We start from the raw sequence: 288,358 nt of genomic DNA on the forward strand, positions 1-288,358 counted from the left end.
TAAAGTTGAGGTTGGCTCTCAGGGTCCTTACATTCTTGACTCAATCTCATGGCTTAACCATCACCTCTGTCCTGGCTGCTCACCTAAACTTTAGTTCCATGTTCCCAATCTTTTCTAGAAAACGTCTCTGAATGTATATTCCATCCTTATCTCAAATGCTTAAATTTATTTTGATTCCCAATGTAGTTCTTTCTCTGGGCTTCAATTAATCCTTCAGTCAATGAGTGTTGCTCCTGCTAGGCAAAGAAGGAGAAAGAAGACTCCAAGGACACACCAAGGCCTCTGCTTTGAGGGAAGAGATGGTATGCACATAAGTAAACCATATGAAATAACCATTAATAAGGGGTAGTATACAGTGATGCTTAAGGAGCAGCCCGTCTCCTACAAGGGATGGAACACAGAGCAGGGAAGCATTTGGCATGAGAATAGGCATCAGGGAAGGGATCCTGGGAAAGAGGAGACTGCTTGGGTGTCCATCTCCCAGGCAGATGTGCCCTGGGGAGAGAGTAGGGATGTCAGGGAACGATAACCGACATCTCTGCGGTTCACCAGGAAGAAATTCAAACCAGGTAATTGAGCAAAATCTTCCAAGTTTCATAAGAAAAAAGTGAACCTGTATTTCCAGATAAGTTTACAACCTAAAAATGAAATTGGACAAGTATAAGGGGTGAGAATAAAATGGTGGGGTAGTGTTTCTTGGAATGAGGAGGTAAGGAGAAAGTTGGTTTGAAGGCCACAACTCCACAGCTTCCTGCAGACCACCTGCACATGGCCAGCTGTCCCCAAGCCTTCCTCGAGGACTCCCCAGAAGGAGCTGCAGGCCCCCTTCACTGTGCATATCCTGTCCGTTTCTGCAGCTCCACATCTAGCCCTCCCCTGGCCCTCCTTCTCACACCCTTCTTGCCCTGCTCAGACCTCATCCACAGTCCCCACTCTGCCCTCCCCCAAACATTCTGTATTAAACAGGTACCATGAAACTGAAGTAGCATGATTATTATTACTTATACTCAGTTTTTCTGAGTATAAGTTTTTATTAGTAAGAAGATACAGTTTTTCTTCTTACCAACAATTTTTAAAGCGATTAGATCCTTTTATATTTCTAGTTATGAAAAAGAAAAATTAACCCTGCAGTAGGTTTATTGTTTGTCACTCTAGGCTGTAAACAGCTCCATGTCCTTTAAAGAAAATTTTCTTGTTTCTCCTTAGATAATGATATTAGCTTTGGAGGGCCTTTGGCAGAATATCTAGGCTATCATTTTTCTCTAAAATATATAACCTCTTAAGAAAAGATGACTGTAGTAATAATGGCAACAATAGTCATAGCAGCAGCTATGCTACATTTATGCTGGGCATTATTCTGAGCATGTGACACATACTTCGTCACTTGATCCTCAACACGCCCCCAGGAAGGGGGCACCATGAACGACCCATTTCATAGATCAGGAAATTGAGGATCAGAGAATGTAAACAACTTTCCTAAGATCACACACACTAAAGATCTGACTAGTATTTCCACACTATTGTCCCATGAGGTATATGGGTAATGTATTCATCCCTCTGTGATGCTGGCTTGAAATGCAAATTCATCCTGGGGAACATTTGCATAAATAGGTGGAATTCTAAGTCTTGTGTGGCCCACTTAACAGTCAGGAACAATTGCTGTGCCTGAAGCTTCTCCTCACAAAGAGTATTCCTAGTCCTTAGCTCTCAAGTGAGTTAGAAGATGGTGAAATAGATCTTTCCTTGGTGCAGGCTCATCACCTTGATGAGGCCCCAGGCTGTGCAGTTCCCATGATCCTTCCTGCCCCAGAGCCCATGAACATCCTGCCCCTTCCTGCCCCTTCTCTCTCACCTTGCTTTTCCCTAGTGTGGTCAGGTGATCGCAGCCCTAGCATCACTGCCTGAGATGAGCTGCTGACATTTTTGAAGCTAAGCAGGTGCAGCAGGGAAAAAAGGCACCACGCTTTTTAGGAAGTCAGATGGCATTGTACAGCAAACAGAAGGCAGGCGGCTGATTTCAAAGCCCAAAATCAGATCCTTTTATTTGTGTAGAATATATCAATTTGGAATGCACAATTTGAAATTGCTGCTTATAGAATTTGATACATTTGATTGTAGTATAATTTTCCAAGGCTGCTCCATCCAAATCCCAACCCAGGGTAACAAGCTCACGTTCAGGTTTATTTTTTCTGGAATCATCACCTGGTGTCCCAAGAAACGTGTTTTGTAGGAAATGCTATTTCTGCTCCTGTTTCTAACAACCTTCCTGGAGTGCCTTTGTTTTTCTGAAACGTCTACCTTCTTGTCATAGGCTGCTTAAGACTTTTCAGAATGAATTTTTATTTGTTTTCACTTTCTTTCATATTGATTTCTGCTTAACTAAACTTCCACGTAAACAAAATAATGAAAATATGTCAAGATTACAGCATCTGCTCTCATCTCTTTCCTATTTTAAACATAGTTCTTTAAACTATGGCTTATCTCCCATGAAGCAGCATCAAGCTCAGAGGAGAGAATGATTTTGGCATCATAGCCTCTCATAGAAGTGCCACTGTCATCCATCCTCCCTGTACCCTCATCCTAACCTTTGTGAAAATGCCACCATGATCCAGCAGCTACCCTGGAAGATGTCCCATTTCCCTGCCTCCAGACCATAGCCTCTGAGTCCATTCTCAGACAGAGCAGGGACATTCTTTCCCATGGTTGAGGAAAACTCTTGACAAAGGATTGCTCATCAGTGGAAGGCATGGGAGAGTGCCCCCACCCCTCTGGAACTGCAGCAGAAACAGAGGAGGAACTCTCTCAGGAAAGGCTGGCTTGATCTGGGCCACCCCCACCTGGCATGAAGCTGGAGATCTAGTCCATTCCAAGAGCCTGGGCAGTGTATCAGTCCTTGAGGCTGTGAGGCCTCTCTACCCTCTGTCTCAGTGGCATCCACATTCAGACCACCACAGAGCACATGTTCAAGCTTGGCATTTAGCTCTTGCTGCAGCTGGAGCTCCCTCTGGTTCATCTCAAAGTCCCTGGTCCACATGGCTCCATGGAGAATAAATGATCCAAGACTCGGTCACAGGAAGTGGAGTTCATTGCAACTTCCTGTCCACTGCCATATTGAATTGACAGGTGCAACATACATAGGTGTGTCATACATAAGGTTCTATTTTAGAAGAAAAAAACAAGAAAGAAATAAAGAGGCAGAAAGGAAGAAGAAAGAAAAGAGAGGAAGGTAAGGAAGAAGAGGAAGGAAGGAAGAAAGGAAGGAAGGAAGGAAGGAAGGAAGGAAGGAAGGAAGGAAGGAAGGAAGGAAGGAAGGAAAAATGAGAGGGAGGAGGGTAAGAGAAAGGAAAAGAAAAATTTTCATTTATTATTTTAGTCATTAAAATAAATTAAGAAGAGTAAAGAAAGAGCACATTAAATATGCAGATAAATTAAAATACTAGCAGGTACGCTCCTGATTTCATCATTATGTTTAATTTTTGTTATGAATTACAACCCTAGGTGGTCAAGATAGCTCTAATAACCAAGTTTTTTTTTCCTCTCATTTCTCTCTGATGTTTTTCCCCCTTTGGGCACACATGTCCCTTATTCACAATAATTTCTCTCTCTGAAGCAAACACCATCATATGTTTTACAAATACAGAAAATGTGGATTATAAGATCCCTCCGATAAGCCATAGAATTAAAAATTGGGGAAGCATTCTTTTCCCCACGCCTGGGAGTGTTCCCTGCTGGCTCATATCCTAGGAGCATCACCGTGACAACTGAAGCCTTTGCCTTCCACTTTTTTTTGAATCCTATCTTATCATTTTTTAACAAAAATGGAGTCACATTCCTCATACTTTTCACAACTTGATATTTTACTTAACAGTAAATTGTAGCTATCTTTCTATGCTAGGACAAATAGACCCCACTTTATTCTCTTGCTTTTCAATTGATGCATCATATTTCCTTGCACAAATGGTTTTCTAGTTTATTTTTTAACCAGTCTGTTACTGAAGGACATTTGAGTTTCTTGCAACTTTTTTGCAATAAATCACTTTTGATTTTTACAAACAGCACTGCCATGAGCATTCTTCACAGATAGGAAGTGTTCGTGCAGCATGAACCCGTGGGAGTGGAAATGTGAATGAGTGTGAACAGTGAGATGTTAACACTATTGCTCAGTTGTACCAAGTGTATGTCCATGTACCACCTTTCCATCCCTCACTGTGTTGGACCCATCATTTAAAGAGGCATTTCCATTTCCTACTTCCCTATGACACACATGACCAGGAGTGTGTGACATCCACTAAATTTTCTTTTGATTTCCTAACTTAAAAGTAATGCCTGTTATAATTAATACAGTTCACAGTTCTAGAAAAATAGTGTGCAAGTTCCGCAGGTCAATATCTTTACATTTCCATGAAAGTGAATACTTTCTCATTGTGTAACTTCTTTTAGGCCCTGACTCTCTTATGATGTGCAAGGCATTGTGGTTCCCAGTTCTTTGACTCTGTAGCTCATTTTTACTTTTTTGTGGGGAGCAGGGGGAGAAAGAGTGATAACTAAGTTCTAAGATTCCCTTAATTCCATCAGTTGACTCTCAATTTCCCTAAACTATGTATTTAGAGGATTTAACTTGTTCCAAATCACCAAGTCAGCTGGTGATCAGGGTTTGCCCATCTTGGTCTGCTGAGCAATTGCATCTTCTATCTCCACCCTTAGCTCCTAACAGGTTTCAGGGAGTGGGGAAAGGCCCTCACTAGGGGGCACCTCCCTGGCGAGGCACCTCCCAGGCTGCCAAGCTGCAGGCCCCGTGCAGGTCCAGTGGAACGCCTCTGGAAGCAAGCCCAGGAATGACATGGCCATCTCAGAACCCTGTATTTTGTAAGGTGTCCTATGGACAGGATCATTGTAAAGACAAAACCTATTCAGTGGATTAATATCTGTAAATTCCTGAGGAAGTACCTTGCACATAGTAAGCTCTATAGAAGTGTTTACTAAATAAATGAGGAAAGTTCTTTATCAATTTTTTTGGTGATTAACAAATGCTAGACTTTAATGATATTTATTTTTTTAAGTGGGTTGTATTTTGTTTTCCTCTCCGGTCAGTTCAATGAGTATTTAACAAGTATATTGAGTTTAATGTACAATGAAAATTGGATTAACCAGAATTACATCATACCTGAATAAACTGTTATTTTACATGTGGAAAGAATTGACTTTTTATGGAAGAATTGACTTTTAGCGGTTATACATCAATAAGACCAAATGAGATGGTGTTGGGGATTTATTTTAATTCATCACACAGTTGTAGAGAGAACAGTATAATAAAACTCATGTGCCTTTCATGAAGCCCCTACAATTTTCAATATTTTGCTGTTGTGTTTTATTATCCCCCATACCTCTTCAATTTCTTCTTTTTACTGTTGTTCAATTTCTTTTTTTAGAGTATTTCAGAAGAGTGCCTTTCAAACTGTAGTGTGCATGCACCATTCCCAGGAATGTCATTGAGAGGCAGGTTCTGCCACAGCAGGTCCCAGGTGGACCTGGGACTCTGCATTTCTCAGCAGCTCCCAGGTGATGCTCAGGCTGCTGGGCCAGGCCACACTTAGAGTTGCAAGATTTTAAAGCAAAACCTGACCATCATATAAACTGCAGACACCAGGCACTCATTTTGTGTATGGATGAAAGCAAATAAAACACTGAATACAAGCTGGTACCTTCTACCTCATGCATATACACATGTCTTTTACATTTTACAGTGAAAATTAGCATTCAGGATGATGACTCACAGAACTGCAAAATTCAGAATAAGCAAAGAAAGACCAAATTGTGTCTCCTTTTCTATATTCACAAAGGCAGAAAAACATTCTCATACATGTTACAAAGACTTCTAGTAGCATTTCTCAAAAAAGAAAAACCATATCTGGGTTAGCTATGTTAGTCAGGAAAAAAATCTAAAATCTACCACAATCACCCCATTTTCTGAGCATTTCTGTTCATCAGGGTTTTCTGCCTGTGTAGGGCCTCAGCACCATTGGCTGTGGTGGGCCCATGCTGAGACCCCTGCATGGCCCCTGCCTGAGTCCGCAGCCAGGCCATAGCCTGCCCCAAAGCACACTGCATCTGCTCACAGGCCCTCACTTCTCCCACTAATGTATTTCCACTGCTTCAGCATGGCACTTCTCAGCTAGTGCCAAAAGGAACATTTTTATCTTAATAGTTATGTATTCACTCAATATATAGAATATACATGAAAAGGAAGCACTGAGTGTTGGAAGAAGTTGACCATGCATGTGAAGATGAGGCAGGCTGAGTGAGAAGAGCTGTGGACAGAACCATAAGAAACACTGACAATCTAGACAGCAGTCAGAAGCAGCAGCCAGCAGAAGATTTGAGTGGAGATGGAAACTGGAAACAGGAAGGTCCCAGGGCCCAGGAAAACATTTTACAAAGAGAATAACACTCCCTCCTTCGCTGGAATATTAGACACATCATTAAATTTTATTATAAATGTGCTCAATATCATGATTTGTTTATTCGCAAATAATCCCTTTGTTTCTGACATCACAATTAAAAGATTACATTCAGATGTGTTTGTTCACCTCCTCTTCACTCTGCTGATGATAAGGATTTCTTCTGTAGGGCTATGGGAATGGCCAAACAACCGGCTACTTATGCTGGGCAGATGAGACAGACAGCAGGTTATAGTCACAAATACAGCCTGGGGGAGAGGACACCACACGCCGCACAGGACCACATCGGGTGCACTCAGGCAGTGTGAACAAGCAAGCACTGTTGAAAGGGCTTTGTAGTAACAAGAGGATGGGGTGCCTCTGGTTCCCATGGAAGGATGCAGTTAGCTTCTTTGAATAATTCCATTGGGCTGACGGGGAACAGAAGCCCACTACTTCAGGACAACGAGGTACTGTGCCAGGTCTCTGTGATAAGGGCTGTTTGGCTGAGGGACCTTATCCATGGTTGCAGAGTTGAGAGGAGGACTTGCACTTAGGCCCTTTGAGGCCCTCCCAGTTTCACCATCAGTCAAGGCAACACATGATACTGGGTCTTAATTTAGGCCTTGCACAAATCACCATTTATATCCCAAATAACAAAAAAGTTAGGTGATTCTATCTATCATCTAGCAACCACTGGGTGGACAGTCAAGCATGGCCACCTCCTGTATACCTGGAAGTGGAGTTTAACCAAACAGTGACATTCATATATCCTACAAAGGACACATGAATGAATGCCAAAGAAAACATTCCTGTGCCAGTCTCTCCCTAGTTTGATCTACGTAGATTCATACCAATTGCCTAGCAAGTGCAATCACACAGATTATCATCAACTGTGGATAGTGAGCACACCCCACTTCATCAGAAAGAAATCTACATGTGATTCTATTTCCACCACCATTTTAAATTTTCTTTATTTCTAAAAAGGTAATGTTTGCATATGATACAAATTCAAGGGGCACTAAAGACTATTTAATAAGAAGTTTCTTCCCACTCTGTTCTCAGCCACCAGCTCTTGTCTGGGGGCAGCCAATGTTTGCACTGCGCCAACCCCAAAATGCACAATTTGCTTCAGTTAGATAAGTCCCGCAAAGTCCTAACTCATAATTGTTGTTACAAATCAACCTACCAACCTACAAGTCACCAAAGTGCCTAGGGAAGTTACTGAAACACAGTATGTGTGTGGCCAGGCTGGAAAGTAAACACAATCCAGAAAAGAATGGCCTGTCTTCACTTTAGCAGTCTCCAGTTCCTAGACCCATAATCTCTGCCTATTCCTTCTGCCTAACACTTTCTAAGATTGTCTGTTACCCACCCCCAGTAAGTAGCTGTTTGCTAATCTGATTGAAGCACATTTGCAGAATCTGCTCATAGTTCCATTTATTTTTATTGGTTTTGCCCATTGCAGCATAGTGTTTTGTGGAATAAAAAGTAATGCTCCCACTGTATGTAGGCAATATACATACCATAGCGTGTATTTGTACTTGCTTTTTAAAAATAAACATTTATTGCTTAGCGAACCATTCTGCAAGCTGAGAAAGCTGCATAAAATGAAAACTCTCTGGCTGGAGCCCAGAGGAAGCTAACATCCAGCAGCTTTTGTTATTTCTTATTCACCAACCTAGCAGTGTTCTCAGTTGCAGAGGGGTCCAGTTATGGCCAGGAAATATAGAATTAAGGTCCTCACAAAAATTAGAACATTTTTGCCTTTTTAAAAAATGTTTCCTCACTCTGCTCATTTATTTTCCTTTGAAAGTTCCCTGTCCTAACAGTATCATCTCCTTCCTTCATGAGTGCCACAAACCACATAGTAATAACCACAGGGTCTGTTTCTAATCACCTCAAATAAGATTTCACCTGTCTTTTTTAATGGTCTGATGTGAGGGAAAACATAATAAAATTGCTGGAGTTTCTAAAGGCAGAGCAAGGAGAAGGAGACCACGCACATGAGTCAGAGCACAAGACAACTTCATTCACACTCAAATTCAGCGAGTACCAAATACAACGTGAATGTTCTGTGTTATCACTACTCTGTTTAGATAAGTGTCAGAAGGCTCAGGTCATTTTCAGAGCAGCCTGTGAGTCCCAGCCTTTCTGTGAGAGAGGATAAAAATGGTCCTCCCTATTGATGTAATCACAGCCAATATGAAAGTGTTCACCCGTGATTATCTTTTGGGTGGATTGGTGTGGGCTCTTCTCACCCCCCTGGTGCCCATGCACATGCCATGGTAGCTGACTCTCTCCTCCAGTGAACACCTTTTAGAAATAGGTGTGGCTGAATTCCAGAGCTGTCTTCTGCCAATATCCCAGTTCTTCCAGCCGTACCTCACCAAGAAGGGTCCTCTGAGAGTTCCCTCCAAAGGTGGCTCTGTGACGATCCTCTGGTGACACCACGGGAGAGAGCGAGTGCCACCATTTCACTGTCTCCTTTGACGATGCTGTTACTCACCACCTACCCATCGCTCCATCAGCTCAGGAGTCTTCAGAGTCCTGGGTATCCCAGCATTTTAGGAGCAGATAACCTGGGGAAACTTGGTGATATCAAAAATGAAACTCCAATTATTGTAAGTTCTTATTTCAAAACAATTTTAAAAACAGACTAACAGAATATTGCTTGATGGTTTAGGAATTGGGTTCCTTTCCTTCAGCTTGGTATTACATATGTACTTTGACAATTGTGGATTAATACAAGTTATTTACATATTAAGTTCCCTGACAGAAGGAACCTTAACATGCTTCTAATCAACCACTGGATCCCAGCACCTAGCACAGTACCAGGTGTGTAGTAGGCACTTGGTAAATATGTGTAGAGTCAATTAACCAAGTAAATTAATTTATTTCCAATACTCAAGATCATTCCTCTGAATATCAGTTCTCATTGGAGAATACAACAGACAAGAAATACATAGATTAAATGAATATCACACTTGGGGCACATTTAGAATGTTTCTATTTTTGATGTGTTCATTTTTCAAATCCCTGGTGCCATTGTGGGGAGCTAGCCATCATTTATTTAACAGATATTGATCAAGTGTTTGGTAGACAATGTTAGAAACTGCAGATAAAACAGACATTTATCCTCCAATGGGGAGAGGCAGACAATAGTCAAATTTTTAAAAAATGCATAAAAGGAGTTTAGCATCATGAAAAAAAACAGACCAGGGGTGGGGAGCAGGGCATCAGTAAGATAAGAGCAGGAACCAGGAATAAATGAGGTGAGCAGATGGATACTGGAAACATTCTGGCAGAAGGAACTCAAGGGAAAGAGAATACGGTGCTGGCAGCCACTTGTGGGGTTCTTTCCAGTGCTTTATTTTGGTTTCAGTGTCCCAAAAGTGACTCTTGCTCCAAAAGACACAAGGAGAAAAACCATCCACTTAATTGTAATTTTCAAGTGTATGAGCTCCAATGCTTGAGGTTTGGCAGCATGTGCCTGGCTTCCCAACGTGGGACACTGTGACTGGGGTCACAGTGGTCAAGTGAGCTTCTGCAGCCCATGTGGCTGTCCTGAGCTGGGCAGTTACCAGGGGTTGAACAAAGTCACAAAGGAGAAGGCAGGCTCCGCTGCACAGATAAATGTGCTGGTGCAGCTTCCAGTCTGAAGAGGCACTCGGTACCTGCTTTACAGGGCGGGCAATGCTGCTGCGTCTGAGTAAACCACAGCCCTGAAGGAGCTCACTACTTCACTGTTTCTATTTCCAGGTCAATTTAAAAAAACGATAATGTTGTTACAGAAACAATTTTAAAATAGCTTGTTAATGGAGACACACATGATGAAAAGTCAGACAATTCAAGGATATTTCCTCTCACTCCCTGAGGATTGATGCCTATGCCTTTTAAAGCAGATTTCTAAGGTGAAAACAGCTGATGAGGCCATATGCATTCTCGGGTAGTCCTGCTTATTGTTAAGAATCAAAATCTTGCCCCGAGTGTGAACGCTCTGGTGATAGAGCACTCCCCAGCTGTCTGTGGATAAGGGAGTGTTGGGGAGAGAAGGAACAGAAATTTACAGTTACTCCTGAGATTGTGTATGTCTGCGGCTTACTACCATGTGGCGCGAGGGCCCCAGTGTCCTGATATTAAGGACAGAGACACTGTGGTAGTGTTCCAATGGGCAAGTGACCTGACCCCAGGGCCTCTGCACCTGCTACTCCCTCTGCCTGTAGGACTCTTTCGTAAACACCCAGTTGGTTCCCAAAGCATCCTCTCAGTGGAGCCTTCCATGATGACCCTCTGTTAGATTGGAAGTCACCCATAGTCTTCCCTGCCTGGCTTTTCAATAGAGCCTTTCTCACCATCTGACATGCTGCAATCTTGATTTGTTCATAGACACTCTTCCTCCAGTGGAAAGTAATGTTCACTAGAGCAACCAGGAATGTACTAAAAAGGTTTGCCATCTGTTATAGCAAAGACACTGACAAATGAGCACAGCCCTTTCTGCATGCTCTTGGGAGACACTGAGGCTTGGTGCCCTCAGCATGCAGAACGAAAGTGCAGCTCCTTCTCCAAGGCCCATTGCTGGTCTAGGTTAGCTGCTGTGTGTGTCCCATCTTAAAGGGACAATGGCCCAGAGATATTCCCAAGTTTTTAAAACAAGCCTCATATCCCATAATTACCTCTAATGATCAATACACCAAGCATTGAAAAATAGGATTTTAGATCAAAGAAGTTCTACGTTTCAGACAGTATGATCTGGTCGAAGTCTGTAGGACACCGGACAGTGTTCTTGGGAAAGTAACAGAGAATGACCTTCAGATTCCCAGGTGAATACTGTAAAAAATTAAGAACTAACTTTCTTTCTTATTGTAGTAAAACATGCATAACATAACATTTGTAAGTCTAAATGTTTTTAAGTGTACAATTCAGTGGTGTCACGTGCACTTACATTATTATGCAACCAACACCACTATCTCCAAAACTCTTCATCTTCATCTTCAAACTGGAACTCTGCATCCACTAGACACCAACTTCCCATTACCCTCCTCCAACCTTGGCATTCACCAGTCTCTCTGTCTCTATGAATTTGATTATTGTAAGGACCTCATAGCAGTGGAATTCTTGCCAGTGGACATGGGGTTCTTCCATGGAGTCACAAGAAAAACATTTCAGGGGCCCACATGTAGGAGGATGAGGTATAGCAGTAAGGATTATTGGACTAGAAATAAAAGATAGTCCCAAGTTCCTGGTGTTTCATCTTCATCTACCCACTACGGAAGAAGTCCAGTCTTGTCTTCATCAAGCCCAGAAGAAGAGCCAGGATCCAGAAATTCTGTGTCATCAGTTCAGTCCATGCTAAAGCTTAGCCCAGTTCAGTCTCTGTCCCCGTCCGGCTAGCTTAGTCTCCGTTCCCAGCTGCACTCTGGCCAGTGCTGCATTATTACACCCAGGCCCATACCTGGGGCCCACGCAGCTGCAGGCCAGCATGGCTACTACAGAGAGAGAATGTGCAAACCAATGGGCAAATGAATACATGTTACAGAGAGAGGCATTTGTTAAGCTTTGATTGTACTACCTCCGGCTTGGGAAAGAGAGGCTTTCGAACTAACCAATCTCTTTCCCAATTCTGATGGCCCTCCCCCTAACCAACACAATCCTTTTTCCAGGCTAGATTTTTTCCCCATTATGGTCACTATCTTAGCTCCTGCTTCATATACCTCAATGTAGAAGGACTTCCCCCTGTGCCATCTTAGCTTCTACTGGACATGTGCCAAGCAGGGGAATTACCCTCTTCTCCCTCTGATAATCCCAGCACTGGAAGGCTAGCTATTCCCTAGGAGATCCTTCCTCCCTACACAGAGTGGTGGGGGGTAGGGGGCAGAAGGGTGTTAATCCCCTTGGAGTGGCAATGCTGCTATCCCCTGGAGTGCATGAGGCTATAGCTTCTGACCTAATTTAACTTAGCCACTTTTGCTCCTTTGCCTTTTATTAACATCTAGCTAACAATACACACTAACAGAGCTATACAGTATTTGTCCTTTTGTGACTAGCTTATTTGACTTAGCATAATGTCCTCAGGGTTCATCCATGCTGTAGCATGTGTCAAAATTTCCTTTCTTTTTAAGGCTGAATAATATTCCATTGCATGGACATGCCACACTTTAATTATCCACTCATCTGTCAGTGGACAACTGGGTTGCTTCCACCCAAGGACTATTGGAAACAGTGCTGCTCTGAACACGGGTGCACAAATAGGAACTGATTTTCTTTTAAAGCACATGCACTTTTAAAGCTGGGTGTGAATTATTAAACCTTTCATCATAATTATAGGGGAGGCATGTTTCATCCTGCAGCCCCCAAGTGTTCAGAATTGCATTGTAAAAAAAAATAATATAAAGGGAGCAGCTTTAAAATGGAGCCAGAGCTGCCAATCCAGAGAACTGCTTTGTATGTTTTTTAGCTCAGATCTTTGAAATGTTAAAACTGGGCAAAATAACCTTTGGACTGGGCCTAAAACTGCACTGTGTCTCAAAGAACTGTTTGCAAAGATAACAAGAGAGCAGATATTATTACTACCAGGCTGATGGCTAGTGATGGTTACAGGGCTAAAAATTAAAAGCCTTGTTTAGAATTAGTGTCACTAACAGAAATGCCTTCCTTTTTCTGGCATAATCCTTCCCCTTCCCTTTCTCATAAGTGCCCCTTGCTTTTGTCTCTTAATCAGAATACTGTTTGGGTGTTTGCCTGAGTCAGTGACTCCCAAATAGTTATTCATTTTGATCTCAAATAAGTGCTTATTGCCTCTCACTTTGAAAGGCCTTTTATTTTTAGGTTAACCAAATCATCCTAACAAGTCCCATTATTATTATTTTCTAATCCCCACCCAAGGATATGTTTATTGCTTTTAGAGAGAAAGGAAGGGAGAAAGAAAGAGAGAAACATTGATGCGAAATATTGATTGGTTGCCTCCTGCATGTGACCTGAACAGGGATCGAACCTGTGACCTTCGGTGTAAGGGATGATGTCCCAACAACCGAGTCACCCAGCTAGGGCCCCATTATTTTTAATGGAGTTGTTGTGAGTACTGCAGAGCAAACTCCATGAGAGGGTTTGGAAATGCAGCCCTTGGAAAAAGTGGGGGAGATCCTAAGGTTACCAGTGGCCTGGCCAATGCCCTCCAGGTCTTTGTATCATCAGGAAAGCAGGCATTGGGCCAGACGCGCCCACATATATTTGGGACTAGAAGTCACAAACTACTTGTTTGGAGTGGGGGACAGAGGTGCCTTTCCCCATGAGTGGCCCCAGGCAGGCAAAGGACAAAAGATGGGGGGCTGGTTTTATCTGGGAGGCAACTTCCCTCTCCCAGCAGGTGGCCTTGAGTCACACGTGTCTTCCTTAGCCTTCTGTGACACCTGAGGACCAGGACACGGCTGTGATGATTTCATCTGTTATCTTCATCGCTGGACTGTGTGTGTGTGTTTTAGACTCAGCAGTCTTGATATTAGGCTTCTCAGCGATGCTATCCATTACACTGTCAGCCAGGCAGGATGCCTCAGTGCAGGCCAAGTGTCAACAGAAGGTGAGGGAGAAAATCAGCTGCAATCTAAAGCTAATTACCCTGCCTAGAAGTTAATTAAATGCTTGTTAGGAGCAGCAGGGTAGATCCTAATTAAACTTGTCTAATAACGGTCCCCTGACATTCCCGGACACTGGGATTCCTACCGGGCTTAAATAACTCTACCCAGGGCAATAATACCTGTCACATCTCCAAGTCAGGCAGACTCCTCGGATGCACGGGCCTCAGTGTTTTCTGCTCTAATTTGCCACATATCGAGCGCTTCACGTGTGTTTAATTTACTCATGTTTTATTTGGGGGACCCTGGGTTGCTCCTAATGATTTTGTCATTTCCCCCTTTTTTTCCACGGGGAAAAGAAAAGGAACAAAATACAACCAACGAGCTGCAGAAGCGGTCAGCAGCGTTATTTTGTATGATTTGGGGTAATGATCATGATTAATGCTTGTTGATTGTGATATCTCTTGTGTTATGTAAATAAAGCTGTGGCCTTCTCCTTCCCATTCCAGGGTGGTGTGGCTGCTTTCATTTGGAAGCGAAGGGGAGTGGGGGCGGGGACGCGGAGGGGGGCACGGGGAGAGCCCTGCCAGCCTGCGAGCACACTCTGAGCTTGCAGACTCGCGTTCCGAGCCTCCGCTTGGCAGTTCCCACCCCCAAAGTCACAAGCCAGCAGAGGGTGAGAGCCCTCCCACCTCCTTTCTCCCTCTCGCATTTAGTCTGTGCCAAGGTGTGCAAGGAAGTAGGAACCATCTCTCAAAATGTAGTGTGATGGAAGGGGGATGGGGAAGGGGGCAGAGGACGGCTGCATCCCCAAACTATCAGCAAAGTGGGGTGCACTTTCAGGTGCTCTTCAGACCTGAGTGGGAAAGAAGTGAGTAATGTGGAGAGAAGCTAGTGGCCCTATATGTGTTTGGGGCGTTTTGGGAAATGAGCAACAGAAGAAGTCCATTATCTCGAGTCCTCCCAGCATTTGAGATGGAAAATGGTCATATTCAGAAGCAGAATTGTGGTGCCACTCAGGAGGCTCTGATAAACGCAGGCACTTTCTCCTGCTAGGAGTGTCTGGGGTTGCTTTTTTTTTGTCTTTAAAGAAACACAGGAATGCCTGCACAATTTTAATGTTCTTAAAAAAATATCCTGACTTTTGGCCGGGTTCTGCCGTTCAGCAGATGAGCTGTGGCACCGTGTGCACAAGGGATGATCCTCCAGTGTCCTGGCCATGTCTCTGAACAGAAGGATGTCAATGACAAATATGTGATTACTGATAGAACAAGCCCATTCCAGAAAGGCCCAGACAGGCTTTGTCCAGTGTGAATGGTCTGATACTGCGGAGAAGAGGTGAGGGTCAGGCTTAGGGAAAGAGTTGCAATGAAATCAGTTGTTGTTATTACAAAATGAGCATCCACATACGTCCTTCACATTTGGCTATGTAAAGATATTGTGTTCATTCATTTTGTTTCTACAAATAGAGCTTCAGTTTGACTGCGCAAAGTCGCACTTCAGGACCTTTTCCTCCACGTTCCTTTGAAAAACTGGGTAATAAAAGAGTTAAATCAAGCAGTCCCTTCTTATTTTTCACCTTCTCACCAAACAGCATGAATTAATGAAAAGATGTAAGCACTCAGATCTTTTCTGGCAAGAATACTTGTTGAAATAATCAATTAACCTTGGAAGATCAAATTGACAGGGCTTAAGTGCAAAGTTATTTAAGATGCCAGATTATCTAGCCAGATGATTGCATTTGTTGCAATGCAAGAAAGCAGCAAGAATGCTTTTGAGAAATTTTGAGGCTTCAGAAAGATTTAATGTTATTTCCCCACAGAATTAATCTGCCTATTAGAACATACTTTAACCTCTTACGAGTAATATCCTGGGATAACTTTAATTTATCGCTTCCCTTTCTTCATACAGTGAAAATGATCTGAAGACTGCAAACATATAAATTAGTTTCAAGCTTTTGCTTTCATTTATTCTAAAATGGGCTTTTAAAAAATTAAATAAAATCTCAATTTGCATCACATTTTTATTTTAATTCAGATGTTCTAAAGTCACCAAAGCCCCACTTGGATGTCTTTTATTTGCAGTGGAATATACTTGCTGTGTATAATGAAGATGAGAACATTTTATTCAAGCAAGCTTATAAGATAAAAACTATCATTTTAATAATTCCCTGGCCAATCTGACCATTTTTGCAGAAAGTAACTGTGCATTGCCTGGGGGCCAGGGGTGCATCTCTGAGAAGCGGTGTCAGTGGGGGCATGTAGCATGCAACCCACCTTGGCCAGGTAGAGCTGCATCGACTAAGCAGAGGCCAGGCCTACCCAACAAAGTAAAGATTTTTTCCTTTTGGGTGCACAGTTGTAAAAAGATGTTAGGAGCAGTCGGTTTTCACGTGGTGTTTAACTTACCCTACTTTAAGAAGTCATTCATAAGATGTGAGTATTGCTATAATTTGGAACAGTAACTCTGCAGAAGAGAGCATAATTCAGTCTCCACATTCTTCGACCCTGGCTAGCTCCATGACAGTTTTTGTTTCTCTTGAAAGCAGCCTGCTTATTGGTAATTCCTTTAAATAAAGGAATTATTTTCCTAAGCAATTTGTTTTGATTGTGTTGCGTTCTAGCTCATCCTCCTCTGCTGTGATGAAAGAAAAGCTAATCTGCTGGTTTACTATCTTGCCGCACATAAAAGACAAGTGGGAAATGAAATTTTCGAAAAGCTAAACTCCTAATTTTTGTGACAAAATGTGAATGAAAATGATGAACTTATTCATAAGAGATGAGAATTTTGAAATGAATGATTTATGGGTATAAGCTTTAAAATATATTAATTTAGTACGAAGGCAGCAGATTTAAATGTTATTTGGTAGTTGAGTACAAAGGACGTGCACAATTGTATTGAGGTACAAACGATGCACTTAGCCAATTGTATTATTGGAGTGAGCGGGAACCTAAGAGCTCAAGGAGTGACACAAACCAGTGGGGTCCATGAACCAGTGGGTGGTGGGTACCAATTCAACAAAGCCAAATATTACATCCATCTTGATGGTGGTGAGTTTGTAATTATACCCCATAAACTGTATTCGGAGCACTGTGGGACAATCAGATGAATCCTCAGCTTGGTGTTCTGTAAGAGCACATCTCTATCTATATCTCAGGGTTTCTCAATCTTGGCACTACTGACATTTTGGGTCAGATCACTGTTTGTTCTCGGGGACCATCTGTTCATTATAGGATGCTGAGCATCCTATACCCACTAGATGCCAGTAGCACCCAGCAACCTCCGAGGTGGGACAATCAAAACTGTCTCTAGACATTGGCAAATGTCCCCTGGGGGGGAAATTGCCTCTAATTAAGAAGCCCTGCTGTAACTTACAACAACCCATGGACATCTGAACACCATTCACAGACCTTTGCAAAAGCTGACGTACCAAAAAGCTAAGGAAGTCTAAGGTCCAGGGCCCCTCACTTCCATAGGCCCTTCTAAGGTTTGCATTTAATTTTGGATTTACAATGTTATGTTTACTTTTATGTCTTTATTAAAGAGGACACCCAAAATTCTAAAGTTGAGGGCCCATAAAATCTGGATCTGCACCTGGCTCTCAACCTAGCTGATCTTAATCAACTTATTTTATAAAACAAAAATTTGCCCAAAATGGCTCCTATTCTTCCCCATAATATTCAGTTTGTGTATACATTCAGCTAGTCTATCAGGGAGGCGGTGAATATCCCACATGGAACACAACACCTTTGGCCTAGTGGATCCTGAAACAATATTGAGCAAAAAAGTCAAGGCCCGCCCCGATATCGCCTCCTGTGTCCATCGAAAATGTTCGCAGTCTAGGAGGTGGTGGTGTCCTGTTGCCACACACTTTAGGATTTCATACCCGTATAGGCTGCAGACAAAAAGTTCTTAGGAGTTTTTATAAAGATACCTTCAGATTGAAAACTGCTTGAGGAGTAATCCCAGTCTCTACCCACAGCTTCTTAATTCAGAAAACAAAGTGAGGGAGGGGGACTGAGATATCTATGTGTATTTCCTACTGAAACTTTGTCTTGTTGGAGAAGTCAGGGTTCAGGAATAATCAGGTGGAAGACAGGCCTATATAAAAACAACTTCAACTGTCTGACTGTGCACCCTACCTTGAAACCTAAAGACTTCTTGATTGTTCATTGAAATTTAATCTGGCAGATGGGCAGATTGGCAGATGAATGAATACATGGATAACAACTTGCCCTGCCATGTTCACATTTTTTATTCCTTCCCAGTGCTTGGTTCCCTTCAACATCTGCATAGAAGATGGTAGTCATACCTGTGCAGGTGACCCCAACCTACCCAGCTCCTGGGGCAGAACCTGCCATGGAAAGGGCCCAATTTGATGAAGAAAGAAGGGTGAGATTCAACAAGTAATTTTTTTCTCTTAGTCATGGATTAGAGCTGTCTAAGCTAGAAGAGACCTCTCCTTTAGTGAAACAATCTTTCCTTCCACTAAATCATTGTCAGAAAGATGCTTCTTACCAGAGCCTTAAGTAACCGCCACCTCTAATCTGGATCATGAAGCAGCTTTCAACCTAAGAAGGCTTTTTAAAAGGCCATATTACATTCCCTTTGTACATAGTATGTGTGACCAAATGGTATCTATAACAAAAGCTGGCTGATGCCATGTTTCTGGATCATTTACCAACTATGAATGCATGGTTCTTAACAATACGACATTAATGATGATATTCCAACTCCACTACCACCACTATCTTTGGTCTTATTTGAGTGTCCCATTATTTCTGGGTACTCTTTTTTTTTTTTTACTTTTTAAACATTTTCTTTTTATATAAAATTCTTTTTTTTATTTTTTATTTTTTATTTTTTAAATTTTATTTAGTTACTTTTCAAGTACATTTTTTTTTCTCTTCCCCCCCCCCCCCCCGCCCGGTCTCCCCCCCCCCTCCCATTCCCCCCCCCCCCCAGTCCTCATCTCTGTGTCTTTCATACTTGTTCCTCAAAATCCCTCCCCCTTTTTCCCCTTAAGTTCCCTTCCCTCTCCCCTCTGGTCGCTGCCCACTTGTTCTCTATTTCAGCGTCTTTGTTTTTATTCTGTTTGCTTGTTTGTTTTATTCTTTAGCTTCCTGTCAAACGTGAGATCATATGGTATTTGTCCTTCAATGCCTGGCCTATTTCACTCAGCATAATGCTTTCCAGTTCCATCCATGTTGTTGCAAAAGGTAGTAGTTCCTTCTTTCTCTCTGCTGCATAAAATTCCATGGTGTATATGTACCACAATTTTTGGATCCATTCATTTACTGATGGGCACCTAGGTTGCTTCCAACTCTTGGCTATTGTAAATTGTGCTGCTATGAACATTGTGGTGCATAGGTTCTTTGAAATTGATGTTTTAGGATTCTTGGGGTATAATCCTAGCAGTGGAATTGCTGGGTCAAAAGGCAGGTCAATTTTTATTTTTCTGAGAAAATTCCATACTGTTTTCCATAACGGTTGTACCAGTCTACAATCCCACCAACAGTGAACTAAGGACCCCTTTTCCCCACACCCTCTCCAACATTTGTTGTTTGTTGCTTTGTCTATTATAGCCATCCTGACTGGTGTAAAGTGGTATCTCATTGTGGTTTTAATTTGCATCTCTCTGATAGCTAACGATATTGAGCATCTCTTCATGTGTCTCTGGATATTCTGTATGTCCTCTTTAGAGAAGTGTCTGTTCAAGTCCTTTTCCCATTTTTTAATTGGGTTCGATGTCTTCCTAGAGTGGAGTCGTGTAAGTTCTTTGTATATTTTGGAGATTAAACCTTTGTCTGAGGTATCATTGGCAAATAGGTTTTCCCATACAGTTGGTTGTCTTTTTAATTTAATACTGTTTTCTTTAGCCATGCAGAAGCTTTTTATTTTGATGAGATCCCATTTGTTTATTCTTTCCTTTATATTCCTTGCTCTAGGGCACATATCCGTAAAAATGTTGCTACGTGTAATATCTGAGATTTTCTTGCCAATGTTCTCCTCTAGGACTTTAATGGTGTCATGGCTTATATTTAAGTCTTTTATCCACCTTGAATTTATTTTGGTGTATGGTGTAAGTTGGTGCTCAAGTTTCATTTTTTTGCACGTAGCTGTCCAGTTCTCCCAACACCATTTGCTGAAGAGGCTATCTTTACTCCATTTTATGTTACTGCCCCCTTTGTCGAATATTAATTGACTGTAGAGGGTTGGGTTGATTTCTGGGCTCTCTGTTCTGTTCCATTGGTCTATGTGCCTGTTTTTATGCCAGTACCAGGCTATTTCTGGGTACTCTTGAATGCTCATTGTCTGGCTAGGAAACTGCCAGAGGCAGTGCTTTCTGCTTCCCGCCTCTTCCTATAATGCCTAGGCACATGCATCCTCAGCTCAGGATGCTCCCCAAATCTCCATGGACTTCAGGTACCAAAAGGCCACCTGAATTTCCATTGCCTCCCATCCATGAGTCAGCGGACATACAGTCTTTCGTCTCCCATCACTACATTTTCTGTCTCTTCTGAGACAACCTTGAACTAAAACCCCCTCCTCCCCCTGACAAGAGCAATACTACTTGTAGAAGTTATTCTTTGTAGTATGAGATGAAGTGGCTGGAATCACCCTGTGGTCAGAGAAAGGCAGTGACTTTCTGTCAGGTTCAGCATTCTCATTATAGCCACACTTTTTTTTATATTTAATCAAATATATTTTTATTTTTATTTTTTAATATATTTTATTGATTATGCCATTACAGTTCTATTTCCCCCTTCATTCCCCTCCACGCTGCACACCCCTCCCCCACCATTCCCCCCTTTAGTTTATGACCATGTGTCTCAAGTTCTTTAGATTCTATATTTCCCATACTATTCTTGCCCTCCCCCTATCTATTTTCTACCTACTGTCTATGCTATTTATTTTCTGTACCTTCTCCCCCCTTCTTCTTCTCCCACTCCCCTGTTGCTAACCCTCCATGTGATCTTCATTTCTATGGTTCTGCTCCTGATCTAGCTGTCCTCTTAGTTTGTTTTTGTTTTAGGTGTGGTTCTTAGTAACCACACTTGGAGCCAAGGTTCCCATGGTGTCTGAGTCAGCATGTGGCCAACTGGCCTAGACACTAGAGTCCACAACCAGCTAAGATTCTACACCTCAACTCAGGGCATTTGCTCCCAGTGGCAGGGAGGGGTGTGGTACTCCTGAATAAAGGTCTTTCCAGGTGGATGCTGATATATGGGCCACAGGTGCAGCACAACAAGCCTGTGCATGTCCAGATGCATGACTTTGACAGAGAAACATACTCTCCTGTAGAATAAATATTTGAACTCGGGGAAGAAAGCCAAAGGATTCCTAGGCACTTGGGGAGACCTTGACCTCCTCAGGATAAAGTGCATCTGTCTCTATTTGAGGGAACTGTTGTTTCTTCCTCCCACCCACATACCACCCTGGCCAGGATCCTCTGGCTCTATGCCTGGCTCTGTCATCAGCTTCTCTTTTCCTCCTAAAGAGGGAATTTTACGTAACCTTGGCCTCTTCCTCAAAAAGACCCTATTTATAAGCTTTTGTCTGGAAGAATAGCTCTAACATCACAGCTGAGAGAAAACAAATTAAGCTTCCTTCTAAAGACGGATTTTTAGAGTGACATGGGATTTGGGGGGATGACAAAAATCAGGGAGAGGGACTTTCTTATTCCTGCTTTTGACTTTTAATGTCTGTAGCAGCCAGAGCTCCCAGACTGGGAATAGTTATGGTTCTTTGCATCTGGTTCAGGGCTGTCCACCCACATATATGCTCTACCTGAGTGCTCTAGCTGTGTCACTGCAGGAAGCCACCCACATCTCTGAGCCTGGTATCTTCTTCTGTAAGATGACCACTGTGATAGTCAGGTAAAATAGCAAAAGGAAAGCACCAGGAGAGTCCCATTGGCACACAGGAGAGTCTCCATGAATGATAGCTATGTGTTTGCAATAAATGAGATGGAATAACTGCCTTCATCCTGTCTGTTCATACCACACATGGGTCCAAGCTATTTAAGTCAGTGATCTGACTCCCCAGGAAGATCCTTAGGCCCATCTCCATCTGCTACATCAGAAACTCTGCAGGTTGGAACCTGCAGGTCTGCCCACCTCCTACAGCCCCTGGGGAGAGTTCTGCGCACTGATCCAGCTTAGTGAATGTATTTGGACTGTGTACATTTTTATTTTATTCATTGTCTGTCCTCCAGTCTCAATATGTCAACAGTTGACAAGTTGGAATTGCCACAGACCACTCAGTGCGATTCCCTGGATCATGTTATTACCAGTAAACTCTCTCTCCTAAGGTGTTCTGAAGTTTTAATCATACTCTCTAACCCACAGGGGGAAAATGGAGCCGAGTATTTGTATAAAGCCATGGCTCACAGCACAGTGAGGTTCCTCAGGCCTCTAGAGTGTCCACCAAGCTAGTTGGGGAGCCCAGCCTTGGCTCGAGGATGAGAGATGCACACTGAGTGTTGTGTTGGTCCATGAAAGCACCCCTGTACCCTAAGAACAGGGAGCTCTTGCCTTCTAGGCTTAGCACCAAAGCACTAGCTAGCACCACATGCTAAATATTCTTCTCTAAGTGCTGGTTCTTCATTGCCAAAGAATTGCATGTTCTCCTCCTGGTAAATTATACTGTTTTTACACCTTAAATGTGTCCCGAGCTTGAGGCCACAAAAGAGGGTGGACAGAAGTGCACAGCAAGTCAGGGCTGTGGGATCACACATGAAACTTGGACTCCTAATGCAGAAGTCGAGGATATAATGTAGCCCCGCTAACAATAACCATGCTGCATCAACACTGCATGCAAAGCAAATTACAGATCCTCAGGTCCTTGTCACTTTGCCTCTAACTACATGACCTTAAAATATGTGATGGAAAGCAAGAAATTCAGTAGTATTCACAGATTTTAGGCACATGATGCCAAACAAGCCTTTTCAACTTAAAAGGTTTGTTTTATTGCTGTCACTTTGCACATTCCCTGCCAGAGAGCTGGAAAAAAAGCCTATTTTATACTCTATTAAGGATGTTGATAATCGTTGGAAATAGGAAACTCCCAGAGAAAAATGCTTCTAAAGGGTGGGCCACAACATGCAGGCCCTTGTTTGGTGACTGCTCCATGAAAACATCCCCCTCTGAGCACCTGGGTCTTAACCACACATGCGCCTTCTGCCTCAGTGGGCTCCAGTCAATCGGATTTTATCAAGATAATCAAAGTGGCCAGCGTAGCTCATGTTTACACAGCACCTACCTTATGCCAGCACTGTACTCACTTTCACCCACAAATTAACTCACTTAGGTCTTATGACAACTCTACACAGTGGAAAACGTCCAGTGACTTGGCCAAGTCCAGACAGGTATTAAATTGCAGCCTGAATGTTTGAACCCTGGGGTGTGTCTCTAGATTGTACTCTGATAACCACAACAATAAACATCAAATCCTACATAGCTTTTACTAAGTAGCCCACCCAGAGGCATCACATCTCAGTCTACACACACACAGTAAATAGAGGTCTCTTCACATTAGGAACCTGGGGAAGCACTTGGCCAGCTTGACTGAAGGGTGGCAAAGTGCCCCCATCCATCTGGGGCCTTTCTGCACACTTCTCCTCCTCTGCTGAGCAACAGATTCCCCTCTCCCAAGCCCCTTTCACCCAGACTAAATGTTTGGTTAGATGGCTCTTGTCCATTGGAAATGGCACCACTGAAATACTAACTGGAAACCCATGGCAGTTCTACAAGATTCAGAGCTTAAAGCATGACAGCTGCACCAACTCTGCCAAGATGCTCCTGCCCTGGACCCTCTGTAGACTTCCTGACCCACATTCCCTCTGGCATAGCTCAACAGCAAGTTCAAAATGGCCCTGTCTTCCATGGGAAGGATGCTTCACTTCTGGACAAGACTACAGGTACAACGAAACACCCAGTTAAACAGCATGAGTTGTGCCCCTTCTGTCGACCAGAGCTGTAAAGATGACAGCATTCCTGCCCACCATAGACTCACACATTGGTGGGTGCCAGGGTCATGCGTTCTGTGCTCCTGTCATAAAGGAGAAGCACAGGAAACCAGCCTGGAGTGAGGCAGAAGGGAAAACAACCTGACCCTAACTTGCCCAGGCCTGAATGTGTTTTAGTATCAATCTTTATCAATGAGCACAGATAAGCAAGAAATATCAAGATCTTGTTTTAGTTTATCTAATTCATTTTTATTTCAAGTTCCCACCTTCCAGGTTTAAGGGAAAATCTTAAACCTCAGTCCTCTCTGGATTCTCCTTCATCTCCAGGATATGTACACAGTTATAGAATGTTCTGGAAGGAGTTTGTAGAAATTGGTTTAGTTTGGAAGAGATGGTCTATTGGAGGCCAGGGGACTGCCCGTTTGTCTGCCTGGTGTGACTGCTATGACTCTGTGCCGGGTCTCAGTCACCATCACCTAAGCTGCACAGGCGGCAAACACAAGGCCTGAGGGCCGAATCCAGCCCTCCTCCTGGTTTTTATCCGGGGCAGCACCTTGTTTCCACCAGGCAGCAGTGCCGAGCTCCTTGCCCTAGTCAAGGAGTAACATTTATACAGTCCTAAAATTGCATTTGGCCCTTTGAAGGCAATGGTGAGGCTGAAATGGCCCCAGTGAAAATGAGTTTGACACCTCTGACCGTGGTTTCTGGCACCTCCAGGCCAGTACTCTGGGGTAGAAGTGTACACAAAGCACGGGTGTGAGTTGAAATCTTTTAGTAGCCACATTTTAAAACAAGAAAGAAAGAAATAAGAAAAAGTAATTTTAATCATATACTTTTAAAAATCCAACATAATAAAAAACACATTCTTTCAATCAGTAATCATCCTTCTTGGTGTTTACCCAAATAAATTGAAAACTTATATCCACACAAAAACCTATTAATGAATGATTATAGCAACTTTTTCATAGTCACCAAAACTCGGAAGCAACCAAGATGTCCTTCAGTAACTGAATGAATAAACTCTGGTACGTCAGACAATGGAATATAATTCAATGATAAAAAAAAAAAAGAGCTATCAAGCCACTAAAAGACAGAGGAATCTTAAATCCATATTACTAAGTGAAAAAAGGCCAATCTGAAAAGAGTGCATAGTATATGACTTTAACTATTTCACATTCTGAAAAGGGCAAAACTATGGAAATGGTGAAGAGATCAGCGGTTGCCAGGCTTTGGGGAAGACAGGATAGAAAGGGCACAGGGGATGCTGAGGACAATGCAATGACTCTGTGTGATGCTGCCTTGATGGTTACATGTCATCGTACTTTTGTCCAAACCTCTGGATGTACAAAGTGAACCCTGGTGCCGACCACAGACTCTGGGTGATAATGACGTGTCAATGAGGGTTCATCAGTTGTATTAACGACAAGGTTCCTGCTCTGGGAGGGTTGTGGATCTTGGATGAGGCTGTGTGTGTGTGTGTGAGGGAGGAGGTATATGGGAAATCTCCACCATCCCGTCTGTTTTTCTGGGAACCTAAAACTGGTCTTCCAAAAAGCCTACTCACTGACTTTTTAAAACACATTTTTAGTAGTAAGTCTTTAAACCCTGATACGCATGTTACACTCACCACACATCTTGATTAGGCTAGATTTCAGGTCTCGGTATCTACCTGGGACAGGTGGTTCCTGCCCTAGTCAGTTAGGCCCTGCACTCTCCCAGCCCGCCCTGAGGATGGACACCAGGGGCCATTACCTGCTGGATGAAGCCCAGAGCAGGGAGCCCAGAGCAAGGGAAAGGAAAAATGATTGTGTGGTCATCATTATAGCAACCTCTGGGGTGTGGTGTTTCATCTTCCGTATGCCAAGTTCACCCTCCCTGTACAAAAAAGCATGTGATAATGAGCCATAAAATATAAAACACTCCAGCCCACAAACAGACACAAAACAGTAAGTGAAATGAGCATCTTTTCCTTCTGAAACACACCAATGGGAAACCATTGCCATTTGGATGTTCAAAGTGCACATCTATGATATTTTGGGGTGTTTTCCTCAGTTTTATTTCATGGAGTCACCACTGAGGTAGTGGTACCTTGCTGATGTATAGTATATACTCACTGAGTTCAGTAGATCACTACTGTTTTAGAATAGGCTGATGTTTTAGGGCAATTAAGTAAATAAGTATCTAAGTTTTGTTACCTTGCTATGTAGTAAGAGGGAAGGTTAGTTTTAAAATACACCTGAAGCTAATAAAATATCGCATACCAACTATATTTAAATAATTTTTAAAAAAATAAAAAATACAAATTAGTCACAGTAAGAAATTAACAATAATACTAATAAAATAGAAAAATTATAACAATATACCGTAATAAAAATAAAATAGACCTTTGGAAGAATAAAAATTGTAAAACATCAGTTATTTACTACTATACATCTAAAAATCTTTTACTGGGCATTTTAACTATCAACTTAACTGCTCAGTTGAAAATTAAACTTGCTACCAATGAGGAAATCATTTTGGTGATGGCGTGAGTGATAACAGTGATAATCAGAGAGCTCACATTCATGACATCCTTTCTTCCCCAGGCAGCTCAATGGCCCTCCTGACAGTCAGTGTAGAAAGTGAAGCTATCCCTGTCAGGAACGACAGGCAGACCTCATGGGTGGGCCAGGCCATGGCATGGTCCCCAGGGGCAGGGTATAGCCCAGTTTTTCAGAATCAGTCAGTGAGATGGATACTGCTCTGGGAAGCAGTGAGGGCTGTGGCTACTGCCACAGCTTCTGAACTTCATTCAGTTGTGTTAGTCACTTCTCCTTCTGGATAAAAGGGGTGAGTACCAACCTTTCTGCATAGAGTTCCGGAGGCTTTCCTGGGAAAGCTCACAGAGGTGAACACAGCCCCTGGCATAGCCCCTGCTCAGTAAGCCCTAGGAATTCCAGCTCTTGTTCTGTACTAACATTTCATTTCCATGTAGTCAGAAAAGACTGGGGCAGGTGTGCAATAATATTTACAGAGTAAATTTAAAAAGTGAGTTGATTTTTAGGAGGCTGAGAGAATAAATAAATATGAAATGGAGAATTGGGGGGGTTAAAATGAAGAAAGAAACTGAGAGACTGAGAATGAGAAGAACTAGATGGCAAAGGAGAACAAGAGAAGCCTTGGCTTCGTGGAAGCAAAGTAAGGGAAATGCTTGTTGGTGAATGAGAGGGCAAGATGCCAAGTTCTGTAATAAAGAAGTGATTAATTGGGGCAGCCAGGGAGAGGATTAGAACAGAGAGCTTTTGATATTGTGCAGTTAGGAAGGAAGACTGCAAAGAATTTTAAAGCATATGAAAAAAAAAGACAGAGAGAAAGAAGAGCTGGAAAAAAATTAAAGACCAGAGAACTGATTTTTTTCATGGGTTTGCTGTTTAATCCAGTCAAGCATGCAATGCTCTGCTAATAATGTGAATTTCTCTTTTGGTTGCTTTTCCCCAGGAAGCAGAAATCCTTGTTTGAAAATCTAGACATCCCAGAACCCAATAATGTGAAATTAAATTCAAGAAATACATCATGAAGCCATCATGCTATTTAAGATTTTGATGGGACTTTCAAAATCTGAGTGATGATAGCTAAATTCTACCTCCCACACATTCATTGCAAAAATTCAGAATCTTGTGTGTCATATGTGAAAAACTCAGAGCAAAATGAATAAGCTTCTAACATTCTCTGCCTGGCTGGAGCTATCATGCAAAATGGAAAAGACTGAAATGTGTAAGAGAATGTGGACTAAGTGGGAGAGGAGGGCCATGCGTGATGACAACATACCAACCTTTGCTACCTGCCCCTTCGAACACAAACTGAAATTGCCTAGAATTTATACTGTACCTCTCTTCCTAGGAGCCTAAAATGAGCACATATTTCTAATTTACCTCCACTAAGGTTACTATTGATAAAATGTGTTATGAGAGCATTTCATGTCTCTAGGACACATATGGAAGTTGGGGGTATATAAAGCAGGCATACAAAATTATCAAGACCGTTTTAAAGTTGGAGAATTAGGAGAACAAATCAGGTCCCTGGAAACCTGAAGGAGGACCTAGAGTCATTTTCTAACCTCCAGCCCACATCACATCCGCTGAAACTTAGAATGGCCATTGATCATTCAATCATTTGCCAACTAAGCAAAAGACGTGAAACTATGCATTTTGCAGACCACTGCCGTCTGTTTTATTCCAACAGCTTGGCAGGGAAATCTCTTTTTAAGGCTGAGGAAGTAATTCAGTAGCCAAACCCATTTTCCCTGCCTTGCTTGTTCTGCCATCAGCTGCCCCAGGAGAAGTGCTTGAGAGGGATTAGTGGAAGGAGGTTGAGACATCTGTGGGTGTTACCTATCACTTTATCATCAAACAGAAAGAATTTACAAAAATGAAGAATCCCCCAAAGCCATGGAGTGCCAGAGTCACTGCTAACTCGATAATTTATTGAGTCACTCGAGGTCGCAGAAGCATGTGTACAAAATTGAAAACTCTTGTAGACAAGAATGAGTACTTATTGGAGTGTCTATATATCAAAAGTAATTATATTAACATCATTTACTACTGCTTTTCATGGACCATTATGTTTAAAATGCTTTAAAGTGCTTGGGTGGTTTAAAAGATCTGAGACTTAATCCGTATTTGCCCACTAGCTAATCTTGAGCAAGTGAAATTTCTTTTGATCTCAGTTTTTCCCTCTGTAAAGCGAGAACCTTCGACCAATTGATTTCAAAGGTTCCTACCAGGTTCTATTGTTCCATGCACTTCCGTGACCCATACTCTCTGGGCTCAGTTTCCTCCAGAGTAAAAGGAAGACATTAAATTGAACGATCCCTCAGCCCTCTGGGCTGCCAATAAAGACATCAATGCAGCAATTTTGATAAAAACTGAAAATGCCCAAACCTCAGATGAGTACCAGGAATATACACTCCCTGCAGCATCACAGACGGGGGCTTCTGCATCTTGTCTCACCAGCATGTAAAACAATGGCCAGGACAGAGGGGGCCTACATAGACGCTTGACCAAAAGTGAAGGTGAGTGATTATCCTCTTTCCCTGTGATGGCAAGAATCACAGTTAAAGCACCACATTGTTTTCCCCTTTTGACATGAGTGTCTAAAAATGTTTTAACAAGAAAAAAAGCAATGTTCAATGAGTGCATTTTCCTGAAATTTGCAAGGAAAGTAGGAGCATACAATTTATAACCAACAAGCCTCTCTTCTCACAAAAGCAGTGGAATCATTTTACTAAAGAAATTCCTATCTGCTAAATCTGAAAGATTAAGCAAAAAAGCTGTGTCCACCAATAAGTGGACTGTAGAGTCACCAATAAGTGGAATGCCAACCACCAGAGAAATCCCTCCCAGCCCCTACATAGGACATGTGGAGGTCATAATCAAGTTTTCTGAAACTTGTGAAAAGTGTTATCAATAAGGGAAACTAGTGTACTCTGCATGGAAAATTCTGGAAACTGTCAGAAGAGTTAGGTTCCACCTTCCACCTAGGAATATAGGCAGTGAGGCACATCCCTGGCCACTGTTTCCCAAGGTAACCTTATAGAAGCTCCTGCAGGTACAAACCAGGGGTGTTGTATGAAGAGGAGATTATGGAGACACTCCTCTGCTGAGCCTTCATCACACTGAGGATGGGGTTGTAACTGATTTCGGTTTTCCCTCCCCAGAACTGGGGGAATGGTTGCATCCAGTGTGGCCTCGCTGCCCATATGCCATTCAGCTCCTGTCTGCCTTTTTGTTTACACTGGGGACACAATGGAAGCTATAGTTCTTCCAATACATCATTTATAAGTGTATTCTACCTCTGAATGTACAGACAGAACTGGCTGTGGGTGAATAAGCTCTGTGAATATTGCCAAGACACTGTGCTTTGTTCAGCATTATTCCTCACAATAGATACCACACTTTGGAAGTAATTTTAAAAAGGGAATCAAAATAGTGGTACTTTTAGCCTTTGTTTCTTTTATACCACACTGCATTCTCTGTCTCTCATTCAGCCGCTCCCATTATACTGACAAATTAAATAAACCACTCCATTGCAGAAAGGCTCAGGCAGGCAGGACTTCACTCCACTGCAGCCCCGGGAACTTGAAATAAACATTGAGGCGGTTTCTGCTAGCAATTTCAGCTAACTTTACCCAAGAAGCAAAAGAAAAAAGGGGTGGGGGACTTCGGAATTTGAGTTGGCCAGAAGCACCTGAGAGCTGGCCTCTGCAGCAGGTAATGGACCACCTCGGAGAGGGCTACATTTTCTAGAAGTGCTGAAAGTCCCTTCCTGCTGTGTGGTCCCTGGGAGCAGGAACAGGTGAGTCACAGCGAGGCTCTGAGGCAGCAGAAGCCCAGTAGCGAGGGGCTGGCTGGGGGGCGTCCACGAAGCTGGGCAGCTGATGGATCTGGGAGGTCCAGAAGTTTCTTCCTTGCAAGCCTCTTGGCTTTTCTCTCCTTTTCTAAGGCATAATTTATTCCTACATTTGCTGAACTGCTTCCTAAAGAGGAAGAGTGGTCACTCAGGCGCAGAAGCAGCAGCTCCCTCTCCATCTCTGTCTTTTTCTCTCTTCTTTCTCTTCCTGATGTTCTTTCTCTCCCTCCTTCTCTCTCTCTCTTAAACTTTACCTTGACTTTTAGAAGTTTTTGATTTATACAGTCACAACTATTTTTGAAATCCAGGCAAGGAAAAATAGATGACAGGGTTTTTTAGTATGTTATTGGGTTGTTGTTGTTTTTTTTGTCTTTTTAAGGTTCAAAAGGAACTAGAGACATGAATGTGAACTTTGGAAGATACCCCTCTAACTTTTGGGCTAAAAACATTTTTATATTTTCAAGAGAAAGAAATAAAAGAATTATTTTACCCTTGGGAGGGATGCACTTTTATATTTAATAACTGATTTTTTACATAAAGACACAGATTTACTCTGAAATAAGGTACACACTGGAGTCATTTTGGCGAAAAATCTGGGTTTATGATTATTAGTAAGATATAATATGTATTCTAGCTCTTTCTCTAAAAGTAGTCCTGGTTTGACTTGGAAAATTCTGTGGATGTTGTAGAAATCCTCTTCCAGTATCTGTGCTGGGACCCCACCTCCCCGATGACCCCTTGGTTCCCAACCACTCTTAACAAAATAAGCGGAATTGGTGGGAAAGACAGTGCTGAGAGTGCTTGTTGTCAGGGACCTCAGAGGCGGCCGATTTCCTTATGAAAACAGAGCTCCAGTAAATGCCAGTCCAGGAGATGGCTTTGAAGGCTCCAGCCACCAGCTAAGATGACCTCATTTAAAATGCGTGGTGGCTCCGGTGTGGAGTGGGAAACTGTGTTCCAGCAGAGGCATCCCCTGGCTTCGAAGTCAGAGGCCACTGCGGGCAAAGGGAAATATTGAGCCAAAAGAGTTTGAACAGAACCATCAGGGTTCATCTTTTATTACCAAAGAAAGACTTGAAAAAGCCCAAGTGAAATTTTCTTCCATTGTCTAGAAAAATTCTCTGTAATTTGCCCCCAGGGAAATCCAAGGACCTGGTACCTAGGGCCCCACCCCACCTCCTCCGTTCTTCTTTTTCCTCCTCTGTCAGGGTAAATGTCTCCCCTGTCCCCCGAGAACAGAGTGGGTGAGCAGGGGATGCTGAAGGTCAAGATTACCCACTGTGGCCTGACTTTTAAGCTAAAGAGGTTTTTCTTTCTCTTGTTGCCATGTCAGGTCTAATTTGGCTGCATTATGCTAAAGGGGTGGGCCTGCTCCTGACAGGAGGGGGTTAAATGAGATTACAAGCCTTCGGGGCTGTCAGCAGCTCCTGCTGCCTGGGATGTTAAATTGCGATTTAATGGTCAGCTTTATCTGTAGAGTATTAGTGGAAATCTGCTGTTTTCAGCAACTTAATTGGCACTGTGTTTGCAGGAGTTTTTCGGGGAGGTAGGAGAGCTGACCAGATTTTAATGCTGAATTATTTAGAGATCACACTGGCAGAAGAATGTCAGTGGAAATCTGTGGCGCGTTTTGTTTTTCTGAAGCACGGAAAGCTTATGAATGGGCAAGATGCCGGTTCCACCGTGATGTCCAAAACTTTCTAAAAATATTCCTGGGGTCTGATGTAGTTTATTTATAGACAAAGTAAACAAAGAGTAACAGTTGCTATCACAACATATGTGTGGTGCCTGACTTTCTCAGGGCAGTGAGAAGCTCTGATGGAGAGGCAGGGAATGCTCAAGTGAGTGTGTCGGTCTTTCCAGAATTTTAACAGTGTGGAGCTGAGTGTTCCTGGGGTGAATTATAGGAGACCAAAGCAGCACAATTTGGCCTCATGACAGGGAAGTGTGGGCGCATGTTTGTGTTCATGTGCACCTAGGCACCTGCCTTCATATGTGTGTGTGTGCGTGGAGGACGGAGCGTGATCGCCAACCAGCATACTGGTTTGTCTGTCTGTGGGTGTCAGAGTAGTGTGGGCAAAGGTTGAACCGTATGAAACCGTGAACATCTCATCATGTTAGCCTTAGAAACCCATCAATGACCTACTGTGCCATCCAGCCTGTTTCAGAAGGGAAGGACCATGTATCATTTGGTATTTCTGTACACATGCCCACAGAGGGAGGTGGGTGTGCTGTCTTCTTAGGATTGCCTGCGGGAGAGAGTTTTCCCACAGGAAGGGAGAAGCTGCCAGGAGCCTGAATGTTGGTATCACTTGAGGGAGACTAGGTGGTACGTGTGGGGGTGGGAGAGCAGTGGAATTGGGACAGTTGCAGGACTGTTGGAGGGGAAAAAAAGCAAAAGTAAGAAAGTAAACAGAGAAAGTGTTTTCCCAGCAGACATCTGCATTGTCTGTTCCCAGTTAGGGTCAGTCCGGAAAGTTCAGGATTAGTAAATTTAATATCCTGTCAAAATTCTCATGATAATGAATCCTGGTCGGCCGGCTGGCACAGCGGCTTCAGCACTGCAGCCGTGGAGATAGCGCAGCTAATTTATGAGCAAGAGATTGTGCTGTGCTGGCACCAGCAGGCGCCCAGCACAGCCGAGGGGCGGTCCCCACAGCGAGTGGCAGCTCTGACTCTTCCCGATCTTGCTCAGCTCCCAGCCTGGCCGCTCCCATGGGCCCCTGCTACATGCCTGAGTGGCCCATTTGTACCTCTTTCCCTGCAAGCCCTGTTTTTTCACTAGGAGAATTCGGAATATGTCTTGTAACCTATTCCAACGCTGTTCCGTCAATATTTTTAATCCAAAATGAAATGCAGAAGAATGAACACAAAAGTTGCAAGGCTAGGAGAGAAGAGAGATGGGTGAAGAGAGGGGAAAACTGGCTGAGAGAATAAATCGCAGATGCTGTGGCTGCCTCCTTGTAGCCCGGCCTGGGCAGTATTTAGGGGGTAATGCAAGATGTTATGTCCCTCAGTGAAAAATATAAAAACGAGAAAGTTCCTGTGCAATTTGTTCAAGGCTCTGCACCTCTCTAAGCAGCTGTCAGATCCGTACATTATGGTACATTGAATCTGAATGAGGCTTTCAACATCAAAACCTTGCATCCATTATGATATCATCTCCCGCTCTAAGCCGTAATGCTTATTAATTCTGCACCCATACTCTCCCGGCTTCAGCAAATGTATTCCATCAGCCTAGCATTTAATTTAATTAGTACAGCTGGGCTCTCATTCTCCTTTCTGTGTCAGAGGTATTGTCAGCACGTTCTGCTGTAACACAATTACTGATTGCTTTTAGATAGGCAGAAATATGATTAGGGTATTGGGTGACTGTATCATAAGCCTTATTAGATTCATTTGAAATCTGGAGATAAATAGGAAACTTTTATTTGCAGTGTAATGAGATTATGCTTATTAGGCCAAGACCTCACAGCCTTTTGCAAAGAACACTGTATCAGTCGGATTATACTCTGGAAACACACTCTGCTCCCAGTATCCAAGCCATTTCTGAGCGCCTTCAAGACTTCACTGTTGTCACACTGTATATGTTTTAGGATTATGGCCACCTTGTATCTTCCTCATGATAAAGGACATGGAAAGCCCTCTTCCTTCTCAAAGTCTGATAAAATACATACATCTTGAAATGGCATTTTATTTTCTGAGAAATGTTTTGAAAAAATCAGTGCACAGGCTCAAAGAAATTATACTTTTCAACGTATTTAAATTTGCCTTTAAAGATGTTTGCATTTATTAGATGTCGCTTACAGAGATTGGCATGTAATGAATGGCTTAAAAATCCCTAGTGCTCAATCTCTAAAGCATTTATCACAGCTGTTATTGTTTTGATAACAGCTAGTACAATTCCAGAAACATTTATTTTTTTCATTGGCATTTATTTGATAATCTCAAATTTCTAATATTTGTGAAGTGTTTGTGCCAGAAATTTCTTCTTCTCCCCCAAATAAATCACTTACAGATAGTGTGGAACTATGAAGAACAAGCTAGCATGATTTGAAGAAACTACTGAAATAAAAAGAATTTAGGATGGCAATATATTTAAATGACCTGAAATTTGTTAAATACACTTTTTTGTTATAAAATATAATATTTCCATGCCCCCCAAAAATGATAATGATTTTTCCTAGATATAAAAGTTTTAAAATGATATATGATTTTGCTTTGGGAAAATCTAAGATATAAAATCTAAATTTGCAAAATATATGCCATATCTTTAAACTGTAATTTATCTCCTATATTACTCCCATCCCCCACCCCACTTCATTTTTACTAGATAATTGGTAACATTTATTTGACTTAAATAATTCTAAGTAGATTATTTTCATGAGTTCATTCTTTGGATAAGACTTGCAATATCAATGTGTGTGTTTTCATGTTAACGTTATACAAAATAAGGGGCATCTATCTCTTAGTTAAACACGTGGTCAAATCAAAATGTGTAAAAAGGAAGACTTATCCTGGCTCACCAAACCCAAAGTCCAGCAGGAGATGGGAGTTTGGAGACAGAGAGAATGCGTGGTCATTGCTTAATGGATACAGAGTTTCTGTTCGGGGCGATGGTAAACTTTTGGAAATAAGATGGTCCCACAACATTGGGAATGTGATGAATACCACTGAACTGAACACTTAAACATGGTTAAAATGATGAAAGTTATATTAGGTGTATTTAACTACAACAACAGGAAAAGAAAGAGACAGGGTCAGTGTGTCACCAGCTCGAGTTGCAGAATATGGGATGCACTGTAGCCAGTGACTTCTACTTCTTCCTGTGGGTTTACCAGTGGTAGTGAATTTTACATTTTAATCTAGCAAGCTTTACACTCATTCCTGCTGGTTTGATTTAGACATTTAGTGCCAATTAAAGTATAAAAAATTCTAGTGAAGACAGTGCTTTCTCCACAATGATCTGTGACAAAGATTTTGCTTGGATTGGCAAGAATTCTTGGTGGCATAATTTATATCCAGAATTAAAGTAGGACTCTTGATTCTGTTCCAGGATTAATATTCAGTGAAAGAGTAATAAATAAGGAATAAAGAAATATCCAAAATGTTTCAGCAACTATATTTTCTTAAGGGCACTGAGGAGAAGGTAGCCAACAGTCTGCTATACATGATTTGGGTTTTTTTTTTCAGCTTTATTGACATATAATTGACAAATGAAATTACACATAAGACATTTTTTAAAATACATTATGGTGACTTGGTATGTGTGTCCCTTGTGAGAGGATTCCCACCATCTAGTTAATTAACACATCTATCTTTACATGTATGTTCAAGAATATTTCAATTCTATTTTCTTAGCAAATGTCAATTATATAAATGGTATCCACTATAGTCGCCGTGTTTTAAATGAGATCCTCAGACCTTATTCATCTTATAGCTGAAAGTTTGTACACTTTTACCAGCCTCTCCCTGTCCCCCCAGTGCTGTCTTTGAATGGGATGAACTGAAGCAGAGGTGGGATCTAAATTCGGAATGTAGACATGGGAAGAAATAGAATGGGTTGGCCCATAAGAGTGTCAGCAGCCAGAGCAAGCCCTCATCTTAACCAACTTATCCTGAAAAAGGAACACCCTCTTTATTCCTTCAGGAAAGTATATGCACAGTCTCACACAAGATGTACTTGTTTTTGCTCTAACACCTTTTTTTCATATCACTTGCAATTGTAATTGGTAATTTAAATGTGATGTGACGCACTGAAATAAGAGTGAAAAGAGGAATTATTTATTTTGTATGAAACTAAGTTGAGTACTTTGGAAAGACTAGATAAAAAATAAGTTGCATTGAAAAATATAAAATTTTCTATGGATGAGCCCAGTGTGAGTTATTAGGGAAAATCACTGAAACCTAATATTATGAATTCAGATTGCTTCATGAGTGCTTTTAAATGAAATGTTTCACTTTAAAGAAACATAGAAGGACTTCCGCCAAGATGGAGGCGTAGGTGGAAATACCTTGTGTCCGCGCACAACCAAATCTAAAAACAAAGTTTTAACAACAATAAACACAACCAAACCACACAGAAAATCGACAATACGGAGTCCGAAGACAATGAAATGCTCAGCTAAACCGGTAATAGGAGCGAAGCCAGCAGCGGAGCAGGTTGGCAAAAAAAATCCCCGAACGGGTGGTGCGCAAACAGCCGAAGGCTCAGATCCCAGGGGCAGGCTAGCTATGGGCAGACACAGGGAAGAGGCGTGGCTGGCTGGCTGCGGTCAGTCGAGCATTTGTGAGCAGATAAACTAGTGAAGAGGCGAGCATTGAGACCACACAGCGCAGGGCAGCGGGCTCACACATTTCCGCTCGGAAAAACAGGCCGGGGCAGTGGGAAGGACTGGCTAGCAGAGAGGACCACCATTTCTCCCTCTCTGACCCCGCCCCCACATACAGCGTCACAAACCAGCGACCTGAGTGGCCCCGCCCTGGTAAACAACTAAGGCTCCGCTCCTCATACTTAACAGGCAAGAACAAACCAAAAATGGCTCAAGAACAACTCAGAGCCCCAGAGCTCATAAATCTAAGTGATGAAGAAAGAGCCAATCTTTCAGATGCACAGTTCAAAACACTGGTGATCAGGATCCTCACAGAACTGGTTGATTTTAGTCACAAATTAGAGAAAGATATGAAAGCTAAACTAATTGAAATGAATGGTAATGCACAGGAAACCAGCAGTAATGGAAAGGAGACTGGGACTCAAATCAAGGGAGTAGACCAGAAGGAAGGAAAAAATGATCAAATAGAAATGAATGAAGAAACAAGAATTCAAAAAAAATGAGGAGAGGCTTAGGAACCTCCAGGACATCTTTAAACGCTCCAACATCTGAAATATAGGGCTACCAGAAGGGGAAGAGAAAGAGCAAGTGGAAAACTTATTTGAACAAATAATAAAAGAGAACTTCCCTGTTATGGCAAAGGAAATAGACTTCCAGGAAATCCAGGAAGCTCAGAGAGTCCCAAAGAAGTTGGACCCAAGAAGGAACACACCAAGGCACATCATAATTACATTAGCAAAGATTAAAATTAAGGAGGGAATCCTAGAAGCAGCAAGAGATAAGGGGACAGTCACCTACAAAGGACTTCCCATCAGACTGTCAGCTGATTTCTCAAAAGAGAACTTACAGGCAAGAAGGGGCTGGAAAGAGGTATTCCAAGTCATGAAATCCAAAGACCTACAACCAAGATTGCTCTACCCAGCAAAACTTTCATTTAGAATGGAAGGACAGATAAAGTGCTTCTCAGATAAGAACAAATTCAAGGAGTTCATCATCACCAAGCCCTTATTATGAAATGTTAAAGGGACTTACCTAAGAAAAAGAAGATTAAAAAAAAAAGATGAACAGTGAAAGGACAGCAAACTCACAATTATCAACAACCACACCTAAAACAAAAGCAAATAAAGAGGACAGCTAGATCAGGAGTGAACCATAGAAATGAAGATCACGTGGAGGATTAGCAACAGGGGAGTGGGAGAAGGAGAAGGGGGGAGAAGGTACAGAGAATAAGTAGCATAGACAGTAGATAGAAAATAGGGGGGAGGGTAAGAATAGTAGGGGAAATACAGAATCTAAAGAACTTGAGACATGTGTTCATGAACTAAAGGGGGGAAATGGTGGGGGAAGGGTGTGCAGGGTAGAGGGGAAAGAAGGGGGGGAATAGAACAAATGTAATGGCATAATCAATAAAAAATGTTTAAAAAATTAAAAAATAAAGAAAAATAGGAGATGTTTTTATGAATAGTTTTTTATATAAGAAAGAGGGCTCTGGAAGCCAGTCAGCAACCTTGGCCCAAATAAAAAAATATGTGTGCTTTACATTAATATATTAATATATTTATTTATGATTCACTACTCTAGTAGACATTTCCAATTACCGACCCATTTCTGGCCCCAGTGTGTCATCCTAGAGGACATCTATGCTAGAAGGAGTTGGGAAGGATTGGATGTGCCATATTTTCCAGACTGTAGTTCCAACTCCAAGGGATTTCCTGGTGTTCTCTGCAGGTAAATGGAGATTGCTGCTAGGGTAGAATACAGAGGTATACACAGATCAATGCCCTGCAGAAACATAAGTGGAAGGGAGGTAGTCCTAGAATGGTACAAAGAAGGCCTGGAGAGGAATAGGAGAGAAATATCAATACATGGCAGCTTGTGACCTTCAGCTGCTTTCTAAGGAATGCTTAGGTGTTCATCTAGAAAATTCTCATTTAACCATTACTTGGATCTGAGTTCCCCATCTTTTCTCATCCGGTCTCAAAAGTGAGACTTTCCCAGGTGAACAAAGGTGCTCACACAGCAGAGAGAGCCTAGGGCAATGCTTCCCAGGGTCCCGGCCCCAAGCTGGCCACCAGGTCAGCATCCTTGAGCTCCAGTCCTTGTCTGCAAACGACAAGATATGCACCGAATAACAAGGGCTGGTTCTGATCCCTGCATCTGCACTAGTGTCATATGTTCTGTTGCCTCACAGAGCTCAGGGCCAGAAAAGAAGTGATCAAGTCTCTGACTTGTTTTGATTTCTTCCAGCACCAAAAAAGCTTCCATCTGTAGTACCTGGGCTAAGTTACTAAATTTCTCTGTCTTCTCTGTTTCACTAAGTGGTAAATGAGGACATAAGAATAGCTCTATTGTGGGCATAATGCTAGGGTTTAATAGTAGTACTGAGTGCTGCAGATGGATGATATAGATTTATACAATACATGTGATATGTAACATGTGATGCATGTGTGCATGTGTGTGCATCTAGATTCACACACACACTATCTCTAACACCACTGCCCCAACACAGTGCTGCCCCCACAGTGAGCTCTCTTCCATTTTCCATGGCTGCTATTGCCTGACTGTTTACGCTCATGCAAAGTTACAAACTGGAAAGAAAACCTGTCTTCAAACTAGTTATTTATAAACTAGTTATTCAGATAACTGCAAAAAAAGTCATCTTATTGAACTATTTTACTTTAACCTAATCCAGTCACACTAATTTGTTTTACAACCACAGCCACAATTGTCTTACTTTTTTGTATTCGCCAAGGAGGAGAGATTTGAAAAAGGAAAATATCAATAAAGATAGGCAGTAGGTGAGAGCATGTATTAGTTTCTGGGGATACCTCAACCAAATAGCACACACTAAGCAGCTTAAATTATTTATTTAAGAAAAGAAATTTATACTCTTACAGTCTGAAGGCTGGAAGTCCAAGATCCAGGGGTCTACAGAGCTGGTTTCCCCTAAGGCTGAGAGGGAGTCTGTTCTTTACCTCTCTGCAGCTTCTGGTAATTTGCGGGCAGTGTTTGGCATTGCTTTGCATGTGGAAGCATCACCCCCATCTCTGTCTCGGCCAGCACATGGCCATCTTCTTCCTGTCTGTGTTTCTGTGTCTCTTCTTATAAGGATGCCAGTCATGTTGGATTAGGGCCCACTCTACTCCAGTGTGATCTCATCTTAACTACACCTACAATGTCCCTATTTCCAAATAAAGTCACACAAGAAAAAGAGATAGTAAAGTAATGGGGATTAGGACACATATGAACTTTGGAGAGACACAATTCAACTTCATGAAAAAGAAAAATACGTTTTGTTCAGAAAGGATGAATTTCACTAAGAAACGTAACAGGAAAGATCACCACTCATTACAACTCTTTGGTGCATTTTGGACAGTGCCAACAGAAGATGACCTGAGACATCCTATAAACTCAATGACAGAGACTGCTGTGCCAGCCCTCTCCCTTATCATGAGAATACTTGGTGGTTTGTTACATTTCCCCTAAAATAAGTGAGCAACCTTACTCTATTTCTAAGGAAGTCTGCTTTGTGGGTGGTATTAGTAAAAGTAGATGATTGGACAGAGGTAAAGACTAGACAACAGTAGCCACATAGAACCCAGATCACCCAGAGAATGGATAGAACTTAAGCACAAGGTCAGAGACTTTGAAGTTTACATTCAGTGTAGATCCCAGGGTTGGGATTCTCTACCCTGTGGACCCTCAGGTTAGCTCTCAAGCAATGTCAGATGTGGGCCCTGACCAAGGCCCTCTAAGGCAGATCCTCCTGGTGAAGGTCTCAGCATGCAGTGAATGGTAACAGTCAGCCAGGGCAAGAACAATGGCAGTAGGTATAAAGGTTTGGTGACTATCAACATTTAGCTCCAGGTAGTAGGATTTAGAGCAGTAAATGAGGTTATCTACAGTGTTTCCTGCCTTTCACTGTTCACTTCTTGGCAGAAGCTACAGATTAGGGCTAACCCAACATCTGATGCCTCCCAAACCCCCATCTGAGTCACCTTCCTTTACTGGTAGTCCCATTGCCTAAATTTTTCTTCACAAATTTCTTGCAAGGTCTGTCTCCCCTGGGGTGTGCTCCCTACACAGAGATGAACAGTTTAGCTCCCAGCTCCCCCTGTGTGCTGGGCAGGGACTAAGGCCAAGTGTATACTCATTTTAATAGACTCCTTGCTCCACCTACTGAGAACTTACTGTGCTGAAAGCTTCACTTCCCTATGACATCCTCCATCATAGAATTGTTCTATATTGTTTATTAAACACACAGATTCTCACCTTCCTTGCAGTAAGTCCTTCTATGTTAACATCCATATGGGAAGGCCTGGAAATATGTATTTTTTTAAAGTATCTTGGTTATATGTAATAAGTTAGCAAGTTTGGGAAATGCCATATTATTTCCTTTAATTCCTGCCACAACTCACTAAAGCAGATACTACTATTATTCTCAGTTGATGATAAAGAAACTTGGCTTAGAGGAGCAACTTGCCCATGGTCACCCAGCCAGTAAGCTACAGAGGCCATTTTAGACACAGGTTCGTCCATTGCAGACACCACAGCATCTATTTGAGACACTGTGTCAGGGTAAACAGAAGAGACATTGGAGGTTGGGGGAAGTTCAGCGTCTCTGACATGAATGATTTACCTCTTGACTTATACTCTTACACACATTTGTCCCTCATCCTTTAGCCTTGGTGGAAGATTATAACCATTACAAGCTGTTTTTCAGAAAAAACAAGTATGCCAGACCACAAGGTATATAGCAGCTTCAATGACCTGGTGGGTGGGAACCCCTGCACTATGGGAAACTTCTCATCCCCATCACCGATAGGATCAATGACTTGTATTAACTCCAAGACAGACAGCATTCCAATGGCTTTCAAAATAGTCAGTGCAATACTCTGGTTTCTCTTCAGATCGCATAAATCTTTCGCCTTTTACAAAATAGTCAGTGCACTAAAATTCTGTGAAAAAGGCAATTGTATCATTACATCCTAAATAAATGTGTACTACTAGATTAAAACAATTTTTATCTCTGGCTGTTTTACAGGTAAAAGTATATTAAGAGAAAATACTGACAGTTTTCCTAGAACTAATTGATCAAATGAAAGTGTAATAATTGCTGTCTATTTGTTTCATGTAGATTCAAAGGTAGAACCACAACAAAAGTAATCAGAGTAATTATTAAAGTCTACATTTAATCCAAAAGCCCCAGGGAATACTACATGTTCACTCAGCTGAGCCTGATATGTTTTTCTATTAAAAATGCACACTGCCTTGGGGGTCTTCCCCCCGGTTCTTGGGTGAGGGCTATTTTGAGATAATATCCCCACCCCTGGGTCATGGCTCACTGTGATTTCCTCTGCCAGCTGTGGGAGGATACTTACCATCCAAGGAAGCTAAAAATAATACGAACTACTAATCCTTCTAGGATTATCCTCCTGAGCATTCATGATGACTGTGTTTTCCAGAATTATGTCCCAAGGCAAGAAGCCTGGAAGAAAAGCATTCCCGGTGAAAGAGACTCTTGACTATTTCTCCTTTCAGATCTGGCACAGCCAAATGTCCTTTAGGACAGAGTAATTAAGTTTAAACCACTGTGGTGGAATTTTATAATTATCTTCTAGAACCTAAGCTCACATCTGTGTGATCCAGTCCTGAAAATAACTAGTAGAAGAAAATACCCAGTGCCACAGTGGGCTTCAACTTATTCTCAGCTGATTGAATTTTAATCACTTTCTATAAATTTAGGCTTTAGTAAAGAGGGTAATTGTATGATTCATCTTGGGTCATAAAGGATGATAGGGTTACCTCTTAGTGGTCCGTATATATTAAAGTAACCCTCAGTGTGTACTGTGTGTAGTCACAGGTTCTCACATTCCTGCTTATGCTCATATTGCTACTCTGATGAAATTAGATTTATAATCTTTAATTATACAGTTATTTACATAGGAAAGAAAATGATTGAATAGCAGGTCAAATTAGATCAATTCATTAAGTGAACCACCTATCTAATATGTATATGAAGATTATGTATGTAGGGTTTATAACATAACTGAAGAAGAATAATATGAGTATATATCTAGCAGTGCAAAACAGTTTGGGCCACATAAGAGATTAAAATACTTACCTTCCACCTTGTAGCTTCGATGTCCAGTTCTGCCATTTCCTGGTCCTGTGACTTCAGGCAAATTATTTACCCACTCTACACCTCATTTTCCTCATCTGTAAAATAGGAATGAAATTACTACCTGTGTCTGAAGGTTGTTGTGAAGAACAAATGAGATCATGCATATAATGGAGTTAGCACAGGACCCTGTGCCTAGTAAGTACTGGATGCAGGTCAGCCGCAGCTGTTACTGAAGCCTTGTATGAATGATCAGCTACTTCCTGCTCTGGATCAAAGTGAAACATGCTGATGGTGAGAAGGGAGTTGTTCTCTTTTTCTATTAAAAGAAGGAGAGTCTCCAGGGATTGCACTAAGAAAAAAGTTGAGAAGAACTCTCGTTTTTCCAACTGTGGACTGCAGGGCTACCTTTGGTGGCTATTCAGCCCAGCTTCCAGACCAGTACCATTGCTGGAAACCACCAGCTGCCCAGACCCTGTCTCCACACCAGTTCGCTGGGGATCAGCTGGCCCTCAGAACCTGGAGAGAGAGAGTACGGTTCCCAGCGTACACCCCAGGGTTCCTTGTGCTCCTCTCATGACCATCTTTTAATTCCAAAAGGAGTCACAAGGTCAGGAGCAGTCATCTGAGACAAAGTCACTGGTCATGGATAGAGGATGGCTTGTGGATGGTCACTGAGGCTTATTGTCAAGGAGTTTCAAAACAACTAGTAATTGTCATTGAAGCAAGTTTCAAAGAACATGACTCAGGTTTGCCAGCTGTTCTCCAATCAAATATTCAAAAATGATGCCACCTTATGCACCTGTTCTAGGTATTCTCAATGTGACTCTTTTATATAAAAGGGAAGTTCAGATTGTATAACTTAATGAACACTGAATTGTCTTGTAGGCAACCAGTCTTACTTAGCAGCTAGCAGTACAGCAGATATTTCTTTTCCTTCACATCCAAACCTCAAGGAAAGCACATGTGTATATCCAATGCCCTGAATTCACTGAGCCTATGAAAGCATGTGAAATCATTCACAAACCTAGATTCTGGCAGGTACCGAAAGTAAAGTTGGCTGCTGCACATGGATGAACTCTAGGTGGAACAGTTGGTTGCATCTGAGTTAATGGGTCCTTAGATAACCCATTCCTGTGTCAATTGCCAGGCAACTGTGCAGGGCAGTCATCTCTAGAGCCAAGAGTGTCAAGTCCAGGTTCTGAAGCATTTTTATCTTCCTCACCTGTAAAAACCCCTGAATGGCAAGGGGGTAGAAGTCAACACCTAGAGACAATACCTGAAAAGTGATACCTGCATTGAGGTCACATCCACAGTGGTCTTCACCAATGTGTGCAAAGAGTAACAGTAGCAATGAAGAAACCTGATGCTCCAATGTGGTTTGTAATCCTGCCCTGCAATGATTTTAATCTGGCAAAACTGGAGAATCCTGAGAGATAAAAGCACAAAGTGCTACAGCCCGGGGCTCAGTGGCTGAGAATAGGAAGCTGTAGTCCTTTGGAGGAGAAATTTGGGGTCAGTTGTGATTCTAAGTGACAGAGCCACTGATAAGACTGAGTGTCCAAATGTGGCTTTAGATGCTGTGTCTGAGGGCCATGTGGACACAGGTGGAAAGACTGTGTCTGTGATGTCCACAGACCTCTCCTTCCAGCCTTGTCCTTTAATATGAAGGGATGAATCGATCAGCAAATGTTTACTGAGCACTTAGTAGATGGAGGATGTAAGGAAAGAAAGAACACAGCTTCTGCCTCTCAAAAATAAAGTTGAGTGGGGAGTTGGGACACACTGATATTTTTTTAAATCCAATTATGTAAGGCAGGGGCATGAGGTCCACGTGGTTATGAACCAACACCCACATATCATAGAGATCACTCTTGTTTTGTCCGTCCTGCCTACATTCTGGCTGGGTGAGGTTTTGAGTCTGAAAAATTATTTTTGTTAGTATGAGGTCAATAATCACATAGGCATGGGACCTGTGAGTCCAAGACACTTGGTCTGGAACCCCGACCCCCAGCAGCCATTCGATGATTTCCACTTGGGACATTACACATGTGCTCTTATTTCAGGCCTTGACCTACAAATTAAAAGCCATGCATGACACCATTTTCAGAAGAGCATGAAAAAATTGATGGATGTAGATTAATAGTCAATATACTTGTATGCCCTTTGCCAATATGATGTTGCCATAGTAAGTTCAGACACCACTTCATAAACAAGATTGTTAACTGAATTTTAAATTCACCAGATAAAGCAGTACAATGATCTGTTTCTCTAACTGAAGCTGTGAACTTCAGAAATCTTTAAGGTGAAGCATGATCGATAGACACTGGTTACATTTTCAATTTCACCCTTAATCAACTAGACATGGAAAACAGTGATGAAATTTCTCTTAGTCCAGGTGCAGGCCATCTTTCAGATGTAGTCCCAGCCACTTATCCCTCGTTTTTCTGGAGCTGCTGAGGTTGTCCAGAATAACTGAAGAATGCTTGGAGTGAAACCCTCCTCAACACAATCCATCAATTTCAAAGACTTTTTGGTTAAAAAGCATACTTTAAATGTTTAAATAGCTCAACTTATCAGTTATTCAAACTTCAATAAAATTTGTGGTGATGAGAATGGGGGTAAAACCCAACTAGCTCCTATATACCCTACTCAAAGTGGGAGGGGGTGTTGTGTGCACGGAGGTCAGGGCAAGACTGAGCAGGACGAGGCCAGGCACCCTATTGCTGAGGGGCAGGGGTGGGGGAAGGGGTGTCCTCACACCTGCTCAGCAAGCTGGTTCCATCTCCCCACAATAGACTCAATATTTTATTGTTATCATGTTCTTTAGTATTTCATTAGGAGAAATTTCACAGGATTCAGAATCCAGCAGAAATTTTTGTTTGTAGAAAATGTATGCCTTCTTTTTTATGTGTCCCCAAGGAAACAAGGTGTCTTCTTTAGAAAGTCACTTTATGTTTGAAAACAGTGGCCCATACTAGAGTTCTCCTTTCTCTCCTCCTCATCATTCCCTTCCACACAGATACTATAAGACTCACACACTGAAGACAGCCCCACCACCATCAAGGGAGGGCATGATTCCCTACTGATGTCATTGCCTGTGTCAAAATATTCTTACACAAGGGGTTCAGGCCATCATTGGATCTGGTCATATTGGATGAAGGCCCACCTTAATGATGTCATCAAAACTACTTCAGCCCCATACTGCCACCATTCAGGTTGTAAACCTACGATTTACAAAACCTACGGTCTCTGCCTGGTTCATCGCCTTCATGCCTGCCCCTACCTCTGCTGCTCTGTTCCATCCTGCACATCCTTAGCAAGTTTATCTTCCTAAATTCCTGCTTTCACTGTGTCAGCTCTTTATTCACCAAACATCAAGGGTTCCACATTGCCGATGGAATAATATCCAATTTTTTTTTTACTTCCAGCCACAACCTTGGCCATCTTGTCAGGAAGTGTGCTCCTTGGCCCCCTAAATAACTGATGCCGCTGAGTCCTCTCCCTTTCAGCTCCTCTGCTGTCCCCTTAGCTGTCCTGGATCCTTAATAGCCTTCCTCTTCTACATCATTCTCCCTCACTGACTCTCCTTTCACCTGCTCTATAAAAGTGAGGTTCACTTCCCCCCTGCAGTAATTTCCTGGGGCTGTCATAGCCAAGTACCTCAGATGAGGCAGCTTAAACAACAGAAACTGATTGTCTTAGCTCTGGAGGCTGGAAGTCTGAGATGAAGGTGTCAGCAAAGTTAGTCCCCCTCAGGATCTTCCAGGCTTGTAGTTGGCCATCTTTGCCTGGTGTCTTCAAATCATCTTTCCTCTGTGCATGTCTGTCTGTGTCTGAATGTCCCCTTTTTATGAGGATACTAGTCATTTTGGATTAAGGCCCAATTACATCTGCAATGACTCTATTCCCAAATAAGGTCACATTCTGAGGGACTGGGGGTCAGGACTTGTACATATGAATTTTGGCAAACACAGTTCAGCCCATATACCATCTATATTCCAAATTCTGGAACTACATTCCCAGTGATATGCAGGCTGTTTTGTCATGAATGTTCCACTTCATGTAAATGTGACATGACTCCACCTCTCATGACCCAAGTGTCATCCTAACTGCTCCAAGTACTATGAATGGTGTTTGTTTCTGTGAAAGGCAATAGGTAGATTCAGATGTCTAAGTTCTGCAACCCTCCTTCAAAGAACTTACAGTCAGAAGAGAGGCTGTAGGTATACAAAAGACAATAATACAAGATTACAGAGTGTAAGTATCTCCACCAGAAAGAAAAAAATGACTCTGGGAAGGGGACCCCAACTTTGGCCAAGGGGGTCAAGGACGCATGGCTGGGATGGCTTTGGGGAGGGCCTTGACCCCTTCATGTGGGTCCCAGGCATGAGTGCCAGTGGCCTGTCTTCTGAGACTGCTATGATGAGAACCATACTTTCTGAGTCAGTATTACAAATAATTTTTATCTCCAAAATTGTCTTTCTCGGCTTTGTGTTCTGTTCTTTGGATAGACTTCTATAAAACTACCAAGCATAGCACCCCCTCCCCCCACCATCCTACGTACTCCCATACAACTCTCCCCAGGACAGAGAGATCCTTCTCATTTTCCCCATTTACTCTCAAATCTCTCACCTTCATCAATTAACAGCAGATCCTAACCACATATGAAAGAAATTTTGGTGCCTTTTCATTTCATTTCCAGTTGATTTGACATCCAAGTTTATACTGTTATTTTGTAGTTCTAGCAACAGGGGCAATTGAAATTCAGAAAATTTCATCCATAGGTGCCACATTTGCATTTCATGAGTAGTCTTTAGTGAATAGAGTTTATACATTCTTTCTTGAATGAAAACAGCAGTGGCAGAGGCAGCATTAAAGTGGTTGGTAAGGATGCCCGGGCCACCTCATAGCAACCACCAGGTTTCCAAGGGCAAATAGCTCCTCCCGACCCTAAGCAACTAGATGAGAACATCAAAACATGCCTTGTACCAGACCTCCAATGCCCATTAGTGTTAGGAGCTGTTACCTCAATCATGAGTGACAGAGCCCTAATTATTAAGGTAATTAGAAGTTATAACACTGGCAATATTAAAGGGAGAACTTCCAGAGCCCATTAACAATGTTACTTTAAGTGATCTGGCTGTGAACTGTTCAAATCTCTAATTACATTATACGTCTATCTTAAAGGGTGATGTAATTAACTGATGGGAGAGGGGATTAATGTATACTGACTGCTGGTAACACTTGTAAGTACTATTTTCACAGGAACTGGCTGCAGCAATGTCACGTCGTTTTTCTCCGCTTAACTGTACATAGTATGTGGCTTAAAAATCATGATCTTGATATATTTAGATACATTTTATGCACAATTATTTTTCTTTTTCCTATTTAATGTGTTTATTTTTCAAAGATTTTATTTATTTATTTTTAGAGCAAGGGAAGGAGAGGGAGAGAAACATCAATCAGTTGCCTCTCACACACCCTAGACCGGGGACCTGGCCCACAACCCAGACATGTGCCCTGACCAGAAATGGAACCAGTGACCCTAGGCTTTGTGGTATGATGCCCATCTCACTGAGCCACACCAATCAGGGTTAATGTGTTTCTTTACTTTTATGGTCTATCCAGCCAAACTTGGTTAAAGATAAACTTAAGTTTACCTTTAGTTTCCCTATAAAATATAAACTCTATTTGATGATTATGCCTTTCTAGCTACTACAGGATAAATCTGTTCTGGTGACATAAAGTTATAAAGAAAATCTTCAAGTAATTAATATACCATTAATTTTTTCTTTCGGGACTCAAGTAATAAATTTTATATTGCACATATCATTATTTCTCCACTTTTTCTTACAGTAATTTATCATGAAATCTAAATTGCTTTTTAGGTAGGACCCAGTAAACCTTATGATAAATAAGACTTGCTTATTTATCATAATCTATATGTGATCAAAATGAAATTGTTTTCAAAAATAAGATTTCCAGAAAATACAATATTTCAAGTTGCCTTTATTGAGACCTTTGCTTTTTATTTTATAAGTCATCTTTCTTTTGGAAATCATCTACTAATTTGTTATATATACATAATATATGAATGGTGAACATGACATCGCCTTCATTCAAATCGGTCATCTCCCTATGCCATTCACACTGGATTAAAGTTAATGTTACAATTTCTGTTTCTTGTTAGAATCAATAACACCCTCTCATCTTCCTTCACTGTCCTACTCTAGCTGTTTGTTTATTCCTCTTGTATCCAGTATTGAGGAGCTAAGTGAACATTCAGAGAGCTTTTCTCTCTTCTCTCCACTTGTATTCGTAAATGGAGAAACTACATTAGGGGCACTTCCCTCTCCTCTTTTTGAGTCCTCTTTTCATCTCTACTTATGCACAGATTCTCTGTTCACTCAGGGCAGTTGATGCCAGGTAAATGTGTTCAAATTAGCAACATCAGCTCTGCAGGGATCTGTAGAGTGATACAAGAAAGATCTGTTGAACCCACTTTTGGTGTCTATTTTAAGTCATGCTGAAGGAATGGGAAATGTGGAATCCTAATCTTGCTTACTAAAGTCACTTTCTCTTTAGTGGTAACTGAAGTCCAGAGCACTGGCAGAAATCCCTGGAAATAAGAATCAGAGATTGAGGATAGAAACTAAAGCCTTTCTAAGGGGTTGGGACCCATTGATGTTCAATGGTTCCAAGTGAGAAACTTCCCCAGAGTCTTTTGATTCCCTCCCAAATTTGGAAAAGTGGAGAAGTTGATATGGGTTCTACCCATGTTTTCTCTGTCTCTCTTTTTTAAAATATTTTATTTATTTATTTTTAGACAGAGGAGAAGGAAGGGAAAAAGAGAGAGAGAGAAACATCAATGTGTGGTTGCCTCTCCTGCGCCCCATATCAGGGAACCTGGCCTGCAACCCAGGCAAGTGCCTGGACTGGGAATCAAACCAGCAACCCTTTGGTCCATAGGCCAGCACTCAGTCCACTAAGCCACTCCAGCAGGGCATATTTTCTCTCTTTACAGTGGACACTGTTAGTGGTCTGCCCATAGTCATTCACACACGCTCTTTTTTCCTTTTTTAATGAAATTCTGATTTTTTTTTTGTCAAGTCTCTGCACTCTTCCCTGTGATCACATGCTTCAAGAGAAAGGGTCACAGTCCCAACTCAAGGAGCTGTCAAACTGTCACAGGCTTCTGGCTACTGACCAAGAAGGTTTAGGCATGACCCATGATTTCATTCCAGTCAATGAAAGGTGAAGGCAAGTCTGCTGAGAGGCACTGGATTGCGATTTCTTTGCTCATGAAATGGGGCATGTGGAAAAATATTTCCTCTTCTTTCCATGGACATTGTCATGAGAGAACATGGCCATATTTGAGTGTGGCACCTGAATGGAAATAACCATGGAAAAACTGGCCTGAGGACCAACTGATGCCTGAAAATATCAAGAAGAAAAGATGGAAGGAAACTGGACCCTCATTCACCCAATGAAAACCCAGTATGGACCAAACTTCTTTGGGACCTCTTTTATTTGAGATTAAAACAAAAAAAATATTATTATTTCAGATGATTAAACTGGAGTTTTCTGTTATAGCTCAAAGCATCCCATTACAATTTGTTTCTTATTATGTAGATATTCTTGTCATAAATGATCATAAGCAGAGACGAGAGCACAAAAGGCAATACTGGGCCATCTATTCAAGAACACATAAGATAGTGGGGCTGTTCATTCTTCTGCAAAACAAGTCAACCTGGCTCTCTCACAGTGCTTCCAGAGTCTCAAAAGGTGCTAATAGTGATAAACAAAATGAAGTAGGAATGAATGGATGAAGAATGCTTTGGAGACATTGGAGGAGTTTGGCAATTCTTACCACAAATAATCATCTGAGAAGATATTTTCTAGGCTCAAAATGCTTCTCTGTTAACATAATTACATTCCAGGCCTAATGTCACAGGTTCCCCTTGACTTTCTGAAGCCATCTTTACTTCATGTTCACTTAGTTACACATCTCATCCTGTTTAAGAACCAGCACCAATTCTCAAGCAAAACTCTTCTAATGATTCAAGTCTCTCCTTTCTGCATTCATTTAAAGTAGTAGAACTTATAAATCTCTAGCAGTAGAATATCAGTATGGAGCTGCAGCTTCAGGAAAACTATTCTGTGACCATGGTTGGCTATGGAGAGAAGTCGGCACTGAAGTTATTAACATGTTTGTCACACAAAGTTGTATTCCTATAATTTACAAAAATTTCAGCACATCATAGACACACAGTCAATGTTAAATGCATAAATTAATTAATGTCACTTACTGTAGCTAGTCCTTTGTTATATTATTACACCTAATTTTCATATCAACCTTAAAAGTAGGTGTTGTTAATCTCAATTTACAAATGCCTAAACTGAGTCAGGGACCATAGATCATTTGCCCAAGGTTACACACAGCTAACAATTCCAAGTTTCAAATGTCTTTCTAACTCTATAGCCAATGCCTTTGCCATGGCCTTTGGAAATATGTAACAAGAGATTTAAGAATAAATTTAATTTCTTAGATTTTATCTTCCATTATGTGTTTTATTTTTTAAAACACATGTTATAATTTTGTAAACACAAACACTTGATAGTTTGGATTTTGAAATTAGCAGTCACCAAAATTTATAGATGTAAGTGAACATATTAAAATTAAAAATTTTCCAATTCTTACTCTGTCATTCATGAGCTTTGTGCATTCACTCTCAGATATTTTTTCAAAAGTGACAGTGATCTAAATGAGAAAACATTCATAGTTACACACACATGTGTGCACACACACAGTGGGAGATCTTAGTGCATTCCTATGGGGAACAAAAGATAAAGATACCTGCCCTAACCCACCAGCATGTAACTAACCTAATGAAATGCATAAATTAACACCACACATTTGTATTCTTTGTCTTCAACATGTGGCAGTGTTTTCACACCTTCGACAGTGTCCATGATTTTGCACATGAAGTAAAGGATTATAATAGATTTAATCAAGGATGCAACTGTACAAACACATTCAAATATGTCTTCCTTTGCGGGCACAGGGATGACAAGGTGAGCACCCACTCCTACCCCCACTGCAAGTCTCAGGGTGGCCTGTCATGCCTGTGTGTGGAGAAACAGGACCGTTTTCTCAATGTTTTTCACTTAATCAAGGCCATTGCTACTTAGAGCTAAAACTTATATTTTGCATATCCCAGAACTAGAAGACAATTGAAAATATGCTTTCTGATAAATCTTAACCTTTATTTACTTTAGATGTCTCTGTATAAAATTATTGAGCCATTTTTAATCACTGTAAAACATCAGAGAATTAACTTGGAACACATGGGAAGACCTTGGTGAAAAAGGAAATATTATAAAAGGTAAAGAATTTTGAGCTAAAATTAGTAAGATTATTAACATTTGAAAATTATGAACTCAGCAGGAGGACTAAAACGTTTTCCTTTTTAAGAGTATTCTATCAGAAACACACTGAAAATGTGCAGAATTTGAGACCGGTACATTTAACAGAATTCAAATGGAATGAAGAAATTTATTCCCTCAAAAGATTTTTTCATCTATTTTGATAGTTTCTTTTCTTTTTTGTTAATAAGTATTGATTTCAAAATTTACTATGAAAAAAAACAAGTCTTACAGAATTGTATACTTCTGTAATATCTTAAATTTCCTATGTGATTTCAAGCGTATCTGTTTACAAATATGCACCTCTATTATATGTATACTTGTATGCACAATGGAATAATAATTTAATTCAAAGAGTTGTGATTTCAGCTGCAACAAATAATTTTTGGTTGTTGTTAATTGTTTTGTTAAGATTTGAGAGTTTCAAGGATCTCATTAATTCAATAGAGGTAACTTTTAGCTTTTTCTTTAAATGAAAACAAGGGCATAGATAACTGAAACTCATGGATAGCCTGCTTAGAGGGCCTCAGAAGATGGTCCAAGGGTCATGGGCTAGTTCTAGAAACTTGATACCTGTGCAAAGAGCAAGTAGCAATGAGATTCCCTTTCCCATAGGATTTCTTTTTCACTTGCTTACACCTCAAGGAGACAGGAATCCCACAGGGGTAATACTTCTTCACATGTTGCCAACAATTGACTTCTGAATTTGATTTTTAATATCAACAGCTTCCACTCTCCCAACTAATTTTAATGAAACATTATTGTAATCTCTTGGTAAATCTCTCTCAGTTTTAATTTTATCCAACGAGGACACTCTAGCAGATATTCTTGGTGGCCACATGAAGATTAAAATTGAGCTGCCATCACTCCAGTGATTATTTTATGACATGACAAAATTTGGTGTTTCTTAAACATTCTTTTCAGAGCTGGAAATAAGAAAATTGAAGTTCACTTCCAATTAATTTAATTTCTTCCCCAGCTCCAATATCAAGAAAGTAAAATGCACTCGCAACCACATTACGTTCACATGGACATAGCCAATGGTTTCTGAGTAGCAATTCTTAAATGTTTGGTCTGTAGGCCACAGTTTACGCTTAGAAAATACAGAAGACCTAAATAGTTTTTGTCTATGTGAGTTATGCCTATAAATCCTTACCATGTTAAAAATTAGCACTGCTAAATTTCAGGTTATTTATTATTTATATTCAAGTGGCAATAATATATAGAAATAACAATTATAAGTACATTGATATTACTTTTTAACCTTTATCAGTGAAAAAACACTGTATTTCCAAGAAAAGAAAAGCAATTTAGTGAGATGAGGCATTAAAGTAAGACCAGATTTTAAATAATCTGGCTTTACAGAAGACAGCTGAATTCCCATATTTGCTTCTGTATTCAATCTAGTGCAACATTATTTTGTTGAAGTACATGAAAAACATAGGGCCTTACACAGATATGTTGTCAGGAATGAGAAGAGTGTTTTTAGCAGCCCGTTTAATTAATTGTGGATATTATTTTTTACTATACCAAAACATAATGTGTTTGTATCCTATAGGTCAGTGATTTTCAACCCGTGTGCCTCAGAAGGCACACTCATGTGCTACCAGAATTTTTAAAACACGTGATACATGACTCTTTAGTCAGGAACACTGACCTCTTTGCCCTTAGATTGTCAGATTAAAAAATGACAACAGCCAACACAACAATAGTCATCTGGTGTGAATGATTCAAAATTATACCTACTTCTTTTTTGTCTGATCAGCAGAAAGTATATTTTTGGTGTGCTGCAAAATTTTAGTTATTAGTGTGCCATGAAATTTTAAAAAATGGTTGAAAATCACTGCTATAGGTTAATTGTACTATGGAATCTGAAAATATGTCAATGTGTATTTGTGGTATTTTACATTTAAATTCATTGTTTTATTTTGCACTTTGAATGAATCTTTTACCAATTCATAATTTTGTGTCACCTTGCATTGGTCATTTAGAAAATACTGGTCACTGGGCCATATAGTTGACACATTTCATTATACTTTATCCAAAAATTACATATATTAATATTATTACCAATTTCATCAGAAAAGCCTTAAAGAATTAGAATGGTATTAAGCCCATAGTTGCAGATGCAAGTTTTCTAAACACTAAATTACATGAAATGCTAATTTTTTATGGTAAATCAAAAATTACTATTGCCAACAAATATTTTCAGTTATTGTTCTTGACAGGCTTCTTCTTTCAATTTCATCATATGTTTAAGTCTTGATATCCATAGTTTGTCAGGTATTCTTTCAAATAAAGATGACATTCCATCAAGAAAAAAAAAGTGGCTAGTTTAGCTTGCAACTCAATTTTATACTATCCTTGCCAAGACAACCATTACAATTCAGTGTGCATACTTCCCACTTCCTCATACAGAATATCAAAAAGACAAATTCTCAAGAGTCCAGAGTTAATAAAATCAATCCTTTTTACAGCATTGTCAAGGTAATTCTTAAGTACAACTGTCCTTATTACTTTCATCATTTCCCATGAGCACAAGACTGTGACAAATACAATGATTGCTATCTTTTCCTATGCACAAACAGCAGTGAAGCCTACCATGACTACTAGCACAGCTGGGTGCCAATGCCTTGATTTGAGCTCAGGCCTCAGCAGCTTCCTCACCATTGATTCTGCACGATCAACAAATGTCCAAATGCCAACACAATGAAAAGGACAAATAACAATTTGACATCATGATAAAAATAGTTTGGATTTTGGTATTCTTTATAAAGGTTTTGGTATTCCCCTGGTACCTGTGTTCCACATTTTGAAAATTGCTAAGTTAGATGGTAGGTAAAGGTTTATAAAAAAGTGAAGTTATTATACTAGAAACCTATGGAAATACCAGGAACCTATAAAAATAACTCAAGCACAGGCCTTAGTTAAGGGTGGAAGGAATCTTTAACTATCAAAATGGCCAAAATGTGTGATATATTTTCAGAGTTTTGCCTAAAAGATACATTAACATATAAAGGGCTAAGTAGTATTGCAATTTGAGAGACTATATCTACCAAACTGCAAGTGAAGAATAAATAGGAATTCAGGGTCTAAACTGACACTGTGCTGCTGATGAGGCTGAAGCAATGGGCTTTCTGTGCTTTTCTAAGAAAGGGCTGAACATGTACTCCCTAATTCCATTCCTTGGCCCTACTGAGGGTAAAGTAACAAAGGGTACAAGAATCTCAGTATAATTAGATTTGCTGGTAATTTTAATAAAAGCCATATTCATTTTTTAAAAATAGGAATGTGACTGGCATCCAAAGAAAACTACATAATTTAATTTTTAAAAATCTTAGAAAGTAAGAAAAGTGTCATTTTGGTGTATTGGGTAAATTTGGAAAATGTTAATATGCAGGAAATCCACATTTCAGACCATAAATCTATTTTTTAAGCAAACAAAGACAATAAAAGCTCACAATGGCTAGCGCTGCAGATAATCTTTAGAATTCAATTTATGCCTTGGCAGTTTACTCTGTTTTGGTGAACGCAGGTTTTTGAAAGCTTTTTGGCTTCAATTCAGGCAAAAGCAAAACAAGGCTGAAAATGTACTGTATTATGAGACTTTCAGATTGATGCCAAAGACAGCAACTCTCAGCTTATTTGTTCTAAAGGTTGTGCATCTGATTATGTGTCTTTAATGAGCTTTTTTGGGAACAAAATAGGATAGGTCTAAAAACAGAAAGTAAATGCATTGCTAATGTGTATTGATATTTTAATAATATTGGTATTTCATAACTAGTTTACATGGAAAATACATTACAAAGTATCTGCAAGATGTTTTTAAGTCTTGTTTGGACCAGTTGTTGATCACTTTATTACAATTTAATAAGCCATTAAGAGGACTACGTAACTACAATATAATCATTTATTGAACCTTTTACAATGAAATGAGCACTTAGAGAGAACTGTCTCTGCTTTATCTTAACCAATAATTATAATGGATTAACCATGTGTTTTTTTATGTCATCAATGCATGGTAAATTGTATGTATGGTAGTTTTACAATTCTTCCATAAGTTTGTTATTTTATAAATATGTTCAATTTAATTGGAAAATATGTATCCAAGAAAATCTGCCACTAACACAAAGCCTTGCCCACCTGACCATATGTTACCTGATAGACATTGAGCTGTGCTTAATTAGCAGGACTGAGTGGCAGGCTCAGAATTCTTATTTCCCTTCTGGGAGGTTACTGGTGAGAAAATCTATATACTTTCTGTCATTGGAGCTAGTAACCTGTCATGTTTGGGTGCATTTATGCATTAGCCATAAATGCATTAGTGTGGTCTGGTAGACCAACAGGTGCTAATTTTTATAATCCTCAGGGGTCCCAAGGAACTCCTTGAAGTAAGCTTTTTTAGTGTTATACTCCTAGGAAGACCGGCCTGGATAATCATATATGTATTTCATAATGTGTGTGGTACGAATTAACCATATAATATGGGAAATATTAATATGAAAGGAGAAATGAAAATTATAGCCAGGAAAACTTCCAAAAGCCTCTATGGAGTGTATATTTTTATATATATAAATTTAAGGATTCAAATCGCCCTTATGAACCAAGTAAATGCACCCTGGCCAGGTGGCTCCATTGGTTGGAGCATCGTCCCGTACACCAAAAGGTTGTGGGTTTGATTCTTAATTGGAGCATATACGGATGCAACCAATCTATGTTTCTCTCTCACACCAACGTTGTGTGTGCTTTCTCTCTCTCTCTCTCTCTTCCTTCTCACTCTCTCAAATCAATAAACATATCCTCAGGTGAGAATTCAAAAACAAAACTAAGTAAATGCAAGGTGATTATTCATCATAGATTTCTATGATTAGGAAGAAACAAAGCAGCCTGGATTTGAATCTCAGCTCTACTTACTAGCTGTGTAATCTTGCAGAAATTACTTACTCTTCTGAGCTTTTGTATCCTGTTCTATAAAAATGAGCCTAATGATAACATCTACCTCATAGGATTCTTGTGGAGATGAATTAAATGGAATGCTCTGTGAACTAGCCCTGGTAAATAGTAAGTACTCAATAAATGGTAGTAATTGTTCTTGATGCTGCCTTTGAAAGCATACTGTGTGAATCCTAACTTTTCCTTTTGTAATCATTGTGCTACCAAATACTACTGAAACAAGTGGGGTGAGCTGAGATCTTGGTTCCCACTGGGGAAGAGGGAGGGAAGCTGGCTGGTGGATGCAGATTCCCCACAAGGCCGTTGACTCTTCAATTGCTTTATTCACTGTACAGCCCAGAGACAAACAGTAACAAACAATAGAGTTTCAAAATTCTTTCATCAAAATAATAGGACCAGAGCTGGAGAAAAGGAATATGGTCCAGCACATTATTTTTCAAGGTTACCACATTTGCTCTCTTTCTTGGATTTTTGGAAGATTTGATAAAGATCATATTTTCTTTATAAGACCATTAATACACACTGCTAAGGACAGGGTATGACTGGTCCCTTTGATACACATTCTTGAGGACCAGCATTGCTCTAAAGGTCCCCCATCAAATCTGGGCACTGAGCCCTGACTCCCTGATCATAGCACTTTGGGGACCTATGGGCAGATAGGGTGTCTACTGTAGATAAAACTTGTACTTCCAATGTTTTTTCAACTTTTTCATTGTGGAACATTTTAAACATACCCTCAAGTGGAGAGACTAGAATAAGTAAGCCCCTGAACCTCTCACCCAGGGCAATTGTTAACATTTGGCCAATCACCTGACCTCCCTCTCACTTTTTACCCTGCTACATTATTATAAAGCTTATCCCAAATGTAATGCCACTTCCTTGGTAATAATATTTTAGTATGTGCCTCTAAAAAATAAAAACCTTGAGAAAACATAAGCAATATTGTTATTATACCTAACATTAGCAGAAATCATTAGTGACTTCTTGGATGTGACACCAAAAGCTCAGGAAAGAATAAAAATAGATACAATGGACTACATCAAAACTTAAAATTTTTATACATCAAAAGACACTATCGTCAGAGTAAAAAGACAATCCATGGAATGGGAGAAAATATTTGTAAATCATATCTGATAAGGGGTTAATGTCCAGAACTTTAACTCTACAACAACAACAAAGCCTGATTAAAAGAAATGGGCAAAAGACTTGAATAGATATTTCTGTAAAGAAGATACACAAATGGCTGATAAGCACACTAGAAAATGCTTACCATCACTAACTACTAGGGAAGGGCAAGTTAAAACCATAATAAGATACCACCTCATATCCATTAGGGTGGCTATTTTAAAATAATAAGTATTGCTGAAGATATAGAGAAATTGGAACCTATGTATATGGTTAGTGGGAATGTAAAATGATGCAGCTACTATGGGAAAGAATATGGTATTTCCTCAAAAAATTGAACATAAAGTTACAATATGATCCAGCAATTACATTTCTGGTTATACACCTCCAAAAATTGAAAGAAGAATCCTGAAGGATTATTTTTACACACGTTAATAGCAGCATCATTCGCAATAGCCAAAAGGCGGAAACAACCCAAGGGTTTATCCACATATGAATGAATAAGCAAAATATGGTATATACATACAATGAAATATGGCTCAGCCTTAAAAAGAAAGGAAATTTTCTCACACACTACAATGGAGACATCATGCTAAGTGAAATAAGCCAATCAGAAAAGGAAATACCATGTTCTTTTATTTATATGAAGTACCTAGAATAGTCAAATTCATAAAGACAGGAGGTCAAAGGGTGATTGCCAAGTGCTGAAGAAACAGAAGACAGAGAGTTAATGTGTAATGAGGACAGAGTTCCAGTTTTGCAACATGAAACCAGGGCTGCAGATGGGTGGTGAGGATGGCTGTAAAATAATGCACGTGCGTTCAATGCTGCTGAACTATATACTTAAAATGATTACAATGAAATTTTTAACTTTATGAATATTTACCACAATCTTCTTAATTTTTTAAAATTAACAAGTCAATAATATCAAACATCCAATCAACATTCTAAATTTCCCAATTGTCTCATAAATACTTTTTAAAAATATATTTTATTGATTATGCCATTACAGTTGTTCTATTTCCCCCTTCATTCCCCTCCACCCTGCACACCCCTCCCCCACCATTTCCCCCCCTTTAGTTCATGACCATGTGTCTCAAGTTCTTTAGATTCTATATTTCCCCTACTATTCTTGCCCTCCCCCTATCTATTTTCTACCTACCATCTATGCTCCTTATTTTCTGTACCTTCTCCCCCCTTCTCCTTCTCCCTGTCCCCTGTTACTAATCCTCCATGTGATTTTCATTTCGTGGTTCTGCTCCTGATCCAGCTGTCCTCTTAGTTTGCTTTTGTTTTAGGTGTGGTTGTTAATAACAGTGAGTTTGCTGTCCCTTCACTGTTCATCTTTTTTATCTTCTTTTTCTTATATTAAGTCCCTTTAACATTTTATATACTAAGGTGATGATGAACTCCTTGAACTTGACCTTATCTGAGAAGCACTTTATCTGTCCTTCTATTCTAAATGAAAGCTTTGCTGGATAGATCAATCTTGGTTGTAGGTCTTTGGATTTCATGACTTGGAATACTTCTTTCCAGCCCCTTCTAGCCCGTAAGGTCTCTTTTGAGAAATCAGCTGACAGTCTGATGGGAACTCCTTTGTAGGTGACTGTCCCCTTAGCTCTTGCTGCTTCTAGGATTCTCTCCTTCATTTTAATCTTGGCTAATGTAGTTATAATGTGCCTTGGTATGTTCCTTCTTGGGTCCAACTTCTTTGGGACTCTCTGAGCTTCCTGGATTTCCTGGAAGTCTATTTCCTTTGCCAGATTGGGGAAATTCTCCTTTATTATTTGTTCAAATAAGTTTTCCACTGGTGGCTGTTCCTTTCCCCCTTCTGGTACCCCTATAATTAGGATGTTGGAGCATTTAAAGATATCCTGGAGGTTCCTAAGCCTCTCCTCATTTTTTTGAATTCTTGTTTTTTCATCTTCTCAGTTTGGTCATTTTTTTCTTCCTTCTGGTCTACTCCCTTGATTTGAGTCCCAGTTTCCTTTCCATCACTATTGGTTTTCTGTGCATTTCCCTTCATTTCAATGAGTTTACCCTTCATTTGTTCCTCTAATTTGTGACTAAAATTAACCAGTTCTGTGAGCATCCTGATCACCAGTGTTTTGAACTGTGCATCTGAAAGTTTAGCTGTTTCTTCATCGCTTAGAGTTATTGGCTCCGGGGGTTTGACTTCTCCTTGAGCCATGTTTTGGTCTGTTTGCACCTGTTATGTATGAGGAGCGGAGCCTTAGGTGTTCACCAGGCAGGGCCACCCAGGTCACTGGGTTGTGATGCTGTATGCAGGGGCAAGGTCAGAGAGGGGCAACAGCGGTCCCCTCTGCTGCTTCCCTTGGTGGGGGCCTGTGTCTCACTGCTCGCTCCTTCACTAGTTTATCTGCGTGCGAATGTGTGACCGCAATTAGCCTGCTGCCTTGCACCTTCACTGGGTTTGCCTGTCGCCACCCCACACCTGGGATCTGCCCTTGCCTGCCTGCGCACCTGGGTCGGGGGATCTTTCCTGCCTGACTGCACTCCGCTGCTGGCTCTGCCCCTCTTACTGGTCTGGATGGATGGTTTGTTGTTGTCAGACTTCCGTAGTGTTCAATTTTCTGTGGTTTGGCTGCGTTTTTGTTGCTAAAACTTTGTTGTTTTTAAACTTGGTTGTGTGAGAAGGCACAGTGTTTCCACCTATGCCTCCATCTTGGCAGAAGTTCATAAATACTTTTTTCAAGTATTTTTTAATTGGCTTTCTCAAATCAAAATCCAAACAAGAGCTACAAATTTCACATGGCTGATGTGCTTCTTATACCTTTACTGTCTTCGGTAACTCCGCTTGCCTCCTTTACACTCTTGCCATTTACTTACTGAATAATCTAACTCATTTGTCCTATAAAAGTTCCCATATTTTCCATTTTGCTGATTGCATTCACACAATTCACTGTCTTCTGGATTTTCTGTAAATTATGTTTTCTAGAACAATGCTGTCCAATAGAACGTTCTGCAATGATGGGAACGGTCTGTGTCAGCACTGCTTAGTATAGCAGGCACTAGCTACATGTGGCTTTTGAGCACTTGCAATGTGGCTGCTGATGCTGAAGAACTAAATATTAGTTTTAAGTCATTAAATTTTAATTACTTTAAAAAAGTCAGGTCCAGGGCAGCAAAATGTTAGGTACATGATAAGAATCAAGCTCATTTTTGATCCAAGAAGCATTCTGATGAGTTATTTTCTCAGGTGAACACAGATCTGCCACAGATACCGGCACCAGCACACTGAGCTGGCCCTAGGTGGGTCAAATTCCTCTCTATGGCACCTACAACTCCAGAGGCCCTTATGGGTCTTGCATGTGTACAGTTTCTGCTCCAGGCCTTCAGGTATTGGTCAGGATTAGCTCTACTTCACCATAGAGGCAGAGATACAGGAGGTTATGAACTAACCCTGATCACACAGCCAACAAATACTAGAGAGAGCAACAAGCCAGTTGTCTTATTCAAAACCCTCACTCAGCCACTGCTGTCTGATTTGATCTGGTTTCTTCACCAAATTCTTATCTTCTGTGGCTTGTGGACAAAACTATTACCTTGTGTCACCTAATTTCATATCAGTATCTTAATGGACCTTAAATCAGAAACATGTGAATTTCTCAAAACATCCTTTCTATGTTTCTCCATGCATCTACCCATTTTTCCCTGCCTGCTGTTGGGCTGAAATTCTGAAATATGTTAATACAATACTAATTCCATTGTTACCAACCATCTGTACTATTAGAGAAGAAAATCAAGGTTGTTTTTTTAAAAATAGGCATAAGTGGATTGATTTGATTTTATTTTCTAGTCATTTTGCTTTGTTTTAAATGAGCGAACTCACAGTAATGAAAAGTAGTTGGCTGCTAGCTCTGGTTCCCTGTTCTACCTGTGTGGTCCACGCATTGCTCTACGCCTCCTCTGAGCATCAGAAAACAGCCTGGGTTTGCATGTGAGGGCCCACGACCTTCTCCAAAGTGACTTGATGTTTTGTGGAAAATGCAAAATCCTTTAGCATTACTTTCCTCTCTCACTGTGTATATTCAGAGAGGCAAGCAGCAGCCCCACTTGTCCTGGGCAGTGGCAGTGTGAACAATGGGAGAGAATTTTTTCAGACCTCAGCACCATGCTGCCCCAACTGTGTGGCCTTAGGCAAGTGATTTATGCCTCCCAACCTCGGTGCTTTCATCTGTAAAGTGGAAGGAATGTACCACATGGCAAAATTGACCAGGGCTCCATCACAGTAATGACATCCTAGGTGGATGGTCACTGCAGGTGGAGAAGATGATTGAACTAAGTGGAAAAAGAATGCTACTGAAGAAAATTCAAAGTAAAAACAAATTTTAGTTGATGTCTTTTGTAGGGTGTAAACATGGTTAAACACAATCTGGCATGTGGTAAATGTTCATTTGTATAGTGAGAAAGGATATCTAAGAACAGGCAGATATGGGAGTGAGGCAGATGCGGAGATTGAGTCAGTGTCATTAGTGAAAATAGAAACCTCCTTTTTAAGGTATTTCGTGCATAGCTAGGTAGAAACTACATGGTTTATTCTCTATTTATTAGGTACTTGAGATGATCCAGGTCTTTCTTTAACACTAAGAAGTGGGGTTAATTCACAACTAATTCTGCTGATATGAATGCTGTAGTATTTTTTAAAGTGTAAATCATAATATAATTATAACTGCAGAAATAAAATACAATCCAATGTATATACTGGAAGAAAATAATTATGTGTGTTTGTAGTAGTTTTCTTTAAGTAGTAGATGAAAGTAATTCTTCTCTTGCCTACCTTGCTGTATTATTCAGATTCTTGACAATCCTCCTACATCACTTAAAAATTTTAATAAACTAACTTTTTATTGGAAGAAGAAAATAAGGAAGGAAGGAAGGAAGGAAGGAAGGAAGGAAGGAAGGAAGGAAGGAAGGAAGGAAGGAAGGAAGGGAGGGAGGGAGGAAGAGAGAGAGAGAGAAAGCCCCATCCAGAAGTAACTAGGTCAACTGGCCTCATCACAGAAAAATGCTCTCTTGTCCAGGAGGTCCACACAGGGCCTATGGCACAGCAGAGACACAACACAGAGTCATTGCCACCTTCATGTCAGGAATGGGGGTCAGCATGTAAGAATTCAGACCTGACAACAGGCAGATGTCCTTCCTGTGGTAGGAAGAGGAGGCTAAGGTGTTATAAATTGAATTGTGGCTTCCAAAGATTAATATGTTAAAGTTTCAACCTCCAGTACCTAAGAATAGGACTATATCTGGAAACAGGTCTTTACAGACATAATCAATGCAACCATCTACCCTAAAGCAAAATATCTGCATTGAAGCAGAAATCAGTTTCTCTTGGTTGTTGACTTAACCTGGGAAAGGCAGTTCTCTGACACCTACTTAGTCCCCCAGCAATTCCTGAATGTCACTCACTACATTAGACTTCAGGAATACCTAGGTCCCCGTGCAAAGGTGTTCTCCCTTTCTAGGTGCTCACCACCCAGTAGGGGTAACAAACAGATACCCAGCCCACCATCACACATGTAACCAGCTCCACCCTAGCAGCTTGAACCAATACCATGGGTACCTCTGCATTGCAATCCTGTGAACTTCTCAAATGCCTATGAACTTCCATGCTGTGTAAATTAGGAATAAATGACTTATTACTAATAAGACCCAAACAGGCCCAGATATGCATAATGGTTCAAACACAATAGAAACAGACTTGTCACATGACCCTACCCTTGGGCATTTACCCCAGAGGAAGAAGGATCTACAATCATAGAGAATCTGTACACACATATCTGTAGAAGCTGACTGACAACCGCCAAAAACTGGATTCTACCCTAAGGTCCTTCAGTGGGTGAGTGCTTAAACAAACTGTGGTTCATCAGTAGCCTGCAGTACTTACTATCCAGCAGTAAAAAAGAAGAAACTACAGACAAACCTGAAGGGAATTAGTCTGAGTGGGGGGAAAAGCCAGTCTTAGACAGTTATGTACTGTTCACTTTCATCTACATAATGTTCTTGAAATAACAAAATTAGAGATGGAGAACAAGTTTTTGGTTACCAGGAATCAGGGAAGAAAGAAGGGGTGAATGTGGAATGGGGGAAGCCTTATGGACCAAATTATGGATTTTGCTTATGGTGACCATTCCATAAAGCTTCATACATGATAGAATTGCATACAACTGTTTGCACACAGGTGTGTGTGCACGCACATGCATGTATAACAGGAGACAACTGTAATAGCTTTGTGGTTTTGATCACTGTGGACTTCTTGGTATTAATATTGTACTAGTGTTATGCAAAGGACCTCACTATATGCACCTTTGCAACTTTCTGTGAATCAGTAATTATTCCATTATAAAATATTTTTAAAAATAAACAAAGAGATAGAGGGTTCTGCCAGGCTCTATAGCATGAGTGGGGTTCATCCTAGAGGACTACTTTTTTTTTTATTGAGGGGAAACATACATCTTAAAGTACATGAATTGTAAGTGTGTTATTCCAAATTTCTACACCCACGTGACCACCTTAAAATGTTCCTCCTGCCCTCTGTTTTATTCTAAGGGTCCTCAATGAGACCCCTGCTCTGAGCACAGTGGAATCACAGAGCCTGGGCACGTCTATGCCTGACTTATTACTTAGCATGTCTGACATTTGTCCACGTGGTTGCATGAATTAACCATTTGAGATTTTTATTCCTAAATTGAATTTCATTGTAAGAACACACCACAATTCATTCAGCCACTCTCTTGTCAATGCACATTTGGTTATTTCCAACCCTTTGCAGTCATTTCTCTGGGATACATACCTGGCCATGAAAATGTTGGGGATTGGAGGAGGCTTATCTTTAGCTTTAGAAAATACTGCTAAAAAGGTTTTTGAGGTGATTGTCCCAATGTACACCAAGAATTAATATGTGTGTGTATTTCCAAATAGAGAATATGTTTATATAATTCAATTTCAAAATAATATAAAAAGATAAAAATAAAAAGTGTTTTACCCACCCACCTCTTCAACCTTATTTCTACCCCTTCCCTCAGATTAACACTTTTATTAGTTTCCTATGTATTATTTCTGAGTTTCCTTGTGTAAACAGAAGGAAATATACATATTTATTACTTTCTCCCTCTTTTTTGCACAGAACATAGCCTACTACACACAACCTTCTACACCATGCTTTCCCACTAAACATTATATTCTGAAGATCATAACTATCTCTGATAGACAGCTTTCTCATTCATTTTTACAGCTCCATATTTTATTTAATAAGACTATTTATTTAAGTAAGATTATTTATTTAATCCATTTCTTACTGAAGAACACTTAGATTATTTTCAATTTTTTGCTAATTTGCACAATTTTTGCGATGAATAACCTTTTGCATACATTTTATGTATGTGAAGGCATGTCTTTAGGGTACATTTCCAGAGCTAGAATTACATCTACAATTTTAATAAATCACACTTTGGCATCCACTCCCACCAGTTCTGTGTACTGTTTTCCCAGCCCACAGAACATATTGTCCAAATTTTGGATTTTTGTCAGGCTGATAAGTAAAAACTAGTATCTTAGTAAATTGAGCATTTTCTCGTGCATTTCGGGGCATTTGCATTCCCTTTTTTGTGGACCAATTCATTTATTTCTTTTGCCCATTTTTCTTCTAAGTCTTTGATCTTTTTCTTATTGATTTGCAAGACACTTTACACAGTAGGAAAATTCATCCTTTGTAATATGCATTGCATTTCTTTTAACTACAGTTGAAGTTATGAGTATTAATTACCTTCCTCCAACATAAGTAATAATAAAATTTGTCTGTGATTGATTCTAGTATTTGCACAGTTTCTTTGGTCTACATTTAATTTTTTTATCCATTTGGAATATATTCTAGCATACAGTATGGTATTTAAGCCCAAATTTATTTTTTCCAGTTGGCTCTGCAGTCAGCCTAACACTCTTTATCAAAAAATATATTTTTCCCTTGACTTGAGATGTTACCTTTATAAAGTACAGTTGTCCCTCAGTATCTATAAGAGATTAATTCCAGGACTCCTTGGATACCAAAATTCTGGATACTTAATTTCCTTATATAAAATGGCACAGTATTTGCATATAACCTATACACATCCTCTCATATACTTTAAATCATCCCTAGATTACTTATAATACCTAATACAACATGAATGCTATGTAAATAGTTGTTACCTTGTGTTGTTTAGGGAATAATGACAAGAAGAAAGTCTGTATGTGTTCAGCACAGATGCAACCATCATCAGCCAAACTACATAATACACGTCAGCAGCAACATAATTTTATTGGGATCATATTGCATTTATATGATAATTTTAAAGGGCTTTTTCTTTCTGGTGTTGAGAATTATTCAAGAAAACTGTATCTTTCCCTTTGACGAAGGCTTTCTGTGCTTTAACTGTTTGAAAGCTTTTCTGATGGATGTGATTCAGGTTTCTTGAGTTTATTTCTAGGTTTTGTTATTGTTGGAGATGATGATGATGATGATACTATTATTCTTTTTGTGGTAATAAATAGTAGTCTTTTATTCTACACTCTAATTTGTTGTTTGTAGCTATAATGTATATTGATTTCAATATACATCATATATATGAACATCGTATATGTGTATGTATATGTGTGTGTATATATATACACACACATATATGTCATATATATATGACAACTGATCTGAACTCTTCAAAAATGATAATACCATGAAAGATGAAAAAAATGGCAAAAACAAAACAGATGGACTATTCAAATTAAAAAGAGGCTTAAGTAACATGATGAGTGTATACAATGTTTGATTCTTGGATCTGCATTTTTAAAAACCCAGAAGGAATATTGTAGGGATAATTGGGGAAATTTTCATATGGACTGCATAACTAGATGTCAGTACTGAATTAAGTGTGAGTTGCTAGGTTGGGTGTTGTGGTTTTGTAGGAGAACATCCTTGTTCTCAGTCAATGTCAGATTGTTGGGTAAAGAATTGCCAGTCTGCAATTTACTTCCAAATAGTTTACTTCCAAATAAGATAAGAACAGGCCAAACTGCACACACACAACTCACATATGTATACACAGAGAGAGGTGCAAACTTGGGAAAATGTTCATAAAGTGTTCATTGCATTATTCTTCTAGCTTTTTAAAAAATTTTATTGATCATGCCATTACAATTGTTCTATTCCCCCCCTTCATTCCCCTCCACCCTGCATCCCCCCACCCCTACCATTCCCCCCCTTTAGTTTATGACCATGTGTCTCAAGTTCTTTGGATTCTATATTTCCCATACTATTCTTGCCCTCCCCCTATCTATTTTCTACCTACTGTCTATGCTACTTATTTTCTGTACCTTCTCCCCCCTCTCCTCCCACTCCCCTGTTGCTAACCCTCCATGAGATCTTCATTTCTATGGTTCTGCTCCTGATCTAGCTGTCCTTTTAGCTTGCTTTTGTTTTAGATGTGGTTGTTAATAACTGTGCGTTTGTTGTCCTTTCACTGTTCATCTTTTTTATCTTCTTTTTCTTAGATAATTCCCTTTAACATTTTATATACTAAGGGCTTGGTGATGATGAACTCCTTGAATCTGATCTTATCTGAGAAGCACTTTATCTTTCCTTCCATTCTAAATGAAAGTTTTGCTGGATAGAGCAATCTTGGTTGTAGGTCTTTGGATTTCATGACTTGGAATACTTCTTTTCAGCCCCTTCTTGCCTGTAAGGTCTCTTTTGAGAAATCAGCTGACAGTCTGATGGGGACTCCTTTGTAGGTGACTGTCCCCTTAGCTCTTGCTGCTTCTAGGATTCTCTCCTTCATTTTAATCTTGGCTAATGTAGTTATAATGTGCCTTGGTATGTTCCTTCTTGGGTCCAACTTCTTTGGGACTCTCTGAGCTTCCTGGATTTCCTGGAAGTCTTTTGCCTTTGCCAGATTGGGGAAATTCTCCTTTATTATTTGTTCAAATAAGTTTTCCACTGGTGGCTGTTCCTTTCCCCCTTCTGGTACCCCTATAATTAGGATGTTGGAGCACTTAAAGATGTCCTGGAGGTTCCTAAGTCTCTCCTAATTTTTTTGAATTCTTGTTTCTTCATTCTTTTCTGGTTGGTCATTTTTGTCCTCCTTCTGGTCCACTCCTTTGATTTAAGTCCCAGTTTCCTTTCCATTACTATTGGTTTCCAGTGCATTGCCATTTATTTCAATTAGTTTAGCCTTCATATGTTCCTCTAATTTGTGACTAAAATCAACCAGTTCTGTGAGCATCCTGATCACCAGTGTTTTGAACTGTGCATCTGAAAGTTTGGCTATTTCTTCATCACTTAGATTCATGGGCTTTGTGGCTTTGAGATTTTTTTGAGCCATTTTTGGTCTGTTCACGCCCATTAAGTATGAGGAGCGGAGCCTTAGGGGCAGGGCGGGGCCTCCAGGGTGGGGTCACTGGTTTGTGACACTGTATGTGGTGGTGGGGTCAGAGTGGGGAAATGGCGTCCCCCTCTCCTGCTTCCCGCTGCTGGGTGAGGAGAGAAGCCTGAGGTTTTCACCAGGGCAGGGTCACTCAGGTCGCTGGGTTGTGATGCTATATGTGGGGCTGGGGTCAGAGCCAGGAAATAGCTGCCGCCTCTGCTGCCTCCGGTTGCTGGGACCCGCTTGGTCCCATCTCACTGCCCACTCCCTTGCTGGTCTATCTGCGCAGGAATGCACCAGCACAGCCAAACTGCCACACCCTTCACTCTCACCAGATCCCCGGTCACTCACTGGGTTGCGCTCACTAGGTCCCTCACTGGGTCAGCCCTTTGCAACCCCAGGACTGGGATCCGCGCCTGAGTCCATCTGACCAAGTTTTCCTGTGCAACCCCGCTCTGCCAGCTGCTGGTTTCGCCCCTCTTACAGGTCAGGCTGAAAAATTTGTTGTTATCAGACTTCCGAAAAGTTCAATTTTCTGTGTTCTGGCTGTGTTTTCTGTTGCTAATATTTTGTCGTCTCTAAACTTGGTTGTGTGAGAAAGCACGGTGTTTCCACCTATGCCCCCATCTTGGCGGAAGTCCTCTTTTAGCTTTTTTTTTTTTTGTAAGTTTGAATTTTTTTAAATAAAAAGTTGGGGCAAAAGGAAAGAATCTACGTGAAATGCTTGGTGTTTAGTATGTCTGTAGCAATGATTATTTTGTTGGTTCACATCCTTGGGAGAACCAGAGTTCTAGTTGGCGGTAGGTTTTTAAACATCTGTGGGTGTCTCCCTCCCTCTGCTCCCTCGCATTTCTGGAGTGAATACAACCTTGTTTCAGCTAAAGAGGGCTTTATCTCAGCCACTACAGATGATGAAAAGTCTTCTGGGCACTCCCCCAGCCTGCGCCTGCAGTTCACCAGCAGATGGGGTGTAGCTGGTCTCTCCCCTTTGTTTCCCACCCTTCCTGGGTTCCTCCAGGGCACCAGCAGAGGGGCAGGGGTATGAAGGAGCTCAGACCTTCCCTGGACCACATAGAGGTTCTTGAAAAGGAGGAGGCATATCAGGAGAGGAAAATGACATGAAGAAAGACACAGACCTTGCACATTATTCTGACTGTAAGATTTGTTATCCCTAAAACTTACAGCATTTCTTAGGTGGTACAATTAATTTGTGTGTGCAGATTTATTCTTTCTGTCTCCAGGGAAGTATCTACATTATCTTCACTAACTGACTACTGGCCAGATGTTTGGGTCTCATGTAAGCACAACTTCACTCTACCAAACGGGAGCCCAGGGCTCCGAGCTCTGTGGATCCTGCAGTAGGAGTCTCCCAGGCCACTCAGTGCATGGGACAAAGGCCAGGGTTAGAACAGGTGCTGGGATGAGGCCTGGAAGTTGAGACAACAAGATAAAGAAAGACCCACAGAGTTTCTGAGCAGTGTCCAGAGAACCAGCATCACTGCAGAGAAAAATGCAGTCATCATGGTCACAGTTTAGCAAGCAGTGAGCAGCCCAACCCCATAAACATAGGCCTGTGCCCCCAGGACCAGCAGACATCAGGACCTGCTCCTTTCGGAGTAAAACTGGCAAAACACCCCAGACAAGTTTCGTCCAGAAAGTCTCACATTTTCCCCCAAAATCAGTCATCAATATCTGAGAAATGACCAACCATGCCTTCCTTGGCATGATTTTGCCTTGCACTTAACCCAGACTGCTGATAGCTCAGCTCTCTCATAAACACATGAAGAAACTGAGGGTTTTTAGATATGATTTTGTTAGATCATAAGAAGTCTCACTGCTTTCATAAAGAGATCAAACAGTTTAGGAGAAAAATATAAGATACCAAATTACATAAGCCACTTCAGATCCTGACAGCTTCTGCACCTAAACGGACTTGCTGGCATAATCACAGGGAGGGGTGGCCTTCAAAAATAACATTCCTTGTACTTGAAATCTTTATTCCATAGCATTTCTCCCAAGAAATCCTGGTTTGTCCCACAGTTTTTTTCTCAGCCCTGTAATGGTACTCAGCTTCTTTCTTCCCTATGCTGTGTCCCTAGAACGGAGGAGTTAAAGATGCCATCCTGATATGAACCTGTAGAGAGAGCCCCAGGGGACCTGAGGTCACACCTGGAGGCCTGCCCAAGCCATCCTTTACAATGACAAGGGCTCTGCTCAAACTTTAATTAATTAGGTATTGTTTAAAAGAACAGATGAATTCCGAGAAACTGACTCTTGTAGACTCACACCTGAGAGGGCAAGTTCCCTTAGAATAAATCCTGGTACCAGATGCCAGCCCTCACCTGGGGGAGTGTTCCAGGAGCCACAGAGAGCCTAACAGGAGTGGGAAAAGGTTGAAGATGGACTTCACCTTCTGGAGGCCTCCCCTCTCTGTCACACAAAGGACCACCTGTTCTTTCCCCTCAGACAGGAACAGGTGAAAAGAAAGGGTAGAGGTCCATTTTCAACGGTTGTCTGTCTTCTGGATGCCAGACCAACAGTCTCACAGTCCAACACTGCTGGAATTTTCCCAGAGTTTCTAAGAATTGAAAGTTCTCCCCTCCTGACTAATGGAAAGTATTTTATTTTATCATGCAGGTTAGATTTCTATGCCTGTCAGCAAAGGCCTCATTCTCAAGAAGACAACCTGATTGACATATTTTCACACCCACCGAGTTTCAAATGAAGTCAAAGTCCAAGCAAAATGCCACAGTTGCCAATGCACATGAGCAAAAATCAATGAGAGGCTCCAGTGCAGTTCTGTGCACGGAGTCAAGCAGCCTCTCACTTCGCAGGCTTTGTTTTTACAGCTCCAAGGGAGGGTAAGTGTTAAGGGTCCCCAACAGTCACGCTGGGTTATTGGCTCTCTGAGAGGAATGTTTTCTGCATCTCCTGGTTGTCACTCCTCCTCTGCCTGCAGGCCTGCTGGGCGGTCCACAGGATCAATACAAGAAAAGCAGAAATGCTTCTAATGTGGCAAAAAGAAAAGCAGCAAATACATATGATGAACTTTCTGGAAGAATCTTCCAGCTCACTGGTAATATATTTAGGCCTGGAGTCTTAGACATTCTTAAGATATGAGGACCATTTTTCTATTTTCTATCTTGATACAACCCTTGCTTAAGTATTTGCAAGAAGTTCTTGTGGGCTCATGTTAACCAAAGATTTATAGGGATCAAGTAACAGGAAACTCTCATCTCTTTAATTCCTCAAAAAATTCCACCCAAAGGCAGGCAAACCATTTGGGGGAAAAGGCAATCATGGGCTGGTAAATTTTATTGTTTTGTTGCATCAGTAAAAGACTTTTTGAAATTCCTGACAATTCTGATAGCCAATGATTTATGACAAATTGCACTGTCACTTACTAGAAAGACATAAATAGATAATGCGAGAGGCATTTGTCTAAATGATGCCTATGACACCCAACCCTGTGACAGCTTGCCCTGCAGTGGGACAAACTGGTTCTGCTACAGTCCTGTCCAGCAGGTATAGCTCTCAGCTCCATCATAGGACTTTTCCGGGTGCTCTCAGGTGGGTTGCTGCCAGCATTCCCTGGCATACAAGTTGCGAGGAAATGAGTCAGTCCTTGCAGAAGCGTTGACACTCCCACGTCATTGCTGACCTCAGACCCGGGTTCCCAGGGCTGATGCTCCAGATACCAGAAGGCAAATGGGGCCTCCTCCATACTGATCAGTGAGACTCCAGCAAATGCGTGCTGAGTGCGGGAACGTTAATAGTGCCCATTTGTTAAGCACCTACTGCATGCCAGGCACTGTGCTAGGAGCTATATAATATGTATTGTCCTTATACTCAAAACAACACTGCAAAGTACATGTAGCATTCTAAATGTGTAGCTGGGGAAAATAAGGCTCAGATATTCAGTTTTGCCTGAAATCTCAGCATTGTGAGTGGTGGAGCAACCATTTGAACAGATCTGACAAACTCTATGCCTATATATTTTTTGATCTTACAAGTCCTCTCAGAAGGAGGAGCAGAAAATTGTGGACATCAAGTCAATTGTGCTTATTGGGTACCTGCTGTGTGCACTCCTCCTAGCCTTTGCACTGCGGTTCCTTTCCCCTCTCCTGCTGCCCATGGATGAGCTTCTCTTTGTATTCCAGAACTTGTTTCAGAAGACAGGCTGCCTTGGTTGAATCCTTGCTCTTCAGCTTCCTAACTGTACAAGCTTGAGCTGAGTATGTAAACCCTGTGTTCCTGTTTATTGTCTGAGATGCAATGAAAACCATCTACTGTGAGCATCAGCTGGGATAAAGCCCACATAGCATTACTTTCAGCTTACTTCATATTAGCTCTTATTCCTCCTGCTCTTAGTTTTAGATGCCCCTTGTCTATTTCTTATCATACCTGGTAGGTACTCCATGCCAGCCCTGGCCATCTTGAATTTATTGTTTGTTTACCTTTCTGCTTACTATACCAGACCTTCTTTCAGGAAATTTCTCATCTATTTTTATGCAATTGTTTCTTGTGGGTTTCCCAGGTCTGTAGACAGAAACCTTGTTTATCTCACTCAATTTAATATCTCTATAAATGGTGGCAGGTCCTCATTTAGTACCTGTGGTATGACTGAGTAGCCAGGTGGCCCACATTGGGCCATTACTATACCTGGTCATTCTCTCATGCTGTAGACATCATATACCACACAGGATTCTGATGAAACCATGATGGAAAAGGCAAGCCCTGTCCTTGCAGAGTTGGCCTAAAGGTACAGAACCAGAACAGACAAGACTGTTAGTCAAGAGCTAGGCATTCTTTCCTGGAATCATTTTACCTTATAAGCTCTTAAGGTCAGGAAATATATTTTTCCATTTTTCTTCTGGGATGGTTCTAGGAACCTTCATCTGGCAACCCACCTTTGCCTACATTCTCAGTAGGATTAGGCAAATACCATATGAACTCACCTTTAAGTGGAACCTAATCAACAAAGCAAACAAGCAAGCAAAATATAACCAGAGATATTGAAATTAAGAACAAATGGACAGTAACCAGAGGAAAGGTGGGAGGGGGTGATGGGGAGTGGGAAAGGGGGAAGTATTTCAGGAACATGTATCAAGGACACATGGACAAAACCAAGGGCGGGGTAGGATCAGGCATGGGAGGTGGGGATGGCTGGAGTGGGGGGAGTGGTGGGAGGGAAAATGGAGGCAACTATACTTGAACAACAATAAAAAAAGGAGCTCTACCCTGCATGCTTCTATTATCGCCTGTGATATACTTTATTACAGTAGTCTGTCTGTCCATTTGTCTCCCCTAAGTTGTCATCTCCTTAAAGATCAAGTCTTATTGATTTTATATTCCCAGAAATTAGGAAAATGCCTACAAGTAATAAGTATTGAGTGTTAGTGTTTGTGAAGTAAAAGAGAAAGTGAAAAATGAATGATTTAATTAATTAATGGGCAAAAAATCCTAACTTTCCCAGGGAAGAGTAATACACATCCATGATGGTTTAGGAAAAGAAACAGAAACTATCACACAGGTTCCATCTGAGAACTGAGAACTGTGAGTAGCAAGGCTGGCAAAAAGGATCCAGGCTTGACTTCCAAGAAGGACCCTTGGACCCCTGAAGAAGTGACCCATTGGCAACCTTTGTCACAATCACAAAACTGGCTCAGGTGCCACTGAAACCACTGAGTTCAAGGACATACGCCATAATCCCTGCCTGTCCCCGCCACCCTGAGAATGCCTCTCATCTCTGCAAAACTGGTGACTCCACACAGAACTGAATGTTCCCCTGTGGCTTCCCTCAAAAAAGCTCTTCCACAGAGCTGTGGACCCAGGAGCACTTCTGTGGGAAGTGCCACTTGTGCTGCCTTTCTAGGAAGCAGGAAATGGTCATGCACAGCAAAAAGTGGCATTCATTTTCACCTTGAAATCTTTCTCCAGTAAGAAATCCTAAGTGGGGAAATGTGATTGACATTCAGAATCCTAGCTGTGAAGAGTCAGGAATGTGCTCTGTGAGCTCTCCAGCTTCCACAGTAGGGGAAGAGGAAGGAAAGCAAGCTGCTTGAAAAGAACCATATCAAATCTGCATGTGTCCAAAATAATGGGGTCCATGGCCTAGCGAGCAGAGAGAGTCCTTGTATAGATGGATCTGCAATGCCACAAACAACAAGGAGGCTTAATGGTTCCTGACACTCCATCTAAATTATTTATCATCATTAGCAAATAAATAAGGCGCAAATTTCTGTAGACACTAGTTCTTATCAAGGCAACAATAAGAATCTCAAAAACTACCCACTATCACTTAGAAATAAACACACTTCCAGACAGCTCTGGACCACACTTGGGTCTCCCTCTTATTCCTTAATTCATTAGTAGAATAGCCATAATCCCATGTAACAATGACCCCTCCCTTCAAATATTCCTACTGGATTCTCTTTTCTTGAATCTCCTCAAGACCCATTAAAATAAAAGGCAAAACCAAGTGTCATTTCTGATGTTCTGATTCCAAATGGAGATAGGCCAGGTTGTTCATATTCAATATTGCCTACCCAAAGGAAAACAACTTGGTGTGGAGGACTTATCTCTGCCTTTACCTCATGCCTGCTTTCTCTCTGAAGTCCATGGGAATCCCACACACATTTGTACAAACTTAAGATTCTGCTTGATAGCAGCCTCCGGCACAAAATCTGACCCCTGATTGCCATGGGCAGTTCACCATTCCCAAATACCCAAACCTACAGTCATTAATTTTTCCAGTTGACTTCAAGGAGTTCCCCTAGACAATCTCCTTGTAGGGCCTAAGGCTCTCTAACTTGTGCATTGGCCCACAGTGTCTGAGGCATTATGGATGAGACATGGACAAAATCACAAAGTCCTATGGAAGAAAAGGGACAACATGGCCACTATCTCAAGGGGAGAGCGCACCAACCCTTGCCTGGACAGGCTTTTATTGGGTTCAGTTAGCACAAGAATACAGGTAAAATTCATTAATCATTGTCAGGCAGTAAGGATCAAACAATAGATAACGTACAAAGAACTATGAGGGCTTATTCTGAGTCAGGGTCTATTAGCTAAAGGGCTACAAAACTTTGGGAAACAAACTCATTTCCTACTCGGATCTTTATTATTTAATTGAGAGCATTCTTAGCAAAGCAGGCTTCACAGGATTTTACATATCCTTTCTTAGGCCTGATCACTAGGGGAGCCCGCCCTTTCCAGGATAGGGCCGCACTGCCCTCTGTTATTGTTTTAAGTCAGGCAGAGGAGGCAAGATAGCCAAGAAATTAGGAGACTTCTCACAGACAGAATGAGGACTCAGGCTTCGTCAAAGCTGAGGGGTGAGGGACCATCACCCCCTTTCTCCATAGCCCCCCCAGGTCCTTCCCTGGGGCCTCCAAGTGATCATGCCTGTCTTATGTCATTCCCCCCTTGGGGAATCTTACCCATCATTGGCTAACCGATCAAGCACTGGGGGCCAGTTATGGAAAAAGGAGCAGAAGCAGCACTCCTGCCAGGGAGATAAGCTTTGTCTCCTTAGTGGCTTATGGTCTGATGGTCGCTCACTCAACCTTAGGCATTGGGGGTGGTTACAGCTTCTGAAACCAGGCAGGGCAGTTCCCAACAGCTCTCAGCAATATTCTTTGCTTTTTAATCAGCCCCTAAAGAAGTCTGTTGGCTTTAAATAGAAATTTGACTGAGTGCAGCTGGATGGAGCTCTTTTAGTCCAGGCCTTAATGTTATATTTGAAATCTAAGCAGTGACTGCTTTTTATCTATATATATTTTTAGGGATTGGTGAGCTATTTTTACCTTGGTTCCTGGTCTCTGATGGTCTGGTCACTGGTAATAAGGCAGGACCATATGCTGCCATCAGTCCAGACAGCCCAAGGCCACAGGCCAGACCCAAGAGTCCGTGATGCCATTGTGAGCCTCCACTCCCCACTAATGGAAAGGTCCTCCTGTAGAGGGAGATTTGGTTTCCTGGGAACCCACAGGCTTTCAGAATAATACCACTTACCCTTGGGAAAACTGTCTGGAGAAGCATTAAACAGAGGTGCTGCCCCATTTTAATTAGGGGCCCAGCACTTTCCTCCCCCTCCAGTCCCAGCATTATGGCATGACCACGTTTACCCATATGTTGGCATCTGCTTTTGTGGAAAGCTCTACTCACATAGAAGGAAAAGAACCTGCTGGTGATAGCACAACCAGAACAAACTACCAATTCCCCTTCCTGGAAGGGGAATTCCACCTCCAGACTCCATTTCAAAGTCTTCATATTTTGAACTCATCTTTTCCAATTCAACTTCAATCTCCTTCACATCCAACTGGTCCTCACTTGTCTCCACAGGACCTAAAGCTGATGTGCTCCCATGTTTTCTGATGCATTTAGCCCCATGTTTCTTCCCTCCAAGGCACAGAGTGCCTAAAGCAGAACTTACAGCTCTTCGGGTCATGTCCAGGTATCTTATTCCACTGACAAAAATCCTGAGAACCAGTTTCCCACAGTCAAAAATCTAGTTACTATCAGATCAGTGATGCCAGTTTCACTGTCATCAAACATTGTTTTAACCTCTGCATTCATTCTTGGAGGACAGAGTTGCTTCTATTAAAACAATAACAGAATGGGTTTTATTTATTGACGAATATTTATAGAGCCTATATGAACTCTCACAACAAGAGGATTCTTTATTCAGTTGAGATAATCAAATCTAAGAAGAACTTGCCCAAGGTCACCCAATTCAAAGTGGTAGAGACTTCATGGCTGGCATGTTGAGAGTCCCAGAGTTCTTGCTGAGAGCCAGCCCAGCACATAAGGATGAACACTCCCAAGGTGGCTGTCCTGGTGGTCACCCTGCCTCTCTTACTTGGCAATGACCTCCACAATTTGTACAACTGCAGGCACAAGAGGAAGTTTCACTTGACTTGGGCAAATGAGAGTTGAAGTTCAGTAAAGAAAATAAAGGAACCTCCAGGACATCCTGGGTTCTCCCCAATATCCCAGTACACACTTCGGCAATTTTAAAAAGTTTTATTCAGGCAGAATGTGTGTTATGGATTGAATCATGTCCCCTCAGAATTAATATATTCAAGTTCTAACTCCCTGTACCACAAATATGACCTTATTTAGAGAAAAATCTTTACAAAGGTGATCAAATGAACTGAGGTCATTAGATTAACCCTACTCTAGCACAGCATTTTCCTTTTCCTTTCCTTTTTTTAAGATTTACTTATTTATTTTAGAGAGAAATGAAATCGGTTGCCTCTCACATACCCAATAGGGAACATGGCCCACAATCTAGGCATGTGCTCTGATTGGGAACTGAACCAGTGTCTTTTTGGTTCTCAGTCCAGCGCTCAATCCACTGAGCCATACCAGCCAGGGCAGTATCATCCTTATAAGAAGGGGAGAAGAGGTATAGGGACCAATAGGCACAGAGGAAGAAAGCCTTGTGATGATGAAGACACAGATCTACAAGCCAAGAAGAGGCCTAGAATAGATTCTCTTGCACCGCCTCAGAAATAACCAACTCTGCTGATCCCTTGACCTTGAATTTCCAGCTTTCTGAATGTAAGAGAATATATTTCTATTGTTTAAGCCACCCAGTCTGTGGAATTTCCCTATGACAGCTCTAGCAAACTAATCCAGGAGGTGGGGTAAAACTTAGATGACAATTTTATTATCCCATAGTATGTATACATCCACACAGAGCTTGAAGGAGTTTCACCTGTTGGTAACCACTTTCTAAGAGCTCTCACCCCCTCTAAAGCTGACACTCATGTCATCAGTGCTGCACAAAGACCTCCTACTCCCCTCATATGAACTCAGATACAGGCCCTAATGGGACACTTTCACTTCCTGAAACTTTCTCAGCTCTTGTTCTTAAACAAATCAGCACCTGACCTTCTTTAGAAAAGATCCTGCAATCTCAATGTGCCATCCATTGGCCCCTTTCCACTCCTCCCTGACTGCTGCTAAGCAGGGGTTGCCAGGTGAAGGGTGGGAGAGACCACAGTCTTTATCTGTGCAGAGTGCAGGATTCACAAACCATGGGAATGCAAAGCACATCTTTCTCTATTTTTCTGTGATTGAATCCTGTTTTATCTAAATCTTCCAGTCCATCTCGTAGCTAAGAACTTAATCTCAGGGAATTCCAGGTTTTTTCAGCCAATTCAGGGTGTTTCTTGGCCCACAAAGCTTGGTGTCCTTGAATATCTTTTCTCGTAGATCATACCAGCCCATCAGCAAACACACCAATCTGTGCCTCTCTCAGCATTTCCAAGGCTATCCATGCACCCCATCTCAACTGGTTCACACACAGTGATCTCCTGCTGGATAGTGACCTCCTCCTTGGACCCCCCCTCTTCTATCCTGGCCCTCATAGTCTACCCTCTACCCAGTGGCTAAAATGATTCTTGAAAATGGGCCACAGTCTCATCACTTTTTCTGCTAAGAATCCTCCAATAGCCTTACAATTCACTCAAATTCCAAGCAAAAGCTTTCAAATAGGTCTCGGAGATTGCCCCCTTCACTTCACCTCACTGCCCTGCCCTGTCCACTTTCTTCTTCTCTCATTCTGCTCCAAGGAACAGGTTCCTTGGGGTTTCTTGAGTACTCCAAGTTCTCTCCCACCCTTAGCTTCTGTTCAAGATGCTTGCTCTATCTAGACAGCTCTGCTTGGGTGTTATCTTCCCTGACTCACCTATATTCCATCTCCTCTTAACTTTGCTTTATTGGTCTCCAAAGCATGGATCACCATTTAATGTCGGCACATGATGCTCATATCTGTTAGTTTATTGTCTATTTTCTCAGCTAGAGTGCAGGGTCAGGGTGAAACCTCAGCTGGTTCACAGCTTCATCTCTAGAACATACATTACTGCCTACCAGATGCCTCTTAATAAATTTGTGTTGAATTAGTGAAAAATTGAGTCTTCATTAACAACCATAAACTGAGAAAAAAATAAATCTATTAATTCTCCTAGATCCTAAACCACTCTCTTAACTGCTTGTTTCACTTATTTCTGCTGTAAAGTAGGAGCAATACTATAAATGCATGTGTTTCCTTCATCAGAATTATGATAATTAGAAGTATCTCAAGCATTGCTTTGGAGGAAATGTAAAATACATCTCTACTCTGCTAAGGAGTTCTGTTATAAAGATGATGAATCATACCAGCCTAGGTGTGTCTACACCTGCGAAGTCCAGTGTGACTTCCTTTTGTGGTTCTTTAAATATAGGTTGAATAAAATTAAAACTAAGTAGCTTAGTTACATTTACCATATGCCAAGTGCTCAATTGCCACATATGCTTAGTGGCTACATCAACAGCAGTCAGATAAGGACACTGCTATCAATCACCACAGAAAGTTCACCTGAGAGCACAGGTCTAAGCCCTGCATTACCTAAAATTATTCTCTGTGTGCAAAATTGGAGAGATAAATTGAGGTTATTTAATGCAGACAGAAAGAAAATAATTTACCCTGTTTAAATACTGTATTATGGTAACAAAAATTAGCAGATTCATTAAAAATATTTCAATAATTCACTTGCCATCCAGCAAAATTCCACATGGACATGGACATGCAAAGGAAACAGAATAATAAAACTGTGTAAGATATATCTGATCATCAACATGTGGAGCAAACATTAAATCATTCTCTGGTGGTTGGTGCGAAAGACCCTATTTTCCCACTGTGAGCAACAGTGCAAAATTGTGCTAATATTTAACACAAAGAAATCCACCTTTGCTGGTGCCAAGACACAAACATGATTTCGTTTTGGTGCCCCCTATAATCATAAAATAGTGGTATGGAATGGAGATGCTAAAGGTAATTTTTGGCATGTGTGTGTTGTTTCCCTTGCATATTTTTATCTTAAAATATGTGGAAACCTTACATTCTCTAATTTTCACATCTTGGAAAAGGGATCTCTATGCAGGTTGTTGGGTCCCCTCTTATTCCATGATCACCATTGGACTATAAGTTGGGAACTCAAGCCTGTGACCTAGTCCCTTCTCAATCCCACGCCTCTTTGACTACAAAAACAGCTGATAATTCCTCACCAAACTATATCCTGTGGGGGCGCTTTGCCCACAGAGCCTCCCATTTGCCATGGATGAGAATAAGTCTACCAAGACATGATCTGCTTGGGGAGGAAAGGTGGCTAATCCCTCAAAAAAGAAAGACCAGGAGCCTGTTCCTCAATGGGCTTTTATTGGGTTCAATTTGCACAGGAATACAGATAAAGCTCATCAATCATCATCAAGCAGTAAGGATCAAACAATAGATAACATACAAAGAACCTTGAGGCCTTATTCTAAATCAGGGTCAGTTAGCTAAAGTGCCATAAAACTTTGAGAAACAACCTCATTTCATGTTTGGGTCCTTATCAGACAATTGAGGGCATTCTCAGCAGTTTTCACAGGACTTTATGCATTCTTTCTTAGGCCTAGTCACCCTGGGGAACCACCTTTTCCCATGGCTGCAGCACCCACCAGCATGGCTTCAGGCTTAAGTCAGGCAGGGGAAGTAAGGCAGCCAAGAGACTAGGAGACTTCTTGCAGACAGAATGAGGACTCAGGCTATGTTAAAGCCAAGGAGCAAGGGTCCATCATCCCCTATTTCTGTAGCCCCCCAAGTCCTTCCCTGAGAGCCCTTTTGTAACCATACCTGTCTTAGGTCATCCCTCCCTTGAATCTTACCTGTCATTGGCTAACAGATCAAGCATTGGGAGCCAAAAAGGGTGAGGTAAAAGGGGGCAGAGGCTGCGCCCCTGCCAGGGAGATAAGCTTTGTCTCCTTATTGGCTTATAGTCCCAAAGTCTCTCACTCAGCCTTAGCCATGGGAAGTTACAGCTTAAGAAACCAGGCAGGGTGGTCCCCAAAAAATCTTCTGCACAATGGAATTCTATGCAGCAGAGAGAAAGAAGGAGCTACTACCCTTTGCAACAGCATGGATGGAACTGGAAAGCATTATGCTGAGTGAATTAAGCCAAGTGTTGAAAGACAAACACCATATGATCTCACCTTTAACAGGAAGCTAAACAACAAAACAAGTAAGCAAAATAAAAACAAAGACACTGAAATAGAGAACAAGGGGACAATGACTAGAGGAGAGAGGGGAGGGAATTTAAGGGGGAAAAAGGGAGGGATTTAGAGGAACTAAAGGACACCGGTACAATAACTAAGGGGGTGGAAATGGGAGGGAGGTGGGGAGCATGGGGCAGGTGGGCTGGGATGGGAGAAATAGACAGAAAACTGTACTTGAACAGTAATTAAATTTTAAAAAATAAATAAAATAAATATATTCGGGGAGAAATACTGAATAAAGTTAAACATTTCTAACCTTTATGTATCATAGCCTCACAGTTTCTAAGATGAATGTGATGTTTGCTTTTGACTCTATGAGACTTTAGGTGTGAAATAATGAAAGAATAACTCAATTCCACTCCCAACTTTCCTCCTCTCAGTGAACGTCACTGCTGTTCACCAAACTGAGCTTTCATTCTCTTCCTGCCCTCATCCAGTCCCTCGGCAGGTCCTAGCATATGTTCGTCCACCTAATTACATTTCAACCTATCTACCCTTTTTGTCTCAACTGTCACCTCCCTAAACCGTGTCATCCTATCTCTCACTGGGACAAATGCAAACAGCCCCTTGCTAGTTTCTCTGTTCTCTCTCTCTGCCTTACTCTAATCTTTTTTTCACAGCACAAGAAAACTCTTTATATTTTCACGTGGTCATGTCACCACTTCAAAACCCTTCATAGTTTTATTAGAATTGCTTTTTATTGAAGTCAAACATGCATGCAGAAAATTGCAGGGTCACAGGTTAGAGCTTGATGGATTTTTACAAGTGAACCCCCATATAACCAGCACCCAGTCTAAGAACCAAATCATTGCCTGCACCCCAGAAATCCTCGTCTCCACTGCCCCCAGCTAGCCTGACTTCAGGGGCCATGGACTAGTTTGCCTAAGGTCAAGCTTTCTAAAATTGGCTCCTACAATGTGTACTCTTTTGTATTGGCTCACTTTGCTCAAAAATGACATTTAAGAAATTTATTCATGTTGATGTGCCTAGTAGCAGTTCATTCCATCTTTTTGCCACATGCTCTTGTATGAATATACTCAGAGTTTAACATATGCAGGGTCTTTAACATTTCTGTTGAATAATTATTGAGCAATAATTATTGAGCAATAATAATATCTATTAAAACCTTTGCTGAAAACCAGCACTTCTATAGTTCTGAATTGATATGTTGTGGCCATCACATCTCTCTTCCAAAAATAAATTCAAAGTAAGACTAACTCTTATTCAGATTTCATTTTAAAAAGAGAAACCCTGACACACCTACAAGATAATCCTCTGGTCAACACAGCACTGGGACAATGAGAAATTAAGACACCCGGTCCCCTTTGCAATTGCATCCTCGATTCTGTTTTTGGAACCTGGAATAGGACATTTTTTAGGCTTGGATCCATAACTCCTGGTTTGTCTTCCTGAAAGTTGGCTGGATTCATTAATTCCAAAGGCTTTATGCTCCCTGGAAAGAAACTTTATCTATCGCACCTGAATGACTTTGATATGCAACTGAAATTATCCAGATGCAAACCTAATCCCATTAAGAAGAAGGCTAAGAGCATGAGAATAGAAGAGAGGCTGCCTCCAGTAAGTGCTCCCAGCCAAGCATGCTACCTGCTTTGTACACATGCATCAAAAATGGCATTTTGCATAAGTGGTTTTTATTCAGAAGCTTATTGAGAAATAACCTCTCTATCACAGCACCCCCTCAGTGGGTAATTGACAAGTGCTTACTTTTGTATGCAAAAGAAAATGTAAATCTCAAACAAACTATAGAATATGCGCAGCAACACAGAGCTTTCTCCCTTTAACTAAAATGCACAGCCATTTGTTAGAAAGACATTTTATCATTTGCTAATCTTCCAATTTTATGTAATGTTATATCACTTAAAATTTTGTTAAGGCTAATAAAAAATTCCTAGGCTAAGTGAGGGTTCAGATTTGATAAATCATATCATTGCCTGAACACTCTAGTAATGACCAATTCCATTGATATTGCTGGTGAAGGCCAAACCTGTAGGGCCTCACAATTGAGTCAAGAGCGAGTATTTACTTTGATAAATGTTTTTGCATGCTTTAAGTTTTGTCTTGGAGCAAGTGCCTCATCTTGTCGCCCCTAGGCCCAGGCCTGACTGATAGTATCATTTCACTACCTTTTTGCCTCTTCTGTGGTTACAAGAAAGTAGATCAACGCTTGTGATGGTTTTTCGAAAGGAGTCTGTCTTCTTTCACTGGCTGCTTTATTGTTTTGTCTGTGTCTGGTTTTCTGCAGTTTCACTATGGTGTGCTTAACTATGGATTTCCTATTACTTATTTTTCTTGAAATATATTGGTTTTCTTATATCTGTGGGTGGGTGTCATTTGTTAGTTATAGAAAATTATCAGCCATTATCTTTTCAACTATTTTGTCTTCACTCATTCCTCTCTTTTTAGGGCTCTGATGAAAGATATATTAAACTTTTACACTGTGTGCTCTGTGCATTTTCCCTTTACTTCGTATTTTTTCATTTTTTATCTGTCCATGGAGATTTTTGGACATACTTCTAAACTATCTCCCAATTCACCAGTTCTCTCTTAAGCTCTGTCTGATTTGGTCTTCAGTCCATCCAGTGAGTTCTTAATTAATTATTGCATTTTTTGTTCTGAATTTTAAAAAATTTCTATTTAACTTTTTCCAAGTTCCTGTCCATTTTTATTTATTTATTTTTAGTTTTTTGTCATCACATTTATTTTTTTTAAGATTTTTATTTACTTATCTTTAGAGGGGAAGGGAAGGAGAGAGGGAGAGAAATATCAATGTATGGTTGCCTCCTGAGTGTCCCTTGCTGGGACCTGGCCTGCAACCCAAGCATGTGCCGCCCTGACTGGGAATCGACCCAGCAACTCTTTGCTTTATAGTTCAATGCTCAACCCACTGAGCCACACCAGCCAGGGCTCCTGTCCATTTTGTAAACCTGGCTTTATCTCTTACAATATGGTATTATAGACACCAAAATCTAATAATTTTAGTGTCTACAATCACTGTACTTCTAACTTTTGGTGTCTCTTATTTCTGTTCATCCTCATCCATGGTGAGTTATGACCTTGTATCTGGTTATCTTTGTGCACTAGACAAATTATTTTGTTAAGTATGTGCTAAAATTATTTTAGGCCTAAGATGATGTTACCTTCCTTTGGGAAAGATTTTTACTTGTTTCTATAGCTTATTGGGGTGAGTAACAGTCTGGGACTGCCTCAAACCAACTTCAATCTTGAGGTTTCCTTGAGGGCTACAATGGCGAGAAAGCTGTTTATATCAGTGCATCCTTACTCCTGTGGTTTTTAACGGTTCAGGATGCCAGCCCAAATTGGAGGTAACTTTATCAAAGTCTCCAACTTGATGGGCCTCAAATTCTTTTTCCCCTTGACTTTGTGAGGCTACAAAAAAGCACAGTACATGTTTCATTCATCTCTTTCTATTTATTCAATGCCTGTAAGATCCCAAGAGACCCCATGTGCCAGGATCTGTCTGTGGGTTCCGGGCTTCTCCCAGATTTTTCAGTATCTTGTTAATTCTTTCATGCTTTAAAAATTTGATTTTATTTATATCACATTTTGTCCAGCTTTGGGGGTTATCCTTCGTGGAAGAGCTATAACAAATTATCTAATCTGCTATTAGTGGAAGTGGCAGTTCCTCCAATAAAAAACCCTCAAGGGTAGATAAAACTGTACTTACAAAAATTTTCATCAAAAAATGTTCTTATAGGCCCTTTCAAATTTTTCCAAGTGATAGAGCTTTACATGTATTAATTCATGTAGTGCTTGCTGAAAATATCTCAAATTCTATACTATTATTATCCATGTTTTTCTAAAGATTTTATTTATTTATCTTTAGAGGGGAAGGAGAGAGGGAGAGAAACATCAATGTATGGTTGCCTCTAGTGCATCCCCTGCAGGGAACTGGCCTGCAGGGACCCTGCCTGCAACCCAGGCATGTGCCCTGACTGGGAATCGAACCGCGATCCTCTGGTTCACAGGCCCGTGCTCAATCCACTGAGCTACACCAGCCAGGGCTATTATCCACATTTTAAAGTGAAGAAAATGTGGGCCAGACATGGAATAGCTTGACCAAATTATACACAATTAGTAACGGGCAAAGCTGTGATTTAAACCCAGGCCTGGCTAACTTCATTGCCCATTCTCTTTGTCTCTGTATTAGAGACAGGATTGAAGACTGATATTTTAATCTATGTTTTGTGCAAGCAGAAAAGAGTTCTTCAGGATATGAGTGGCAACCATGAACAGCCAAGAAATCAATGGATAAAATATGCTTTCACTGCATATTTTATACAAATTACTTCAACCATAAAATTTGACAGCTTGTAAATAATGGCTTAAAGAATCCGGAGAGTAGAGAGGTAAAATTAATTTAGAGGTTGATTGTCCCTAGTCTTTAGCTATAACCCCCAGTTCTCTGCTTCCCAACCCAAAACGGCATTTCACGGATATTCATTTCAATTCTCCTTCATTCTCTCTCAGTGTCAAAATGATGGAAAAGTTATAACACACATGTACATTTATTTTAGGAAGTATATAGGTTAAAAGTGAGTTTACATTTCTTAAATAATTGAAACTAGTTTATATTTTAGCAGGAACAAAGCAGCATGGGGTGATAATAAACAACTAAACATTAAATCATTAAGTACTTAAATGCTCAACTAAGACTTATAGTAATCTAACTCCAGAGCAAATTGTGAGTGGTCTTAAAGGAACATTATAATGCATTTTTATTATTACTTTAAAATATGAAACAATCAGTTGTTTTGTGTAAAACACCGAGTATAAACACGAGTTCCAGGAAAGTATCAAAAACAATAATTTAAAATTCTTATTAACTTATGTTTTGGAATTGATTGCATGTGGCTACCTCAAAGATGTGCAGGACAACACTGTTTCTCTCTAGAACGATTCTAGTAATCATCTAATAGGCAAACCTGAAACCCATGCTGCAGAGAAGTATTTCTCGGGACTCAAAATGCAGATCCTGAGGCAGTGAGTCTAGATGGGACCTCAGATTCTGCATTTCTAACAAGCTTTCAGGTGATGCTCATGCCACTGGTCATGGGGTGTTTCATTTTCAAGATCCAAAATTGAGAAAGATAATCCTTGAATACCTTAGGAGAGACATATGAAAAATCCAGTAATTGTACCCATAAAATATGTTTAATCATATTGTGATTATATTTAAACATAAATCAATTTGTCCAAAGAAGTTACATAAGACTTTTTTTTTCTTTTTTTTTAAATTTTAATTTTATTTAGTTATTTTTCAAGTACATAAGACTTTTAACGTAGCACTGCTCTTTTAATATTATTTTCTACCATGCAAATTAATATCCAGCTGGCATGTGGAGCACATTTTATAGATTTTTTATTGAAATCTAGAACTTCAGCAGTTTTTGAGGTAGCAGCCCACTGAGGGCTAGAAGAGGGCAGCCTCAAAGAAAAGGCCCCGGGAACTATGTGCCTTCAGGAGAGGGCGAGAGGGCCACGTGTGTCGTACCTTCACACTTAGGAAGACGGTAAAACAGAAAGGTTTTCATGTCAAGTTGCAGAGGAAAATATAAACTAAATGTCTTGCCCTTACCAGCATGGCTCAGCTGATTGAGCATCATCCTGCAAAGCAAATGGTCACTGGTTTGATTCCTGGTCAGGACACACGCCTGGGTTGCAGCCCAGTCTCCAGTTGTGTGTATTTAAATGGCAACTGACATGCTTCTTTTCCTCTCCTTCTCCCTCCCTTCCCCTCTATGCAAATAAATAAATAAATAAATAAATAAGGTCTTTAAGTTAAATAAAAATTAACTAGATGACTTCACAGGCAATACTGCATTTGTGCTAAGGAATGGGAGTATTTCTTCTTTCCACACACTCAGTTTGAAGAAAACAGCATGCTTTCTTTATTCTAGATTGTAATTCACTTGAAACAGAGGACTCATTTCAAACAGAAAATCATCCACTACTATTATAAAAAAATGCATGGCCAATATGACAAGGCATGGAAAGAGGAGAGATGGGGGTAAGAAAGAGGAAGACAAAATAATGTCTTATAGTGGATGCTTAACTACTACTATTTTTCTCACCCCCCCAAAAATCATGCATCTTGATTTTTTTGTTATACATAGAGATCCAGAGTTAAGTAACCACTCAGTTCTAATGTCTCCCTATATAACTCTCATGAGGAGAAATGATTCCAAATACCCTTGGTCAGTTATATGAAAGATTGTACTCAGTTTATGTTGCAACTAAACATCGGCTTATCAAAATGGGCCAAATGTCTCACTCAACATTTTTGTCTCTTGTCTTTAATAAAGCAAGGACTCTTGAGGAAATCAAAAAACATGTAGCCAAACAAGCTAATAATACAATGGCAATAGAGTAAAAAATAACATTAAAATTTCTCAACATAGCCTCATTTCTGACCGGAGAATAATACATATTTCATCTTTAAGAAATTGGATAAGATTGGGTTCAAAACTCACTGTTGGCAAAATATTCTGAAAACTGACTAACCCCCAATGCTTCAGGTTCACTGTGTGATCAAGTGTTATTCTCAGCTTTGTATTATTTTGTTTTCTCTTTTTCATTTTTGCTTTGTGTATAAACAGAAGTTGAACTGTTGGGATTAGAGGGACAAAGATATGGGTTCAAACTCCATAAAGATTTATTAACTCTATACTAATTCTAAAGTTGCAGACTTACTTTGTAAACATTTGGTTGTCTTTTAAGTTAATTGTGGGGAAAAAAAGAAAATATAGTCTTACTTCATGTGTATGTTGTCCTTCATGTTTTCATGTAGATGCCAGTTTCTACCTGGTGCCATGTCTTTTCATCCTGATGGGCATCTTTGAACATTTGTTTGTAGTGTAGGTCTATTGGTTGTAAATACAATCAGCTTTCACTGGTATGAAAATGTCTCTTTTTCACTTTCTTTGAAAGGTATTTTTGTTTCATAAGAAATTGAATCAAAGTTGATGGTTTCGTGGATTTTTTTCATCATTTTAAAGATATCCTTCTTTTGTTTTCTGATCTCATTGTATTTCATGAGGACTCAGCTTGTATTCCTGTACTGTCTTTTTTTCTCCAGCTAACTTCAAGATTTTCCTTTTAGCATTATTTTTCAGCAGTTTAACTATAAAGTACCTCAGTGTAGTTATTTTCATATTTATCTAGTTTGGAGTTTGATGAGCTTCTGGGATCTGTAAATCATGTTTTCATCAAATTGGGGAAATATCTGGCCATTATTTCCTCAAAAATGTTTATATTTTGATATCACTTGCTTCTGCTTCTGGCCTCCAATCACATTTATGTTATACCATTGAGACTGCCCACTGGTCCCTTGAGGCTCTGTTTATTTATCTTCAATTTTTTCTCTCTGGTCCCTAGACTGAATTATTTTTGTGGATGTCTTCAAATTAATTACTCTTTATTCTGACATTTCCTACCTGCTGTCAAGACTATCTAGTGAATTTTTCATTGCTGTTACCATACTTGTAAGTTTTATAACTTCCATTTGGGTCTTTTTATAGTTTCTAATTCTTTGTTGAAATTTCCAGTCTGTGCACTTACTAAGATTGTGTTTTTCTTAATTTTTTAACATGTTTATTAAAATACCTTTTAAATCTTTGTTTAATGCAACATCTAGGCCCTCTCAGAATTGGTTTGTATTTATTACTTTTTCTCTTGACAGTGGCTCTCATTTTTTTGTTTCCCAATATGTCTGATAATTTTTTCATTGTTTTTATTCTTCTTCTCCTGCCACATTCAGCTATTCATTTGGAGGTCTGGAGTGGGGAGAGTACATTTTAATTAAGGTTGCATTGCCCTGGCTGATGTTGCTCAGTGGACTGGGTACTGATCTGCAGACAGAAAGGTTGCCAGTAAGATTGATTCCCAGTCAGGCACATGCCTGGGTTGAAGACCAAGTGCCTGGTTGGGGGGCGTGCAAGAAACAACTGATTGATGTTTCTCTCACATATCAATGTCTTTCTCCCTCCTTTCCTCTCTCTCTAAAAATAAATAAATAAAATTTAAAAAATGAACTAAGGGTTGTGGTTTGGCCGTATAAATGTTAGTGAAGCTAAAATGGAGCCAAGATATTGAGAGTGTTTTCAAGGGAATGATTGTGATTGATTAGAATATAAATTGGGTCAGAGAAGACAGCCCTATGACTTGAAGGATTGCTGGAGTTAAAGACTAATGGTCTGCACATAGCCACCTTGCAGTCCCCACTCATCCACATGACAAGAACTTCAGTGATAGTTGCTCATGGCTAAATAGTCACAGATACAGACTGTGCATGTATATTGATTGTGGATAATATATTGTAGAGACTGGATTCCGTTACTTTCCTTTTCTCAGTATTGACTCTAATGATATCAGGCAGTTCAATGATTGAATGATCATCCTGAACTTAGTTTCATGCTTTGTTAGTGCATATCTGTGGAAGTCCAAAGTGCTTGCCTAACCCTCTAACTTAGTCAGACTGAAACTTCAACCTCATTTTATTTCCCTTGTGGATCTTTACAGGGTATGGAATTAGATTTTGTTCCAGCTGGACTAGACCAAATCTTGTACAAGCATGTGGTCCTAACTTCTAAGGCAGACTTTCTGGTGTCTCATCTGGATGCCTCACACGTTAAATTGGTGTTAACAAGATCTCTCATACCTGGCAGGGATGGAACTCTGACATGTCTGCACTGCTCATTCTCTGCTTTTTTGTTGCACTCTCAATCTCCTGCCAGCTTCTATCTGTTAAATCTTTGTTAGATTTGCCTTGTGCATGGACAGCCTGGCCTTCAGCCACAAACTGATGGGTGCCCTCCACAAAGACTTCCGGGGCCCTCTCCTTGCATGGCTCTCCCCTGTCTGAAGTTCCACCCCACAAATTCCAGCTGCTTGGGGCACCCAGAACTCTGCTTTCTGCTTTTTCCTATAAGAAGGACCACCATGTTCTTTAGGGGTTCCAGTTTTTTCCATCAGGGCCAGGAAATTGTCCCCAGGTAGATGGGGTATGGGGTTCACTTAATCTGTTTCTGGTTATTAAAGATCATGATGCTGTTATGCCTGTTGTCTATTGCAAGAAAACACTTGCTCATATATTTTGTCAGATTTTTACAGTTATTTGTCTGCTGGAGGGTGATCTTGTGCCAGTTTGTATTCATATTTATATTTACGTATCCAACAAAGATGTATTGAGTGTCTATAATGTGCTAAGTACTAGAATTACAGTTGTTGAACAAATAACATGAACCTTGCCCTCATAAAGTTTATAATCTGTAGGAAAAGTAGATATTAAACAAATAACTATAGAAATAAATCTTTAGTTAAAATTGTGAGAGGTATCATATGTTTAAAATATAACAGAGTATCTTAATTTATATTGGGGGAGGATGACTCTTTAAACAAATGACTTCAGTGATGAGTGGGCCAGACAAAAGACTGAGGGAAGATGTATAAGAGATGAAAATGCATATGAGAACCAAGAAAAGACTGTGACAGGAGGCCTCCATGGCAGGAACAGAAGTTTCCCAGGGCTGGACACTGGTATCTGAGGACAACAATTCAAGTTGACACTGAAAAGGTAGGCCAGGGCCTTGTTAACTCTAAGAGATTATCTGTCCAGAAAAACGAAATGTTTTTCATTTTTCACCACTGAAATGTTTGAGCAAAATCAAGCCCAGAAATGTTCAGCGTAGGTAACAAAATTGTAATTGGTGATAATTCATCTGTTGTGGCTGAGTCTTCCAAGGAGCAAGAACAAATATACCTTTTAAAGAACACAAAGACCAGTTGAGGCTGTTTACTTTAGAAGAAGGATTTGCTGTAGGTCAGCATTTATTGAGATGTTAAACTTTCAATGGTTAATCCTTTCCTTTTTAACATTCAGATGATGATATGCTGCCTTTAAAAAGTCCTTTTAGATTTTATGTATTAGCTTCTTGCACTCTAACAGGTTTAGTTAGATGTAGCTAGGACCAACTGAGTGAAAAAAGTAGAATTGAGTGGATCAGGCTACTACTCTAGGCAGGTAACTGTTAGGACAAAGATGAAGTAGATATTAAGGATTATGATAGTCCAAGGAGATAAGAATTGCCAATAGAAAAATCATTCATATACAATTACTGAAAATATTTCCAGAGTCTTCTTTAGATCTAGGACATAAACAAAGGGTTTTTTTTATGTGTTTAAAATATAACAGAATATCTTAATTTAGATTGGAGGAGAATGACCCTTTGATGAGTGATGAATAAATGTCTTTTGCTATTAAGGTTATCTTTATGGTTCACTCTTCAATTTAAACTTAAACATTTTTAACTCATTAAAAACAAAGTTTCAAATACATAAAATCTATTTTAAATCAGCCCTTCACATGGTCACCAAATTGGTTCTTATTCCCATCCACTCACATTTGGCATTTATTGCCCAGTGTGAGACAAATACTGGTCAATGTGGTCAATTTTTGCTTCAACCATCTGGAGAGTAAAATGTTTTTCTTTCAGCAAAAAGGAGTGAGGACTCATATACATGTCGTACTTTTTCAAACAAGTGCAAAAGGAGCTCTGTTGATTACAGTTTTAAAGTTATTCTGATACAGTAAAGCATGCCTCTTATCTACATAAGATACTAGCCAAAAAGATGCAGAACTGTCTCACTGTGTGTGTGCGTGTGTGCATGCACATGTGTGCACTGTAGGCAGCTATGTGCCTGCCCGTAATCATGTGCATACATAACTGAGTTTCTCAGTGTCACCTCACATATGTTTTACTCAGCTAAATTACTGAAAATAAAATGTATAGCATGATATATTGCAACTATATATTGTGTACAGTTTGTATATAAAAAAGAAAGAATGATTAAAAGTCGATGAGAGACTGTTTATAAATCTTGATTGCTTCATAATTTTAACTTTGAGCAACATTTTTATCATAATTATAGGCTTTCTTAAAGCATTTATGCAGATTGTTGTTACTCAAAAGGGGGTTTATTCCATTTTGGTATAAACTACACTTTTTTCTTTATGAAATCACTCTTTGAGTTCCTAATACTCAGTACCCTGCCAGAGCTGCAAGATTCAAACAGCAGGAAGCACTTATCTCAAGAGGGCTGTCACGGATCCCTCCTCATCTGCCCACTGCACTGCCCCACCAGTGCGGAGTAGGAATGGAAATCTCTATAACAATAAGCAGTTGGCATCTTTAAAAGGTTTTGAATTCCTCTTTGAACTCCCATGGTCCTGTGGGGCTAGTACACTTTTGTACCCACTTCTCAGATCAAGAAATGAAGCCCTAGAGGTCTAAACTATGACAAAACATTCCATTATTTAATTCTAGAATCATAAAGCATTAGCTCTAGAAAAGAAATTCAAACACTACTGAGTCCTGCTGCCTTACTTTTACGCTTGGAAAATTGAGGTCCCTGAGAGGTAAGTAATTGCCCCATATCATAGGCAGCCATCTAACTGCATCGAGCTCACAAGGAGCAACTAACCAAAATTTAGACTGAATTGTTCAGATGATTTGGCATCGTGTAGATGCAAAACCACAGAAAAGTCCTATCAACTTTTCTTCCAAGGAATCCAAAGGGAAAGAGGAAAAGAGACACATCACCAGAAACAAAACTAAAACAAAAGCAAAAAGAAAAGCTTTAAGAAATGTATCCCAGCCCTGGTTGGTGTGGCTCAGTGGATTGAGTGCCGGGCTGTGAACCAAAAGGTCCCTGGTTTGATTCTTGGTCGGGGCACATGCCTGGGTTGCAGGCCAGGTCCCCCATTTGGGGGGCATGCGAGAAGCAACCACACATTGATGTTTCTTTCCATCTCTTTCTCCCTCCCTTCCATTACCTAAAAATAAATAAATAAAATCAAAAAAAGAGAAAAGAACCCTGGCTGGTGTAGCTCAGTGGATTGAGCCCAGGCTGTGAAGCAAAGGGTTGCAGGTTCGATTCCCAATCAGGGCACATGCCTGGATTTCAGGCCAGGTCCTCAGTGGGGGCCACACGTAAGGCAACCACACATGGATGTTTCTCTCTCTCTTTCTCCCTCCCTTACCCTCTCTATAAATAAATAAATAAATAAATAAATAAATAAATAAATATTTTTTAAAAAAAGAAAGAAATGTGTACCAGATGAAAGGGGGGAACCTCACAGAAAGACCGAGGCTCCTCCAGAAGAATGACCTGAGTCTCCCCTAACCCTACTGCAAACCTGCTCTCTGCAGGAGGGCTGCACACTCCGTGAGGCACAGACCCAGCCTGCTTTAATTCACCCTCACATCCGCAGGGCCAACACAGTGCCTGACATGGTAGGAGATGAGTAAATATTTTCGAAATTAATAAATAAAGCTTGGAAACCAAAAAGCTCCTCAAACAAAGGAGTAAGATCTTTAAAGCCTATGCTTTATGAAATGGAGGTCTCTCTGAGTATGCCAACTAAGTGTTAAGTCAAGGCAATAAATAAGCCTTTCTCGGTGGAAATAATAAAATTTGAAAATCTTTTCATTATTCCCCCCCTCCAAAAAAAATCCAATTTGATTACAAGATCTCATGTGACACAGTACCAAATTGTTTTAACAGGTTGCAGGTGTTAAAAACATTCTGAAAATAGAGAGTTCACCTTTTCAAATAAATACACTGAAATATCAAGGTAGACAGAGTACCAGGTTCCTGAAAACAAACACCTCTGTCTAGAAGACAAGGGACAGCACCTCTCCTAGAGTGGGCCCATGGTCAGACTGGTGCAGTTTCCGCTAAGAAATAAGATGTCACTTGGCCAGATTTCACTCTATGCACCACTCTCCCTTGCCAGAAAAATCAGTGTGAGTGGGTCTGTGGGGAAGACCAAATGAGAGGACTTTAAATGATATGATTTTTTTTAGTGCTAGGTCTCAGGCACTTTTACACTGATTACATCGTTTAGTTGTCACAATAATACCATTAAGTAGGAATTAATATCTCCACTCTACAGATTAGAAAACAGGATTGGAGATGTTAAGTAACTTGGTCAAGGTCGCCTAACATAAAAGAGCAGAACAAAGCCAAGCTCCAATTTAGGCAGTCTTGAGCTACTGCCCATGTCGAAATCACTTGTTTTTTTAAAAGATTTTTACTTATTTATTTTTAGAGAGATGGGAAGGGAGGGAGAAAGAGAGGGAGAGAAACATTAATGTATGAGTGATATTCTCACCAGGTTGCCTCTCACCTGCCCCACAATTGAGGACCTGGTCTGCTACCCCAGCATGGGCATGGGCCCTGACTGGGAATCGAACCAGTGAACTTTTGGTTCACAGGCCCAGTGCACAATCCACTGAGCCACACCAGCCAGGTTACAATCACTTTATTCTTAAACAAACGTCTGCACCTCTACTATGGACCCACCACTCTTCCTGAGAGCTGCCCTCCACTGAGCTGTGACCTCACCTCCGTCTCTGAAGAACGCTACACCAAGGTTGCACATGGGCACATCACCTATGAAGCAGTCAAGGATCTTAAGTGTTAGAAACTTCACAGTTATTTTGTTGTGATTGTGAATTAATTAATGACTGAGAAGTTCCCTCACTCATATATATGCATATTTATTCATAGAGAGAAAGCTGTTTATTCGTGTGTGTATGTATATACATATGTGTATGCATGTGTGTATCAGCATACTCCTCCTTCCTCCTTTTAGTAATAATTATTCAAGTTTTCTGCTCATTATATTTAATCCTTTGGTGAGGTGTTCCAATAATTACAGCTCAGCTTCTATCTTAGCGGACTGAAATAAAATAAAACATAGGCCCTTTTCAGCTCTGATTCAGGAAATATTTTTTAAAGATTTTAATTATTTATTTTTAGACAGAGGGGAAGGGAGGGAGAAAGAGAGGGAGAGAAACATCAATGTGTGGTTACCTTTTATGTGGCCTCCACTGGAAACCTGGTCTGCAACCCAGGCATGGGCCCTGACTGGGAATTGAACCAGTGATCATTTGGTTTGCAGCCTAAGTTCAATCCACTAAGCTGCACCAGCCAGGGCAATATTTTTATTAATATTTTATGTTGTCTTCCTATTCAACAACTGTGGCTTCAGTTCTAACTGCATCTGGTTGGCTGTTAGAGTTGACTGTTGGGGAAAATGGAACAGGGGAAGCTTATGTTTTGCTAAACATCAACTCAGAAATTCAACAAATCAGCAAAATTTGTTATGCTATGGTTTACGAGTTAGTTCAGTTTAAACCCTTGGATAAATGACATAGAAAATACTACCATGAGCCCTGGCTGGTGTTGCTCAGTGGATTGAGCGTGGGCCTGTGAACCAGAGGATCACAGTTTGATTCCCAGTCCGGGTACATCCCTGGGTTGCAGGCCAGTTTCCAGCAGGTGACACACGAGAAGCAACCATACATTGATGTTTCTCTCCCTCTCTTTTTCCCTTCCCCTCTAAAAATAGATAAATAAAATCTTTTTTTTAAAAAAGAAAATACTACCATGAGAGTGAAATTATTATCTTTAACTAAAAATAGGTAAGTGAAACTTAAATTTAAAGGATTTATTTCAGTGGGTGAATTCTAACAATGTCAAAACCACTGCTAACTATGATTTTAGAAAGTTGTCCCTACTCATGGAAATCCACCTGTCATGATGCTGTCATTCTTCTGGATGAAAACCTCCTTCCCCTAACCTTCTACCATGATCGTCCCCATCCTTCAAGCCTCGCCCTTCAGTGTCGTGACTCTCATAGAACCTTTTCCGATCCGAACTCCTGACAGGTACCAGGGCACCACACAATTTAACACTGAAGCTGTGTGGCTTTTTCACCACATGCTTATCGCATATCTCTTACACATAGCAACTGTAACTTGCCTTTCCCTCAAAGGCTCACAAAGATGTGAGCACCTTCTATCTCGATCAGTCTTCTTAATAAGGACCTGCTTGTTGCCCAGTTCTACTTGAGAGCTTAAAGTCAGATACCCAGTGTGCTGAGGCAAAATTGCCTGCTGCAGGAGACACTGGTCCACTTTAACCTCCCCTACCACACCCATCTTTCCAGCAAGCACGAGCACTTCTGAGGACCAACCGGGATTCTGTCGAATAATTGTGAGATGCTCGACGATGGCATATCAGATACAAATGGGAACATGTAGGCACACATGTTCCCTGTCAGCATGTTGGAGATGTGCAGTTCCGTTCACAGGAGCAGTAGTAAATGTGTTTACATGGTGATTCTCTCATGAAATTAGAAACCAATTTATTATAATTGCAAGACAATGTGGTTTCTTCTGGGTTTTTGAATAATTTGCTTAAAATGCTATTTTAATCCAGGGATTTTCAACTCTAGATTCCAATCCGACTCACTTGGGGCCCTTAATTCAAGGGTTTGCATCCGCTAGTCTGGGATGAGTCCTGGACACTGCAGTGTTGTAAAAGGCTTCAGCAGTTCCAGTGCCAGCTGTCTGTAATTAGCATTATCTTCCCAGGTAGGCCAGATACTTGTACATGTAAAAAGAGTGAACGCTAGTGAGAATCAAAAATAACCCTGCCCAGCATGGCTCAGTTGGTAGAGCAGCGTCTCGCGAAGCCAAGGGTCGCCAGTTCGATTCAGGTCAGGGCAGTGCCTGGTTTGCAGGGGTGTGTGAGAGGCAACCGGTGGGTGTTTCTCTCCTCTTTCTCCCTCCCTTCCCCTCTCTAAAGATGAATAAATAAAATCTCTTTTTAAAATCCTATAAAAATGAAAAAAAGAAAGTGAAAATGCTCACGTGTACATTTTTGTACATTTAGAATGAGCCCAATTAGTTTTTCTGTGGAAACTAATTTTTTAAAATATTTTATTTATTTATTTTTAGAGAGAGGGGAAGGAAAGGAGAAAGAGTGGGAGAGAAACATCAATGTGTGGTTGCCTCTTGTGAGTCCCCTGCTGGGAACTGGCCTGCAACCCAGGCATGTGCCCTGACTGGGAATCGAACCGCGATACTCTGGTTCGCAGGCCCACGCTCAATCCACTGAGCTACGCCAGCCAGGGCCTTGGAAACTAATTTTAAAAAGTTAACACACTTGGTTTTACATTAAAATATAGCTAAAGTCGATGGGCAGAGAGAAGTTTTGTTTATCCTAAATGTTCCATCTCTCTAGAATATTTGCTCTGTGTATTTCAAGAGGGTTTGGGGGCAGGGGCAGTAAACTGTGCTTTGATTCGATATACTCAGTGAGAATATGAGAAACAACTTAAGGTCTTGTTTCAAGCACTTATTCATGTGTACGCATTCATGGAAAATAAGAATCAGTCTCAGGCTGATCATATAGGAAAGCAAATTAAAATTAGTGTTTTGATCTCAATTTAATATAAATTAGGTAAGAGCCTCAAGATTCTTAGGCATTTTTTAAATGTCTATCATGAGGAAACACGCAAAGCAGAGTGACATACCATTCTTTCTATAAGAAAACTTGATTTTTATCTTCATACTGCCACGTTTGTCTTTGGTCACATTTTGTAGCATAATCATAAATTTCTCTTCTGGCCCTGGCTGGTGTGGCTCAGTGGGTTGAGCACCTCCCTGCCGCTGAAAGGTCGTGGGGTTTGATTCCCAAACGGGGCACATGCCTGGGTTGCCAGCCAGGTGCCCATGCGGGGGCGTGGGCGAGGCAGCCCATTGGGTGTCTCTGATGACTCACACACCGATGTTTTCCTCTTTCTCCCTTCCTTCTCCTCTCTCTAAAAATAAATAAAACATTTTAAAATAAAGACACTTATTTAATATATTGTTTTAAAAAATAAATTGCTATTTTGACCTTCCAGCTTCGAGAATAAGTTTTAAACATAAAGTTGCCAGGATGGTTATACCAAGAAAAGGAGAGATGTGGATGAAGCAGGAAGTAAATACAGTTCATATTACAAAAATATAACCATTAACAATCTGTCCTGGCACAGGCATTACCTTATAACATTGCTATAGATGTGATCCTGTCAGTATCTTCATTTTGTGTATGAGTCAAGTAGGCATTACCAAGAGGTCAAAATCTGGGGAGATATTTCGAGGAGGCTCTGAGTGAGTAGAGGAAAATATTCTTACTGATTTGCCGGGAGAAAAGAATGTGCAGGGCACCATGCCCACAGCCTCGCCAAGCATTCCTAGTGCTGGAGACCAGAAATACAGCGTCCTTTGGAGCTGCCCAAAAGGGGGCGCGTTTCTTTAGAAGCCAGGGTCCCTAGTACTAAGGGGGCAATTCAGACCCCTGGGGAAGAGAGCCCGCTTGGGAGAGAGAGGGGAGTCCCAGGCCAACCTCTGGGGCACCTGAACAAAATCTTCTTTTGAGAATTTCCGCGCTCAGATACTTGGAGCTGTTTGGGCCCGATCCCTCTGCACCAACAAAGAGGAAAAGCCAGTTCGGATCCAGACGCCCTAAGTCAGCGCTGTACGAATAAAGCAGCTGAGGCCCTCGGTGCTCTGCTGGTGTCTCTGGCTGTCACTGCGATCCGGCGTGGCTGCCGACTTCTGGGCTGACCTTGGCTGGACCGGCCGGCTCCGCTGCGGGTAGCGAGTCTTTACATCGGTTGCCACCACCAATGTCACTACCGAGGCCAAGAGAAAGGCTTGCCGCCAAGGGCCGAATTTGCAGGGCAGAGGCTTGAGCCCCTGAGAGGGTGCCCGAAGCGAAATCACAGGAAGTTGGGGCTCTGCTGTCTCTGGGCCTCTCTGAGCGCCAGGATTTGCAAAGGGAGGGAAAGGTGTGGGAAGGAGGAGGGCAGTGGTGGAGAACCCTCGCAACGTCCTCCCCACGCCTTCCCCACCCCGCCACACACACACCCTGCACCACGCGTTCGCCCGACTGCTTCTCTGCTTGGGCGGGAGAGAGGCTCACTCTGGGTTCAACAGAATTTCAAGGTCCTGTTTCCAGGATCCAGGGCTGAGCCACTGTACACGCGTGCACACCTGGGCTTCCGTGCGCCAGACCTAGACGTCGGTTAAAATTCCACTTCACAACCCCCGTTGATACGAGATACGAGTTTGACATCTGTTTGCCAGAGTGTTTTGCACTCAGCCTAACACCCACCATTAAGTGACAAACTGTGGCAGCCTGTCAAAGCCGGCTGACTGGCAGCTGCTCCGCTTACAAAAACTATTCAAATATTTGCAGGTTTTGAAGCTTGAGGCAGTGTTGTACCCAATCTTTCAGTGATTTAACATGTAAAATGTAAGTCAAAGTTTTATATCTGGATTCCAAAATGTTTCCATTTTCCATACAAAAGGGAAAAGCTTTCAGGGGGCCTGCTGGAACTGGTCCAATTCCAATGTGCTTCCTCGTCCCCACAAGATTCCTGCACAAACCCAGCTTTTAAAAAATATCAGGAATCAAAGTCTCTCTTCCTGTTGTTACCAAAATCTCAGACGACAGAACTAAATTACCGAAAACTCCATGGGAATACAGTTTCTCAAAAGTAGACTTCAAAAAAAAAATTCACAAGTAAAGCAACACACCTGCTATATGCGGCATTTGACAGTTACATCAACTTGTCATATGGGAAGAGTGAGCAGCTAGTAAGAGTATCCTAGCTAATATCCGAGTTCTTGGGCGAGTTCCAAAACACTACCTCCTCTTCCTGTACTCCTAAATACTTTGTCCAATTGAGAAATACTTTGCAAATGACATAGTGTTTCCCTAGATTAAGGTCCACTGAGTAAAAGTTATGTGGGTTTTTTGTCTCCACAACTGGAGCTAGGCAGAAAGGATCTCCTGAAAACTGCAGCTGTCAGGAAAAAAAAATCATACATTTGTTCAAGATACGCAAGTACACACCTTACACCCTGAAACACCAAGGGGCTGATAAGCACTTAAGGTGTTCAAATGTACTGTACTTGCACTTTAATTTTTTTAATGTTGCTAAATATCTTTCCTTCTGGTAGGAGGGGGACGTAAGTCCTCTAGGCAAAACGTGGGGTCATCATTTTCAGAAAGGCAGTTAGTTGCTTTTGATACACTTTCAGAGAGGATCAGAGGGTAATAGAGTTAAGTAGGAAGTGCTGACAACTTCACACAATTGAAGAGAGACAGACAGAGAAAGGAACGGAAGGAGGAAGGTGAGGAGAGAGAGAGAGAGAGAGAGGCAGAGGGGTGCGAGAGCGATCCAGCTCCAGCCGCCTTCTCTCCTCTTCCCCCGCGCTGGCCAGCGGAGAGGCGGGAGGCCAGCACTGTCCTCCAGAGGGTGGCCCTGGACTCCGCCTGCAGAGGGAGTCAGGGCGCAGGGAGGCTCCGCGCCCCGAGGCGGTGTGGTGGCCGCACAGTACTGCGGCGCTCCCCACCACCCACGCGCGCTGGTGACTTGAGGCTGCCTGGCCGGGCGAGTTTTTACCTGTAGTTTTGTGTCCACGGCACTAATCCTAAATGAAACACTGTCTTTCCTTCAGTAGCTGCCGTTAGTCTCAAAGGCCCAGGAAGCGGGCGAGGTGCAGTTTAAAAGCGCGGGGTGGGGAGGAACTAGGCCGAGGTGTCCCCAGGGCGGAAGAACAAAGCCGACGCTGTGCTGGGGAAGGAGTGAGCCTGCGGCCGGGACGCGGCGGGCGGAGGGGGGGAGGGGCGGCTGATAACCCCAGGACAGGCCCGGGGACCCAGGTCGCTCCCGACGGCAGGCGGGGCGACTGACGTTCTCCCACCGAGAGGTTGGGAAAGGACCAGAAGAGCAGCTCAGAACGGAAATCGGTAGCCTGCGTGATGACAGGAGTGACAACTATTTTATGGGGAGTGGGGGGGAGGTGTCGGAACCCCTCGGGGAGGAGGCGCAGGAGAGAAGGGGGGATGTTCAGGTCCCTGCAGTTTTATTGAACCTCTGAGGCCAGGCCGGGCCGGGGGTGGGAGTGCGGGAGGCGAGGAACCGGACCCAGAACAAGAGGAAGAGCGGGAAGCGCGCGGGCCGCGGCGGGGGAGGGGTGGCAGGCCGGGGCGCGGCGCGGGGCGCGCGGGAGACGCGGCTCCACCTCCCAGCTCAAAACGGCGTCGCAGCTGCTCGAGAACCAACTGCTCAATTCTATTCACTGTCGAGTAGGAACAAAAAAGTGGCTATTTATTAGAATACTTGTTTGGTATTGTTCGGCGCCACACAAAAGGCGTTTCATTATGTGGAGGGATCCCCCTTTTTCCTGAGAGAAACAATAACTTGAAATTGTCTTTAAAGTCTTTTCTATCAATAATAAATTTCATTTTCTTGTCTCTCTCGCCTACAGCGTGTGTGTCTGGGAGGGTGTGCGCGAGGCGAGAGAGAGGAGCAAGTGCGTGTGCAGTGAGTGTGCGAACGGGGGTGCGCGTGTGAGTGTGCGCATGTGAGTGTGCGTGCGCGTGGCGCCGGCGCCCGCGTCTGCGGTGCAGGCGCCGCCGGGAGCCGACCGGACGGGGTCCCGGGGCAGCGGCGCGCTGGGCGTATAGCGCAGGCGGGCCCCCCGGTCCCGAGGAGCGGGGGCTGGGGAGGCGCCCGCGGGCGCTGCTCTGGGGGCGCAGCCGCGCCGGACCCGCTCCGGGGACCCGCCGGAGCGGGAGGAGGAACTAACTGTAAGTGTGTCTCAAACTTGCGCGGGGGCTTCGGCGCGCCGGGAGCTGGGGAGGGGGCCGGACAGGCTCTGAGAGGGGGCCGGGTGTCTCTAAGGCGACTTTCGGTGAAGGAGGGAAGGTCTCTCCGCAGCTTTCGTCCTCGGTAGAGAACAGGTGGGATGCTGTGGAGGCCGCTGCGGGCGCACTCGCGTGGGGCGTCCATTTGTCATTTTCTTATCTGTGGGCTCACTCCTCCCCTCCTCTCGGCTTTTTAGATTGGCCCCCGCCCAGTGGACGAAGACTCGGTTTCTCTCTGGGTCGTCCTTTTGGGGGAGGGAGAGGGAGGTCAAGCCAGTCGATTTGGGGGAGAGGTTTAGGTCCGCGGCAGCTCTGGTTTTGCCTGCGGCCGCCGCGCCCCCTCCCCGCCCCCGTCAGGGCCCAGGCTCCGGCTCGGCGCCCGAACCCTCGGCGGAGCCGGCTCCGGCGGTCAGCAGTGCACTCCAGGCACGCTGAGAACTAAACCCGCGGTTTGAAATTACGTTTTAAAAATTAACATGTTGAGCGTGTGCCAGTTAATGAGAGGTGTTTTAGGCAAAGAATCAATTTAACTATGACTGACTGACCGACGGTCTTGACTGTATTAACACACACACACACACACACACACACACACACACACACACACACTCCATGAGCAGCGAGCCCTTGATTTGCAGCCGGCGACTCTGGACCGGACGCCCGGCCGGAACCCCGCCGCGGCCAAGGCCTCAATCCCGCTGGCGAGGGCAGGGCGCTGCGAGGTGGAGCTCCGGTGCCCCGAATCCCTGCCTGCTGAGTGGGCCTCCTCAGTGGGGGTGACCCCCACACGGACATCCAGTCCCCCCAGCGCGTCCTCCCTCCTCCTGCGAAATCGCATTTGCGTGGCAGCCGCTGGGCACCACCGTGCCCACCCGCACCGGCTGGTCGCTCGCCTCCGCCCTCTAGTTCCCGGGTTTGAGCCGCCGGCGGAGAGGAAAGGTGACGAAGTTTCAAAGGTGAAATGGATTTTCGGCGGTGGCGGGTGCTGAAGTCGACCGGCCGGGCCGAGCCGGGCCGGACGGGTCGGCTGACATCAACCACGAACTGAGCGGGGCTGGCTGCCTCCTGCAAGAAACAGGTGTTTGGACACGATAGCGGCAGCCAGTCAATTAACCCATTAAAACTGCTTTACCGCATCGATTTCCAGGAGCGCCGTGGGGCCGGGATTCTGGAAGCTCCTTTGTGACGGGCGGGGGAACCGAGGCCTGCACGGACTGACGGCTCCCCGGCTGGCCCAGCGGACCCCTGAGAAGCGCTGGTCAGCATAGTAAGGCTGCCCAGGCAGCCAGGCCGGGAGCTTTGTCTGCGCTGGACCTGGGGAGGGAGGGCTCCTGCTCTGTTCTCCCGTAGGACCAGGGTGACGCTACCCTAAGCCTCTTCCTCTGCTCCCCAGCTCGGGCCTGGCGAGTCCGTGGTCAGGCGGCAGAACCGTGTGATGAAGACGATCGGTGAAGGCCAGGATCCATGGGAAGGAATTCTGCCCCTAACCCACACTGCCTCAAGTGTTCCCAGGTTTCCTTCCCCCAGAAACGTCTCTCCATGATGAAGCCAAGCAGGCTCTGTGGCTCTGCCGGAGAATGTGCGCTCCCTGAGGATGAGAGCAAAGCTCCAGGTGGTCTGTACTTGGGTCCTGGTTACCACTGGGAAGGATGGAGCCTGGCGTGGGCGTCGGCAGCCGGTTGTTGGGTACACAGGATTGGAATGAAAAGGAAGGGTCATCCCTCCAAGGAACCTGTGGGAACTTTGCCCGCTGGACCCCCCACGCCAGGTCTTTCTGTGCACAAGTAAGAGGAGGTCACTGGGACCCCTCTGCGGGGCCGTGCTCGAGGTGACCGGCCTACCTGTGCAAACAGAGAGGGCACAACCACCTGCAAAGAAGGGTAGTAACCAGCTTCTCCCCCAGGAGCAAATTCACTTGTGTGTCCTGAGGGTTGGACACCGTTTTAGATAGCTAAAATATAAAGAAAATGCATAGTTTCTACCCTAAGACCCAAATACCACTCCTCTACTGCCTAATGGGGTCTTTTGCCCTTTTGGGGCCACTCCGCAGAGTCAGGGGTGCCAGTCCTGGTGTGGTCGGTCGAGAAAGGCAGAGGTGGCACCCAGCAGCCAGATACGGAGGTGGAAATCCCCCCTTTAGCCAGTTTTGTAGAAAACACCACTGTTTACCTACTTTTTCCTTACTGACCCTGAGTTCAATTTCAAAGGCTACCTTTTTCTGACCTACCAAACCTCCCTCCATCTCATATTCATGGTGCTGGCTCCCCAAGATGATTAATGATGGGGAGTCGGTGAGAATTCTTGGTGACGGGCTGTAGGTCCTTGCTCTGCTACCCAGAGACTGCCACCTCAAACATGGATGAACGATCTGATTTCCCCTGGCAGGACAGATGGCTTTGGCCTCCGCAGGGTGAGATGCGTGGCCCCACCACGGAGCAGAGGGGCCTCTCACAGCCTAGGGCCCAGGGCGGCCGTCCAATCCTATTGCCTGAAGATTTCAACTGACCCGCTTTCCCTGTTTGCTGTTTTCTGAAGTAAGCAACACAAGTAACTGAAAAAACTTGAAATTGTGTCAAAGTGATGTTTTAATCTCATTGAAAAAATGTATTAAAGGACAAGATGTAATTTATGTGAGGTGCTTCGATGAAAGGAGAGATTGGAGTGGATGGCCCTTTCACTCCTGTGAACCTCATGTCATGTGTATATTGAAGTCTGTGTAGCTAATCTAATTTGCAATAACAGGGATGGCCTGTAAGAAAAAGCATCTCTGATTTCACTTTATTTCTTTTCATATAGAAATTCCTTATGACTTGTCTCCTCGTGTGAGTGATGCCTTTTCTATTTGGGGGCTGATGAGAGAATATGAGAATCGGGTACTTTTTCTTGTAACCAGAGCCCTTCCCAGCACACACCCGCCGGTGGTCAGCTCACCTGCACTTAATTAGGACACTGCCTGCGCCTGAAACCGTGGCTTTCATTTCGTGGGATGAGTATCACTGCAGCCTCCTGCACCAAACCCCACACCCTCTGCTGCACGGGGGCAGCGGGCCTGCCTGCCCACCGGCTTGGTGTGTTCAGCATCCGGTTCAGTCTCTCCCAAGAATCTTGGCTTTAGAAGTTAACATAATCAGACGCCCCATATTTTCAGACCTTAATATTCTGTAAATTTGCATCGAACGATTAGGAACCTCCCCCACTCCAGACAGTTCGATCTGCCCTGTGTGTTCACACTGTCTCAGGAAGAAACCAAGCACACTTCCCGCACAGATGAGACGCTTTGCATTCTCACCGTCACATCGAACACAAGCATTCTTCACCACAGAAAACTACACGTGTTAGAAAACTACAACTTTTATACAGCGTGAAAAGGCATATTCAAACTTAATTACGGGGGGTTGTGTAAATGAAACTTTAGCAGTGACCCATTTAATTTTGTGGTAATTACTGACAAAATACGATGAGGAATCACAATACGGTATATTTATATCTTGAAGGAGCATGTTGTACATCTGTAGTTAAGCCGAAGAGTAAAAAATGGGGGGCTTCAGAAATATAAATGGACATAAAAATCACACTGAAACCATTCGGATTAAACCCAAAGAGAGGGCAGCTCAGGCGGCCTTCTACAAAGCCCATAGAAACTTTGGAAAGACCGGCATTTTCTCTTTAAAATTTAAGGCTCCCGAAGCTGCTCCTTTGGTTGGGTCAGGTCTCAGCTGCTCGGATTCCCCGACTTGAGGACAATTTTTGCGGGTCCTACAAATCTGGGAGGCAGAAGAGAGTGGGGAACTCTCCTCCAGCCGACCACGGCCCCAGGGGAGGAGGGGCTTGTCCATTGCAGCTGGCAGAGAAGGACCCCAAAACCGCTTCTAGGCCAGGCCAGGTCATAGTTGGCAAGACCAGGTGGGGAGAAGGTAGAGAGTGTCCACCACCGAAGCCTCCTTTCGCAAAGTCACTTTGCAGGTGAATTTGGTGGCTTTTTCCTTACCAGCTTCTTCACAGGACTTTTAGTTACTGGTCTAGGAAGGCCCTTCTTCGTCTGCCAGTCTTTGCCCGCCTCCCCAAGGTTGGGCAGCGGGCTTAGCCAAGGTTAGCTAGGCCAGGTTCCTGGGAAGTAGCCAGGGTCCCTACTGGAGCCGCTTTCCTCCCAAACCCTGAGGAATCGGTGTGGACACGGGAATGCAGACAGCCTGCCGAGCCCATGGGCGACTCGGGCTCTGCGCGCCCATTGCACCCCAGATGTCACCCCAGGAACTGCGAAGGTGGCTGTTGACTTCAGGTGGGGAGGCGCTGTGACCTCTGGGCTAGCTCCAGAGCCGGGCGGGGGGTGGACCCAGGGAGAGCTCGTGTCTTTAAAGACCACTCTATAAAAGGGCGCGCTAAAGCTGCGCTCAGCCCAGCCCTCTGCCCCACTTGGCTGGGGCTAGGTGGACACCCTCCAGGAGACCCCAGGGCCCAGGTTTAAGGGGCAGGTAGCCTGGCTGAGAGTCTCCTCAGAAAGCTTCTCGCAAAAGAAGGCCAGTCAGGCTGAGCGGCAGGAGGAGCTGGAGCTGGCTGTGAGGCCTGGGTGGCCTGGCACCCAGCTTCGCCGGGGTCCCGCCGCCCTCCCTACCGAGTGCTCGCAATTCCACACGGCGCGGAGGGCGCGATGCTCTCCTCGGGTCCCAGTGTTTTCCTCCCCTTGTCTTCTCTCTTTCATTCATAAACCTGGTGGCTACAGACGCAGCTTGAATATTGACGTCTCTCCCCCAACCGCTCCGCCGTTAACCCAATTACAGAATTCATCAAGAACTGTGTTGAATTATCTCTTTCCATACAGTATCAGCATTAGCCTAATTAAAAGCTATAATGTCTGATATAATGATTAAATCGTTAGCTCTGCTGTAGGGAAGCAATATTTTGTTTTCCCTTCAATTAGAAGCTGATTGAGGTTTTCAGAGCAGGTCAGCTGTGAAATTTGAATTATATGTGTGAGTACTGCTCACAGGGTGAGCCCCTACTCGAAAGCTCCCAGAGATTCTCCAAATGCTTTCACCCAGAGAGCCAGGAGGCACAAAACAACACAAACGCACGCACACAGACGGTCGTTTGCTCCTCACTGTGCATTTACGAATCCACACTGATCGCTGTAAAAAGAAAGCCTTGCTTGCTTTCGAAGGGAAGGGCTTTATTCCCACTTTCCCGCAGACGTCCCGCCAGAGCCCGCTAAACCGGGACGGTTTTAGTCGACAGAGGACGGTGGACTCGCACACTCAGGGAAGCTACAAGGATCTGCTCTGCTGCTGTCCCTAAGGCCACAGATGTCCCTCGAAGTGCCACACGGGCAAGCGATTTTCTATACCTTCCCCTGCCTCTCTTCCCCCTTTCCCATGGCTATTATTTTAAAACAAAAACCAACAACAAAAAGTTTTGTGCTTTGACTCCTTCCTCCGGACTAAGGCTGGGGGAGGGGTGCGGGTGTCAAGCGAGCCGAGGGACCGGGAGAGACCAGCACCCCCCCCCCCCCAGAACTCCCAGGCCCATCACCGGCGCGCCCTGGGGCTCAAACCCTCCAACGCGCGCGGTGAGCTGCAGGAGCTACAGAGGAGCGCGGCGACTGAAAGCGAGGGCCTCCAGGCGCCCAGCTCCGCGAGGCCGGCGAGGGCAGCGGCGGCCAGTAGACGGCGATCGAGGCCCGCTTGGCTGCGTCAGGGCAGACGCGCGCGGGGCCTGGGCAGAGGCTCTGCAATCAGGCAGACTGGCTCCCCGCCTCCCGCGACGTGGTGCTGCTGAGCTTGGGCGGGGGCGGCGGGGGGCGAGGGTGAGAAGGGGACCCAGCCTCCGCCCCGTCGCTTCTACCCACGGCGCCCCCCTCCAGCCGGTACCCCGACTGGCGCCGCGGTCCCTTCCCAGGCTGGCGTTCCCTCGGCCTCTGCTTGTTCTGCGCCTCCTTTAGGAAGCCCTCTGGTCGGCCGACACGACCTCGAAAGCCTCTTCCAATTGAACTGTCTTCCACTCCTTTTTCTGTCCTACGCTTTCTTTGCCGCCTTCTCCTCTTCTTCGTTCGGATCACTCTTTTCTCTCCCAAAGTCCTGCCTAAGAATTGGCGGCTCCCTAATGATTTGGCTTCCTAGAACTCTGGTTTCAGCCCTTTGGGGCGACACCAGAGCCTGCGAGGCCGCGTCCTGCGCTGTCCACCGAGGCGCCTGCACGTGGCCCGAGTACTTACGGGTCTTCAGAAGCCCCTGGAGCTGAACTGTGCAGGGCAGGGTCACACGGGGACACCTCTCCCGGGAGAGTGTCACCAGGGCTGGCCGTCTGTGCCGAGGTGGAGGAAGACAGGAAGAGTTTTTCGTTTTCTTCGTTTTTCCCACCGTGACCTTTGCCTCCCCAGAGCTCCTAGTCTGACCACCTCTCTGCTTGCCGGGAGTTTGAGGCTGGCCCCGGTACTGAAACTCACCTCTAGGTACCTGAAAGTTGCCCTTCATTTAAAGACTGCTAGTGGGGAGGAGAGGATTCTGTCCGGTGAGCTCTCTATTTCCCAGGTTTCTCCTGGACTCAACACGGGTGGGGGAAGCAAAACCCAAAAGTTTTAGTTCTTCTATATGGGAAGTTTAAGCTAATAGTATCTTATTTAAAGTGGAAAACTCAATGTATTTGAAAGGCAAGGGCTCGTGTATCTCCTAAATATATTACATACCTGTGTATGCATGTCTTTTGTGTGTACCCGTGTGTCTATACATACATCCTGGGTATACAGATATACATGTGTGTATTCTGTATATACACATGTATAGGCATGCATATACTCTATTCTGTGGGTACATGTGTACACATGTATGGAAATATTGTGTACATGTGCATGTGCACATATGCATGGATGTACTTAATTTCCTCCAGTAAATGGCTTGGATCTGAATTTTCCTTAAGGATCATGCCCACAAGTGAAATAAAAGAAGAGAAAGCATTTTTACTTATCTACATTTCTGAAGTTGATCTTTCCTTTGGCACTTTGAGTATAGAGGCACAATGAAGTTTCTAAGTTGGCAAGAGAGCAAATTTTGTCAATCAACAGTGAAGCAATCTTCCCCTAGGGGTCTGGGCTCTGGCATTTCTTGGAACTAGCATACTCTGTCTTCAAACCCTCCAGTGCCTGGCCTTTGAGAAAGTCCTCCGTTTGAAGGAGGCCCCTGCCAGCCTGGTGCAGGGTGGAAAGGAGAAAGAGAAAAGGGAGAAGAGGTGTTTTTCAAACTAGTTTTGGACTGTTCTCTATTTTTAAAGAGTAACTGGGGAGAGGGATCAGAAGGAGCAAAAAAACTGAGGCTCCCAAAAGCCATTAGCGGCAGGAGTTGATACCACACGCTTCCACCTCTGTGCCAGGATGGAAGGCACTGAGAGGTCTGGCACGCAGTGCCCTGCCATTGCCTAATTGGCACAGGCGGCACCTGCCAATCATCTACCCCTTGGCAACAAGTTACACCTGCAGCTCTGTGTTAATGCTCAGGCACGTGGGCACCCATAGTGTGGGCCTGCGTGGGCCCAGGGAGCATCTCCTTACTGAAAGGGACTTACGGAGAGGGCCCCAAATGTTATGCACTCGTGTGAGCTCATAAAAGGCTAACCCATTTACTTCCTACTTAGGTGTTCTAGAAAACAAGGGTAATGTCGCTGAATTTGGAAACAATTTTCAGGACTATGTAGAAAGAAACTAAACCATTTCAAAGTCAGCTACCCAAGTCCCCCAACATAAAGCATTCCTGCAATGCTCACCGAAGGGTGGGACGTTTCTAAAATAAATTGTTCCATTGATATGGAAAATAACGTGCCACCCCTGGTTCACACAAAGTATTTTCAGGGGGTCTTAGGCTATTTGGTTTAAAATCTAAATTGAAAAGCAGAGGAAAGAAATTTTTCAGTTGCTAAGTAGATAATATAGTTTATAATTTGTAAACCATTTCCTTTATTTCAGTCTTGCTGATTTTCCATGAAACACTGGATCTCATGCACACCCATCGCCTGCTAAATTAGCAGAGGAAAAATGGACCTATAGCATTCTCAAACTGTATTCTTGCTCTTTGTGATGGTGGTGTTGTTCATTCACAATGTAACTGATATTTGGAGGTAGTACAGGAACAAATCAAAAGATTTAACAAACTGGATTGCTGAAATAAGAAGGTAGTTTGAAAACCAAGTTTATAGCCTAGATATTTAATGAAAAATAAATATGAAATGACGTTTCTTTTCTAATATAATTATATACTATTCAATGAGTTCACTATTAAATGCTGAATAGCCCAAAATGAAAGCAGCTTAATCTGCAGAGACCAATTTGCTGTTGCATTGCATACTGTAGCAACCTTGCAATAAAAAAGCTACTGTAATAATCATAGCAGTTGACAGGAAAGAAAGTATTATCCCTGTACCTTGGACAAGCAGTAGGGTCAGGAAATTCACCCCTTCAGAATTTCTTTTAAATGATGGAGGGGGTAAGAAGAGGTGTCACGTGTTCACTGACCAACACAGTTACACATCCTTATCACTACCCTTACGGTCATTATCATATGCTCATTTCTGTTACAAGAAGGTCAGTCATCGTCTTTGGTTAGGCCCCACTTCGCCCCCCAGCCACCCCTAAGCACTTTCCCCTCCGGTGCTCAGGGAAGATGCCCGTTACTCCCTCAGGACGCAGGAGGCGTGGTGGTCTCCACGGATTTTCTGCCAGAAGTCTTTGGGTCACTTTCATATCATTCGGCAGGAAACCGAATGAGCACTGGTGTTATCGAAGACACTTTGAGGTTTATGAATTATAACCGCAGGTGGATGCCCCAGTCGCTCCAGGAACCTGGCCTTTCGTTTGCAAAACGCAGGAGAAGAGCGCCTGTCGTTTGGTCCCCAGGCCACACTTTGCCGATTATCTTTCAGGGGGGCTCGCTCCATTCGCGCAGTTTTCGCAGTTCTTAGGCAAACAGCTTGTGGAAGATGTTCCACAGGAGAGCGCGGGTTGCCTCTGTCTTGTAGGACTTCAAACTTTTAAAACTGGTGTTAAGTAACTGGAGTCCAGATAGATCTTGTTTTCAACCTTCCTAGAAATTCCTTTTTAGGAGGAAGCCAAATTGAGAAGAGTGTGTAACTATAATAGCCAGGCTCTTTAAAGACGCTCCTCAAAAAACGAAAGTTCAGGGTTGATGCTAAAAAAAATGCTATGGAGCCAAGCTCGGCACAAATAGCTCCCCCGTTATGGGAATTATTGGGGCCTGGACTGTGAAGGCCTTCCCTACGAGAGGGGGCACTGGAGAACTTCAGTACACGCGGTGGTGAAGCACGCGTCCATGGGAGGGCAAGGGGAAGTAACTGCGTTGCCCACGCCTCGCAAGAGTGCCCTCGTGTATGGTGGGGGGAGTGCTTTCGAGTTGTGCACCTTGGACAGCCTTTCCTGCTCCCAAGGTCGCGCCCCTCCTTTCCAACCCTGGGGCCGAGCAGAAGGCGAGGTTCCTGCCTCAGTCCGAAACTTGCCCTTTCGCGGCAGAGGCAGAGTTGTCGGGAAGGGGTGGGCAGAGGAGGAGCTGGGTCGAGGATGCGCTCAGTTAAAAGTGGCTTGGGGTTGTAATCCTCACCCCCACCCCATCCCTGAATGACTCTATCTTCGTCTTGCTTTTAAATCCAATCGTTCATCGTGCGGAGCGCGCAGGCGGAGAGAAGCGAGGGTAAGCTCAGAGTTCGCCGCCACCGCGCGCGCTCAGGAAGCAGCGTGGCTGTGACCCCCCTCCCTGGCCTCCTTTTCCCCCCTCCTTCCTGCCCCTGTTCCCCCTCCTTTCTCCCCTCCTCCCCATTCCGCCGCCCGCGCCCAGAGTATCTACTCCCTCCTCACGTCACTCTCCAGCGCGCCATGCAAATCACCGCCGCCGCCAGCTCCCATTGGCCGCGGCACGCTCATTTAATGGCAGCCCGGGCCGGCGTATGGCTGCTGGGCCCCGCGCGCCGCCGGCCCCGTGTGCGCCTCCGCTTCCAGCGCACCGCCCCGGGCAGGCAGCGGGCATCCTGGGCTTGGGGGCCCCGGTTTTCCGGCCCTCTTTGCGCGCCTGCGCTCCCTCGGCTGCCCCCGGCCCCCTCCCCAGCTGCCCCGTAATCCCCCCGGCCCCCCTCTCCTCCCCCCTCGTCGCCTCGCTCCCCCCTAGGCACCCGGGACCCGCACATGCCCAGCGCACGCGACGCGCCACCCTGCTAGAAGTTGCAGCCCCGGAGTTGGAGGCCTCTGAGGACCAAGTGGAGGAGAAAGGAGGCAGCGTGCGCGGCAACGGCAGCCGGCGAGGAGGAGGCACTGAGTCCCGGAGCGGGCCCTGCGCATCGCTCTGGCCCCGAAAAGTGGAGCTGCAACTTGGCCACAACTGCACCTGTTTGCACCGCTCTTCCGAGGGCAACCCAGCTGGGGCAGCGGCGAGGACCGCGACCCCAGCCATCACCCTCTTTGGCAAGTGGCTCGTGCACGAGGAGAAACTTTCCACCTGTGAGCCGGACCAGCGCTGAGTGCGTGTATTTTTGCCTCCTTTTTGTTGTTTTTGCCTCCACCCCCGCCTTCTTTTCTCTGCTAAGACCTCTCCCCACACACCCACCCCAAAGTTTAGCTCTGTTTTGAGTCCTTCTCCATCTCCCTGCCTCCCCCTCCCCGGCCGTCTATGTTCCAGGCCCTCTCTGCGCGGTGCCGGTGAACCCGTGAGCCGCCCTAATGTACAGCATGATGATGGAGACCGACCTGCACTCGCCTGGCGGTGCCCAGGCCCCCACGAACTTGTCAGGCCCGGCCGGGGTGGGCGGCGGTGGGGGCGGTGGCGGCGGCGGTGGCGCCAAGGCCAACCAGGACCGGGTCAAGCGACCCATGAATGCCTTCATGGTGTGGTCCCGCGGGCAGCGGCGCAAGATGGCCCAGGAGAACCCCAAGATGCACAACTCGGAGATAAGCAAGCGCCTGGGCGCCGAATGGAAGGTCATGTCCGAGGCCGAGAAGCGGCCGTTCATCGACGAGGCCAAGCGGCTGCGCGCGCTACACATGAAAGAACACCCGGATTACAAGTACCGGCCGCGCCGCAAGACTAAAACACTACTCAAGAAGGACAAGTACTCGCTGGCCGGCGGGCTGCTGGCGGCCGGCGCGGGCGCTGGTGGCGCGGCCGTGGCCATGGGCGTGGGTGTGGGCGCGGCGGCCGTGGGCCAGCGCCTCGAGAGTCCCGGCGGCGCTGCGGGCGGCGGCTACGCGCACGTCAACGGCTGGGCCAACGGTGCCTACCCCGGCTCGGTGGCGGCAGCAGCCGCGGCCGCAGCCATGATGCAGGAGGCGCAGCTGGCCTACGGGCAGCACCCGGGCGCGGGCAGCGCGCACCCGCACGCGCATCCAGCGCATCCGCACCCGCACCACCCGCACGCGCATCCGCACAACCCGCAGCCCATGCACCGCTACGACATGGGCGCGCTGCAGTACAGCCCCATCTCCAACTCGCAGGGCTACATGAGCGCCTCGCCCTCGGGCTACGGCGGCCTCCCCTACGGCGCTGCAGCCGCTGCAGCTGCAGCGGGCGGCGCGCACCAGAACTCGGCGGTGGCGGCCGCAGCAGCCGCCGCGGCTGCGTCGTCGGGCGCCCTGGGCGCCCTCGGCTCTCTCGTCAAGTCGGAGCCAAGCGGCAGCCCGCCGGCCCCAGCGCATTCGCGGGCGCCGTGTCCCGGGGACCTGCGAGAGATGATCAGCATGTACTTGCCGGCTGGCGAGGGCGGTGACCCGGCGGCTGCAGCGGCCGCCGCGGCGCAGAGCCGACTGCACTCGCTGCCACAGCACTACCAGGGCGCGGGCGCAGGCGTCAACGGCACGGTTCCCCTGACGCACATCTAGGGACGCCGGGGAAAAGGCGGCCCGCGCCGGCGCCGAGCGAAAAGGAGCAGGCGGCCCGCCCCAGGCACCCGGCCTGGCCCAGCGCGGCCTTGCTTTTGTATAGACGTTTCCACACTCTTGTAAAAAGGAAAACACTGGTGATGAACACTAGGTGACACATACCCCCTGCCCCCAATTCGCTTTCCTGGGAGTTTCTGGCGACCTCTAGAAGTGGACACAGTCGTGCGTTTCAGACTGACCTTCGGCGTTTTCTTGAGACTTTTTGTACAGTATTTATCATCCACGGAGGCAGAAAGCGTTTCTTTGCTCAAGGGGACACAAAGACCAAGCAAGAGGCGACTCCAACTTTCCTATTCCGCGGCGCGCTCACTCTCATCCCGCATCGCTTCCTGAGGGCGTTTAGTTGCCGGGGACCCAGTGCCGGAAGCTGTTCTCATTTGTTACCGATGTAGTAAGGCAGATCCAAACACAAGTTTTTTTGTAGTTGTTACCGTTTTTTGGGGGGGGTGTTAATTTATACAAAGAAATGCCCCCACCTCTTTCTGATGGCAGCGTTCCATTCTGGGTTTTGTAAAACTTTTCTGTATCTGAGCTTTTCCTCTTTTTTTTTTTGTTTTGTAATTATTTCTTGTACATGTTTTGTGAAATTTTTATTTTAGGCGTTTCGGCGTGGGGAGGGGTATTAAGATTATGTATATAGTTTCCTAAAAAGCCTGTCTTTTTCATGTGGAAGCACGAAAAAGATACCCCCTTTCAAATTGCATCGAGTTTTGAATTAATAAATTTAAGAGAGAAAAACTCGTTTCCCCCCATAAATTTGAAACGTGCTAATTTTATATGCATGTTTTATGAGCTCAAAATACAATGAGTAAATCTGACGAAGGAGAAATTATCAGCACGCACTAAAAATAAGGGGAGCCCCGGGGGAGAGAGCACTATTTTCACGGGGCTTCATTCTGTGGGAGATAAGGAAGTTAAAATCAATAGATTATTTTGTAGCGTTTCCAGTATTAAAACAGAATAGGAAATAATTACAAAAAAAACCCATTTTATATCCTGGCCCTTTGGTGTGTTTTTATTTCCAGCCGGCACCGCGGGGCTGTTTTGATTCCTCGCCGTGGGCTTTGCACCCTCTAGCTGGCCCCAATCTGAGTCGCCCGGAGAGAAGACCCCAGTGGTGGGACCAGGCCAAGGCTGGGTGACAAAAGACCACGGCAGGGGCACCAGTGACCCCCGTCCCCCTGCAACTAAAAAGATTGCCGGTGGAATTTATGTAGATTTGGCTCAAGGAAACACAATCTCTGGACCAAAATGTACTGTAATCAGCCCCCTTGGTCCCTCTTCAGCCCCTCCCTCTGGCTTGTTTCTCCTCAGGAAGCAGCAAAATAATTTTGTCGGATTTTCTCACACACACACACACACACACACACACACGGCCAACTCCCCCAACCTCGCCTTGAACTGGGATGCGAGTTGCTAACCTGTGTGAACACAGAACGCGGTGTTTATTATTCCTGATGAGATCTGAGGTTGTTCGATGCTTTAAATTTTTTAATTATATTTTTTCTAGGTGTTTATTGGTACATTACAGTTTTTTTTTCTGGAATTTAAAGTTTTCTGTAAAACTTTGTCTTCAAGTAATCTGACAGCATTAAATATTGCATTTAAAAGTTATCCTGTAGCAAATACGTTTTGAAATTAGTCACAGCATAAAAGTGAAAAGAGAAACCTTTAGCCTAGATCAAAATATGTTGATTTCACCAACCCCCTCATTATCTCAACATCTTTTCTCATTCTGGAATGAGTATAGAATATCCATCCAAAAATAGGCCTGTAGTGGTGGGTCAATGAGAACCAAACTGAGCCTGCATCTGAGAATCGTTTTAAGTAAAATCTGAACCTAACAATGGGCATGTGTAAGTTTTTGGAGTCATTCTGATATTTTTGCTTAAACCACATATTTCCTTGAAGTGATTACAAATTTTTTCAAAAAACATGTCGACTGTTTCTTCCAAACAAGATGATAAAGCCCCCCCTCCCCCTTCTGCTTTAGCAATCTGGTCCTTTGTGAAACTGTTTCCTGACCGTGTTTGGGTGTGTATGGGTTGCTAAAGCAGAACAGCCAGGAGAGGGTCTGGGAGTAAATGTCACACACAGGCCCCTCTGGGGGAGATGCTTTGAGAGTTTCTGTGATGCCCTGTTAACTCACCAGCCATGTGAAGGGCCAGACCACATTTACTCTGAAATATGCAGAGTTAAATGGGCCATCTCTAGTCTTTCAAACTCCCAACCTCAACCTCTCCGTGCACTTAACTCAAGTGGCAGGCGGATGTGTGGCCATGCACTCACATTCCGTGTAAACCCAAGTTTGTATGTATTCTCAAGTATTGGCACCTGAGTCTATCTTATCACTCATATTAGTAATGTGGGCCACACTTGAAATGTTTTAGACAGAAACAGTTTAGGAGGATGCCAGGAACTCCAGGCAGAGCTGCCCGTTAACTTCCCAGAAGGTGGACTTAGAGTTTGGCATTTTTCCGTAAGTGCCTCATACATAGTCAGCTGAAACAGTCAATGCAGGTGCCCCAAGTTACTTTATTAAAAACCCAGGGAGATCGTAAAATAAGAATTCCTGAAATTCAGCAAATTTATTTTGTTGGTTAGATGGACATAGATAAAAACAAATTCTTTAATGACTTTTAAAACAATATGGGCAGGGGGAGTTGAGATTCGCTAGGACTCCTCTCTGGGGGATGAGATCCTACCACTCCAGCATGTTTCTCCAATTTAAACTCGTGGATTTATTCCCCTAGAGAACCAAGCTGTGAGTTCGGTTATTGCCAAGGTACTCCACACCATATTCACGAAATGAAATATTAGAGGATGCTAATTATTATACGATGGCTTCTGTCACTTCCCAAACCACGGGGTGGCATTTCTGTGGCTTGTTTCGATTTTGTCTGAAAACGTGTGAAGAATGCACACGGTGCTATTTGGGGGCCTTGTGCAAAGTTTGCATAACTTCCTGCGGGCACAACTGCGGGAATGGCGCGCGCAGCCCACTTCTCTCGACTGTGAGTAGCAGGATTTTGCTTGAGGGGTTTTTCTCCAGTGTCTTTACCCACCACCAGCCTCACCTTAAAAACAAAAAACAAGAAACTCTTTGGCCTCTGTCGTTATTGTTGCTGTTAAGAGTTTGAACCACCCTCCACCCCCTACCCCCTGCCAAAGACACCCACCAGTGCTTAGATGAAATGAATTAATTTTTAACACCAGAAGCAGGTACCGCGTGCCTGCTCTGCAGATGCGTGTCGGTAGCGTGACTGATAGATCTATTAAAATCATGCATGTGGGAGAAGAATAGCACGCATATTCACTCATTTCATTTTACCACAAAGACTGGGCAATGCCGGTTTCGGTCTCTGGAAAATTCTGGTTAATTCGAGAAGCCCACCTCCGGCAGCTGCCCTGAAAGGCGCGCTCCAGGGCGGCCTGGGCTCGGGCTCCGGCACCCGCGCCGTCGCCCGCGGACCCTAGCGCTCCCACCCCGCTTCCGCAGCCTGGCGGGCTGGGCAGAGGCTCCAGATACGTCGCTAGCAGAATGTAATAATGTGTTCGATTCCTTGGAAACTTCAAGTGAAAAGCAGACTTGGCCTTGGCGCAGCGCTTTCTCTGCGTGACTATTTGGCGGGACTGAAAGGCCGGGGGAGAAAGGGGGGGTGAGGGGGACGCGGGCTCCCTGGGGCGAGGAGCCCGGGAAGGTGGGCCCCGGTTCCCGCCGCTCCCCAAGTCCTGAGGGTCAGAGGGCGGGAGGGCCCAACGAGGGCCGGCGGGTGCTGGCGCAGGGAGCCGGGCCCCGGAGGCGGGCGAGCAGGGACCTTTGCCTTCGCCCTCAACTCCCGGCCCTCGGCCCCTGCTCCCCAGCCGGACCAGGGGTGCGGAGTCCCCCCCGCCCCCGCTACGTTCCTTCCTTTGCCTCCCTTCCCGCCCCTCCTTCTCCTCCCTCTCTCCCTTACTCCATCCTCCTGGCCCTTCTTCTCCAGCTGCGCGCCCTCCCGGCCCCCGCTTCGTCCGCCCCCGGGAACCCACAGACTTGGAGGCGGGCGGCGTCCTGCGCCCGGGACCGGTCCTGGGTCCCGTCCCCGCGGGGGCGGCCGCCATCCTCCTTCCCCGCCCCCGCTCCACCCCCCGGTTTCTCCACTGCGCCCTTCGCTGGCACTGTTCGTAGTTAATCCCCGAACAGGGGGCGATTTCCTGCCCTCCGCTTCTCGTCCCGCTCAATTATTTTACTTTCCACGTTCCTGGCTTCCCCTTCCAGTCGCGTTTTCCATTCACTTCTCCTTTATTTACTTCTCTCCCTTCCTCCCTTCAGTGACTCCGGCGTCTTCCTCCCCCTTCCCTGCGGCTCCAGCCTTCCCTTTGTCCTACTCGCCGCCTCCGGTCTCCCCCAAGGCCTGAGACCCGGCCGCGGGTGGTTCCAGCAGAAGCCCTAGGACACTCCCTCTGAGTTTCGGGTCAGGGTCCGCAGGTACCAGGGAGCTGCCCGTCACCAACCTTCCCTCGGCTGCGTCCCCGTGAGCTCCGCGCGGGAGGGGCCTGGGCCTCCCCGGGCACCTTTTTGGAGCCTGCGGCCCAGGCGTCCGCCCCCAACTCGCTTGGGTGCAGCCTGGACGCGGAGGCCAGGCGGGGTGTCAGCCGCGGGGGGATTAAGATGACTGATGCGAGGGAAGAGGGCAAAGTGTTTTTGTGTTTAAAGAGGGCAGGATTAGTAGAGAGAAAGTCCTGACCCGGGGTCAGCTGCGAGTCAAACCCTTTCACAATCAGCCAGCGGAACAAGCCAGTCTCCTGGTCGGGCTGCAACAAGTGGGAGAAAGCGGGGGAGGGGAGGCTGGGCGGCCCGGGCTGCAGAGCCGGCCCAGGGGCTCGGGGATGGTGGGGAGGGCACCCCGGGCTGGGAAGAGCGAGGGCGCAGGAGAGATGGGGAGACCCGCACCCCGGGCTAAGCGAGTGGGGGCGGCGAGGAGAGACCCGGACCCGAGCCCCGGCCCAAGCCTGCCCCGCGGAGGCCGGAGCGGGGGCGGGGGCGCGGGCCGCGGGAATGCGCGCGGAGCGGACTTGGAGCCGCGTAGGGCGGGAAGAGGTGTCCGTCAGAATTCCTTTTACTCCAGTGCCTGCGTCTCCCATTTCCTGGGCCGTCTTCCGGCGGCGCCTCCGAGGGAGCCCGGGGAGACTGGGCTTTCTGCTGTGATGCTGTCTTACCAGAGGCAATGGCATTTCCCTGAGAAGCCAAAACGAAAGGACTAGGTCCTGGGTCGCCCTGCGGTTTGCGTTTCCACTAGGCCCTCCAGGAGTGCTTTCCGCACTGGGATCTCTGCGGACTTTGTTCCGTGCGGGGCAGTGCGGGGCGGGGGGTGAACTACACACACCACGGCTGTCTCTAGACTTCGGTCCCTGGCGGGGTGGAGGAGCGCAGCACGAACTTGGTTTTTAAACCATGGCGTGGTTCACCAGGGGCTCATCTGGAAAGTCAAAAACTGGAGTTTGTGGCGAAGGATGTGGGGAGTGGTCAGGGAAGGGGGGGGATGGATACATGTGTCTTCTTTTAGTAGTCAGTTTGGGAATTTGTGCTGAAATAATGCCACCAAGAGTTTTAACAAATATGAAAAACAGATAAAGAACCCAAAACAATTGGTATATCCAAAGATAGAAAAAATAATCTATTTTAATAATAAAAAACAAGATTGCCATAGTTCCTCTAGATTGGCTTTTATATATAAGACCAACCAACATGGGGTGGAACAGAGAGAGAGAGAAAGAAAGTTTTTAAACACAAAACAAGTAGCTCCAAGTGAATGGACACATCTGCAAAGCCCTCCCTGGGTAACACCGGCCCACTATGGCAGTAAATGGGTTCTGGGTTCCAAAGCAAGTAACGGATTGCTACTCCGTAAGTAAGTTGCTAAATGTAACCTATGAGGAAAATTTGTCTGTGGCAGAAACTCTGGACACTGTGAGTAATTCTGAATGCCCCGCAGGCAGCTCCCAAGGATTTAATTGCCCCAGCCACTTCAGAACAACTATGTGGGTACATTAAAGATGTTGTTTGTGAAGAACAGCAGGTCATCACATGCAAAGCCTGGAAATAATCAGCCAGTCAAATCAGTGGAAAAAATCAGCTTTTGTTAGATTTTGCAGTTTCAGGAATTAGGCATTCACTGCAGAGCTGCAGTTTTGAGAAATTGCAATGTCAGGCATGTTCCCAGTGGGGAAATATTGTGAGAGTATGGAGGAATGTAAGATTGGGCTTGACAATGGGGAAACTGACAAGAGTTATCACCCAGACATTGTTTTCTCTCTGAGCACCCCCCGAAATGCGCACTGGAGATGCTATCTAGTGGCAGCAATAGCACTCTGTGTTTGTCCTACACACTTATGAGAGATGAAAACAAGAGTCTCAGACACGTAAAGGACTGACCCAGGATTTCACATGACGCGTACCGGCACGTATAGGGCAAAGCACCTTACAGGTATATAAAATCTGTAAGCTGTGTAGTAGCATTGTCAAGATCTGCCTGAAGAAATTCAAGCAGATGCCAACTTATTTCTATTCGTTATTTCTAAGTAATAGAATAGATGGAAATCCAGGTGAGCATGTTTCAGCCTAGGAAAGGATTTAGAAACCTCATGCTTTTAAATAATCTAAGCCATTAGGGAGAGATTTCAGTAATGAAAAAAGCCCAAACTTTAACAGTAACTTTAATATGAACATCTACATAGATGGAGAAGCAGAAGCTTTGTTCTTTGTGTTAGAAATTGAACTGAAGAGAGAAGTTTATTCTTGAAAGAAATGCTTTATTTGCATTTTTACCTCACAGAGAAATGATATACCTGTGCTCAAAGAACAGGAAGAATCAATGTGAAGAATTAGTCCATATTGTATTTATTTTTCATCTTTGTTGAATGGTAGTACAGCAACATGGGAAAGAATATAAGCATTGGAGTAAAACAGAACTGCAGTAAAATCATGGCTTGTCACAGATCGACTCCATGTGCTCAGTCAAATGTCCTTTCATCTCTGAGTTCATTTTTTTAATATGCAAAACAGACTAAACCAACTTTATAAAAATATGGTCAGGATTAATGATCTAAGGTATATGCTGTGTCTAGCAAATAGTAGGCCCTGGATAAATGGTCATTTGACTATGTCAGCTCAAGCAGGGGTAAAAAGGAGAATAGTGGCATTAAGTGCCAAATTTGACCTACATAGGAAATAATGGAAATTGTACAAACCAATATCCCCATTTTTCCACACTGATAACAATTTCTCTTTAGAGTTACCTGACCATCATCACATTCATTCATTCATTCATTCATTCATTCATTCATCTGTTCAACAAGCATTTATTATTAGTGCATTGTATGTTTACGTTATTATATGAGCATGTGTTATGTGTGTGGCCTGTTACCAGATGCTGAGAATGCAAAGGTTAATCAGATGGGGCTCATTGCCCAGTAGGTGAAACTTACTGTCACATGGGTGTGATATTGAGGTTGACAGTTGTGGGACAGAAATACATGCCCGGTGCTAACTGATTATTTATGCTCAATTCGGGGAAGTCAGAGAAGGCTTCTGAGAGAAAGAGAAAGCTAGGCTGGAAGCTGAGGCATCCTGGAACTGCTCTAATACCGCGGTGGGTCTCGTGAGGTGTGCACGCCATATTTTTCATGCATCAGTGAAGATGGTGATAGAAATTTGAACAGAGTACATATCATAACTGCTTTGTTTTCAATGAGTAACTGTGCTAGTTTGCTTTGAGGTGTCAAAGACTTAGAGATTCACCAGGACAGTGGTTTCTCACCTTCAAGGTACATAGAACACCAGGAGAGCTGTTACCGACCCATTTCTCAGACCCAGTGCCCTTGACATGCTGACTCTGGGGTTCCAGTGGGACTCAAGAATCTGCACCTTCTTAGGCAGATTTTTCTCAAAGATGCTGGATTTTTCTCCAGGCCCTGCTTGACCCTTGGAGAATCCATGTTAGGAGACTGAGCCCAATTGCTGCTAGATCACTTAAATTTGAACAATTTAGTATGTACAAAGTGCTCTCTAATTGTTCAATAGATGATTTGTGAAAAAAAATTAAATTAGTTTCAGAAGAAATGAAATTAACCTGGCTTATTAGAATCTTAAATAAACAGCAAGGACTAAGTGATTTACTGGTTTCATGTTCCATTTTTTGACGGGTTGTTCTAGCTACCTGTAAATGCATCTTGCCTTTCCCAAAGTGAGGTCAAGGTGAAACACAAGGAACATAGGCCACACATACATCTTTGCTGTAAAGAATGGACAATTAAAGGGACTAAACAAAGTCTCATGTTGTGCCTTATCAGTTTCTAATTTTATCAAACTAATTTGTATTTATGTAGACTAAGTCTGTACGGACCTTATGAATGCAATATGGGCCAAAACATTCACATCAATTAGTTGAGAGTTATTTTAATTGTACAGGAAAAGTAGAAGGGCATTTAATAGTACACATGAGATGGAATAAATTGGTTTAGTCAACTAGATTATAATTATAATCATAATGCTATATTACTAAGCTGCCAGGTTTCTTAATATTGTAATCTGTAAAATGGGAGTATCTTGTAAAAAAAAACCCTCGATGTACTGAGTACTTTAAATGTCTTTAAGCGGAAGAGGTTGTACAAATAAAGGGGACTACCATATCAAACAGAATAAACTAATTTGGCCCTGCTTGCTGTGGCTCAGTGGATTGAGGGCCAGCCTGCAAAGCGGAAGATCACCGGTTTGATTCCCAGTCAGGGCACATGCCTGGCTGCTGGCTGATTGATGTATCTCTCACACATAGATGTTTCTCTTCCTCTATTTCTCCCTCCCTTCCCATATCTCTAAAAATGAATAAATAAAATATTTTTAAAAAGAATAAGCTAATATGCCTGGCTGGCATAGCTCAATGGATTGAGTGCAGGCCTGCAAACCAAAGGATCATGGTTTGATTCCCAGTCAGGGCTCATGTCTGGGTTGCAGGCCAGTTCCCAGCAGGGGATGCACAAGAGGCAACCATATTTTGATATTTCTCTCCCTCTCTCCCCTCACCCTCTAAAGATAAATAAATAAAATCTTTTAAAAAATAAGCTAATATGTATCAGCAATATTCTATCTAGAAAGCACACAATTTCACATTATGAATGTTACTTTTACTGATAATCATAACAGAAACAACATTCATTATATTTATAGATACAAATCTAGATTGAGGTGTGGCCATGGAAGAAGTCAGTATCTATTTGAGTAGCATGTGAGAAGATAAGTTTTAAATAGGGTATGAAAGAAAATGTTCTACATAAAGAATCAAACTCACTGATAATATAATTCTAATGTAGCTTTTAGTTAGTTTCAGGACACAAGGCATCATTCAAGAAATTTGATAATCTATGCATTTTAACGAAAGCTTTCTGGAAAAAATGACATTGTCTCCATCGACTAAATCATTCATAATTTTAATGGATAAGAATGTCAATCCAAATAATCAGGTACCATGAATAGTGGGAAAGGCAGAGTTTCTTAAATTTTTGTTTTGATTATTATAATATATTATAAATCCCATTGCTGCTATTATTATCACATGCATCTCACTCGTATATTACCCCCAACATCCAGAACTATAGGCATTTGTCACCATATGATTCACACAGAGAAAAGAAAATCTTGCACTCAGAAACAAAGAAAAAAATGTACTGGGACAGAGCTGTTTACAGTAGTGTTAATGAAATGAAATGCAGGCAGAAAATTCAAGGTGAGTCCTGAAGCTGCCTCACTCATGATCCAAACCAAGAGGCAAAGCACCTTTTTAGAAAGTTGGTAGAAATCGTGGTTTTGGGAGGGGCCTTTACAACCAAAGGAGACAGAAAGGTAATGAACACATTTTAGCAGTTCCTTGGTGTGTCAGTGTGCATGGTAGTTTTTCAGTGTCTGTAATTCTCTCTGGGTTGCATGGATCTAAATCTGATTATGTTAATCTCAGTAAGATGTTAATGTTAAACCTTTCTTGTTTATTTAAAGATATACAAACAAATCATTTATATTAGTGTTTCAAACTGAGAATACTGCTAAAAATATATTCTCAACTTTAAAATACTATAAAAGTTGGATAAAAAACTAAATTATGCACTTACTAAGGGAAATTACATAAAAAGCTTAAAGTAATTAAACCATACTTTATTATCCAAAATGAATTTATAACCTGTAGTAACTATTTGCAGAAAACTAAAATTGTATTTGAAGTCACAGCTCAAATTTAATCATGCATTTGCATTAAAAATAGGTCATTTTAAAGCAACCTATAAGCTACAAGTTCAATCTAATTTGAACAGTTTAAGTGTTAACCAAATTTGAAGTAGTTTTGATTCTATTAAATTAGGTTTGAGGAAAATAGAAGATTTACAAGAACATTTTAAGGTCGAGTCTTCACTTTAGGATTTTTTTTTTAACTTAACAACCACCAGAGGGTTAGCCTTCATGCCTCCTCTCGCAGTGCCTGCTGGGAACCTTGACCATTCTCAGCTTCACGTAGGTGAAAGCTTCCCCTGGCTAAAATTATATTCTAAAGGAGTAGATGTCTGCCTCTGGGCAGACGACACATGCGAACGAACACAAGCCTCCTGGAGAACAGAAACTCTGGCTCAATTTTATTTTTTTTTAAATTTTGTTACGAAACACCAACACAGTTCCAGGCACCTGACAAATATTTAATGAATTCAACCGGTACAGCAGGGCAAAGGCAAGGACCTTAGCTTACTAGTAAGAAGCTGAAGATCAAGGAACCGGTACAGAGAAGGGCTGACTGCTTCACCCCAGGAAGCCCCGCCCACACCCCTAGGTGCAAGGTAGCCGGTGGTCCCCTGTTCGGGGTTAACACCAACTAACTGTTCAAAGAAGAGAAACCACCTCGGAGGCTTAGTACAGTCCTTGGCACAGCACAGAACAGTGGGAGCAGTAGTGTTCTTTTGGTTATTAAGGAGATAACAGAAAGCAAAATCCAGTCCTGAGGAGCAGGTCACAGGACTCATTTCTCCTGTAGCTTAGCACTTGGATACCAGAGGTTCTATAAGAGTAAAGGACTCACGTGTTTGTATTACGTAAACCTCAGACTGAGTGACTGTTGAGGCCAGGGGGGCTTGTTTTTCCACTCTGAATTCTCCAAGACCTATTACGCAATTTGGCACATCAGTGGGGTGCAAGAAATTCTTATTGGTTTATCCAGTGAAGTGCTACAGTCATTGTATTGTGTTGTGTTATATTGTATCATATCGTAGTATATTGTATCATATTGCATCATGTGGTGAGGTTTCACTTATTTCAAGAAAAGGTTTTCCTCTCAAAACCGTAAGGGAAAAGACATCTGGTTCAAGCCTCATAGAAAAGAGGAAGCCAGGCAGGGAAAAGACAGCCACTCTCTTAGACTCAAAATTAGAACTGTGGGGGAGGTGTATGAGGAGCTGCAGGGAGGGAATTTACCTCTTCCAACTGTAATCCCAAAACTATCAAGAAGTCTAGGAGGGAACTTACGGGAGGTAAATCTTAAGGCAGTGACCTTGATGCGGAACTGGGCTGACAACTAGTCCCAGCCAGATGTGTCTTCAGATGCCTACTTTATTATCCTCATTTGGAATACTCTTTGTTGTATATGAATTAGATTGTGTAACTTCCTTATATGTTTAAAAGTACAAAACTGGAAATTAATTTCTTATCATTAGAATGATGGGTGTCAAAGTGTGAAAAGTACAGCAAATGGACACCTACTTTAGGTGACAGGACAGCGCCAAACGAACTGTCTCAATTTTGTCCCCTGTTCCTGTAGTTTCCAAAACTGTGAGCTGAGGCATCCCAGGGCCCCTCAAAACCCATTGTGTTTTGAGGGAAGCACAGTGGTAGACGTTTGTTCAGATACCGTGTGAGCTATACTTCAAGACATGTAGTTTGAGATCTCAACCTTCCCTCGTAGCTAAGTCCCTCCTGATGCCATCGTATCTTCGTGAAACTGTTTTTTTTTTTTTTTTGGCAGTTGCTGTGTTGAAATCATTTCCCAAACTGAGGCGTTGGGATCCAATCTTTTTTTTTTAAATTTATTGAGTTATTTTTCAAGTACAGTTTTCTTTTGTCAATTTCTCCCATCCCAACCCCCCCTCCGCCCCATCTCCCCCCCTCCCTCCCATCCCCCCCCCACAGACCTCATCCCTGTGTCTTTCATACTTGTTCTTCAAAATCCCTCCTCGTTTTTCCCCTTAAATTCCCTTCCCTCTCCCCTCTGGTCGCTGCCCACTTGTTCTCTATTTTAGTGTCTTTGTTTTTATTCTATTTGCTTGTTTATTTTGTTATTTAGCTTCCTGTTAAAGGTGAGATCATATGGTATTTGGGATCCAATCTTGATGCAAGGCTGCAGAGGCCGTCGATTAGGCATGTGGGCTGGTCAGGAATGGAGTGAAGAAATTATTTTTTCATTCAATTTCTATAATTTTCTAAATTACTGCTCAGTTATTAGGATATATATATTCCAAAATTGGAATTTATTTATAAAAATTGTGTATTTATTCTTACATGTTTAAACTTCAGTCACCTTCAATGTACTTTCCACTTGAGGCAATACACCTATTGAGGCATTTTTTCCACCACTCAAAGCAGTTTTTGAACTTGTCAATTTTGATGCCTTCTAGTGCTTCTGCTGTTTTTTGTTTCACCTCTTCCACATTGGCAAAATGTTTCCCTTTTGAGGACATTTTTCACCCAAAGAAATAAAAAAGAGTCACTCAGGGCAAGATCGGGTCAATAGGTAGGCGACACAGGGGTGATGCCACTTTTGGTCAAAACTGCTGAACACTCGGCATGGTGTGTGCAGGTGCACTTGTAAATCACCCATCATGAAATGTGCAAACCGTTAAAGGACACTTCAGAAAAATTTGCTGAAGCTGAACACAACTTCTCATAACAACACCAGCTGGTACACCAAAACAGATGGGTTTTTAGAACACTCACCTAGAGGGGGAAGCCTGTATTATATGGGCCTGCTTTCCAGAAGATAATCCCTGATTTTGGGGAGTCGCCCCATATATATAGTTGTTTAGACATAGCTGCTTAAGAAACAGAACTATTAGATATTTCTTTTGACCTGGAGCACTGTAAAAAGTTTACTGGGACACTAAGAGTATGGTAAAATGTATATGATTAAAATTGATATTAACTTTAGCTTATAGATTGACTTAAAGTTATCTGTCTTGTTTATATTATGTCAATATAATGGCATTATTAAATTTAAGCTGTGACTTTAAATGTAATCTTATTTTTCTGCTAATAGTTAATATAGGTGATGCATTTATTTTGGATGATAAAGTAAAAGTTTAATTATTGTAAGAGTTTAACATAATTTCCCTTAGTAATTGGATAATTTGGCTTGTTATCCAAATTTCACATTTTTAAAAAACTAAGAATACACTTTTGGTAGTGTTCTCATTTTGAAAGACTAATATAAATGCCTTAGTTTTAAATAAGAAAAAAGTTTTTACATTAATAACTTACTCAGACTAACATAATGAAATACAAATGCATACAACTCAGAAAGAGTTAGAGATACTGTTAGTAAAATACTAACATGTAAACTTATGTGCCAAGGAGTTTAGCAGGGAAGCCATCCTGCTTCAGAGAGGTGTTATGTATTATGTATTGTTACAAAGTGAAGACCTGGGTCAAAGATTGGAAACAAACATTAAGGATCACATCCTCTACTTATGCCTGTGCAGAATTCTTTGAAGGAGAACTTTTACCCTGCCCGTGTATATTAAATAGCCCCATGTTGTAGTAGTTTCCTGGGGTTGACATAACAAAATGGCATAGACTGGGTGACTTAAAACAAGAGAGTTTATTTTCTCACAGTTCTGGATCCCAGAAGTCTGAGATGAATGTGTTGTTGGGGCCGGTTCCCCCTGAGGCTGTGAGGGAGAATCTGTTCCAGGCCTCTCCCCCAGGTTTCAGGTGTTTGCAAGCAGTAGACATTCCTTGGCTTATAGAAGCATCACCCTGTCTCTGCCATCATCTTCATGTAGTGTTTTCCCTGTGTATGTTTATGTCCAAATTTACCCTTTTTATATGGACACCAGTCATACTGCATTAGGATCTACTCTACTGGCTTCATCTTAACTTGATAATCTTCAAAGATTCTATTTCAAAAAAATTGCATCATGGGCTTAGGACTTCAACATCTTCTTGGGGAACAGCATTCAAGCCAAAACATTCACTTTGTAAATTATGACACTAATAAAGACTATTGCCTAGTAATGAATACTGCCCATTCAGAAGACCCTACTAGAAAACTAATAGTTTAGTGTTTTGTGGTCTTTCAGATAGTCTATGTGCAATTATACCCTAAACCAATTTGTGAACAGGGCCTTTGAATAAATCCAGTCAGGACCCTCAGACTGGCTTGGAGTCTACCTTGATGTAACCATCTGTGTGACAGCAGAGTGGACAGGAGCTGCAGGAAAACGGAGAAGACTCACTGCAGCCACACTAAGGAAACACACAGTGAGCACACAACTAATGAAATTTGTCCTGAACTTCTTGCACTAACTGCAAAAAGAAGGAAAACTGAACACTCCTGGATGTAAGACTTGGCTTTACTTTTCTTATTTATTTTTAATTTGATTTATTTTACTATATTAAATGCATCTTTGTAATTCATCTTCATCTCTTTGAGGACATATAAAGAGATCGATCACTATCATAGCTTATATATATAATCTCATTTAACCTTTACTATACACCCAAATTATAAGTATAATGATTCCACCTTTTTATAGAAACTGAGAGGTTGACTTTTGGCCAAGATGGAGGCATACGTAGACACACTGTGCCTCCTCACACAACCAAAATTGAGGACAACAAAACTTTAGAAACAAACAAAAAAAAGCAGATCTGACAGAAAATTGAACTGTACAGAAGTCTGACAACCATTCATCGAGACCTGTAAGAGGATTGATGTTGGCAGCCAGCAGAGAGAGGTCGCGTCAGGAAAAAGTGGTGGTTGGCAGTCCTGGGCATGCAGGCAGTGGCTGGCAGAGCCTGGGTGCAGGGTGGCAATGGGCCGACCCAGTGAGGCATGCAAGGCTGCTGGCTGACTGCAGACACACATTCGCATGCAGATAAACCAGACAAAAACAGGCAGCAAGACAAACTGTGCAACCCAGGGCCCCAGTGCTGGGAAATAAAGCCTAAAAGCAGTGATTGAAAACACTTGTGGGAGTGGAGGTGCTGGGAGAGACTCCCAGCTTCACAGGAGAGTTCCTTGGAGAGACCCACGGGGTCCTGTAACATGTACAAGCCCATCCACCCAAGAACCAGCACCAGAAGGGCCCAATTTGCTTGTGGGAAGTGGCAGAAGGAATGAAAATCCAAGAGAGAGTGCAACAAGTGCCATTGTTCCCTTTCTGACCGCGTTCCCACATACAGCACTACAACACAGCAACTGGGTTGCCCCACCCTGGTGACCACCTAAGGCTTCACCCTTCATATGTAACAGGTGTGACCAGACCCCCCCCCCAAATGGCTCAAACAGAAGAACAGATCGAAGCCCCAGAGCCAATATATCTAAGTGACCAAGACATAGCCAACCTATCAGATGCACAGTTCAAAGCACTGGTAATCAGGATGCTCACAGAATTCATTGGTTGATTTTGGTCACAAATTACATGAAAAAATGAAGGCTACACTAAGTGAAATGAAGCAAAATGCACAGGGAACCAATAGTGATGGGAAGAAAACTGGGACTCAAATCAAGGGAGTGGACCAGAAGGAAGAAAAAAAGAACCAAATAGAAAAGAATGAAGAAAGAAGAAGTCAAAAAAATGAGGGGAGGCTTAGGAATCTCCAGGACATCTTTAAATATTCCAACATCCGAATTATAGGGGTATCAGAAGGGAAAGAGTAAGAGCAACAAGTGGAAAACTTATTTGAACGAATAATAAAGGAGAACTTCCCCAATCTGACAAAGGCAATAGACTTCCAGGAAGCTCAGAGAGTCCCAAAGAAGTTGGACCCAAGGAAGAACACGCCAAGGCACATCATAATTACATTACCCAAGATTAAAATGAAGGAGAGAATTCTAGAAGCAGCAAGAAATAAGGGGACAGTCACCTACAAAGGACTTCCCATCAGACTGTCAGCTGATTTCTCAAAAGAAACCATACAGGCAAAGGGGGCTGGGAAGAAGTATTCCAAGTCATAAAAGACAAGGACCTACATCCAAGATCAAGATTGTTCTATCCAGCAAAGCTTTCATTTAGAATGGAAGGGCAGATAAAGTGCTTCTCAGATAAGGTCAAGTTAAAGGAGGTCATCATCACCAAGCCCTTATTATATGAAATGTTAAAGGGACTTATCTAAGAAAAAGAAGAAAATAAAAAATTTAACAGTAAAATGACAACAAACTCAATTATTAACAACCACCCAAAACAAAAACAAAAGCAAAACTAAGCAAACAACTAGAACAGGGACAGAACCACAGAAATGGAGATCATGTGGAAGGTTAGCAGCAGGGGAGTAGGAGAAGGAGAGAAGGGGAAAAGGTACAGAGAATAAGTAGCATAGATGGTAGGTAGAAGATAGACAGGGGGAGGGCAAGGATAGTGTGAGAAATGTAGAAGCTAAAGAAATTATGACACATAGACATGAACTAAAGGGGGGAATGTGGGTGGGAGAGGGTGTATAGGGTGGAGGGGAATGAAGGGGGGGAATGGAACAACCATAATAGGATAATCAATAAAATATATTTTAAAAATAAAGAAGAGTTAGTTTTCTAATTCAGTGCTGAGGAAGTAGATTAAACAGAGTTTCTGACATCAAACGCTTTTTTAAATTTCTTTCTTGAATGCCTCCAAATCTAATTTTCATAAGATGAACTCTGTAAGCCAATATGTATTTATCCTATATTATTATCTGAGAGAATTTCAATCATATCCAGAGAAGAATGCATGTTTTAGAGTCTGTGAATACAATTCTTATTATAAATTATTTATAAGAAAAAAATAGGACAACTGATCCAGAACTCTAATAAGAGTTTACTTTCAAGATGCATTCTGCCAATAAAAAAAGAGAAAAATGCTCAGCTGGGATCAAGTATCTTTGTTCTTACATCATTAATTTATTAGTGTTTGTGGAGCAAGTATTTTCAGAGATGGCATCCACAATACACTTATCATCTAGATTTGGTCCCTAAACAAATAGCACCTAGTACAGGCAAGGTTCTAACATACAAAAACATGCCATTTTGAATCATTTCAAAGATGTAGTTTGCAAGGTCTTCCAGCCAAGATGAATGCATAGGTAGACATGCTTTGCCTCCTCACACAACCATAAGTAGGATAACAACCAATCTTAAAACAAAACAAAACAAAACAAAAAAACAGAACTGCAAGAAAACTGAACTGTATGGAAGTCCAACAACCAAGGGTGTAAAGAAGAAACATTCATCCAGGCAGGTAGAAGGAGAACACAACAGCTGGCAGAATGGTCAGTCTCACATTCACATGCAGTGGATAAAAACTGGGAGGGACAACTGGGAAGTGAACAATCCCAGTCCCTGGCCAGACCGCACAGCTCAGGATTCCAGTGACAGGAAAATAAAGCCTCATAACCTCTGGCTGTAAAAACCAGTGGGGATTGGGGCACTGGAAGAAACTGCTGGCTTCTCAGAACAGTCCATCTAAAGGGCCCACCGGGTCCTAGAATGTACACAAACACACCCACTCATGGAATCAGCACCAGGGCAGCAGCCAGAATGATGCCAGTTGCTTTTGGAAAGTGGGAGAAGTGACTAGAAATGGGGCAAGAGTCAAGCAAGTGTCATTGTTCCCTCTCAGACCCTCCCCCACATACAATGCCATAATGTAGCAATGTGGGATGCCCCTGCCCTGGCCAATACCTTAGGCTCTGCCCCTTACTATGTGACAGGCATACCAAGACCAAAAAAATAGCTCAAATGAAAGGACATATTAAAGCTTCAGAAAAAATACAACCAAAGGATAAAGAGATATCCAACCTATCAGATACAGAGTTCAAAACACTGGTAATCAGGATGCTCACAGAAATGGTTGCAAAATAGAGGAAAAAGTGAAAGATATGCCAGGTGAAAAAAAGAAAAATATACAGGGAACCAACAGTGATAAGAAGGAAACCAGTACTCAAATCAATGATTTGGACCAGAAGGAAGAAATGAACATTCAACCAGAATAGAATGAAGAAAAAATAATGCACAAAAAAAAAGAAAAGAAGAGAGGCTTAGGAATCTCTGGGACAACTTTAAACACTCCAGCATCTGAATCATAGGGGTGCCAGAAGGAGAAGAGGAACGGAAAGAAGTTGAAAACTTATTTGAACAAATAATGAAGGAGAACTTCCCCAATCTGGCAAAGCAAATAGGCTTCCAGGAAGTCCACAAAACTCAGAGATTCCCAAAGAAGTTGAACCCAAGGAAGCATACACCAAGGTACATCATAATTACATTACCCAAGATGAAAGATAAAAACAGAATATTAAAAGCAGTATGAGAAAGGTAGAGAGTTACCTACAAAGGAGTTCCCATATCAGCTGATTTCTTAAAAGAAACTTTGCGGGGATGAAGGGACTGGTAAGAAGTATCCAAAGTCATGAGAAGCAAGGAGATACAACCAAAATTACTCTCTCCAGCAAAGCTATCATTTAGAATGGAAGTGCAGATAAAGTGCTTCCCAAATAAGGTCAAGTTAAAGTAGTTCATCATCGCCAAGCCCTTATTATATGAAATGTTAAAGGGACTTACCTAAGAAAAAGAACATGATAAAAAATATGAATAGTAAAATGATAACTCACAGCTATCAACAACTGAACCTAAAAAAAACCCCACAAAAACCCTCCAAAACTAAGCAAACAACTAGAATAGGAACAGAATCACAGAAATGAAGATCACATGGAGGGTTATCAGCAAAAAGAGGGACGGGGGAATGGGGGGAATGGTATAGGGAGTAAGAAGCATAAATAGTAGGTACAAAGTAGATGGGGGTGTTAAGAATAGTGTAGGATATGGAGAAGTTAAAAATCTTATATGTATAACCCATGGACATGAACTAAGGGGGAAGGAATGTGGGTGGGAGGAGGGGTGCAGGATGGAGGGGAATAAAGGAGGAAAATTGGGGCAACTGTAATAGCATAATCAATAAAGTATATTTAAAAATAAAAAAACAAGAATTCAAAAAAATGGGAAGATGCTTAGGAACCTCTGAGACAACTTTAATTATACCAACATCCAAATCATAGGGGTACCAGAAGGAGAAGAGGAGAGGCAAAAAATTTAAAACTTATTTGAACAAATAATGATAGAAAACTTCTCAAATTTGGCAAAGGAAATAGACATACAAGTCCAGGAAGCTCAGAGAGCCCCAAACAAATTAGACCCAAAGAGGTTCAGATCAAGACACCTCATACTTAGAATGCCAAAAGTTAAACATAAAGAGAGTATCTTAAAAGCAGCAAGAGAAAAGGAGATAGTTTCCTACAAAGTAGTTCCCATAAGACTATTAGCTGATTTCTCAAGAGACCTTACAGGCAAGAAGGGGCTGAAAAGAAGTATTCAAAGTCATGAAAAGCAAGAATCTACATCCAAGATTACTCTATCCAGAAAAGCTGTCATTTAGAATGGAAGGGATAATAAAGTGCTCCCAGACAAGGTAAAGCTAAAGGAGTTTATCATCATCAAGCCCATATCATATGAAATGTTAAAGGGACTTATCTAAGAAAAAGAAGATCAAAACCATGAACAGTAAAATGATGACAAACTCACAACTATCAATAACTGAATCTAAAGAAACAAACAAAGCAAACAACTAGAACAGGAACAGAATCACAGAACTGGAGATCATATGGAGGATTATCAGTCGGGAGGTGGAAGGGAGAAATGGGGGAAAAGGTACAGGAAATAAGAAGCAAAATTGGTAGATACAAAATACACAGGGAAGGTTAAAAATATTATAGGGAACATAGAAGCCGAAGAACTTACATGTACTTCCATGGACATAAACTAAGAGGGGATTGCTGGAGGGAGTGGGTACCAGCCAGAGGAGAGCAAAGGGGAAAATGGGACAACTGTAACAGCATAATCAATAAAATATATTTTATAAAAAAGATGTAGTTTGCTTTCAATAAAATAAAGTAAAATGGAAAAATAGTGTTTGTCTACATTTAAGCAGAGCATAGCTGATGGATACTAATGGAAGTTACAAAAGAAAAATCAATTTTGTCTACATCATGCATAGGTATTTATACTGACTGAAGTGTTAATATTTGGTTTGGATACTAGTATGTTTTTCTAGCATTTATTAAGGAGTAATCATATACCAGAATTACTTGGGATACCTCCTAGAAATATACTCCTAAATCCCACCAAGGAATAGATACCCAGATTAGATACACCTTAGCCTGAGGGTGGGTGTGTCTTTGAAATCTTCATTTCTATCAAACTCTCCAGCTAACAGTTTTGCCCGTGAAACACTGAGGACCATTGTGTTTAGACAAGGCTTTCACTCTTTTGTGAACATGTTGAATAATAAAATGTGTGTGAGAAAAGAAAATTCCACTTGAATTTTTTTAGGGCACAAACTACTCCTTATACAGTCATTGAGTTATTCTAACCTTTAAAAGTTGAAATAATTCTTTCAAGATAAAAACAGATTTTAACAAAATTGACTTTAAGGTCATAAATAATTTACTATTAAGTCATGAAAACTGTGCTATGATCACTTGGACTTTGACTACTATGACCAAGGAACTTATGTTTTTAATTAAACTTAAATAGCTGCATGTGGCTAGTGGCTACCATACTCAATAATGCAGATGTTGACCATTTTCATAATCATAGACAATTCAATTAAACTGTTGTCAAGAGTAAATAAATAGGATCCAGTGGTCCTCAATTGATTTTAAGAATGACTGGGTATGCTAATGAAGTTATTTGGCCTCCTTGCAGGAAAGCTGCTTGAGTAAAACAGGGTATTACTAGTCTTATAATGTATTTTATTTATAGAGAGAATATATTTTATATATTGCATTATATTTATGGATAAGACAAATTGTGATGGGAATTTTTACAGATGAATGGAAATATTTCCTTTTAGGTTGTATGTTTCAGTTCTAGAATATTCATGTATTCTTTTTCAATTATTTTTACTTCTCTGTCAGTGCTCCCTATTCATTCCCACAATATGCTCATATTTTCATTTAAATCTTTTGACCTATTTGCAATGGTTGTATTAAAGTTCATTGTTTCTGTTATTGACCTATTTCTTTCAACTGATATTTATCCTACTCACATTTGCTTGCATCTTTATACATTTTGTGATTTTCTTTTATTGTACTCTGGGCACAGTAGATGCCACATTGTTGAATGTCTAAACATTATTTTACTTCTAGATCAACTTGATCTTTTAAGGGTTGTTTTTAAGCTTTGTCATAAGACATCTGGAGTCATCTTTACTCCAGGGCTAGAGTAGCCCTATTCTTAAGGCATGTCCCTTCTGAGATGTTCATGTAGTGTGTGGTTGATTGGTACACCATCGTTTCTCAGCCTCATGTAAGTTCTGGGATTCCCACTTCTCCTTGGCAGTTGATCTTTGCCTGCTATGTCAGAACCTTGCCTTTAGCATAGAAAGCCAACTATTCAGTCAAGAGGATACCTATGCAAATATCTGGAACACCTTCTCTGTGCGTTTCTTTTCTTTCTTTTTTTAAAAAAAGATTTTATTTAATTATTTTTTAGAGAGAAGGAAAAGGAGAGAGAGAGAGAGGGAGAAAGACATCAATGTGTGAGAGAAACATCAATTAGTTGCCCCTAGAATACCCCCAACTGGGGACCTGGCTAGCAACCCAGGCATGTGACCTGACCGGGAATCAAACAGATGGCCTTTTGGTTCACAGGCTGGCACTCAGTCCACTGAGCCACACAAGCCAAGGCTCTGTGCACTTCTTATATCCTTCCCTGTAGCTCTCTCTTTGGTCCTACTCTTCAATCTCTGACTCCTCAACTCAGCAGAACTGCCTTATTCTGCATTGGCACCCCATCCTTGCATCGTGGTTTTGAGAATGCTTCCAGGCAGAAAGCTGTTGATCATGGGGTTCACCTCATTAGTTTCCATTTGCTTAGGTATCACAGCCCTACATTGCTTTTTGTATAACAGTTGAGAACAGGTGTGTCATATATTTCATCCACTTTTATAGTTTCTTAACAGTAGAAGGTCTAGTATCAGTCCTAGACCTAGTTTTCAATCATGATCCAAAGTAGCAGTGAAAATTAAAATTAACTGTCAAACACTGGTGAAAGAACTGTCAGAAGTTTAAAAAATTAAACAGTGGGCTTTCCACTAATCAAATAAATTTATCTGAGGAACAAAGTCCAGATAAGTTATATAACTTGGATTGAGAGAATTTTCAGGATTTAACACACCAGTAATGGGTCACATGATTTCATCAAGTTCTGGGTTTGGATAGGAAACAAGGGACTTTGGTTCTTCTGGATCCATGGCACCTGCTTGTGTAAACTCTGTCCCCTACCTGTGTTTCAAGGTAACCTGAGACATCATCACACACAGAGGTGCCACATAATATTTTAAATTTCAAGGGAGACACAGTGATACTTATTATATGCTGGTCACTGCATAAACTACCAGCCTGATGCAGTTCACAATTTTCCACTAAATTGTGGCACATTTCTTACAACAACATCATTGTGAAGCTGGGTTTGGAGCATTTGCTGAAGTAAAAGGCAACAAATCAGTGGAGAATATGAAGTGAAAAATGGTGGTAGCCAAATCTGATTATGATAGCAGACACACATGCCATCAGGAAGAAATTATGATTATTTAAGAATGCAATTAAAATTTCACTTTCCCTGTCAATTTACATGTATTATTTTTTCAAATGGCTACAGGGTTGTTAGTACTTAAGAATGTTTTAAAGTTGAATCTAGCTAGTTAATAAACAAAATTAGTAGTTTGTTTGTTTTTGGTGAGGATCCTGTGAAAAAATTATTGAGATGATAAGGGTGCCGTGAACTGAGAAAGTTTAGGGACTTCTGTATTAGAGAGTTACTTAGTCTGAACATCACTCTTCTCATCTGCAAATTGCAGGAGTTGCATTAACTTGTCTCTAAGGTATTTTTTATTCTGTTTTAAGAATATGAGGTTCTATATCATTACAAGTGGTGCCTAGTATAATAAATGTGGTATGTTGTATCCTTTCTGATATCAGAGAGAGAAGAAGTGCTAGGAACCCAACTTGTCTCTGAAGCAAGAGCCCCTAGGGCTCCAAAAGGAAAAGAGGGAATCAGAAACAGATTCATGGGTGTTTCAAACAGATGAGAACCATGATTTTAAAATCAATCCAAATACCCATATTGACATGAATAGCTCTAGTGTAAAATAAAAACACTGTATTCACTTCAGAACTCTCCTATACCTTCAGAAGAGGGGCTGTTAACCTGGGGTCCACTGAGAAAACCTGGGATGGGAGGACTCTATCCACAGAATTCAGAATGTCCGTTGAACTTGGACATAAAATATTCATCTTTATATTTATTAACCTTTAGCCAAAATTTAGGATTTTCTTTAGCTATGAATGTAATCAACAAACCACACAATTATTAACGTTACTCGGACTTTTGTCTCCAATTGAATAATCAGTATTTTCACATCATAGTACAGTTGTTGAAAATATTTCAAAATATCACTTATACTCAGAACCATGTTGAAATTGCATTAGGTTTTAGATCTGCCACAGACCTTGTTACTTAGTGCATTGTTGAGGGATTATTACTATATCACAAAATATTTTAAAACATTTTGATATTGCACTTCAATGCATTGTTTCCTTGGTAATCTGAAATATTAATTTTAATTTGTCATTATGGAGAACTTGGAACACACATAAAAATAGACTCAATGATATATAGAACCTCACATGTACATCACCCAACTGTACCCCCACATTCTTTTCAATGCTGCATTATCTTGTAGTAGACATTATATAAATTCATCTTCAAGAATTTTAGTGTGTATCTCTAAAATGTAAGTTCTTTTTCTTGAAGTACAAACATAATACCGTCCTCACACTTTAAAAAATCAACAATTTCTTAAATATCATCGAATATCCCAACAGTGTTCAAATTGTCAAGTACCTATAAATTTTATAATTCTTAAAAATTTTTAAGAAATAATAATTCAAATTCAAAGATTCACACCTTCAATTGTTGCTATGTCTTATACATCTCTTAATTTATAGATTCTTCCCTCATCTCTTTCTCTCTCTTCTTGCAATTTATCTTTTGAAAAAAAAAAGTCATGTAGAGTTTCCTACAGTCTAGGAAACTATACTGCAACTACCCCGTGGTGTAGTTTGTCATGTTCCTCTTTCCTCTGCGCCTTCTGGGAGCTGCGAGTGGGATCGATGTGGCTAATACCATCAGATTTTGGAGGGCAGTAGAGAGGGTGGAATTAATTCTGGTTGTCAATGGTGAGCAGCCATCGATTTTCAGTGTTCAGACCCATTAGTTAACCAAGGGTTACGATATACTTTCTTTTAATATTATTATTCCCTATAATCCATTATCTGTATTATTTCTATAAGGAAAAAGTATGCCTCATTAACTATGTGCTTACTCAGTGGTAAAATTAGTGTAGAAAGTCAGAATAAACATGTTTAGTTCTTTCCCTAAGTTTATCAAGTTTCCAAATAATGAGTTCATTCCTTTTATGTGTTTTATTTTATACATTTAGAAACATTATCCTGAGAAGGGGTTTATGGGCTTCACCAGATTGTTGAATGGGTTGATGTCACAAAACAGTTAGGGACTCCTACTTTATGTTGTTCCAGAAGATAGAGAAGTTTATTTGAGCACTTCTCCAGAGTCATTCCAACCATAGCAAATCCCAATTTTCTCATCTCCCATAGCACTTAATCTTCTTCTCATGCATTTTTGTGTTTGGTGAAATTCCACCTTATGTTCTACTGTGACAGATACATGTGTATAAATCCTGTAGTACTATCTTTGGTATAGAGAAAGCACTAATTTGAAGTCTTATTCAAACATTGACTATGATACTTATTAGTTGTGTAAGCCAAGGCAATTTTTTTACTTCTTGGAGCATCAATTTCTTCTGATGTATCCCCCGAGTATCACAGGGAAAATGATACTTAACTTGAAGAATTCAGTGAATTCTTTAAGAAGAGAAAAGAATCCCTCTTTTCTCTTCTGCACCAAGTCAGCTCTGGCTGACCATTCCAGAGTCTGTCACTGGAACAGGTGCACAAATACTGGCACACACTACGTGATAATGACGGCCAATATGTATGTAACCCTCACTATGGGCAGGAGGTGATTCCGTGGATTGCAGCCTGGGTCCAGAGCTCATGCTCTTAACAGCCTTCTGCACTGCCCCTCGAACTGAGATCTAAATATTTCTGGATTCTTCTCTCAGCCTTGGAAGGCATTCCCCTGACCCTTATTCCAGTCTCAACAAGAAAATTCCCAGCCCTTAAAAAATCAGCTCAGATCCGAGCTCCTTTGTGATCTTATTCATTATAAGTAAAAGTAAAACATGATCATTTTACAAAATTAGAGACTGGAAAAAGCTCCTGATTTTGGAAGAACAATTTTTAAAAATGGATTTGTATGCATAATATCCATTGCAGTTAGTGATGGTGGAGTCAGTGACTAATAAAAATGTCATTTCCTGTGAATTTTTATAAATTACAGTAAATATGCCAGTAATCACCTACATTAGCTGTTGAAATGCAAGCAGCCATCTGGAGTAGAGGCCAAGGACCTCAATGAAGCCTCAAGAGGTAAACCCCACAGGTGCAAATTGACACCTAGAAAAACAGTAGTTAATACATGCTAGGATTTGGAGAAGGGGGAAGTGTTAAAATAAATGTATGTCAAGCAGACAGATTTGGACTTCTCATGAGGATCTCTCACATCAAATAGGAAATAGCTATAAATTACTTGTAATGGTATAAATCTTGTCATTTGTAACTTTTAAAGCAATGGGCTCATTTAACAAATCAACTCATAGATCGTAATCTAGGACAGTCAGCCTCAGTATTTATTTCACTTTGAATATGCAGAAGCCAGGGCAAACCATGTGTGATCCACAAAAGACCCCGCGGCTTCTCATCAGCTCTAGGAGCCATAGAATTGGCAAAGAGATAACTGCTTCAGGCCCAGAGCAATAAATACATCAAGATATAAGGACCCTTTCTGCTCATAAAAAGAATTAAGATGTGATTGAAAATGTCATAGCTTGGGTAGTTCCGTAATGAATAATTCCAAATAAATCCCACTATTATTCTGTTTATTTGTTTTACTTAGAAGGTATTTGAAGTCATTGGAGCTGAAAGTACATTTCAACATGCCAAGTGTATTTACTGTATCTTGTAATCATCTTGCTAACCAGTTCACAGGCAAACAATAATTGGAGTTCTATGTTTATTTCAGATACCTTAATATATACTGCCCACTCATAAGAACTGCAGCTCGGAGACATTTTTAAAGAGGCTGAAACTCTCCATGAAAGTGTTCCAGAAGTGTAAACTCAGGAAAATGAACACACAAAGCCATTTTATGCATTATTTGAAGATTCAGTGGCAACCAGGTATTTACTAGGTATCTCAATTTGCATGTACTGAATAATATTTGATGTTAATTTGTATGGAGTGGCAGGGTGGGTTCTAAAGAGGAATGAGAGCAAAGAACATAGCCACACACCAAACTAACCACTCACTTCATAGAGAGAGAAAGCCCCAAGAGTGGAAATTGAGTACAGAACTCACACTTACCTAATGTTGGCATCATGAACTACGAACAAAGGGAGAACAAAGTTGGTCTCTAGAAAGACCTTAACTCAGAGTTGCCCTATATCCAGTTTCCTTTAATCTTCTCCCTCATATCTATACACATCCATGTTTTCTCCTCAATGAAACTCAGTCAGTGCTGAGCTCTGCAGAAAAAAGAAGTGCCATACTGCTTTGACTTGCTACAACATAGACACCACCCCTGAGTGTGGGCATATGTTTGGAGACACATGTACATTCACACATGAATATAAGCACATACACATAGCACAGCACAGCCTGAAGGGCATGGCTATGACAGCAGTCACATTTAGAATCCCTACATCTGTTGGTCAGGTAACTTTTCCTGCCTGTTTGCTTTTCCACATTCTGTGAAGGCACAATTCGAATGGGATGAAAATCTGCCTCTGTCCAAATACATGAACTCAAACTGATTTTCAAAGAAAGCACTGAATTTATTTTTTTTAAAGATTTTAATTTATTTTTAGAGAGAGGGGAAGGGAGGGAGAAAGAGAGGGAGAGAAACATCAGTGTATGATAGCCTGTTACATGGCTTCCACTGGGTGGCCTGCACCCCAGACATTTTCTCTGACTGGGAATTGAACCAGCAACCCTTTGATTTGCAGCCTGTGATCAATCCACTGAGCTACACCAACCAGAGCAGAAATCTTTGATTTTAATCTCTAAAAAAGTTCAAATTTAAAAATTAGCTTCAATTGGAAAGCAATAACTGGTTCCTTGCATTTAACTGGTTACTTTAAAAGAAATTGTTGATCTTTCTCTGAACTTAATCATATTTTCATAATGATGACTAGTTTCCATAGATTGGCCAGTGGTTGTCAGTGAGGGAAGAGGGATTAATTGAAAAGAGAGCGTATATAGGTAAAGAGCTTAGTCACTATTCACATAGGTAAAAATCCTCTAATTCAGAAAGAAAAACTGAATCCGGGAACCAAATTATTCAAATCAGCAACCTGCAGTCTGGAGTATGAAAACCAGGCCATACTGCCAAAACAAGCCTATGTTACTCATTTTACTTTGACAGACATCAAATATATATACACACACATACATATGTTACATATTGTTTTTTGGAATCTTCATGCATTGAATAAATGCATGAAGAATTGGGGTTTTTTTCTCTAGCCTAGGTAATTTCTAGAAATGTCAGCAACCTATAACTTTAGCCACAATTGCTAGATTATTGATGAAAATATTTGCCTTTTTTCTTTTTTTAATAAATTGAATGGATAGTTGTTTCAATTCTATGCTTTTAAGCTATGTATAAATGTGTGCTCTATGTGTTGACGATATATTATAGTCATGTGGTTCCTAAGGATGAGGATACATTCTGAGAGTTGTTAGGTAATTTTGTCATTGTGCAAACATCATATGCAAACCTAGATGGTCTAGTATAATTGTAACTGTATGTGCTGTACTTTTGTACCACTGGCAGTAGGTTTGTTTACCTCAGCATGACCACAAACATGCACGTGTGCATTGGTTAACACAGCTACAAAGCCACTAGGCAATAGGAATTTTTCAACTGCATTATAATTTTATGGAACCACAGTCATAAATGCTGTCTGTTGTCAACAGAAACATCACCTTGCTGTGCATGACTATATTTTACATCTATTAATTTTCAGCAAAGTTGATTTCTATAGAGTAATGGGTAATTTTGAAAATATTTTTGGCAAAAATGTTACAAATTCATTGTTCAATGACATAACTGCATATTGCATTACCTTGGTTTTAAGATACACATTTTAAATTTTATCATTTCTGGAATCTAAATACACTATTATCATTAGTGACAACTTACAATTATAATTAGAGGAGTTTTTTCTTTTTATAGTGCCATGTATAATAAAGATATATCCTACAATAATGCATCTTAGACTTGTTAAAAAGAAAAAGTGAATATATGTGGTGGTAACCTAAGGATAATTTCTTGTTCATATAGTCTGGTGTGAATAAAAATTGTGCCAAGGATCACCTATTCTTCCCTAATACTTCTCTGTGTAAGAATTATAAATTATATCCCCAAACTTCAGCATGGCTCTTTTTTTATTCTAAAGTCTAGTATTTATAATAAGTGGTTCACAGTTGATTGCAATGTGTATTTTCCAAAGGGCTCCTCTTGTCTTATCCATCCAATTGAAAAAGTTACAAATAAAAACTCTGGAAGACTCTCAAAGGATGAAGCAATGAGACTAGTTTTCCAATTGGTACCAAAGCTGATGATTAGCTCCACTCCCCTCCCCAAAATCAAAGTTAGTACCACTAAATGGGATTTAGTCAATATTTTAAATTTCCAGATGTGCATGCAAATGTGCAACAAAACACTGAGCTACATTTGTGCCTGTTTTCTGGAAACTCTTCAAGGCAATTATTGTAATGCAGAAAAATCTCCACCACAGACCCTTCAACCATGTCACATGGTATTTCAGCCTGAATTCTTTTTGTGTCTATTCCCACTGCTAGAAGTCTGGGAGAGGATTGGGAGCCAGTTTTAAAAATTAGGTTGATTTGAGGTGATGTGGGGACATACACAGAAGAGAAACAATATGTTCAGACTTACATTTTTTAATGATAAGGATTCCAGAAAGGAGAAATAGACAGACATACTGGCTCAATTCTCAAACGAAAACCTGCCTTTTACCGCAAGCTTGCTGGCTTGTGGAATACACAGAGACATATGCATACACCCACGTAGCAGATATCCACATTCATTTATTTTCTGGCAAAGAAGTCATTTAACAGCTGAGGTTGGTATTGCTTCACTTTCAGCCCTCTGCTCTTTACCTCATCTCATTCTTCCTGGTAGCATTACCTCACTGGTCTATATGTACGATTTAGCGGGAATTACCTATTACTTCAATTATTTGTCCCTTATCAACTGATGTTACACTACAAGGATTTGCATTGAAAGGACACAAAGAAAGAGCAAGTCATGGCACATAGCCAAATAAAAGAGTAATGTTCTGGTGAATTTAGCCTAAATAATTTACTGCTATATAAAAGTGGAAAAGTGGAAGGTGAACCCTTTGACCAGTAAATCTCTTTTGCCCGTGAAACCCTTATCTGGTCCCCTCCAACATATTCCACACGAGGAAGCCATCATCATTGGCTCTGGTTTGTTATTTGTAAACCTTGATCTTCTGCACTCGGTGTCCTAAATATGGATAATTAGCATCAGTTTATCACGCTTCTGCATATTTTCTCTTCTCTCCAAACATGCATGCTTCTATTGGCTGCCATTCTGCCACAGAAGATTATGGAGACAGATTGCAGAGAATGAATGTGCTAAACGAGATTAGGAAGGAATAGAAATAGCAACTTGGCCAATAAATTCCTCGTGAGAGCCTTATCATACAATTACACGTTGATTTGTTTCACACTCTCCCAGCCTCTTAATCCAATGCCCCCACCAAGAAGAAAATTTCACTAATTTCTGAATTACTGCATATCCTCCTGACTTGTTAGTGAGAGTAGTTGGAAGGAGAAACACTGCCAGAACCAACACATTGAACTTTATAATAAAAAATTAAACTTCGGATGTCAAAGTGGGTGGTATGAATTTGGGATTTTGAAAGTACTTTAGCATCTGTGAATGAATGCACACGGTCCTGGCATAGGGCGATATTTAACTTCTCTTTGAGACCCAAATTTCCTTATTGTGCCATTTTGGGGGGTTCAGAAGTGTATGAATGGGAGAATTACCTTGCTCTTAAACAGAACTGTATGATGTGCTTCAAAACAGGACAACCATTTACTTATTTTTTATTGTTGTTATTTACAACAGTCATGATGACTTCTGAGCATATCACTTGACCTTTTTGAATACAGTCTTTCCCTCAACCAAATAGGCTGTTTCAGATATTATAGCCCCTTGTATGAACAGAATTCTTGCCCACTCCTGGTCTCATAAACACTGTATGTAACAGGACATCCACAAGGGGAGCTCTCCTCTCCTTCCTCTGCCTGATTCTTCCCAGGGCTTTATAGTAAGTCAGGTATTTAAAGAGACCTATTAAGCCTTTCCATCCAACCAGGGCACAGAGCAGCAGCTGGGCATTATGTTGCACCCACAAAAGCAAGGTGCTGGGGCAGGAGAAAACCCTGCAGAAATTAGATGATGTTTAGTCATCTAAACATCTCAAGGAATGGAAATCCAGCTCAAATATTAAAAATAATAGATTTGTGCTCTCAGAAGAGAAAAGGCTTCCAATTTATGGTGGGAAGAATTAATTAGCTAAAGAGTTCACAGCAATCATAGAGAGTTTTTATGCATGGACCATGATGTTGCCTTTACTTTTTTCCTTACAAGTTATGTTTATTAGGATTCAGGGGACAGTGAGCCTTGTGCACAATTTGAAGAAAGGACTCCAAATTGCAGACCTGCTTCCACGCTCTGAGTTCAGAGGAAAAACAGTAGACCACATTCATTCAACAAATCTGTATTAAGTGTCTGCTGTGTGCCAGGCACTGTTCTGAGATGTTGGGGTGTATTAACATAAAGAAATGGCCCTGACCCAGAGAATCTGATAGTTACAGGATGCTGATATGTCTTGACTAATGTTGATTAGTATGATGAGTTTGCCTTTCGCAAGCTGGCTGATCTATTGGCTGCCAGAGATTTCCTTGTCTGGAGAGAAAGCCAGCCTGGAACTTCCTTCCTTCCATTTACTTTGATAGAATGAGAGGGCCCAAGGCCCAAGGGACACCAGTCTTTCTAGAACTGTAGCCAGGAGCACAAGCAATGGGATGGAGATGGGGGACAACCACGGCTCTAACACTTCTTGCACCTCAAATTCTGAAGTCATCTATCTAGAAAAAACACAATAATCTTATATGTCCTAGAAGTTCTACTTTCCATGCATCCTATTCTCTTCCAAAGCCACTGCGATCCAAGGCACATGTTACTGGGGACATAGGTTCTGCCGAGTGGGGTGAGGGTGACCTAGCAAAGGGACAGGACTGGTTTATTGTTTTGTTGCCTAGAGGAAATGTTTTGGGGGGCTTCCTAGTGCTAATTTGGAGGATTTTTACATCTGCCTTCATCTGATTCCACACAAGTAAGGTGAGATAGACAAGAAATCTCCTGGCAGGAATCTCACTGGAAAACTTGGACTTGGAAATCAGCTACTGCAGAGAGAAGACCTCCATGCTGAAAATGTAAAATCAGATGAGGAGTTATTAATAACCGTGGTCCCCTCTCCTATGTCATATTTCCTAAATTAGTGAGCTAAGTTTGGGGGGGAGGACCACGGTGAGAGAGAACCGTTTGCCATTAATCTGGGAACAAACGGCTAACCTCGGTGACTGGTATTTTCGCTTTTCTTTTCTCACTTTTCTCAGTGTGGGGAAGCGGTGGAGCCCGCGCGAAGCGATTGTGAGGGGCTCTGCTGGAATTTGGCAACGTGGAGGCTTGGAGAGCAGCCCCATGCTGGCTCCTATTCAGCAGGCCAGTTTTCCTCGAGCTTTGGAAGTTTCACTCAGCCGTGCACTCAATGGCTTCACAAAGCTGATTACAAGCTTCAGCGCATTCCTGAAGGAGCCAAAAGCGACGCAGGTGCAAACGAGCCGAGGGAGCCCCTTATCCCGGTGACAGAATGGGACAAGCTGGGAAAGGCTTGGACCACACAAATCCAAGCTCACCAGGCAGCAGAAAGCCTGCCTTGGGAACCGGGGGTCATTATCCGCCCTATTCAGCGGGGCCCGGGGACCCTAGGGGTCCGAAAGGCCGGCCTGCGCCGGAGCGCCAGTGCGCGTCTGTGGGAGTGGAGACCTTGCCTAGCCCTGCGGCGGGGCTGGGGCGCTGAACAGCGGTGTGTGCGTTTCGACCTACAGCATCCTCGATATCCGTGATCCGACGGGCCATGTCAACACCACTAGGGACAAAGGAGGAAAGGGCGTGCAAGAGGCAACACGGGCGTGGACAGTGCGCAACGTGGTTCACCCCGAGTCAGATGGCACTGCCCTACCCCCTTTCCAGCCTGGAGCGGCAGGTCCCTGTCGGTTCCCCAGGCCACCGACTTAGCTCAGAGAGTCACACTGTGCCTTTTCTCCCCCAGTGCGCTTTTCCCATTCATCCTCGCGGCTACCGGGGCCGCGGGGGGGCGGCTACACGAGGTGCGCTGGGAGCTACAGTGATTAGGCAGTAGAATCTGGGGGCACTCAGCCACAGGGCCTCCCTGTCGACGCTCGCTCAGCGTGGCCGAGGACCCTCTCCATCGCTGCCTGTGTAATTCCGACGGGGGCACGAGGGCCAGTCCTCTTCGAGAAAATGACTGATGTTTCCTGCTCCGGCTCTAAGACAGAAAACCAGGGCCTGCGAGATGCGGAAACGGAAGGGCGACGCAGCGGATAGCGCGCGGGAAACCGTGGACGTGGGGCCCTGGAAGGGACGCGGGTGTAGAAGGGACTGGAGGCGAGGTGGGGGGCGGAGCTGGTGCGCAGGCGCCCCTGGGGCTCCTGGAGACTCAGAGGGAGCCCCGCGCCGCCTCCAAGCAAGCGCAGCACTCGAGGGCTTGCGTGGGGCTGGCCTCGGGCCTCACTCGTGCGCGACCCCTCGCCTCTTACCCTGCCAGCAGCGTGCTGGGCCCGGCTGGTCCCAGGGTCCCCGCGGGCAGGGCGCGGGCAGGGCGCGGGCTGGCCGGGCGCGCACGCCGACGCTCTTTTGTCTGATAACTAATTTGAGTTAATGCGATCTTTATGTAAAGCTAACAGCGGATAATTGTCTATTTTCTCGCCAACAATCTCCATCACAATCACTTATCTGGAAACCTGCGGCTGGATTAATCGTTATATTCCCGAGATGAGCGTCGTTGCAATTCACAGAGAACGCGGGTGGAGGCATGGAAACGCCTGCCCCGCGCCAGCAGGGCGGGTTTTCGGGTCAGCTAGGTTACTGCGCGGGACTCGACCTGCCCGGGGTTTGGTGCCCGCGGGCGGGGCTGCAGGTCGCCTTTTCCAGAGCTGACTTTTGCATGTGGGTGGGTGGTGCGGGGGTTCAGGAGGCTGAAGGAGGAAGAAGAGGAGGGGGAGGAAGAGAGCGGAGGAAGACGAAGAGGGAGCCAAGGATGAAGAGGAGGGCGGAGCGCAGCTAGCTGGGCCTGAGCAGGTTCTCAGCTCGCGGGGATGCGGTCTGCTGTCCACCCGGCGAAGACGTGTCTTGTGTCAGAATTAAGATTTTTTGACCTGGGGGAGGGAATGTCCCCCCGCCCTCCTTTTTCTGCAGTAAAGGTGCTCCCTCCCCTCGTCTGGGTTCCTCTACCTTCAAACTGCCCCACCCACCTGTCCCCGCCTTATCTCCGCAAATCCTTGGCAATATTTATTCTCCAGTGGTTGAAACCCCCAAGAAAGAAACCCCTGGGTGTGGAAATACGTCCCACTGCTGCAGTCCCCGCGGGGCTCCTGCGTTAGGGGTAAAACACTATGCAGATGGAATTGAGGCCTCTGGGGAAAAGACACTTGTATGGCAAAGAGTTTGTCTTTCTGACTGAAGTCAAAACACGAGCGTCAGAGGAGGATCCGTGCGGCGGGGCTGGAGGTTCTCCGCTCCTGCGACTCCGCTGTGCACCGCGAAGTCCGAAGCGACTGACTGCTGTAACCAGGTGCTGCGTGCGACTGGTCACTCGCAACTACATTATCAGATTCTATTCGCTTCTCCAACTCAGATTTGCCGGCCACGGGACCACCACCACGACTTCTCAAAAGGGATGTTTCTGAAAAACAGCAAATTCAGTCTCAACTGGTGGCAGTTCTTGGCCCCATAGAATGGAGCTACATGTTTCCCTTTTGGCAGTGTAACTGGAACTTACGAGAGTAAAAAAATACAGTGAAATAAAATGCCATGAAATTACTGGATTTTTTTGATACAGAAGGACCCCAAATCACCCACCAAATAGGACATTGTAAATTCCCGTTAAAATCTTTGTGTTCAATTTTCTCCTCCAGCACCTTGATGAGGTCTTTAAAAGCATGCAAGTAAATCCACCCTCCGAAGTCAGCTTGCCCCAGCCCTTGCCTAGTTTCCCAGGGCTGCTTTTTGTCGTGGCATTCTGGAATCATCCCACTTCATCTCTCACCTGAATCTTGTCATCTCTGCCATCCTGACGTGATCTGTGAACAATGCCGACCCCTGCGACAGACCCGCTGGTCAATCAGGCAGAACAGACTATGCAAATGTCGTGGAGAGGCGAAGCGCCCGGGAACACTGGCGCCCATTGTCTTGGGCATTTCAAAGCGCTGAGCAGCTGCGCAGACTTGCCGCCTCGGACCCTCGGTTGCCACACTAATGTCATCATTGCAAAACATCAGGTTTTGAAAACTATACAATTCGAATTCATTAGCAGCCGCTGGGCAAAGGTTTCTCTTCTCCATGACACGTTTCAAACTCCAGATCCCCTTCTGTTGGGAGGGTAAAGGGAGGGGGGTGGCTTGCAAGTGACAACTGCTGATGATCCAAAATTTTCTCTTTCTCACAGGTTCGAAAACTTTAAGACACATCCTTGGGGTTTCTGAGGTCGGACCTCTGACTCAGGCAACTCTGAAATGTTGAGGTTTTTGAGTTTTCTCTTAAGCGTTGTTTGTAAAATTAAATCCACTGAGAGCGGCTAAGGTAACAAGGGGTGAATTTCACAAAAACACCATCTTCTACTTTCATAATAATGCCAGAGAGAGAGTTTGAAATTATTTTCTTTAGATTGAACTCAAAACAATACACGTTAGAACAATTGTGTGCCACAAAGCAAACAAGTTAGTTACACGAGGCAGCCGCGCTGTTGCAAACAGCGCACCAGTTTAGAGAGCCCACGGCGACACGAGTCTTAGTGATTTATGTAATTGTTTTTCCGATTGCTGAGATTATGAATCTTCTCCCTCTCCATCGCCTCCCCCCCACCCCACCCCCAACTTCGAGTGTGATCTCAGGGGTTTTTTGTTTTGTTTTGTTTTTTCCCCCTAGAAACAAAAAGGCAGGAAGGATGCACTTGGTGCTGGAGCTGATAGCCCATGAGGTGGGTGCACAGAGCTGGGATGCTGGCGGGGAATGCGTTGGGTCCCTCTGGACACGCACATGTGGGCGCTAGACCCTTATGGCGCACCGGCTGCGGTCAGGTCCAAGAGGTCGGATCCAAGAGACGCCGCGGTCAGGTCCGAGGGACGCCAAGGCCCAGCGGAGCTTTGCTGTCCAGACTTCTGGAGGCCCCCGGGCTCCAGAGAAGGCAGTTTTCCTCTCTTACCAAGCTTGTGTCCTCCCTAGGCCCACCCATCTGTTAACCTGTTCTTTCTCTGCTTCTTTACAGGATCCCACGTCCTCGATTCTCTCCTTACCTCATCCATGGTCCGGAATTTTTTTTTCCAGGAAAAGGCAGTCAACACAGAGAAAGCCACCAAGTCAATTTCTAGCCCAGAACTGAAAAAATAAGCATAGAAGTTGAAGGCAGCGAAGGGCCAGGTTCTCTCCTGGGAGCCCCGTAGCCTCCACTGGTGTCCTGCAGCCTCTTGGTCCCTTAACAAACTGTGGAGTAGGATTTGGAAAACGACTGCCACCAAATAATGTTTTTGTAAACACAACAAAGAAAAAAGAGAAATAACTGGATGAAAGGCCCCATTGGGTGTTGTGTTGGTCTGGGGATGAGGGTGAAGCCGGAGGCCGCTAAGGCTGCCTATCAAGGAAAAACTCTTCCTAAATATGGACACCTTTGTCATTGAACTAGAACACTCCCAGAAACGTTCTAGTTTCTTTGAGGTTGCTCTTGCAAGTCTCTGTGTGTGTGCAACCCCCCAGGCTGGGCCTGGGCAGCAGAGCCTCCCCAGTGCCCTTGCCCCGCCTGGCATTCCTTGTTCCAGCAAAGCCAGCAATGGCTGGAGCCTGTAGGAAGACAGAGGCAGAGTTTTCCAGAGGTCTTGACTACTAGGAGGTGTGAAGGAGCTTTGCCAGGTTGAATCACCAATGTCTCTCTCAGGCAGGGGTGTCAAACTCATTTTCACTGGGGGCCACATCAGCCTCCCAGTTGCCTTCAGAGAACCAAATGTAATTTTAGGACTTTATAAATGTAACTACTCCTTAACAGTTAAGTGAGAGCTCGGCACTATGGCTGTTAGAAACAAGGTTCCTGGTGGATAAAATAAGGTGGAGGGCCGGATCTGGCCCGTGGGCCTTGTGTTTGGCATCTGTGCTGTAGGACATAGACAGAGCCTACATAATAGTGGGTTTTTTAAATGTGCTGAAGCACTGAAGAGGCCCTCCTGAGGGTGAAGCTGATGGCTGTGGGAAAGTTCCAATGGCCAAGGTGGGCTCTTCCTCTGAGAGGCAGCTCCACCGTGAACTCAGATCGGGTAAGGGCCCCGGGAGCTGGTGAGCCTGGTCTTGCCTTTGCCTCTCCCTTCTCTTCTCTCCCACATGCCCCACAACTCTTGTGCATTCAATCACCCTCAGGACACACATACACTATACACTCCTGCACACAAATTCCTGGAATGTCCACACACAGACACATGCTACACAGAGCCACACAAATCCACCCTCACGCCCCCCCCCCCACATTCCTCTGGAATCCAGAAGCCACAGCTGGTGGAGTACTGGGGCTGTCTTGTGCCTGAGCACCTGGTCCTCATGGGAATAGAGATCAAAAGGCTGGGAAGAATACTCTGTTAGGTATACACAGGGTGAGTGTGCAAATCCTTGTAGGATTTCAACAAATACAGCAAAAAAGTGATGTGGTTGAAGGACAGGGGCAATTTATTTCTAAACCCTTTTCTTCTGAGCTCTCGAAGCTTCCCACTGAGTTTGCCAATGGACTGAATTATCATGTTGTATCCAGTGCTTTTAGGGTTATACTTTCTCCCAGTGCATTTTCCTTGGCTGCCTGCTTATACTTCTGTTACCCAATATGGCAGCCACAACTCATGTGTGGCCACTGAGCTCTCCGAATCTGGCGGGTCTGAATGGAGAGGTGCTGGCCGTGCACAACCCACGTCTGATTTCAAAGATGTAGTGTGAAAGAAAGCACGTAAAATGCCCGATTAATCATTTAAACATATTGGTTTCAGGTTGAAATGATTATATTTTTGATATATTGCAAAAATAAAACTCATTCTTGAAATGAATTTAACTTTCTTCTTTTTATGTTTAAAAAATGTAGCTGTTGGGATTTTAAACTGACCTATATGGCTACTATTTGTGTCTTGCATTGTCTGACTTTCCCTCTGATCTCTCAGGAAATGGAAGAGAAAAAGCAAAAGTGGTGGAAAATGCTGAGTTGGTGGTTCAGCAGGAAAGGATACAGACCCACCCCATGTTAAAGTTGCTTTTGTAACATAATATATTATCAAAGCTTCTTTTCTTTCATGAGAATACATGGTGGGGGGTGGGTGGCATTACACATTGTACTTTATTGCTAGATTCATTTTCTTTCCATTTTAACTTTAATTCTGTTTAATTACTGTATTGTGATCTCAGTCAGCAATCTTAAATGAACTCTCAAGTAACTTTTGAAGAATCTTGCTACAAATGTTGGATAATGAGAAGATGTAAATTACTAAAGGTTATTGTATAATGTCTACACAGGGCTAAAGCAACCCCTTTCCTGTTATTTTCAAATTTCAGGTCGGCATTTTGGTAACTTTCTGCTTTATTTTTTTCTCCTGAAAGGTATTACCAACACACCCACCACCACTGCAACCCTAAACAAAACAAAAGCTTGAGGAAGAATTTACATTCTGTGAAAATGCTTTCTACCAAGCAAGAATGAAATTTCTTCCATATTTCCCCTATAGTCAACTCATAACTTGACAAATCTATGAAGTTGTACCTTGATCAAGGAGATTACAATAAAACATATTTGTAAACTTTTTGTGTTTTAGAAAAAAATATTTTAAAATAGTCTGAATTAACATTTTAGAGGTAATATTTCTAGCAGTAAAATTACAAAACTTAGAAATTATATTTCATCTTTTGATGATAGCAAGAAAGGATATATTGCTCTATGAATGTTGTTTTTAATAAATTTAGTATAACTGCAACACTAAACTTCTGCATGAACATTTACTTGACATACGCACCTGGTATTTTCATATGCTCACATTGAGGGTTATTTAATTAATAAAAAAATTAGAAAAAATGGGAAGTGAGTCTATTTCACCAATAAATTGGAAATATCTCATACATAACTTTTGATGAAATTAAAAATTTATTTCTATCAGCTCTTGCTGGTGTGACTCAGTGGATTGAGTGCTGGTCTGCGAGCCAAAGGGTTGCCAGTTCAGTTCCCTATTAGGGCACACGCCTGGGTTGCAGGCCATGACCCCAGTTGGGGTTGAGCAAGAGGCACCCACACATTCTTGTTTCTCTCACTCTCTTTCTCCCTCTCTTTCCTCTCTATAAAAATAAATTAAAAAATCTTTTAATAAAAACATTTATTTGTATCATAGAAGGAACTCTCCTGTTATTCATTACTAGTATGTCCACTTAATGTTCAATTTTTGGCTAAATTAAATTTAAGGGAAAAATATTGTAGAATAAGAGGAATGATCAGGATTTTGTAAGTAAGATAACTGAAATGTTTTATTCTTCATATTAATTCCTTAGAAAATATCACTGTTGTCATTTGAGGCTTCTGTTTAATTAGTAAAAAGAACAGAAATTTTTAGACTTTAATCCAACTGCCTGTTTTTTAAGATTTTCCAAGGAATTAAGTAAAACTTTACCCTGTGACCTGCTGAAGAGCCATCAGTATCCCAGTAGAAACTCAAGCGATCTCACTTCGGATGCATAGGATGGTGTGTGTACTAGTCTGACAAGGTGGTTATTGTTGTGACTCACATTTGCTCTTGTTAAGCTTATTGAGATAACTAAAGGGGGAAATGCAAGAATTTAGCCACTTGTTATCAATTCTGCTCTTCTATCTTTTTAGAATTACCCAGGGGTAAAAGAACAAAAAAAAATGTTAAAAAACAATAGATAAGAGGAAACCCAGGCACAGCGCACCCAGACTAGCCATATGGAACGTCTCCATGCCGAACACGCCCCAGTCCGCCTGTTCGTGGGTGTGTGTGGCCCATCAGCTTCATCATCTTATAAAATCAGAGACACTCACTGGCGGTTTTTTTTTCTTTCCTGAAAGACTGTAATAGCCACATACTTTCAAATATTCACAGACAAGATATTCTGGATAAATAATCTAAGACCCACTAAATTAGCTCAATGTTCATACGAGGCCAATGTGATATGTCTCTTGTGGTGAAATTATCTGGTGTCAGCTACATTGATTGAAAAAAGGACTGTAGACCCCAAAAAAAGTCTTATTACAAGATTTCTCAAAAGCAGATAAGAAAGCAAAGAAGACCTCTGGCAAATAAGAGACCTTATCTAGATTTTAATATGGCCATAAGCAAGTTGTGTTTTTGCAAGTTAGGCAACTGGTGTGGGAAAGCAGACATTTCTAAAGTTTCTAGAATTGTAAGCGAGTCGCTATAGTTTACATATCCACCCACTGATGGTGGAGACCTTTGTGCTTTTCTTCAAGATACATTTCACAGAATGGCTGAAATAGGAGCAGATTCCGGGTGCATTATCTGGGCCATTTAACACATTCTAGGATGGATAAGCCCAGCGGACTGATGCTTGAATATTGTTGTGCGAATACACCTTCCTGTTTATCCAGTTACTGCTCAGATCTAACTTCATGATTATTTCTTTCTTCCTGAAAACTGCTATTAATACTTTTGAAATTTCTTCTAACAAGACCAAAACATCAGGGGTTCATAAAAAGGTTCTTAGGACATTTATATATTTACTGAAGTCAGTAGAGTAACTCAGTTTATTTTTACTAGCTAGCCTCTCTGGCCATTTCAAAGGTGAGCAAATAAATGTTTCATTTGTCCGATCCTCGTGAACACCACTCTCCTTCCAGTCAAAGTTCACTGGATTGGTTTTTCATTATTATTGTGATCTACTTACTATCACAGAAAATATTTAATACACCAAACATTTAATATAATTAACAGAATGGTCATTAAGAAATGTGTTTCAAAAATAGACAGACCCCTGGCTGGTGTGACTTGGTTAGGCATGATCCCGCAAAGTTCTTTTCCAGCCGGGGCACATGCCTAGGGTTCTAGGCATGGATGAAGCAACTGATCGATGATCGATGTTTCTCTCTCACATGGATGTTTCCTCTCTCTCTTCTCCCTTCTGCTCTCTCTAAAAAATAAGTAACTAAAATCTTTAAAAACACCAGACAGAAGCCAGGACTAATTACTTAAATTAGTAATTTAAAAATTACTAATTCAGGACATATTTCTGAGGGGCAATAACTAGGATAGTCTCTATCTTCAGGTTTGAACTGCATTTCTCATGTAAACATACTGGCTCAGGCATGCAATAAACTGTAATAAAATAAAAGTAGGAAGGAAATGCAAAAGCCCGAAACATAACATCTTTGATTGCATTCTAATAGGAAAGTGAGCACTTTGCAGAAGAATATTGCACTAGTTCAAATATTACAAGGAGCAACAGCTGTGTAGAGATATAAACTCTGGCAAAACAGCTGCCAAAACAAAAATAGAAAAGCAAAATAAATCAAAGTTTGAGGTCTGGAATAAAGAATTTTTTAAATTTGAAATACTAAATTTCATGTGAAAATGAGGCCTGCACGCTGCCCAGCTCTGCTCTCAGGTCTGCTGTGGACGTCAGAGGCTAACTCATCCCCCCCCCCTGCCATGCCCAGACATATTCTGGCCCCCAGGGCCTTTTTAGCAAGCTTCACCACCAGGGCACTCGTGCTTCCGTGTCCTTCTAGGGCAGGCTTGCTAGAGCCACTAGCATCCCTGGGCAGATGGAAATCAGCAATCCCGCCTTAAAAGAGTCTCAGAAACTTCCATTGCTCCAGCATGACTTGACCTTAGAGTTTGGGGGCAGGGGGTTGGTTCACAACATGCCTATTGTTCAAACCACAGGTACACTTTTGATTGAAGGGTTTGCTGTCCCTTTGTCACAGGCTTTCTGGCTATTTCCAACCATACCCCGATGTGCTCCAGCAGCAGGGCTGTGTCTGAGAAGCAGCAGCAGCACCCCGGGCCTCTCTCCATGCTCTTCAGCCCTTTAGTGAAGCCCCTGTTTGCTCTGGAAGAAAATGAATCTGTTCTCTTTCCTGCTGCACCAGAGAATGCACATTTTGTGAGGGGTGGAGGTAGAGGAGCACCCTTTTCATTTGAGCTAAACTCCCATTCATACCTCCTTCCTTCTTGATCTGAGCAGGCCCAGGAATTATGGCTTTTAAAAACTTGTATTTCATGTGCTTCTCTCTTAAAGAGGAAGATGGAACAAAGGGAGGGAAGGACTCTCAAAGCTCATTCCATGAGAGGATGTTTCTGACAATCTGTAGCAGGGTCTTTTATTCCAGGTCTACAAAAATTAACAGATACCTTCACTGGGATTTATTCTTAAGCTGCAACAGTAACTTATATTTCCTTTGATAACAAAAAAGAAGACGGTAGGGTAAGAGTTCAACTCAGTAGATAAATATCTATTATATTCCTCACACTTTGCAAAGTGCAGGATACAAAGGACAGAGATATTGGTTATGATTCATGCTCTCAAGAAATTCTCAACCTTGTCAGAGAGAAGGAGAGTATATGCTTGAATACCACACAGTTTGGCAATGCAGCAGCAGGTCATTCCATGGGACTGCTGGGAGGACAGTGGGCACCTGTGTCCAGTGAGTTCACAGCTAGCATCCACAGACCTCTGTCATGGAGAAAGAGGGGGAAGGAAAGGAAAGGAAATGTAGGTATAATTAATAGCATTTACAAAGGTGCAGAGGCATGAAAGAGGAAGTTGTTGTCAGGAAAATGCAAGTTGCTCCTGCCAAGGACACATTTACAGCAATGAAGGCTTTAATAATTTTGTGGGAAAAGGAGCAATTTCTCTGGGCACTCAGGAAAAAAATTCCCAAGAGGAAAATGAAATTTGCCCAGAGTATTAAAATAAAGGACACACTTGGAGAGCCTAAGTGGAAAGATACCTCTCTCGGCCAAGGGAACAAAATGAGGTGGGGTATTTGCATTGTGCTTGGAGTAGGGCATCCTTAAGGTTGTTTGGAAGAGAAGACTTTGAGCATGTTAAAGGAGGGTGGTCCACCCTTGCTGGGTGGTTCAGTTGGTTGGAGCCTTGTCCCATATACCAAAATGTCACAGGTTTGATCCCCAGTCAGGACACGTACCTAGGTTGTGGGTTGGGTCCTCATTCAGGCATGTACAAGAGGCAACTGATGGATGTTTCTCTCTCACATCAATGTTTTTCTCTCTCTCTCTCAGTCTCTCAAATCAAACACATCTTTGTGTGAGAATTTTAAAAAAAGAGAGAGAGGGTGATGATGCTGGGGAAGGAGCAGTGGAGGGCCTCAATGGCAGGTAATGAATGTAGATCTGACTCTTCGGGGAACAAAGTCTTGGGGAATGGTTTTGAGCAAGAAGGACTGGTGAGGTTTGCTGTATCTTAGATGTGTAGCTGTGTGAGGGACATCTCACTGCTATGGTTGATGTAAATGGCTTTGCTTGCTCCTTGGTCCATGAGAATTCTCCTTGACTAGAATCTGAGAGCAACTGGAGAGAGTGGGGGCGGCAAGGGGAGGAATCATTGCAGGTGGTAAGTGGCTAACCTCAGCGTTCTTGGAATAGGCTGTTGCTTTCTGGACATGCACGGCCACAGTCTGGCCCATGTACCCCTCTGGTCACACCTTTAATTAACATTGCTATCTGGTCAGTCTACTTTGGCCACAGTGACTCCTTTCTACTCCAGCCTCAGGCCTTAGTTTAGCTGTTTCCTCTCCCTACAGATGCCTCACTTGCTCTCCCAAGTCAGCTCTTTGCTTAAAGGCCTCTGGTTGTCTCAACTGTGCCCAGCCCAGAGGCCCTTTGGAATAACTGGACTGAGAGCATGGCCTGTTTTAACAACAGGACTTTTTCAGCATGATGGGATCTTACGTCAGGCTACATGGAGGAGAGGCGTTGGTGCCAGCAATAGTTGGGGCGGAGATGATTTCTGATCTGATTGCACCTCACATGGCAGCATAATTGCCAATCAGTGCAGGAGAGATTAGATTCAAAGCTGCATTCATATGGCTGGGTCCCACCTTGGAATTATTCTAAACTAAGACAGCTCTGGTGCCTGCCACTCAGGTCCTGGAGCCTGCGATCCTCCTAGGGCTGCAGAGAGGCTCAGGCATGTTTTCATCCCAGCTCTCAGAGCCCTGCTGGGCCATTGAGCCCCAATCAGGGGACTGTAGAGGGAGGAGGGGTTCTGATGCTGCCCCTTCAGGAGATTACTCAGGAAGCCAGAACAACCTCACGGTCCCTAATGAGCTCAGCAGCCAGGAGCTTCCACTGCAGACCTCAGGAGGAGGTGAGCACACAGCTGAAGTGCCAGGATGCTCATTCCTACGTGCATTCACCAGCTGTGTGACCCGCAGCAGCCGAACCATGTGGCCTGGCCCCAGAGTGAGCTCAAAAGTGAGTCCAGCTGAGCCAGTTCAGATTAACAGCACCTCCAGGAGGTGAGAGACTATCCCTACTTTACTCCCAGTCCTCTTCAGAACTCTCGGGGTAAAATCACACATTAGAATTTGAATATGAGGAATAATAAATGAGAAATGAAATCAAAACTCCTCATATATCAAATGCACCACTGAGCAGGAGACAGGACTTTAAATAGATTCACATAGACACATTTCAAAACGGGCAATTTGGATATTAAAACTCAAAAGCTATCTGTAGCTTTGCAGAGCAGTGCCTGCGTGCTCAGCGGGTCGGGAACAAGCCCTCACCCAAATCCTTGGACCCTTGTCTCTTATCCTGGTGACCTAAGCACACTTCTACCACGGTGCACAGTGTCCCTGTGCAGACAGCTGCCCTCCTCTCTGGCCCCATCCACTTAGATGCCTCTCTCAAAGCACCTTGTGGGTTTTCCTCAGCTCGAACTTAGAACACTACCTCATGTTATACCATGCCCCTCTTACTTCTTTGGGACAGGAACCATGCTTCAGTCTGCAAGTCTCTTCCACACTGGCCTGTGCAGCACTTGGCTGTGGGAGGGAGGAGTAAAGCAGGAGAGAGGTCAAAGACAACATCTACGAGAGAGTCCTTAGCTTCCCTCTTCAGCAATGGTGAGAGACAGAGCAGAAGCAGGCCATCAGGCGGGGAGCCCTGGGAGGGTGCTGACAAAGCCTGCCCTCCTCTTCACTCACTGCTGTCCCAGAACCTCAGCTTCCACCTGAACACAGGCAGGACCAGCCTTCCCCCTTTAATGGCCAGGGTTTGTTCCAGGGACTGGCTAGCAAGACACATGAAAAGTGTTAATTATTTTTATTTCTACCATCTCCTAATCTCATTCTCCAGGGAAAATAAAAGACATTCTTTTATGATTGGTAGAGGACTGGCAATCAGTCAATAACTGGGAACAGTACAGAGTGGTTCTCCTGATTGTAAGGGATGGCCCCATCCCTCTAGGAGACTCGGGTCAAGTTTCAAACATAAAGATGACTGTAGTGCACAGGCAGACATGAGCCCCATCACACCAGCATGAAAAGCACTTTCAGGGAAACTTGCAAATACCTCAGATTGTCTTAGGACTTGTCAGTGCTTTCAGAAAGGTGAACACTTTGACTTTGATTTTACTACAAAGCACGTGGACCTTTGCGTTTTTACTTATATGCACTCTTGTCAGCACCTAGCCTACAGTCAAACAATCTGATGCCAACCAGGAGCTATGATATCTCCAATTGAAAGTTTTGAGCTATCAAGTTCTACATTTGGGTGCATAGAGCACCAACAGAAATGTGACATTTGACTCCGGATAAAAGATTATAGACCTAGCTAAGAATGGTTCTAACTTTATAAATCCTTGCATGTGGGGCAGTATGGGGTGTTCATAGGATAAATATGTGTGACATAAACAAACCCAGTGATCTGAGACTCTCATGTGATTTGTTGCTTTTCTGGGAGTTGAACTGCATTAACTTCTCCAAGATTAGTTTGTGTTTAGAAACTGAGCCATCATTCTGTTCTCAGAGAAGTACTGTTAGAGACAATTACTTAGGGATGTTCCAGAAATTCCCAAATACAAAGATTAATTATAGTCGTTTTTAGATTTCATGAAAACAGTTGTTTAAGAGAAAATGGCCACAAAACTGCTTTGTGATCATGCCCAATTTATCAAGGTACATGGAACTACAGTATAATTACTGTGGGTTTTTGGTTATTTGAATTAAGAAGTACCAAACTCATTTTGCAGCTATTTTGGGAAATAGCGGGAAGAAATGACTAATATAATGAATGACTGCTTTTTTTCCTTGGTGCAAATTGCAAAATACAAGCTCTTTTCTTTAGAGGCATGAGTGTGTGAGTGTGTGCGTGTTGAAATCAAGAGTATTTTTCTCTAAAATTTTTGATCTCAGAAGGCAGCATTATATGGGAGAAAGAGGGAGGAGAAAGAAAGGTGAACTTATAGGAGCCAGCAGGTCTTCAAATTCTTCCCATATCTGCTGGGCACAGGAAGGCTTTGCCACTGAAGATCCCAGAGTAATCTAGTGAAGCCCTGCCTCAATGCATATGGCTATTTCTCCAGCAAAATAGAACATGCTACCTTATCCATGTGTACTGTGCTTAAACCAAGGAAACATGACAAAATTTCATTTAAGACTATATGCAGGTGCCTGGTGGGTGAAGAGATCCCAGATGAGTGTACCCTTGGGTCCAAGCTAGCAGATTCAAAGAGGAAAGAAGATACTGGAAAACTCACTAATGACATTTTAAGTGTTCTTCAAGTTTTGATGTTTTCCCCAATCTTTTTCTTGTGTTTACTTTCAATGGCATCAGGGCAGTTAGTTACTTTTTGCATTTTGTTCAGAGAGTTTAGTTTAATCATTGGGAGCCGTAGACCATAGTGAACTTACACCTGCTTGGTCAGCACTGGAAGCCTTATTTGTTTTTAGCTTATTCTTGTTTTCTGACACAACAAAGTATTTCAAGTTCATCTGTTCAAGACCTAAACTCTGCTTGTCTCCAAGGAGTCTTGCTTCTTATGATGAAAAAATTTAAAAATGAAGATTTGAGTGGTAGGGTGCTCATAGCTAGTGGTGTGCAAATGTTTCTAGGTTCTCATAGTGAGAAGAGCTAGGGATTAAAGTTGTGGGTTTATACTGATGCCTCCAATTCAACGCCCCACAAATCAGAGTTCTTTCTTAGCTTTCCCTATGCTATAATCCTTTTCCTACAGCCACACTCCTGGTTCCCAAGAATTTCAAAGTATTTACTCATGTGTTTTAATCTCCAACATAAGCAATATAGATTCAGAATCATAATGCAAACTCATAAAGCAAAGGTCTTTGCAGTTAATTTTGTTTTACATGGTTTAAAGATGTTTATATCCATATATCTATATTTATAGCTATCTATATATCTATATCTATGTATTTATATCTATATCTATCTATTTATATAAGGGTATTCAGAGAAGTTTCATTCTCGTTCCTTTCCATCCAATCTCCATGGATTCCTATAGGTAAATGTTTTTGTTTGTTTTGGGTTTATTCAGCCTTGGTTTCTTTTTCCACAATAGGTGTATGTGTTAGTTCAGATTCTTTCTTACAGAAAAGGTAACATACCATGTATACTCTTTGCACCTTGTTTTTTCACTTAGCAGCATGCCCTAGAAATTATTCCATGCCAGTCCATGGAGGTTGAGAGGTCATTTTGGATGTGGTCCATGTGGTGCTGAAAGGCACTCCCAATGCTCTATGATGCAAGGCTGCACCTAGACCTGGACAGCCTTGACTAGCTCTGTGTCCCATCCCAGCAACAGGTCTGGACCAGCAGAAGCGCTACTCCTCGTGCATGATGATAGAAAGCCACCAGTCTACAGCACCCCTCTATTTTCTTCTCTCCCAGGGACAATTACTAGTCCCCCTCTGTCTACTGGTTGGCCCCTCCCTCCTCATATATTAATTTCCTTTATCGATTTGTCCAGAAGAAATACACTAAATCTTGCATCATAGTCATATATATTTGCCTGTTTCCCCGTGTAACCTCCCCTGACTAGGTACCATGTGAATGGTGTCCTCAAGCATAAGGGAAAGTGTTGTCAAGCTCTCATGGCAGGTGTGGCCTCCAAGGTGCCTAGGGAAAGCGATGCCTCTGAGTGGCCTCTGACACTGCGAGTATTGGTGGTGTGTGTTGACAAAAGACTGGTGCCATGAGAGTGTTTTTAGATTCATGACGAGGACCCATCCTGACCCCAACTGGAGTCCTGGATGAAGAGGCCACTTTCACCCCAGTTTGCCTGTGTGACGGGACAAAGCACAGGGCTCTCCCAGGGGGCAAAGGCTCTCCTATCCATTTTCATTCTCTCTAGTCTCTCTTCGTTGTCTTAACAGTAAACACTCTTATTGTTTCTGGGGACATGGTCTTTAATTAATTGTTAACTTTGAGCCAGAACCCAGGGTCTTCCTCTGGAAGCTGGGTGGAGGGGCCTCTACTCTCCGGCTCTTGGTCACCTCCACAGGCAACTGAGGGGCCTGCGGGAACTGAGGCTTTTAACTCCCTCCATCATCACCTTCTACTTCTCTGCTTCTCTCCTCTGTTTATTCTGACTTCCCTCCTTTCTCCCTTCTCCCTCTTCTTTTCCTTTTCTCCAGATGTATTCCTTTCCCCCATGCCTCTGCCACAAAGCTGACTAATACAGATTCTTTCTGTTTAGTGAGTCTCTAGCTTTTTCTTTGAAATAACAAAACACATTATCCAACCCTCGAAACAGACTTCAGAAATCAAAATAAACAATGCTCTGCATAGATATAAACATCACAAATTCACTTTTTTTTATCTGGGGGAGGGAACAGGGTGTCAAACTATAGGTATAAGCTTTTGGAAATAATGTTATGTTAATGGCAGCTACTAGTCAACAGAAAATTACATGCAGAGAAGTGTTGGCGTGGCAGGAACATCATGTTGAGAAGCTTCAGTGGGTAACATGCAAAATAAAAGATTGAAAATAGGTGAGTAATGTTTAGAAACCAAATAAAAAATACTAATGTGATGCTGATGACACACAAATAATACAAAAACTCACCAGAAATTTCTGGATGGTATTAACTAAAATAATGTGTTTCAGATAAATTCAGGCTGAAGTGAAAGCCATTCCTTTCATTTGGTTCATTCTCTGTCAGAAGAAACTAATTAAGTTCCTGCAACTTGGGCTGCTAGGAATTTACAAGGACACTTTTAAATACAGCAAAGGAGGATTGAAAAGTGAATGTTGGAGCTTTTAATGCAAAGGATTCCTCAGTGCAAAAGGAAGAGGCGTTGGAGGTGGCAAGGGTGTGATTCTTTTTTGTTCAAATTATGCCCCCCAACCTGATCATTATTTTCTAAACATGCATTTCCAAAGTCTATATTGGCAGTTAAGTAGACATTAGGGTAAAAAAACAGATTATGAGTCACTGTAACAAACTGAATTTCACCTGCCACTTGTATTATTTCTATAGGAGAGTGATATCCAATGTTTGTAATAATGAACCTCAACACTGCAAAGTCATAAGGACTCTTTCAAACCACCCCAAATTCAATCAGGCTCAATGTTCTTTTATTGTTAAGCACAGTACAGCTATTTCTTTGAGAGCCGGTGATCTCAAATTTGCCTAGCACAAAACGTGGTGCCAAACCATCTTGAGTCTTGCCGCTCAGTCAGTACATCGCCATCAGCTTATTGTTAAGGTCAAAAGACTGGGAATCACATCTGATCCCTCTCTTCCCATCATCACCACTCTCCAGACATGTCAACATCCATCTGCTTCACTTCACCTACTCCCACCACACTAGGCCGGAGAGCCATCATCTCTCACCTGCCTACACAGCAGTCTTTGGACTGGTCTCCCACCTCCATCTTACCTCCCACCTCCAGCAGCCTCCATGACTGCTTTTCATCTGTTCCCCACAGAGCATGGGAAAAAACCTGTAAGATGATAAGTCACATCACAAGACTTCCTTGTTTGAAAACTCTCTGGCTTCCCTTCACGAATGGAAGGAAATCAAATCCCAGATCACGGTCTCCAGGGCCCTGCCCCTTTTCACTCCCAACCCCAGTCAGTTCAGGTTCCCTCTGGCTTAGCCATGGGGGCTCTGCACTCAGAGTTGGTCCCCCTCCGGATTTCTGCATTTGCTGCTCCTTTGGCCCAGGGTGCTCTTCCCATGACTGAGACTCTGCTTAAATGTCACCTTTGCAAAAGCCACCTAGTAGAAGACATGCCCTTGGTGTTCTGCAGCCCATTGGAGTCTGAGCTCTCATGAGAACAGATGCCTTTTGCTCACTCACCAAAGGAATTGAGTGTTTGGCCCAGTGCCTAGCGTGTTGCAGGTGCCTGAAATTGTGTGTCAGTTGAAAAAAGCAAAACACAAGTGCTTGTGAGGTGCAGGCACCCATTCTCTGGCCAAGAAAGGCAATGAGCATTTGCTAAACAGTTTTTAGTGTTTATGTAGGTATTTCAGTCCTTGATGGTTGTCATGTACTTGGAGATGTGGGACGATAGACATTGAATAGCTACTTCATGGGGAGCTGCCCAGTGGTTATCATAGCAGGGAGGGGGAAAGAGACACTAAGAATTACCAACACTGAACCTCAGGCAAAGAGCATGACTGGAGCCCTGGCCAGCATGGCTCAGCTGGTTCAAGTGTTGTCCAGTAACTGACAGGTCATGGGCTCGATTCCTGGTCAGGGCACATAACTGGGTTGCAGGTTTGATCCCCAGTCAGAGAAAGTACAATAGAAAACCAATTGACATTTGTCTCTCACACTGATGCTTTTCTCCCTGTCTCTCTCCCACCCCTCCCCCCTCTCTCTAAAATCAATAAGCATGTCCTCAGTTAGAATTAAAGAAAGGAAAGAGCAGGACTGGAGACAGATGGTAAGGCACAGCAGTGGGAACTGGCAGGGTTGCTGTGAGGTAGATGAATAACCAGTATCTTCCAAGCACCTGCCATACAGGAAGTGAGCGCTCACTTTTAGTTAGATTTAAAGCAACAATACCAGCTTGGGAATAAATCTGAAGGTTAGGATGATTTTTCTCTTTCTTCCTTTTTTTTTGAGTCATGACTCTTGATAAGTGACCAAAACAGTCTGCTCAGCACAGGGCAAACCCAGCTCTGAGGAGGCCTTTCCTCTCCTGTCGGCCACATACTCACCCAGAGGGTGTGAGTCACAGATTCCACAATGAATGCCATCAACACGCACTGCCTAGACAGCATGCCGACTAGGTTGGTGTTTGTCATTTAGATATCTACTATTTTTAAGAGTGCCATTTAAAAGGCTTACACATAGTACACAATGTATACTGAATAAGTTAAAAGCTAAAAGCAACAAACCGAGTCATTTGGTTCTTACTTCTGGGTATACATAATTCTACTGGATTCTTAGCAGTATTACAACCAATGAAAGCATTTTATTGAGTGAGCTAAAAATCTCTGAGCATCAACTGCAGGCAGGAGTATGTCATCTGAGATCCTCTGATACCAAACAATTGCTACACAAACCTTCCCAAAATGCAGGTCACCAAACATGTTCAGACACGGCCTGGTCATCAAGGAAGTCTTTTTTTCTCAAAAGCCACAGCAGATGTCCTTCCAGGGTTAGAAATTTATTTTCTAAACTACCAGCTACACTAAACCTATGTCCATACACATAAAGAATTATGATGCTTTCCTGCATCTGCTTAGTGTCCTTAATAGCTATGCCAAGTACTATCTATTTGAACTGTCATGATGTTTGCCCTGTGAGCAGCAAACTCCTCTGATAACTTTAATGTTTAACAAGCATCTGGGGAAGTGTCTTAAATATACAGTCAGATGTTCTGTAAGCAGCACTGTCTTCTTGCTGCCCATGCTGTGGTTGTAGATGGCAATGACACTAGATACTCTCAGACGACTATGCCTTACTGATGTTTAGTTTTCATGTTTTGTGATATTATTTCCTGTCTACATCTGACTCTTTCAACAGATTATAAGCATATCAGGTGTGCAACCCAAGTCTAGCAAAGCAGTTTGTACACAGCAAAAGTTCAGTACATTTCTGATTAAGGACAAAAATGCACATGTAATTCTACATCACCTGGTACACACACCTTTGGTGGTAATTGATAAATATTTCTTGTATTACAAATGAAGCCAAAATCCTGCATGTACATGTGGATGAATGGAGGAAGCCTAGGGATGGTATCACTGTCTTCATTTGTGAAACACAGAGAACTGCGCTCAGTGGCAATGCTTTAGTCTGGGGTATTAAACAAAACAGGTCTCTACAAGCACATCTCTTGTCCAGTATGTTACTTGCCATACCACAAACATCCTTCTGTACAACTTGTCAAATGCACAGACCATTTGCATAAACTCACACACAGTGTGGGAATAAAATTGTGCTACTAACAGACTAGCCCAGGCCACACAGCAAGAGATGCTGGTAGATTTGCCTTTGTGTTAAAGCCAAGGGGGTGTGGGAAGGGCAATTGTGACCCATGAGAAGGACATTTTCTGGCAGTTAGCAAGTGACCAGAGGAGTTTAGAAACCTGGAGGGAATTCAAAGGCCCTTAGGAGAAAAAAAAAGTAAAGCTGGTCATTAATCACCAGGAGTTGTCTGACCTGGGAGGTGAGGGCAACATTATTGCTATTATAGACCATACTAGTGTAAAGAAGAAAGTAATTACCTCCTTTATAAACTGAAAAGTTAAATGTGGAGGTGCTTGTTACCATGGCCACACCGGACTGTTTACAGTGTGGGGTCTCTCCTGGCCTCGCAGGGCCAATTTGGTAGCCAGGGAGAGCGCAGCACGTCCTCCTTAAGACGTTCATCAGAGGCCTTTTTATTAGTAGGTCCTTCCTCTGAAAATAAGCCTGATGGACTATGCACATACCTTCACAAGTAGGAGCACACAGAAAAGAGAAGATGAGAACGGGAGTCAGGACCCACGATTACCAGTGTGAACATCAGCTGTACTTCCTTCGCCAGAGGTGGAGCCGACGTCACGCCGAGGTCTGAGTGCAGTTCTGTTCACACGCAGCAGCAAAATGATTCCGCAGTAGCCCCAGATTACCTCTTGATTCTCACACCTATTATTTGTTAATGATTTCATCAATGAACCTTTTGTTCAGGATTCTGCTGAGATGGGGTAGAGGCTTGGTAGGTGTCTGTGGACAAGCAAAGAGGGCGCAATACAAAGCCTAATTCAACAGAGATGGAAGAGCCAGCCAATGACTCTCTCATTAAAATAATTAGAAATAGCTTTGAAACGTACTGGCGTGATGTGAAAACAGTTATGATGTCTCTATGACTAGTGAAATCATAACTTCATATCGAAGGGCTCAGGCCCTTGTGAACTCTGTTCACGTCAAGGGTTGGGGACTGCGACTGTCCTCATGCTTTCCCCTCTGACTTCATCTCGCCAAACCACCACTCTGAGTTTAACAAACATCATTTCCTCCCTTTTCCCTGAAAGTCCTGGTAACTTTTTGTTTTGCAAGAAAAACAACATCCATCCTATGATGCATGTCAACAAGGAAACAAAAGCAAATGCTTCTTGCCCCCGCTCCCCCCACTGTTCAGAGTGCCCCTCAGGTCATTGGATCAGTTAGTTATTTGGGCGAATTGGAATCCAGACCCCGCTAACTGCAGTCTGACCATGCCTCTGACCCACAAACCGATGATCATGTCTCCAAGGAGAAAGGGCAGACTTGCAGAGTAAGAAATTAGAAACTTTTGTAGCAACATTACAATATAATGCTACATGTATTGAAACTTATAATAAAAATTGGCTAGTATTTCATTAGTTATTTTTATTTCACTTTTTTAGTTATTCACCTTTATTATGTTTGACACAAGTGTCATTCCATGAACCGTTGGAAATTTAAATGAAATATTAGTCCTCCACTATGGGGTTGGTGGCCTCAGTCACACAGATGGAGCGGTAGCAGTGCCAGCCAAGACCTACCTTCCTAGAGGAATTAATTTCATGGCTTACTTTTAAAACTTTTTTAAAAACCATCTCTAGGCATTAGCTTTTCTGTTCTTTTTGTTTGTGAACTGAGAGAGTCATGGAAACGAGCTCTGGTCTTTCACAAAGGGCCCCGCTGTAGCCTTCTGGAGCTCTGTCCCGAGACTCCCAGCTGGGAAGCGCCCACAGGCTCTCGGCCAGTTGAGAAAATGATCCGCTCTTGAACAGGGTCCAGGAGAGACCCAGCTGGTAGCAAGAGCCACCAGGAAACTGGGGCCTCCCATCTCTGAGCATTGCTGGAGTGAGTGTCGGAGCAGTGTTCAGTTCACAGAGGGTTATGTCCCAAGTTCGATTGTACATTAATTGTTAGGAACTTAAAACACTTCTTCATGGAAATAATGTTAAAAATTGAAATTAGGTTTTTATATAAGCCTATTAAAACTTATTTAACCCATAATATGGCTAAACTTTTAAAGAACTAATTTCAGAAAATTATTCTAAACATCTCTTAAACTTGACAATATCTCTTCATCCCTCAGCTTCGACCTTCTCACTGTTGTCTGCCTCTAAACTGGCTTATGCCAAATTATTTTTCATACTGCTGTCAGAGAGATGCTTCTGAAATACCTCTTCAAGGCCTTCCTGCCTCACAATTGTCATGGGCTGTCCAGGAGCCAGATTTAAGCCTGGCTGTGTCACATGGCTGCGTCACCTGCCCTGCCATGGTTGACAACTTCGTTTGCTTTCTGACAGCCAGAGCAGGAGGAAGCTTCCCAGGGCTGTGGACCCATTGCCTTCTCTCCTCCTTCTGGATTGTCAGATGCCTCTTCCCTTTAGCCGGTCACACCTACTCACTCTCCAGGTCTTGGCTTAATGGAATCTTTACCCCTGAACCCTCCTCCAGGTGAGATCCTCCACTATCCTGAACTGCTTCAGTCATAAGACCCAGCCTGAGGCACCCACTGTCACCACAGACTGTCTCTGTCTGTCTGTCTCTCTCCCTCTCTCTCTCTTTCTCCCTGTCTCTCTCCATACATAGTACCTGCCACACAGCAGATGCTCCATTGAACAAAATCAAATAGAAAGAAACTTGGAAGAGCTGAATTTTTGCCAAGGCAGGGAGATGAACGGGGGGGGGGGCAGCGTAGATCAGACCACATCACATCAAGGATAGGAGATACAAAATACAACTGGGGAAATTCAGCACAGAAAACAGTTACCACAGTGTCATAATAACCATCTTCAGAGGTTTTGAGGTCCCCCACATAGGAACAAAGGTTGGCTCTCCAGATCTCCGACGGGCTGAGACGGGATCTCTGGGTATGAGCCAGGATGAAGTTTCACTTGGTTGAGGGCACATTCATCCCTCCTCGTTGTCCCGTTGGGATAATCGTGGAAGGCAGGGGTGGGTGCCTACATGGGCTTCATCCTTTCGTGTTCCAAAATTCTTTTGTTTTCAGCTTTGAGCTGAAAGTAAAAATATGCCTTTTACTTTATTGTGGCTTCTTCTGCTCATTTACATTGTTAAAAATGATTACTTCTTCCGATTCAAAGAGCTATTTTATCATTAATTAATTAAATGAGGCTTACCATTTAAATGCCTTAAGTATTCGTATATCTTTATTCATACCAGCACAGTGATATTCTGATACTCACAAACAGGTATTAAAATGAGTGTGTTTATTTATTTTTGTTTGTTTATTCAGTCATGTGTATCATTTTCAAACACTGAGTTTAAAAAGTCCTGTTTACTTCTCGGCAGATTTCATCAGAGGAGAAATTCAACTTCTACAACACAGGCAGCTCTGTGGATATGCCCGGCTGTTGTGTGTATTAGGAGGAAAACATGCTGCTTAAACAAAGACACCTGGATTTGCCGAACTTTATTATTATTATTAGGAAGAAAGTCCCAACAATAACTGCATAATTCATTTTACTTCAAATCCTTTTTTTCCTAATAAGGCTCGTTACACAAACAGAAGCGTCAAAATGCTTTTTGTTTTGTTTCGTTGCAGCAATATTTGCCTAAGATTCAGACAACACATTGCTTTACCTTAAGCTAAACCATCAGGAATCAAATGGTTATTGAGGCCCTCCTCACCTGGACACATCTCTTCTGAGATGGAAACTGAGACCCAAAAAAGTGAAGTAATTTTCTCCACATTTGGCAAAGTTGTGGTGGGTTATCCCACTTGGGAAGAGTAACAACTTCAGTAGGTACAGGCAAATTATTATTAGGGTGTTAAAGTACAAACAGATAAATATATCCACACTCTTAAAAGCAATAGCCAATCTTGGTTAACCAGCAAGAACATCCCACTGTTAGATGATCGAGGGCGTGAGTTTCAGGAATGTCCACACAGTCCTGTCGGCGTGAAGCGCCCGGCCGGCCTGCGTGTGGCGTGTGGATCTGTGTGTACTCCCTGAAGGTGAGCAATATCTGGACTTAACGTGCACATGAAGTTCTGTTTGCCAAACTCCCAGTAGTTTTTGTAATTATACACATAATGTATTTTAACCCAATACACAAAGAAGATTTCTATAATGCCACTTAGGGTCTAGATTTAACTTAAACCACTACTTAGTCTATCTCTCTTAATAGGATACTAAAAGGGAATTTTATGACAACATTATCAGTAGCATTTTGCTGATAATTAGAATAACAATAATAATACCAAGATATTTTTTCAGTAATAATGGTGTTATTAATGAGATTTTTATGAAAGACAGACTTCTTTGGTATAATTATGAAAATTGATCTTTAGCATTTTACTTATTCACTGAAATCAGATAAGTGGCTTAACTACATGTATTATTTCTAATAAATATTCAAAAGAATGCATTTAAACAAGGCTCCTCATTCTATTCTTGCTCATATTCCTTGCATTTAAATAAAAGTGTAATTGCTCTGCTTTTTAAACTGCTAGTTTGGATTAGCTGTCTAACCTGTACAGTGTAGCTGTTTGCTGTTTGCATTTTTAATAGCTTTATTACCATTTGGTGAAGCCTTAATTTCTGACTCCCTTGAAGAGTCCTGCCTTTAAGTCAGCACTACAATTTAACCAGCAATAATCTGTCAAGATAAGATAAAAACCCACACCAGAAGAAACGCAGTATTTTTGTGGGGCTTTCTGTCATTGTTAAAGGCAAGCTCCCAGTATGTCAAAATGCAACCTCTGAAAGTTTTATAAACTTTGCAGCATAATTTTACAGTTCATGTTTTTAATCAACAGCTTCAGATTGCATTATCTTATTCCCCAAGGAAAACAATTAGAATCTATGCATAGTTATCTGTGAAGGTATATATATATACTCAAGGACATTAGCAGGTATATATATTTACATACATGTTTATGTGTGTGTGCGTGTGTACACATGAAAATACTGCACGTAGGAGCAGAACAGCTTTAGTTTGTTAGCAAGAATAATGATTTTATTTCCTAAGAATTAGAAACTATACATATATGTATGCATGTTTGATTTTTAAAATTATGTCAAGCATGTAAAAATTGAGAGAATAGTATAATGAACCCTCATGTGCCCAATTTCAACAATTGGCACTTCATAGAGGTCTTGTTCTAATCATTCTGTCCTCCCACTTCCCCCTCCCACCCCAGGAAAATCTCAAATGTCACATATTTTCATATGTTCATATTTTGATGTAGATCTTTAAAAAAATAAAGAATCATTTTTTTAAAAAGCATGATTACATACATAGTTATACCTGAAAAACTAACAGTAGTTTCTTAATATGGTAAAATACCTAATCAGTGTTTAAATTTTCCAGTTGTCTCATTTAATGTCATAATCCAAATTAAGTATGTCATAAATGTTTTTTTTCCATTAAAAATATTTTTTTTTTGCTTGAGCCAGGATCCAAATTAGAGATCCTGTATTGTGCTTAGCTGAAATGTTTCTTAAGTCTTTTTCAATCAATAAGTCTCACTGCCATTTTTAATTCTTCTTTTTTTTCCTTATACTTTATTTATTGATGGAAATGGTCATTGATCTATAGGGTTTCCCACTTTGGGGATTTTCCCAGCTGCATTCCTGTGGTTCAGTCTAACCCACTCCTCTGCATATCCTATAAATTGTAACTAGATCCGGTGGTTTGATCAGATTCTGGTTTCATGGGGGGAGAGAGGGCTCGTTCATTTCCAAGGTGGTTCTGCATCTCATCAGGAGGAGGGAAATATTTGGCTGTCGCCCTCTTAGCAATGTTAGTGGCTGCTGCTGCTGTGTCAAGATACACTAATACATTTAGGGTTGCAACATGGTTCTAATTGAATTCTGTTGCTTCTCCTCCCCCTATTAATAAGCTGGAGCACTTCTATAAAGAAAAAATCTCCCTGTGTTATATCTGGTTGCCCAGTTGTGTAGTTTATATTGGAAAGGTGGGATAAATATTTGATACCCTCCCTTTGTTTACTAGTTTTCAAAATAGTGAATTATTCATTAGCATGCTCTGGTGGTACCAATTATTTATTTTTTAAGTTTCATTAAAATCTCATGGATTTAAACATGTGTTGTACAATCCATTACAGTTATTACGCTTTGATGATCAAGTATTCTCATGGTTGGTTATTAATAGCCTCCTTATATTGGCTCCATTTTTATGATGAAATGTTCCAGGCTCATTTTGTATCCTTCCATGCCCAGATCAGCTTTTGCTCCAAGAAACTCTGGTTCTTTTGAGTGAGAAATTATATTTCAAGACTACAATGTTGGTGCTTGGATTTATATACATACATATATATGAATACATATGTAGTTTCCTTGATACATCTGGACCTCCAGTATTTATCATGCAAATCTTTAATGAGAAACAATCACAAAGCTATATCCTAGAATTATCACCAAATCCACCACATTAAGGTTAATTTCAGCATCTGAATAGTTCTTTTCTTTTCAATTCATGACATAGATGCTACTATAACCAATTGAATTGGGTCCTTAAGTCATTAAAATACTCTAATCTGATGTATCATAGGCTATTTCAAGATTGGTCACAGGGTCATCATAATCAAAATGTCAAATACAAAAATTGAATCATAATCTGAGGTCTCCCAACACCTTTTCAAAAGGTTAATTACACAGGATTTCATGAACTCCCCTTTCTTTCTAAAGTGAATAGGATCTGTTATATCTCAAATAACCATTTGTTTAGGGGAGAAAACATTTTCATACCCAGGTAAACAATTCCAGAAAAGCAGAGTAGAGCGGCCAAGCCCTCTATAAGAAGGAAGGGTTCCAGATTGTTCCACATCAGATTCACGAACTGCAGGAAGATGCTACTTCTGGGTGGATGACTGCAAACATGTGAATCAGTCAAAGTAAATGGAGGGATGAGAGGAGAGATAGCAAAAAGCACAAGTCAGCCTGCATAACTGCCAGCCGCTGGTGCTGGTCTCCTGAGTGTCGGCACATGGCCTTCAGTTCTGTCCTCCCTGAGCACATTCTAGTCCGGCGTTCAAATGTGGGGAGCCTCCAGTGCTTCCAGCACATGTTGGATGCAATCCTCCATCTTCACTTAGATATTCAATTGTCTTCCAGACCCTCTTCCAGCCTTACTCCCTCAGGGGTCTGCTCTGTTTTTTAAGCAAGTGTAGTTCTCCTCGCACACGAAGCCACTTGCTGCCTCATGGCCTTGCCCACACTCCTCCCTCCACCTGGAATGTACTTTCCACATCTACACCTGTCCATACCCTCTTCCACGGTCTTTTCCCAAATGATGCCTCCCCACAGTTTCAGAAGTGATCGTTCCTCCTCACAGCTCATTTTTCATGGTGCATTCTACTTTCCATAATGCTTGCTTACTGGCACTTAATTTCTTCTTCTCCGTTGTATATGTTTCCAGTTCGGGGATCATCATTTTATCCACCATAGGGCATGGCCTTGAGTAGGCTATCAAAACTCAGGTGCTGGGTGAATTGAGAAAGTCTCTCTGGCTCAGATTCTTGAGATGGGTCTAGGGTGTGGGGACAGCTATAGGGAGAACAGAACTGTGATCAGCTGTGACAGAGGCCCTATCAGGGTCCTCCTGGCTCTTAGGGATGGCAGAGAGTCCTGCATATTAGCTCCACAGAATTGACAGCATTTGTATTGGCAAGAACAATTCCGTAAAGTGGGAGTAAAAAGCCCTGGCCAACTAACCTTAGACTGGCTCTTCAAATCAGAGAAAGGTGAAGGCAGACTGCATGGCTGGAAACTCACTAATGCTGGGTTATTGCGATGGTTATGATGGCCCCTATATAATCTGTCCTGTGCTCCTTATGGGTGGATACCTAGGAACCACTTTGTTCTCTAACTCCTGGTAGAAACGAGTGGCACAGAAAACAGGCTATTATAGTAGTTGTCATTGTTAGTAGTGACAAGGTCATGTAGAGCATATTATTAAAGAGACAGGCCAGTCTGCTGCTTCAGGGCTGGTGTCGTAAAGACCATTCTTCACACATCTTTGATCCTATGCTGGGAGGGGTCAACTTACCAGAACCCTGGCTATCCAGCAGAACCAGAAGGTCTCAGGTTACTCAAGGATGGTAGCGGCAGAGGGAAGAAGCTTACCCCTGCAGATTGCAGGGTATGCAGAATGATTCCACTTCAGTGAGGAAAGGTGGCGGAGTTAACACCCAAATGGCACTGTGTTAGAGCTGCTGGGCCCCTTGTCACCTGTTGCATGTGTCTATTCTATGCATATTCTTCAGTTAACTGCTGAACTGACTGCAGGCACTGTGTTTAGAGTTAGCCAGATACAAAGGGATTGGTGGGGATGCTTTCCTCTGGGCTCCAAGGCCTCCTTCAGTTAACCCTTTCTCAGTTCGGCCAGCTGGGTCCAGAGCCCTGCTGTGTGACCCATGTGCCAGGAGTCCATCCGGTATTGTGAGCACAGACTCGGAGGCTCATGTTTGTCAGGTCCCAGGCTACCAAAGGCTCTTCCATCCAATTGTCTCATTTGAAGCTCAGAAGAACAGGGCCTTGGCTGTGGTGGTGGAGATATGATCTGAACAAATGAGGACTGCTCTTTTCATTTTTCAGATGGGAAAGACAGATACAAAGCAACAGAATTAACCTCAGGGAAAATCCATGGCCAAGGGAAAATTCTAGAGAAGTGTACAGAATTGCTTTGCTGTCTCAGTGCACTGCATGGCAAGGCCTCAGGTGCTTGGCTGCCCGAGGCAACAATTCTCTTCCACAGAGGAAACTATTAGTATTTCTTCTCCTCTTCTGGGGACTTAGGCTGAATTTTAGTTTATCCAGATTTTCCTTTTCTTTAATCTGTTTTGAAGTCATCTGATGTTCATCATGAAAGTTAATAAATAGTCTCTGAAAGGATAAAGTTGCAGGCACGAAGCATTGCAGAAGCAACCTCTGGAAACAAAGACATGAGTGTTACATGGGGTCAGTTCACACAGAGCAAGGTGTGTACAAGATTAGCCATTTGTGAATTGTTTCTGTTTGCTGTTCTAAATTATTATGCTGCTTAAAAGAACACATGGCGTTTCTAAGTCAGTCTCTTAAGAATCAGTCTTCAGAGTCCAGCTGCAGTGCTACCAAGGAGGCAGTGACCTGGGAGCTGGGATCCCAGCTCTGGCATCAAATCCTGGGCCTTCTGCTAGTTATGGAAACTCAGGAACCCTCTTTTTAAAAAATACTTTTTATTCCTTGGTTTTTAGAGAGAGAGGGAGAGAGAACATCCATTTGCTGTTCCACCCATTCATGCATTCATTGGTTGATGCTCATCCCTATGTCCCAACAGGGATTGAATGCACAACCTTATCATATGGGGACAATACTCCAACCAGCTTAGACACCTGACCTTTAACTCCTTCTGCCTTAGTCTAGAAAATGACACTGAAGGTAGTACCCCCAGCATAGGATCTGGTGGGGAATAAGTGAGATAGGATATGCAAAATGACTGGGACAGTAGCTGGTTAGAGGGAGTTGCAGTGAAATGTTAGCTGTTATTTTGATGGAGGGGGTAGCACGCAGCATTTCAGCACTCTGTAATAGACATCAAAATGGTGACCTGACAGGTTTTCAATTGAACAAGACACAAGACAACTTCCCAATATGAAAAATCATCTTCCTTAAGAGTAAAGGAGGTTCCTGCCTCCTAACTTCAGGCCCTAATTTTCCTTCGAAGTGAAAGTGAAGTTAACCTGGACACAGGGTAATTCCAGGGTGTATGATGAGGGTAGGTGTAAACTCAGAGCATGCAGATGTGGCTGGAGCCAGGGGCTCGTGGATCCTAATATACCCTTTTAGGACTGGCAGACAATCTGTGACCCACATGGGAAAGGAAAGGCTTTCAGCAATATCATATTATTAGTTTTTTAACCACATGGTGAAAAAATTAGCAATTTTTTATACACTAAACAGTGCATTGGTCAGAAATCAAAATCTAAGCAAGCCTGAAGTTTGCTCTGAATTTCCTTGAGGCCTGTTCCCAGTGTAATCATTGCATGTTCAGGGGAACCAGACCTGGGTTGTTGTAAAACTCAACACAATGAACTTGACAGACAGACAGATTTCTGTTTTCAGCCAGTTTAGGGTTACTATAATCTCATTATTATGCTTGAAAGACGACAGGTAATAGAATCTCGGGTAGCCATTCTGGCATTCCCTGGCCACAACTCCCCCTTGCTGCCGATCCCCCTTCCCTTGATTACCTGGCCCAGCGAGCAGTGAGTCTCAGTTTTCAACCACTTCTCCTGCAGAACTAATCATCCAATCGGCCACGAAACTTCTCATTGCAGTCAAATGTTTTAATGGGCCAAGCATTAAATTAACCCTTTAGTACTATTTCCCCAAGAATATCACACTTATTAAAAGCAATTTACTTTTCAATCATTATCAACATGGTGTTACAGAAGGAGCTTGTGAGCAGATGTCCTGGCCCTTTCCCTCGATGTCCAGCTTTTTTAGAATTGGTTCATGTCCTTTTTAACCAACACACAGGCCAGCATCAAGAGCCAGCTTCTTAGAAAGGTCTTTCTGTTTTGGTTGCTTTCCTAATCTGGAAGACAATGGCACTAAACACTTGTGGGTATTTCACATTCTGTTCAAACAATAGAGTTAAGTTTGAAAAAGGCTGGATGAATTATTAATCGCACTTTATGGAAAAACACATCTATTAGCAATGTGACTCATCAGGCAAAAAGATTGCCTGAGACATGTAGTTTTTTGTGGTTGTGCATGCAGCTCTAAATCCTGCTCCAAAAGATGGGTCAGTCTTGCTCGAAAAGGTTTGACTCTAAAAATGAAATGCTGTCAGACTTCACAAATTGAAACACAAAAGCTTGGAGAGAGTGACCACAACTTACTTTACCATCTAGGGTGTTAGCAAACTTTCTGGAAAAACAAGCATGAATAGAGGTCTATGAAACTTGACACCCACAAACACATAACAGATTTTTTAAAATCCTTCAGATTTTGGAGGAGTTCCAGTGCATGCATGTGCCTGCATTTCTTAGTATTTTCAACTTAATAAAAAAATATTAAGTGGGAAGTATGTGTCTTGAAAAACCTCTGGCACACTGAGTTTCCAAAGAACTCATTATTTTTTGCCATATCTGAAGCTAGAACTATGTCCAACCAGAACCCTTAGGATGCTTCCAGTAGTAGCACCATGGTAGGTTAAAAAGAAAGTGCAAGTGGGCACCAGGTCTGAGTTTTCTGTGCTCATCACAGAACACAGAGGGTTCTGGCCAGGCTCAAGGACTTTGGGGATAATCTGGGACGTGATTCATAATCATTTTATCCCAAACCTGAAAGGAGGTTATGCAAAGGATGTAAGTGAGAGAAGGAAGCTAGTGGGCAGACATGGCTCTCTGTTGCTTTCTATGTCTTCTGGACACTTTCACCCCATTTCGGGATCTTAGCATCCAGGGGAGAATGAGGTTCCCTCTTACTCAAGCAAATCCAGATCCTCAGGCTCACAGCTTTTCATACACTCAGCTAAGATGCCTTGTACTGCCAGAGAGTTCAGCACTCTGCTATTCAGTGAGACTTAACCACCTGGGCCTAGACAAGGTTGAGGCTTTCAGTTTCTTGCTTCACTTGGGGTAGGGCCCCCCTCTGTGCTTGCACCAAAGAAAGGCCTGGGAAGTCTTCACTTGTGCCCACACTGGGGTGTCCTGGGGTCAGCTTTGATCATGACCCAACGCTGGAGTGGGGGCACAGGGAGAGACAGAGGTGGTGACAGTGGTACAGGAGCATAATGAACCAATTATCTTGATATTGCTAGATCAGCTTAAAAGACCGAAAACAAACCACTAGTGCTAGCTGTAAATAGTCTTGAGCATATTGGCACCAAGTAACCTTGTCCATGAATAGTTGATCCCTGGTACCAGAGACCAAATTATGTCTCTGCTGCCCCAAATTCACATATAGGAACCCTAATTACCAACATGATGGTGTTTGTAGATGGGACCCTTGGGCAGTAAGTCAGCATTAGAGGAAGTCATAAAGGCAGGGTTCTTATGGTCTCTCCCCCCTTTTTATCTCACCATGTGAAGACACAGCAATCTACAAACAAGGAGACAGGCTCTCACCAGAACCCAAATTGACCAGAAACCTGATCTTGGACTTTCCAGCCTCTGAAACTGTAATAAATAACTTGCTATTGTTTAAGCCACCCAGTCTATGGTATTTTGTTATAGCAGCCCAAGCTGACTAAATACAGCTGGCAACTAATAGCTGGACCAAGAGGGATAAAATTGATGTTTCTATATAGAAGACATAGTCATGTTTAGACATTGACAAAGAGAAAAAATGCATTCAACTTTAGGACAACTTAACCATTTTGTGTATAGATCAATCTCAAAATGAGAAGACAGAGGAAATCATACAGGTTGTTACTGAAGCATATTTTCTGCAGCAGAATATTAACATGAAGTATGAGAAGTGGGTGAGTTTATGCCAAAATGAAGTTATTAATAAGAACAATACTTCACAGCTGCATGGTACTTTTTATCTGAGAAGAGGCTTACAAAACCAAACCTACAGGAAACAAATATTCATGACTACCACCTGCACTTTGAAGACGAAGAAATCAGCTACAGAGATTTAAAAAAATAGAAGAAGCTTTTACAAGGTCAGGCATCAAGGTAATGGAAAGTTAGAAATAGAACTCAAGTGTCTGTCTGCCTCCCTCCCACAGGCACTGTCTTGTCCATCCTGTCTTCTCAATGGCACTCAGAGAACAAAAAGTTAAGTCCTTCAGCCACAGCATTTTGCTATAAGTGCTCCTGGTTCTAAAATTCCTCAGAACAAATTCCAAATGTTGTTGTCTCCTCTAGGAAATAGTTTCATGCATATTCCCAAAGAACAGGGAGAAGGAGGGGGAGGGCCAAGCAGTATGGGATCTCAGTTCCCCTCCACAGCACCCCCAGTGGAGGTGGTACAACAACCTACTTTACAAAGAGCACCAGCCAGGTGTAGAGCTGTTAAAATAATCCACCCAATGCTTCATGTTTAAAATTATCTTTTTGGTTAAGACGACTAGAAAAGAAAAAATAACTAAAGCAAATGAAATAAATTACACCATGAGATTTGAGTGGTAAGTCCAGTTACGCTATTTGTAAAAACTTGAACTTTTTGGGTTCAGTTGTGTCTTTCAAAATGATATGTTGAAATCCCAGTAGCTCAGAATGCACCTGTATTTGGAAATAGGGTCATTGCAGATGTAATGAAGTGAGATGAGTTCACACTGGATGGGACTTAAACCCAATGTCTAGTGTATGTATAGGAAAAGGAGAGAGACACATAAGGGAGAAGATAAAGTGCAGCATGAAAGTCAAGGAACACCAGGGACTGCTGTAACCACCGGAAGCTGGAAGACGCAGAAAGGATCCTCCCCTAATGCTTTTGGAGGGAGCGCTGCCCTGCTGAGACCTTAATTGCAGACTTCTGGCCTCTAGAACTGTAAGAAAGTAAACATCTATTTCAAGCCATCCAGTTTTTATAATAGCCTGAAAAAACTGACACACTGGGTTTTAATTATTTGGTTATAACATTCTGAGATTCATATCTAGTGTAATTCTACATAAAAGAGAGACATGATGTTCAAAAGACTGCAGTCCTGCAAATGTACTTGTTGTATATCACATGGTATCTAAGTCTTTTTTATAAAGTATATTTTATTGATTATGCTATTACAATTGTCCCATTCTTTCTCCCCTTTATCCCCTTTCACCCTGCATCCCTCTCCCCCATTTGCTCATGAGTCATGCATATACCTTCTTTGGCTTTTCCATTTCCTATTTTTAACCTCCCCCAGTCTATTTTGCATCCACAAATTATGCTTCCTATTCCCTGTATCTTTTCCCTCATTACCCCCCCCACTGATAACCCTCCATGTGATCTCCATTTCTGTGATTTTGTTCCTGTTCTAGTTGTTTACTTAGTTTTTGTTTTTGTTTTTTTAGGTTGAGTTGTAGGTAGTTGTGAGTTTGTTGTCATTTTACTGTTTATAGTTTTGATCTTCTTGTTCTTAGAGAAATTCTCTTCAACATTTCATGTAATAAAGGCTTGGTGATGATGAACTCCTTTAACTTTACCTTATCTGAGAAGCACTGTATCTGCCCTTCAATTCTAAATGAAAGCTTTGCTGGATCCAAGAGTAATCTTGGATGTAGGCCTTTGCCTTCCATGACTTTGAATTCTTCTTTCCAGCCCCTTCTTGCCTGCAAGGTTTCTTTTGAGAAATCAGCTGATAGTCTTATGAAAATTCCTTTGTAGGGAACTGTCCCCTTTTCTCTTACTACCTTTAAGATTCTCTCCCTATCTTTAATCTTGGATGATGTAATTATGAGGTGCCTTGGTGTATTCTTCCTTGGGTCCAACTTCTTTGGGACTTTCTAAGCTTTTTGGACTTCCTGGAAGTCTATTTCTTTTCCAGATTGTGGAATTTCTCCTTCATTATTTGTTCATATAAGTTTCAATTTCTTGCTCTGCCTCTTCTGGCACCACTTCGATTTGGCTGTTGGAACATTTGAAGTTGTCCAAGAGATTCCTAAGCCTCTCCTCACTTTTTTGCATTCTTGTTTCTTCATTCTGTTCTGGTTGAATGTTCATTTCTTCCTTCTGGTCCAAATCGTTGATGTGAGCCCTGGCTTCCTTCCCTTCAATGTCGGTTCCCTGTATATATTTTTTTTATTTCACTTTTCATAGCCTTCACCTTTTCCTCTATTTTGCAACTGTACTCAACCATTTCTGTGAGCATCCTGATTACCAGTGTTTTGAACTCTGCATCTGATAGGTTAGCTATTTCTTCATTGCTGAGTTATTTTTCTGGAGCTTTGATATGTTCTTTCAATCAGGCCATACTTTTTGTCTCAGCACACCTGTTACATAGTAAGGAGTGGAGACTTAGGTATTCATCACGGCAGGGCAACCCATTTTGCTGTTGTGGCAGTGTATGTGGGAGGATTCTGAGAGTGAACAATGCCATTTGCTTGGCTCTTGGCTTTCAGTCACTTTCCCAGCTACCCCTAAGATAATTGGGCCCTTCTGGTGCTGAATTCCAGGTGGATCGACTTGTGTACATTCTAGGACCCTTCGTGTCTCTCCAACAAACTATCCTGTGAGGCTGGGAGTTTCTCTGGTTGCCTCTATCCCCACAAGTTTTTTCAGCCAGAAGTTCTGAGGCTTTATTTCCCCATGCGGGAACCCTGGGTTGTGTAGTCTGTCTCACTCCCCAGTTGTTCCTCCCAGTTTATCTGTATGCAAATGTGGGACCACCTGCTCCACCAGCCACCACCTCACCCACCCAGTCCTCCAGCTGCCACCTTACCATGCATCCTCTCCACCACTGCTGGCCATCTCTGCCCCTCCTGCCAGTTCAAATGAATCTTTCTTCTTTAACTCCTTGGTTGTCAGACTTCTAAACAGTTCAATTTTTCTGTCAGTTCTGCTTGTTTCTGCTTTTAAATTAATTGTTGTCCTTCTTTTGGTTGTGCAAGGAGGCCAAGTGTGTCTACCTATGCCTCCATCTTTGCTGGAAGTGATATGTAAGTCTTAAAGAGTAAAAAAACAGAAAGTGGTCTTTTCACCTGATCTTAGATTTTTACTGTCATGTGGTTTATGGGAGAGTGGGCTTCAAAGGCTGCTATCTGAGCCTGAGGGTTCCGAAGCCAGCACACAAAGCAGAAGCTTTGAGTGATGCTGAGTAATGTTTGCATACCTTGCAACCAGAACCAGTCTAGGATGATGTTATGAGACTGGCAGGATCTTCCCCCACAGTTTCCACCCTCCTTTGCATCATACTCCTTAAGTCTTTTAGATACATAGCACATCAGAAGTGGAAGGAACTGGGGTTCTAAGCTTGATGGAAAAATAAACAGTCTCTGATGCATTTGGTCACAATGGGGTGCAAGATCGTATGTCACATTCGAACACCTACCCCACCTCTCAACCTGTTTGAACTTTATTTTAAATATATTATTGATTATTTCCAGATTATGAAACCATACAAACATATTAAGATATTCAAGCATTGCAAAATTATAAAATTCAGAATTTAGAAGTTCCCTAAAATCTTCCAGAGATAACTATGAAGAGTTGCATGAAATGTTGTCAGTAAATTCTAACATATATGCAGTTGCATGTTAAGTGATATAAAATCAGCAAGAGAAAAAAATTGAATCCAAAGGCTGGCAGGATTTTTAGAAACTGTGATGTTTAAGTTCCCCCTTTTCCTGTATCCCACCCAAAGTGTTTAGATTTCTGGAAGACAGAATCTTGGAAATGTCTTGGCCAAATGCACACTCCTGGGTCAAGTATATACCCTGATGAGTTTCTGAACTCAGAACAATGCTTCAGAACAATGAAGGAAACATACTGACTGTTTACTCTTTTTTTATTTTAATATATTTTATTGATTATGCCATTACAGTTGTTCTATTCCCCCCTTCATTCCCCTCCACCCTGCACATCCCTCCCCCACCATTCCCCCCTTTAGTTTATGACCACGTGTCTCAAGTTCTTTAGATTCTATGTCTCCCCTACTATTCTTGCCCCCCCATCTATTTTCTACCTACCATCTATGCTACTTATTTTCTGTACCTTCTCCTTCTCCCACTCCCCTGTTGCTAACCCTCCATGTGATCTTCATTTCTATGGTTCTGCTTCTGATCTAGCTGTCCTCTTAGTTTGCTTTTGTTTTAGGTGTGGTTCTGAATAACTGTGAGTTTGCTGTCCTTTCACTGTTCATCTTTTTTATCTTCTTTTTCTTAGGTAAGTCCCTTTAACATTTCATATAATGAGGGCTTGGTGATGATGAACTCCTTGAATTTGATTTTAGCTGAGAAGCACTTTATCTGCCCTTCCATTCTAAATGAAAGCTTTGCTGGGTAGAGCAATCTTGAATGTAGGTTTTTAGATTTTATGACTTGGAATACCTCTTTCCAGCCCCTTCTTGCCTGCAAGGTCTCTTCTGAGAAATCAGCTGACAGTCTGATGGGAACTCCTTTGTAGGTGACTGTCCCCTTAGCTCTTGCTGTGTCTAGGATTCTCTCCTTCATTTTAATTTTGGCTAATGTAATGATGATGTGCCTTGGTGTGTTCCTTCTTGGGTCCAAGTTCTTTGGGACTCTCTGAGCTTCCTGGATGTCCTGGAAGTCTATTGCCTTTGCCAGATTGGGGAAATTCTCCTTTATTATTTGTTCAAATAAGGTTTCCACTCGTGGCTGTTCCTCTTCCCCTTTTGGCACCCCTATAATTCTGATGTTGGAATGTTTAAAGATGTCCTGGAGGTTTCTAAGCCTCTCCTCATTTTTTTGAATTCTTGTTTCTACATTCTTTTCTGTTTGGTCATTTTTTTCTTCCTTCTGGTCCACTCCCTTGATTTGAGTCCCAGTTTCCTTTCCATCACTATTGGCTTCCTGTGCATTTCCATTCATTTCAATTAGTTTAGCCTTCATATGTTCCTCTAATTTGTGACTAAAAGCAACCAGTTCTGTGAGCATCCTGATCACCAGTGTTTTGAACTATGCATCTGAAAGTTTGGCTATTTCTTCATCACTTAGATTTATTGGCTCTGGGGCTCTGAATTGTTCTTGAGCCATGTTTTGATCTGTTCATGCCTGTTAGATATGAGGAGCAGAACCTTAGTTGTTTACCAGGGCGGGGCCACCTAGGTTGCTGGTTTGTGAAGCTGTAGGTGGGGGCGGGGTCAGAGAGGGACAATGGCGGTCCCCTCTGCTGCTTCCTGCCACTGGGGCCTGCATGGTCTGTCTCACCGCTCCCTCCTTCACTGGTTTATTTGCACACAAATGTGTGACCGTGGTCCACCCTCAGTGAGTCCACTGCCTTGCGCCCATGCCTTGCACCCTTAGTGGGTCCACCCACTTCTCCACACCTGGGATCCGCCTCTGGCTGGGTCAAGCTCCCTGGTTGGTCTGGTGGATCTTTCCTGCCTGACCCCGCTCTGCTGCTGGCTCTGCCCCTCTTACCGGTTTGGCTGAAGGGTTCGTTGTTGTCAGACTTCCGTGAAGTTCAATTTTCTGTGGTTTTGGCTGTGTTTTTGTTGCTAAAACTTTGTTGTTTTTAAACTTGGTTGTGGGAGGAGGCACAGTGCTTCCACCTATGCCTCCATCTTGGTGGAAGTCCTGACTGTTTACTCTTTTCCCTTGAGCCTGGTGCAACTCTGTGCAAGCTCCCTATTCCTTTCTCTTGGTGTCCCATCCTGGCTCCTTGGGCACATAGCCCATCAGAAATCCCAAGTCCCCAGGCTCCAAAAGCTCCTTCCAGAGTCAATGTTCAAGAACCACCCCCCCCCAATCTTGAACACTGTGTGTTGTATGCCCCTCCTGCCCAGAATTCCTCTTTCCAATCTCTTTCTCTGGAGACTGTAGACATTTGATAATCAACTGGTTTCTCTACTGAGTTAGCCTCAGGGATACATTTATTGATTTCACAAACATTTAATAAGAATTTAGTATGTACAGATTCTGTCTTCTGGGAACACAGACTGTGACAGACAGATCTCCTTCCTTCTTGAATCCTAGAGACCAAGCAAAGCAGAGAGACATTAAAAAGAAGCATGGAGACTAAGACAAAGGACTGACAGAGGCTGTCATGGACTAAATGTGCATGTCCCCCCACCAAATGCACATGTTGAAGCCCTAACCCTCAATGTTATGATATTAGGAGGTGGGACCTTCAGGAAGATAATTATATTTAGATAAAATTGTGGATGTACATCCCCCGTCATGGAATTAGAATGCTTATAGGAAGGGAAAGAGACCAGAGAGATCATGCACATGTGAACACACACACATGCACCAAGGAAAGTTATTATGAGGACACAGCAAGAAGGCTGCTATCTACAAACCAGGAAGAGAGCCTTAACCAACTGAATGTGCCAATTCACAGGATTTGGCAATATTTGCAGAAGAGGAGATCTTCTGAGTACTTTTCAAATAACATATAAGCAATCAAGAATTGCTATCATAAAAGGGATCTAAGATCTCCTGTAGGATCTAAATCTTTATTTTTCATTGAGAAATGGATAAGGGAGAATGACTTGATGATAAATGCCCTGAAAGGAAACAGAATTCAATAACTCATACATTTTCATTTTTGGTTTTATGTCATTCAGGTTTTAACAAGCCGAATGCAAAAGCACTGTTTGCTTAAGAATCAGAAACCTTGAGAAGAGTGACTACTTGGGAGACACTCTCCATCCATTCCTTGGATCTGGGTTATAGTCACAGTCTGTTTCTAAATATCATGGCAGAAGAGCAGTGGCTGCTAGTGTCAGGGGAAATAAAAATGAAGCAGTTGGCTAAGGTATCTCCACTGTAAACGAGGGCTGTCAGTGTCCAGACATTCATAGAACCCTCTGGCATCTAAATTCTCATGCAGATGTGAATTATTTCAAATACTTTAAATACATTGGACACATGATTAAGTTCTTATGAAAGCTCAGAGTTGACTTTTTAGAAATCTCAACTGTGTCATTAAATAAACTCTTCTGCTTTGTCAGAAAAGACCCAGACATAAGTTTGCAACCTCTGGGAATCAATGGGTTCTGGGAAAGACTGTGAAAAGAATTCTAAAATCTCACTTCTAGGAGCTACTATTCTGTGCACAAACATTAGGACTATGTGGTTAAAGAAATGTCAAAACTTTCTTTTGGTAGATAAGTGAATGCAGACATATATATTTGAATTTTTGTGGACTGAATACACATACACACACACACATATATATATAATTCAAAAATTCAATCCACAAAAATTCAAACTTTCAGGGTCTGAAGTCATGTTAGAGGTTTCAAGAGAAAGAAAACCCATGCTAAGTCTTGTTGAATAAAAACCCAAATTAATTGGCTCACCTAAACTGAAAGGTTCAGGAGTAGGACTGGCTTCAAGCATGACTACTTCAGCAGTCAAACAAAGCAGTTCAGTAGTTGAACTGCTTTGCTATGACTTCTAACTTGGCTTCAGTCTTCATCTTTATGTGCTGATAAGATGGAGCCAATGGCTCCATTTCCAATATCTTCATAGATTTCAGCTCCAATGGGAAATAATTTTCTCTCTTATAGAAGTCACAGTCAGATGTTTCATTCCATCTCCTTGGTCATGGTTGAACAAGGTGTCCATCACAGAATGAGCCCACCATCATGTGGGTGGTGAATGCATTGATCACTAGTTGGGCCTGGGCTGTATCCTCTATCCTTGGAGTAGAGAATGGAATCCTATGCTGGGACCACATGGATTAACAATGGATGATTTCACAGAGCTTTCACTGTCAAAGGTATAGTTACCAGAGGAGGCTATGGATGCTAGAGAACAAAAAGAGGTATCCACTACACTTTCTAAACACATAAATTATGGGGTTACTATTAATATTACAGAGGAGCCTTCACTTAACAAAAGGATACTTTACAGAAGGATTCACTGAAGATTTCCTTTAAGCAGTTGTCTCCAAATCACTTGTTTAGTGATCATTAATGCTTCAGTAGAAACACTCAGGGGGGAAGAAAAAATTAAAGCTAAAATGTAAGTGCTACTGTCAATTGAGAATCAATCAAGGAAGAAAACAAATTTGAAATGGTAGGTTAGTCAACTGGAAAATGGGATTTGATTTACATAAAACTTCTTACGAACATGTCTATGCAGCAAGCAAGGTAATGTTTATTAAGGAAAAAATGCACTTATTTAGGAATATTGTGAGAGATGGTTCCAGTACTTCTACAGAAGCAAAGTTATTCTGTAAGTTTGGGTACACTTAAGGCATGCATTACAGGGTTTCTACATAACACCACCCAGGTCATTAGCTTTGAGAAAGTCGGCCAAATAATTGACCACTTACAAAATGGGCTGCCTGGTTTTGCACATCAATTAGTACTAGGGAATTTCTTGGACACCTGAGAAGCCTAAAATAATTCTTGAGATTGATTGGTTCTTATGCTAACTGTTATGATCTAAATTAGGAATTCAGGTGGGATTTGCATTTTGAAAAGTTCTAATTACTTATTGGCCATTGAATGCATATGAAGGTTCTCATTAATTTTTTACAAATCATATCCATTTGTTTTGGGGATGTTTTAATTCCATTATAATGGAAATTGTTATATTATTTTATTATATCATTTATTTTTGTTGTTTATAATTACTACATTATTTAGCACATTTAGGTTAATAGCTTATCTTAATAACTTCTGGATTTTTATTATTACCTAATGACTGCTTTTGTCTTTTAGAGCCATTAGTCCTAAATTCTTCATTGTCTGATATTAATGTCATCACTTCTTTCTATTCATGTGTGCTAATATGTTTGTTTGTTCTTTGATTTTCTTATTTGTTAGAAAAATTATTTATATATTTATTTATTTATTTTTAGAGAGGAAGGGAAGGAGAGAAATATCAATGTACGGCTGCCTCTCGTGAGTCTCCTGCCTGGAACCGGCCTGCAACCCAGGCACATGCCCTGACTGGGAATCGAACCATGATCATGTGGTTCTCAGGCTTGCGCTCAATCCACTGAGCTACACCAGCCAGGGCTGTTAGGAGAATTTTTTGAAACACCACATAGCTAAGTTTTTTCTTAAAACACAGTTTGATAAACTGATTTTTAATAGAGCAATTTATCTCATTCACATTTAGTGTAATATTGGATATGCTTATGTTATTTTTGCATCTTACTTTATCATCATTATTTGGTACACTTTATTATGTGTTCTTTTTTCTTATCTTCATTTTGATTTTCTTCATTTGATTTAGTTTAATTCATTCCTATTTTTCCTTCTGCTACTTTGTCATTTATGTGCTTTTTAAATTTAGTTAGTGATTATCTATCCACAATTTTCAACTATTAGGTGAAAACCAAAACAAAAGTATTCTATTTCCTCACTCTTCCCTTCACACAAAGAAATTAAAATAAAATAGTTGTAATCTTCTACCTGCCTCCTCCTTGTAACTTTTTACCAAGATAGTGTGGCATTTTTAGTGCAAGAATATTGTTAGGTTTTCCCTTAAAGTATGTCTTTCCTCTCTTAAAACAGCATAATGTACCCTTTGTTTCAAATTTTCAATCTTTATTGTTATGAATTTGTAATTAACTGTAAAGGCTGCAAAGTTAATTGGTATCTCATGTTTCTTTTCTTACTCATCTCCTTTCATGAAGTTAGCCACAGATGGAAGATCGACTCTCAAGTTTGTTTTGAAAATCCACTCTGCTTTTAACTCAAATCTTTCCAAAGCACTCACTAGCAGTATCCACTTATCATCCTCATGACTCAGTAGAGTAGGGACAGTAGATATTATTATCCCCATTTCCCTGATGAGAAAATTGAAACAATCATGTTTAATGCATTTGAGCCATTCCACCCCCAAATGCTCCCTAAGATGCCAAGAGGAGTTTCTCAGTTTCAGTTTCTCAGTTTCAGCCAAAAATAACCCGAGGGTGTTAATATATTAAAGGTAAATGCCAGGATTTCAACAAAAGCATTTTAAGTAAAAGAGACCACTGTCCCAGTGAGACAATTCAAGTGCAGAAATTGACTTCAGTGAAACTTATATAAAGAGAAAAATAGAGCATTATTTTTTTCTATTTTCTGCTTTTTAAAAGATTTTAGTTATTTTTAGAGAGAGAAAAGGAAGAGAGAAAAACATTGATATATGAGAGAAACATGGATTGGTTGCCTCTGGCACCCCTCAGCTGAGGACCCAGCAACACAGGCATATGCCCTGACCAGAAATCCAACCAGAGACCTTTTGTTTTGCAGGCTGGCACTCAATCCACTGAGCCACACCAGCCAGGGCAGAACTTTAATTTTCTTTAAAATCATTTATTTCCTTGCATCAAAGTTTTTATTTGCTTTTTTTATCCTCATCTAAGGACATGGCATTTTGTTTTCATTGCTTTTAGAGATAAAGGAAGAGAGAGGGGAAGGGAAAGAAACATCAGTGGGAGAGAGAAGCATCGATTTGTTGCCTCCTGTACCTGCCTAGACAGGGATCATATGTGTCTGGACTGGGCTTGCCAGCACCTGAACTGGGGATAGTACCTGCAACCAAGGTATGTCCCACGACTGGGAATCCAACCTGCAATATTTCAGTTACCCACCAAGGCTCCAACCAACTGAGCCACACCGGCCTAGGCTGCATCACAGTTTTTTTTATTTTCTCTTCAGAATGAAGACTTGTTTTATCTGGATTTTGTGTTTTACTCTAGTAACTAGAGTATGCAGCCAGGCAGGGTGGTGAATTGGGAGGGGCAAAGTGGGATGGGGTAGGAGAATAAAAATGTCTCTTGGGATTCCTTTCTTTATTTCATTTGCCCATGTGGTGTGTTGTAATTTCATTCATTCATTTATGAATTCATTCAATAGACATTTCTGAACTGGGCTAGGAGTAGGAATTCAGTGAGCTCATCCTTGCCTTGCAGAAGCTCATAGCCTAATAGAGAAGACAGATAAGAAAACTAAAAATCACAAAACATTGTAATATGTACTATCTTTAAAACAGCTGCCATTTGCAGACTTGGGACTCAAAATGGCCTCACCTTCTCTCAGCTCGTTCACAGTGAAGAAGACAGGCACCCTTTCCCCAACATCAGTGTTGGGCACCTGAAACCTGGACTCCACCTGTGCCCCCGCCCCACTGCTCTGGCCCGCAGAGCAGTCAACTGGAGCTCGACCACCTTCCTGGAACAAATGGGTTGAGGGGACAAGAGGCACAAAGAATGGCAGCAAGACAATAAATTCTGATCAAGCTGCAAATTTTATTTTTCCGTACTGGGTATATATATAGGGAAGAAGGGAGAGGAAGGAGATTAGGCTGCTTGCTATTGGCTAGCTTAAGACAAAGGAGGGCCCGCTTATTGGTTACTTGGGTGTAACTTGTACTCTCGACACCTCATGTGCCTGTAGCTGATTGGCTTGTGGAGCGCATGCACACGGGCACTAGCCGGGAGGTTATTTGAAAAGTCCTTGTTGATTAGAGGTTCCGGTAATCAACGGACTGTGCCTTGTGGCTAACCGTAATGTTCTTAGCAAAAGTCCAGGTGCTCATTTCAGGGAAGTACGAGACCTGGGGCAAGGTTACCAACCACCGCGCCCCCCCCCCCCCCCCCCCCCTGGAGCCCAGATTGTGGAGCTCAGCTTACAGTTGGTTGCCTTGCTATCTTGGCCTTGCCTTGTTTTACACACTATCCTTAAAAAAATGTTCTTGAACAGGATATGCAAATTTAGATTAAAAAAATCAATGACAAAGAAGTATGTTAGGCTTAATCCAAACTGTCTTCCCTGAGAGGTAAGGAATTGCAAACACTGTGCTGTTCTTCACCTCTCCACGTCCTTATATCTTGAGTCTCTGGTGAAAGCTGCTCATCTTGGAGATAACTTCTGCTAAAAGGACCAATTAGCTTCTGACATTTCCCCATTCTTTTCATCACCTGTAGCCTACCTGGTGATTCTTGGTGTTTTGTTCTTACCCATACACACAGCAAAAAATCAAAACACTAAAATCTCACTTGTTTTTGTTTTTGCCTTTTGCTGCTGCTATTTGGTCATATACAAGGGCCCACATGTCCAGAATCCTTCTCTTAGATTAAAACTATCACATGATCATGAAAACAACCCCTAGGAATGAGTAGCATATGCATTCTGATGAACACATATTTGTTGATTCATTTGTTGGTCTTGTCAAAATGAACACACTACTAAAACTTTCCTAAGCAACCAGCACAGCACCTCTGAAAAGTGTTTATGGAACACTTATTATGCTCCCATCTCTGTCTGTGCCCTCAGCTGATTTTACACTCAGTGACAAAAAGAAGAGGCTTTCACTTCCTTTTCAAGAATAAGGCCTGAAACTTAAATTTTCTTCAGACCTATGACAAGAATAAAGAACAGATTTTATTTATTTAGTACTTCCAAAATGAAAATCCATCAAGTTTCTCCTGAGCTTTCTGGCTTTCCAGCCAGTTACAAAACTGGCTATAATTTACTGGCACACTGCAGGATTGTTTACTATTTGTTTGTATTTTTTATTTTATTTTTTAAAGGATTTTATTTCTTTATTTTAGACAGAAGGGAAGGGAGGGAGAGAAACATCAATGTATGGTTGCCTCCCATGCACCCCCTACTGCGGATGTGGCCCACAACCCAGACACATGCCCTGACTGCGAATCAAACCACCAACTCTTTGGTTCACAGGCTGGTGCTCAATCCACTGAGCCACAATGGCCAGGGCAGTTTTAATGTTTTAAAAAATATTTCTTGGATGCCCAGAGACCCAAGTAATCAAAGTGGACATTTTCAAAACTCAAAATGTTCAAAGTGAACATTTCGTAGGCAGTTAGTAATGGCAACTAACTGCATAAGAAATGAGAAAGCTTACATTCTTGGTTGTTCTGAAAAAAGTCAAAGTACTTTCCACCCATCATAGTTTCATTTTAGTCTTTGCACAAACAGTCTCATTATTTTTTAAACATCCAATTTTAAGATCATCTGGCCTTTTGAGATGTATAAGCATAGTCCCCTTGTGACTTCAAGGCCAGAAATTCGATAGTCAGGCCATCACTTGAAACTGCCTCACCTGCATGCAATATGCTCTTCCCTGACAAGTTGCTAGAATGTTCATTCCTGCAGCAAAAATAACAAGAGATCAGGGACTTTTCACCTTTAAAAACGAGCTTCCATGGTAACAAAAATGTGATGGACAATTCAGTTAAAAGCAAAACAAAACAAGCTCGAAGTCCAGGCACTGCTCAAACTTTAGCCACGAAGATTTACTCCACAACCAAACCATCATTTACACAAATTTAGCAACCTGTGTAGTAAACAGTGGAATCTGGAAGCTTTTGATAGAACTTGGATGCCTGAAGTTCTGCCTTGCTGAAAACTCTTGAAGTCAGAATTTTAGCTTTACGCCTTCATCCTTCCACTATACAGCAGGGGACTTTCAAATAAAGTAAAAGGGAAAAAAATAATTGGCTGATGCTAGATGGAGCAAACGATTGGTACCAAGCCACCGTGTTTCCCTAAAGCCTTGGTTTGTTAGGGAAATATGTTGAATCTGAAAGTTGCATCCTTTCAGGGATTGCTTTTGTTTGTGCTATTTAATTACACCCATAGGGCCAAATGAAGTACACAATTTATAGATTCCTGTTTCTCACCAAGGAGGGAGAAAGTGATCTATTTGCAGGAGTTATATATTTTTTTCAGGCACTTTACGGAGACACCCCAACCCCCCTTGGTTGCTGACTGTAAAATAAGAAAACTATTACCCAGCTGGGGTAACAATAGGCTCCCACAGTGCCTTTCTGCTCAGCCCGCAGCTGCAGCGAAAGTGGAAATTCAGCAGCAGGGTTACATTCTTCCCTTCCAGCCTGTTTCTATGGGCAAGGAGCCCTCCCACTGATCCAATGTATTTTCTATGCAAAACTGCAGAAGAAGTGACATTTTAAAAGTTTTGACCTTTGTGTTTTTTTGCATGAACCGAGGCATACATTTTTTAAACCTTCTGACAGGGTGTCTGTTAGAAACGGCAATAGCCATTACTGTAATAATAAAATGTTTCAAAATTTGAAAATTCTATATTGAATATAATGCACAGATAACCTTTGTCTGGAAAATGATAGCGATATGGGGCTTGAAACCACTTCTTTATTGTTCCAGGAAAACAGATTATGACAGATTTCAGGCATATTTAGGAAACAATATTACTGGACGCTGTATTTTCATTTGCTAATTTCAGACTTTCATAATTTTTTTCTCTCAAAAAGGATTTGGAAGAATTTTTTGCATTTATACTATAATGTGTTTCCACTTAATACTAAATAGTCATATTATTTGTTCAAAAAACTATTCTTTGTATAACAAAATATTTTTTAATTCAGTTTTATATGTTAATACATTTAGAGGTTTTTTTTTAGAATAGTTTAACTCTTATTTAAATATAAAACTTCTCTATTTAAAAAAAAAGAGAAAAACAAAATAACAGAGAGACCAAATGTCAAAGAGAACTTTCTTTGAAAGACCTTCCAATTAGTAAGGAACATGAATGGGGCGGGTGGTGGGGGAGCTCAGATACAAAGATATAAAGAAAGAAAATTAGAGCAAATGAGATGTTGAATTATTTTCAACAAAAGATGGGTGAACAGGAGATGGATAAGGAAATACCACATTCTCAAGTTCAAGGATTATGTTGCTTTCGAATCTTAGACCAAGTAGGGGGAACCACTGGCTATGGTCTGAGTTGGGCTCTCTTCCCTAATTTGTTCTTCAGGTTAGAAGCAGCCAATTTAACCTTTTACTTTGAAGACTGCAAGGTTTTCAGGGGTAAATGGAAGTTTATTTTTTCTAAGGTGTTGGAAAATAAGTGGCCTGGTCCTGCCTTGGCTGTTTTAAAAGTGATGTCATCAAAATAATCATCTACTCAGGAAGCAGGGAACCAGGTTCTGAATAAATATGAAGCTTTGGAACCTGACACTCAGTTTGAATTCTTTCTCCCTCTACTTCTGGCTTGGGGCTGATCACTTAACTGTTTAGTTTCTATTTGAAAATGCAGGCAATAATGATTGTTGTCAGCATGAAACAGTTGGTCCCTCACTAACTAGTAAGTCACCATGAATTGCTAACTTGATTTTTCTATCGTGAACTTTTAGAAAAAGTTGCTTTCTCTAAATCACAAAGTTGTTAAAATCTTGCAAATAGCCAGAGGTGGATTTAATTCAGAAAATTCAAATTATATCTAAGCATCCAAACAACTCAAACTCAGCCCATTAAAAAAAGATCAGTTGAGCTGGGGCAATGTAAGTTTATAAAAAATTTTGTATAGTATATGAAAAAATCTTTTTATGTTATTGTAAAGGGAAGCACTTCAGAAATGCATTGACATTTTCTTAAATTAGTGGTACTATTTAGAAGTTCAAATTATAAAATTTTAGAGCCTAGAATGCTAAGTTTACCTAATTCAAACCCTTTATCTTTCACAGATGACAAAACTAAGGCTCAGAGAGGTTAAGTGACCTACCCAAACTCATAGAGACAGGAGCAGAATTAGAACTAGAAGTTCATCTCCTGCATCCTTTTCCATAACCCATGCTGGGAGTCTGTCTTCCTCCTTCTCCTCCTCACCAACCCACCCCTTATTATTATTTTGCTAAAACTTAAATCACAGCCACTGAGTTAAGGCTGAGCTGGACTAGTAATTGTTTCCTTGTACTCATATTTGAGAGCTTGCCCTCATGGCCCCATTTTTCTTGTCACAGAATCTTTGGGCATACATCTTTCTTCCTAGAGCGCATCAGCCAAATAATAACTGTTGGACAAGATCTTGCTGAAGGGCAGAGCAGAGGGACATACCGAAGTTTGCAATGAAGGGTTCTAAAGGTGCCTTCACGGGCCAGCTTTTTAAAGAATGGCTATAGTTGCACAGTTTGGGAACATTCACACAGCTAAATTTTAGGAACCTACTTCTAAAAGTTCTCCCCTCACTGCTCATTTGTCACACTATCAAGAGACATTTGAAATGTATGATTTCTTGAGCTGTAGAGTCTCCCCTGTGTATAAAAGGGTGAAAAGGACATAAATGATTATAACTAGCTCAGTTAGTTTCTCTTGGCTGCACCAAACTTAATGATATGGGTCACCTGCCTGGATGAGGTTGGGCTCCTGCAGTTTGGAACACTGGGGATCTGACCCTACCCACACCACTCAGGGCAGATGACAGAGAGCAGCTAAAAGTTCTAGTCAGTTCAACAAGGAAGGACTGAACCAAGCCAATGGAAATATACACAGTGCAGGCAGGATGACATTTCAAACCAAACCAAGATGGACACAATTCACAGTTAGAATGCTTCGTGGGACTATTTCTCTGCACACTAATAGGGACTGACTACTTAGCAGAGCAAAGGATCCTTTAGCTGATGAACTCTTAAGGAGTCCTCGGATTCTCTATGGAAATTCCCAAGGGTGGGAAGGCTTTATAATGCAAGTACAATGAAACCTACATTGTACCAGGAAGAAAGTAGCTTGCCATTGAAAAACAGACCAAAAGTGTATGGGTTTGATTTATTAAGAAAAATGAGATGCTAAATATTTTAATTACAAAATTATTTCAAAAATTGTATATGACCGGTGAACAATTGTGAGCACATACCAGGAGAGATGAATTGTCTTAGGATAATGCATTTATCTTTAATTTAAAAAGATTTTATTTATTTATTTTTAGAGAGAGGGGAAGGGAGGGAAAAAAGAGGGATGGAAACATCAGTTGGTTGCCTCCTGCATGTGCCCCAACTAGGGACTGAACCTGAAACCCAGGCATGCGCCCTGACTGGGAAGTGAACCAGTGACCTTTTGCTTTGCTGAATGATGCCCAACCAACTGAGCTATACCAATCAGGGAATGATGCATTCACCTTTTAAAGCAAGTGTCATTTTGCTAAACTCTTGTTTTTCTAAATTCTGGGCTGGCTTATTCAGAGCCTATTGGTAAGTATAAAACTGGCCAGTCAGCACTGTTCTGGGCATCATTTTTTTAAAAAATATTTTATTTATTTTTAGAGAGAGGGGAAAGGAAGGAGAAAGAAAGAGAGAGAAACATCAATGTGTGGTTGCTTCCCCCACTAGGCACCTGGCCTGCAACCGAGGCATATGCCCTGACTGGGAATCAAACTGGTGACCCTTTGGTTCGCAGCCTGTGCTCAATCCACTGAGCTACACCAGCCAGAGCTGGGCATCATTTTTTTAAAATTAAATTTATTGAGCTGACCTTGGTTAATAGGATCATATAGGTTTCAACTGTACATTGCTATGATACACAGTCTGCATATTGCATTTTGTGTCCACCACAGAAAGTTAAATCCTTTTCCATCACTAAATATTTGGCCTCCTTTAATCCCTCCACTCCACCCCCTCACTTCCTGCCCTTTGGTAACCACCATACTATTGTCTGTGTCTATGAGTTTCAATTTTTTATAAAATATTTTAGATATTCTTTTTAAATTTTATTTTCAAAGAGAGGGGAGGGGAGGGAGAAAGAGAGGGAGAGAAACATCATTGTGTGAGAGAAACATCCATTGGCTGCCTCGCACAGGCTCCCAACCAGGGACCTGCCCCACAACCCAGGCACGTGCCCTGACCAAGAATCAACTGACAGCCTTTCAGTTTGCAGGACAATATCCAACCCACTGAGCCACACCAGTCAGGGTAAGCTTCAGTTTTATATCCCACATGTGAATAAAATCATAGGGTTCTTAGCTTTTTCTGACTGATTTGGTTTATCCTAATATTCTCAAGGTCCATCCATGTTACAAATGGCAGTATTTCATCTTTCCTTATGGCTAAGTAATATTCCATAGTATAATATATATGTACCACATCTTCTTTATCCAATCCTCTATCATAGGACACTTTGGTTGCCTCCGTGCCTTTCCACCATGAATAATACTGCAATGAACACAAATAAAATTTTTTGAGTTTTTCAGGTAGATAGCCAGAAGAGGAATTGCTGGGTCATGTGGTAACTCATTACCACATGAGTTTTTTGAGGAACTGCCAGACTGTTTCCCACAGTGGCTGTACCAGTTTACATTTCCCCAGCAGTGAATGAGGGTTCCCTTTTCTTCACAGTTTCTCCACCACTTGTTATTATTTGCCTTGTTGCCAATTCTAACAGATATGAGGTGGTATGGCATCATTTTTAATCAAAGCAAAACAAGAGCCCTGTCTTCAAATTGTGGAAAGCTATCTTTAGAAAGCAGGGCAGGATATGTAGGAAGCAAAGGAAGTCCCCTCACCCGTCTCATCTAAAGTGTCCCCAGAAGAATTTTTGGTCACTGAGTGTGTTGGTTTGCCTCTTACAACTTTTAGGTTTCTAAACAGGAGTCAGGGGTTTCAACATCAAAACAGAAGCCAATTAAACCCAGACCAGATAGGGAGACTATGCACCCTTATCTCTTCTTATTCCTGGAAAATTCTTCAAATTTTACGAAGCCTTATGGAGAGTGGAGGAGAAGAAATGATGAAGACTAAAGAAGTAGACTACATTCAAATCCTGGTATTTTTCTCTTTACTATGTCTGTGTGTTTACTAACCCCCAGTTTTATTATCTGTAAAATGGGCACAATAATAGTGTTTTTATTCCAGGTAGGAAATATCTCAAATAATGCCTGTGCAGCACTTAGCACAGTATAATGAGTGATAGTTTTTATTATGAAAAATATCTGCACAAGAAAAAATAGACTAAAATAGCTCCATGAGATAATAAAAGGACTCCCTATGAAGGAAATGAAAGCAAGCATATTTTTTTGACAGCAAAACGGCTGTTGAGAAGAGGGAAAGACTGTCCACCATTGGTGGCATTTTCCATCTGGCCAGAGCACTTATTTGTAGAACACATTCAGGAACAGCCATTTCTGAACTTTTCCTGGAAGAAAACAGGACAGCAGATTTCAGGACCAGAACATGGGATAGTATAAAAAATTGAGGGTCTTTTATGCTCCAAATAAAACATGTTCACAATCACTAGTCACAATTCCTAGTCACCATTGCTGTCAATGATTTCCCTGATACTTCTTCATATTATCTTGATAACACATTTGCATGACACAAAAGGGCTGGCAGGCAGAGCAACAGAGGATGATTATAATAATTAGTCACATGCCCCCCAAATGGGGGAAACTTGAATGCAAACTGTAGTCAACAATTTAGCTGTGGTCTGATCAGCTTTTGAGTACAATACGAAAGGCTGCAAAAATATCAATTGCCCTTTAATTCAATTTTGTGTGTCGCTAGTTCATTTGGCGGGAAAAGGTCTTCAAAGACTATGAATATAGACGTGAATGGGGGCTATACAATTTGTTGACAATGCAGATGTCACTGAGGGATTGAGATGTTCGAAAAAAGCCTGTGACCTCTCCAGGTGTATCTCTTGCCTCAGTCTCTGCTTTCCTATTTTTTGGTCTTTCTCAATGTTAGGTGGAAGTCTAACTCAGTTTTTATTCATAGAGTTAGACTTTTTTTCCTAAAGCACTTGCTTCAGTAGATAATGAATAATAGTAGCCAACATTTAATTTCCAGCCAAGATGGAGGCGTAGGTAGATACATTGTGCTTCCTCACACAGCCAAAAGAACGACAACAGATTTAAAAACAAAAAAACAACAAGAACTGACAGAAAATCAAACTTACATTGTATGGAAGTCCAAAAATGAAGGAATTAAAGAAGAAACATTCATCCTGACCAGTAGAAAGGGTGGACACAGACAGTGGGGTGGAGAGAATTGGTGGCAATGTGGCAGCTGGAAGACCGGGGCAGGTGAGGCGGTGGCTGGCAGAGGGGGAGGCCCCCCATTTATGTTCAGATAACCAGGAGGAACAACTGGGGAGCAAGACAGACCATGCAACACAGGATTCCAGCACAGAGAATTGAAGCCTCAAAACCTCTGACTGAAAAAACCTGTGAGAGTTGAGGTGGTGGGAGGAACTCCCAGCATCACAGGAGAGTTTGCTGGAGAGACCCATGGGGTCCTAGAATGTACACAAAACCACCCACTTTGGAATTAGCATGAGAAGGGCCCAATTTGCTTGTGGATAGTGGGGGAAGTGACTGAAAGCCAGGGGAGAACTGAGCTAGGGGCATTGTTCCCTCTTGGGCCTCTCCCCCTCACACAGCCCCACAATAGTGAAATGGGTCACCCTCCCCTGATGAATACCTAAGGTTCAACCCCTTACTATGTAACAGGTGTACCAAGACAAAAAATATGGCCCAAATGAAAGAACATATCAAAGCTCCAGAAAAAATACAACTAAGCAATAAAGCGATAGCTGAACTACCAGATACAGAGTTCAAAACACTGGTAATCAGGATGCTCACAAAAATGGCTGAGTATTGTTGCAAAATAGAGGAAAAAGTCAAGGCTATGAAAAGCAAAATAAAGGAAAATGTACAGGGAGCCAACACTGATGTGAAGGAAACTGGGACTCAAGTCAACAATTTGGACAGAGTCATGGAACGGTCCAAGATGCAGGTGTAGGCAGAAGTGCTTTGCTTTCTCACACAGCCAAAAGAAGAAAAACAACCAATTCAAAAACAAAGAACAACTAGAACAGCCAGAAAAACATTCGCATAGAAGTCCAACAACCAAGGAATTGCAGGAGGGGCAAAGACAGGCAGCAGGCAGAGAGGACACATCAAGGTGGTGGCTGGAGGACCAGCAGGCAAGGTAGCAGCTGGCAGACTGCACAGGCAATCCCACATTTGTGCACAGACAAGCCTGGGGGAAAATGGGGGAGCAAGATGGACCTCGAAACCCTGGGTTTCAGCATGGGCAACTAAGCACTCAAAACCAGTTTGAGGAAAAGATATGTGGGGATTGTGGTAGCAGGAGAAACTCCCAGTCTCACAAGAGAGTATATTGGAGAGACCCACAGGATCCTAAAATGAGCACAAACCCACTGCCTGCAAATCAGAACCTAAAGGGGATAAATTGCTTGTGGGAAGTGAGAGAAGTGACGGAAAGTGGGATGAGAACAGAGCAAGCGGCATTGTTCCTTCTATGGCCCTTCCCCCACAGATAGTACCACAAAGGAGCAAAGAAGGTTGCCCTGCCCTGGTGAATACCTAAGGCTCCACCCCTTACACATAACTGATGTGTAAAACAAAGAAATAAGGCCCAAATGAAAGAACATATCAAAGCTCCAGAAAAAGAGCTAGGCAACAAGGAGACAGCCAACCTAACAGATGCAGAGTTCAAAACACTAGTAATCGGGATGCTCACAGAATTGGTTGAGCTTAGTCACAAAATGAAGGAAGAAATGAAGGCTACGCAAAGTGAAATAAGGGAAAATATACAGGAACCAACAATGAAAAGAAGGAAACCAGGACTCAGATCAATAATTTGGAACGAAAGGAAAAAATAAGTGTCTAACTGGAACAAAATGAATAAACAAGAATGCAAAAAAAAAAAAAAAACCCACAAGGAGATGCTTAGAGAAGTATAAGGAGGAGGGGGATAAAGGGGAAAAATTCCCCATTGGTTATGTTAAGAGCATAATCAATAAAATATTCTTTAAAATAAAAAATAAAAAAGTAAAAAGAAACAGTTCGGACCAGAAGAAAGAAATGAACATTGAACTAGAACAGAATGAAGAAACAAGAATTCAAAACAATGAGGAGAGACTAAGGAATTTCTGGGACAACTTTCTATGATCCAGCATTTGAATAATAGAGGTGCCAGAAGAAGAGGAGGAGGAGCAACAACTGGAAAACTTATCTGAACAAATAATGAAGAAAAACTTCCTTAATCTGACAAAGGTAATAGGCTTCCAGTAAGTCCAGGAAGCTCATAAAGTCCCAAAAAAGTTGGACCCAAAGAAGCACACACCAAGGCACATCATAATTACATTCCTTAAGATTAAAGACAAGGACAGAATCTTAAAAGAAGCAAGAGAAAAGGAGACAGTTACCTACAAAGGAGTTCCCATAAGACAATCAGCTGATTTCTCAAAAGAAACCTTGCAGGCTTCAAACAAACCAAAACAAACAAAACCAAAAACAAACTAAGCAAACAACTAGAACAGGAACAGATTCAAAGAAATAGAGATCACATGGAGAGTGATCAGTGAGGAGGGGGAGGAGGGAGAATGGGGGAAAAGGCACAGGGAAGAAGAAGCATAATTGGTAAGTACAAAACAGACAGGGGAAGGTTAAGAATAATATAGGAAATGTAGAAGCCAAAGAAATTACATGCATGACCCATGGACATTAACTAAAGGGGAGGGAATATGGGAGGGAGGGGGGTACAGGGTGGAGGGGAATAAAGGGAGACAAATGAGACAACAGTAATAGCATAATCAATAAGATATATTTTAAAAACTTGTACTTGTTTTTTTTTTGTACCTACCTCTCTCTTCATCGCTTTTGCAGAAAAGTTGTACTAGCATAAAAGTTTAATTCTATTACTTCAAATGCACAAGGGGTGCTAACTTGGATAGTATTCACCTAATTTGTTTAGTTAGTTGACTATATCCAAATTTCTTTGGTTTCCTGAAGTCTCAATGCTTTGTCAGGCCAAGATTCTGAAAGCCTGTCTCATGGCCCTCCCTCTCTCCCCAGAGAAATTTCCCTGCTCTTTGCTATGTGGTCCTTCAGCAACAGCACCTCCCTGGAGCAGCCAAGCCATCAACCAAGCAGATTCTCATAGAAAGCCCACCTTGAAAAACAGTCTTGCTAATGAAATTGCTCCTCTCAGGAATTTCCCTGTGAAATCCTCAGATGATGAGGACAGTAGGAAAAAGAAAAGGAGGCTCCAAAAATGAGAAGAGGCTACCCCTGGTTCTGCATAAACTCACCTGTGAAAGACAGAAGCTGGCTGAGGGAAAGACTAAGAAGTAGAACAGTTACGAGAGGGAAGGAGTAGCAGGCAGCAGAGAGGCCTCAGGCATACTGAGAATGACTTAATCACCTCCATGGCTGTCTGTATCCAGCCAGGTACTGCCAGAGTGCTTCCATGTACTGTGTGGGCACACCTGGGCAAACACCTGACTGGAGGATGCTTCAATCAATCTCTTGCACAGATAGGGAACACTGGCTCGACACAGTCCCTTCCTCGGCCTCTGTTCCTGGACTTGCCTGGATTCCTAAACCCAATGGCAACAATCCCCAACTCACAACCTGAAATAATTTGGGCAAATCTCTGTCAATCATATCTTGAGTGCCTGACACAATGTGCCTCTGAGAGATTTTCCACCAACCAACTTCAGGAAGTAGTGAGATTCTCTCTTTCTCTCTTCTCTCTCTCTCTCTCTCTCTCTCTCTCTCACACACACACACACACACACACACACACACACACACACACATATATATCCTCTCTCGAGGACATTTTTGTTTCATTGTTTTTAGAGACAGAGGAAGGGGGAAAGAGAGAGGGAGAGACAGAAACATTGACTTAACAAAGAAATATCAATCAGTTTCCTCTTGTAGGCTCCCTGAGTAGAAATCAGACCTGCAATCCATGCATGTCCCTGACTAAGAATTGAATCCACCACCTTCCAACGTAGAGAAAGATGCTCCAACCAACTGAGTCACACCAGCCAGGTGTGTGTGTGTGTGTGTGTGTGTGTGTGTGTGTGTGTATTCATGTATATGTGTGTATAATATACTATATAATATATATACACATAGTATATAGTATATAACATATATATAATTTTATGGTAATATCTTCTCAGCTACTTCTGCCATTCTGCGAAGTGAATTTGTGCCTAAGGATGTTGGAAAATAGGCACGAAGAGGAGATATGTGAGGCATCTGTCTTACCAACTATCAGGATATTTGTGCCAACACCTTATTATTGTTCTGTCTTTATCCAAGTTTCAGCACAAGGCCCTAAATTAGACTATTGCAACCTCCAAGTGGAGGCCAGAAGAGCAAATGTCATGTGTAGCTTTAATCACATTCCTATTTTTTCCCATTGCTGGTAAATAAGACTGAAGAAAAAGGCCTGAATGTAAACCTGGATGTTTAGATGACCTTTAATAATGAAAGAAAAAGAATTCTGAGAAACGTGGCTTACTATGCAGTGATGACAGCAGCCGGAAGGAATCAAGCTTTTTTCTGCAAGTGAATCACTGTGTTCTTTCTGGCCCTGTATGTTGGTGCAAGTGGACGTCAGCCTTGTGTGACACCATGGTGGAAAGTGGGGACATGTTCACAGGTCAGGAAGGAAAGGGGACCCAGGAGAAAGTGGGAATGGCAGATCCATTTTCAGTGTGGGAGAAACAGAGACACAACGCAGCTCCTTGCCTCTCAGAGCTGCTCATCACAAACCCACTGGAGTTAATTTTGTACTCACTTGTCATAAATAGTAATTTCATCATGGGCAGTTTAAACAATAGAAACTTGTTGTCTCATAGTCTGGAGGCTGGAAGTCTGAGACCAGGGTGTCATAGGTTGGTTCCTTCTGAGGCTGTGACAGAGAATCTGTTCCAGGCCTCCCTCCCATCTGGTCAAGTTGCTGGTGATCCTTGTCATTCCTTGACTTGTAGGTGCATCACCCAGATCTCTTCTTCATCTTCACATGGTGTTCTCACTGTTTATGCCTCCTTGCCCAAATTTTCCCTTTTTATAAGGACACCAGTCTTATTAGATTAGGGACCCATCCTATTCAGGTCTGACCTCATCTTAAATAATTATATCAGCACAGACCTTATCTCCAAAGAAGGTTGCATCTGAGATTCTGGAGGTTAAGGACCTCAATATATCTTTTGGGGGAGACACAACTCAAGCCATAACACTGATTTTTAGGGGTTAAAATTTTACATTATTTAAGAGCAAGACAAAGTGTCTAGTTTCCCTTCAACTATAACCTCAGGGGAATAAATAAATCTTGCAAATTCTGCTCCAAATATCAATCAGAGAAAGCCATCAAGTCTGCAATTTCTCTTGTTTGAGCGGATTGTAAGCCCTGTGGAAAAAAAATGTTTATTTCTTCAGCCAGCCTGAACTGGCCAATGTTTTAGACTTTGCTGGACATCTGGGGTTAAAGTTGCAGGTTGGATCATTTCCCAGATGGATGGACAATAGGGGGACCACACAGACAGACTGCACTCGACCTCCTTACTCTGGACTGCCAAAGAAACTGCTCACCCAGCAACGCAACTGAAGGGCAAGGGGAATGGGGCAGAAGGTGGCACAGAGCCCAAAAAGTGCACCAAATCTGCAATTTGGACTAACAAAAAGCTCCAGATATAGCTGATTTAGTTACATAAGAATGCATGAAGCTGCCTAATGTTTTCCTTCTTTGCTTTATTTTTGTTGCTTCTCCGTGGGGTTCATTCAAGGTCACTGGTGGCTGAGGTATTTTAGCCTGAGTGGATGATGTTGAACACTGTGTCCTGTGTAGAAGTACAAGGCTGACAGTGAGGATGGGTGTCAGGGAAAGAAGGCAGCCAAGAACTCAACTGTCTACAATTCAAAGAGGCAAAGCTAGCAATCAGCTGGTCACCCAGGTCGAGGCCCTCTCTTCTCTTTTGAGCGGTGTCTTCATCACATTAGAATGACTTAAAGGGAAGGGTAGCTCCAGAAAATCCTTTAGGGAGCATACCACCCCTGAAATCATGGCAAAGTGAGATGCAAAGCAAGCAATTAACCAAGAAAAAATATCCAAGGAGCTACCAGGAAAATCGTTAAAACACAGAAAAACAAGCAGGATAATTACACAAAATGCATCCACCAACTCAGAGGAAAAGAGGGGCTTAGAATGGATGGTAACAGCTGGATTTCACCCTCCTGTCACAGCAATAGGATGTTTCAAGGAATACATTTTCTTTAAGATAGGAACATCTTTCATCTTTGGGGGGTGGTACATCGGATATTGCGGGAATTTTGTGAGACTGTTAAAAGTTTTCTTACTGAAGACAAGGAATGCCAAGTCTCATGCTGCAGATTTGGGAGATAATAGAAGAATGTTCATTAATTGCTGTCCCTACGACTTCTGTGAGGAAGAAAAGTGTTCTGACAGTGAAAGAAGGGCAGTGTGCGGTGCTACAACAACATTTTTTCTGTTTGGTTTTTGTCTAGTTTGGGGATCCCCCCAGACAACTTCATGACCCCTGAGTCTTTGAGCCAGAAAATGGCAACATAGATGGTAAAAATACATGGCTCACCCTACTCTCAAGGGACATTCAAGCTAGTGAGAATGTCAAACAGGTGTCCGAATAAACACATTAAACAGCTTAAGGCAGGAGAAAGTGAAAATATTGGAGATGAACAAGTGATGGGAAGGAATGGTGAGAAGACAATAGAAAGGACTCCCAAAAAGTTGTCAACAGGCATTACTCTCTACTGTTGCCAATATTTTTCTAATATTTGCCACACTACTATAAACACTACCCTGAATGACTCAGGCAAAGTGGATCTAAATCCACTTGTACACTGGAGTACTGACCAACAGTTTAAAAACCAATCTACGTTGGGGCAAAATAAATACAGCAAATCTGTAGGGCCAAAGAGATAAGATAGGAATTTCCAGGAAATGTTTGTAATGTGAACATCTAAATACATTGCATTAATCACATTGCTTGAGTCTTCATGTGTATGAGCCAGAACGTTCAGATCTAGCAGTCTATGGAGTTTCTATTAATCCCCCTCATTCGACAGCATCAGTTAATCTTCATTTGTGCCTCAGTGAAGAGGAGACTGGTCACTGAGGAGGGTCCGAGATTCTCAAGGAGCAGAGCACATGTGAGGCAGGACATCTACATTCATGTATGTGGTATAAAACCAAGTGCCATGTGTCACATGTAGGCCAAGTTATATTTGTGTGAGAGGGAAGAAAGCAAGCAAGTGAGGCAGGTTAGCCAAGTCCTGTGTGGGCAGATTGTTAAATTTCAGACAAATAATCTAACAAAAGAATCATGTTGCTTTTTTTGTTGCTGTTGCTTCACCTGAGAGATAAATGTTACCTGGGAGATAGAGCTCTGATCCTAATACACTGAGATTCCTGAGTGTTTCTATGACTTTGTTCACATTCGAGTTGTGCAGCATAGGAGTATGGAGCTCAAGCACCCATTTGTCAGTGAGTTGGAACTGACCCAGAGCAGAACATTTTGACCAGGTCTGATTTTCATAAAACGATATCCCTCTTCTCTTTTCTTCAGTGGCCTCCCTACAATGATGGATGGAGAATATCAGCATGTGAGAGAATATGCCCTCAAGGTCTCCGCTGCCGGCTCTTATCCACAATGTTTGTGCATGAGGATATGCTCATGCAGGAAACTCCACACTAGAGGACTCTGGATCTCAACAGCCTTATTCTGAGCCTTCACAGGACTGATTTTCCAATTTACCTTTGCATTTCTCATTGATCTGTGTCATGGATTGGCTCATGCTCTTCCCCCCCACCAAAAAAGTTTTTGAAATCCTAACCACCAACACCTGTGACTGTGACGTTATTTGAAAATAGTCATAGTGGATGTAAATTAAGATGATGTGGTTAGAGTGGATCCTAATCCAATGATTGTTGTTTTTATAAAAAGACAGAGACATGGAAAGGAGACAGTCATGTGAACACAGAGGTGGAGACTGGGGCGATGCAGCCATTAGCCAGGGAATGCCTTCCAGCTACCAGGCGCTGACGGAGGAAGGAAGGAGCCTCCCCTAGAGCCTCCAGAGCTCACACCTTGATTCCAGATGTGTGGATGCCAGACTGGGAGAGAACAACTTTCTGTTGTTTTATGCTGCCCAGATTGTGATAACTTGTTACAGCAGTCCTAGGAAGTTAACACAATGCTAATATCCCTGCATTAAGGGATATGATAGGAAATAACCCATAATGAACACATTTTGTACCATTGCAAATTTGGTTGAGGATCTTCAGTGCCCCCAAGATTTTGGTAGACATTGGTATCACAAAAAGGGCTCCCTTCTCAAGCTCACTTGTGGGCTACTGGGAACGGATCACTGGAGTTCAGAGTTGTGGATCTGCCCTCATGTCTGGGACTGGGGAGGGCTGCAATACTTCCAAGGAACCGATGCCACCAGTGGATATAAGCAACCTCATTTGCAAGTGTCAGTGTGTTGTACACACAACTATTCACTTTTTCTGTGTATCATGGTACACATGATACACAAAAGGCAGAAAGCACTGTCTGAAACAACTGTTGTTTCACATTGACTTCTTGGAGGCTTAAATTTGCAGCATACCCTAACTTTCACTGGTATTCATTTTTTAGTCTTGTTTTAGATGTGCTTTATAAGGCATTCAAAGCCCTTTAGTATATGAAGTACAGTATGGATGAATGAATGGATGAATGAATGAATGAATGAATGAATGAGTAAGGGAGTGAATAAATAAAAGATAAAAACAACTGAGGATAGAATATTTGACATAGGAACTGCCCTCACAAAATCTGGGACAATTGACCCACATGTGAAATTCTAATACTCTATAGAGTTTTCCTTCTGTTAGAAGCCTGTGAATTCTGTGTATTCCATTCATACTGAAGTACACAATCTTGCCTTATCTGGGACCATGATATAGTAACACCTGTCTAGGTTTCTTTTTTTACATCATCGTCACTGAGTAAATGTTTTTTGGCATCTACTGTATCCTAGACACTGTGCTAGGCCTGGGTTATCCAGTACTGAATAAAAGATAATATCCCCATTTCAGCTAAATTCTCTGTAGAGAGAAAGGCTCTATATTCAGAATTTTTAAAATGAACAGGAATTAACATTAGCAATGGATTGAATGCCAGAACCAATCCACTCTGTAAGTAAATCCTTCCCATAAGTCCTTCTAATTTTTATTGGATTATAAATAACTTCCTGGGCCAACAGCCAAAAGAAAGCGGCTTTGAGAGAAAAGGCTGAACAATCCACATGATGAATTTGCCTTGGCTACAACTTTCTGCTTTCAGACATGTCTCCCTCATAACTGATAATCGTCGTTTCTGCATATAAATTTGAAACTTAGTCACAAGTATTAAAAATAAAGACTTACGATACTATGGGTGATGATCGATAGGGAAAAGAGTGGGGATGAGTGAAGATGTTTGTTCGCATATTATTGTATTAGAGCTATTCTTACATTCCCTGTCTGATGTCCCTACCTATGATCTATTTATACTATTTCTTCCTTTGACACAGATGTAGTTGTGTTTTTGGGTTTTTTGTTTGTTTGTTTTGTTTTGTTTTTTTAAAGCAAAACAGAAGAAAAAGAGGAGAGTAAACAGATGGCAACTGAAAATGGAGTGTTGACAAATGGAGTTGTGATCAGGACTGTGGAGTGATGGTGGACAAATCAAAGTGTGCCTGACCTGGAGTGTTTACTCCATGACATGGGGTTCTCCACTGCTGGCCAGTTATTTGTAACTTTCAGTAGGGTGGAGAGAGGCAAGAGTGGGTAACAGGAAGCTGTGCTAGTTGCCTTGGTATTGATGACTCTCAGGGTTGGTTGGTTGACAGTGATTTTCAACCTAATCTTTAAAATCCAATTGCTGAATATATAGATAACAGTATTGCAACAATTCAAAACACATCTTGTTTTTCTTACATAAGGTCTGTTGCACTTGGTCCAGGTTCTTGGCTCAGGTGATTTAGATGAGTTACATTGCAAAATGTAACAGCAATAGTTCATCTTTGTTAGAAGGCTCTATGCAAAGCACTTCACATACACCAATACATTTAGTCCTCTGGAAAATGCCACAGGACAAAATTTTGTAAACACCCATTTTATAGATGAAGACATTGAGATACAAAGAAGTTAAGTAAGACATTTGCCTAAGGTCACATAGCATGAGTGGCAGAGACCACAATGGTAAGCAGTCACAGTATTACTTCAGGAGAGAAAATTCTACTTTATTCTCTTAATTTAATATTTTAACACTGCATTATTAGAGGTCCATTAGAGAGTGGTTGTGCAGAAGGGTTTAGAGTATGATCTTTAGAGTCATATGGAACTTTATTTTCATCTCTGCCCTTACTATGCCAAGTATGTACTATCTGCAGGTGGTGGGTGCTGCTGTTTTTCAACCCAATCACAGCAAAAGGGACATCTCTCAATCTGAGACCTTTGACCAGTGGTCTGCAAATATTTTAAATTGCACATTTATCTGTATGATTATTGGACTAATGTTTGTCCCCCTAGTTAGACTGTGAGTGTCATAAGGCCAAGTTTTATGTGCACTTTTGCTCATAGCTATACCCCAGGCCCAGCTGAATCAGTACCTTGTCTACAGCAGGTGCTCAATAACTATATGTTGAATAAATGTTTTGGCAGGAATTGGCCAACCCTGTGGCAAAAGAAGCTACAAAGGATTGGGTGGGTGTCATGGCCCTTTTACAGAATTCATTTGCTTATTTGATTTCTTATTTTTATTAAAATTATAAATAAACATAATTAAAAATAGTGGATCCACAGGCTTTTTTTTCTGAAAACAAAAATAAAAGTAAAAACACCAATCCTCTGCCCACATCCACCCATGGAGTAGATACTTCGAGTCTTTTAGAAAATGTTCCATCATGTTTCTGAAGGGTATGACTATGCGGCTTTCCTGGCTTTACCTGTTTTAGATATCCTTCATCTGAGGTTCAGTTTGTTTCATGTTTTTGCAATGGCTGACTGTTTCATGGCCATGGGGACATATCATACCATCTCTAATTCCTGATGGCTTCATGGACTGTGGGGCACACTGGTGTGGTCAAGTGAGGAAAGGAACCAAGACCACAGCAGACATGTGAAGGAGCTACAGGAACCTCTCAGATACCCAACACCACTGTCTCTCTTTGGTCCATCTCAACCACCTTGGCCTTCCCCTGTGGTCACTTCCTGCCTCCCTTTGCACTCCTCACTGGGTTAACCTTGTGTCTTTATGCCTTTTTTGAATGGAATGGAATGCTAGCATGCAGAAATAACTAAAATGGATAGGTTTACATGGTATTTTCTTATTGTTTTATATTTTTAGAAAACTTCCAAGAGTCAGAGTCTCAAAAGAAGTGCTGTCTTCATTGGCAACCCAGGCAAACATATTTGGACTATTGAATGCTCTAGAATGTTGCCTTGACTCACACTGCCTGGGGTAACATCATACCTTAGACCATCAAAGACATATGAAGAAGAACTTGGATGAGATCATTAAATCGGGCAGAAATGAACCACATTCCCTTTTTAGTCTTAGAGAGGCATAGGGCCCCACCCTAGAACCTCTGAGACATGCTACTACAGCTGTGTCTTTTCACCTTTTGTCCCAGGAGAAACATATGTTTTTCCAACAGTTGTATTTTCTGCTTCATTTCTTCCTTTGTCATGTAGTGTCAAGGCAGAGAAAGCACCCAAGTCCCTTCTAGGTGATGCTAAACTCACCAGAAGGAAGCTAAATTGGTGAGTGAAAAAAAATTCAGCAAGGAGAGAGAAGAACTCAAGATCAGCAGGCAGTTTTTCCCTCCTTCTAAAGTCTGGGAGTCAGCCCTAATGTCCCTTACTCTACTGTTTCTGCAATAAGAGTGCTGTCCTCTACTTGGGTACAATGAATTAGGCCATTCAGTCACTTGCAGGAGCACTGTTGGGGAGTTCATTGTCTGACAAAATTTTTGTCCATAGGAAAAGAATGACCCCATATGCCAATGTTCCTGGCCAGAAGCTCCCACCTGGAGACAGAAGCAATTTTAGATGCAGAGACTGATTTCTAAACCCATAGATTGGCAAGTGAGTATGGGTGGGGCCAGTAACTGTCTTCTGCTCAGACAAGCTCTAACCCTTTATTTAAATGCCCAGTAAATATTTATTCAGTCAGTGTCTTGCTCTGGGGACAGAGAACTCACCACTAATAACTATCAAAACCTACCCGATCTGTGACAGTTAGCAGTCATTTTCACAGTACCCCACACCCATTCACTGTGTGACAGTTTGGTGCTTCACTTATTTCCTTGCTTCTGTTGCAACTGTTCACAATGGAACAAGCAGAATAGTTTAAGTCTTTTATCACCTGACTGGGGTGTACATTTATTGGTCACTCTTGGAACTTTTAATTTAGTGAGAAGAGTGTCCAAACCCATGAAGGTCAATGCACTAGAGATGAGTCAGAGGCTTAGCAACTGCCTATTGGATCCTGAGTTTAGGAAAACACAGCTTAAAAAATCTACTTGATGAAGGCAAAAGGCGAATTAGAGAAGATGGACTTCTGGAGCCAAATGAGTCAGATAGTGTCACTGGCTTGCCAGGAATGAGCAAGAAAACAAAGCTTCAACAAAGTTAAAGATAAAAGGACAATCTCAAGAATATATTTACATAAACATTTATCACAGTTATTTATAAGAGCAAGAAGAAGAAAAAATAAAAATAAGGGATTAGAAATGTAAAAATACTAATCCAAACAGTGAAATACTACACAACCATATATTTATTGGAATGAAAATGTTTATGATAATCTGTTAGGGAACAAATACAGGTTACAAGTACTTTACAAAAATAAATTTTTGTGAGTATATGTCTGTGTGTATAAAAAGAGAAAATAATTTGAAAATTATAGATTAATATGTCAATGCTAGAAATCTTTAAATAATGAAATCATGGGTATTTTGTTCTATTTTCTAAATAAATTAAAAATATTGCTTGATTTTAGAGAGAGAGAGAAACATCTATTTGTTGTTTCACTTATTTATGCATTCATTGGTTTCTTCTTGAATGTGTCTTGACTGAGGATTAAACCCTCAACTTTGGCATATAGAGGGACAAAGATGTTCTAAACAACTGAGCTACATGGCCAGGGCTAATAAAATTGTATAACATGTAAACCAAATATCATAACTACAGGCTTTTTGGGAAAAGGGTGAGTAAATATACTGAATGGCAGAATGAAAAGAAAGAAAAAGTCTAGGCTTTTGATAACATTATGGAGCCCCTGTGCCTCTCTAGAGTAGCCCACTTATAGATGTTTGTTTTTTAATATATTTTATTCATTATGCTATTACAGTTGTCCCATTTTCCACCTTTTATTCCCCTCTGTCCTGCACATTCCCTCCCACCCACATTCCCCACCTTTAGTTCATGTCCATGGGTCATACATACAAGTTATTTGGCTTATACATTTCCTATACTATTCTTAACCTCCCCCTGTCTATTTTCTACCTACCATTTATGCTACTTATTCTCTGTACTCTTTCCCCCTTCTCCCCCTCCTACTCCCCCACTGATAACCCTCCATGTGATCTCCATTTCTGTGAATCTGTTTCTGTTCTAGTTGTTTGCTTAGTTTTAGTTTTTTTTAGATTTTGTTGTTGATAGTTGTGAGTTTGTTGTCATTTTACTGTTCATAGTTGTGATCTTCTTATTTTTCTTAGATAAGTTCCTTTACCAGTTCATATAATAAGGGCTTGGTGGTGATGAATTCCTTTAACTTAACCTTATCTGAGAAGCACTTTATCTGCCCTTCCATTCTAAATGAAAGCTTTGCTGGATAGAGTAATCTTGGATGTTGGTCCTTGACTTTCATGACTTGGAATACTTCTTTCCAGCTACTCCTTGCCTGCAAGGTCTCTTTTGAGAAATCAGGGACAGTCTTATAGGAACTCCTTTGTAGGTAACTCTCCTTTTCTCTTGCTGCTTCTAAGGTTCTCTCTTTCTTGTTAAACTTGGGTAATGTAATTATATTGTGCCTTGGTGTGTTCCTCCTTGAATCCAACTTCTTTGGGACTCTCTGAGCTTCCTAGACTTCCTGGAAGCCTATTTGCTTTGCCAGATTGGGGAAGTTCTCCTTCATTATTTATTCAAATAAGTTTTCAATTTGTTGCTCTTCCTCTTCTCCTTCTGGTACCCCTATAATTTGGATGTTGGAATGTTTAAAGATGTCCTGAAAGTTCCTAAGCCTCTCCTCATTTTTTTGAATTTTTTTCTTCGTTCTTTTCTGGTTGGATGTTTCTTTCTTCCTTCCGGTCCACTCCATTGATTTGAGTCCCAGTTTTCTTCCCATCACTATTGGTTTCCTGTGCATTTTGCTTCATTTCACTTAGCATAGCCTTAATTTTTTTTCTCTAATTTGTGACCACATTCAACCAATTCTGTAAGCATCCTGATTAGCCGTGTTTTGAACTGTGTATCTGATAGGTTGGCTATCTCTTCATTGCTTAGTTGTATTTTTTCTGGAGTTTTGACATGTTCTTTCATTTGGGCCTTTTTTTTTTTGTCTCCGAGAGCCTGTTACATAGTAAGGGGCAGAGTCTTCAGTGTTCACCAGGATGGGGCAACCCATGTCACTGCACATTGTGACACTGTATGTGGGGGTGGGGTCCAAGAGGGAACGATGGTGCTTGCTTTGCTCTTTGCCAGTTTTCAGTCACTTCCCCCACTACCCACAAGCAAATCAGGCCCTTCTTGTGCTGATTCCTGGGTAGGTGGATTTGTGTACATTCTAGGACTCTGTGGGTCTCTCCAATGAACTCTCCTGTGAGACTGGGAGTTTCTCCCACTGCTGCCTTAACCCCCTCAGGTTTTTTTCAATTGAAGGTTTGAGGGTTTATTTCCCTGTGCTGGAACCCTGGGTTGCAATGTCTGTCTCACTCTTCAGTTGTTCCTCCCAGTTTATCTGCACTTGAATGTGGGACCACCCACTCCACCAGCTGCTGCCTGGCTGGTCTGCCAGCTGCTACCTTGTCACCTGGTCCACAATGCACCACCTTGCTGGGTGCTCCAGCTGCCACCTTACAGTGAGTCCTCTCTCCCCCAGCTGCTCATCTCCACCCCTCCTACTCATCTGGATGAATGTTTCTTTAACTCCGTGGTCGTCGGACTTCCACACAGTTTGATATTCTGTCAGTTCTGGTTGTTTTTTGTTTTTAAGTTGTTGTTGTCTTTCTTTTAGTTGTGCAAGGAGGCACAGTGTGTCTATCTACACCTCCATCTTGGCCAGAAGTCCCCACTTACAGGTGTTTCTTGTGTGAAGTAATTAAATATCCTCCCTGCTTCCAGTACTGCCAGATACTCTGCTATTTGCAGTTGTGAATACCTACTGATATACCTCTCATGTTTCTGAAGAGTCTTGAAAAGGATTCCTTCTCAGTCATTAAATGTATTATATGTGTTTGATTACTCTTGAAATATTGTCAAGACAACTCAGAGGGAATATTTTATATCTCTATCCACACTTGTTTTTTGGGCTGCATTTTGACTAGCTTCGGTTGAGCTGGTCTGAAGCTGAGTCTGAGGCAGAGATTGGAAATCTGAAGACCATTTAATAAACATCCATTAGTTAATGGCAGATAAATTCACACAAAGACAACAATAGGCCAATTAAACAGAAATTTGTTCATAGTCAACTTAGTGCTGTAGTAATAAAGCTGGATCCATAAAGTACTCCTTTTGGTCACTTTCACCCACTTGAAAAAAAATAAAGAATCATGACATTAAGTTAAAGCACCATTTCATTTGGATAGAAAACACCAAATATCATTCTTCAGGGCTTTCTATAACTATGAGTCAATGGAACTCTTTTATTTAATAGCTAACTAGGAGTGCCTCACTGTCTTTTAACATGAAGTAAAAATAGAAACGTTTAATTCCATACTGCTTTAGTTCAAAGAACACCATATTTAATAAAACAAAATCTATACATAGTTGTAAAAGTCTGGCTTACTGCTAAAGGACCCTGGGTATGTGTACTCTCCACAGTGTAAAAATGAAGGATTATGAGATTGATGGTATCTGTATCTGAGAGAATCCTCAGTGAACAGAGAGGGGAGAATGAGCACACAACTAATGTATGCACACCTTGAATAAATCAGAATGCCACAACAGCCAGCATATTTCATAAAGATAAGGACTGCCAAACAAATCCGATTTTCTGTGTGTGTGTGTGTGTGTGTGTGTGTGTGTGTGTGTTTGCGAGAGAGAGAGAGAGAGAAAGAGAGAGATCAATCTAGAGTGGGGTGAATGAAAATGCCATTCATTTCTCTTTAACAATGGTAAAGACACCCCTGGATCCCAGAGGCAGGATGCAGCTACCTACTTGCCAGAGGAGAGAGCTTCATAGAGAGCAGGTCAGAATTCCCCATCACAGTCTCTGTCCAAATACAAAGAAAAGCTCCTCAGGTGGCTGTATGTGCAGCACTGGGCCACGGATCTGTTCTCAGTGTCTTTATTGGCAAACCACTTAGGGAGCTCATCTGTAGTCCATGGGCGTCTAACCTTATGGCCTTGACACTAGGTGTATCTTCTTTTCTGTCATGCCCTAAGCCCCTAAAACAGCACTATGTCCATGACATGTACTCAGTAGATATATGCTCACTGACTGATCAGATGAATGACTCATTAGTGGAATGGAGAAATAAGGCTCTTGAGGCTTGGAGCCAGGGTGTTTGTCCTTGGATCCCTACATTTTCAAACTATTTGGAAAAATTTCCCAATGTCTCTGGATTTCCATTTTTTTAATTTGTAAAATGGAATACCAGCCCCAATTTTATTGGGATATCGTAAAAACCAGAAGAGAAAGTACATTTGAAAATACTTTCTACACTGAAATGCTGAACAGATATAAGGTATTACATTTATCATCACCTCTTCTCTGACAATTTCTTTGATGCTTTGGTTAAAGTTAATTGAATGTCCTCCTACAGTTTCTGTCATGTAGCACATTGCATCTAGCAAAATGCTTAGCTCATAGTAAGTGTTTAATAAGTATTAACTGAATTCAGTTCAATAACTATTAGCTAGCCTCTTTGATTTAACATGTATTTCATAGAGTTTGAATAAGGCTTACTGATTCATAGAAAGTTTTGGCATGGTTGGAGTTTAGGACATAAGAAAGAGGACATGGAGAAAGAAGTCCCAATCTGGAAAGATTTTTATACTCTGCCAAGAGTTAGACTTTGTTAAGAATTTGATGGGCAGTCTTTGGAGAGATACTCTAAACAAATCTATGAGTGGATAGGTCTTATGATCTTTCAAAAGGTGAAGGTACTGGGGGTTAGCACAAGGTCCCTTTCTCAACCTTTAAATACTTAGAGAAGACCTAGAATAACTGCAAGATAAAATAGGAAAATCCAATGTGTGGGTTGTACTGTTTCTAGGTTTATACAATATTATACTCCTAGCTGGAACAGACAGAAAACCAGAGAAGACCAGTCTTAGAATAGAAGATACCTTCTATTTTTCTTGTGCACCTTGATTCGGTTGAAAAAGAAGCAGCTGTTTGTTGTTGTTTCATACATGATGGTTAGAACAAGCAGAGACAGAGACAAATGGGAAAAACAGGCAGCCTAGCAAAATGGCACCCTGGTGCTATTACTCTAAGAGATTTTTTGTGTCATATGTTCAAATTTTCCAACTTTAAGAAAATACAAACATAATATCCTATATTGCCGCTACAGAATTAAAACAAAATTTAATTTTATTAAAATTAACGTGGATGGTATTATATAATATAGACACAATGTCATCACTTTGTAGGATCAGCAACAGAATGTAGAATCAACCAACAAGGTGATGTTTGTGCATTTTTGTTCAAAATGCATACCCTACCTGCACGTGTAACAGTGGAAGGAACATAACATATAGTTGCTTTGCTATATATGTATGGAGTAAATGAGTGAATGATGGAACACATAGCAGGGCCTGCAGGAACTCTGCAAATTTTACTTCAACCAAAATATTCTGATGGGAGCACACTGGAGTATTTGGACCTGGGAACAATGCTGTTCCTAAGAAAATCTGTATTTTTGGTAAAGCAGAATGCAGAAAATGGTTATGAGGTAACCAATTTATTCATCACCAACAGAAAGATGAAAATGCACAACCTCCCCACTCAATATGCAATGAATCTGCCACTGTGTTGGGGAGAACTGAAATCAAGCAAATAGAAATAGAACATCACTGGTATTTCCTGCAGCCTCCCTGCATCACACCCTCTGCTCCCCTGGTATGCAATGTCAAATTCTATCCTGAACTGTGTCTTCATCACTCATCATTATATAACTAGCACAAATAATCCTAAAGTTTTTACAGAACCAAGAAAGACCTTGACTACCCAAAATAGTCTTGGGTAAGAACAAAACTGGAGGTCTCATACAAGCCGATTTCAAACTATACTACAAAGCTATAATAATCAAAACAGTATGGTACTGGCACAAAACCAGACACATAGATCAATGGCACAGAATAGAAAGTCCAGAAATAAACTCACACTTATATGGTCAATTAATCTATAACATAGGAAAGGAGAATGTGGGGGAAAGTCTCTGATAACAAGTGTTGGGAAAACTGAACAGATACATGCAAAAAATTAAACAGGACCATTTATTTACACCATATACAAATATAAACTCAGAATGGATTAACAATGTAAACGTAAGACCTAAAATCATTCAATTTCTTTAAGAAAACATAAGCAGTAAATTCTTTCACATGGGATATTTGATCCCTGGTCAGGGCACATCTGGGAGGCAACCAATCGAAGTTTCTCTCTCACATTGATGCTTCTTTCCCTCTCTCTTTCCCTCCCTTTCCCTCTCTTCAAAATCAATAAAAAATGTCCTTGGGTGAGGGGAGAAAAAAAGAGAGAAAATAATTAAAAAATTAAATTAAATTAACCAGCTTGTAGAGAAACTCTTAAAACCATAGGGCTTCCAAATGTTTATCATTACTCTATACAATGACTATTTTAAAAACACTTTAAGATAAATTTGTATTTACAAAAGAATTTTAAAGATAGCATACAGTTTCTGTATATATTTCAACAAGCTCCCCTAATATTAAGATCTGATATAATTATGGCATATTTAGTAAAAGTAAGAAGTCAGCATTGGTCCAATACTGTTAACTAAACTATTGACTTTATTGAGGTGTCACCAGTTTTCACACTATTGTCCTTTTTCTACTTTTATACAATAAGTTATGATGGTGTTCCCCTTTTCAAGACTGGAATCTTTAAAAAATATAATTTATTGTTCTGTGAATGTTTGCTTGTAACTACCACCACAATCAAAATACAGAATGGTTTTGTGACCCCCCAAAAGTCCCCCATTTCTCTTTGTCTTCACCATCTTCTCCTACCCTGAGCCCCTTTGTAAATGCTTATGAGTCTTCCTTTTGTATAGTTTTGCCTTGCTCAAATGTCAAATAAATAGATTCAAACAACACGCACCCCTTCAGATCATGCTTCCGCTACTTAGTATGATGATTGGTATTCCCCCATGTTGTTCCATACATCAGTAGCTAGTGCTTTGTTATTGCTGAGTAGTATCTCATGTATGCTTTACATAAATAGCATAAAGTTGGATTATTTTCTTTTTAAATTTATTTTGACAATCTTTGCTTTGAATTGGGTACTACAGTCCATTTATTCACTTATACATTTGGATTTGTAAAGTATTGTACTTACTTGCCTTTTTTTTACTTTTTTTGGAAATGATTGAGGTTTTTTCTTTATTTAATGTTTTCTCTTTATGAATTTGGATATTATTTATTCAATTTCCATACTTGCTCTAGATATTTATAGATGTACATTAAAATTAACTAAGTCTAAAGTTAATCCATATCTTTGAATTCCTCCAAAATAGTAGAAGGTACATAGAACACAGTAGCTCTAATTTCTCAGCACCTACTTTATATACTATTGTCCAATAATTTGGTTCTACTGTAAATTTTTAAAGACATGATTTTGTGGATGTTCTTACATGTTTATTATATTATTTGTTCATCATTTCTTCATATATCACAAAACATTTTTCTGGAGTTATTTTTTCTCTTAATGAAGAACATTCTATCAAATTTCCTACAATGACAGTGTACTAGTAATAATTGTTTTATATTTGTTTGCCTTAATTTTCAGATTTTTTCTTTTTTAATCGTATTTTCTTGAGTATGCTATTACTGTTGTCCCAATTTTCTCCTTTTGTCCCCATCCACCCAGTACTCCTCACTACCTCAGGCAATCCATACACCATTTCTATGTCCATGGGTCATGAGTATAAGATCTTTGGTTACTCTATTTCCTCTACTGAACTTTATATCCCCATGTCTAATCTGTAACTACTTATTTGTAGTTCTTTTTAAAAAAATATTTTATTTATTTATCTTTAGAGGGGAAGGGAAAGAGAGAGGGAGAAAAATATCAATGTATGGTTGCCTCTTGTGAGTCCCCTGCTGGGAACTGGCCTGCAACCCAGGCATGTGCCCTGACTGGGAATCGAACAGCAGTACTCTGGTTCACAGGCCCGCACTCAATCCACTGAACTACACCAGCCAGAGCTGTAGTTCTTTTTTTATTGCATATTCTATTACAGTTGTTCCAATTTCCTTTTTTTCCTATTTGTACTTCTTAAACCCCTTACGTTTTCACCTGTTCTCCCCCAACCCCTCCCATTTGGCAACATTCAAAACACTCTGTATCCATGTTTCTGTCTCTGTTCTTCTTGTTTATTTAGTTTGTTTTTTAGATTCAATTATTGATAGATGTGTATTTATTGCCTTTTTATTGTTCATAGTTTTGATCTTCTTTTTCTTACATAAGTCACTTTAACATTTCATATAATAACGGTAAGGTGATAATGAACTCCTTTAGTTTTTCTTATCTGGGAAGCTCTGTATCTGCGCTTTGATTCTAAATGATTTTTTTTTTTTGCTGGGTAGAGAAAACTTGGCTGTAGGTTCCTGCTTTTCATGACTTTGAATATTTCTTGCCAATCTCTTCTAGCCTAAAGTTTCTTTTGTGAAATCAGCTGACAGTCTTATGGGAACTCCCCTGTAGATAATTAACCACTTTTCTCCTGCTGTTTTTAAGAATCTCTCTTTATATTTAACCCTTGGCATTTTAATTATGATGTGTCTTGGTGTGTGCCTCTTGGTAGCCATCTTGTTTGGGACTCTCTGTGCTTCCTAGACTTTATATTTATTTCCCTCACCAAATTAGGAAAGTTTCCTTTCATTATTTTTTCAAATATATTTCCAATTTCTTGCTCTTTCTCTTCTTCTGGCACCCCTAAAATGTGAATGTTGGAACACTTGGAGTTGTCCCAGAGGCTGCTTACACTGTCTTCATTTTTGTGGATTCCTTCTTCTTCTTCTTGTTCTGATTGGTTGTTTTTTGCTTCCTTATGTTCCAGATCATTAATTTAATTTTTGACTTCATCCGTTCTACTGTCATTTCCCTGTAAATTGATCTTTATTTCAACTAGTGTATTCTCATTTTTAACTGAATCTTTTTTATGCCATTGAGGTCCTCACTAAGTTCCTTGAGCATCCTTATAACCAGTGTTTTGAACTCTGCCTCTGATATTTTGCTTATCTCCATTTTGTTTAGTTTTTTTTTCTGGAGTTTTGATCTGTTCTTTCATTTGGGTCATGTTTCTTTGTCTCCTCATACAGGCAGCATCCCTGTGTTTGTTTCTCTAGATTAGGTAGAACTGCTTTGACTCCCTGTCCTCATAGCATGGCCTAATGTAGTAGGTGTCCTGAAGGGCCCAGTGGCACAGCACTCCCCATCACCCAAGCTGTGCATTCAAAGTGTGCCTTTCATGTGGGCTGAGTACACCCTTGTCTTATAGTTGAGCTTTGATTGTTGTTGGCAGGTCAATGAGAGGGATTTACCCAGGACAATCAGTTGTAAGGACTGGTTGTGTCCACTGACCACCAACTTCTGCCTTCTGTGGACAATCAGTTGCACAGGAGCAGGATGGTAGTGCTCTGATGTGGTCTGTAGCTGTCCACAGGATGTGCAGGCTCTGGTGTTTCCTGGGTGGTACAGGCCAAGGACAGCCCCCTCCTATGATCTGCCCCAGGCCACCCTGCATGAGCTATAAAGCAATTTGAGATGGCTGCTACTTGTGCTGGGCTTAGAGATTCCCAGGAGGAGTCCAATTGTGAATCTAGGCTCACTGTTACTAGTGCCTGGGGCCAATTAGCAATAGGTATGGGAATTGGAGGCTCACTAATGCTGGGTATTGCTTGTTTGAGAGGATTTAAGATGTTGTGAAGCATGAGCCAAGACCAGCCATTCATATGCAAAAGTCACTGTTAATAGCTTGTGTGGGCTAGTAAACTGAGTAAGACAAGAGTTCCAAGGAATTTCCAGGGTGGGGCAATCTGTGTTAACCAGATTGATGGAGATTCAGATATGGCACTGGCCTGCCTCCTTTGTGGCTCCATGGTAGGAGGGTTCAGAAAGAAACAATGGTTTCTGCCCACATTTCTGAGACAAAGCTGGGGCCCAGCTCTTAACTTGATGCTGGATACCTCAGATCCTTCCTGTACAACATTGTGTCTTTCAAGCTGTTACCCCAGTGCTGGAGCTCAGAAGGGATGAGTCTAAGTCCATGTGTGGGTTCTTTAAGAGGAACTGCTTGAGAGTCTAGCATTTTCTTCTACTGACTGAGTCCCTGAAGGTTTTCACAGCCACAAGTAATGGGAACTTATCTTCTTTCCCAGCACTGGAACCCTGGGCTGGGAGTCCCGGTGTGAGGCTGGGACTCCTCATTCTTTGGATATCCCCCCTGGTTTTTTATCCACCACATGTGGATCCTGCACTAGCCTGTTCTGCATCTCTGCCCTTCTTACCAGTCTAGATGGATGTGGTTTCTTTAATTCTGTAGTTGTCAGCCTTCTATTCAGTTTGATTTCTGATGGTTCTAAAAGATAGTAGTTCTATAGTTTATTTGTAATTTTGATGTCCTGTTTTTTTCTGAGGATTGAATTCTGGATCAATGCCATTTTCTTTCAGAACTTTGGTGAGATTATTTACTGCTTTCTGACTCCCTTGTATGCTGTCATCAAGTCATATATAGTCTAATCATCATTACTTTGAAGATATTCTCCTTTTTGTATATTTCTGGTCACTTTTAAGATTTTTCTTTGTTTTCAGTATTCTGCAATTTACTAATGTTGTATTATGTGTCTCAAGGGTGATGAATTTCTGTTTATTTATCCTAGTTAGGGTTTTGGAGTCTTCCTAGATTTATGGATGGCTATAGTTTGTTAATTCTGAAAAATCTGTCTGTGTCTACTTATTTTTATATGTTTTGCATTTAAAAATAACATATTCTCAGTCAGATTGTTTCTCTTTTTCACTTTATTCTTAAAGTCTCTCAATATCTCTGTCGTTTTCTCTTTTTTTCTCTCAGTACTACATTCTGAATAATTTCTGCAACTTTGTATTCCTGATCCTGATTCTTCAGTTATATCAAATTTGCTACCTGATCTTTCTGTCAAATTTATAATTTATATATGTATAGGTATATGTTGTATACCTATACATATATACACCTACACACATAGGCATGTGTATACACATGCATTTTACATGTATGTGTGTACACACGCATATATGCACACATAAATGTGTGCACAAATCAATGTGTGTATACACATATATGTATACAATACATGTGTGTGCATGGTATGTGTATATACATATAAACAGACTCATGACCCTGTATATATTCATGTATGCCCACATGGTATAAACATGTGTGTTTGTGTTTGTATATATTTGAAGTTTTGAGTGGCATTTCAAATCTTCCTGGTCAATTTTTGTGGTCTCTTATTGTTTTCTCATACTTTCAACATCATCTTTTATTTCCTTAAGCATATTAAATAGTCGTATTTTATGTTCTACATCTGATAATTTTATATCTCCAGTTTTCTGCACACACTGTAGTTTGTTGGTTTTTCCTCATGTCTTGTCTCCCTATGTGTTTATTGTTTTTTTTTATTGTAAACTGTACCTTGGTATTTTACTTCAGTAATTCTTTGAGGTCTTGACTTAAAGTTCCTCCAGATAAGACTTGATTATCTTTCTTCCAGACACTAGCAACTCTGAAACACTTTAAGTTCTCATCTTTTTTAAAAAACTCACATATTTAGTGTACATTTGGGCCTCAGCCATGTGGGCACAGGCTTCAGGTTCCAAACTCTCAGGGAAGATTCCCTGGCTTCCTTCAAAGCTGAGACTGGGACTGGCATGCACCCTGTGCCACCCTTGGTGCAGAGGTTTTTATTTACTTATAAGGCTGTTTTCCTGGTGGTCCTGGCTTTGGACACTAGCCAACATGCCCAGCTTTAGGCTCTGTCTCCTCCTTTGAGTGTGAGGTTCTTTAAAAGTTTGGTCAGGACCACCAGAGACTGGCAGATACCTTGGGACAAATACCGGTGTTGGTGCCTGTGAATCCCTCTGTTCACTGTGGATCTGACTCTGATGAATTACCTTAATTTTCCTCAAACTCAGCCATTCATTAAAAGAGGCTGTTTTCTTCTAATTTATCTGGCATTTTAAGTGTGCTATACTAGGACTGGTGTTCCTAAAAAGCTAATTACCAGAAATGAAGTTCAAGCAAATGATCTTAAATGTCTAAACCATAAGCATAACCATCATTTCATAATAAGTCCTGGTGGATGATCTGGCATAACCCATCTCATTTTGTAGATAAACCAACAGAGACTCAGACACAGAAATGTTAATCATCAAAAAACATACAGCGAAAGAATAGGGACCACAGCCCCACACTCTGGACTCCTAGGCTGGTGCTCTTGCCACCATTCTATGTTACCTGTGTAGCCAGTGTCCAGTTCAGAACTTGGTACCTAAACACACAACAAAGGTACTAAATTAGTTTTGCTGATTTAGGACCATTAGACCTAGTATTTGCAGGTGGAAGTGAGCAAAGCTTGGGGGAATATTGGTAGTTCCCAAATAGGTCTGGGACGCAAATGCAGGGAAGGATTTCATGACAGAGAAGTTTCCCAGACTGAACTGGAAAGGAAAGTAACCATCACATTACCAGCAGAAGCCTGGAGAGGGATGGCCAGACATACACGTATGTGTGCTTGTCAGATGAAGCCACATCTCTGACTCCCAAGCCAGGAAGGTGTAGGTGACTCCCAAACCAGGAAGGCCAGAGAAGGACTGAGAAAAGACTATTTTTCTAATGGTGTGTATCAGTTGGCAATAGCCTAAATCAATTTTATTTTGCAATAGGAAGTTTTGGGTTTGGAGTGAAGTGAGAAAGTGATTTACGATCAGAGGGAAGTGACTTTTCTTCTTCATTCCGTGGCATTGCTGTTGCTCCGTCATTGTCAAGTGGACTTTCACACCTCAGATACACCTCAACTGGGAGATTAGCACAAATAGACAAAAACCCAGAGTCTGCATCCTCCATTCCCTGGGCAGTTGTCTCCTGGGAGTCACTGTGACTGTCAGAGTGTCACCTGTGGGCATGGGCAGAAGAAAGCAGTGGCCCCTTTAATTTTGGTGTGGGGCCGGGCACACACTGAAGAAGCTGCATCCTGGCTTCTTGCAGCCAGTGGGGGGTCCTTGGCTTTCCATCAAAATTTTTTTCCTAAGTGGATATTATCTCACTTGAACAGGAATCAGGAAGAATCAGAACAGGTTCCTGCAGAATTGTGTGTATTATGGGCTTTTTAAAAACCCCACAGAAACGGCACCCCCACAGCACCCGTGATGAGGTGTGACGTGCTGACACTGATTTTTTTTCTCCTGGGGCTTTTAGGCACCAAGAAGAGGTCTGCAGTTCTATGTTTCCATTTCTGTCCCTGGTAATAGGGCTGTAGGTGGTGCTTTCCTGTTCTGAGGGGGGAATTAGGGTGCCTGCTATTAATTTTCATGCATGTGTTCCTGAATGAGGATCTTTGACAAAAGACTAGAAAAAGCTTCTAAGGAACTAGAAGATTAAAAAAAAAAAGTGTTTCTCATCTCCAAAAATAAAAATCATTCAAAGACAGAAAGGCAGACATTTTTTTTATCTCAATGTGAAAAAATAAAAACATCAGTTAATAAAAACATAAATCTTCCTTTAAGCCACTATTCTTAGGTTAATTTGTGGAGGAAGTAGTAGGAGAGTTCTTACAAATATTTCCTCCATCCTAATTCTCTGATATTTTTTCTCATTTATCCCAGATACCGTCTTTTCTCTGCAGCCTGTCCCTTCCTTTCCTAGAAAAAACAGGATGAAGGGTCTCCTTCATTTCTGCTTTTCCACAGTCTTTGTCCTTCGGTGTCTGTCCTCCCTCACTAGATGGGAAATGCCTGGCATGCAACATGAGTTTAATACAAATTCCTTCCCTCTTCCTTCCTTCCTCTCTCCATCCTCCCTCTTTCCTCTCCTCCCTTTTCTGTTCCACCCCTCTTTCCCTCTTCATCTTTCCTAGAACCCTAAGTTTATATCACTGTCAGATTCATTATTCATACACTTTTTCCATTTACTATGAAGGTGATTAATGCTCCCTCAACCCCTGCTTTTTCATTGCTGTTCTCTTCCCCTAAAGGAGGAGGGAGGTGGGTATTAATACAAACATTCATCACAGTCTTTATTATTTTGGCAAGGAAAACAAATGGGAATCAAGTAGTCTTTTTCCTGTCAGGGTGGTGATGAAGGAAATGTCAATAAACTGAACAATTTACTGTGCAACTGCCTGGCTTGAGATTTTAGAGTACAATAAAGTTAAATAAAATAAATCCCTAACAAGGAGAAGAGTTTCATTACATTCAATTTCAAACTGTAGGTTACACTTTCTCAATAATAACTAGTCTTCATCCAGTTAACCCTTTAGGTGGATGAATAGTGATGTTGGTTTGCTCAGAAGGCCATCTAGAGGCCAGGTATCAGCAGCTTGATGCCCTCAGGCAGCCCCATCTGCCCCGGCTCCCCTACCTCCCTGATGTGACTCAGCCTCTCCAGCCTCTGCCTACAAGCATAGCTAGGGTGCCATATGCTTGATCTCAAGTCATCTCCAGGCATATGGATCCTATTCACTCAGAGTGGCTTGTACACTCTCATGTGAAAATGGGGAGATGGGGGGAAACAGAGAGAGACAGACAGACAAACACTTTTTTAAAAAAGAGCATTTGATGGTTTTCTGAGAAAGAAATCCAAGTACGTAAGTAGCTTGCATGTACAAAGATGGGGTCTACCTTAAGCCTAGCACACTTACTTCAGGAGAAAGACAAACAGGAGCATTTATAATTTTTTTCATTCTTTCTCCTTAAAGGCCCTGAATGGAGATCTCTTGAGGCAAAGGCTGATATGTAAAAGTAGTTTGTAGGTTGACCAGGTAGCCCAACTCTCACCAAAAGGCATAACAAAGACAGTGAGAGCAACTCTCACATAGGACGCTTCCAGAGACCCTCATACCACCAGATGCTGGGGCTGCCCCAATGTCCATCTATTCTATCTATCTATCTACCTCCACCTGTTTATTTATCCATCCATTCATCTACCTATACCTCTGGTGGGAAATCTCTGATACTATAAATACTATAGTTCAAGGCATCATGTCAAATCAGAGAACCAAGTGGTTAAAGTTTAAAAACGTCTTCCTAGGTATGGAGTTGGGGCTGCTTTGTAGTCTATTATTGTGGTTGGTATTACTGCTTGGTTGTTTTCAAATCCTCTCTGAGCTGCAATGCTCATTAGAGTGAGCTCTCTAATGGGAGAGGAGCATAATTGTAGAGCCATTAAGTGGCTCGGGAATTGATGTTATTCACATTTCCAGTCCTCAGTTTCTCCACCTGTAAAGTGAGGTGTGTGAACCAGGTTCCCTTTTACCTCCAAAATTCTAGGATCCCATTAATCTCAGTTTCAAGCTAAAGAGATACTTACAGAAAACAAAGTACTATGGTTGGTTAGAAGACTCCAGGAATGACTTCAGAACCTTAACATTACTTAACTACTTATAAAGAAGAAAAAAATATTTTGCATGATTCATCATCCCCTCCCCTCAGTTTGTCAATGCTCCTTTTATTATAGAATGAGTTTGTTACAAAGACTTGGGCTAATATATAACACTGAGGTATCTGAAAATTCCCAATTGATGCATCAAACCAAAATTAATTTCCAGGTGAAAAATAAGTTCTCCAATAAAAATCTACTGATTTTATGAAATCCCATTCTAAAAGGTCATCTGAAAATTAAGTACCACACTTTTTCTTTTTATTCAGTAAATGCTAACAACTTGCTAGATGCCCTACAGTTCATGGTCAATGATAGATGAATCTAAAGCATTATTACCAAAGGTTACTATGGCCTTCAGCATCCTCCCCACCTCAGTTGTCCTAATTCCCTTCCTCAGCCTTAGCCTGCATGACCCTTTAGCAGTGCCATGCCAGTCCAATGGCTGCTCATATAGGCCAGGCTACAGACATAGCGAAATACCAAGGAAGGAAATTGTAGAAAAATTGGAGGATCTGTTACAAGCATTCTTACTTTTTAAAAAGTTTATTTTATATGTAATTGTTGCAAAAGCCCATCAGTGAAGGAGAGCCACATGGTCAATTTTTTCTCTTCCAGACCATGCACACAAGTATCCTGTTTTAAGAAAAAGTGATATTAGAGGGGGAAAACTCTTAATAGATGTTAAGGATGTATATTCATATGTCAAAAAGATTTGCCACTTTAGGACAGATTCATCAACACTGTTTTTTAAACACTGTTTTAAAAAAACACTGTAGTAGTGTAGACACTACTACATGAATTCAGTGTGTCCTAAATGCCTTTCAATTAAAAAATTGATTTACATTCCACTTTACTTCAGTGTTATTTCAACTTTATTTCACCTTAAATATACTGTAATAAAAGCTTCTTGTTCTACTTTTCATTCTAAGGGAAATGTATATTTTCTTGTGGTTGATGGAAATATCTAGTATTAAAATTGGTAGCATTACACAGTAGAAAAAGGTAGATTCTACCTAGAACCCTCAGGTGCTGCCCATGCTACGGCAACCAGAAAACTAAGATTAACTTTTGAACTGCCTTACCACTCCCTCAGTGCACCCACACCAGGTTGCAGCCACCCACAGCCCAAGTGTAATAGTCCAAGCAGCCTTTTCCCCCTTTGGGTTGTCTTACTAATTAGGTAAAACTCACAATGTCTGGAATCCAGTCAAAGACCATCAGGCATGCAAGAAAGCTGGAAAATGAAACCCACAGTGAGGCGAAAAGGAAAAAAACAATCATGTAGCTCTAGTCTGTGATTAAGTAATTATTAAGTCACGGTCACTTTGGCCTCAGTTAGCCCATCTGTAAAGTGAGGACAGAGAAACTTGCCTACCAGTGCCTGTATCTAAAAATTGTTAATGGGGTTTACAAAGTGAGATAACAAAGGCATAAAACACTTACAAATAGCAGATGTCATTAATGTTCTATCACTTGGCTGCAGTATTAAATGGGACAGCTGTTTGTGATGGGTGCTAGAGCGATCCTAGGCAGAATTATTAGATGTCATGGCTGGCCAGCAGCCTTTCACTCTGTTTCCCTCCAAGTCCATGTCCAGCTTGTAGGCCTTCATTCTGTGCCCTCCCTTATCCTCTCTCAAACCTGGAAAGAATCTGATGCCTGCCATACCAACATGATGCCCCTGCCCCAGTGCTCCCAGGAAGAGTGAAGGAGAATAAAACAAATGTTAATTGCATACCCACACCACGAACCAAGCAATTTGCTTCAGATTTCTCACGAGTTCACTCATTTCACTCTCAACCCCCACTAGAGATAGGCATATCCTTCTGTATAAAGGAGACATGGAAGCCCCCAGTTGGACTTCTTCAAGATTACACAGCCAAGAAGACACGTCAGGAACCTTCAAATTCAGTCCTCTGGATGCTGGCACTGCCTCTGACCACAAAGCCCTGAGTTTCACAGAGGGGAGTATGGAGTCTGCCCTGGGCAGTTGACCACCCAGTCAGCCTGAATGAGTGGTTGCTTGATTTACAGCCCAAAGGAGGGACTAGAGCAATGAGGGATTGCCTCCCTAGAAAGCTTCTGGAATACTCCTTGCTCATCTGTGTGCCCCACATAGCCTGGGATCTCAGGGCATAATTCTTCCCCTGCAAGAACCTGAGCCCTTCCTTCCTGGAGCCCCCCTCCCAGTGGCCAACCTTTCCTTTATTTGGCAGTCACCATATCAGTGTGCTTCCTGTGAACATACTCCACTCATATTCACAGACCCTGTTGTGAAGGAGTTTGAGGAAGAAAACAGAGGGGGAACACACTGGGTATGAACATTTCCTTAAAGGGGTGGAGAGCACCAAGGAGATTCTGTTGCTCCTCAACTGGTCTGGAGCAGAAGGCAGCACACTTGACTTGTGCATGCTCTCAAAGAAGTTAATCAGAGGAGTCATTTTTTTCCAGTGTCAATATAATGGTTTATGCACTTGACAGAAGTGAAGACAAATTTAAAGTGTGCAAGTCTTCAATATCCAGATGACTGTTATTTTGCACAAAATCATTTTTAGTCCATTGCCCAGTAAGTTGGTGGTGTCATGTGACAGCCATCTTCTCCACACTTGGTGGTTCCTAGATGGTGAGACTGAAGCAGCGGGAGAGATCTTGCTGAGAGATCCCCTGGCATGAAGGACACTCAGCCTCTCATTTACTGTTCTGGCCCAAGCTGCCCACCTAGTCCTCATCTATAACTGGCTCTCAGCCTCAGGGACCTTCAGCTACTTGAGGGTTATCCTCAAACCTTCTGGCCTCTGCGCTGTTGTCAGTCAGGCCCCTGTGGTCCTTAGAGTTTGGAGAGGCAAGGGGAGTGTGGAGGGAGGGTTGTACTCACAATGCCAGCCCTGCTGACTCAACATGGGAAGTGCCCACAGAGAGGGAGTTCTTTGATCTTCCTTCGCCAGCTCCCAGCTCCCAAATCTAAGCCCTGGCCACTCACCCCTAAAAATATCTTCTCTAAGCAACCAGTGAGGATTGTGTTGATTACAAAGGGGTGGGGGCAGCATGGGGAAGGTGTATGTGCCAGGCCTCTACCTCAGGGGAGGGAGAGCAGCTTCAGGACAAAAGGAAGAGTGCATCCTGCCTGTCCTGACCTGAGCCTCTCTGTGTGAGATTCATCCCAGTGCTTTTGTCCCAAACAGCTCTAATTCCTGCTTTCTCCTTAACTTTCCTTCTGACTGCCATCCTACACATACACATGCACACACGCACACACACACATGTGTATGTCCATGGGGATGCCCAGTACCTACCCTAATCATTTAGCCTCCTGATGCTGTGGGCCTTCCAGAAGATATTTGTCACATAGGATGAGCCAGAGTCAGCAATTAGAGAAGAAATTGGTGGCAGACACTGCTGGGATAGAAAAATTGAGACAGGACAGGGTGCTTAATTTTGCAAGGAACTAGTGCTGAGCTGACAAAACACGTGGATTGATTTTACTGGCTCTCCTTCTCCAATTCTTTCTGCCAAGAAAAAAAGAAGCATAATTGTTAACCTTTATAGAACTGATAAATACAACCTAAAGAGTGAGCAAGCAGAAAATAAAGGGTTTGCACATGTAGAGACCTGGGCTCTTGTGTGGAGTTTTGATCATCACAGGACAGTGCTGGGTCCTGCAGCTTGCTCATTGAAAACTCATCTAAAGAGAGACTCCAAATTCTAAGTCAATAATCAATAAGCCCTTCGATGAGAAATAGAGATGTCAGGTCCTGAGAGTACTCTCTTAAGCTGACCAGAGGCAACCACTTAGGGAGCTGCTAAAAGCACGTGGTCTGTAATGAGGGATCCAGGAAGGTTCCCAGGATGCAGGCTCCAGAATACGGTGTATGCCCCCCCAACCCAGACCCAGAGGGTCCACGTATAGGCACACACACAAACATGCATGTGCCCTTTCTTTTACAAATGTCACTTTATTGGGAGACAGACTCCTTCAACATCCTTTAAAGCACCATCTAAAAATACTCAGAAAATCCTTCCTACAGGAGGTGATGGCCGTATTGATTAAAAGAAAATTAGATTGAATTATTTTGGGAGACATAATGTCCATCATCAGTTGAAATGAATGTTAAATTAATTCATATGCTGGTTTCAGAGTAGACAAATTAGGAGCCACTGGGGAAAATCCTGTTACAAATAGAATCTCTTTAAAAGACACACACTGCTTCTTTCCTATTATGCTAGTCTTCCTTCCATCAATATTGCACATGCACACACACACGCTCACTGGGTTGATGTCACAAATGCATATTCTATCTCAACATTAGTAATTTCATAAAGTTATTAGTTTCTGCTCGAGTGTAACGTGCTGCAGAAACACAAAACATGACAAGGCCTGCAGATGAGCTGCTTGAAACACTGCATCCTTTTGAAAGAAGCTGGGGCTGCTGTGCTTTGCATTCATCCCTCCTGTCCCCCAGCTCTTCCTCCGCTCTCTAACCACACAATATGAAAATATCCCCAGGACCATGAATTGCCTGTTTATTATGCTGTGGCTGAAATACATATCCCATTATGTGGGGAGAAATGAAACCAATGAAGAAAAGAGAACCTGCCCAGATCTACTTTTAGCAGGTGGTCTGAATAATATAAATTTTAGGGCATTTTTGCCTTTGCCTCCCTCCCCCGTCCCCTCCTCCTCCTCCTCCTCCTCAGCTCTATGCCCTTCAATCTTGTCAGCTGTAAAATGGGTCTCTTTTTAACCCCTAATGGATCTGTGAGATGAAAGGTGAAGTCATGAATTAGTGGTGCTGACAGCCCAGCGAAGGCCCCGACAGCAGGGGGTCTCCTTTGTCTCCCCCACTCTGACCTCCCTCGCCCTCGCTGTCTGTGGGAACCGGACCAGAAGAATGTGGAGAGGAGGGAGCGAGCACCGGGGTGGCAGGCCCCGCTCCTGGCCAGAGAAGAGCTGACTTTCTCCTGCAGCAAATATTCTTACATCATCCTGGGCACACATCCACCAGACTCCATTCGTTACCTCCTTCAGGCTTTACAGATGGAAGCAAAAGGTTCTGGTCCAGAATTGAGTCAACACAAGAGAGAGAAGGGTGCTTTTCCTATGGACATCAGTATATTTATTTTTCTTGTGTATGTGGAAAGGAAGTGGTTATATGTTGAACCCTGGTTTGAGAATGGAAAAATTAGAGCTGAAGCTCTGGCAGGAAAAGTGAATTTTCTCAGAAGCCATTCGGCACAAACACACACAGATCATTTCAGGATAAAGTTCAATAGTAGTTGAGAAGGGACCTGTTATTTCAAAGCAGTGAAGTACAAGGTCTTCCTGCTGGGGTCTCAATTTGTTTAGCACATTAATATAATTTATAATAAAAATTTTCAAGAAAATATTCAAAGCCATGAATGAAATAGCCACCCAGTCTGAAAGAGTGCATCTCTGAGGAGAGTGGTTGCTTTTCGATGAGGGACCTTAGTTAGTGTCTCAGCCCCGATTTGCTCAGCTGGCTTCTACGCACCTTTATTCGGCTTGCCCCATGCCATCTGCGGAGGAAGCGCCCAGGCAAACAGGCTCATCAAGTTCTTAGAATGAGGAAAAGCATTTCCAAAAATAACCTGAGGGAAACAATATTTGTTAACACTGATTTTCAGAAAAGAGAAGCTGCAGCTCAGTGCAGATTTATTTTGTCAAATTTCCACTTTTTAAGAACACAGGGCATGTTTTAACTTCAAATAACTAGCTTGTGTTTGGGTTCATTTGTTTGGGGTATTAATTTCAATAAAACCTCCTCCAGGCAGAACAATATCAATGAAACGCTACATTAATAAGTTAATAGGGGCATCAGATAATTCAGGACAGATCTTTAAGGTAACAAAAGGCCATGCTGTATTCTGACAGCAAAATGTCCTTTTCGCCTCCTGAAAACAAAAGGCATTTTAAAAATTAACTGTAAATTACTTTAATTTAAAAATAAAAAGAGAGTCCTGGCACAGGATTCCGGGCAAGATAATCGCATTCCTGGTGCATGTGTGATGGATAATGGGGGATTAATATGCATTTCCTTACCGTCAATGGTTAAAAATTCATAGTCCTCCCTTCCAGAAAGTCCGCTCTACTTCAAGGGCTGGCAAGTTCTGTTTCAGCTGAGAACTCTTTGTGTTGCTAATAAACAGCATAATGCTGTTCTGCTTTCAGGTACAATTTAAAGAGAAATTGAGTTACAAAAGACAACGCAATTTCTCCCAGATGTCTGCTGTGGAGCGACATGCCTGACAGATTCTCGCTTCCCCACTTTTACTTCGTACGTACAAAAAAGGAAGGCTTTAATAAAATGTCGCTGTGTAAATAGTTCTAGAACTGAAAATATCACTCTGATACATAGTCTATGTTCTTTTTCCAACTTTCTTCATCTACACTGACAGTATTTAAGGTTTTGTTCTATGACTTGCAATTTGTTACAATAGGAAAAAGGCAATGAGCTTCGTCTTATGGAGAATATTTTATGGAGCAGAAAGGCAATTATCTTATGTATTTCTCAGAAAAACCTTTAAAATAATCTTTACAAGTTTTCAGATGGTTTAAAAATTTTAAAATATAAATTATAGGAGCATATTATTCTCTAACAAAACTCACTTTTGGGAGGTTTTGCAAATATATCATCATTAACATTTTTCCTTTTTTAAAAAAAGTCAGGAATTGGATTCATCCACACTAAATTTTTTGTACACTTTGGAACACAGGAGAAGTTGCACATGTAATTATTTTATCAATGCTATGTCTAATTCAGGAAGTATTTTCTTAAAACTCACTATTAAAAGGACTAGGAATGCTGAATGGAGGCCAACACCCAACCCTTCTAAGCCTACCTGACAATGGTATTGGAAAGCTGCGTGTTGATTTGTTTTTATTGGCTACCTTTCTAAACAGAGTCTATTAGAATTCCAGGTTTCATAACCCTTGTCTATCCACAGTGAAACAAGTTTAAAAAGCACAAAAAATAAAGGTAAGCAATCATATTTGAAAAGCCAGATATGTCTTTTATTAGTTACGCATGATTTCTTTTTTCAGTGTCTGTGCCAAGGGGAAGAAGGAGCTGTCCTGAAGGAAAGTGCCGACTCTTCCGCAGGCTACACACGCTTCTGCTGTGCAAACAACACATGATCTCCATGGGTTAAACCCCAAGGCTGAGCCTTGAGCCTAGCCTGATTCAACGTGGTCAGTCATGCGAAGGGCGGAAAGCAGAAATCTACCTAAGTGAAAGCCTCTGGGATTCTGCTTCTTGGTGAATGGCTATGAAGTGACAATTGGAAGGGCATTAAGTCTGCTGAAGACTATACTAAGAAATATATTATATGTTTTCTTGATAGTTTAGTTTAATGGCAACTTTTCACTGATAAAATGGGAATACAATTCTCCACAGTGTTACCTCTTAAGGACGTTGAAGCATCATCCTCAAAGATCTTCCTAAGCATCATGCTTAAATAGGTGACATAGTTTAATAGCTGCTGACATATTGGTCTATGTTTTAATTCAAATGAACCAAACTGGATATTTCCAGGGATTGTTCCATGTTGGAAATATCTCTAATTTTTACTTACTTTCCCAACTTACCTACAACGTGATCACAGTGGCAAAAGAAATGGGTGTGCTGTGAAAACAGAGGAGACAAGATCCTGTGAGAGTTCACACTCAGCAAGGAAAATGAAAACACCAGACAAGTCACTGAGCTCTATTGTTGGTGTGAGTACCTGGATACTTCAGATGAGTCTGGGCCTCGGGCCCTGAAGAGTTTAGATAGTTGCCTCGATTCCTGTTTTCTTAATTTGCTATTTCTGTGTCTTTGGGCTTCAGTTTACAAAGAGTAGACTGAATTAAATTTGGGGTAATCTTAAATGAGTAAAAATATTTTGAAATACTTCAAGGAAGGTTGTGGTTAAATTCATTTTTCAATGTTAGTGAATCACATTTGAAGCAGTGTTTCAGGTCTCGAAAGGAATTTTTGCTGTAGATGTGCATATGTCTAGTCAGAGAGCCCCTGACAACCTAGACCCAGTGGTGTTCCTACATAAAGGGGCTGAAATCAGATGCACAACAGTTCATCAACCCTGGTCTGGTATGCACTTGTTCAAAGCAATACCACACTTGACTGCTTAATTCCCATCCTGGTTTATCTAACCACAGCCACACAGTGTTTTTACCTGTAACCTCATTTTATAGGTTGAATTGTGTCTTCCCAAAATTTGTGCATCGAAGTACTAACCCCAAAGTCCCTCATACTGTGACCTTATTTGGAAATAGCCTTTGCAGATGTAATTACTTAAAATGAGGTCACCAGAAGTAGGGGAGGCCCCTAACACAATAGGACCGGTGACTTTATTTTTAAAAAGGTGGGGTTACATTGAGACACAGACACACACAGGGAGAATATCATTTGATGATGTGGGCAGAAAACAGAGTGATGCTTTTTTACAAGCCAAGGATCACCAGCAACAGCAGAAGTTCATGGCCTCCAAAGCAACCAACCCTTCAGAGCTGTAAAATGATAAATCTCTGTTGTTTTAAACCCAGTGGTTGTGATACATTGTTACTGTGATCACAGCAAACAAATACACCTCCCCAGGCAATATGCATGTCCGCTGCCCAGTTTCTGCAGCAGCCTCCATCCCCCATCTCCTTAGTGCTGGCCAAGAGCAGCAGTGAGCTTCCAGGAAACACTGAAAAACTGTTTACTGCTTTGAACCCCATGTCTGAAAGCTCTTTGATTTTTAAAAAGTAGTCCTTAGTAGTCACTGAAGTCATAATGTCAATGGGGTCTATTCTTAAATTATAAAAATTAGTTTATGCTTTCACTCCTCTAACATGTGGTGATTACTCTACGCTCCTCTTAGTCTATAACATGAGCAGAACAGATTCAATTCTGAATTCATGAGCCTTGATCTCTGGATGAGTTTCAGTTTCACAAAGTCTGTGTGACCCTGTGGCACTGTGTTGCCACAGTAAGCAGGTTCTTGGGACCGTGCTCCCCATTCTGGGTTCCCCTTTCTGAACTTTAGAATCGGAGATTCTGTGTGAGGCCAGCCCATTGACATGCATATCTTCTCTCATTTTAGTGAGAAAATTGCTGACTAAAGGGCCTTGGAGGAACAGGTTGAGACCATGGGACACTCTCAGTGGGCTCACCAAGGAGTGGTCCCTGGGAGACACTCCACAGCTGGGCACCTGCTATAGAAAGACACGGACTGCTCCCTGCAACTCTGAATTTCTCACAAAGATCACTTTGGACTTTTGAGCTAAAATGGTTCTCAGAGTATCAGAAAAGGGGTTGGATGTCCCTTTGGCTAGGTCCTGAACATGAATTCTGCATGACTCTTCAGGTATACAGGATAGTTCCTGGGGTCCAGGAACAGGCCACATGGACTGGGTGTCTGGCATGTGAGCTGGCCCTCATTGGCCTGCGTGGCTGCACTTCCCATTGTGAGACACCCGAGATTAGGACCAGACCAAAGACACGGTGTCTGGGGAAGCTCTGCAGTCAAGTAGGTGATGATGACTGACACACCCATGGTATCTGTGCAGTGGTGATGGTCTCCCTGGTGTACCTTGCCCTCTGGCGAGGCAACCTATAATGTGTGTGTGCAGGAAGTCAGTGTGCGATTAGCTGCTTGTTTGATGAAGAAAAAGCAATACCCTCAGTTGTCTGCCATCAGCATGTGGTAAGTGTTCTGAGTAGCTCCAGGGCCTGCAGTGCCCTTGGAAGTCCACCTCAGAGTGTGGGCTCCACAAATGAGCAAAGAAGTCCCAGGAGCAGGGACTGACAAATGACTTCCTGAGGACAGCATGGAGTGCATGGATACAAGCCGAGAAGCACTCATGTGACTGCCTAGAAACGGCCATGTTGATCAAAATAGAAACCTCTCCTCTGCACCCAACACAGAGCTGCCAGCTAGTTGCTTGGCAAACTTGTTTCTTTTCTATCGTGAAAAAAATCAGACATCGACAAAAGTAGAGAGAAAAGTACAGTAATTCCCATGTGCTCATCACCCAACTTTAATAATTGTCACCTACAACCATTCTTGTTCCAGCTGCATTCCTTCCTATGTCTGCTTGAAATCCCTGGATTGTTCAGAAAAAGTCTCATATATTATATTACTCCATCCATGAATATTATAGTATGTACATCTAAGAGAAAAGGCTCATTAAAACACATAGAGTCTTGGAAGTACACTGCCACCAACAATATGATTATTAAAAATGTAGTTTTAAGATTTTTTCAGTTCTTTTTTATATCTTCTAGATTTTTTTAATTTTGTACTATTTCATTTATGTTTTGTTTTCATTTAAGCTCCCCACCTCCCTCCCATTTCCATCCCCCTTACTTGGTTCTTTTTGTCTTTAGAATATGTCCCATAAAGATGTCCCAGTCAGCCCTGGCCCATGTGGCTCGGTTGGTTGGAGCATCATCCCATACACCAAATGTTCGCATGTTCAATCCCTGGTCAGGGCACGTTCCTAGGTTTCAGGTTCAATCCCCAACTGGGGCACATTTGGGAGACAACAAATTGGTGTTTCTCTCTCTCTCCCTTTCTCTTGCTCTGAAATCAATAAACATATTTCTGGGTGAGGGTCAAAATTTTTTTAAGGCATTACAGTCAAATTGCTGAGTTTTAAAGTCACTTGGAAGAGATTCTCTTTATTTATACTTCCAACATGGTACAATCATGTTCATTTGTGTCATTGCTTTTGGTTTTTAGTAACTTTAAAACGCAAATGTAATTGTTTTATAATTATGTACAATATTTACATGGTTCCAAAGCTAAATCAGTGAGGCTTGGCAATCAGGGTGCCAAGGACACCTGATTTAAGGGGGTGCTTCGTGGGCGCTGACACTGACCTGGCAGCGTCCCTGAGTGAGCGGAGCACCTCCCTGCACTCTGCACCTTCCCAGCCCTGCCCGCCTGCCTGCAGGGGAAGGGATTTGGGGAGGAGTCTAACTTCTGTTTCTGACCTCACAACCCATTTCCTCTCTTACAAGTAACTACTCTTAAATTTTATTTCATGGTTTAATTTTTCCATTGTACTTTTAATCCAAGCAAGTACAAATCTACCTAGATATAGAAATGTTAGTATGACTTTTTCCCCTTTCTTATGTAAATAGTAACAGGCCATACACACTCCTCAGCTGTTTTGACACTGCATAGCCCTCCTCTGTGTACATAAGTATAGTTTATTTAAGAAGTCCCCAAACCATGGATACCTAGATTGCTTGTAGTAGGGGTTGTTGTTTTTTCCTTTTTGTTTTTGTTTTTGCTATTACAAACAATGCTACAATGAATAACCCAAGTTTATGTCTTTCTGTATTTTTACTGATGTATCTTTGGAACAGGTTCCTAGAACTAAGATGGGTAATTTTCCTAGAACATGCCATGATTTTCTCCATGGTGGTTGTGCCGTTTTTCTCCAGCAATGTGTGAGGGGATTTCAGCTGGACAATAGGTATCACCAGCAGAGTGTGCTGTGAAGTGCTTGAATTTGTACCTGATACATTAAAAAAATGATACCTCAGTAGCATTTAAATACCACAGAGAGTCAAAGAGGACCTGTGGCATGCTGAGCAGTTACCGTGTCTGGAGGCAGGAGTCTGAGCTGAGCTTGCACAAAAGCAAAGTTTAACACACATAATGGATTCTCTGAGTGAATGAATGACTGCTTGCTGGGGTGGGGGGAGTGAATGAATGTTGTGATTAAAAATTAGTTAGGGTTCACTTTACATTAGCTACAGATTTAGTGGACTCTGAAATCTTTATCAAAGCCCGTGGAAGAGGCTGGAGGCTGTACTTTACACACCAGCTTAGACAGAACAGTTGCACAGGCTGCCCCTTCGCTCCTTCCTAACCTCACTTATTCTTTCATATTCATAAATATTGCTGGGACACGTACTACGTGCTGTCCCTCCCTGGGGATATGCCTGCTCTCAGGCTGGGTGCAGAAAGGTAGGAAGTTGGAGCATGAAAGTCAGGGCTGTAGCAGTGTGCCTTCAGCCAGAGAACTCTCTGCTAAATTATTTTTTGTCTATAAATGCTCCTTGACTTCAGTTTGTCCTAGCAGAGAAGTCACTCTTCAATACCAACCATTAACCTCTTTCTCACACACAAAGCTCACGTGGACTTGGTTCGGGGCGCCTGAAATGCTCTCATTCTGCTGCTTGAAAAGGGTGACATTTTCCTACCAATAATTAGCCCTCGTCACCAGGCGGCACAGTGTGAAGGTGCTGACACATTCCTCAATAGCAGTGAGTGATATGTGTAAATAGCATTGATTAGAATGTGATTGCAAATGAATGACGTGATCAGGTCTTGACACAGTGTTCTTTCGGTGCGTCAGTCACTGCTTCCTGCCAGGTGCAGGCAGCATGCCCCCCAGAAGATTCTGGTTCTAATCCTCCCACCCCTGCTACACCTTGTACCACCTACCTCACCAGCTCACATCTGCCCAGTCCCTGCAGGGGGAGGACTGTTTGCAGTCTTCCCTGCAGGGGCCCAGGCTTGTTGGTCATAGAGGGGCTGTGCTAGGGGGAGGAAGGGATGGCCGGGCTGAAGCTAAGCCAAACCCTCCCAAAGGGTCTTCCCAAACCCTCCCACTCAGACAAGCGGTGAGGCTCACATTTTGTCTGGGGTAAAATCTCCTTCCTCCCTTGTTTATCTGCTTGCTGTTGTGTGGAGAAGTACTTGTGGTCCTTCTACTCTAATAAAAAAAACAGCTATGGATAGTTCTTCTTCTGTTCCATGGAGACACGTAAGAGGCTGAGAACAGAAATCCACATGTGACGTTCCTGTGGAATTTCCCTCTTGAATTGGAAATAAGGTTCCATGGAAGGAAAGCACACTCCTGGGGACCAAGGGGAAGGGTGAGTGCTCATGTTAGACTCAGGTGTGGGCAGGGCTGTCACCACCCTGGGCCTCATCTCCCCCTACCCATTGTTACAGATGAGGACACTGAGGCTCAGGGAGACTGACTCACAAACAAGAGTCCATGAGGCAGAGCCATGATTCCACATCTATGGTTCTACCCAAGTGTCTCAGGTCTTGATCTTCTCCCACTTGACCCAAAGACGTGGACACTTTGCCCAAATCCTCTCTACCAGCAGCCACACTTTTTAACTTCCTGTTCATGGGAGACTCCAGTGTTTGCAGAGGTGTATTGAATTTCACTTCTACTGAGTCAGGTACAAGAGTTGAAAATAAAATAAAATTTATACAAAACAGAGGTCTGGTCCCTTTATTTCCAGGTATCCTCAGGAAGCTGATGTAGAGAACTCAATTTGCTGAATATTAATGGCTTTAAAATTAGGTGAAAATGCATTTACTTACCCATCTGTTACAGCACGGGCTTGTCTCATGTTGGGTACAGTTGCCTGGAGGGTAGGAAGAAGTAGATGGTGAAGAAGAAAATAGAACAGAGACTTTGATCATCTTCATTCTGGGCTATTCTATCCATCTATAAGGGTCTCTGAAGAAGAGGCTCATTCTTTTCTTTCTCTTTCTGTACCTGTTTCTGTTCACAGGGAAATGCCAGGGTTTCATGTAGAGCTAGTTGCCCTGTGGGACACTGATTATTTCTTCTTTTATAGTGATCTAAAAAGAAAAGGAATATTTTCATCTAGACTCCCCACTGCAACCCATGACACAGAACCACCTTACCTGACTGTTGTGTTAATTTCTGGATCCTTGCTTCAAATATCCTGATTTTTTTTTTAATTTTCAAGTAGAAGTGCTTTTCTTTTGAGGGACAGCACCTTGAATTCCGCATTCAGATTTAGACAAATGACACATAAATCACCCAATTTCCAAGGTGATGGCAGAGAAGAGTCGGAGTAGAAAGCCTGAGAAGGTGCCATGTATCACACATCAGTCAGATGCAGAGATCAAGTTTCTCTTCCTTCTGGTTTTCTCCCACACCTTGGCCAGGTCATGGACACCCCTCGTGAGTTGTGTGCAGTAGGCCCTTCTCAGAGTGTGTTGCCAGAACCTCATGTGGAGGCTAAGATGATAAATTCCTTCTTTAACATCTTGCTCTGTTGGGAGCCTGAAGGTGAGAGCCCCCCTCCCCAGCTGTCAAAGAACTGATTGTGAGTGAGGAAATCAACACAAGCATTGAAAAGCACGTTTGTGAGGTCAAAATGGGGGCTGTCACAGACCTGAAATTAAATGCCCAGTCTCAGTGCTGACATGGAGTGAATGTGCTCAGAAGTGGAGAACTTGGTACTGGAGGTATCAACAATGGCTCACAGCCAAAGGGACCATAACTGATCTTGAATTCCAGCAGAGTTAGTTGGGTAGGGAAAAGGGATAGGAAAATGGAATTCCAAGTAGGAAAGGGTGATTCAAGCAAAGACAAAGGAAAAAGAAAGCACACACCTTTTAGGGCAGAGAATAGCAAAAATTAAAATCAGAAATATAGTTTAGAATCAGATTGTACAACATTCATAATGCTAAGTGAATAAGTTTATGTTTAATTGTCTAAATAATGGAAGCCATTGAAAGTGTTTGATGAACCATGTTATGAAAGGCAAATGATCTTAGTGAAAATTTTGGTTTTTTAGTCTGTTATTATTTTCAGCTAAAAATTCGAAGAGCTAAAAGTAATAGGTGCCCTTTAAAATATTTGAAAAAATATTAAAAAGTACAAAAAAGAAAGTTCCCATGATATCATCACTTTTGAACTATGACAAATGCACCAGGCATTACAGAGCAAGAGGAAGGGGAAGGAGAGAGTAGAGGCAGGGAAATCTCTGAAAATCACCCATAGTGAGGAAATGCAATCAGCCATTGATTAATTATCTTTTTGTTAGTTCTTCACCTCCTGAAGTTAACTGTTCAGCCAAATGATTCTGTCAAAATTATATGCGGTTGCCAAGTAAAACTGATTCACAAAAAGTATGAACTCTCCAAATCTTGCATTTTGTACTTTGAAGGATCCAGCCAGTCCTCTCCTGTGCTGTTTTTTAACACAGTGAAGAGGTATGCAGTAAGTGATGATCCGAAGTTTTAGAACTCACCTTGGAAATGGAGGTCAAGCAGAAGAATAAGTCATAAATTGGAGATTTTTCTTTCCTTCTCTGGTCATTTGTCACTTATTCAGCATTTAGCTTTAAGAAAGAATTGGTCTCAAACTATTTTCCTCTGTGTTCTCATTGATAACATGGGGGTGATCTGAGTGCACATCATTCATGAGACAAGAAAAGTGTGAGGGCAAATTGATGTTTTGCAGTATTTGGGGCTCCTTGAAGAGTAGGTACCGAGTGCAAAGCATCATTTTCATTTCTCTGGAAAATGAGTGACTTAGGGAAGAACTAAGTGGTACAGCAGGCATTTTAGTATACCAACAAGCAGCGTGAGCCTAAAATTTTAGCCTCTGGTAGATCATAAAGAAGTTTCCTATTGGGTGTGTCTGTGTGTGCATGTATGTACATGCATGTTCGTGTATCTGGGGCTCCCTAAAAATACAAGAGAAATGGATAAGTTATTCCTGAAAAATAGTAATTAGCACAACAATAGGTGTATGGCCCAGGCACTGTGATTGTGGAATATGGGATTTCCTTGGCAGGTTTTGTTAGTCATTGATCTTGTTGGTCAGAACTTCTTTAGTTGGGAGTGGCCACCACAGAGATCCAACATAGTTAAAATTCCTAGTACCAGCCACTTAGTTCACTGCATCTCAACCCCAAACAAGCCTCCGCATTGGACCAAAACATACAGGAGTTGAGCTTTAGAGATTATTAAAATGCAATCATGTAAATCTATGTTTTGGGGTATGTTAGAGTCATTTTAGGAATCAAAAACTGCCTGAATCTGTAAAACGGCACATAAAGGAACTTATTGAATTATAACTTAAATAACAGAGAATCATTACCTATCATTTTGTAAAAATCTCAGATCTTATTCAATATTATCTTAGCAGCAAAACCATAAAAAGCTTAAGATGCTCTCCTCCCAGCAGCTATGTGCACAAACCCCCACCCCATGGAGGGATCCTTGTGGTCACTGCTTTTCCCACTCTGTGAATGCATCTTCCCCATCCCTGTGTCTCATTCCTCTGTATTAACAATTTACAGGACCCCCTGTAAACTAAGTTAGTTGCCAAAGAAAACAAAGCGCTCATTCTTGAGAATATGACTAACTTGTGGCTGCGAGCACCTCAGGTGGCTCCATTGCTTTGTGAACATCTGGGATGGGAGGCTGTCTTTTGCAGAAAGGAACCAGAGAAAGTACAATGTTCCCAGGGGAAGACTGGTTCAAAAAGCTAACCCATGGAGCCACAATAAGGAGATGGGGAATGAGTGCTGCATGACCTGAAAGAGACATCGCCATCCAAACTGGAAAAGAAAAAGCAAATAGATGGAAGGAAGAAAAATAAAATAAAAGCAAAGGGCATCGACCTACCCTCTTCTCTGCATCCTGCTAAGAACGATTCAAATAGGACTCAGAGATGGTCTAGTACTTCATCTGTGATCTCTAAAACACTAAAGAGTACTGTATTTGAGCAGCTAATCAAATCAAATCCTTAGGTTAATTCCATTCCAATTAAATTGACCTCATGTAAGGAAGGACTAGAGCCTACTCAATAATGTTGTCATTCTCAGTAAAAAAAAAAAAATCCCCAGCACAACTGTAAACATCATTGATTGGGTCTCTCAGTAGAAGAAGAAAATAAGAAAAACTTGCTCATAAACAACATCTCTCCCAACCTCTTCTTTCTTTTTCTTTAGTCATGTTTTTGTTGAAAACCACAAGAAATCCACCATCTCCGGACTTCCCTTCTACTCCCACTAGCCCAAGGCTGAGTTCTCCCTGACTCTGGATATTCCTATTATAATAGGCATAAATGATGATTGAAGGCTGTATCTTTCCTCGATAGATGGTTTTTCATTTCTGTTACAGTGAAGTATTGTTGAGTTTCCTCCAAGTTTGAACAGGATTTGCAATGGGGAAACGAAACTTTCAGCCATCATATTAGCATTCATAATTATCTGCAGCAATTGCTACAAAAGTTTTCTTACAATTACCACTTTCAGCAACAGAGTCAGGGAACGTGCCATTCATTTAACAAAACAGTGTAGGGTTTTCATTTCACGAGACTGTCCAACCATGAGCAGAACTAAAAAACAGAACACTAAATATACATTTAGATGCAGACAAAAATCCTATGACAAAGTAGTTATTTTCAGGCTCAAATCAAAATTTTAAACAGTTTACTTCCTTTCTGTCTTCCCAAGAGTTTCATGTAACAAACCTTCAGTGTCATGACTAATAGCGGCTCTTGCCAAGGATTACTCTCTGAAAACCGCACTTCAGCCTCTGTGATGTGCAGCACACTCCTTATTACAGGATACATTATGCAGAAGCTCTGGTGCAGTGATGGGCCATGGCAACCCCGCTGTGAGAATGCCTATCAGAGCTTCTTTTAAGGCCCTTTTTCAATTGTCAGCAAAGTATTTTTTAAGGTTAAAAGGTGTAAAATTATTCTGAAATGCTTTTCTGACCTGTCGCCTATCACTGCAAAGAGCTATAGTTCATTTTTTCTAAAATCGTATTTTTTGAAATGCAGTAATATTATAAGAATAAGCTTTATATGAGGAAAATAGTCCCCTGAAATGTTCATGATATTTTTTGCATGCCTTCTTCTCCAATAACTGCAATGTTAATCAGTGTTTCATGCTTAGAATTATGATTTTCAATGCAAATGTCCTTATCCTGAGATTTCATTTCTGCAGAGAAATTAATATAAATGACCATTACTTTTTGTGTCTTCTTCTCTCTCTCTCTTTTTTACTGTTCCTGTTACAGTGGGTGCTTCAAATTCCAAAATTTCAAGTCAAATTCACCAGTAGCATGAGGACAGTCTCCTCATGCAGAGGCATGAGGGCGGAGGAGCTGTCGTTTCCCACGTTGCACCTGCGTGCTGATTGAAATCACACAGAAGTCAGTGGTAACCAGCAGCAGATGTGGATTCTCTCCATGGTCTGCTTTCATGGCTTCCAGGCTTGTCCGCTAGAGAAGGAAAGAAAGCCTGGGCCTGGCAAATCATTTTATGTCAATGATTTTGTCATTCTAAATCCCTGGCCTATGAGGTGCCAGTTTTCTACTGTTTATGCTCCGCTAAAGTGATTAGGAGATTCTAAAGTCCAGTTTCTGCCAAGCCCTGGGGCTGGGGGCAGGATGGCTTCCTGCATTATCATGTCCCAGGTAGAGTAAAATCACCAGAGAAATTCATGCCAGTGAAGACAGCAGGCCCACCTCATTCAACTGCAGGGGCAGCAGAGAGAGAGAGACCTTGTGGGGCAGGACCATGTAAGCTAAGTCTAAACTGAGCAGAACTTACTAAACTATGTCTGCACACTTCATTTAGGACAAATCACCCAAGTCTGAATTGTGCCTCCTTTAGTCGCTTTTTTATTTTGTGTGGCGCCTGCAAAACTTGCTTTATTTCCTTGCTTAATTTTAGCGAAGAGTAGAATAAACTCTGTGAATTTGTCAACCAGTAAGGAACACGTATGACAAACTTGCCTTGGATTCACTTTGCTTTCTCCTGTTAATGGGGTGGTTATTTCTCAATTTATTTCCAAAGGTGACATGTTATAAGTTTATACTCATTGTTACTCTTATAAGAATTTGCATTCTCCAGAAGAGTCACAGGTAAGCTTTACCTTGAGCATCAGTGATCACTGAATTTAAGGCATTTTATGTGCCCTCAGCAGCAGGAAGTCCAGTCAAGTTCTCAGAGAAGGGATAGAGCAGAGCACATCACATTCTACCTTGAAAACTGTTTCCTATCCTGTCTCCTTTGTCTTCTGTTTCCTTATATGTTCACAGGAGAGGGAAATCACCCCTTTCCACATTCTGTGGTTAACTACTCTGTTCTTCATGGCACTACATGTAGGACATGTGTGGACCAAATGTGTTATTGTGAGCTGGAGGAGGTGGTGGCTGGTCCTGGGCTGAGACAAAAGGAGGTAGCCATGCTGCTCAGAGAAGGCCATGGCCTCAGCATCACAGAAGCACAGGATAAATTTGGAAGGAGGTTGGCGAGTTCTGAGCTCAGGAATCTGTCCTTGCCTAAGGCTGAGGAGGGCTGGCAGCCTATGCTCACAGGAGCACATGTGTTTGTACAACATGCAAAAGAAAGATGTGTTAATCCATCATTCTGTCTCTTCCTAGCCAGTTGCTTCCCCATGTCACCTCCTTGTGCCGGGTTCTGGGGACCAAGTGACCACTGGTTTCTGGGACACTGGCAAGGCATTAAGGACCCACATCACTTGGGTTAGTAAAAGTTACTGTGTGGTCCACAGTAAATTCCTAATGCAAGGATTACAGTGACAACAGACTGAGTGATGAGAATAGTTAACTCAAGGAATAATTAGAATTGTTCACAGGACATGAAAACTTAAAATCTTACAGCTACTACAGAAAAAACAACTTTAGGTTTTCCTTATACCTGCTAAAAATCTCTAAAAAGTGTATTCAAACCTAATTGTAAAACTGAAAGTTTTCTAAAATGATTAATAACTTTAAGTCAGATTAACCTGAGTGTCACTTACACTCAGATTTCATTGGCTAAAGCCACACAGCTATACCTAATTTTATGAACATGGGTGGACATGAAAACTATTTTGGTGGACAACACTGATCACTATAACAATTCACATATATTTGCATATATGCATATATTGCGGTCAGCAAATATTTGCATATCTCCTTCCTGTATGCAGAACACAGCCACTTCCCAAGACGGCTTCCTGTCTGTGTCTAGCTCAAAGTTCAGGATCTTTGAGCAATGCCCAATTTCTTCTTCAGTCCCAGATCAGGCTCCTCTTGGACAAGAGACCTATAATCTAAAAAACATAGGTGGTCTGCCTCTCATGCATCCAGCCTCTGATGAAAGGATATGGGCAAGGTAGCCACACTTACAATCCCATTCAGAATAAAGAGGTCGCTGGTAAATAACCTTTCCAAAATCCCTCTGAGCAGATGTTGTCTGAATCCCTCTATCTGAAAGTGGGTTATATCTCTTGATATCTCCTGATTCTGCTCCTGGATGTAGCTTCTGGTTCACTGTTCTTTGTGGCACTTGGCCCATTCTTCTAGAAGCTTTTTCCCTTTTTTATTATCCTCTTTGGCCATATCAGATATGGATAGCAAAGACATATCTCAGTTTCCTTCTGATTTATAGACGGTGGAGCCCAACAGTCATTTTTAGTTCCTAAAATTATAGATCTTTGAGCACAGGTCAGTAGTTCTTTTGGCATTAAAATGTGTAAAATCTTAGTTCGATTTTATCAGCTTGATTTCACTGAGCTGTACCCTCAGCCATTATCCAGACCTACCTTTTAGATTTTCACTATTTCTTTGCTTTCTTGCTTTCATGTCTTTTTCTTTTGACCTACCTGCCTGCTAGGAGAGGTACATCCCTGGTCTCTTCCATGTTACTTTGCTAACTCTAATGGCATTACTGACAAGATAGCCCTAGTGATTCCCATGCAGCTTAATGTATTAAGTTTTAACATTGGGTAAAATTACCACACCTTCAATGTAATCTTAGTATGATGTGAAAGAGTCTTAGCAGTTTAAAATATTTGCAGGTTTATTTTTCACTCTTTGGGATCAAAGAAGCAATAATATTTTCTAATCTTACAAGCACATAATTTGTAGACTCTCTATCCTCCTTGAGGATAGCCAAATTAGCCAATTCTTTTCTGAGCTAAATTATTTCTTGTAATACTTTGCCAGATACAGACAATATCAACTGTTGTGGGTTAAATTGTGTCCCCAGAAAGAAATGTTGCAGTCCTTACCCTTGGTGGTAACTGTGAAGGTGACCTTATTTAGAAACAGGGTGTTTGCAAATGTGATCAAGTTAAGGTAAGTTTGCTCTGTATTAATGTAGACCCTAAACCTAGTCACTGGAGTCCTTATAAGAAGACACATAGAGAGAATGCCATAGGAAGATACAGTTACAGACATACACAGGAGAAGTTGAGGTGAAGACAGAAGCGGGGACTGGAGTAAAGCATGTACAAGGCGAGGAATGCTAAAATTTCTTGGGAACCACCAGCAGCTAGGTAAAGGCAAAGAAAGATTCCCTCCTGACCTTCAGAAGTAACATAGACCTGCCAGGACCTTGATTTTCAACTTCAGGCCTCCAGAACTGTGAAGGACTGCATTTCTGCTGTTTTAAACCATCCAGCTTATGGTATTTTTGTTATGGCTGCCCTAGGACCCTAATAATCCAACTGATACAGAGGACCAAGAGTCTGTTTGATAGATTCTTCCCCTAAAAACTATACACTTTGCACATGTGAAGCCGAATTGCCTGGTAATTGCAGATGAACCTCTCCCAGAATACTCTATTCAGGCTAACACAGATCACCACCTTGCAGCCTTCAGAAACTGTTTCCTTTCTTCCCACCACCTAACTACTGAGACAATGCCACATACTCTAGGATTTTTTAAATTTAACTTTTAGAGTACCTTTAGATTCACAACAAAATTAGGTGGAAAATACAGAGCTATCTACTATATGCCCCGCCCCCACACAAGCACAGCCTTCCCTGCCCTTTATAATCAACTATCTAAATTATACCTTAGAGTCAAACAAGCCTACTAGAGTGAGTCATTTGCTACAACTGATGAACATACATTGATCATTGTTTTATTATTTTTTGACCATAGCCCCTCCCTTCTAGTACAAATTTCTAGACTAGTCAGAGTAAGTTTAGATTTTACTGCAGTGACAAATAATTCTCAAATATCAGTGGCCTAAAACAGTGAATGTTTAGTTATCATTCTTGTTACTTGAATTAATGTGGATAATCATATTGTTTACAAATTTTTACAGGGTTATTTTTATAATTTACTTTATTGATATCTAAATCTCTATTTCTTTTCTTGGCTTAATATACTAAGTAGAACTTTAAATACAGCATTCATAGAATTGTTGATAGCTGACATTCTTACTTATTTCTGATTTTAAAGATAAGATTTTCAAATTGTCTACTCTTAATAGTGATAGTTACTGAAGGCTTTTGGTATAAACCCTCATTTAGGTGATGAAAAATTCTTTCTAGTCCTAGTTTGGTAAAAAGATTGGCATTACTGGTTTCTCTCTCTCTCTCTCTCCATCTATTTGCCAGTGCCTTTCCCCACCCCCTTCTTTACCCAAGGACACCTCTTCTTCCCCCAGGTGCATATATCCTTGTTTTGTTTCTCTTGGGTTATGAGGCTTCTTTTTTTGCACCTCTGTGATTGGTTTCCTGGGCCCACACAACCCAGCTGGCTCACTTCTTCCATGGCTCACTTCTGCCTCTGTGGCTTTCTGAATAGACTTTTGAAAAAAATTAGCACTACTGAATATTAATGATTACCGAATACTTGTCCTGCTCTATATAATAATTGTATACTTAGTCCTCTCTAGTCTGTAAATAGAATGAATTGCATTTATATATTTTCCTAATGTAATAGCAGCCTTGAATTCCTGAGTTTTACCCAACTTAGTCAAGATCGATTATCATTTTATGCATGCAGTGGAGTAAAATTTGTATCTTCTACCCAGTTTTTGCATTTGTTTTGCAATTGGTTAGGCACTGTATATACTCTGGTGAATAAAATAGATGTAGACCTCATTCTCGTGGCTCATATGCTCTAAGACAACATGGATTACAAGACTCAGCATCAATTTAGTAAAGATTTTTCAGGGAGGAAAACACTACTACATTACATATACATAATGATTAGTAAGACATAGTCTAAGTGTTTTAACAACTAAGGAAAAATATATACCAGATTATATGATTTGATGTGGATTGGGAGAGTCACATATTAGTCAGCTAAACCTAGGCTTCTTCATTTCTAAAATGAGGGCATAGGCAATCTTGGAGGTCCTCTCTGGTTTTATTATATCTTCTCCCCATACCCTTCCTGGACCAAACCCCTAAACCGTACAATTTAAAACAATAGCTAAAGAAGTTCTCATAACCAAAGAATTGACAGATGTTAACGGAGAAGATGCCATTGAGACTGGGTTCCAAGGTACACGTGCAAATAATCCCTAATAAGTGTAACCTTTTGTGGCCAAATATCCTGCACCTGAAGGAGAGGTAGACATTGGACAGAAACTGTAGTAAGAAATGGCACATGGGCCTCTGACTAGTGTGGTTCAGTGGGCTGAGCATTGTCCCACAAGGCAAAGAGTCACCCGTTGGATTCTCGGTCAGGGCACATACTTGAGTTTCAGGCCAGGTCCCTGGGTAGAGGCATGTGAGAGGCAACCAACCAATGTTTCTCTCATACATGGACTTTCCCTCCCTCTCTTTCTCCCCCCTCTCTAATAAAATACTTTAAAAAAGAATTGGCACATGGGAAGCATTAAATAAGAATGTTCTATATAAATAATGGCACACCCAAACTTACCATGAAATTAGTAAGTTATATTTTTTCTACTTTTTACTTTCCTACTTTTCTGCTTGGTCAAGTTACTTCTTGGTGTGCGAATAACTAATATAGTGCTTTACTGACAAGGTTTTCATTTTGAACTAGAGAATTAATATTCTCCTAGTGATTAACATATGAAAAACTACAGACAATAGCTTTATTTAGTCATTTTCTGACCTAAAAAAAATGTATTCACTTCTCTTTAGGATTGAAATGTGGACATTGTAACTTGAATTCACTACTTGAAGAATTCTAAAACCATGTAGGTGTAGTGCAAGCTTCTTTCTTTTTTTTTTCATTTAAAGATACACACAAACAAGATCACCAATCTAAAAAAAGAAACAGTTGACTTTATCTAGTGTGTAAAAAATTCATTGTGCCAACTTCAGAATCTAACTATCTTAATCTATTTTGAAATGAACTTGATTTTTGACACTTAATTCCTCCTATTGTCAGCAAGATTTAAAGCTCTGGATTTTAGGGGTTTATAAAACAGGGATAAAAAGCTTTCTAAATATCAAATAACACAAAATCAGAATTTAAATGAAGTCAATGTACTTTAGAGCTGGATTTACTTTTGTTAACATAAACTTGGAATCTTCTTTGTAGTGGATCAAATATTCAGAACATTATTGGGGTGTTCTTGGAGCTGAAAGGCTTACAAGTGGTGAAGAGTATAACCTGTTATTGACAATCAAGCTTTCGATGGCAGCTGTTTGCTCTCCTATGTCTTGGGAGGCTTGTTAACCAAAAGACTTTTAAAATTCAAAAAAGAGAAGACAGAAGCTGATCTTAGGCATTGCACATATTATCTATCCATCTTACTTTCAAGATTAAAATCTACAAACTGACAAAAATGCAAAATAGTCAAGGGAGAAGAGAGCATACAGGAGAATACACTTTTCTCCCTTAAAATGTCATTGAGTCTATACAGACCCACTTGCAGGAGCCATGAGGTAACAGCACCCCCTTCTGAGAGTGAGGTCCCAGATTCCGTGGAAGAGGCATAGTTTTCTCTCCTCCATTAACACCCAACGCACACTTAACTTCAGAAAACAGCTTTAGAACAATCCAGGCACATTTACCTTATAAGAATCCACTCAGTAGTACAATGCATTTAGTATTTATTCAACATTTCTCCGCCTCACCGCACATTGACAGTCAACTCGAGACAAGACTAAAAGTGAGTCACAAAAACCCAGAGGACAAATTAATACACTTCTGTGTACTTCCTTTAGGCTACAAATGTTTCAAATTTATAACCATTTCTCTGTTTATAATGTTCCAACTAACAAATGTTGTTGGGGGTGGGGGAATCATTGTACTCCAGCACCTTGGACAGTGCTTTGTTTTTCTTGTTCATTTTTTACACTCTTTGAAACTCATTTGAGTCCCTTCCCCATGTTCCAAACAAAACACATTTATTAAATACTTTTGATAGTGATCTCCTACTCAAGTGATTTTAAAGGACAGGGTGACCAAAAGATAAACCTTTAGCACTAAATGTGGTAATGCAAAATCTCAGTGCTTTCAAGAATAGGAGGGACTTTCTGCCCAGAATATTTCTGTGATTAGGGAAGTCAGAAAGGGGAGGAGAGGGGCCCAGGGAGGAAGGGAAGAAGGAAGGGGGAAGGGAGACTGGGTGGCTGCAAAGCTTTCTAATTAGATATTCAAAAGCAAATTAGTTTCACCTTAAATTATTTTGTGTAATAAAAATGATGCTTCATCTTATGGTGCAAAAAATTATATTTGCAAAAATATGCTGGGGTTAAATAAATGTTTCAGGACCTAAAAAAGCTATCAATTTTTCATTAATTGTCCCCTTACAGGATTTACCATTGCTGCATTTAATTGTGGTGATTTAATGTAAGTTCTGCATAGTTTTTAATTCCACACTTAGAAAAGCGACTTCTGGCCAAGATGGAGGCATAGGTAGAAATACCGTACCTCCTCACAGAACCAAATTTAGAGACAACAAAGATTTAGAAACAAAAACACAACCAAACAGACAGAAAATTGAACTTCACCAAAGTCCAACAACAACAAACCATTCATCCAGACCAGTAAGAGGGGTGGAGTCAGCCGCCAGGGGAGAGGGGTCGTGGTAGGAAACAGCAATGGCTGCCGGACCAACTCAGGCTCACAGGTGGCGGTTGGCAGGTCCCAGGCATGGGGTGGCAATGGGAAGACCCAGTGAGGGAACACAGCAGCTGGGTGATCATAGTCACACATTCACATGCAGATAAACCAGGTGAAAAGACAGACAGTGAGACAGACAATGCAACTCAGGACCCCAGAGCTGGGAAATGAAGCCTAAAAGCACCGATTAAAATTTTTTTCAGTGGTTGAGGTGCTGGGAGAGGATCCTAGCCTCATAGGAGAATTTGTTAGAGAGACCCACAGGTTCCTAGAACATACACAAGCCCGCCCACCGGGGAACCAGCACCAGAAGGGCCCAATTTGCTTGTGGGAAGTGGCAGGGGGAGCCAAAATCCGAGAGAGAGTGGGACAAGCACCATTGTTACCACTCTGACCCCACCCCAACATACAGCATCAAAACCCAGTGATTTGGGTTGCCCCACCCTTGTGAACAGCTAAGGCTCCACCCCTCATACATAACAGCCACGACCAGACCAAGACCCAGAGCCAATACTTCTAAGTGACAAAGAGATAGCCAACCTATCTGATGCACAGTTCAAAACATGGGTGATCAGGATGCTCACAGAACTGGTTGATTTTAGTCACAAGTTAGAGGAACATATGAAGGCTGAACTAATTGAAATGAATGGAAATGCACAGGAAATCAATAGTAATGGGAAGAAAACTAGGACTCAAATCAATGGAGTGGACCAGAAGGAAGAAAGAAACATCCAACTAGAAAGAATGAAGAAATGAGAATTCAAAGAAATGAGGAGAGGCTTAGGAACCTCCAGGACATCTTTAAATGTTCCAACATCCGAATTATAGGGGTACCAGAAGGGGAAGAGGAACGGCCACAAGTAGAAAACTTATTTGAACAAATAATAAAGGAGAACTTCCCCATTCTGGCAAAGGAAATAGACTACCAGGAAATCCAGGATGCTCAGAGAGTCCCAAAGAAGTTGTAGCCAAGGAGGAACACACTAAGGCACATCATCATTATATTAGCCAAGATTAAAATGAAGGATAGAATCCTAGACACAGCAAGAGATAAGGGGACAGTCACCTACAAAGGACTTCCCATCAGACTGTCAGCTGATTTCTCAAAAGAGACCTTACAGGCAAGAAGGAGCTGGAAAGAAGTGTTCCAAGTCATGAAATCCAAAGACCTACATCCAAGATTGATCTATCCAGCAAAGCTTTCATTTAGAATGGAAGGGCAGATAAAGTGCTTCTCAGGTAAGATCAAATTCAAGGAGTTCATTATCACCAAGCCCTTATTATATGAAATGTTAAAGGGACTTACCTAAGAAAAAGAAGATAAAAAAGATGAACAGTGAAAGGACAGCAAACTCACAGTTATCAACAACCACACCTAAAACAAAAGCAAACTAAAAGGACAGCTAGATCAGGAGTGAACCATAGAAATGAAGATCACATGGAGGGTTAGCAACAGGGGAGTGGGCGGAGGAGAAGGAGGGAGAAGGTACAGAGAATAAGTAGCATAGAGGGTAGGTAGAAAATAGATGGGGGGAGGGCAAGAATAGTATGGGAAATATAGAATCTAAAGAACTTGAGACACATGGTTATAAACTAAAGGGGGGAATAATGGGGGAGGGGTGTGCAGGGTGGAGGGGAATGAAGGGGAGAAATAGAACAACTGTAATGGCATAATTAATAAAATATATAAAAAAGAAAATAAAATTCAAATTTTATTTTTCTCTCAGTGTTAGACATACTTACTCTTTGGATCTTACTACTTAATAAACAGAAAGGTTTGGGATTGCTTTTGATGGGACACTATAAAAATTATTGCCACACTAAAGTCACCATAAAAGACTGTGATCACATCTTACTCACCTTTATATCCTGAGGACTGGGCATGTATTAGGTGCTCACTGTTGAATGAATGAGTGAATGAATGAATGAATCACGCATTCACTCAGTCCCTGCCCCTTCACCTTTTGAATTTAAAGAAGTTCGGTAAGATGGCACTTTCTCATATTCAATAGGCTAAATTTTCTCCCTAATCTATTTAATGTTTGTTTCCAAATGACATTTTTAAGTATTATACTTCTAGCCAGAAACCTTCTTTTCCCCCGTGACATGCCCCAAAGTTTTCAAACACTATTCTGCTCAAGACAAACGGAAAGTCAGGGTTAAGGAACTGGAGGGAAGAGTAGAATGCACTTTTCTTGCAAATCTATTTTTATAGAGAAACTCTCATTTCTTCCATCTGACACACGTGTGGAAAAAAAGCAGGCAGACACCCATGAGGGTTCATGGAGATATGTACTAAGTGTAGGGTATAAATTGTGTATGTTTTAAAGTAGTGAATTAAAACAGAAATATTTAAATCTCTTTGGATTTCTTTCTTCTGTAAATCATTCATTACTCCTGAATGTTTTAACTAATGTTTTCCCCATTTGACATTTAGACCCACTCAACTTTTAAAACGTCACAAATTGTCCCTAATAACAGCACAAATTATGTAGGCTGTTGACTGTAACAGCACTTTTAGCACTTTATCTTTTGCATGGTACAGCGCAATCATTTTCATTAACCATTCTTCCTTTCCAAACAACGTGCCAATTTAGCATAATAATAAAGCAATTTCTGTTCTGCAATGTTGACTGGGGAAGTCCAAGAAAGTGACACTTTATGGCTAAAGTTGCAGAGCAAAAAAAGTGCCACTGGTCAGGTGAGAACTCCTCCCCAAGCAATGCCATGAATACTGTGGTGCCTACCCCCCTCCTACTGGGTCTCCTGCCAGGTGGGCTACGGGCAGGGTAGGCTCCTGCAGAGAAGCTTGTGTAGCAAGCCACACCCACCACCTTCTGCTTTACTGATTTTGCCAGGGAAACACAGCCTGATAGGGCCAAATATTAATTTCTCTTCGGGCTCCCCAGATGCATTCCCACAGGCTTCTCCTCAAAGACTTCCCTGGAAATTAACCTAAGACCACACCAGAGCAAAATTAAGGGTAAGAGAAGTTTGTCTCTTACAAAAAAAAAGAAGAAATGGAGTTAAGTGGTAATTCAAAAGACAGGGAGGAACCTATTAAGGCCCAATAATTATAGCAATATTTGGAGCTTCCCTGTGCCTGGGAGGTTCTCTGTGGTCGCATGGACAGGCTCCTCTCCACAAAGCCTCCTTCACTTCCAGCACTGCAGCATTTTAGGAGAGCTAGGCTGTGGGCTATGTGCCACCCCACACCTGGGAAAGGTGCTGGCCGCAGCAGACAGACCTGAACTCTTCAGTCAGTGCAAATCCTTGCATTCCCACCAAAATACTGTTTTCTGCCAGTGTTGACAAGTCACTTGGCAACCTATGGCATCCTATAATCACCGCTGGGGAGAGATGGGCACACCTGGTCTTAGTCGGTCCTACGTCTTTATTCTGCCTTTTAACAAGTAGCAAAGAAGTGTTGCACTAAGGATAAAGTAAACATTCCAAGGAAACACTGGAAACTTGAGTTAGCAGCATCTTAAAATAAGTGGCATTCCGCGATAATCCCTTTAATCCTGTTCAGCCCTCCACACCTTTGTAAGGAATCCTTTCATTAGAGACCCTGTTTTTAACCATCTGAGGGAATTGTGTTTCCTGCGGAGTGTCCATGTATTCATGCACAGACGCATTCAAAATTCTGGGTGAGCTTAACGAGTGACACATCTGTTCACACAAGGACCCAGCACTGACTCCCCCAGATTCTGAAAACAAAGAGGGCCTACTGGGGTCCTTACCAGCACTGGGGGAACCAAAGTCCTTCTACAATGTTGGTTTCACACAGCCCTCATGTGACCGGTGAGGGCCAGAGATGATACGGGTCCCAGGTCAGACCCCACAGGAGGGTCACAGGGGCTGTGCTCAGGATTTCGGAGGAGGGACATCCTGTTTTTACTTTTCTTTGTTCTTTAGCTTCCTTCCACCCAGCTGCTCCTCAGGGTCTAACTCTGCCATTCAACTCCCATCTGACCCAAAAAGCAACCAGACATGCTCTCAGCCATTCTTTACTGCTCTTTTTATGTGAGCAGTTATTTTCCCTTTGGACTTAAATTTATGTAGAATAAGGCTTAGAGCTCCTATTTCTCTTGTGTCCCCTGTGGGGCCAAGTCAGGGATGGAATGTGGTTGATCAAATTGAAAGACAGCATCCCAAACACCATCCTATCTATGGTCAGCCATGAAAATAGAATTTTTTGATGCTCTTTAATAAGAATGCTCATTAAGTATTTGAAGAGCATAATTTAACTTCTGGTCTTTGAATTAAATACTACTACTTACAACTATTATAATTCATGGGCAGTTCAAAAATGCTACAGACCTATTTAAAAGCTTTAGTGGTTTCTGGTGACTCTAGGATGATGACCTGGTCACCTCTACAGCAGAGAGCTAATGCTGACTCTGCATCAGACCTTACCCAGTGCGACAACAGAATAACACTGCTGGCTGAGGGGAGTTTCCGGACCAGATGCCCCTGGTGCCAATGTGGATTTAAATCTACACGTGCACCACATAGTTCTTGTTGCTAGGACCCTGCACATTTTCTTTCTGCCTCAACCCTCCTCCAACCTTAGACCCTAAACACATTGAATATTGTACATCATTTAATTCTCAAACAATCTCATGAGGTGAACATTCTTACCATTACAAAGATAGGAAAATGAGAGGCTAAATAGGGTATCAATCAGGGCTGTTCAGAAAAAAAGATTTAATAGAAGACATAAGGAGAGAAACATATACATATATTTACACGAGTTGTGCCATGGAAGTGGGCCCATTTGGCCCAGGCAGCTCACTGTGGACTGTGCACGTGGCCACACGGTAACTTCCTCGGAGCCTCTCCCTATAAAGCCAGGACCTCTGTCTTCTTCCCCCTTCCCCAAACCTCAGACCTTCAACTGCCAGCCCCGTGTCAGTTTGGGCAGCAGGAGACCCCAAATCCCTCCCCTCCCTGCTGCCATTTAGTCCTGTGATCGCACCCACCCACGCTGTCATTTGATCCACAAAGTCAAAACAGGAGCAGCCATTAGAATAAAAACATACAAGCAATCGACATATCTAACACATACTTTAAATATCAGGGGACGAATGAGAGATGAATGCTCGCTGCTGCTGTGTCTGTGGGACACAGATCTCAAAGGAAGACTGCAGAGACGTCATCGGGCGTGAGAGACAGGAATGTGAGCTCTGTTCCCTGAAGACGAGACTGGAAGACCGGCAGCAGCGTGCCCACAGGACGGGCCCTGCTGTCAGACACAGGATCCTCACCCCTCGTTTCATGGGGACTCCCCTCAAGGAGGCTTGCCTTCTAACCCCCCCAAAACAAACAAACAAACAAAAACATAGCACCAGGCACAGAGCAAGCAGAGGCAGGGGAGGAACAGAGGCCCTGGCACAGAAGGGTGGAAATCACTTCTAATTCTGCTGCAACCTCCAGGGGCCACTCCAGCTGCCACAACCAACTGGTCCCCTTGTCTATCTCTAGATCATGGGTTTTTACTTTCCAGCTCTGAGCCTTGCTCATGACACTATCTTCACTACAATAGAAAGCAAATGGTCTGTATTCCCAGGTGGCATGGCCTGCACGCAGAGAGAGCAGGTGGAGGGTTCAGGATCATCTGCACTAAATCATTTAATAGTCTATGTTTTCCCAGAACTCACCCGTTAGGTGCCAGTGGTATTTCCTTCACTTTCACTCTCCCTTGCTATTTAGAAAATCCGTTTTTGAAATGCCAGCCAAGTGAGGAAGGAATGGAAGCACGGTGTTGAAGGGGAAGGTGTAACCATGGGACAGGGGGCGATTCTGTCTGAGGATGACAGTGGAGCCACGTGGAACTAGGAGAGTTTGAGCTTCGAGTGACAGCAGCCCATCCCAGTGCTCTGTGATGTAAGAGTCACATCCATTTAGATGTGAGAGGTGATGGAGGGTCCTAGACACACCTGTGACATGGAGTTACTCCCTCAGTCTCCAGCTGTGCTTCTGTATTTCTTGGTTTTGTCTCCAGTGAACTTTCTCTACATGGTGGCAGGTGGCCCTCAAAACATAGGCTTGTGTTCTGGCTGCTTAGGATCACCAGGGAAAACCGAGTGCTCCTCACCCACCCCCCAGGAGCTGCTAAGGCCTCAGGCTCAGGCCTCAGTGGTCCATTTGACCTCCTGGCATTGACTAGGCCAGTCAGAGTTGCCCATGGGATGAAGGTTCCCTGGCCATGAGCATTGTCCTATCTGTGGATGAGTTTATCTCTTGACAACCTTATGGACAAAGAGTGCAGAGTGGCACCCCCTTCTCCAAGGAAAGTTGGGACAACAGTGTGGATGTTAATAGGCAAGACCAGTGCATGGCCCAGCAGCCCAGCAGAGAAGCCACTGGGGTACTGCCCAGTCACCCCCACCCCACCCAGGGGAGTCACTGAAGAGTTTCCTTTGACCCCTGGAAGGATGTGTTCTGGGTTTGAACGAGAAAGCCTTCCCTTCTTCTTTGCATGTTGGTTGCTCTAAGTTTCTTAATTACTTGGCTACAAATCTTCCCTCCAGGAAAAAAAAGTCCAGAATAGGTACCAGGGCTTCTGTGCAACCACAAATACTAATTTTTCATGAGCCCATGTGAATGCAATAAAAAAGCAGCAGCTGCCCTGGCTGGTGTAGCTCAGTGGATTGAGCATGGGCCTGCAAACCAGAGGATTGCTGTTTGATTCCCAGTCAGGGCGCATGCCTGCATTGCAGGCCAGTTCCCAGCAGGGGACCCAGGAGAGGCAACCATACATTGATATTCTCTCCCTCTCTCCTTCCCTTCCTCTCTAAAGATAAATAAATAATATCTTTAAATTTTTTTAAAAGCAGCAGCTGTGAGGGGGTAGCCACCAGTCTACCTTCTCTAGCCAGGTGAACAACAGTCTATTGGGAGGGGGGATGTGCCATTCCACTTGGACATTCCAGAGTGCCTCCATCCGTGCTGCTGTTTTTCTATAAACCTGAGGTTGCTGATTTGGTATAGAGGGGGAGGAGGGTTGATGTTTTATTTTCTTTCTCCCTCCCCTCTTTTTTTTTTTTTAAGAAATGGAATTTTAAAACAGCCAGCAACTAAGGCAAACTCCCAGGATAACAGTCTTAACAATTTACATAATGTGAGAGTTGAAGAGAAGGACATAAGGCAGTCCTTTTAAATTGTGTGACACAGTTTAAAATAGGGAACCTTGGCTGGCATTAAACCACAGTCCTCTGAAACACAATTAGAAAGCACTTAGGATGGCTCGGCCAATCAGATCCCTTGATTGGCTGCACGTCCCTAACCCTGTAATCTTTCATCCCGGGGGCCTGCACACCACAGCTAACTGCTTGTTGGACTGTTCCACTGGGCTGGTTGTCAGGGGCAGCTAATGTTCATTTTAAGAAATATTACTTTTTGTTGCTTTGGTCCATGTTCCCAAAATGTCAATCCTGGATAATGGGGCCCTTTGTTCCTGCCTAATAACGCTGATTACTGTGGAGGCTGCTGGCTGGGAGGCACGGTGGTGGAACCGGTGGTCTGAATACCAGCTGTGCATCAGGGACATCCAGACTCATTACATTTGGGGGGACATCTCCATGGGCCCACATAGGAATCATGCTTTTGCCCTGTTGGTTTCTTTATCTGTAAAACAGGACTGATGATTGTACTTACGTCATGCTAACCAGCTTAAGGAATAAGTACTTGTATGTGGAAATCTGTGAGCAGGGAAGACACTGAAATAATCATCTATTCACTCATTCATCCATTTCCCCAGCATTTACTGAGCACCTATATAGTGACACTCTGGGTCAACTCTGACTTCTAGGACTAGCCTCAATGCTTCAAGGAGCTCATTGTTTTGTGTGGGAGATACACATGTGTGCACCACATATGTAATGTGTAACATCACAGTATGCAGCCATGAGGGCTGCAGTGGAGGGATATGAAAATGTGCCCAGGGAACACACAGGACCCAAGAGCGACTCTGTGTAGGAGCCTGAGAGAGTGTGATCTAGTATGTCCACAGGAAAAAAGAAAAGGTGAGACAAGAAGGCTGTACTGGAAGGGAATGAGGTGTGGCTGGGAACGGAGCAAGTGGGGACGACTGAGTATGGAGGCACAGGTGATGCTCAAAAGACCTTCTGCCCAGGTCACCATGAGGGTGTGGGAAAGCAGCAGTGAGCAAAGAGCAGGCACCAACGCTGCATCCCAACCTTCTGCCATCTCAGAGCACGTTTTTATCTGCATTCTTTTCTCATCTGAAAGCTGACAGTGAACTATCACCTACCCCAGAGAGCTGTTGTGAAGACTAACTGAGAAAACACATGCCAGGTGCATTAGAAGAACACCAGACCCCTCCTGGCTGTCTGATGAAATGGCGGCTGTTATAACTACCAGAACTGTTCACCACAGATGCCGTGACGACAGCATCCGTGAAGCACATATTGCCCACCTCTGCCCAGGGCTCCACATTTTCAGCACACAAAGCACTGGGTGTGCCTTCAGGGTGGGCCACACCAGAGTGTGTGCCTAGGTGGACACACATTGGTCCACAGCACGTGTCTAGTGAAGGAAGCTTTATTCGAATAACGCTTGTCTTTGAGGACAGGAACAGACGAGGGAAGACTGTATACCAGTTGGGTCCTGCAGGGAAATGGAACCACTTCAAGACTTGACACAGAGACACCACAGGGAAGGTGAAGAGAGAGCTCAGAAGTCAAAGAGGAAGGTGGGATGTGGGCAGCAGATTGACCAGGTTTGGGGGACTGGCCAGGGGGCCTGGTGAGGGAGCTGAACACAGAAGACACAGCCCTGCCAGAAACACTGTCCAGGATGCAGAGACACCAGGCTTCCTGCATCCTCCCCTCAGTCCCCCTCCAGCCAGGTGTGGAGGGCAGAGAGCCGGAAAACTGCCACAGTGCATGTGTGTGCACACAGACTACACACATAAACATAAGCATATGCACATGCACACAGCATGCATATGTGCAAATAGTACAGAACACATGCATACAGGCACACATATGTATACACATCTACAGCGCACAAATATGCACAAGTGTGTTCCCATAGTATGCACACACATAGATGCATGTGCATACATGCACACCTGAGTTCCTGCATGTGTGCACACAAATCATAGACACTTAGCCTCTAGGTGCATTTCTTCCATAACTGATGTGGCAAAGAGGAGCTTTCCTGGCCCTGGAGGAGGCTCTAGCCCCAAGGCACAGGTGAACTGTAAGTCGCCTACTTCAACTTCCTAGCCCAGTCACATCCTCACAGCCCCTAGCAAATTCGCCCAATGACTGGCCTCACTTTCTTCATCTGCACAAGTGGAAGATGCACCTCAGAGAGTTTCTAGCACATGTGAGCCACAATGGAGCAGTTTTACTATTTCTTCCTTACCTCATGCCCACTGTCTCACCAACCCCTGAAACTTTCCCCTGAGGGTCCTCCCCCCCCCAGGACTGGTGTGCAGCCTCGAGTCTTCCCAGACCCTGCTCTGCAGTCTGGGGCAGCATTTGAGTGGGCCTGAGGAGGGGGCCCAGCACACAGCATGAGGGCCGGGACTTCACCGGGCACAGCTTGCTACATTTGATGCAATCGAGTTGGCCCATGAAGAAACATAACTCTCATCTACATTTAGGTAACTTTATGTCAAGGCCTGTAGTAAATCACTCTCTCAAAAAGTTCTAGATGTTTAAAAATCAACCTAGAGACAAGCTGGTTATGTTTAATGTGTCTTCTTTATGAGAAATAATGATCCACGAGCTCTTCACCCAGCTGGAGCATTAAAGGCACTGTGCTATTCCAGTCGGTGCTGACTTCAGAATGGCTTCAGGATCTCATTGTGTTAGTCAAATGTCTAGGATTTCTACTCAATTCTAAGCATGTGAGAGATAAAAGGTTTGTCCCCTGACAGCTTCACAATGTTAACGATAGGTGCACTTTGCGTCGTAATGGGGAGTAGATTCACTACTCGAAATCGGGAGCATTTTATCCTGTGCACTGACATATGATTTCAGGTGCCATGTTTCTGCATGCTAATGTCTGGATATTGCAAATATACAACATAAAGCAAAATTATATGCCTCTGCACACAACATCCCAGCTAGTTCAGTTTGTGTCAAGGTCTAACAGGGCAGAATGAAGAAATTCCAGAAAGGTGACATCCTTTGTTACTGTTCCAAAGGAGCTACTCTGATGTCAGGAAGAAGGGAAAACAGTGTATCAGCATCCACAAGCCCCATGAACCTCAGAGGGCTTTGGAGATTTAATATCTCGACATGGTCTGATGTATTCAGTGAGCTGAGGGCAGAATGCTATGAGGGTGAAGTACTCGGAAGTACAGCCTTCTCTCTGTAGTTCAAGAGGCTGCAGAGCAAGTTATCATCTACTTACTTTCTGAACATAGAGCAGTAAAGTGGATTGACTATTTTTGAGGTTAATCCTGTATGTTGAACATCTTGTAGCGGATAAAGAGCTGGACTGGGTCAGATGGAGCCCAGAATTCCAGATCTAACTTTGTTCTCAACTCAAGGACAGCCCACATAAGTCAAAGGCTGGTCTGGACACTCCTTCCCAATGACAAATACTGGAACAGATCAATGTGTTTGGGAATTCACATAGCAGCCAAAATCAGTTTAGTAATTTAGAAAAAATATACACTTTAAAAATGATAAACAAATGTTTAAATGAAATAGAATATACTGAAATAGAGTTGAAAATATCAATGTACATCACATGTAAAGTACTTATTTAGAAAATATTTGAGGGTTGCGTGTGCACTTTTCTCATCGTTCATTATAGTCAGACAAGCTGAAAGATGTTAAACAGGATTTTAAATTCCAGCCTATGAGGAAGTTAAGGATTTCTCAACTCATTCTTAGTGCCTTGGCCATGCAGCAGATCTGCCAGCTGGAGTAGGTGACAAGGAGTACACACAGGGCTCTGACAAACCCCATGGATGACAAATGTTGGGACTAACAGTACATCCAACTTGAGCTTCGTCAACACTCCATCAATCCTCATCAGCCCAAGTTCTCAGACTCCAGGACTTCCTCCCAAGGCTGAGTCACTGTACTGCCCTGCTACTGTTCCTAACAGACACATGTGTTCCCCAGTAAAAGATTGTGACTGCCTGGCTTAATATTCTCCTTCTCTAGGGGAGCCTCCGATGTAAGGCAGTCCAGGCTGTGAGGGACAGCCAGGCCTTTGGTGGATGCCTCAATCCTGGCAAGCAAGGCTATTCCCAGGCTCTCTTTGTGTGACCCTGGTGTGGTCCTGGGTGTGGAGAGTTTGTGACACATGTCCTGTTCCTCAAAGACACTGGTGTCCTGGCTCCTTTCAGAATCATCTATACATATTAAGGCAGGGTGAGGCAGGCTTTGCTCCTTCTTCAGAGGCCCCTTGGCTGGAGGTGCCTTCTCTGCTGCAGAATGACAAGTGAGCAGCCCTACACCTGCTCTCCCTTCTCTGCAGGCATCTTTCCCCCATTCTCTGTGTTACTTCTGTGCCATGTGGTAGTCAAGGTGGGTGAGCATAGCTCTCATCAGAGTCAGCCACAAGTCCTTGTCTCAATGAGATAAAGTCTAAACAAAATGGCAGCTGGTGTAACTGTCCTTTCTTGCAGCATTTGGTCCAATAATACCTCAAGATCTTTCTTCAAGAATAATGCCCTGTCTCTGGATAGGAAGGTCCTTTATTCTCTTGGAATTCAAGTCTAACAAGACAGTATTTTTCCAAATGTGCCAAGGGAAACAAAGACTCAAGACAAATGCACTCTGTAGTTATTGAAATGACCACAGGCCACAATGGGATGTTCTGGACTCAGCTCATGTGTAACTGCCCTGTAAAGGTGTGTGAAGGCCACATGAGAACTGGGTTGGCTGAACTCATCAGGATTGCAGAATCCTGTTCTGCAACCCTGCTGCCCTCTCCAAGACTTTAGGAAAACTGGTCACACTGCTGACTTCCACAACTCTGTCCAGGCCCCTGGCCAAGCTCAGTGCCTGACCCCTATTTACAGGCTCAGCAGCGTTACGCCCCAGTCCCCACTGTGTTACCTCCATTGCCATAAAGTGCAACAGAAGGATGCTGGAAAGGGATTTGTTTCATTGTGACTTTTGGTTGTTTTTTATTTTTTAAAATAAGGAAAAAGGAATATCTATAATTAGTGGTATTTTGCGAGAGGTTCCAGAGGAACATTTCCAGCAGTGTCCCAGTCCCACTGAGGACAAGAGGCTGCAGCATTTCTGAGCATTCCAAGAGTGAGCATCAACTTAACACCTAGCACTGTCTGGGCACTGGGACACAGCAGAGGACTCCTCTGGCCGGGTATATCCTGTGGTCTTACATTCCAGTGCACAGAGTCAGATAATAAAGACTAAGCAAGAAAAGTCTGATAGTGAGTAAAGTTTTTCTGGGAATTATAAGAGGGTAGAAGAATAGAGCTTGACTCAGATTAGGTGATCTGAGCGGACAACATTCACACTGAGATCTGAACAGCACCAAGGAGTCAGCCACATCAAGGGCAGAAAGAGGAGCATGATAGGGAAAACAAGAACTAAGAACCTTGATGCCCAACAATCTCGGAAGGTTAAAGGGACACAGAGAGGGCCAGTATGACCAGAGCATGGCACACGAAGGCTGTGTGATAGAGGAAATGGTTGAGGAACCTGGGTGAAGAGTTTGGGTTTCAGTCCGAGAGGGATGGGACGTGTTGAAAAGAAGCTGGGAATTGAGCTAACAAGATTTGTTATATTTTTAGAAGACCATTCTCTAGTTTGCAAATGAGTTGTATGTGGTCAACAGTGGGCACAGGTCACTACTTTGCAGCTTCTCTGTTTTCAGAGGTGTGGGCTGAGGAGGGTGGATATATTTGGTGGGATGTGGGGTTGATTTGGTATGGTGGTGAGGTGAATATGGTGGAGTAGGGAAAGACAAACATGAAGGGCAACTGCTACATTTGGGGCTTGAACAATTAGGATGGATGATGATGGGGCAATTTAGTGAGATAAGAAAGATTAGGAGATAGAGAGTTTTTTAGGAGGAAATGGAGGATAGAGTTCTGTTTTGGATACATTATTAAGTGTGAGATGCCTACCAGACATCAAGTAGAGAGGCAACAGATATATGAGCCCAGAGTCCTAAAAAAGGACCCAGTTGCAGGCAATTGTGGTGGGAACTATAGGTAATGTTACCCTAAACCAATAGTTAGCTACCTTTCAGAGTTTGGTAACTCTTTCCCAGCACAGCACAGACCTTGATCAGGGTTGCAGACCCCAGCTTCCCCTTCTTCTGACTCATGACCAACCCACATGTCTTTCTCCAACTTAACAGATCAAATGAATGCCACAGAAAAGCATGTGTATTAGACCATGAAGAAAAATGGCTATAAGTCCCACTGTTGAGAAATAGGAGAGAATAGATCAGCTTGAGGAAAGACCCCCAAGATGGGGGATCTAGTCACCTAAGCCTGAAAAAGTTACCCCAGGGTTGGTGTCATGCTCCTAGAAGTTTTAGGTGCCCAAAGACATGGTCCCAAGTCCTAGAGTCTTCTTGATTAGTAGGCTGGACCTTTTCAAATGGTCTATCCATGGCACATGTTTCCTACACTTACCAGTCTCTACTCACCCACCCAGGACTGTCTAGAACTTACCCACTCTGGAAACTCCAAAAAGAAGGAATAGCCACTTAGAAAATTATCTCTTCTTTCTTTTTAAAAATTTTATTTATTTTATTTTTAGACAGTGGGGAAGGGAGGAAGAGAGAGAAATATCAATGTGTGGTTGCCTCTTTCACTCCCCCTACTGGGGACCTGGCCCATAACCTAGGCATGTGCCCTTACTGGGAATCCAACCTGTGACCCTGTGGTTCGCAGGCTAGTGCTTAGTCCACTGAGCCACATGAGCCGGGGTTATTGCCTCTTTCTACATGCTATGCAAGAGAAATAAAAAGCTTTCCAAACTAGAATTTTTTGGTGAGCTATTTGGTGCCATTTAAAAAATTTCTTTGAAACTCTAAATCCCCTCTAGAGTAAGGTCCTGGCTCCCTCAGCTTGTGACTTTGTGCTCAAAAACAAAAGAAAAAGTATGCAACTGCTTGAAGGTTCAAATCATTATAGAAAACTCCCCTCTCTTCATTTAGTTCCTTGAAACAATCTAATGAATAGTCATTTCTATGTTCCTGGGAGTTCAATATGAAAAAATCATAGGGTTCAGGCTGTTTAACCAGTAGAAAAATTTGATTGACTCAAAATCATAAAGTCCTTTATAATATACTCAATAGAGTTTTCTGGGAGAATATGTGAGCCTCTGTACTTTAAGGCTTTCCTAAATACCTGTTCAAACCCTTGTCCCAAAAGTGATGCCATTTTCTTTTTCATAAATGTGTGAGATGATGGAAGAAATACTTGCGCTTAGTTTGGAAAACAAATGCAATAATTTCCCTGGTCATCTCATTTTCTTCATGTTAAGTATGTTATTTTATCTTAATTACAAGTAATAAAATAGATGGAGTTAGCTGACTTTTAAAGGTTTTTAAATCTTCAAATTTGAAATTTGAAAATTTCAAATCACTTTTGAAATTTGAAGATTCTCAGGAGAAAGATTTGGGCTTCTTTTGGGTGAGAGGTTAAGAAAATTCTAAAAGAATATATTTCTAGAGCTGAAAATTTTAAGCTTACTTTCACAAAATTCAACATTTCAGAATACCTTCAACTACAGTCTCACTGGAACACAAAGAATGCCACTGAAGGATGATTGTAAAATCAAGACAATTGCACAAATGTGTACAAGTCTGTCATTAGGAGCATCATTTGGTTTTAAATATTTTGCTTCAACTCTGTCATGTACAATCCCCAAGAGGGACTTTAAACCATTACCCTTAAACAAAAGTATATCTATTCAATTTAAACAGGTTAAAAACATTCTTTACCTCCACCCCCCCCAAAAAAAAACAGTTCAAATATATTTTTTAAGCAGCATTTTGTCTTTAAATATTTGCAAATTTGATAGGAATCAGGCTTCTTTTCAGGAATGAGATTAAAGTGGCAACTGAAATGCATTTAGTTTTTTAATCCCTTTTCTAAATTCCCGATAGAAGAGGAAAACTTCTGCCCCTAAGTGAGATATTGAGAAATGGTGTTGTCCCGGTTTGCTGGGCACGTTGGAGACAGACACCCCGACTGGTGTTACAGATTTGATTATTTGATCAAAGTTGTGTGTTTAGAGTGTTGGGGATTAGAGGATTCTCCCTACTCTCTGGTCCCTGCTCCATCCTCAGGAATCAGGGTGCCCTGTGGTCTTGTGCCTGCAGTCCAGGCTGTCTGCCAGGAAACATTCACTGCTTGATAGAGGAGTGTGAAGTTTCCCAAGCCAGCCCCAGGGAAAGTCAGCCCCTTTGCTGTGGATGACCCAGAAATTCCCTAAGAGCTGATTTTATAACCTGTATTTAAGACAGCTCTGGGCAAACGTGGCTACTCTAATCCTAGCAGCTTAGCCAACATGGGTAAAATTTTTTATTCTGATATTTCCCTTGAAAGTAGTAACAATGCAAGATAACACGAACAGTATAAGTATTTCCCTCCTGCAGCCTCGATAAATAATCCCTTCATGGTGTTGCCACAGTAGCCAAATCAAAACTGGTTCTTTCTCCATGAGGCCCACCCATACCCAGAGCCTGGAAGATCTGGAGAGATGATTTGGAAGGAGAGATGTAGAGACAAGGATTGAACCACCCATTGGATGTGAGGAAGCACATGTCTGCCACAATTAACAGCCAAATCCCAAAGCCACACACTTTTTGAAGCAGATGTGAGGACGAAGGCCACCTGCAACCCCACTGCCATCCACATTACCAGTGAAACACCCGAGATGGCTGCAGGAAAGATGTTTCTCCATCAGAGTGGCTCCCAGAGAGTCAGATCAGACCATAATAAGCTCCATATCTTTGCATGTGCTGATTAAGTTGCTAATTTTCTAAGATAAAGAGAAAACCATCAAAAGCACAATAAAAAAGAGGGAGATATTCATAAATTTATTAATTCTCTATAAAATATATTCAAGCTGGTCCTGGATTTTTAAACTGCAACACTGAATGTACAACAGAGATAAAGGAATATTTGCAGGGTACTAAGGTAAAAAGAGTATAAATTATATAATCATTCAAATGGTTCAAATGTAAGGGCAAATAAAAGGTGTATTTGGATGTGCAAGTACTCAAGAACAATAAACTTATTCCAAAAAAATTACTCAAGGAGACCATTCAAGTGAAAAACGAATCAGAATGATGAACCTAACAAAAATATAGAAAAAAAATGTGATATTGAGCACATAGTAAAACTTATGGTCCAGTCTAACTATCAATAATTCCATTACAAAGCTTAATACAATGCTAAGCCCAATGTTTGGAACATGATGTCTTACTATCAACAAGGAAATTTGCTGTCACAATTCAGGGCTTTTGTTTTCTTTTTCTTTGTTTCCCTACTGTTTTAGAGATTTATCAGTTTAAGAATATTTTCCTCCACTCCTATTTTAATAAGATTTTTATAAAGAATATTGAAGCTCACTAAATGCTTTTCTGAGAGTTTTGAGAACATCATATGGTTTTTCTCCTTTAATCCATTGGGATGTTAAATGACATGAATAGGATTTTCTAATGTTGAACCAACTTCAAAGAAACCCTGCCTGGATGGTGCCCTGTACGTAATGTATGGCTGTGTTTGGCTCACTGCCTTTTGTTTAGGACACTTGTGCACATGAGCAAGCTTGGTCTGCACTTTTCATAAGAGATGCTATTTTTCATCAGCACCAAAGTGTTTTTGCACTGATTCTATTAGCATTTTATAAGTTTAAATCACTTCTCCACTTGTGGTCTTCCTCTCTCTCAACACAGGATTACAACTAGCATCTTTTACTCATCAGCCACAATATGAATATCTTGTCACTTACAAATGGGATGGGTGAAAAAAGAATGAAAAGAAGATAAATGAGATCACCAATTGGCAAGGGCCACCAAGTCAGGAAAAACTACGCGTGCCCATGTAAAAGTGAAGCTGCAGGGTGGGATTAATCTCTCTGTGGGGGCAAACAGCAGAGGAAAAATTATGGGTACCTATGACCCCTCAGGTGGAAACAAATGGGACAAGGCAGACCCTGTTTATTTGATCTACTTTTTCTGGGCACCAAAATTTGGTTGCAAGAAATCAAGTGAGGTTCATATTCCTTCTAGAGTTTTCCATGTATTGAAAATCATGCACACTTTTCATTACAGTTGACTGGAGCACCATCATTTGCCAACAACTGTAAATGCTGCCCTGTGAGATTCTGACTGGTAGTTGCTTCCATCCTCAGTTTCACACAGGGTGTCTGGGGAATCAGGTCTTTGCTGGCCTGGTCCAGATTTCTTATCTACTCTGTGCAGGTCCTCTTGATCCTTCGGTGCTCCACACTAATCTTGTCTTAAGCTGGTCTGTGCAGGGATATTGCTTCCCTGTGTCAGGGACCTTGTTGCTATCTGCATAAAATTCTTGGCCTCTCTAGCTGCAATTACTCCAAGTTCACATGAAGTACCACATCTCTATCAATTACTAAAGAGGCTTTGCCCTCCTCTAATCAGTTCTGCAGAGCATAAATGCTGCTGGTTAAATTTAGGGACTCCAGGCGTTCTCTTTCTTTGAGTCCCTCTATGATGACAATGATGGTGATGATGGTGATGATGATGTGAAGAAGTTAACATTTACCTAATCTCATTATGTGCTGGACACCATTTACACATAATCACTCATTTTCACAGCCTGATGAGACCTCATTTTACAGATGAGGTCACTAAGCTCCCAGAGCTCACTGAGGGCATGATTTGCTTGAACAAAAGTGACACACCACAACTCTTCTTGCCCAGCACTCATATGTGTCCTTCAGGCCACAGTAGGCCAAGGCCTCACTTTTGAGCCATTTTCACTATGAAGTGGCAGGGAACAAGTGCTGGCACAGGTGACTCATATGACTGCAAGACTGGCTGACACTACAGGGAAAGGTCACAGGGGTGGGGCCTGGGGCAAGCTCCCTGGCCTTCTTTCTCCCAGCACTATGTCCCTCCCCACAGCTGCCACTTCAACCAAAGCACTTCCTCGGAAGAGCCCTGCAGTGTGCTCTCAAAGAGTGACCTCCTGGCAGCTCACCCTGGAGGAGGTGGGGGTGATACTACAAACTACCCACCCCAGGAGCTGATGGCTGAAAACTGCTGGATTAGAGAAAAGAACCACAAATAGTCATGTGCTCTAGGTATCTGTAACTCTGATGTTCAAAACTTTGTAAAATTTGACAAATATTTTTAATAACAATTGGTAAAATGCACATTACATTTAACATAGCAAGTGATAAAATTAGAAATGTTTCCCTGCCATGTGGGTCCACAAGCAGTTTATGCAGGTTGATATGATCCTCACTGCCATCTCCTCTGCCTGGCCCCTCACAGTGCCAACGTCTGCCAATAGGTGGTAAGCCCATCCCTAGTGAACCTAGGCAGGGGCTATGATCATGTCCAGCTAAAATCAATATTAACAAGTCAGCGTGGTCCCAGATTGCAGAAGCTACTTAAGGCTACACACCACCAGCTCGGTAGTTGCATTATTTTTCTAGCTAAATAGGGACAACAAGCTCTCACTGCCTGGAGAAGCTCACATTCATCCTCCTCATTTGTCAACTACATCAATGAGAATGAGTACATGTTACTATGCTGCTGGTCACACACCAGCAAGTCAGCACCTCACATCCTACCACTTCGAACATCCACCCACTGCCTTCCACTTCCTACTGCCCTCCCCAGAAGGCTGCAGGCAATGCCAACATTGTCCGAAAGGGACATCTGCTTGAAAATAGACTGAAAAGGCAATGGCTTCATTCCCTTGTCTTCTACCTGAAGCTGACTGTAAAACAACCCATGTTTGCCCCTGCTTATTACCGTTGCTAGAGTTCAAGTGAGAAATGTCATTGATGCTTCAACTAGCCATACCCAGAGAGAAGGCAAAGTTAGTTTTTATGCTGAAAGCCAAGGCTAGTTGCTGGCCTGCCTGCTCACTCAGCATTACTTGGAGGAGAGCTGCTACTTTCATGCCAGATCAAGTGACAAAGTGGGCAGTGTGGGGAAATTCTCCCAGGCCCCCAGTGGTCCTCATTGCATAATCTAGGAGCCAGGAAGAAAATAAATGAACATACCAGGAAAAGACTCAGATAAGCAGTCTGTATTCACCTGCTTTTGAAATGCTCAAAAAGAAAGGTCAAAGGACAATGGAAAAGGGCCATTTTTCTGTCCAATACTGGACAGAAGGGCCATCTGAGCAAGCCCAGGTGCATGAGCACTTGGACTACAATGCTTTCCCCTAATGAGCAGATGTAAAATACAGATGAACCACTGCATGACCTGTTGATGTTGCCCTGTGATGACAGTGGAGAACTTACCTGCTCAAAACTTTAATCCAATAGTTACATTAGTTGATTTATATCAATAATCAATAATGTATGTAGGTAAGTGACCTTTCTTTCTAGTTTAATATAAACACTCCTTACATTAACCCGGAAAGAAAGGTTGAGCAAAAAAGATTTGAACTTTTAAATGTTATCTGTAGTTGTTATCTACTGCTCAGAAACAAAATAACTCAAAACTTAGTGGCTTAAATGATAAACTTGATTTATGTCACATGGTTTCTGTGGGTGGGGAGTTAGAGTGGCTTAAACAGGGGGGAAACTGGATCGGCTTGACAGACCTCAAGAGGATTTCAGTCAAAATTTCAGCTGGGGCTGCATCATCTGAAGGGTGGACTGGGCTGAAGGATGACTTCCAAGCTCATCTGTGGGCAAGAAACCTCTGGTCCTTGCCCATGGCCCTCTCCTTCAGGCTGCCTGAGTAGGCTCTCAACAAGGTAGACATCACATGTCTTTTATGATCTAGATTCAGAAGTGACACACCATTGTTTCTGCAATCTCCTATTGGCTACATAGGCCAGCCCCTCCCCTTTTTAAACAGACTTCAGTTTTTAGAGCAGCTTTAGTTTCACAGCAAAATCAAGGTACAGTACAGAGATTTCACATTTACCCCTTGCCCACCTCACATGTATAGCCTCCACAGTTATCAACAGCCCCTGCCAGACCCATACATCTGTTAAGATCCATGAACCTACGGCCATGTCATCATCACCCAAGTGCGTAGTGTACGTCAGGGTTCATTCTTGGTGTTTCACACTCTAGGGGTTGGGACAAATGTACAGTGACATGTGTCCACCATTACAATGCCATACGAAATAGTTGCCCTGCCCTCAAAATCCTTGTGCTTTGCCTATTTACTCCCCCTCCTCCACTTAAACCCTGGTAACTACTGATCATTTTATTGTCTCCATAATTTCACCTTTTTCGGAATGTCATAGAGTTGGAATCACATAGTCTGTAGCCTTTCAGATTGTCTTCTTTCACTAAGCAATAGGCATTTAAGGTTCTTCCATGTCCTTTCATGTCCTGAAAGCGCATTTCTGTTCAGCACTAAATAATATTACATTGTATGATGTACTACATATTATTTATCCATTGACCCACTAGAGGAATTATTGGTTGCTCCCAAGTTTTCAGGCCATCCCTTTACAATACTGGAGAGAAATATAGAAAGTATCAGGGAGAGGAAGGGACAATTATTAGGGCCACCCTAGAAACTGAAAATCATAGTCTCCCTGTGGTCCCCAAAGAGTCACATCATCCTACAAAATACACTTGTTCATTTCCTTCCAAGGTCCGTTATAGATTCAACTGAAGTCCAAAATGTCATCACTTAAACCAGGTCCAGGTACTGATGGCAGTTCTTCGTATATAGTTCCTTAAGTATAGTACTGTGAGTACAATTCCTCTAGATCAAAGGAAAAAGAAGTTGTCTGCTTCTCCCCCACATACACACACAACATACACAATGGTAGCAAAGGTATAACACAACTGCTTTAGAACATCCTGTTCACTTTGAATTAATTTTTGTGTAAGCTACAAGGTATGGGTTGTAGCCAACATGCACGGCACCACAGCCCATGTTGATTAGCTCTGATAACATGACAGAGAGGAGGCAAAGATACATTACCCATGATTAAAATGAAAGAGAGAATTCTAGAAGCAGCAAGAGATAAGGGGACAGTCACCTACAAAGGAGTTCCCATCAGACTGTCAGCTGGTTTCTCAAAAGAAACCTTACAGGCAAGAAGGAGCTAGAAAGAAGTATTCCAAGTCATGAAATCCAAAGACCTACATCCAAGATTGATCTATCCAGCAAAGTTTTCACTTAGAATGGAAGGGCAGATAAAGTGCTTCTCAGATAAGGTCAAGTTAAAGAAGTTCATTATCACCAAGCCCTTATTATATGAAATGTTAAAGGGACTTATCTAAGCAAAATAAAGTAAAAAGATGAACAGTAAAAAGATAGCAAACTCACAGTTATTAACAACCACACCTAAAACAAAATCAATTTAAGCAAACAACTAGAACGGGAACAGAATCACAGAAATGAAGATCACATGGAGGGTTAGCAACAGGGGAGTGAGAGGAGAGAGGGGGAAAAGGTACAGAGAATAAGTAGCATAGATGGTAGGTAGTAAATAGACAGGGGGAGGGTAAGAATAAATAGTATGGGAAATGTACAAGCTAAAGAACTTATGACACATGGACATGAACTAAAGGAGGGGAATGTGGGTGGGAGGGGGTGTTCAGGGTAGAGGGGGAATGAAGGGGGGAAATGGGACAACTATAATAGCATAATCAATAAAATACTAAAAAAAGACAAAAACCACTAAAAATGTCACTTTTCACTTAATTAGCCCTCAGAAACTAAGCTCAGCCTCAGAAACCAGAGACACTGAGCAGCCTTCCATCCTAACCAGGGACTGCTTTCCAAGCCAATCCTCTCAGGGTCAGTTCACATGTCTGTTGCAGAGTTAACATTTCCTTTGACTGCAGGGAAGAAACATAGTGAAAAGATAATAGTATCTCAAGATCTTCAAATCCAAGAGGCACAGGGCTCTCATAGTACTTTCCTTCTTGCCATTACTCACCAAGACTTGAGCGGCCTCGGAGACAGCCCCACGGGCAGAAAGAAGAGTTCTCCCAAGAAAGTGAGGAGAGACAACCAAGGAAGACTGGATGAGGAAATCTGTTTCCAAGGACTAGAAAACAAAAGGTAAAGTTAACACAGCCTAATGATAGTGCAATCTCCAAATATTATGTAAGAGGCCGCCTCAATACAAATATTTTTGAATTTCTAATGGAAGAATGACATTTCTTTTATTTATTTTTTATGTATTTTTGAATGTTAACAAATAGTTCTAGTGATAATTAGCATCTTTGTATATTTATTGAAATCCAACATTAAATCTGTATATTTACAGAAAAATGCCTTAGACATAGATAATAGCACAATTCCATGTTTGTGAACTGACAGCTTCCTCTAAACATAGAGTAGAAATTCAGCAATTATCACTACAGCTGTTTGTTAAAGTTTGACAATAGATAAATAATGACTAGAAATCAATCTTTTCATTAAAATTCAAGAAACAAAAAAGAATATCTAAAGGAACTTTATTATTCCTTTAACAAGTCCAGGCCAGTCTTTAGGAAGTGCCTACACATATATTTTGTGGTTCCATATTTGCAGACCCAAATGGGCTTTTTATTTTCACAGATGTGCATCATGTTGACGTCAGGGAGAGGTGCCGCCTGTCTGTCTGCTGTTCTCAACTCACCTTCCCATCCTTTTTTCACTTACTGAAGGCTTAGGCTACACACACATCCACACACACACTTGGTGCCTGAACCTGAGTGCTCATACTGCTTCCTCCACTGACCAGACCAGCAAATGTGTTCTCGTCCCTCCTGTCCTCCAAATCCTGCCCCCCAAAACAACAACCAAGCCTACTGGTTTATGTTTTAGATGTTAATTCATCAAAAACATTGACTTAGATATTATCTGTGCCTGAGAATTAATTGTATTACAGGCTTTTATTACAAAGGAAAGTCAGGAATCACAATCAAAGCAAAGGTGGGTGAGCATGATGAGCCATGTTTTGTTCAGGTGCAGAGGGGGAAGAACCCTGTTCTCAGTAAATGCAAAAAAGCTCCATTTTCCAGAATAGACAAAGTGTCTGTGACAAAGCTTGGCCTTCTTATCACCAGCGCCCATGGCACAAAGAGCAATGGGTCAGCACAGTGATTGATGACTGAGAAAGATCTTGGTCAATAAGATTCTCTGTGGGGGTTTTGCGTCTGATTTTCAGTTTGTATGGATGTGGGCAAAGAAAAGAAGAGGTTGAGTCTAAGTCAGTCTCCACCCAAGGACTCAAAGCCAACAGAAGACCCTTTCTCTCATGATTTCTGGCATTTCTCCTTCATTTCCATCATCACAGTATCTGCACACGTGCACGTGTGCCTCCACCCTCAGGACGATGATAAGGTGGGCAACAATGCAGCTACTCATATTGGAAGAGCAGAGTAATTACTGCCACAGAAGCCCACATAGCTTACAGATCAATTTTCAACTTTCCTAAAAAGATAAATACAGTATTTTTCATTTTGGAGCTGGAGACAATTTCCTTCTCTTTTCCCTTCTACCTTCTCAAATAGTTCATATTTTGGATGAACAACAATGGGGGTACTACCTCACAGAAGGAACAGGGCAATTATTCAGAAATTATATAAGCAAAGGCAAAGTCAGATGAGTTATCCTCAACATTTGCTGTGGCACTGCTTCCATAAGGAGACGGTTGCAAAAGCCAACCCACCACCCTTCATAGAGACTGTTGATGTACCTCGGGTGGGGTCTGCACTGTGAAAAGTTTGGCCACCTCAATGGCAGCACTGAGGGTGTAATTACTAGAATGAAACAGAGTGTGGAAGGCAAGGGTCTTCCTGATGTGATGATTATATCTAGTCAGCCAGCCAGGATGCCAGGAAAATAACAATTTGACTAAGTTTTATCTGTCTAGAAAATGAGTCCTCTTATGCTCAAAAGCCTTGGTGGAAAAAAAGAAAAAAAACTTATTTATTTATTTTGGTGAAAGTTTCCATGCTAGAACGTAGGCAGGAATGGACATATTGCAATTGCTCGTCCACTAGAAAAACATTGGTTTAAAGGTTTAGTGTCTTTCTGTTCCAGGCTGGATGTTGGAAATCATGTGACAGATATGACATGTCCGCCTAGAGAGGCCCATTGTCAGTGGTAGTTTATAGAAATGGATGTGTGTTGAAGTCATCCACGGATTCAATATCATCCCTGAGTTTGCCCTCCTAACTGCACGATAAAAGCACCATGGGGTCCCAATTCCTGGGCTGCAGGACTTTGAATGTAGGCAAAAGAAATCCAGTTCAAACTGGGCTAAGAAAGAACTGTAATGCACTGACTCATGTAATTACAAAGCCCAACTGTACGCATGAATGGGTCTGCGTGCCCAAACCATGCCGACCTCTATACCTGTGCCCTGCTCTGCTTTCATCAGCGTGGGCTTCATTCTCAGGCAGGCTGCCCTACCTGGAGGAAACATTGCTACCAGCATTTCTAGGATTAAAGCCCCCCCTGTTTAGCAGTTCTCAGAAAAATAGAAGTCTAACTTACTCTGATATAGTTCAGGAAAAATATGTATGTGGATGCATATGTGCATATCATATAATACATACATGGAGAGAAGAGAGCAGGAGAAGAAACAAGAAATTTGGCAGAATGTCATTTGGGGAACTTGGGTGGTCTAGGTGAAGCACTTTGAGACTTCCTGTATTCCTCTTGCAAATTTTCGTTGAGACTGAAGTGAAGATTTTAAAGCTGCATCTTTCCTGGGGGTTCCAATAGCACCCCAGCAAGGCTCGCAGGCAGCCTGGAGTCTTGGGCCCCTTCTGGGTCAGTTGCAGCCATGAGGGTGTACAGGGGTCTACTGGCCTCCTGCCCACCCTGGAGCCAGCATGGGCTGGACCTCACCAGCCCCACGTGGCTGGCAGTGGAGGAGGGGTGGCTTTTCAGAAGGAGACTGGAGTTCTGCTGCCAGAATGAGGGGACATGGATACTGGCCATGAGTTCCCCAAAATCTTGTCCCTGAAATTCTACCCCAAGGGCCCGTCATTCTTTCATTTTTTTTCCTGGTCTGTTGAGCAAAAGCCGGTCTATTACCATGATGATCAGAAGAAAAAAATTGTGATTTCAACTCAAAAATCATGAGATAAACAAAAACCTGTGATTCTAAAACATGTTTCAAACCACTGATGAAACCTCATCATAGAAAGAAGTAATAATAGTTAAGAAACTTAGTCATATATTTTTTAAGAAAATCATCTTCCTACTGGTTTACAAAAATCGTTTTTTCTCAAAAAATGAAAACAAACCTAGTCAATGAATGGTGTGTTTTATCGAAATGATCAGTTACTATAATTATGCACTAAAATCCAGCCCGAACCAACCTTTACAAATGAACTCAAACACGTAAGAAAACATCAAATTCATGTATAAATGTGAGGCTAGAACCTTCCATGATCCCTCAGAGCAGCAATTTTCAACCTTTTCGTCTCATGGTGCATGTGAACTAAGTCCTCTGACTAAAGAGTCAGGTATAGCATGTTTTAAAAATTCTCGTGGCGTACCAGCGTGCCGTGGCACACGGCTCAAAAATCGCTGCCTTGGGGGCCTCGTTTGAAATAAATCAGAGAAATCCCTCGGAGTCCCTCCAAAATCGCTAGAATTAAGCAATGTAGAAATACCTTTTATATGATTTATAAGACATAAAAACAATCACAACTCCAGGCAGTAGTTTCTACAAATTTACATTTGGATTGTTGTACCTTTCATGCAACGCTGTCTATTTTCTGCCTTTCAGGTGCTTAGACGATTGAAACATTTTAACACTGTTCTGGAATACATGCTTTTGTGAGAAGTTCATCATCCAGGTTCAAACAGACTACATGTCCCAGGAAAATGTTATTTTGCAATTATTACAATTTTTTTTAGTCTCCTTCATGCCACAAGATACGTGAAGTCCAAAATATTTATGTTCCTGATTGTCAGTCTTCACTTCTTAGAGATGTTGGAGTGAAAACAAAATAGACAACTCATTTTGTTGAATCAATACAGGGGTATTATCACAGCGAGATTCTAATTCAGGTGCACAATACCTGCATTTTCAGAGCACAGCAAGGAAGCTGGTAGGTGCTCAGGGGCCCAGCAGGTAACTCATATCAATAAAGTAGCCCAGATCTGTCTTCCAACAAAGAGTGGGGGTCAAACCTCAACCCACAAAAGAGATGAAAAGCGGAGTTAAGGCCAAAGTCCTCCCCTAAGCCCACCTTGTAGCTTGGGCATAAACTGCCTTGTGGGGTCATGTCCCTGCATCACCTGCAACTGTCCATGGCTCCACCACAGAAAGACCAGGATTCATTTAGGGACAGAGGCAAACTGATATCTGGGACAGGGACAGGTGACCAGACAGAGACATTGCTTAAACAGCTCCAGGCAACCTTTGTCTGAAACGCCCTCCTGCCCTGCAGCTCTCAGTCCAACACCTCGGCCTGCTCTTTTCTTCCTCCTTCTCTGCGTCTGATCTAGGCTGTGACCTTGGCACTTCCATGATCTCTGTTTCCAGAAACAACTTTATAACTCAGTAGAATAGACCTCGATCATATACAAGTAAAACAATACTTTACAGTATTTAAGACAGTTCTGAGTGTACTTAATATACATGCAATTTGAATGTAAATTTTATGTCTAGTTTGCTTCCAGAGAATGCTATCTCTGAGACTTAAATTATAAGTCATGCTAAGTTAGCTAAATTTTATCATTTTAATTATAAAATTATGCTAAGTTTCCTACAATGAGTCAATAGAAGGCCCCCAAATATAGAACATTTTATTTCTGTTCAAGTAAGCATTGGCTGATTCTCAGACCCCCCCCCCAAAAAAAAGTGCCATGTTCACACGCACACAGATGTTGATTCCCATCGCCATTCATCCCACCTCCCATGAGCAGGACCATGCAGAGCCACCACGGGGACAGATTACAGACTCAGTGACTTCATGCAGAGGAGGTCCTAAGTCCCATGCCCTTGTCATGAGAGGTTACAAGCATTTATGTTTTACCTTAAAACATAAAATTAAACATAAACTATCAAGACACTATTTTCAAATGAGTGAGTCATTACAATATTTCTTTAAAAGAACCGGTCTTGGTGTGTGGGCTTGTCCTAAGTGGCAGGGCTGAGCCCCAAATGCACAGGCCATCAGCATCAGCCAGCGACGCATGAGTCACAGGCAGTGTCTCTGCCTTGGCCTGTAAGCCATGGGGAGATGTCTCCAAAACCATCAAGTCTGCCTATGAGATACCACAGCTGGTGCCTCAGCTGCATCCTGGGACAGAGCCCAGACCATGGACACATTCACTATCCTGATCACCCATGTGGCAGTCTGCTGGGTGTGGTGAAGGTAATCACCCCAAGGGAAATTCTGGCCACACAGGAAAGTGTGGGGCCAATGCAGCCAAGGCCTCCTCCAGCTGGAGGTCAGAAGATCAAACAGGTTCAGGGACTTGCACCCTCACCCAGTCCCCCACCCTCATCAACAGACCATTCTTAAGGCCCAGAAGTTCCTGTGTTACATGGGGGCCACAGCCACAGTGCCAAGCTTTTCTTTTGCTCCGTACCTGAAACTCCAGATTTGTCACAAGTCCTATCTTAGCTTGTCTGTCCCTGAACAGGGACTTCCCTGAGCTTCCTCACTTGCTGGAAAACCACATCAACACATTAATGTGCCTGCAAATTACCAGGGAAGGAGGGCTCTGCGTTCCTCCACGTTCCAGCCATGCATGCTGATGCTCCTGGGATGGCACCTGCACTCCCCTCCCAGCTCACACGAAACCCCAAGTGACCTCCTCAACTCCGACCTACTTCCCAACACCCCTCACTGCCCTGGGGCCTGCCCCTGCTCCTGTTTCCACCCACGCACACGGTGCCCAGGCTCCTCCTCCTTTCATATCTGCTGGCAAGGCCTCAAGTCCCTGCAAAGCCTCCTTTTCTGGCACTTGCTCCCTGCCACCACCCAAGGTGGGCTCAGCCAGATTTGATCTCAGAGAACCTTCTGGACAGTGCCTGATGCTGGCACTGAAACACTTTCAAGCAATTTCTCCTGAGAGTATGTATCCGGAAATGCCTTTCATTGCCCAATTGGGTTCAAACTCCTCTAGGTTCTTTCTGCTGCTTCAGTTTAATTCCTCACAAGACCTCACCTGTGCCGCACAGAATAAATAAATGCTCCTTGTGTGAATAGATAGTTTTTTCTTGTTTTACAAAAAGATGAAAGCTATTTTTTGTGGAAACCTTGGAGACGATTCTCTACCATATTGTGGTCCATGAAAAGATACACAACAGCAGCAGATGGCTTGGGCTGTATTTATACAACATACAGAGATTTTTAGTTACTTAACAGGCTGTTATTTTCAAATTTCTCATCTCCACCACAGAGTGCTTTGACTCAGGGTAAGGGGGAGGCCCCTGGTGGGTGAGGCGTACTGCAGAGTGGCCCTGGGTCAGGCTGCAGGGGCCCAAACATCAGTTCAGGTGCAGAGCTGCTTGTGCTGTAACTTTCGGGTGGAAGAGAGACTCCCCATCTAAAAATCTCCACTCCCTTCCATCTTTATGATCCCCCACCCATAGCACCCACTGACATTTGGAGAGTTTTCTCTCTGAAATGCAAGCTCCCATAGGAGCTGCAAGATCTTAGGTTGTTTTGAAAAAGCATCCTCACAGGACCACATTAGTGTGATTTTCAGGCTGTGTCAGTCACAAAGCTGCGCAAGAATAGGCAGAGGACAGAGCTGGACTGGGGGTGAGGGTCAGGTGTAGAGAAAAGGGGCCCCAACATATGGACTCAGTCTGCCAGAGGCACACATCCAGAGTGACACTTAAAACCTTCCCCTGATGGCTCCTGAAGTGAGGGCTGGACCAGCTGGGGTTCCTCTCTGACAAGGAGGTGAAAGAGCCACAGAGCAGGTCTGTCTGGCCCAGCCAGTGCTCAGGCCCGGAGACCACTGGGGAAAGGGGCGGGGCTATGAGCTTACACAACCAACTGAGAGACAGACTGTGGTCCCAGCACCACCAAAGGCCAGGGGTGGCGCACCGGAAAAACCACCACCACTGAATGGCTGGGAGAAAACGTGCACAAATTTAATTACCCATAAAGACATGTTTTTAAACCGAAAATTAAGGGAGTGAGGGACACATAAACAGGGATGAATTTTTCATTTTTCTACACAGCTGAGCAGGCATCTCACTAATTATCTTTACCTTACAATCCCCTCTTCAGCCTCATAAATATTATGGAAGGACCATAAACCTGGGCCTCTAACTAACATTAATATTAACATAACACAACACAACATGCATAATATACACGTGTGATGTATAACACACATGTACGATGCAATGTTTGCATAACATCACGTACATATATGATCTGCACATGACATATTCATATAACAGATCCAGGTAGTGTGTGTAATGTACAAATATAACATGCATAGTATTCATGTGCAAGATGTATTATATATGTGTGTAAATAATATGCATTTACATTGTATTGCATACAGACATACAGAGCATAACATATGCATGCAACAAACAGCATTATAAAGCATAAATGTTATATTCACAATACACATAATGTGCATGTACAATATACATAATGCACACATATAGACAATACACGCATACAACATATTGTGCACATGGGACACGCATAACACATGTGTGACACAGAGAGACATGTGCGACACAAACCCGACACATGATGCAAATGCATGAGACTGTATGCCACATGTGTAAAATAACGTGTGCATATAATAATACATCGTGTACAGGCATAACATGCACGCAATGTAATGCACATACCTTTTGTCACTTCTTCATTATATGCACATGCAAAACATGGGGGCTGCTCCCCTGCACCTTCTGGGACCAGCCTACCCTGCCACACACACCTCTTGGCCCTGCTCATGTGAGCTCCACTGAGTGGTGTCCCCCACACCTCCAAACCTGCCTTGGGTCATTGTCCCATGCCTTTCAGTGTTCCAAGAGCCTGCCCCCACCCTGCAGGGGCCCCTCCCATACATGCTGGGGTGCCAGCCGTTACTTTCTGGAAATCACAAAGCCTTCTGTGGGAAGTTGAAGGAGGGCACTTCCAGTCCCACCGTCATTCATGAATTACTCCTGTTAGCACTTGCTGCAAGTGTTCTGTATTGTGGCCAAGGAGCACAATAAGTGTGCTGTGAAAGGAAAATAGCTTTAATTAAAGCTACTAAAAACAGGGCCAAGAAAACCAAGGCTGGAGTGGTACATGGGCTAAAGGCTCGCATCACACCTGCCTTCTCTCTCCCAGTTGGAGGGACTCTGTGTGGGGACCAAAGAACTTCTTGGTTGATGGGGGTTCAGGGATGACCTCATAGCTGGACTGGGGGTTGGGGCGGCTGTGCTCTCTCCTCCCTCCTGAGACCCTATTAAAGAGGTCAGGAAATGAGGCTCTGTTATTGTGGATGTTCTTGTTCTCAATGTACTACCAAAGTGTGTTTCACCTTCTCTCCAATTTCCCCCTTCAGTGTTTGAGTGAGGTTATCTTTTAGCGGCATGATTTCTCTCTCCTGAGCATTTCGGCTAAGCCATTCCCTGTTGCCACACCCACCATGAGAAAACAACATTATAGGTATAAGTTCTATCTCCTGCTTTTAAACCTAAGTGTTACCTGGAGAGACAGAGAGGTGTTCACTACAGGTGACATATGGGGCCATAGGCCCCAGAAAATTTTCCGTAGAAAATGAAATTTGTGAGCAGGCTTCCAGGCCTCTGTGAGAGGCACTGGGGGTGATTTATCAACTTCAAATAAACATTTGTATCAGTTAGGTATTAATGGGACAAACAGGAGAAGTAACAGGGAAAGGGCCTGCTGGGGGCCGTAGGGTCAACCCTTCCACGCTGAACTAGGAGGACATAGGGTCCTGCTCACCATGGCCCTGAGAACCCCCTAAAAGCCAGCAACAACAGGTGAGCTGGTTCCAACAGGACTGAAATAACAGGAAAGACTGTCCCTCCAGCCACAGTATTCACAAGGGGATTCAGCGCTGCCATACAGAGTTGAGTTCAAGATTCATTGAAAGCACAAGTTTTACCAAAAACTTGTTTTATCTGGCTCATCGGATTCCAGGCCTCCTCTGGTGATTTTAGTTGCTCTAATTTAATTAAGTTTAAAAGACCTGGAGCATATTGGGAAAATACACTCCCCGGTCACATCTACATGATTGTTCACAACCTACCCAATTACAGGAGGGGGGTGGAATCCCGACCCCTCGCACCTGGTAATTAAAATTGCTAATCACCAGCAATTATCTGGCTCAGCTTTGGAGGCAAGAGAAACAGTCTGACCCCTTGCCCACAGCAGGAACAATGTTTGCTGTCCATCGCGGGGTGCTTAGCAAAGCTGTCCAGCCTCTGCCGATTAAGTGCCACTAATAGGAAATCAACAAAAGAGCCATGACATCTGCTGGGATGTCCGGGCCCCAGGTCTGAGCACACAGGTGCTGGCGTGAGGCTGCCAAAGAACACGCCCCGAGCGAGCAGGAAAATTTACCAATAATTAAGTGACTGGGCTCGCTGCAAAGTTGGCAGCCTGCACCCAGCAGCCGGCCTCCCAGCCCAAGATTAGGCCCTAACCCTCGGGGGAGTGAAACAAGAGGCGGCCTTTTGTCATCAAGGGCTGCTTAGTTAAAGGCACTGGATGGGGATTTTTTTTAATCTTCTTTTCTTTTTAATGAATCTTCTCTCTGCTCAAGCAGAAGTGAAAGGTGTTGGGTAGCTTGTTCTGCTGGGAGCTGGGGTTTTCAACCATCATTTGTAGAGGATGGCTGCTGTGTTTTCGGTGCTGGGTCGATGGCTACTATTTGCCAGTGGAAAGAAGTTCTGCACTAACTTTCGCTCCCAAAGTGGGGCTTCCTGAAGCCTCTGGGTTTCAGCACACCCAGCGCCAGGCCTCCGAAGTTTCTCCCTCTTCATTCTAATGTCCTCTTCTCAAAAACCGATCCCTCGCCCCATTCAGCAGTGCCACTCCCACACTGCACTCCCCTCCTTGTCATTTAAGGATGAGATGGTCCCAGAGAAAATGTCTGGTATCACTAAGGCTGTTTGTGGAAAAAAACGTGCTTTTGGTTCTGAGGAGGGCAGCCCAGACATGCTGAAATTCTAGCTTTGAGCCCTTATGCACTGAGAAATAAGCATAACTAAAAACATTCCCCTCTTTATTAGAGCCAAGATGCTTGGTCACAAAACCATGAAAAAGAGCTTTACATACCACCTGAAATCAGGGCTTAAGAGCCAGCTGTCCACCTTGCTCAGTGCAACACAGCCTAGAACCCTGGCTCCACCGACACACCTCTACCTGCACATTTCTCCCCACCCCACTCACCATCCTCATTAAAACCACCTGTGGAGGCTCTGACCCTCCACGTGATCCTCAGGAATTTCAGACTGACTACAATAGATCCAGCGGGATCCTACAGCGATTCTCCTGAAGGGGCTCATCTTCCACGCCCATGCTTCTTCCCATGCTGCCCACTTGGAAACCCTTCAGGCAGGTTTAGGGAAAGAACTCTCAGGTGCTAGATTCAAAATCTTCATCCCAAAGCCTCTAGTCACCCCCTCCAAGAGACAGCCCTTCCGATGAACGACCTACCCAGTGTATTCCAGACCACTTGCCTTCCCTAAGAAACCCGCCCTCCTTCTGGCTTTCTGATTTCTAAATAGCACAACTGTCTTCCAATTACCCAGTGTGGACACCTTAGAACCCTATTTACCCCTTTATCATCCTCTGTGCCCCTATCTAGATAATTTTAAGTTGTGTAGATTTGGTTTCCGTGCTGGCTTCCATTTGTTAAACTGTTTCTCTCCAATCCAATGGCTTCTCCCCTGGCCAGGCCTCATGATCTCTCCCAGGCTTTGCATAGATCCCTGCCAACTGACCTCCACATCCTCTTACCCTGCTAGTCCTGCCAACACTCTGGGCTCTGGAGCAATATCCCTGAGACACAGGGGGCTGATGGGGTCCCAATTGGTGATACCCCCTGCCTATAAGCTAAATTCTAAACTCCTTGGCGCCTAAGACCTTTGAGCTGATGAGCCCTATCTCTATCCCAATTGCTGGTCCCTGTAGGAAGCTGGTGAGGCCAGGACCCCAGGTCCTCAGCTATGTATCCCAAGATGCCCAAACCACAAGGACCCAAAGCCTCAGATCTGCTTGCCTTGAAGAGGACCATCCCCTTAGCTGCCTGCATGCAGCTTCACAGGGAGGACAAGCCAGACAGAGGAATGGCCATGTCGATGGTAGGGCAGCACCCACAATGCCCCAAGCACACACGGGAACAGCTGTGGAAGAGCTCCAGGCACTGTGCCACGCAGCCGCCTTGAGACCCACAGCAGCATGGTCTTCGAACAGGCTGGCTTTCTCTGCCATTGAAGAGCTACAACCTTTGGCAAGTGGCTTCACATCTCTGCAGCTTGGTTTCACCCTCATTTGTGAAATCCTTTTGCAGGAATATTGTGGAAATTAGAAATAATACACGTAAAGGAAATAACACAGTATCTTGTTCTTCGCATGTGTTTAGTAAATGGTGGTTGTGGCTGTTATGTCAGCTGGCCAAATAGTTCTCAGCACAACGGGTCATCTGCTGTTCCCAGCCTGTGTGTACATGGGGTGGGAGTGTATACAAATAAATAAGTATATCTGTGCTTGTGATGGTGAATTTTATGTGTCAACTTGACTGGACTAAAATTTCTGGTAAGTCATTATTTCTAGGTGTGTCTGTGAGGCTGTCTCACGAAGAAATTAGCATTTGAATTGGTAGACTGGGTAAAGAAGATAAACCTCACCAATGCAGGTGGGCATCATCTGATTTATTGAGGCTTCAATAGAACAAAAAGGCAAAGGAAGGGAAAATTTGCTCTCTGCTTGAGCTGGGATATCCATTTTTTCCTGCCCTCTGACATTGGTGTCTCTGGTTCTTGGACCTTTTTGACTCAAACTGGGACTTACACTATTGGCTCATGGTTCTCAGGCCTCCAAGTTTGGACTAGGGCCAAACCACTGGCTTCCCTGGGTCTCCAGCTTGCAGATGGCAGATTGTGGGACACCTAGACCTCCATTATCTCATCAACCAGTTCCTTATAATAAATCTCTTTTTATACGTCTCTATATATCTTGTTGATTCTCTTTCTCTGGAGAAGCATGACTAATACAATGTCTATACATATACCTAGATTTCTATCTACCTCTCTACCTTTCAAAAGAGAGAATCTCTTAGTTATTGAATTTTATGGGGCTTAAGAGAAGTAAATTCTCTAAAGGATTCCTTTTTTTCACATGACATGCCACAATTTCTTTTCTTGATGAATTTGCATTTTTTATTTTACCCATTTTACTAAAAACCTCTGCATTTTAGAATACAGAAAGAATGGGACTTGTATTGCCATTGAGGTCACCTGCAAAGCATTCTTTTCTTTTTTTCCTTTTCTTTTAGATCCTCAAACATCTAAAACATGAGCCTGCACAAGACATGCATACACCTTCTTTTGCTTGCTTCCTGGCATAAGACCCCTGAATCAGGGTCTCATCAAAGATCAGAGAGTTCTTGAGGACACATGTCCTTCTACAGTCCTAAGCAAACGATGTGCAAACTGAAGACTATTTTTGGTATCATGTCAAGAAAACGTAAGGAGATGCCACCTGTGTGTATTCAGGATTCTGATGCTGATTCAATTCTCCAGAGATGAGCTGCTGATTGGAAGAGGGACTGGCCTGAGCTCATACCCACTGTGTACCAAAACCAGAAACTTCTGAGAGTGCTCCATGCAGAGCAAGCTGCTGCAGGTGTGTCGGCCTCACATTACAGGAGCCTGCAAGCTAATAAACCAATTTGTTAACGTACCACTGATGCTTCTCTTGACAGGCTCTAAAAGGAGCTCAGTGACCTGTCTAATTAGCCATGTAATAACCCAGAACTAAAATAGCTTCTTCCCACAAACTGGATCTCGGCACTGTTCTCATCCCTGCCTGTATCAGAAATGCTGGGAAGAAATCAAGCTCCTCTGGCCCTTGAACAAATAGTTTTTTTATTTTTGTTTTTAATTTAAAATGCCCTCAACTTCTGGTTAAAAATACATGTAAAAGTCTCTTCCAGCCTTCTGTGCTGTACATCCCTCATGTCTCCTGACTTCGATTTTTCTACCAAGCCACCAACAAATGTCCTTTTCCTTCCTGGGAGAAATTTGACACTCGTTCCTCAGGACACAATAGATCACCAATTTCATTTCAAAGCAGGAGTTTCCTGTCCATCAGTCCCCTGGAATTCTCAGGTTCTGCGTGTTTTCAGGAGAGTCACTAACCACTAAGTGCACAGTGCAGTAGTGTCCACCATACACACATCACTGGGCATCAGCTCTCTATCACGTTTTTATCCTGCAAATCTGGACCCCTGCACTTCTTGAACATCTCCCATTCCCTCCCCAGCCCCTAGAAACCACATCAGGCTTTGGTTTTTGAAACTATCAATAAGAATCCAGTGAAAGAATATATAAAGAATTTAAAGTCTAATCAAAGAAATTGGGGGCTGTGAAAAAGAACAAGTGTCCCTCCTTGGGAAAGAAGTCCCCAGGTCGGGTCCTGGGATCTGTGCAGCAAGCTCAGAGTGTATTAGCTGCAGCCGCATGACTAATGTGTGCTCTGTCCTTGGACTTGAGAGCTTTTTACCCTGTATGCTCATCTGTCATG

At 42.2% G+C, this 288,358-nt stretch overlaps 1 protein-coding gene and 1 long non-coding RNA gene across 2 annotated transcripts; both read left to right on the forward strand.

Moving 5' to 3' along the window:
• Positions 1-30,069: 30,069 nt before the first annotated feature.
• Positions 30,070-147,419, forward strand: LOC128626622 (uncharacterized). Its single transcript, XR_008390607.1, has 3 exons — positions 30,070-30,311; positions 140,867-141,023; positions 146,587-147,419. It is a non-coding gene; the product is annotated as an uncharacterized LOC128626622 (long non-coding RNA).
• Positions 112,678-114,759, forward strand: SOX1 (SRY-box transcription factor 1). Its single transcript, XM_037140663.2, has one exon. The coding sequence runs from the start codon at positions 113,124-113,126 to the stop codon at positions 114,276-114,278; it is 1,155 nt and encodes a 384-aa protein (XP_036996558.1). The 5' UTR covers positions 112,678-113,123; the 3' UTR covers positions 114,279-114,759.
• Positions 147,420-288,358: the final 140,939 nt, after the last annotated feature.

This window comes from Artibeus jamaicensis, unplaced genomic scaffold (assembly GCF_021234435.1).
Source record: "Artibeus jamaicensis isolate MK-2021 breed Jamaican fruit bat unplaced genomic scaffold, CSHL_Jam_final scaffold_833, whole genome shotgun sequence".
NCBI classification, from domain to species: Eukaryota; Metazoa; Chordata; class Mammalia; order Chiroptera; family Phyllostomidae; genus Artibeus; species Artibeus jamaicensis.

Coding starts and splice junctions, on each gene's coding strand:
- SOX1 (XM_037140663.2), top strand. CDS start 113,124: ATGTACAGCATGATGATGGAGACCGACCTGCACTCGCCTGGCGGTGCC.